This window comes from Elephas maximus, chromosome 11 (genome assembly GCF_024166365.1).
Source record: "Elephas maximus indicus isolate mEleMax1 chromosome 11, mEleMax1 primary haplotype, whole genome shotgun sequence".
NCBI lineage: Eukaryota > Metazoa > Chordata > Mammalia > Proboscidea > Elephantidae > Elephas > Elephas maximus.
In genome coordinates, this window is record NC_064829.1 from 59,170,844 (window position 1) to 59,459,201 (window position 288,358).

General features: G+C 44.4%; 2 protein-coding genes across 9 annotated transcripts; one reads left to right on the forward strand and one right to left on the reverse strand.

Annotated features, from left to right (window-relative positions):
• The first annotated feature begins 9,283 nt into the window (after positions 1-9,283).
• On the forward strand, positions 9,284-185,395 carry MAPK4 (mitogen-activated protein kinase 4). Of its 3 annotated transcripts, XM_049901077.1 has the most exons (6): positions 9,284-9,403; positions 127,038-128,472; positions 172,658-172,802; positions 176,505-176,666; positions 179,545-179,746; positions 183,808-185,395. In XM_049901077.1, the coding sequence occupies exons 2-6, from the start codon at positions 127,843-127,845 to the stop codon at positions 184,502-184,504; spliced, it is 1,836 nt and encodes a 611-aa protein (XP_049757034.1). In that variant the 5' UTR covers positions 9,284-9,403; positions 127,038-127,842; the 3' UTR covers positions 184,505-185,395. The 3 variants fall into 3 exon arrangements, with proteins under 3 accessions (XP_049757034.1, XP_049757036.1, XP_049757035.1); XM_049901079.1 differs by lacking the exons at positions 179,545-179,746; positions 183,808-185,395 and adding an exon at positions 179,248-179,309; XM_049901078.1 differs by lacking the exon at positions 9,284-9,403 and having other exon boundaries at positions 126,905-128,472.
• Positions 185,396-238,413: 53,018 nt separating this feature from the next.
• On the reverse strand, positions 238,414-256,902 carry MRO (maestro). 6 transcript variants are annotated; one of them, XM_049900635.1, is made up of 8 exons: positions 256,834-256,899; positions 256,444-256,562; positions 249,779-249,881; positions 246,871-247,017; positions 244,435-244,617; positions 241,338-241,493; positions 239,187-239,294; positions 238,414-238,641 (listed from the first exon to the last, which is right to left on the reverse strand). In XM_049900635.1, the coding sequence occupies exons 3-8, from the start codon at positions 249,875-249,877 to the stop codon at positions 238,588-238,590; spliced, it is 747 nt and encodes a 248-aa protein (XP_049756592.1). In that variant the 5' UTR covers positions 249,878-249,881; positions 256,444-256,562; positions 256,834-256,899; the 3' UTR covers positions 238,414-238,587. The 6 variants fall into 6 exon arrangements, with proteins under 6 accessions (XP_049756592.1, XP_049756590.1, XP_049756593.1 ...); XM_049900633.1 differs by lacking the exon at positions 256,834-256,899 and adding an exon at positions 256,686-256,827; XM_049900636.1 differs by lacking the exon at positions 256,834-256,899 and adding an exon at positions 256,703-256,778.
• Between the last annotated feature and the right edge of the window lie 31,456 nt (positions 256,903-288,358).

Here is a 288,358-nt window from a genome sequence, read left to right on the forward strand (position 1 = left end):
AAAAATAATAATTAAAAAAATTGAACTTTTTCCTTGCCCCCCCCAAAAATTTGTATTTAATCTACTCAGCCACAAATGATCTTTTTCCATGACAATTGCTCGGACAAGCTAGACTCCTCACATAAGAACTGCCATTACTAATAAAATTCCTGATGCCCAGAACAGAAGCTGGCTTAGATGTGCAATGGGGTCAGAAACGACAGTCTCTTCCTGCCAACACTGTAAAATGGTGGTCTCCCTGGAGCCAGAGACATTGTCTACTGAAGCAAAAATTTATTTCAAAGCTTAGAAATAAATACTTCTGAATCTCCCTTGGGGCTTTTCGTTCACGTAAAACGTCATCAACGACAATAGCAACAACAAAACCATTTGGTCAGTTATAAAAAAAAAAATTTTTTTTTTTTTTTTTAGTGTATTATTCATCCTGGCATTAGGAGACTGGGGGGTAGCGAATAGAGATCCAAGTTCACAATTCTGTTAAATTGTGGACGTGGTGAGAGGTTGCTATCCGTATTTGTCAAATCTACACCTATGTTTAGGAAAGCTGTAAATATGATAATGCTAACGGGAAGAAAGGAAGGAGGGAAGGAACAAAACAAGCTAGGTTTAAAATGTTAGACAACTCAATGTCTTTGTCCAATGGGTGTCAGTCACCAGATTACAAAATATAGAACACCATTCCAAGCATGTAGCAAGCACTCAACAGTTAATGGACTGAGGCAAATATTAAAGAAATTGTACTGGCATAAAGTTTGTTCAAGAATCTAGCACAGCAACGCATTCTTTTATTTTTTTATTTATTGTGCTTTAAGTGAAAGCTTGCAAATCAAGTCAGTCTCATACAAAAACTTTTACACACCTTGGTATGCACACCTACCTGCTCTCCCCCTAACGAGCCAGCATCCTTCTCCTCTCTACCCTGCATTCCCTGTATCCATTCTACAAGCTCCTGTCCCCCTCTGCCTTCTCATTTCACCTCCAAACAGCAGGTGCCCACATAGTCTCATGTGTCTACTTGAGCCAAGAAGCTCATTCCTTACCAATATCATTTTCTGTCTTATAGTCCAGTCCAATCCCTGTCTGAAGAGTTGGCTTTGGGAATGGTTCCAGTCTTGGGCTAACAGAGGGTTCAGGACAATGACCTCCAGGGTCCCTCTAGTCTCAGTCAGACCATTAAGTCTGGTCTTTTTACAAGAATTTGAGGTCCGCCTCCCTCCCACTGTTCTCCTGCTCCATCAGGGATTCTCTGTTGTGTTCCCTGTCAGGATTTTTTTTTTTTTTTGCTATTGTTTATTTTACAAAAAATGGAATATGAAACACTTTGCTACGTGTCACTTTCCTCACTGAACACATTTTGGAATCCCCCAAGTGCACAACAGGTATTCTTTTTTTTTTTTTTTATAATTTTTATTGTGCTTTAAGTGAAAGTTTATAAATCAAGTCAGTCTGTCACACAAAAACCCACATACACCTTGCTACACACTCCCAATTACTCTCCCCCTAATGAGACAGCCCGCTCTCTCCCTCCACTCTCCCTTTTCATGCCCTTTTTGCCAGCTTCTAACCCCCTCCACCCTCTCATCTCCCCTCCAGGCAGGAGATGCTAACATAGTCTCAAGTGTCCACCTGATCCAAGAAGCTCACTCCTCACCAGCATCCCTATCCAACCCATTGTCCAGTTCAATCCATGTCTGAAGAGTTGGCTTCAGGAATGGTTCCTGTCCTGGGCCAACAGAAGGTCTGGGGGCCATGACCACCGGGGTCCTTCCAGTCTCAGTCAGACCATTAAGTATGGTCTTATAAGAATTTGGGGTCTGCATCCCACTGCTCTCCTGTTCCCTCAGGGGTTCTCTGTTGTGTTCCCTGTCAGGGCAGTCACACAGCAGGCATTCTTAAAGAAGCCTTCTGAAATTTAAGGATGAAGCTCCTGGACCAGTCTCTGGCTGGTTAGCTCAGTTAGGTACCAACAAGAACCAGTCAATGAGTTTACTGTCCTTGTGGATATGAGCTACTCATCAAACCATGGACACTTTTTAAAAGCGTAGGCCACTGGTGATGATGACGAGAAAATCTCAACTGAGGCACCATAATTAGGGGAAAAAAACTCAAAATATATTCTAATAATAGTGAATTGTTTGTAAGAGACGAACAGCGTATTTTGACAGGGCAGGAGATGAATATGAATGACTTGGGGAAATAAAATGAAGTGACACAGAACAATTGGATCTTAGTAAGTTCACATTTCTACACAGAGTGGGTGAGGGGAGAGATTTGGACAGTGAGTCTCAAATTTTTTTGATCATGACTGTCACGGATTGAATCACGTCCCCCCAAAAATGTGTGTATCAATTTGGCTGGGCCATGATTCCCAGTACTGTGTGGTTGTTCTCCATTTTGTGATCGTAATTTTATGTTAGAGAGGGTTAGGGTGAGATCGTAACACCCTTACCCAGTCACATCCTTGATCCAATATAAAGGGAGTTTCCCTGGGTGTGGACTGTATCACCTTTTATTTCTCAAGAGATAAAAAGGAAAGGGAAGCTAGCAGAGAGCAGGGGACCTTATACCACCAAGAAAGCAGTGCCAAGAGCAGAGCACCCCCTTTGGACCCCAGGTCCCTGCATGGAGAAGCTCCTAGTCCAGGGGAAGACTGGTGAGAAGGCTGACACAGAGAGAGAGGCTTCCCCTGGAGCTGACACCTTGAATTTGGACTTTTAGCCTACTTTACTGTGAAGAAATAAATTTCTCTTTGTTAAAGCCATCTGTGGTATTTCTGTTATAGCAGCACTAGATGACCAAGACAATGACTCATAACTAAGAAAACTATTTCACGGTGTGACATTTTGTGTGTACACATACCCTTTCCAAACATATATAGCTGCAATAAAATAAGTACTTTTAGCCCTTACAATGACCTCTGATGCTTTCTATCCTGTTTTATTTGTTTCAAAAATGCTGGCATGATCTGCTAAATTGATTTCACAGCCCATAATAGGTTATGACCTATAGTATGAAAAATATAGGACTGGGCGAGGTAGGGAAACCCTGGTGGCATAGTGGTTAAGCGCTACGGCTGCTAACCAAGAGGTCGGCAGTTCAAATCCGCCAGGTGCTCCTTGGAAACTCTATGGGGCAGTTCTACCCTGTCCTACAGGGTTGCTATGAGTCAGAATGAACTCAACGGCACTGGGTTTGGTTTTTTTGGTTTTGGGCGAGGTAGAGAAACCCTGGTTAAGAGCTAACCAAAAGGTCAGCAGTTCGAATTCACCAGGTGCTCCTTGGAAACCCTATGGGGCAATTCTACTCTGCCCTATAGGGTCACTATGAATTGGAATCGACTCTACGGCAGTGGGTTTTTTGTTTGTTTGTTTGTTTGGGTGAGGTGGGGACAGGGCAGGGAGCATGTAGTTAGAATTCTTGTGAAGTCTTGTCACAGGTTGAAAGAAGAGAATGCTGGGATGGTCCAAGCCAGTCAAAAAATATCTGGGAAGTTAAGCTTCAAGGTCTGGCCCTGCCTGTGGGAATCAGGTGAGGGTCAAGATCTGCTCCAAACCACTGGAAACCTGACATCTGAGTTGATGTGCCTCCAAGGCATAGCAGAATTCCACGGAGAGGACTAGAGAGGGTCATGGTGGGAAAGGAGGGGATCGGTGGCCTGCTGCTCTGGTGGCACAGTGGTTAAGCACTTGGCTGCTAACTGAAAGATCAGTGGTTTGATGTGGCAGTCTGCTTCTGTAAAGATTACAGCCTAGGAAACCCTATGGGGCAGTTCTACTCTGTCCTATAGGAGTGCCATGAACCAGAATCAACTCAAAGGCAACAGATATCACTGAGTGAGGGTAGTGACAGGGACCACTGAAAACGCTGCCTTGCTGCAGGGTGACAATCTTTGCAGACTTTATGGAAATAGTTTACACAGTAGAAGCTTAATTCTTCCTGCTTAAAATATTGAAAGGGTTCCCATGACACTTTGGATAAAAGCCAACATCTTTGCGATGGGCTACAAGGTCTTATATGACTTGTGCTCTGCCTCTCTCTGGCTTTACCTCTGGCTGCTGTCCCTGCCACCTGCCCCGTCCTCCAGCCTGTGACTTTCAAATATGCTTTTTCTTGGCTTTCCTTACTGTTCCCTCTGCTTGAACCACTTCTCCTCTGCTCAGTATCTGTCTTAAATAAGACAGAGTCAATGGGTCCGGTATGTTAGCTACATTGTGATAGTTAACATTATGTGTCAACTTGGCTAAGTTATGATTCTCAGTGGTTTGGCAGACACTATGTAATCAGCACCGAGACTAAGACACCAAACCAAAAAAAAAAACAAACCCGTTGCTGTCGAGTCAATTCTGACTCATAGCAACCCTATAGGACAGAGTAGAACTGCCCCATAGGGTTTCCAAGGAGCACCTGGTGGATCTGAACTGCCGACCTTTTGGTTAGCAGCAGTAGCACTTAACCACTACACCACCAGGGTTTCCAGACTAAGACACACACCTATAAAATACCTTCACGGCAACAGCTAGTGTTTGACCAAATAACTGGGCACCATCACAGCGTGTATTTAATACATATCGCTCCTCTAGACTGTGAGTGCCATGAAAGCAGGGATTATGTCAGATAAAATAAGAACAACTGCTTTAAATGCATACTAGGGAACTGTACTCAATTTTCTTTGATACCTTTTAGAATATCTTTTGATATTATATCTTTTGATACTATATCTCCTTTCTCACTGATAATATAGTTTATTTTTGCTTTCTTCTTTTTCTTTTCTTTTTCCCTAATCAGCCTTCTGTGGAGTTTATCTATCTTATTGTTCTTTTCCAAGAACCAGCTTTTGGCTTTATTTGTTCTTTCTGTTATTTCTAGCCGCTGTTTTAACAATTAGGGTCCTAAGGTTTTTAGGTATACAATCATAGCATCCACAAATAAAGACACTTTTTGTCACTTCCTTTTCAATATTTGCATCTATTATTTCATTTCCGTGTCTTGGTGCTTTATTTTAGCCTCAAAACAATGCTAATACTAGTAATGACAGAAAGCACCTCTGTCTTGTTTCTGAGTTTGGTGGACATAGCTTTAGTACTTTTCCATTTTGTATGTTTGCTGTGGTGTTTAGAGTAGCTACCGTTTATTGTTCCCTGAAGGGCCAATAAAGCTGGATGAAAACCAGAAGGGTGTGGTATTCTGGGAGCCCAGTGAAAAAAAGTATTTCAAGAAGACAGGAGTGATTAACTATGTCAAATGCTGGATAGGTCAAGTAAGATAAGGCCTGAGAACTGATTAGGTCACTGATGACCTTGACAAGAGCAGTTTCTGTGGAATGGAGATCGGAATAGATTAAAGAAAAACTAGGAGGAGGAGAGGAATTGGGGACAATGAGTAGAGGCGAGTTTTGTTTTGCCAGGAGCAGAGAGATGGGGCAGCCTCTGGACAGAGAGGAGTCAAAAGAGGTTCTTGTTTCTTTTTTAAGATGAAACAAATTAAACCTTTTTTAAAAGCTGCTGCTTATGAGCCAGAAGTGAGGAAACACTGACGATCAGAGAAGTTGTTGCTGGGTGCCATGGAGTCGATTCCAACTCACAGCAACCCCATGGGACAGAGTATAACTGCCATATAGGATTTTCTTGGCTGTAGTCTTTACAGGAACAGATCATCAAGTCTTTCTTCTGTGGAGCTTCTGGGTGATTCAAACTGTCAAGCTTTCGGTAAACAGCCGAGCACTTAACGGTTGCACCACCAGGGCCCCTTGATCAGAAGAGAGGGGTGCATTTATAGAGCGACATCCTCAAATAAGTGAGTGGGGGTACGATCTTGTACACAAGCAGAAGGTGACTTGAGACAGAACAGGGATGGTTCATCTATGTAAGGGGAAAAAAAAAAAGGCAAAATGTGACAAACAGGGACAGATGCTGGTAGGTGGCTCACCGGAGTCACCTATTGCTTCTATTTCTCAATGCACTTAAAGATCTTCCTGGGTGGTTCTAGTGAACACCCAGGTTTGGAATCACTGCCTATAGCTGGAACCACAGCAACCCAAACAGCCTACTGCTTCCTTCCCTCGAGTGCACGCCTGCATCTTGGACCTCACCTCTCTGCTGGTGAGAACAGGTAGCTCTGGAGCAGCCTGGGAAGTGAAGAGGGAGTGACGGCTAATTTCTAGGCCACAGATCCCACCTCATTAGCTGGACAGGCTGGACACATCATGAGAAAAGAGAGGGGAGAAAAGGAGAGAGAGAAAAGGAAAAGAGAGGGGTTAGCTTCTTCCAAAATGGAGTAACACAAGAGAGGGAGAAGACCACCTGGCCCAGCACAGGCCTGTTTATACACCCCTACCGTAGGGCTCTATTTCTAGATGTCGAGTCCAGTCAGGTCCTCAGAAAGGCCAGTCCTTACCACTGGGAGAGAGGGCACATATAAAGTCATCAACCTGGATGCCAACTGCTTTTTGGGGTAGGAGGGATAGGGTGGCAAAGAATGTTTCATAAATCTAAGTTGCCTCCCCTCCTCTACCTAGGCCCAAGTTAAAAACAGATGTCATAGGAGAAGAATACGACCAACACAAAAAAACTTTAAATTATAACTAAATACCCTAAGCAAGTCAGGCTTGGCACATTCTTTTTTGATGCAACAATCCCCCCTACCCCTACCTGGTGTCCTCCAGGACCACCACAGATATTGGCACCCCTGGCCTAGCCACTGAGGCATGGCTTGTGGTGTCCAGTTACAGGCAGTGTGGGGATGCGGAAGCACTGGTACATTTTTTCCCCAGAAAAAAAGAAATCCTAAAACAGAATGACCTGGCGACCTTCTTAACTCCTGGGTGCTGTAGCAGTTACTTTCTGCTGACCCACCTCGGCCAGCTGCTTCTTTAGGAGTCTCGTCTATGGGGTAAAAGCAAGGAAGAACCTGTCTTCTGACAGCAGCACCTAGATGGAAGGCTCTGGATAAATACCCCAGTTTCTAGTCATTTCCCCTTGCATTGTGCGTTAATTAAAATGCATATTTCACAGTCCCTCATCCCACAATTTGGAGGATGGCCATTCACTATATATGAGCCATTTACTCATGCTCATCACAAGGAGAAAATTACATTTTTCCAGTCACCAAATGGGAGAGATAAATTATCTCACGTGGACAAGCATACTGCTCCCCAGAAGCATTTACACAGACTCAAGGCACCCATCTGAAACATCCAGAAAGAATGCTTTCTAAGCTTGCCTGATGGTGTCCTGGGTCAACATTTAGACTCACCAGACCTTCACCCAGCTACTACTGGTGGGCTTAATGTGGTGGGATATTTTCCTGTTTTTTTTTTTTTTTTTTGCATAAAATGAGCATCCTCGGGCCCTCTTATTCTTCCTAGAAAAGATGTTATAAAAATGAATAAATCAACATAGAAATTTCATATTTATGCATATTCACTGAATTGATAATACTTTTTTATAATGAAAATTAAGAAAATGTTAAAATGTTCTCTTTGAGGATGATACATTGGAATGTCTTAGCACAGAGGAACACAGAGAAATCTCTTTTAGGTTAATGAATGTTCAGATAACTGCTGTCTCTAACTTAGCTTATAATCTTACACACATTACTTACATACATGTGATTCAATAGCAGTTGTATGTACATGATAATTACTGTTAACATGTATTATACTTTATACGGCCATCGCTGCATTAACCAAGTAATGCATTTCCCAATGATACAATTATTTTTATCCATGTTACAATTAGTATAATTCATGATTCATACATGAGATTATCCTAATTATAAACCCTGGTGGGGCAGTGGTTAAGCACTGGGCTGCTAACCAAAAGGTTGGCAGTTTGACTACACCAGCTGCTCCTTGGAAACCTTATGGGGCAGTTCTAATCTGTCCGTTCAGGTCACTACAAGTAGGAATGGACTCCACGGTGATAGGTAAGCTGGGAATGATTCATACATCAATTCTTTCAACAGTTATTTATTGAGCACCTGTTGTTTGTTTGTTAGGTGCCATCAAGTCGTTTTCGACTCATAGTAACCCCATGTGATAGAGCAGAACTGCTACATAGGGTTTTCTTGGCTTCAATCTTTACCTGAGCAGATCGTCTGGTCTTTCTTGGGAGTTGCAGGGTGGGTTTAAAATGCCAACCTTTCGGCTAGCAGCCCAGCACTTTGCCATTTGTGACACTAGGGCTCCTTTGAGCACCTGTTAAGCACCTGGAATCATACTAGGCCCTCGGGGTAGAGTTGGGGGATAAAACAGTACCTAGTACAAAGCAACCCCTATGATGTGTTGAAGTGAGGTTCTCACTCAACGCTTTGGGACTTGGGAGAAGAGAGGGCTCATGGGCAGCACAGCCACTAGTGACCTCATTATACAATATTTAGGTTCTCCCATTTCTCTCTGCCTATAAAAGCACCTCGTCACCATCTGAATGGGGCGCACGCATTCAGGGCCGCACCTAATCCGTGTGGATGGCTTTGGGCTTGCTGGAAGGCACCACATAAACACCAGTTATTACTAACGCTATGGATCTGGCAGCTTCTCTCGTTGCTTTTCTCTGTCTGGCTTCTAAAGTGTTGGTTCCAGGATGTTAGTTTTACTCTAGCGGAGCAAATGGTACACAGACTCACAGAGCACGCGGCCCGCCGCTCTGAAGCTGAGGCCGCCTCGGGACCCGTGCACCTGTGGTCTGCGCCCCTTGACCCTCGGCCCGGCCCCATTCCCGGGGTATAGCTCTGCTCCCAGCCGACAAAACCCGGTTCCCGCCGGCTTCTTCTCTTCCCCACCACTGCCCTGGCCACTGCCCCAGCGCCGGGCCGACCGGGTGGGAGGCCCCCGTTTCCCGCCTTCACGCCGCCCCCTCGCACCCGGACTGAGCCTGAGGGGACCCTCCCTCACCCGGCAGGAGCGAGCAAGGACTTCTGAGGTGCCGAACGACTGGGGGAGGGGCGTCAGGGAGGGCCAGGCTAGCCCGGGACGGGGGCGCAAGCAGAGCCAGAAGACGCGGGCGCCCCGTTTCCAGGTGAGATTCCTTCCGAGGGGGCTCTTACCCACGCGCGCTCCGCCCCGGAGGCTGCGGGAGGCGGGCGGAGCAGGGCGCGGGCGGCCGCCCCAGCCCTCAGGGCCCTCGGGCCCGGCGCCCGTGTCCGCCGCCGCAGCAGGTGGGGCCCGCGGGGCTGGCGGCTCAGTCACTGCGGGGGCGGGGCCGGCTCGGGGCGGAGCCGCGGCGGCGAGCGCGGGGGGCGCGGGCGGCACCAGAGCCCGAGCTGAGCGGAGCGGCGAGCCGGGCTGTCCGGGCGGCCGCGGAGCTCGCTGCAGCCTGGGGGACCCGCCTGGCCGAGCGCGCCGGCGCCGCGGCCGCAGACAAAGGCGCCGCTCGGGCCCGGCCGCCGCGCTCTCGGCTCTGCCCGGGTAAGTGGCTCCCCGCGCGTTCTTTCTTCTCCCCTCTTGCCCGCTCCGTAGGAGTTCAGCAGGCTCGGAGAAACCGGGAGAGGAAGAAATGGCACTTCCCCGCGCTTCTGCAACGCACCTCCCCTTAAAAAAAAACCAAAAAAGCAAATTCCTAACTAGCGAGTTTCCTAGCGGCGGGGTGCTTCCCGCGGGACCGACCCGGGCAGCCCTCAGTGACCCGTCCTCCGCGGACCGCGCGCGCCGGGCTTGTGTCTTGATCCGGGCTGGATGGGAAGGTGGCGGGTGGGCTCTCCCGAAGGGGTGTTGGGGGGTGGGGGGAGGGGACCCCACCCCGGGTCAGTCCAGCATGTTTGGGGTGGCCGAGAGGCGGATCGCACTGTGAGTTCAGATTCGGATCTCGGTTGTGGGGGCTGCCCCAGCCCTTAGCATCCTCCCTCCAGACTTCTTCCTTCTGGTTCACGGATTAATACAGCAGCCCTCACGTCCACCCGTCCGAGGCGCCCACTCCATCCCTACGTGGCCCCAGGGCGGAGGCTCGCGGCGGGGTCCGGGGCGTCCGGGAGAGCGGGGTAGGAGAGAGCCCCGCCGCTGTGGCTCGGCTCGGCGATCCCCAGCCCGGATCTGCTGCGGGCAGCGGCTCGGGTTTGATATCCCAGCTCGGTCCCGGGCCGGCCACCCAGCGTCTTCCCAGGCTTCTCTCCAGCAAAGCAACCGGGAAGCCGGGCTAGCTTTGGCTTTTGTTCTTCCCGCAACTCTCCCGAGTCGGAGCAGAAGCCCCAGTGGGCGGATTCCCCGGGAGGGAGGCTGTGGCAGAAGCCCCAGGTACGACCCCGAAGTGACAAATGGTGGTTCGAGTGGGGAATGCATTCTGATCACTCATCAATGCCTGGAAGCCGGCAGTGGGTAGTTGGCGTCCGGAATGAGCTTGGTGCCCGCCGTGACCGCGCGCTGTCACGCGCCTCTCCAGCACACTCGAAAGCAGTACCTCCAGACGCGCATTTCCATTCATGGATCTGTGCCTGGGACTTGATTAATGTCATTTCTGCCCGGATTCTCTAAGGAGCCAGTGTCTGCTACTATTCGATTTAATAGCCATATACTAGGGGCCTACTATGTGCAACGCAGCGTCCTACGATCAGCTCAATTTAACGTTTATTGAGTACCTACTATGTGCAGAACTGCTGTGCTACTTTTAAATTTTACTGATGCTTACTGAGTACTTACTGTGTTCAAGGCAGCTGTGTTATGACTTTATTGTTTTAATAGGTATTTGCTGAACACCTACTAAGTGCAAGAGACATTTTTGCTGAAGAATTGCCTAGTGTACCATTGGGAGATATATAGAGGCAAGGGAGAGAGAATGTAATGTCTTAGGACCCTTGAGTGTTCAACTACTTTAGTTATGAGTCAGAATAGACTCGTTAGCAATGGTTTTTTTTTTTTTTGGTGACCCATGCTTAGCATTTTTAAACCTTTCCTGACTGCTTGTTGTGTGGTATAGGAAGAACTGGTCTTCCATGCTATAAGTTGGAGGTTTGGAAGTTAGGTCAAAGTGGAGCAGGATGGAATAACTCAGTTTCCTTACATTAAAAACAAAAACAAAAACAATTGCTTTGTGCTAAGTAGTGTGCTGGTTATTTTAAGTGCAAGTGTGGGGACAGAAAGACAGACTAAAGAACAATCAAATAAACAAATGAATGACTCAGTGGGGGAGGTGAGAGGGAAACTGCCAAGTTAAACCAGCTTGGATTTTTCAGCCTCTAGTTCCAAACTGGAGCCAGTGGTGGTGTGGTGAAAGTCTTTAAAATCCCACCATTGCCCATGGCTGGGCACCTAGGGGTGGGATCAGATGATCTGAGGGCCCTTCCTGTTAAGAGATAGAATAAATCCGCTTGATGGTTTTGGGTTTCTGAGATGCACTGGAATATCCAGATCGATGAGCAAATTGTGGGTCCTTGATCTATTGGCAAATATTGATATGCTTACAGTGTTATATAGGCTGCTGTCAGGGGACAGAGTCCTTATCCTAACAGGCCTAATAGAGTTCTTGACATAAATACATAAAAGGACAACTTCGGCAGCATTTATGAAAAACCAGGAGCAAATTCCTTTTAGAATTTAATGTCAGGAAAAAAAAATTCTTTTGTTTATGGGGATGGAAAATTTGACAAAGGATATTGGTGATGGTAGCACATGATTGATCTCACTGAATTGTATACATGAAAAATATTGAATTCGCAAACATTGTGTTCTCTATGTTTTTACAAATAAAAAAATACAATTAAAAAGAAAATTCTCTGCTCATGGAATAGTGGTGGTTTGGATTGAATTGTACCCCCTCCCCCCAAATGTGTGTTGTAAATCCTGACCTCTATGCCTGTGGTTAGAAACCCCGTTGGCCTAGTGGTTAAGAGCTACATCTGCTAACCAAAAAGGTTGGCAGTTCAAATCTACCGGGAGCTCCTTGGAATCTCTATGGGATGGTTCTACTCTGTCTTATAGGGTCGGTATAAATCAGAATCTGCTGGATGGCAATGTGTTTGTTTTCTTTTTTTTATGCCTGTGGTTATAATCCCATTTGGAAATGGGTTGTCTTTGTTATGTTAATGAGACAGGATTAGTATAGAAAGCTTCTTAAATTAAGTAATCTCTTGAGATATAAAAGAGATTAAACAAGCAGAAAGAAGCAGACATGGGGTATGATAGATGCCAAGACATGTGGAGATCTCCAGGGAACCAGGAAACAGAAGCGAAGAGACAAGGACCTTCCTCCAGAGCTGACAGAGAGATATCCTTCCCCTAGAGCCTGCACTCTGAATTCGGACTGCTAGGGTCGCTATGAGTCAGAATCAACTCGACAGCAGGTTAGCCTTCTAAACTGTGAGAAAATAAATTTGTGTTTGTTAAGCCATCCACTGGTGGTATTTCTGATAAAGCAGAGCTAGATAACTGAGACAATGATTTTCCTTTTATCAGACAGGAGAATTGTCTATATGCCTAGTGTGTTTATCTTTTTGCTTTGGTCTCCAGCAATCCCTGGTAACTGCTTTATCCTAGCATCCTGGTATAATGATCTTTTTTTCCCCCAAGGCATTGCTGATCTTCCTTTTAAATTCTCTTTAAACTATGGTATATTATTTTTGGTGTGAACTTAAAAGCCTCCTCAAGTATTTTCTGGAAGTAGGCCCAATGAAAAAGATAAAGAAGAAATGTGGCCAGCACTAACCAAAAAAAAAAACCCCAAACTTATTGCTGTTGAGTCGATTCAGATGCATAGCAACCCTATAGGACAGAGTAGAACTGCCCCACATGGTTTCTAAGGAGTACCTGGTGGATTCAAACTGCTGACTTTTTGGTTAGCAGCCGTAGCTCTCAACCACTATGCTACCAGGGTTTCCTTGGTCAGTACTAGGTGCTTATAAAAAGAGGGGAGAAAAAGTAATGGAGGAAAAAAAAAATTAAAAACAAACTAATGAAGGCCAAAGTCAGAAATTTGTGGACAAAACATAAACTAGCCTTCCCAGATGGAATAGGATCAGATAGGTAAAGAGGACAAGGACATTTCCCTCCCAAATTGAGGGAAGTGGTGTAAGTACAGGTGTCAAGGAAAACAAACCATCTTTAGAGCACTTTAGGAATTTGAAAAGTATTTATCTGGAAATGTTGCCATTCATTCAACAAAGAAGTATTTTGTGAGCATTTTGTTGTGTGTCCGGGACTGTGCCAGGTGTCAGGTGGCAACTTCACACAGCTCAGATAGGGGTTCACTGGGACCCCATAGCCTGCGGGACCCATATTTCCTGTTCCCGCTGTGGGGGTAGTGCTGCATCCCTGCCATTCTTTCAAGCATTCCTGTAGTTTTTTTCACCTGAGCTGCATTTGACTGTAACCCTCTTCCAGGCCAAGAAAGTGTCTTTTTCTGTCTGTATCTTTCTCTCCCTGCAGGCTCAGGCATAGAGTCTGTAGAGCAGATTATGTTTTCTGTTATTGCCCTTATTATCCTTTTATTCACCCTTTCCCAACCTTCTCAGGGCTTTCCTTTATTCCCCTACACCACTCTCAGCTGTTCAGAGCCTTTCCCTGCATCAAAACTGGTCTCAGGGGAAAATAAAATCTGTTATCAGTCACTTTCTCTTGCGTATGAGTGTAGGTCACTGTGTTCTCTTTCCCGGGGGTCTTTGCACATTAGGCCTCATTCTGGAGTGAAAGGCTTTGTCTACTGTCTTAGTTATCTGGTACTGCTATAACAAATACCACAAGTGGGTGACTTTAACAGTCAGAAATTTTTTTTCTCATAGTTTAGGAGGCTTGTTGTTAGGTACTGTCGGTTCTGACTCATAGCGGCCCTATGTACAACAGAACGAAACACTGCCCAGTCCTGTGCCTTCTAGTACTGCTATGATGGGTACCACAAGTACCCGGCTTTAACAATCAGAAATTTATTTTCTCACAGTTTATGAGGCTAGAAGCCGAAATCCAGGGTGCCAGCTTTAGGGGAAAGCTTTCTTGCTCTGGGCTCTGGGGGAGGGTCCTTGTCTCTTCAGGTTCTTTTTCCTGGTGCCTTGGAGATGTCCATATGGCTTGGCATCAGTCTTTCCCCATCTCTACTTCTTAGCTTGCTTGTTTAATCTCTTCTATATCTCAAAAGGAAACCCTGATCACGTAGTGGTTAAGTGCTAGGGCTACTAACCAAAGGGTCAGCAGTTTGAATCCGCCAGGCCCTCCTTGGAAACTCTATGAGGCAGTTCTGCTCTGTCCTATAGGGTTGCTATGAGTCCGAATAGACTCGACTGCACTGGGTTCTGGGTTGATATCTCAAAAGAGATAGACTCAAGACACACTGTGTACTAACCCTGCCTTATTAACATGACAAAAACAACTCTTTCCCAAATAGAATTATAACCACAGGCATGGAGGCTAGGATTTACAATACATATTTTTGGGAGGGAAACCCTGGTGGCGTAGTGGTTAAGTGCTACTGCTGCTAACCAAAAGGTCGGCAGTTGGAATCCACTAGGCGCTCCTTGGAAACTCTACGGGGCAGCTCTACTCTGTCCTATAGGGTCACTATGAATCGGAATTGACTTGATGGGAGTAAGTTTGGGTTTTGGATTTTTGGGAGACACAATCCACTCCATAACATCTACCATGAGAGGGATTTCAAGCACAGATGAGTGGGTGTTGGATGTAATTGGAGAGGCAAATTGCCTTTCCTGGTGCCCTTGAAATTATGCCACCAACTACTTATGGACCCACTCTTGGCAAGGATCCCTGCAGCCCCATGATCCAGAGAAGTCTGGACCGTTCATTCCTTTTCCTCATGGTGTGGTGGCAGAAGCCAGACTGCTGTCTGTGAGCCACCTGTCAACTTGGCCTTCATATGCTCCACTCCCAGGATTAAAGGTTTATCATTTCCCAGAGGTAATCCTTGCTTCTTTGCCTATAAACCAAACCCAAACTCAGTGCCGTCAAGTCGATTCCAACTCATAGCAACCCTATACGTGCCTGTTATTTTAAGGCAGGGCTTCTTAACCTAGGCATTATTGGCATAGTGGGCTGGATAATTCTTTGTTGTGGGGGCTGTCCTGTGCATTGTAGATGTTTAGCAGCACCCTTGGCCTCTACCCACTAGATTCTACTAGTAGGAGTACATGCTACCAAAAATTGTGACAACGAAAAATGTCTCCGGGTATCCTGTGGGAAACAAAATCACTCCTGCTTGAGAACCATTGTTCTAAGGGGTTGTTGTTGTTGTTAGGTGCCGTGGAGTCGGTTCTGACTCGTAGCGACCCTATGCACAACAGAACAAAACATTGCCTGGTCCTGCGCCATCCTTACAATCGTCGTTATGCTCGAGCTCATCGTTGCAGCCACTGTGTCAATCCACCTCGTTGAGGGTCTTCCTCTTTTCTGCTGACCCTGTACTCTGCCAAGCATGATGTCCTTCTCCAGGGACTGATCCCTCCTGACAACATGTCCAAAGTATGTAAGATGCAGTCTCACCATCCTTTGCCTCTAAGGAGCATTCTGGCCGCACTTCTTCCAAGACAGGTTTGTTCGTTCTTTTGGCAGTTCATGGCATATTCAATATTCTTCGCCAACACCACAATTCAAAGACGTCAACTCTTCTTCGGTCTTCCTTATTCATTGTCCAGCTTTCACATGCATATGATGTGATTGAAAATACCATGACTTGGGTCAGGCGCACCTTAGTCTTCAGGGTGACATCTTTGCTCTTCAACACTTTGAGGAGGTCCTTTGCAGCAGATTTGCCCAATGCAATGTGTCTTTTGATTTCTTGACTGCTGCTTCCATGGCTGTTGATTGTGGATCCAAGTAAAATGAAATCTTTGACAGCTTCAGTCTTTTCTCCATTTATCATAATGTTGCTCATTGGTCCAGTTGTGAGGATTTTTGTTTTCTTTATGTTGAGGTGTTATCCATACTGGAAGCTGTGGTCTTTGATCTTCATTAGTAAGTGCTTCAAGTCCTCTTCACTTTCAGCAAGCAGGGTTGTGTCATCTGCATAACGCAGGTAGTTAATGAGTCTTCCTGCAATCCTGATGCCCTGTTCTTCTTCATATAGTCCAGCTTCTCGGATTATTTGTTCAGCATATAGATTAAATAGGTATGGTGAAAGAATACAACCCTGACACACACCTTTCCTGACTTAAACCAATCAGTACCCCCTTGTTCTGTCTGAATAACTGCCTCTTGATCTATGTATAGGTTCCTCATGAGCACAATTAAGTGTTCTGGAATTCCCATTCTTCGCAGTGTTATCCATAGTTTGTTTTGATCCACACAGTCAAATGCCTTTGCATAATCAATAAAACACAGGTAAACATCCTTCTGGTATTCTCTTCTTTCAGCCAGGATCCATCTGACATCAGCAAATGATACCCCTGGTCCCACGTCCTCTTCTGAAACCAACCTGAATTTCTCGCAGCTCCCCGTAGATATACTGCTGCAGCCATTTTTGAATGATCTTCAGCAAAATTTTGCTTGCGTGTGATATTAATGATATTGTTCTATAATTTCCACATTCGGTTGGATCACCTTTCTTGGGAATAGGCATAAATATGGATCTCTTCCAGTCAGTCGGCCAGGAACCTGTCTTCTAGATTTCTCGGCATAAACGAGTGAGCACCCCCAGCACTTCATCTGTTTGTTGAAACATCTCAATTGATATTCCATCAATTCCTGGAGCCTTGTTTTTCACCAATGCCTTCAGAGCAGCTTGGACTCCTTCCTTCAGTACCATCGGTTCCTGATCATATGCCACCTCTTGAAATGGTTGAATATCGACTAATTCTTTTTGGTATAATGACTCTGTGTATTCCTTGCATCTTCTCTCGATGCTTCCTGCGTCGTTTAACATTTTCCCCATGGAATCCTTCACTATTGCAACTCGAGGTTTGAATTTTTTCTTCAGTTCTTTCAGCTTGAGAAACGCCGAGCATGTTCTTCCCTTTTGGTTTTCCATCTCCAGCTCTTTGCACATGTCATTATAATATTTTGTCTTCTTGAGAGGCCCTTTGAAATCTTCAGTTCTTTTACTTCATCAATTCTTCCTTTTGCTTTAGGTGCTCGACGCTCAAGAGCAAGTTTCAGAGTCTCCTCGGACATCTGTCTTGGTCTTTTCTTCCTTTCTTTTCAGTGACTTCTCACGTTCTTCATGGATGATGTCCTTGATGTCATTCCACAACTCGTCTGGTCTTCGGTCACTAGTGTTCAATGTGTCAAATCTATTCTTGAGATGGTCTCTAAATTCAGGTGGGATATACTCAAGGTCATATTTTGGCTCTCGTGGACTTGCTCTGATTTTCTTCAGTTTTAGCTTGAACTTGCATATGAGCAATTGATGGTCTGTTCCACAGTCGGCCCCTGGCCTTGTTCTGACTGGTCGTATTGAGCTTTTCCATCATCTCTTTCCACAGATGTAGTCAATTTGATTTCTGTGTGTTCCATCTGGCGAGGCCCATGCGTATAGTCGCCGTTTATGTTGGTGAAAGAAGATATTTGCAATGAAGAAGTCGTTGGTCTTGCAAAATTCTATCATTCGATCTCTGGCATTGTTTCTATGACCAAGGCCATATTTTCGAACTCCTTTTTCTTTGTTTCCAACTTCCGCATTCTAATCGCCAGTAGTTATCAATGCATCTTGAGTGCGTGTTCGATCAACTTCAGACTGCAGCAGCTGAAAAAAATCTTCTTTTTCTTCATCTTTGGCCCTAGTAGTTGGTGCGTATATTTGAATAATAGTCGTATTAACTGGTCTTCCTTGTAGGCGTATGGATATTATCCTATCACTGACAGCATTGTACTTCAGGATAGATCTTGAAACGTTCTTTTTGACAGTGAATGTAACACCCATTCGTCTTTGAGTTGTCATTCCCAGCATAGTAGACTATATGATTGTCTGATTCAAAATGGCCAGTACCAGTCCATTTCAGCTCACTAATGCCTAGGATATCGATGTTTATGAGTTCCATTTCATTTTTGATGATTTCCAATTTTCCTAGATTCATACTTCATACATCCCAGGTTCCGATTATTAATGGATGTTTGCAGCTGTTTGTTCTCATTTTGAGTTGTGCCACATCAGCACATGAAGGTCCTGAAAGCTTTACTCCATCCACGTCATTAAGGTCGACTCTACTTTGAGGAGGCAGTTCTTCCCCAGTCATCTTTTGAGTGCCTTACAGCCTGGGGGGGCTCATTTTCCAGCACTATATCAGACAATATTCCGCTGCTATTCATAAGGTTTTCACTGGCTAATGCTTTTCAGAAGTAGACTGCCGGGTCTACCTTCCTAGTCTGTCTTAGTCTGGAAGCTCAGCTGAAACCTGTCCTCCATGGGTGACCCTGCTGGTATCTGAATACTGGTGGCATAGCTTCCAGCATCACAGCAACACACAAGCCCCCACAGTACAACAAACGGACAGACACATGGGGTATTAGTTATTATATCCATGCTGTATAACTGTGCCCATTTTTCTGGGTGGTTGTTGTTATTCTGGGTGCCATCGAATTGATTCTGACTTGTAGTGACCCCATGTGACAGAGTAGTACTGCCCCATAGGGTTTCCTAGGCTGTAATCTTAATGGGAACAGATCCTCATTTTCTCCTGTGGAGCTGCTGGTTGGGTTTGAACCCCCAACCTTTTGGTTAACAGCAGAGCACTTAACTGTTGTGCCACCAGGGCTGATGGAAAGGTGTTGTTTAATATAACTTGATTCTTTTGAATAAAGGTTACTTAGTAAATGTATAATTACTTTGTTTAACTGTGTAACTTTCCATATAAATAAATTTATAATCACAATAAACATTGTCTGTGAGACCACATATTCTGATCTGGCCATCATATTATTCAGTCAGTTATTTGAGGCAAAAAAAACCCTCAACAACAAACTCAAATTCTTCCTCTACCATGTGGCTAATTTATATACCAGAAGTATAAATAGCAAAACTGCTACTGCCCAGGATCTTGGAAGTTATAGTCAGCAGCCCACAGGGTGATTCAAACCTGCTGCCTGGGGAGTGACTGGTGGGCAGCAGTGGGGGAGGGAAGCAACAAGGGCGGGTCCAGGTTCAGTGGGACTGGACGCTTATGTAACTTGGGGGATCCACTTTAAGCAAAACATAAATGACCAGGTAAACACATTGCTAGGACCCCTACCCAGCCTTGGCAGGTGAAGGGCTTTGAGGTTTAACCTTCATTAGCTTCATGGTAAAAGAAGCCCTGGTGGTGCAATGGTTCAGCACTCAACTGCTAACCCAAAGTTGGCTGTTCAAACCCACCCAGCGGCTCTGTGGGAGGAAAACTTGATGATCTGCTCCAGTAAAGATTACAGCTTAGAAAACCTTACGGGGCAGCTCTACTCTGTCACATGGGGTTGCTGTGAGTGGGAATCTACTGAACTGCACACAACAACAACAGCTTCATGGTAAAGCTGCTGCTGAGGGAGATTTTGAGGAACAACTAGACAGTTGTGGGTGCGTGAATAGGAAATTTTCTAGCAGGAACTAACAAGCTTCTCAAAGAGTTGGATTAAATAGAGAACATGGATCAAAATACAAGGTATGTGTACTTCTGTGAACATCTGCCCTCAGAAGTAAGAACTTCATATCTCCAGCAACTCTGGTGCAGTATTGGTAGGACCCTTACAGGACTTAATGAGAGGGGCATGATTGGGTCACGTATCGCAGAAGGATCTGTGAGTTCTACCGGTGGATAGAAGTGACTCATTGCCCTTTGTAAGTGAGGCCCTCCCAGTGCCCAAGTTATTACTTCAGAAAGTCAGAGAAACTGTTTTTCTGGCCATTGTAACAGTATTTGAAAAGCTTATAGTAAGATTACATTGATTCAGATGTCTAATTTGGAATACCCGAGCCTGGAATGAGTTTTTTTTTTTTTTTTTTACTTGCATTAAAATAGGCCAGATAGGATGGAAATACCTTTTAGACAAGTAACTCAAGTACTTCAAAACTTAAAATAATGAAACAGAAAAACTATAATCGAGACTTCGTTAATTCAGAATCGTTTTCCTTGTTCTAAATTAAGCTGGCTTCAATGAGGAAGAGAGAGTACTCTAATAACTGTTGCTTTAGTAAACAAATGTGCGTGGCTGTATGTGAAACTGAGCTGTCAGTATGTCGTGTCTGAATCCCAAAAGCCTCTGTACAAGATTTACTGTAGGAGGGATTAAAAAAAAAAAAAAAACTAGTCTTCCATGTGCATTTAAGCTGATTTGATTTTTATAAAACTTCAGGAGTTGAGATCTGTTTGGAAATTTTGTTTCAAATCTATACAAAATCACAGAAATTAGAACTGGAAGGGGTCTTAGGGAATCACTGGCCAGCTCTCCTTGCCCCATTATTAGATTGGGAAGCTGAGGCAGAGAGAAGTTAGGCGGCTTGTCAAGATTACACAGGGGTCAGTGCCAAGGCTGGGGCTAGGCGCCAGGAGTTTGTCCGCTCCCCTTGTCATTCGGTGTTGCTGAGATACCATTCCGTCTTCCTAGTTGCCAGATTGTGTTTGGTGGAGGGAGTGCCAGGCAGGAAAAGAGTTTGGTACTTTGTCTTATTTCTAGTCATCTTTTTTTTTTAACCCTGATAAAACTAATCATTAATTCAAACTGTGATTACATCTGTGCCAAAGGTATGTGTGCTCATAGGTAGAATGGCAAAGAACCATGGAAAAATGGAAACAGTTGGATTGGTGGAAGGATAAATTTATAAAACTTCTTCAGTACTCTCTTATATAGAAAATAGAATGAAAATGTTTTTACTTATTTAAGAAAGTAATATCTGTTCTTTATGGAAGTTAGCTAGAAGAATAAAAAATCTCCCTTGTGATCCTGGTTATATTTTGGTATGCTTATTAAACACAATTTAGGTCCTCCTATATGCATAATTTTAATTTTTATCTTGCTTTTTTACAGTTAATATTGTAACAGTTTCCATGTTATTAAAAACTCATTGTAAACATAATTTTAGATAGCTATTCAATACTTGTAAGCATGTTAATTTATCACAATCTTTTGCTATTAATGGACACTAAGATTGTTCTCAGTTTGTTACTGTTGTGTCCTTGCAATGTGCAACTTTTTCTACAGTTTTGATTAGTTTCTTAGGATACATTGAAACTACTCAGTGAAATTACTCGGCCAAAGGATGTGAATGTTAACATGTAGCTTTCCAAAAATGATGTATCAGTTTACACTACATTGATAACACGCTATCAGTGATGAGATTTTACCACATCACTGATAGCGTAGGGTATTTTGTTTTTTGTAATTACTTCTTTGATGAGGTAGCAACATACCACTGTTGCCTTCATTTGCATTTTGGTTACCTATATGGTTAATACTATATGGTTAATACCTATGTGGTTAATGATTTTTCTGTAGGATTGTTACCAATTTGTGTTTTTTTGTGAGTTATCTATTTGGTTTTCGTGATTTTCAAAAATTGATTTGTTTATAGAAAACTCATTTTTCCTCAGGAAAAAAGAATATACTTCTGTTCTCGAAAGGTATAATGGGCATTTTATGAAGAGTTTCATCTAACCCTAATGTTCCACGATTCTAACACTTTCAGTGCCATGTTTCAGGCTAAACTATATTTATTCATAGTAGTGGAGCTGCCGGCTTCATAGGTGTTCATTCTCAGTCCTCAGAACAACCACTGAGAGAGTGATGCACAGAAAGGCGACATAACCATAAGCACGTGCACTTAACCACTGTTCTCCTACCTCTGGATCTTTGCCGAAGTGACCTGTCTCAGTTATGTAGGTGGTTGAGGGAGTGGTGTTTAGGAATGTTAGTGACTTCTTCTGAACTCTGTTGCCTATTTCTGGGAGAATTTTGTGGTGTAAGGTAATTTTACTATCTTAAACTTCCTTACTGTATCTCCAGTTCTTACCTCCTCTTCTGTACTTTCCATCCTTTTTTTTTTTTAATCTGCTGGTTAAATCCATCTGCTGAGTTCTCAGTTTCCATTACTGAATTTTAGATCTAGACTTCTTAGTTCTTTTTTCAAATCTGTAATGTTACTTTAGTTTCCAATTTGCTGTTGAAATTTTTTAAGTCCAGATTTTATCTCTATGAGCATAGTAAATATAGTTGTTATACGTTCTAAGTCTGGTTACCTTTATGTCTTGAATACCTATGCATCTATTTCTTCTCTCTGTTGTTTGTTCTGATTCTCATACTGGTTCACATTTATGTTCTTATGTCTCCTGTATGCCGGGCTATCTTTGAATGTGTGCTTGATATTGTATTTGAAAAATTATTTGTATAAATGCCATGTTTTATCAACTTTAAGAAGTACATTTTTCACACTCTAATTTCAGAAATCAGAAAGTATTTTACAGTTGATGGAGTCTTGCATTTATAGTTGGTAGCATTATTTTCTGTTTCACTGGTATATAAAATGATAGCACATTATATAATTAGTGACATCTTAGATTTGATGAAATGTGATAATTTGAGGCATAGGATGATGATGATAAAGATGACAAGGTTCCTAATGAGGATCTTAATTAGCTTCTGCAGGCCTTTTGGGATAGCAGCAATACTGGATCATATTTATGCAATTTGGAGATCTGAAATTTTCTAGGACACTCAGATGACATGAAGCCAGATAAGTTTATTTTTTTGTGTCCTCTTCTAGGACCTAGCTCTTTGGAACCCCAATCCTAAATGTGCAGTGATTTATTAGGTTTTTTTTTTTTTTTTTTTTAACCCTGGGGAGTTTCTGGCTCCCTGACCCCATGAGGATGTCAAAAGTGCTGGTCCCAACTGCCTCCCAGCTGCCTCTTTTGGATCAAAAAGCCTACCTCACTGGGTAAAAGTGGCCCCTAGTACTCAGGCCTACAACTTTGGATCTCCTCCTCCCAGATCTTTAAGCCTGAAAATCTTCCCTATCTTGTCAGCTGGCGCTTTTAAGAAGATTTTTGGTTCCTATCTCATCCAGGTTTCTTTGTTGCAGTCACTGAGAAGATTGGTTCCAAGTCCACTACTGCTGGAAGGAGGTGGATGCGAGACTTCCCTAACTCTCTTAGATACTGTCAGGGAAGAGCATGAGTCACCAGCTGCTCTCTGCCTGATTCTGACTAAAGAGCTTTCTCCATCCACTCCCAACACACCATCCTGGTTGCAGATGAAAAGTGGAGGTTGGGATGAATACATTTCTACAAACTGAACACAACTAGATGTAGATAAACTTCCCTAAATAGGAAAGATTTAATTCTTCAGGCTTTTCCTGATTAGGCAGGTGACCTGGCAATGAAGGCAGTCCCAGGAGTAGAGTCTGGAACCCTGTCACTTTCCATCTGGCTTCTTCCTTCTCATCCATACAGTCCTGCAGGAAGATGGGAATTTAGGACCAAGGGAAATAATGAGGAAGGAGGACGCTTCCTAGTTGAGCAACTGTTAAGAAACTAAACAAAAAAAGAGAGTGTGTTTTAGCTGGGTAATTGTTCTTCCATTCATGGGGGTCCCCAACATTTCCATATGGAAAGCAAGGTTTCTCACCTACAACTAAGGCTTAGTTTTCTCCTCGTTTTTTAAATTTTGCTTATGAAGGCTGAATGATGTGTCTAGGCTCAAGAGTCAGGGTGTCCTTTCCAGGTGACTCTTCTTGAAGCTAATGTTTCAAGAGAAGCTTTATGATCCTTTCTGGCTTTTAGAAGCCAAGTGCTTATCCATTTGTCCTTGAGTTCAGCAGCCAAATGTATTTTTCCTCTTGGTCTGCTCCACCTCTGATAGACATTTTTTCTTTTGACTTTTGTGAAGCCAGAGAAATTTACAATGAGAAAAATGTATTTGCTGGGTTTTCAGAGGTTCGGCAAAGGGGCATTGAAGTTTTCCTCCATCACCTTACCATAGCCTCCATCAGCATGTTTCTGGGCTCTTATTCCAACACGCTTCTCCCTTCTCCTTAGAACCCTTAGGGCTATCCTCTCTCAGAAATCTCTGCCTGCCCAGGGAAGCACAGATCTACTGTTACCCTTCAAGTGTGTAGCTGCTAGGTAAAGGGAAGGAAGGTGCGGGACAGCAGGGTCTTGCTCCTCTGGAAAGGACCCACCAACTTTTGGAAACCATCCCATGCCTTGGAGCCTTTTGCATACTCCACAATAATTTACCCAGGTGATTCTTACTTGAATTTTACAATACTTCACATGTAGGAAAGACTATATATAACCTAGCTAGAAATAGAAATTCTCCAACTAGGTTATAATAACTGTCCTTCAAGGATGAAATTGTCAGTCCATTCCCAGCTTATTCTAGATTGTGACTGATCCCTTTGGAAAGGAATGATAAATGACTTAATTTTAAAGAGGCAAATTTTCTATTTTCCTAGAAAACATACCCTTCATGATTATTTTTGGAGGCAGAATCACTAGAAAGCCCCACCAGCCATAAGAATTTATGAACCATGACGTCTGAAAACTCTTGAGCCTGAAATGAAGTAAATTAATTCCTCCAGCATGATTCACTTTAGGTACAATCCCAAATTTCTTGTAATTATCAGTAACTGGGGCTTTTAGGCTGGATTTTCTAAGGAGGTAACTTACCAGGGCCATTTTCTATATTTCTATTATTAATTTTTCTATTTATTTGGATTTAAGTTTTTTTTTTCCTAGCCATTTTGAGACCATTTTGCCTGCTAATAAGAGATAATATGCTACAATTTCAGTAACATACGTGATGAGAGCCACAGGAGTTGAGACAAAGTTAGCTGAGCAAATTCCTGTTCTTGACATAGAGGCAGGGATGTTGCTTTCCATATGTTGTGGGTTTTAACTAAGTATCCAGGATTTTTTAGAGGATTCAGGACAGTTAAGTATTATAGCTCCTTCAAAAGAAAAAAAAAAAGCAGTGGAGAAGTTCAGAACTCTGAAATGATTTTATTTGTAAGAGAAGAATAGGAAGATGATTGCAGTAACGTAACCGTTTAGGAAGAGGAGGTGAGAGATACAAAGTAATGGAGTCACTACAGCGAACTGCATTGACCTTTCTGGATCAGAGGAGGGCAAATGAAAATTTTCTTGACCAATTGTTATAGAATTCCAATACAATCAGGGTAGGACGTGAAGAGGGCTTTAATGATCCACTCATCTTCTGCGCAATAAAGATGGTAAAATAACGTGCCATCGAAATGACAGAAGAACTTTAGGATATAGAGAGCAAGGGGAGAGAGAGTTTTTCACACTGTAAGTGAGAGTATATTCTGGTAAATAGTTCTGGGTATGCTGTGGCCTGAACGACTGCTCTTTTTTCTATACGTTATCATTTTCTTTAGCTGAATGAAGATTAAAGACAAAAAAGAAAAAGAAAAAGACTTAGGTACTTCTTTTTTGGGACTCTGGATGAAGGATAATAGGGAATGAAATGAAAATGCTCTTCTTTTATTAAACTACTGTTTCATTTAAAGGAGAGTCCCTGGGTAGTGCAAACAGTTAAGGTGCTCGGCTGCTAACTGAATGCCTGGTAATTTGAGTCCACCCAGAGGCACCTCGGAAGAAAGTCCTGGCAGTCCATTTCCAAAAAATCAGCCGTTGAAAGCCTTATGGACCAGAGTTCTAGTGGGACACACATCGGGTCACCATAAGTCGAAGTCAACTGGACAGCAATTGGTGGTTAGTTAAAGGCTCAAAGTCTTGTTTCTAATTTTTTTGTGGACACTTCTGTTCTTCAGAAATTATTCAGTGAATTAGTTAATCCAGAAAACTCCCTTTTCTTATGAGCGGCAATCTTTGAAAGTAAATCTGAAATGCATGTATGGAACAAGAGGCAGTAAAAAAAACCCTCTGGCTTCTCTCTTCAATTTATTCAGAAGCAGATCTACGGAACCAAAAATCTGCCTATCAGTCCTTTAACTGCCAACTTTTCTCTCTTATTTAACCAATAAATGATACAGTGTTTTGCTCTTTACTCCTCAGCTCAGGGTTTGGCTTCCAAGTATATTAAATAACCTTCTTGTCTTCCGTTCTACCTTTCCTGTTGGTAAGGAATAATAATAGCATTATTATTTAATAATCACCACTAAAAGCAATGTCAGATTTCAGTAATCTAAAACTGTACTGCCTTAAACTTAGGTTATTTGAAATAAGATCTTTCTTCTCCAGTAATGGATACCTAGAGAAGAAGGTGTTGTATAGCTGTAGATACAGAGGCCGACACAGGACCATATGCATATACAGGTGTGATTATAGTATAATCATAACCTTTTTCTGGAAGGACACAAAGACATTGTTGTCATTAGGTGCTGTTGAGTTGATTCCAACTCATAGTGACCCAGTATGGCAGAGTAGAACTGCCCCATAGGGTTTCCTAGGCTGTAATCTTTACTGGAGCAAATTGCCAGGTCTTTTCTCCCACGAAGCTGCTGGTGAGTTTGAACTGCAGGGCTTTGGGTCGGCAGCTGAGCACTTAACCATTGTACCACTAGGGCTCCTTAAAGACATTGTTAGTAGTGGTAAAGGAGCAACTTGGGATTGAGGTGAGGGAAAGAATTTTTATTTTATACCCCTCTTTTTTTTTTTATTTTATACTATTTAATTTTAAAATTAAGCACATAATTTAATAAGTAAATAAGGGGAAAAATTTTAATAAAGGTGGAGAAAAGGAAAAGAAGCCATTAGGTATGAGATCCTGTCAGCTGTATATTTAACCTCTAGACTCCTTTCTCAGTGGAAGTTCCATTTTTTATAAATCATTAGATCAAAGTCTATAGGAACACAGAATCATCATATATCAGGCATATCCTCCGTGATTTTGTGTGGCTAACATCACGCAGTGTTTTATAAAACCCTCTCATGGCCATTGTCTTCTTTGAGCCTCTCAGTGTGACTGCTGAGTATGTTGGGTCAATATTATATGATTCCCATTTTACAGATGGGAAAATTTAAGCTTAGGGAAGGTGAGTGGCTTGTCGTGATGACATATTCACTATCTGGTAAGCCCAGGACTAGAAGCCAAGTTTGATTCCTTGTTTAGTATTCCTCCATCCCTTACGGAAATAGCTTTACTAATTATTCTGGACGTTCTTTTTGAAAACACTCCAAGCTGCCTCCTCTGTGGATTTGTGCTATAACACCTATTTCATTCTGCTCTGCATCATGGTTAGATGTATAATTGTTCTCATTAATTTTACCAGCATAGGCTGTCTTTCTTCTTTTTCCAGCCTTTCTGTGTCTAGTACATTATGGTGCATATATTAGTTACTTAATCTTTGTTTCTTAGAATTGGACACTCAAGGTACTTTCTTCCAAATAATTATCCATTTCTAGGGAAACAAAAGTAATAAACTCAGCCATTTCCACAAGACTAATGTCCTTGTCCACAGGAGAATTAGAACTCCATGATGTTTGCACTGGAAGAAAACTGTCTTCAAGAGTGTTTATTCCCTTGCTTTATAAACGAGGAACCTGAAGATCAAATAACTTGCTGAAGATCATGTAGGGAATTAGAGGTTGCTCCGTATGCAGAGCCCAGTTCTGCTTCCAGCCCAGCCTCCTCCTGCGGCAGCGATTCTTACAGAGAATGGTCTTGGGCATCAAGCATGTAGATGAATGGTCAATGCTTACAAAAATACACCAACTCAAATCGACTCACAGCAGCCATATAGGACAGAGTAGAACTGCCCCATAGGGTTTCCAAGGCTGTAATCTTCATGGAAGCAGACTGCCACATCTTTCTCCAGCAGAGCTGCCGGTGGATTCAAACCACCAACCTTTCCCTCAGCAGCCGATCGCTGAACCAGTGTGCCATGAGGTTGCTTTACAAAACTGTAGGTCACGCTGAATTAAAGCTCCAGTGGTGAAGAGGTAACCTCAAAAAGAAGAGGCTGCATTGAGCTTATTTTTCCGAATTTTTAACCAGTAATTTTGCAGATGTACTTTTTTTTTTAAAAGGAAGCTTGCTATTTCCATCAGCATTTCCACAACAGGAGTTACAGTAGGAATCCTTTAGATAATAAATATCTCCACCAAGTGCATATTTGCAATAGAGTAAAACCACCCTTTCTCGTTGGGTAAATCAAGGTTCACAGCATCAAAGTTGTGAAGTGAGGAATTAATAGTGTTTTCTTACCCGCAGGCTTCTTAAACACAAGCAGTTTCTGGCCTGGTGAGTGAACCAGCAGGGAGTAGAGATCACTCCGATTACTAACTTCACCTCTGGCTGTGTGAGGGCTCAAAAGCCATTCCCAGTTTTCAGACTTGCTGAGAATAGAGAGCTGGGAGGATTTTTGTTTGAAGCCATCCAAAGGAGGAACTATAGTGCTTGAGGAGAAATTTCAGAGAGGGAGACACTATTAAGGACTGTGGAAGTCCCTGTTGTTATTGTTGGGTGCCATCAGGTTGATTCCAACTGAACTGCCCTATTGGGTTGTTCTGGGCTGTGATCTTTATGGGAGCGGATTGCCAGGTCTTGTCTTCCGCAAAACAGCTGGATGGGTTTGAACCACCAGTCTTTCATTTAGTAGCCGAGCACTTAACTCTTGTGCCACCAGGGCTCCTAGTACCAAGCCCTGTTGGATTCATACCATTCTAGATGGTCTTGGCTCCCATAGACATAGTTATAAAAGAGATCGGGTGATAGAGGGGTCTAATAATTCAATTTGGTTTAACAAATATTTAAGGTAGGGCCTGCAGGGGAGTTACAGTAAAAAAAGCAGAAGACAGACCCTGTGCTCCAAACCTGTCTGCACACTGGAGTCGTCTGGGGAACTGCAAACAACACTGATGTCTGTTACCAGCCACCACCCTGAGCTTGGGATCTAATTGGTCTAGGGTATGGCCTGGCTTTGCAATTTTTTTTAAAGATAATTCTAAAGTGCAGATAAGTTTGGAAACCAGTGGTCTATGTAGTGAGTCTCAACCTTGGCTTTATTAGAATCACCTGGAATATATATATGTGTGTGTATTTGTATATATTTATGTATGTATGTATGTATATGTCTGTATATATGTGTATACTTCTGAAAAGGCTGCCATGGAAAACCTATGGAGCACAGTTCTACTCTGACACACGTGGGATTGTTATGAATTGGACTTGACAGCACCTGATGGTGGCTAGTATGTATATGTATTGATGTATATGTGCATATGTGTTATATATACATGTTCAGGCTCGAGCCTAGGGACTAATTTACCTGGTCTAAGGTGGGGTCTCGATAATCAATATTATTTAAAACCGTAGTTCTCAAAATTGGCTACACATTGGAATCATCTGCAGAGTTTTAAAAATACTGATGCCCACTGTAAAGATTCTGGCTTATTTAGTCTGCACATCAGAATTTTTTCAGTGCTCCTGAAGTGACCTAATATGCAGCTAGTGTTGCGATCCACCAGGTTAGTAAGTGAGACCAGGCTTACCTAGTGCATAGTTGGTGCTCAGTAAAAGTGGAATAAGTATGGAATGAAAGATAAAAGAGTTTATAAGAAATGCTAGTGCTGAAAAGTTCTTGGGACATTTCAGTAAGCCTGAATATGTTATGCTACGATTTCGGGTGGGGTGGGCGGCAAAACCTAATCAATTCAGTGCACCACCATAGTTACCTGGGGAACTCTTAGCCGAAACTGACAGCCAGGATCTTTCTAATTGTTCTGTTCCGTTGTCTATACCTGTGATAGGAGTGGCAGATCTGCCCATCACGCTTATGATGTGTCTAACATTGTTCTTTGGAAAAAACAACCAGAAGCTGACTTCTGTAAAATCAAGGGGCTCCAGCCATGTGATGTAGCCTGAGGTGAACTTTTATTGGGTTCCGAAGTATCTGCTGAGAACCTAGCTGCTGCCCATGGTTTAGCAGAAGGCGTTCCCTAGAGCACAAAGCACACGTGTTGCCTGGTTCCACTTGTTCTCTAGGTGATTCTTGTTTAGTTCAAAGGGTAAGCAGAGGGGAACTATTTCCGCATCTGGCCACCAGGTGAGCACAGCTGCTTTGAACTTAGAGTGGCTTGTCTATCCTGGAAAAGTAGAAACTGCTCTGCAGAGAATTCACAGCAGCTGCTTACCCGGTAGAATCTGAGCTGCTTTAATGGTCTTTGAAGGGTCCACAGTAGTGGTTCCCAAACTCAAGTGTGCAGCAGAATCACCTGGAGGGCTTGTTAAACTATAGGTTGTAGGTCTGAGGGTGGGGCCGAAGAATGTGCATTTTTAGCACCTTCCCAGGTGGTGCTGATGCTGCTAGTCCAGGAGCACCCTTTTAGAACCACTGCTCTATGGAAAGGTCATAGTGATGACACCTGTGTCATTTAGGAAAAGGAAATTATCTGACGACTACAAATCTGGTTACCAATATCAGGAATCAAAATGACCTCTCAGCCAACGATAAGACTGAAATGACCGATTTATTATTTTAAAAAATTAAGGAAATGCCTGCTAAACCAGTTGCTGTCGATGGCGATGCCACGTGTGCCAGGGTAGAACTGTGCTCCATAGGGTTTTCAGTGGCTGATTTTTGGACAGTAGATCACCAGGCCTTTTTTTCCAAGACACCTCTGGGTAGACTTGAACCTTCAACCTTTTTGTTAGCAGCTGAGCTCGTTAACTGTTTTTACCTCCCAAGTACAAACCTGCTACATCTTAGGTATTGTGCAAGCTTTGTTATTATAATAAAGGAAAGATGCCAGTTATGTATCTAGCTAGGGTATTGCACTGGGCCTGTGTGTGTGGCACCACTGAGAGGTTTACATTACCCCGGTAGGGCCCACTGTCCTTCCTCAAGCATGGTAATGTGTTAACTAAAAGATTAATGAACTTGACTTGTATTTTTGAGCTGATGGTATGGTAAAATTATCTAAAAGAGGGGTGTCAGATGGTTAGACAGGGGCACAATTTCAGTGCTTGCCATAGGCGCCATTTTTCACAGATGCACCACTGGCCATACCGGGTTAATAGAAACTGCTCAGTGGCGCCACGTGCCCAGGGCTAGTGCAATACCTGCCATACCTACCATACTCTAGTTATGCCTCTGATTAGTAGCTAGCCCGGGTGGTAGTGATAAGACAGTAGAGAGAAACACAGTGCTGTTCCCTTTGGGTCCATAGAGGGAGCACAGGGTTTATGTGGGGTACACAGGTCAGGCAGCAGGGAGTGTGGATCACAGGAGGCTTCCAGGAGCAGGTGATGCCAGAACAGAATCTTGGAGGATGACTAGGAGTTTGCCAGGTGAAGATGGTGGGGCAGGAACAGCATGGGCAAAGGTGAGAGAGAACGGGAGCGAGCCTAGCTTGGCGAGCCCCGTGCACTTTAGGATGACCAGAGTAGAATGATGGGGAGAGGGAGCTTAGTCTGGCCAGGCGGGCAGAGGCCAGATCACAAGGCCTGGACTCTGTGTTGAGGAGCTTGGGTGGATTTGAAAGCAAGCAAAGCCATTGACGGGTTTGAAGCAGGTGAGTGAAATGACCAGATTTGCCTGCTCGCTGCATGTGGCATGGCTGAGACGTGGGAGGCTCTTAGGGAATTGCTGGGCAAAGTCATGAGGCTGAGCTGAGACTGACTAGAAGGCCATAGGGAGGGGACCAATTACCTTCACATCACCGTGTCCTTGCATTACCCTCGGCCTCTGCTCAGTATTTCAAACTTTTCAAAGCCATTTCCGGTGGGTCTGTTAACTGGCTTTTTGAGCATCTTCTATGTGCTTTTAGGGTGGTGCTGGCAATCATTCTTGTGCACCCCCTGCCCAGACACTGTTTTTTAAGGAGAACTAAGTTAAAGTTATAGAGTCACTATGAGTCGGCATTGACTCGATGGCAGTGAGTTTGGTTAAGTTAAAGCGAACATCAGGGACAGCCTTTGAAGCAGGGGGAACCACACAAATGCAACCACCTGAGGGGCCATGTGGGAAGGCGAGTGGCAGTCCCACCTGCTTGGCCTAGATGAGGTCAGAGAGAGCACATTCTCTGCATATTACACGTATGTTGGGGAGCTTTGAGTTGTTCTTTTTTGGGGACTAGCTGGGAGTCACGCCTCCTCTTCTGCTCCTACCTTGAGAATACTGATTACAACTCATGAGTCATAGTTCAGCCACCTGCTGGCAGCAGCAGCTCCCCCCATAACCTCCTCCTCCATTCAATTTTGGGGCTTACTCAGAACATCTTCTAGATTCATAGTGCCCTCAAGATGGCCCTAGAGCTGGCCATTGTAGAGGGACTGTGGATATCCAAAGATGTACAAGACTGACTCCCTGCCCACAACCAGTTGTATATTGCAACCAGTTGTGTGTGAAAAAAATGGAGAAGAGGGAGCTAATTGTGTGGCAGGGACATACACAAAAGGGGTTTGGGAAGGGAGTGAGTACTTATTTGTCCCTGGCCCATCTTTAAGAAAATCAACTGTGATGGATTTTACCCATGGTACTTCTTACTTCAATCTGGTAATGAAAATTTGATTTGTGGTTTCCTCTCATAGGGCTCTTCATCACATAGTAATTGATACATCTCCAAAAAGTAGCTCGTGAGGAAATCAATTCTGACAGTACCTCATCAACACCCAGAGAGCCTAATGGGGGGCAGGGGGGGGAGGTTTGCAGGCTCCATCTCCCGTCTCACCCCTTCGTCCCTCAGGCTGTGGTGTTTCGCCCTTGGGTGACTCGGGCTTCCTCAGAAGCCTTGAGTGGGCTGCTTTTGGGGAAGGCAGGGGCCACACTGACAGGATTGATGGCCAGAGTCTGTGGTCTGAGGTAATGGCTTCAAGATTTGTAGGTCACCTTTGTCTAAGTGGCTTTACTGCTTCAAAGCCATATGGTAGATGTGGGAGTTGATTGCAGGACAGGGAGCTGACAGCCTGCCTCAGATGCAAGGGCAGGAAAGAACAAACAGTAGTAATAGGCACAACCCACTGTTGGTGTTTTGCCTTGGTAGCTGGTTAGGGGAAGAGATGCCATCTAAGCAGATGCAACTAGAGCGCCACACTGAAGGCTGTCCTAGACATTTTGCTATGACATGCTCAACTGGGATTCTCTTGTAGGAGGTTGCTAAAAATGTTTGGCCAAATGTTCCAGGGAACTTTCATCAACCTTTGGCTGGCTAAGGCAGAGCTGTTTTTTTCCTAATTCCATCTGCTGTTTGTCTCTGAATGAAGCTCATCACAGAGTGGTACCATCTTGGAAGCCTGTTCCTTGGGTCATTTGAGGGGAGCTCTGCCTTCTCTCTTTCATGGCGCTTACTGTTGGCACTGCTCAGTGAACCAGCACGAGACTATGAACTGTCTCTTTCTCTAGTAATGTCAATTGTTATAATCTTGTATCCTCAGGTACTTGGTAAACTTTAAAAGCAGGAACTTCAACCTATTATAGGACTTCTTTTGTGCCATTTCCTGGCTTCCCGTTTGCTGTTGTAAAACTGGATGCTTGAATGAAGCCTGTGTTTCCCTCATTTCTGAGTCAACTCATTATCCTATAATGTCTGCTTTTCCAGTGTCCATCAAATACTGCTTGTGAGGCCTTTCATCTTATACTCACCCAGTACAACTGCTTGGCGTATCTATTCATCATTCACTCTGTGAGTGTAGTAGGAGTCAGAGTTTCCATGTTCGTTCTAGGTCCTCTCAACATTCCAACAATGCACTAGTGCTTTTACTGAGAAAGTAAGGAAACAAGGTGTATTATCTATTCCTGTGTAACAAATTATCCCACATATAGAGGCTTAAAACAGCAAACATTTGTTGTCTCATGGTTTCTGTGAGTCAGGAATCTAGAGGCAGCTTAGCTGGGTGGTTCTAGCTCAGGACCTCTTATGAGGTTGCAGTCAAGATACTGACTGGAGGTGTAGGCATCTAAAGGCTTGTCTTTGACTTGAAGATCTGATTCCAAGCCCACACATGTGGCTGTTGACAGGAGATCTCAATTCCTCATTGGTTGTTGGCTGGAGGCCTCAGTTTTCTCTTTGTGGGCCTCTCCACAGGGTCTGACAACATGGCACCTGGCCTCTCCCTTAGCAATAACCTGAGAGATAGCAACCAGGAAGGCTCAACACCTTTTATAACCTATGCTCCAAAGTTGTATAATCTTTTCTGTTTTTCCTTTTCTATTCGTTAGAAGCAAGTCACTCCAAGGGAAAAGGAATTAGCTCTACGTTTTGAAGGTAGCGTCAAATAATTTGTGGACATACTTTACCACATAAGGTATATTCCTGGGTCTGACTAAATGGGTGTGGGGAGACAGCTGAGACCATTCTCTGCTAAGGGTTCACGTCCTGTTGTGGGTGGCTTGTAGCTTGCTCTTGGGGAGCTCTGTGGGCCTGTGGGTTAAGGTTGGAAAAGGTTGAGATCCCAGGTACGAATTTAATTAGTCTGACATCAGTTACTGATTAGGATGTATTACATATTGTAGGAGCTTATGTACCCAGGAAAGAAACGTGATTTTTTCCCCTCACAGAGTTTACAGGTAAATTAAACCTTTAACAATAAGCACTATGTACCCGCCATTATTCTTTTGAAAGTATTACCTAGTGACTAGACTTCCACTATTTCCAGAAATACAAAGAATGGGCAGCTTACAGAAGAAGTGGATTAATTTATCTGTTGAAGGATTTAGAATCTTTACCCTCTTCTGGGCCTCAGATTTCTCATCTGGAAAGCAAAGGGGTTGGGCTCAGTCAGTGGGGTTCAACCTGGCTGCTGTTTGAAAGCACCTGGGGAACTTTAAAAAATACTCCAGAAATTCTGATCTACTCAGTCTGGGGTGAGTGCTGGCTACTGGAGCCTTCAGATGAGAACAGCTGGGCTGGCTGATTGGGAAGATCTTACCAGTTCTAACATGCTACTTTGAGTGGCCAGCTGCCTGGTTGTATAGCATAGAGAGAATGCCCAGGTGCCCTTATTGAGGAATCCAGCACTTACCCCCAACCCTGGTTGCCCAAAGTGGTCTAAGAAGGAGCTGGGCTACCTTATGAGTTAATGAGCTCCCTGCTGCTGGAATGGTTTCGCCTGTGACCATATCACAGAGCAGTTAGGGATGTGGTAGAAGGAACTCCTGTATTGGACAGGTGGGTAGACTAGGCCAGTGATTCTCAAAGTGTGGTCCACAGATGAACTGTACCAGCATCACCTGGAAGTTTTATAGAAATGCAGACTCTCTCCCCCCTTCCACTGAATCAGAATTTTTGGATCTCTGGGGTAGAGACCAACAGTCCGCAGGTGATCCCATGCATGTAAGGTTAGAGAAGCAGTGGACTAGATAGCTTCTCAAGTTCTCTCTGTCTCCAAGCTTTCCTCTCTATAGCAGTGAATTAGAGGTGTAAATGTCTGTCTTGCAAACCTCATAGGGTATATTGAGTATTGAATGAGGTCACGTTCTTCATAACAACTGTAACTTCCACCAAAGAGTTCCTGACAATGTCCTCTCATTTCTTGGGGACTAATGCTTGCTAGGAGTTCTGCTGGGGGAGATTCCTGGATAAAAAACCAATATAGTCAATCACCCTTAAGTATCCATATATTGTTTGCTACTTAACAACATGTCTTAGCTGTTGCTTCCTACTGTCTAGCTCTTTATGTCTTTTCTTCTCTGTTAAAGAAGAACCATACCACCCTATCATGGAGTTTTGGGGATGTGGTAGAAGGATGAAATCAGAAGGTTTAAATCCCGATTTCCCATCCTCTTCATATACCTGTGGCAACAACAGGATATGAAACTGGATGAACTATGGAGCCAGACCCCTTGAACATGTCTTATATCCTTTAAAAAAAACATTTATAACTTGAGCAATGCAGACCCATTAATTAAAAATGGTGAAAATACGGGAGAATGCTAAAGTTTAGATCCTCTTTAGTCAATACTTTTCAGATGTAGACAAAGACTTGAACTCTTCACAGGCTAATTTTGTATTGTATCTTTGCTATAGACCATGTCCCCGACTCTTGACAGTCATCTTGCAAATCTGTGTCCTCGTGGCATGTGTCACAAACCCAGTTGTGAATAGGCCTTAGTACTATCCTTTAAGTTCTCTCCACTCAGGGCAGAAGGAACTTGACTACGCTTGTCAGTTGGATCCATCTAGTCCTAGTATTTGTCTTTAACAGTCATTGAAGACTGAAGGAGGCCCTTTAATTCCGAGCTTATAAAGATAACAGGATTAGATGAGAATGACTGATGCAAAACCAAGAGACTGACCTGCACACAAAGTGCTACATAGCCAACACACACCATGAATATTGACCACAAACTATAAATATCAATACCATTAACTCCCGACTGTCCTCTTCAAGGATTTAATAATAGCCACAGCCTCGCACAACTAAAGGAAATGTCTTTGTCTTGTTCCCATGTTACTCTCTATTGTCTGTTGGTTTGGTTCTGTGTTAGAATGGTATTTTCTTATGTTAAAAAGTTGTATTATAATTGCAGATTATTCCCAGTTTCTGTCTGGCAAGTTTAGGTTCTCAATCTATGGGATCACCTAGGGTACTTTAAAAATAGCACAGATGCCTGGGTCCCATACCCAGAGATTCTTATTGAAATGCTCAGAAGGGTAGTCCACAGGCCAGCAGTGCTGGCATTTTAAAAAGCTCCCTGGGTGATTCTAATGTGTGGTCTGGGCTGAGAGCCCCTGATTTAGAGTACTTATCAACTGTACTTCTATGGCCCTTGATATGATTGTCCCTAATTTGCTATCAAACAGATTCATCCAAAGCTGGCTGCTGGCCCTTGAGGAGTATCTTAGTGTCTCTAGAGAAACAGAACGAGTTTTAAATATCTATCTATCTATATATATCTGATACAGATATCAGAGGTGGGTGGGGAAGGGAGAGGAATTGGCTCATGCAATTGTGAGGGGCTGGCAAGTCCAAAATTTGTAGGTCAGGTGACGAGCTGGAGACTCCTGCTGGCTCACATGATTATGGGAGGCTGTCAAGTCCAAAATCCATAGGACAGGTGACAGGCTGAAGTTTCCTTCAGGCTTGTATCCCCTGATCCATAGATCAGGCGAAGGAGGAAACGCAGAGTAAAGTTCTGCCAAAATATTTATTTATAGTCCAGAGGCAGAAAACACCCTAGGGGAAACTCCCTTTTCAACTGATTGATTGATTGATTATATTATGGAAAGAATTACATTACAATTTACATTAGATTGCATTTTGGAACAGCAACTAGACAAGTATTTAGCTAAACCACTGAGAACCATAGCCTAGTCAAGTTGACACATAAAATTATCACAAGGCAGTTCTCTCTCTTCCGAGGCATGTTCTGCTAAGGGTCAGGTAGAGCCTCTCTCTCTCTGTTTTCTACCCTCCTTTGCCTTCTCTTTTAGTTCTCTGTGTGATAGTAGGGAGAGTTACATGTTTATGTCTGGTCTTTGGTATGGAGAAAGTTGAATGCTGCCTGAAAGTCCCACACAATATCCAGAAATCTGACACTGATCTTGCCTGTGTTACTGCCTTGAAGTGTCTTGTTCTAGCATTGGTTTCAACTTAACATACAGGCTACGCTTGATTATAACAGGCCTGAGGTGTCAGTGTGACCATCTCAGCAATGACCCGTTACCTTTAGTGGAAAAACTAGTCAAGAGTGCATACTCTGTAATAACAGGGATGATTTATAAAACCAAACCAAACCCAACCCAGTGCCGTCGAGTTGATTCCGACTCATAGCGACCCTATACAAATCTAATATGAATGGAATTATTTATATTTGTATAAATGAAGCTTTTAAAAATTTAATTCATGACATTTTCTTCCATCAGAAAACAATTTCTAAAGAATTTTCTAATGGACATTGATTTGTCAGATTTGGCTAGGTCAACTTAGCTGAGAGTCCTTTAGCAATTACCAGTTGTCATATGTCAAACAAGTTACTCTTAGCAAGCAATCCCATAAGAGATGCTAATTGTAAGGGGAGACGGGGTACTAAAAAAGTAAGGTGGACATTTCCTCCTTCTGCGTGAGGAGAGTAGACCTAAAGGCATTTGAGTTCTCGGTGCCCAAGTGGCAAAAATCACTGGATCTAGAGTCAGTCAGCTTGGGTTTGAATTCTGGCTGCACATTTATTTACTAGGTGTCTACAGTTGGGCAGGTAACTTATTTGAGCCCTAGAGTCTTCATCTATAAAATGGTGTAATAAGGATAGAATTTTTGTGAGGAGGAAATAAGATAATCCGTGTAAAACAGTTGGAACAGAGCCTGGCACATGGTAAGTGCTCAGTGTAGGTTAGCCATTTTCATGATGTATTTTCATTCTTTCTGCGTATTGTGTTCCCTGCCTAGAAAAGAAAGTAAGGAGTTTCCTTCACACTCAACTAGGGCAAGGCCTCAAAATCTTCTCAATACAGTCATTTCGGGTAAGTGCTTCCATATATTCTTGGGAATATGAAAACCGTTCTTCAGTTTTGGTTTAATCTTTACTTTTGGACCTTGGAGACTCTGATTTGTATACCATTGCCATCTGTGGTGACACCCTCAAAGTGCAAGTTTTTTTTTTTTTTTTTTAAGGGACAAATGAATCTTTTTTAAAATTTGAATCTGAGAAAATAAAGTTATGAAATGACAGTTGGTAAAAAATTGCTTCCTGCCTTTTAAATTTCATTAACATATTCTGTCTCATTTGATTACTACCAAGAAGTCTGTAGAGTAGATTTGCTGTAGTTGGTTGCCATGAGTCGCCATCAACTCATGGCGACCTTATATATAGCAGAACAAAATGTTGCCCGTCCTGCACCATCTCCATGATCTTTGATGTGTTTGAGTCCATTCTTTCAGCTATTATGTCAATTCCTCTCATTGAGGGAGGGTTAGAGTAGATAGGAGTGGTATTATCTCCATCTCATAGAGGAGAGACTGAGGCAGAAGAGATGAAACGCCTTGCCTGATATGAGTCAAAAAGGTAAGGGTCAGAGCTGGAGTGTAGGCCTCCCAAGTCTACAACATCAGTGCTTTTCTGACCTCTAATTAGGTATAGCATGCATGAAGGTGCGGTAGATCCTTCCTAAGAGTGTTTCTCAAGTGAAGTAGGAACACATGGAAAACTATTTAATTTCTCAAGACTACAGCTGAGTAAGAGATTTCAGCAATTTGCTACACAGGAGGTGTTTGGAATTCTCTGTCTAGATGGCTGATGATGCCATTTATGGCAGTATTTCTGAGTGTTATTTTTGGTGTAGAATTGCCATTTTATCTACCTATTGCTAATCTTAGTGCCTTAAAACAACAATGATTTATTATTTTTCATAAGTTTGCAATTTGGGTAGGGCTTGGCTGGGCAATTCTTCTGTGCTATGTGGCCTCAAGGATTACTTATTTGGCTGCTTTCAGCTGCAGGCTGGGTTGGGCTGGGCCAGAAGATTCCAGAAGCCTTCACTCACATGTCTTGCACCTCCTTGCTCTTCCTCATAACCTCTCACTGTTTCTAGCTTGGGTTTCCTCCCAGTGTGGTGGTCTCAGGGTGTTTGGACTTCTTATGAGAAAGATGGTTTCTAAGGAAGTAAGCAGAAGTTATCAGTTTTCTTAAATCATAAGCTCAAATGTCCCAGACTGAACATCATTTCCACCACATTCTGTTGGTCAAAGCAAATCACAAGGCCAATCCAGATTCACAGGGAGGGGAAATCTACTTCGCCTCTTGATGTGAGGGAGAGCATGGTCATACAATGATGGGAGGAATTGTTGGCAGCCATATAAGGTGTCCATCTACCTCAGTCACATTCATGTACTTAAGAGAAACTCAGACATTTTTACTACCATGTACGATCCTTAGATACAAAAGAGACTGTTTGTTAAATCCACTGTCTTAGTTTCCTGGAAACCCTGGTGGCATAGTGGTTAAGTGCTACAGCTGCTAACCAAAGGGTTTGCTCTTTGAATCTACCAGGCACTCCTTGGAAATTCTATGGGGCAGTTCTGCTCTGTCCTATAGGGTCACTATGAGTCAGAATCGACTAGATGGCACTGGGTTTGGCTTTGGGTTTTAGTTTCCTAGTTCTGTTGTAACAAAAATACCATAAGTGAGTGGCTTTAAAGAACAGAAATTATTTTCTCACGGTTTAGAGGCTAGAAATCTGAATTCAGGGCACCAATTCTAGGGGAAGCCTCATTCTCTGTCTGCTCAGGGGGAAGATCCTTGTCACAACTTATGTAGTCCCAGCATTCCTCAGTTCCTTGGCAGTCTTCACGTGGCATCTATCTTCACCTGTTGGTACTTGCTTGTCTCTGTTTCTGTGCTGCTCCGTATAACTCAGAAGTGATTAGGTTTAGGACATACCTTACACTGATTATGGCATCATTAACATAACAAAGTAAACACTATTCCCAAACAGGATTACATCTACAGGTATGTTAAAAAAAAAAAAAAAAGAAAACCCTTTGGCATCAAGTCAATTCTGACTCATGGCGACCCCATGTGTAGGGGTTAGGTTTCCAGCACATATGTTGGGGGGACACAATTCAGTCTGTAACATCCACCAAGTTGTGCATGAGGTATTTAAAAAACATTAGAAACAGAAAGCTCAGCCCAAGGTAAAAATATGATGGGAGAAGGGCCCTGGGAACACTGGTCCTCTGGCTGCTAACAGTGCATGTCCCCATTTGTGCTCCTCTCTGGGACTGCTCGTAGCTTCAGGAATCCCGGCATTGGTCCTAAAGATTACTTTATACATCTAACCCCAAATAAATTCAGACAGGCTTTTATGGATAGAAAGGGAAAAAATGAAGAATTTACCAAAAAAATGAGCCCATTATATGGTGGGAAAATATGAACTCTAAATGTCCTGATAGTCTTCTGAGCCAAACTATGGTTCAAATCCAAATAACCTGGTGGCCAAAATGTACTTCTCCGTTGCCTGTGGCTAGAAAATGGTCCTCTTTTAGTTTCAGTCCATCCATCCATCCATCCATCTATCCACTGATGTGGTATATAAAATCAAAAGAGGCACCTGACCTAAAATAAAATGGCTGAACTAATACTAAGGCTTAGTATATACTTTCGCACAGATTCCAACCCTGTTGCTTCAGAGCCAACTCTATCATTAAGGTAATTTTAAATTTTCTTTGTGATCAGACTAAGCATGTGGGTACTTAGGTGTCCTGGGATCTGTAACCAGACCTTACCAAACTCTTTGTGTTAGATCTCCCCGGGAGATCTTATGCTATGGGCAAGGTTATGTTTAACAACCTGTTCCTGACAGTATCCATCATACCATTGTCATATGACTAGTCATGAGAGGCCCCCCATGACCACATACCTTGTAATTATGTCTTATAGCCAACCAACATATGCCAGTTGTATTAATATAACCAATAATGTTAAAAATCATGCTTTGCTTTGCACCACCTTTGATTGACCTCAGTCACTGTAAACCAACCAGAATATTGTGTTTTGTAGTTCCTCCCACAGTACTATAACTATGTGTAGTTTGCACCCCCTTTCTAGAATTTGTGAGCTTCAGACCCTGAGGTTTTCATGATTTCCCTATTTGAATGGTAGCTTGGCTTCAATAAATCTCTTTGATTTTACTTTAATAGAGTTGGAGAGTTTGTTCTCTATAACACCCTCCATCCATCAATCTAGCTTTTACATGGTGAAAACCAGGTGAAATTGTTCACTACAGATTAGTAAGTATGCACAATTAAGCCCGTGTGTACCTTGCTTATTGGGAAATCCGGCCCTTCTGATCCATCCATCTATCCACCCAGCCACAATCTTACTTCCTGAGCAAGCTTTTGTTAGCTCCTAATTGCATTGAGAGAATAGGGTACAAGATGGCAATTAACGGAAAACTTGCAGCTGGAGCTTCTATTGTTCTGTGTGGTTGTCCTCTCACCTGGCAAATTTGCCTTGCCAACATAGCACAGTAAGATTGCATCTGAATACAGAGCACTTTGTTCTTTTCAAAGAACTTTCAGATGCATTATTACTTTTAATTTTCATGATAAATTTGTAAAAACAAAACGATGAATATGATTGTTCCCTTGTAGTAAGGAGAAACTTGAAGTCCAGGGACATTAAGAACATGTCCAAGGAGTGGCAAAGCCAGGCCTACCCTCCTCTGTTTTCAGTGTTTTTCCCTCTATTCCACACCTCCAATTTGTAGTATGCCTGTTCTAATGCCAGGGCAGGGTGACCAGCTGAGAAAGGAGCAATCCTTGGGACTAAAACATCTGTTAGTAACATAATGGTTTTGGTCTTGAAGTTCAGATGCACAATTAATGCATTTTCAACTTAAATTTCAGTTAGCAGGATAAATCCTTTGCACCCAGTAGACGTGACCACCAGGAAACATGTTGTTTGTTTATTTTGGGGTTTTTGGTTTCCTTTTTATTGTGGATATATATATATATATATATATATATATATATATATATGCGCATGTATGCATATACAGCTGGTGGTGCAGTGGTTAAATCACTCGGCTGCTAACCAGAAGGTTGGTGATTCAAACCAACCAGCCACTCCTTGGGAGAAAGTTGTGGCAGTCTGCTTCTGTAAAGATTTACAGCCTTGGAAGCCCTATGGGGTGTTCTACTCTGTCCTATAGTAGGGTCACTGTGAGTTGGAATTAACTTGACGACAGTGGATTTGGTGTAGTATATGTGTGTATATACACACAGACACAAACGTTTTATGCCATATATATATGTAGAAACCCTGGTGGTATAATGGTTAAGAGCTACGGCTGCTAACCAAAAGGTTGGCAGTTCAAATCCATCAGGTGCTCCTTGTAAACCATGTGGGGCGGTTCTACTCTGTCCTATAGGGTCAGTATAAGTTGGAATCGACTTGATGGCAACAGATTTGGATTTAGATTATATATATTTATACGTGTGTGTGTGTGTATATATATGGCATAAAATTTGCCATTTTAACCATTTTTAAATGTACAGTTCAGTGGCATTGGTTACATTCACAGTGTTGTGCAACCATCACCACTATTCGTTTCTAAAACTTTTTCATCACCCCAGACAGAAACTCTGTACCCATTAAGTATTTCTCCCCACTTTCCCTCCACCCCCACCCATTTTCCTATTCCAGATACTTCATATAAATGGGATCATGCAATATTTTTACTCATGCATCTGGCTTATTTCACTTAGCATAATATCTTTGAGGTTCGTCCACGTGGTAGCATGTATCAGAACTTCATTCCTCTATTGTGCATAGTGCTGCAGTGAACATTGATGTACAAGTGTCTGTTTGTATTCTTGCTTTCAAGTCTTTTGGGTAAACACCTAGGAGTGGAATTGCTGGGTCAGATGGTAACTCTACCTTTAACATTCTGAGAAACTGCCAAATTGTTTTCCACAGTGGCTGCTTCATAGGAAACATGTTTTTACTCAATCTTGATAGTGACTTTCTCCTTGGAGGAATTTTGAGCTCATTTACTCTTGTAGGAGAGGGACAAGGATAGCACCAGTATCCTCTGCAGATCAGAGACCATCAGGAGGTGGACGGTTCTGGGCCCTATTCTGCCATTCGCACCCTAGGGGCCTGTCAGGCCAGCTGAGAACATTTCACACAAATTAATGAGGAAACTTTCTCAATAGCAACTACATAATCGACTTTCCTGCTGTGCTAAAATTAGAACTGGCAGGCAAACACAGATATATTGTTGGAGTGAAGTAATAATGTTATACCATATGGGAAAGTTAGAGTGGATTAGCGATTCTATTGTCCTTAGAGTTCATCAGAGTTCTGTTATAAGCTGTGCAGAGATGGGGGTACTATGTACTCTGGCTTGCTGGAGACAGTCTCAATACAGTCTGTTGTACCTGCAGAAGTATTAATATGTCTCCTTTCACTCTCAAGGGAGCCCTGGTGGTGCAAAGGTTAAGCACTGGGCTGCTAACTGAAAGGTTTGCAGTTTGAACCCACCCAGAAGCTCTCCGAGAAGACGACCTCGTGATCTGCTACTATAAAGATGATAGCCAAGAAAACCCTATGGGGCAGTTCTAATTTGTCACATGGGGTCGCTATGAGTTGGATTCAGCTTGACGGCACCCAACAACAACAACAGCTTTCACTGTCAGAATTGCCTGAGTTTGGTCTGTAAATCCAAAGCATGGAGTTTATTTAGCACATAAAAAAAAAAAAAAAAAAAAAATTTTTTTTTTTTTTTAGACACCCAGGACAGGTTAATTCTCTCCCTTGATAAGCCAATAACATCTGCAGGAAAGAAACCACAAAAACTGTGTGTATTTTGTGCTTTTGATAACCCTATTCTTCTTGACGTTAGAGGTTGACATCAGGGCTTTTTCCTTGATTAAGGTTGTCTATTTAAATGTGATAATGGTTATTGAGATTCATATTGGCATGATAATTGGCCTGACTTCTGTTGGCTTTTGGATTCTGTTGAGCATATAGGGAAGGGAGTATCTGGTTCTCCATGGATTAATCAATAAAATCATCATGTCCACTGTATTTATAACAGTATACTATTTCTTCTCATACATGATTTATTTTATCTCATAGCAACCCTATTCAGTGGGGAGAGTCTGGGGAATGAGAGATATGGACAGATTTAGTGATGGGCTTATGATCCTACAACTATTAAGAATATCACTGAAACCGGAACCTGGCCCACCTACCTTTTGGTTCTGTGTCCTTCCCTTAATCCTGACTCTTGTAGATATTTCCAACATCCATTTCGAGCGGTAGCCATATTGACTTCAGATGGTTCTTTTAGTTCTCAGTAAACTTTACGCCCCAGAACAATTGAGTCCCTGGGTGGTGCAAATGGTTAAGTGCTCAACTACTAGCCAGAAGGTTGGTGATTCGAACCCACCCAGAGGTACCTCAGAAGATGGGCCTGGGGATCTGCTTTCGAAAGGTCACAGCCTTGAAAACCCTATGGAGAGTTCTACCCTGCACACGTGGGGGCTCCATGAGTTGGAATCGACTCCGTGGCAGTTAACAACGGCAATTGATGGATAAAGATGCAGCCCTGCTGACCTAGGGGTCATTGCAGAATTTGGTTACTCTAAAACATACATTGCTGCTAATTTACTCATCTAGTGTGGCCAAGGGGCAGCCTCTTTAAACAAACCTTATATTTGTTAGTGCTTTTACCTTTTACGAAGTGTTTTATATGCAATGTCTGTTTGAAGCAGGGGAACTTAGTATAAGGCACAGGGAAATGGTAGATGTCTTACTATCACCAACTTTTCCCTAACAGAGGAGGAAAGAAGCTTAGAAAGATTAAGGGAATCGCCGAAGGTCACACACCTTATACTTGGTGCTTGGCTCAGAGCCCAAGTTCTGAGAGCTGGTCCTCTGTGGCTCCTCATTCCTGACTTAAAGGAGTCTCACCATCGTGTTATCAAATTTGGGACAGATGGTTTGATTCTCGGCCATCAGGGCTCTTAATGAGAACTTCATGCTGAAATGGTCCCTGCTAAGAGGAGGGACAAGTACGTTCTCTGCCTGCCACTGTGGTTAGAAACACAGCAGCCTCTTACGCAGCTCGGACGTTTTTAATGGCCAGAAAGACCAAAAAGGCCTGGGAAGTTAATTAAGCAGCTCATTTCAAATGGAGCCAAGAGGGTGGAATGCAATTAGAGAAGAGGAAAGGACTTAGGATGGAAAGTGTTTTTGATGCTCATAGACCCTTCACGCCTGTCATGACTAAGAAATGTGACCGGGGAAACTCCAGAGACCTGCAAGGATTAGAGAAGATAAGGAAGGCCCAGAAAAGGACTCAAGCACATGCCAAATGACTCCTCTTACAGGGAAACTGTGGCTGGTTCCTTATTTGGGGCAGGAAGTATTTGAGGGGTAAGACATTTTAGATAAAAAAAAAAAAGAAGGATGGAGCTGGAGAAGAAATGGTCACCAATGTGGAACTGGAAACAAAAAAGTTTTTTTTGTTCAACTTTTTCTGAATTAAAAAAAAAAACATTGCTGTCCGGTTGATTCCAACTCATGGCGACCCCATGTGTGTCAGAGTAGAAGTACGTTCCATAGGGTTTTCAATGGCTGTGATCTTTTTGGAAGCAGATTGCCTGGACTCTTCTGGGTGGATTCGAACTGCCAACCTTTTGATTAGTGGCTGAGCGCTTAACTGTTTGTGCCATGCAGGTACACTTTCTGAATTAGAACAGTGCTATCCCCCTTTGCCATGGACTTTGAAAATCTCAATAAGAGAATCAAAGACACTGGCTCTCAGACCAGCGGAAGCAACCAACTCACTGTTGTGAGCAACTGAATTACAGTTCGTCCACTTGGTGTCTGTCTTTTCTCCCTTTATGTTTTTTTATTTCTATCACCCGTGTGTGATTGAAGGCACAAACAGGTTTAAGTTTCCTTGCACCGATTAGAGGCTTCTGCTTCCAAGCAAGGTGGGAATTTATTGATTGCATGAGGTAAGAATGCATCGATTGATTGAGGCAAGACAGTCATGCCTATTGTTCTGTTCATAACTTTTGAAGGAGTTGACTTAGAATCATTGGACCTTAGAATTGAAAAAAGTATTCGTTGATATACTGTGTAGGCCAACTTCTTACTAATGCAGGAGTCTTTTCTGCAGCAACCTGAATGAATAGATGGCAATTCAGACATTTTTAGAACACTTTCAGAGAGTTAGAACTTACTGTTTCACAAGATTGCCCATTCTGTTTCTAATTTTCTTTTCCCCTATTAACCATTATATAGCACCTCTGCTCACCAGACACTGGTGTAAGTCCTTTACAATTACTAAGTCATTGACTCAACACTCCTTTTTTTTTTTTTTTTAATTTTTATTGTGCTTTAAGTGAAACTTTACAAACCAAGTCAGTCTCTCATACAAAAACTTATATATATGCCTTGCTATATACTCCTAATTGCTCTCCCCCTAATGAGACAGCCCGCTCCTTCCCTCCACTCTGTTTTTGTGTCCATTTGGCCAGTTTCTGATCCCCTCTGCCCTCTCATCACCTCTCTAGATAGGAGCTGCCCACATAGTCTCATGTGTCTACTTGATCCAAGAAGCTCACTCTTCATCAGTATCACTTTCTATCCCATAGTCCAGTCCAATCCCTGTCTGAAGAGTTGGCTTTGGGAGTGGTTCCTATCTTGGGCTAACAGAAGGTCTAAGGACCATGACCTCTGGAGTCCTTCTAGCCTCAATCAGACCATTAAGTCTGGTCTTTTTACGAGAATTTGAGGTCTGCATCCCACTGCTCTCCTGCTCCGTCAGGGGTTCTCTGTTAGGGCAGTCATTAATTGTAGCCAGGCACCATCTAGTTCTTCTGGTCTCAGGCTGATGTAGTCTCTGGTTTATGTGGCCCTTTCTGTCTCTTGGGCTCATAATTACCTTGTGTTTGGTATCCTTTATTCTCCTTTGCTCCAGGTGGGTTGAGACCAATTGATGCAGCTTAGATGGCTACTTGCTAGCATTTAAGACCCCAGATGCCACTCTCCAAAGCGGGATACAGAATGTTTTCTTAATAGATTTTATTATGCTAGTTGACTTAGATGTCGCTTGAAACCATGGTCCCCAAGCCCTCGCCCCTGCTACACTGGCCTTCGAAGTGTTCAATTTATTCAGGAAACTTCTTTGCTTTTGGTTTAGTCCAGTTGTGCTGACCTCTCCTGTATTGTGTGTTCTTTCCCTTCACCTAAAATACTTCTTATCTACTATCTAATTAGTGAATAGCCCTCTCCTTTCCCGCTCTTATAACCATCAAAGAATATTTTCTTCTCTTTAACACTACTTTTTACACATCAAGAAATTGAGACCAGAGATGTTAGGTGACTTAAACAAGGCCAAAGAGCTAGGAAGTGTCAGAAATGAGATTGGAACCTACAGGCTTTGATTTCTTTCACCACATATTAGTATCGTCTATGTACTTAACCATCAGCTTAGTGCTTCTCTGATAAGACATCTCTGGTACTTATTGAAGGAGTCCTGGTGATACAGTGCTTAAGCGCTAAGCTGCTAACTGAAATGTCAGCTGTTTGAACCCATCAGACACTCCATGGGAGAAAGATGTGGCAATCTGCTTGCATAAAGATTACAGCCTTGGAAACTCCATGGGGCAGTTCTACTCTGTCTTGTACGGTCATTCTGAATCAGATCAACAATAATGGGTTTGGTTTTTTGATTTGGTGGCACAACTTAAGCACTTGGCTGCTAACTGAAAAATTGGCAGTTCTAATTGACCCAGCAGCTCCATGGGAGAAAGACCTGGTGATCTGCTCCCATAAAGATTACAGCCTTGGAAACCCTATGAGATGGTTCTGTTCTGTCACGTGGGGTCGCTAAGAGTTGAAAATTGACTGGATGGCACCTAACAACGACAACACCAGTAGTTATTATTTTTTATTTTGCATAAAAATTGACCCTTGCAGCATCTACCCAAGGGTCTTACCCTTGAAGATTCTTCAAGTATTTTCAGACAAACCATCATGTCTTCCCATCAGTTTACTTCTCCAGGCTGGTGAGCCCTAGTTCCTCCAATGATTTCTCATGTGGCAGGATTTCCATCATCCTGGTGCTACTTCTGGAAACCCTGGTGGCATAGTGGTTACATGCTACAGCTGCTAACCAAAAGGTCAGCAGTTCAAATCTGCCAGGCGCTTCTTGGAAACTCTATGGGGCAGTTCTACACTGTCCTATAGGGTCGCCATGAGTTGGAATCATCTCGACGGCACTGGGTTTTTTTTTTTTGTGCTACTTCTAAGGAGACCTGGTGGTGCAGTGGTTAATCACTCAGCTGCTAACCAAAAGGTCGACAGTTTAAACCCACCAGCTAGCTGCTCCACAGGAGAAGGATGTGGCAGTCTGCTTCCGTAAAGATTACAGCCATGGAAACCCTATGGGGTAGTTATGAGTCGGAATCAACTTGATGGCTGTGGGTTTAGTGTTTGGCTTGGGTGTTTCCTCTGGCTCCGTGCCAGCATAGGATAGCCTGGTAAAAAGCACCTGAGATTTAAGCCTAGCCCCCACCTGGGATAGGATCACAACTTCCATACTTATTAGCTCGTAGAAACTTGAGCAGGTTACCCAATCTTTCTAAGTAGTGAAGGACTAATTCTAAGCAGTCATTGTAAAGATGAGCAAAGGACAGGGCTCATAGCATGAACTCCATAAAGGGCAACTCTTAGTGTTGTTATAAACAATGACAACTATATCCATCCTCCCCAAATTGATCTACAAAAAACAAAACAAAGTGCATTGCCATCGAATTGATTCCCACTCATAGCGACCCTGCAGGCTAAAGTAGAACTGCCTTATAGGATTTCCAAGGCTGTAAATCTTTACAGAACCAGACTGCCACAGCTTTCTCCCTCGGAGTGGCTGGTGAGTTCGAACTGCTAAACTTTCAGTTACCAGCTGAGTGCTTATCCACTGCAACACAGGGCTCCTAAATTGATCTATAGATGCATGAAATCCCAATCAAACTCCCAGGAAGCTAATTTGAAGACACTGACAAGCTGATTTTAAAATTTATATGAAAATGCAAAGGATCTAAAAATAGCAAAACAGTATCGAAAAAGAACAAAGTTGGAGGACTCAGACACTGCCTATTTCAAGATTATTATAAAGCTTCAGTAATAAAGACAGTACAGTACTGGCATAAAGATAGAGAAACAGATCAATGAAACAGAATAGCGAGCCAGGAAATAGAGCCACACATACACCATCAACTGATTTTTGACAAAGATACCAAGTCAATTCAACAGGAAAGGTTTTTTAACAGATGGTGCCAGAAAAAAAAAAAAAAAGGCCGTCTATCTGTAAATAAAATGAACCTTGACCCTCACTTCATTCTACACTAATTTGGGAGAAATTATAGACTTAATATAAAAGCTAAACATAAAGCTTCAAGAAATAAAACATAGGAGAATATCTTTAAGATTTTGAATTAGGCAGAGAGTAGGACACACAAAGTGCTAACTAACCAAAAAAGGAAAAAAAAAAAAAGATAAATCGAACTTTATCAAAATTAGGTATTTCTGTTCATGAAGAGATGTTATTAAGAAAAAAAACTGGGAGGAAATATTTGCAATACGTATAAATTAAAACAGACTTAAAATATTTAAAGAGCTCCTACAAATAAAAATATGATATACAAATGGCCACTAAGAGGTTTAACATCATTTGTCATAAGGGAAATGCAAATTAAAACCACAATATGGCCATTTCACAACCTCTGGAATAGCTGAAAGGAGCCCTTGTGGCACAGTGGTTAAGCACTCAGCTGTGAATCAAGAGGGTGGCGGTTCAAACCCACCAGCTATGCTGTGGGAGAGCAATGTGGCAATCTGCTTCTGTAAAGATTACAGCCTTGGAAACCTTGTGGGGCAGTTCTACTCTGTTCTATAGGGTCACTAGGATTGAGAATTGACTCGATCGCAATGAGTTTTGGTTTAGAAAAGCTGAAATCAGAAAGACTGGCAATAGCAAAATGTTGGCAAGGATGTGGAACACTGGAACACTCCTAGGATACTGGTGAAGTGTCAGATGATACAGCCATCTTGGAGAACTCTTTGGCAGTTCTTATGAAGTTAACATGTATCTACCCTGTGGCGGCCCAGTAGTCCCACTCTTAGATACTCACACAAGAGAAATGAAAACATATGTCCACAAAGAGACTTGTACAAGAGTGTTCATAGCAGTTTTACTCATACTGACCCCAAACTGAAAACACACCAAGGGCTCATCAACAGGAAATGTATAAACAAACTGGGGTATGATTATGGGAAATGGAATAGTACTCAGCCATGAAAAGGAATGCAATTCTGATACATGCAACATAATTCAGAAACAGTGAATGAAAAAAGATAAAAGACTACCTCCTAAATTGATGATTCCATCTAGATGAAATTCAAGAACAGACAACACTGATACAAGTCAGAACAGTGATTGCCTCTGGTGGGGAGGGTAGAAATTGATTCGGAGGGGAAATGAGGGAACTTTGTGAAGTAATAGAGGTGCTTTATATTTTGAGTGGGGTAATGATTACACAGGTGGACACAATTGTCAAAACTCGTCATATTGAACCCTAAAAACCTAACCAGTTGGCATCAAGTCAGTTCTGGCTCATGCACATGAACACTTAAGATCTGTGTACATTCTACCTAAATGTTAAAAAAAAAAAAAAGAAAAAAAGGCGTCTGCAATTAAACATAAGATTTATTCTAAACAGCAGTCAGTGCAGTGGGGCTGTTATTCCTGTGATTTGAACATTCTACTTCTATTAATGTGGCCTGAAATTCTGTTAAATTCTGTTAGTTTTTTTTTAAGCAGCTTTATCATACTCTTGGCATTTATTGAATTTGTGGCTAATGATAACTTCCAAGTCTTTCTTCTTTCTAGGCATGAATTGCTACAAGCAGTGCTATCTATATTTGACTTTATATCATTGGTGTCTGTTTTGGTGGTTATGTAAGAGGCCAACATACATCTCATGGGTAATTCATGCTATGAGGACTGCTTTGTACTTTGTGTGTAGGGAGAGACTGTGAAGGCTAAACTTCCCCTAATGTGTCCAGCTGCTCCTTCATAAACAGGTTCTTCCAATAGAGTCCCCGTAAGGAATTCATAAAGTGCTCTGGGAATGATGTTCCTTAGGGGAGAGACCCAGGTTTGAGCTGTTTTAACAGGATTAACCAGAGGCAGATCAAGTCCCAGGTCAATTAGAGTCAAACCAAAAAAAAAAAACCCGTTGCTTGTCAAGTCGATTCCGACTCATAGCAGCCCTATAGCACAGAGTAGAACTGCCCGATAGTTTCCAAGGAGCGCCTGCTGGGTTTGAACTGCTGACCTTTTTGGTTAAGCAGCCGTAGCTCTTCATCACTACACCACCAGGGTTTCCAATTAGAGTCAAAGCATTGGGCAAAAGAAGCAAACCAAGAACCAGGTATAGCGTAGCACAGGAGTCAAGAGCACAGACTTACCAGGGTTCAAATTCCAGCTCCACTCCTTACTGGTTATATGACCTTGGACAAGTCATTAACCTTGCTGTGCCTTAGTCATCCCCTCTATAAAATGGAGATGGTATTAGTACCCACTCCATGGAGTTGTGAGAATTAAATAGATGAATATGTGTAAAGCACTAGAAGGGTACCTGGCACTAAGTACTATTTAATGTAAGCTGCTATTATTATTTATGGCAGTGGTTTTGTTTATTATTATTATTTACAGCCTTGCTCCTTTCTGAAATACTTCCTTTGTTTATCTAAGTCATATTCATCCTTCAAGGGCCCGCGCAAGCAGATTCGCTTTCTCCATTAAATTTCGCCAAGCACCCTAGCCTTTGGGTCGCATTTCCCAACCCTCCAGGCTGACCCCCTCATTTTCCTAGTCTTATATTTTTTCTCTCATTTTATCCTCTTATGATTTTCTATCTATTTTCTTACATAGAAACTTCTGAAAGACGGGGGCTGTGAATTCCGCAGGTCTGGAAATCCTATAATATCTTGTTCACAGTAGGCCCTTGATAAATATTGAATTGATTTCAGGGAAAGTAGAAAATCCATAATTTAGACTAACTTTTATTAGTCTGTGTCAAATTGGCCTTGGTGGCTACCTTTCAGTTGCTTAAAGTTAGACAGAAAGAAGACATAAGAATAAGACCACAGATATTGGACTAGGAGGCACCTAAGTAGGCATAGCATGGTGTTAGATATGGGGGAGAGGCCTAATGTATATACTTGCTTGAGAAGTATAATTAAATGAGATATTAAGTAGTTAGAGCTTTGAAAATATATAAAAGTGATGTGATATTACAGAGAGCATTGCCTGTTAAAGCCATCACTAGGGCTCCTGGAAGAAGCTGAGCTGGTGGGGAAAAAACCCACAGAAGCACAGTGGGATTTGGAACCACAGAGCAACCGTCTTAGTCCCATGTTTGAAAATTCACTCTAACACATTGATCCCTTTGGGTTTTAAAGTCTTCCCAGGCCCTGAAGATACCTCCTCCTCTTCCTCCCCCGGCTTATACCTTGTGAGAAATGTTACCTTGACACTTGATTTTCAAAATCGAAGTCCACTGACTACTGTTAAGCACCTACCTCATGCCAAGAACTGTGAAGATTATAAAACTGAGTAAGAAATAGCTCCTGCTTGCCAAGAATTCACATCTTTGTCATATCACTTACGTCAGAAGAAGAGTCCCAAACAAATGTGCCCTCCTATTCATTCACTAACGAACACTACTGGCGTTCTTACCAGTTTATCTTGGTTTGTCTGGGTTCCCACTGTTCCACGTTTTAAGCAAGTCCCGAGTTTTCTCTCTACTGTGAGCAGTGGCCTACCCAAGAATCACTATAAACCTGGGAACGGAAGCCTTTCCATGAATTTCCAAGACACAACAAAAAAAATTTTTTTAATTAGTGTATCTTTGAAAGAATCACAAATAAACTTGATATTATTGTGTTTGTTCTTAATTTATTAGGCATTGGTGGTTTTGTGGTAGAATTCTCACCTTCTATGCCAGAGACCCAGGTTCAATTACTGGCCAGTGTACCTCATGATCAACCACCACGCTTTTGTCGGTGGAGGCTGATGTGTTGCCATAATGCTGAACAGGTTTCGATGGAGCTTTCAGACTAAAACAGACTAGGAAGAAAGGCCTGGTGATCTACTTCCAAAAATCAGCCAGTGAAAACCCTTTGGATCACAACAGTCTGATATGCAACCGGATGGCACAGGACCGGGCAGTATTTTGTTTCCTTGTGCACAGAGTTGTCATGAGTCAGGGGCCAACTTGGAGGCAGCTAATAACATCTCAATTTATGGATGGTTTTTGTTTAAAATTTTTTCTATACATCTTTATCATCAGAATTCATGCCTTAAGCTGAATTTTTTAACAGTAAACTCTACACTTTAATTGGATTTCATCAGGTTTTCTATCAATGACCTCTTTCTGGTCCAACCCAGAGTACTGCATTGCATTTAGGTGTCATGTCTCCTATTCTCCTTTGGTCTGTGACAGTTTCTCAGTCTTTTCTTGCTTTTCATGACCTTGACAGTCTTGAGGAATACTGGCTTAATTCCATAAAATGTTCACCAGTGGAGGTTATTCTGTTTTCCTCATGATTAGACTAGGCTTACGGTTTTCGGAAAGAATACCTTAGGGTGCCAATCTTAGTTTCTTAGTACTGTTGTAACAGAAATACCACAAGTGGGTGGCTTTAATGAACAGAAATTTATTTTCTCACAGTTTAGAAGGCTGGAAGTCCAAATTCAGGACATCAGCTCTAAGAGAAGGCACTCCTCTGTCTGCTGTGGGGGAAGATCCTTGTCTCAGCTTCTGTATCCTTGGTGTTCCTCAGTTCCTTGGTGATCCTCAGTTCCTTGGTGATCCTCAGTGTGCTTCTGTCTTTACTAGTTTGGGCTCACATCTCTCTATGCCTATTGTTCTTGTGTGACTTCGAGTCAATTCTGACTCATAGCAACCCTACATGACAGAGTAGAACTGCCCCATAGGGTTTTCTAGGCCATAATCGGAAAGCCTTGGTGTCATGTGGTTAAGCACTCGACTGCTAACCAAAAGGTTAGCGGTTCAAACCCACCAGCCACTCTGCAGGAGAAAGATGTGGCAGGCTGCTTCTGAAAAGATTTATAGTCTTGGAAACTCTTTGAAGCACTTCTACTCTGTCCTACAGGGTCATTACGTGTTGGAATCGACGTGACAGCAATGGGTTTGGCAGTCTTTACGGGAGCAAATCACCAGGTCTTTCTACCTTGGAGTCGCTGGGTGGGTTCAAATCGCCAACATTTCAGTTAGCAGCTGAGTGCCTAACCATTGCACCATGGAAACTCCTTTCTCTATGCCTCACCCTGCTCTGTTATTTCTCAGAAGTGATTCAGTTTAAGACACACCCAACACTGCTATGTCTTCATTAACATAACAAAGATCATTTTCCCAAATGGGATTACTTTCACAGGCACAGGGGTTAGAATTCCAACCTTATTTTGGGGGGAAAAATCCATAATAGTGCCCTTCTTGTCACATCACACCAGGGAGTCCATGACATCACTAGGAATGTTCATTTTCACCAGTTGGCTAAGGTAATGTTTGCCAGGTTTCTCCACTGTGAAGTTAATGTATTTCCCTTTCCATACTCTATTCTTTGGAAGCGAGTCACTCAGTCTAGCCCACCCTAAGCTTCACCTCCTGGAGCAAGGAGTATCATATAGTTGTTGTTAGATGTTGTTGAGTCGATTTCAACTCATGGCGACCCCATATGACAGAGTAGAACTGCCACATATGGTTTTCTTGGGTGTAATCTTTGTGGGCCTGATCCAAGCCATGGTATTGTCAATTGCCTCATATGCATATGAAAGCTGGACAATGAGTAAGGAAGACCAGAGAAGAATTGATGCCTTTGAATTATGGTGTTGGCAAAGAATATTGAATATATCATGGACTGCCAGAAGAACTAACAAATCCATCTTATAAGCAGTACAGCCATAATGCTCCTTAGAAGCACAGATGGTGAGACTTTGTCTTGTGTACTTTGGACATGTTATCAGGAGGGATCAGTCCCTGGAGAAAGACATCATGCTTGGTAAAGTAGAGGGTCAGTGAAAGAGAGGAAGACCCTCAATGAGATGGATTGACACAGTGGCTGCAATGAGTGGGCTCAAGCATAGCAACCATTGTGTGGATGGGGCAGGACCGGGCAGTGTTTCGTTCTATTGTGCATTGGGCCACTGTGAGTTGGAATCAACTCAGAGGCACCTAACAACAACAACAGCCCTTACAGGAGCAGATCTCTAGGTCTTTCTCCTGTAGAGCCACTGGGTGGTTTTGAACCACCAACCTTTTTGTTAACAGCTGAGTGCCTAGCCATTGCACCACCAGGGCTCCTAGGGATTATCTATCTACATATATTATTTAGATGAATATATTTAGAATGGAATTGATATTCAGCCTCTCTACTACAGCACAGCTCAACCTTGTGCTACAGTTCATCCTTGCTTTGTGCTTTGAGAACATCAGCTAATTAATCCTAATTAGAAATTACAGCAGAATCTCACTAATTCTCACCTCACTGATCTGTAAAGAGAACAGGTTTTCTAAAAACCCACCAGTCTTTACCTCACTTCTAAGCTGAGATTCAATAGCTAGAAGGGGCGGTATGTGCTTAGTCAATGAAGCTTGTGTCTGTGAGTGTATTTACAGAGAGCTTACCTGCAGAGTCTCAGCAGAACTATCCAGAAATATTTTGCTTTGTATTTTCTGCTATCCTGTGGAGCATTATTCTAAGTCATTTAAAGGGAGTATGTTTGTGACAATAGCTTTGGATTTTAATCTATTTATTATATTACAGACTCTAAATGGAACACCTTTTTCTAAGGCGTGCAAAGCCGATTATGATATATAATTAGGTAACATCTGCATTCTCAAAAACACCAGTCTCCTGATGATTTGGTTTCCAGTAGAGCAGAGTTTGGCTTAGAATGAAATCTGTTCTGTAGTGTCCATTGCATTTAGTACTTAACATATACTGCCTTGTGTACTGTAATTATTTTTGTATATATGTATGTGTGTATATATATGTATGTATATATATATATACACACACATATACATACATACATATATATATTTTTAACCCCCCCCAACCACACTCTTATTAATGTTTTGAGAGAATAGTCTGTGACTTTTACCTTTCTTTCCCTGTAGTGGCTCACATGTTGCATTTGTAGTAGATGTTGTTGGTTGTCTATCCAACATCCGTTTATGCCTTTCCTCCGATCCAGCAGAATACCAGTTTATTTGGGTACCCCTGCCTCCTAACTGGAAACCCTGGTGGCATAGCGGTCAAGTGCTATGGCTGTTAACCAAAAGGTCAGCAGTTTGAATCCACCAGGCACTCCTTGGAAACTCTACGGGGCAGTTCTACTCTGTCCTATAGGGTCGCTTTGAGTCGGAATCTACTCGACAGCAGTGGGTTTGGGTTTTGGTTTTGCCTCCTAACCAGCTGTCTCCGGGGAAACTGACCTACCTTTAGTTTCAGAAATGGGCTTATCTTCCCTGCTCGTAATTAGCTTAGACATGTTGCACATAATCCCAAACAGGAAATGAAAGGGGTTTGCCAGGGGCTTCTGGGAAAACTTTCTTCCATCTTCAGAAAAAGCTGCAGGAAGAGGTGAGGTGGTTGCTCTCCCTGTGGACATTGTCGTGTACAGCTGTGAGGTCCAGAGCTATAGTAGCCACCTACCCCCTCCCGTGGGAGCAGGAGGCCAGGGGAATCTCAGGGAAACAGTTGGGGCCTGTGCCACACTCTGGCTTTCAGTTTTGTGAGACAATAAATGTGCTTTACAGTTTAAGCCAGTTTAAGGGTTTTTTTTACGTGTAGCCAAAGGTATCCTGAATGATACAGAATTATTAACAAGTATTTTTATTTGATTCATTTCAGTTCCAAAGAACCTCCTTGGAAGAAATGATTAAAATGGAGTAAACAGCACCAAAGTAATTTCATCCCTGTTAGAAAATTTTAAAGAATATGTGGATTTTACTCCTGTTTATTTCTCATCTATAAACGTATTCACTGTTATTTTAAACTCTGGTATTGTTCCTGGTCAAGGATATAAAGTAAAAGGTTAGGGGTTAGTAGATTGGTCTGTTTTGTTCCAGTGTGGTAATAACGTGGCTTTTGGGGATCACGAAACGGTCTGGATTATAGCCTCCTCTGAAGCACATGCCACTCTCTCCTCCCAAAGTCTCCTTGTCTCAGTTCCTTCCAGTGTTGCATCACTCCGCTTCTCCTGTCTTTTGGGCATCCTCATGTGGGTTGATGTCCACTGAAGTTTGCCTCCCCACTGTGCTGCCCCCACCTGCTGGGGTCTTGTGAGCAGGACACATACTAGAGTCTAATCTTGAGTTTCACCTCAGTAGGAGCCCTGGTGGTGCAATGATCAAGAACTCGGCTGCTAACCAAAAGGTTGGCAGTTAGAATCCACTATCTGCTCCTTGGAAACCCTATGGTGCAGTTCTGCTCTATCCTCTAGGGTTACTATGAGTGGGAATCAACAAGATGGCAATGGGTTTAGGTTTGTTTGTTTGTTTGTTTGTTTTTATGTCTTGGAGATCCTATTTGCTGCTTCATGGTGTTAACTTATGACTATTTTATCTCTTGGAGTCCCTGGGTGGTACAAACTGTTAATGCACCCGGCTACTAACTGGGAGGTTGGCATCCATCCAGAGGCACCTTAGAAGAAAGTCCTGGCAACCTACTTCCAAAAAACCAGCCATTGAAAACTCTGTGGAGCACAGTTCTACCCTGACTAACCTGGGTTTGCCATGAGTCAGAATCAGCTTGGGGGACAACTGGTATTTTACTTATTATGGAGGCTCTGCATGCTGATATCCATAGGTATTGAAGCTCGGGAATATTGTTTCTTACCTTTTCTCATCTGTGTTGCTGTCCTAGGAATCACTCTACACTCTTACTCAACTTTCTTTGTGATATCATACCTGCTGCCCTCCATGGGAACTCATTGTGAGGAGTTTATGAAGAAAGTTTTCTTTCTCCACCTCCAGCGGACACTTAGGTTTGCTTTCCCTGCATCTTAAAAAAAAAAGACCAATTATTTTTGTGTAAAAGACCAATTATTTTTGTATCTTAAACCTTAGCCCTGTAAATAAGTTTCATTTTCCTTCCATCCAACAGCCCAATATTTCCTAGCTCGTATATTCCAGCTTAATCTACCACTATTTCTTTATATGGGCTTCTTAAATTACCTTCCTCAGAATAGAGTCCCTTGAGGTGCTCTGTGGAAAAAGGATTCCATAGACAAAGTAATGTGAGAAATGCAGCAGGCCTTCCCAGAGAGTCAGCTTGCATGTTGGTGCATTATAGGTCTGAGAAGCTCAATAGAAAACCAACCTATTTGACCACAACTCCCTTACTTCTGGTTTTTCTCTCCCGCATACGAGGTCTACTCAATAGCCTGTGGAACTCTCCTCCCCAAAACCAAAGCCCTTGCCATTGAGTCAATTCTGACTCATGGCGACCCCGTGTATTACACAATAGACTGCTCCTTAGGGTTTTCTGGCTGTAATCTTTATGGAAGCAGATTACCAGTCCTTTTCACCACCAAGCACGTTCGAACCACTACCTTTAGGTTAGTAGACAAGCACTAACTGTTTGCACCACCCAGGGACCTGGAACCCACCAAGCAGAACCTAAAATTATCTGAACCTATTTGAACTTTGCCACTGCCTAAGCCACTGCTTTGGGGGTTTCCGTTTCCTGGGATATCCTCCGTCCCTGTCTATCAGAATGACCAGCACTGCCCCTTGAACCTAGCTCAGTCCCGTGCCTGTCTGCATGATAGTTTACTTTAAAATATTTGTATATATAAAGTGCAGCATGTGTTTGGATACAAGTTAGCTCTAATCTATACCCTAGGAGTAAGTACTTAGCTTTTGAAATACCCCAATCAGGAATCAAGGAGCCCTGGTGGTACAGTAGTTAAGTGCTCAGTTGCTAACTGAAAGGTTGGAAGTTCTAACTCACCAGCCACTCTGTGAGAGAAAAGACCTGGCGATCCGCTCCCATGAAAATTTCAGGCTAGGAAATGCTGTGGGGCAGTTCTACACTGTATATGAGATCGCTATGAGTCATAATTGGCTCAACAGCACACAACAGTCAGGAATCTTCCAGAGAGAGTTCCAAGATCATTGAAATCTACACCAGAGGGCCTGGATCCACAATCAACACCCATGCAAGCAGCTGTCAAGAAATCAAAAGATGTATTACACTGGGCAAATCTGCTGCAAAAGACCTCTTAAATGTTCCGAAAAGCAAAGATGTCGCTTTGATGCCTGAGGTGAGCCTGATCCAAGCCAAAGTCTTTTCAAGCAGGCAGGAAATCAAAGCCCAAGGTAGCTCCAAAAACATGGGTTATCTGGTGGGTTTGCAGAAACCCCCCAGGAGGACTTGGCCTCCAGATGTTGTGGCATCTGTTGAGTTTAAGCCAATATGGACACCTTGAGGAACAAGGAGGCTTCAGCTGACATCCGGGTTTTGTGTGTTTGGAGAAACATGCATAACCATTATGCCCATGGTAGCATGGCGCTCTGGGATTCCTTCCCACAGATCCTGCAAACGGGTCTCTGTGTGGTGCAGTTCAGAGATGAACTCAAGAAATGGGTTTGGTGAGCTGTCTGTCAGTGTCTAACAAAGGATGAACACGGGGCCTTACAAGCATCTGCAGGGCAGTGGGCGGTGCAAACAGTTAAGCATTTGACTTGTAACTAAAAGGTTGGCAGTTCCATCCCATTCAGAGGTGCCTCAGAAGAAAGGCCTGGCAATCTGCTTCCAAAAGGCCCCAGCCTTGAAAACCCTATGCAGCCCATTTCTACACTGACACACATGGGGTTGCCATGAGTCACAATTGACTTGATGGCAGTGGGCTTTGGGGTTTGGAGGGCAGAGCAGGGTGAGGATAGCAGACAGTTCTTGCTCAAGCAATACACTGGTAGATCCCCTTCAGGTACACAGGATAATATAACGTTGACCAAAGAACAGTGGCCCAGGGCGGGTATGTAAATGAGCTGAGCTTATCATGGTCACAAAACCTTACTGAGCACCTACTGTGTGCAGAGTTGAAGGTATAGCCTGTACCTTCAAAGAGTGTTCACTCTAGCTTTTACATCTAAGGAAAAAGGTGAAGGCCCGGGTGGGGCTCACTGTTAAATCCATGCCTATGGCCTACCTGATTGGGTAACAGAGAGAAAGTTTAGATTCACAGGTAACAGAGAGAAAGCCTGTGGCCAGCTTTTGGCACAAAGATGCATTACCTTGTCCTTGGAATAGTGACTGTGCAGGCAGGGAAGCCAAGATTTGGGGAATCAGAAGGTTAAGGAGTGAGGAGGATGCTGCAAAAATAGAGGGGCCTCAGAAGTGATGCTTACAAACAAGGTTAACTTTTCCTTCCTCCAGAAGTCACTACGGAGCCACCGCAACAAGGTGGAGCGGTGCTGGGACGCGGGGAGCTGGAATAGCCTTCTGTGAACCAAGATAGACGTCACAAAGACCTTGTACCCGTGTTCAGTTCTTTACTCATACCGAGTCCCCGAGGCCCTTACTCAGAGCTTGTTTGCTCCTGCTTTACATGGAGTTCTAAGAATCTTGATTCGTTTTCCTGCTTCATAGCCAAATGCCAGCAAGTCAACTCTGACGCATGGTGACACTGTGCTCCACAGAGTTTTCAATGACTGGTCTTTTGGAAGTAGATCACCGGGCCTTTCTTCTGAGGCATCTCTGGGTAGACTTGAACATCTAACCTTTCAGCTAGCAGCCAAGCACGTTAACCATTTCCATCACCCAGGGACTCCTCGTAGATTAGAAACAGCAAACTGGAAGGAATTTGAAGCAGACAGGCAGGTATACTGAAAGCTGAGGAGCCCTGGTGGCACAGTGGTTAAACATTTGGCTGCTACCTGAAAGGTCAGTGGTTCGAACTCACCCAGCAGCTCCACAGGAGAAAGATGTGGCAGTCTGCTTCCATAAAGATTACAGCCTTAGGAGCCCCATGGGGCAGTTCTACTCTGTCCTCTATGGTTGCTGTGAGTCAGGATCAACTCACAGCAATGGGAATACTGAAAGCAGCAAGAAGTGCCTGCCAGTAGTGAAGGAAGAGCCATAAAACTATAAAAATGAGACATAAGAACTTTTTAATTCTGGTAGAACCAAGACAAAATAGTCCCATACCTCAGTAGTTCCTGAGCAGTGTCATTGTTCTGCAGCTCTGATTAATGTTTGTAACGATGGCCCGGAGTCACTGAGAGATAATCGAATGAGATTAGCATGCTTTGTTTCAGGAGGCAGGAACGTATGCAATACGCTGCGGAACGTTCAACAGAGAAGTGAATGTTACAGTTTTGAAGCTGAAAGTGATAAATCTTCCTTCTGTTCTTTGTTAAAGCAATTTATGTAACTTACCTGGTTCCCAGATCGCACAGGATAAATGAGGCATCACTTTATGTGGTTAAAGCAGTTAATATTTACAAAATACCCCCAATCCACATGAAAGTAGAAGGGAAAAAAACCCAAAACTCCCAAATCTGACTCTTGCTAAATGCTGAGGAGTTTCAGACACACGTCAAACAAACAGAGCATTGGAGGTCCTGGAGCTGAGGAAGCGAGCTGGAGCTTGAAGACAAAGCAGCCCTTTCTAACTTCTATTTTTAATGCTTACTTTTCTTCTTGCCCCAGAAGGCGCGTATCCACTGTTATAGTTTGCTAATTTAGGAGCAGATATATTTTAAAGGGACCAGGGCATGGCTTGTGGAGTACTGTCTCTGCAGAATGCAGAGATAGTCACTGGGTCATGTGCTTCAGTTTGCTTTGGCTTTTGGGGGGGCGACGGGCCTTGAGGGTAGAGTGGGCTGGAGCAGGGTGCTTTGCCCCACCAGTGACTAGGATTGGATCCAGTCTGGATTCCGACTTACGTATTCTGCGGGATATATACGATGGTAATAAGCAAGGGGTTTGAAGATCTATGGCAAAAGATATAGCCAGAGACAGAGTCATAAATTACTGAAAACCTTTCCCATCAAGAAGGGGCAGGGGAGTGGTAATTACAAGCTGACATTGCTGCCTTAGCTGCTGCCGTTTATTGACCTCTTACTGTACACCGGAAACCCTGGTGGCATAGTGGTTAACTGCTACGCTGCTAACCAAAAGGTCAGCAGTTCAGATCCACCAGGCGCTCCTCGGAAACTGTGTGGGGCAGTTCTACTCTGTCCTATAGGGCCGCTATGAGTCGGAATCGACCCAATGGCAGTGGGTTGGGTGTTTTTTGGTTTGGCAGCAGGTTTGCATTTTTTTGTTTTACTGTATACCAGGCACTGTGCACACATCAATACTTCTGCTCAACCTTATAAGGTAGCTATTTTATGTAATGAGAAATTGAGGCTCAGAGAGGTTAAGTGACTTGTTCAAGGTCACATAGCTAACTTGAAAAGGTGCTGAAATTGAAATCCAGATCTGTCGTCCTCCAAGGGTCATGCTTTTAACTACTAGGTGAACACTGGGAGAATATTTCCTTCTTCCTGGGACCAGCCTAACTTTGGTCTTTGTGTGAGGAAAGAGCCAAGAGAGGGCTTCTAGGAGTGTGCAGGTGCTGCTCTGAGAGAGAAATGCAGGCACAAGGATTTGGATTGGGCCTTGATGAAACACTGCCTGGTTCACCCACTTCTCCTGGAGGTGGGTTCTCTGCTTGAGGGCCAGAACAAACACGTCAGCAGCAGGAGCATCCCCTGTCACCGTGCAAGGGAAGCTCTTTATTCCCCTGCTCCCATGGACAGTGTGCCTTACTCCAGGGCTCTTTCAGGGTCATTTCTAAGTGAGCAGTTTGATTGCTGATCTCCTTGGATATTCATTTGGAATGTCTTTTAGGGGGCAGCTGAGCTGTCATTTCTCCCAGAGGATGAGCGGCAGGAGGTGGAGATGAGGAGGACCAGTAGCCCAAGCTTCCTTCCGGAGGGGGAGCCTTCCATAGCAGGATGCCTGCCCTGGGGAGGGGGGGCCCTGGCTCTCCATTCCTCTTTGTTCCATCTGACTCGGCTGCCACACTCCTTCCCCAGGAAGCATGGTAGCCTCTGTCCAGTTCCTCCTGGATCTGCCTTTCCCTCAGGCAAGCGGCAGCAGAGGGAAAGATCAGTGGGCACATTCGGGCCACAGATCTCAAAGGGGAAGAGAAGTGAGGACGGACTATCTCTTAGTCCAAAGGGTCTGGGAAGGCATCCTGAATCCCAGGGAAGCCTGGGCTGGAGCAGACAGTGAGGCCATATGTTTCTCATAAGGTCCAAGAAAAAAAGAGGGGAAGTAGCAGGTAGCATGGTCAAACAGGAGCACTGCAGAGGGAAAGAGCAGGTACCCTGGAGTCAGACAGACATGGGCGAGTCCCACCTCCCACTCACTGTGTGACTGGACGTTTGTCTTAGTTTCTGAGCAAAATTAGACAGATAGAAGCAACGCAACCCAGGCAAGGAGTTGTTGTTAGTTGCCATCAAGTCAGTTCTGACTCATGGCAGCCCCATGTGTACATAGTAGAACTACTCCATAGAGTTTTCAGAAACAGATTGCCAAGCCAGTCTTTTGAAGCACCTCTGGGTGGGTTTGAACCACCAACTTTTTGACTAGTAGTCAAGTGCTTAACCATTTGCGCCACCCAGGAACTCTCTGTTTTTGCTGTGTCCTGTCGAGTTGATTCCTACCCATAGAGACCCTATCTAAAAGAAAAAAAAAAACAAACATCCCATTGTAGTTGAGTCGATCCCGACTCATAACGGCCCTATAGGACAGAGTAGAACTGCCCCATAGGGTTTCCAAGGAGTGCCTGGTGGATTTGAACTGCCGACTAAAAGGTTAGCAGCCAAGATCTTAACCCCTGCACCACCAAGGCACCAGAGACCCTATTAAAAAAAAAAAAAAAAAAGCCAAACCCAATGCCCTCGAGTTGATTCCGGCTCATAACGATCTGATAGGACAGAACTGCTCCATAGAGTTTCCAAGGAGCACCTGGTGGATTCGAACTGCCGACCCTTTGGTTAGCAATTATAGCTTTTAACCACTACATCACCAGAGTTTCCAGAGACCCTATAGGACAGAGTAAAACTGCCCCATAAGGTTTCCTAGGCTGTAATCTTTACGGAAGCAGATTGCCCGTCTTTTCTCTGGTGGATTCGAACTGTCGGTCTTTCCGCTAGCAGCTGAGTGCTTAACCGCTAGACAAGGATTAGTAGGGAACTATAATAGGATGGGAGAAAGGGGCCAGATTTTTAAAGGTCTGAAGTGTCAGACAGAGGAGTTGGGATTTTATCTACTGGACACCAGGGAAACCCTGAAAGATACTGAGCAGAGATGACCTGATGAAAGTACTGCTTGAATGAGATTAGCCTTGCAGCATTAGCTGCAGTTCAAATTTATGCCTGCTCCTGGGAAAATAACTTTAAAAATGCTGCCCTGGTGGCACAATGGTTAAGTGCTTGTCTACTAACCAAAAGGTTGGTGGTTCAAACCCACCAGCTGCTCCATGGAAGAAAGATGTGGCAGCCTGCTTCTGTAAAGATCACAGCCTTGGAAACTCTATGGGGCAGTTCTACTCTGTCCTATAGGGTCGCTATGAGTTGGAATCAAGTTGATGGCAATGGGTTTGGTTTGGGTTTTTGGTATTGATAGCCTGGTCTGAGTAACTGTGCTAGTTTTTAGTGCTATCCACCAAATATTTCTAGTTCTCTGCTGTCCAGGAACATAATAGGATTGCATTTTCCTGACTGCTTTAAATCTTAGGCGTGACTGTGTGACCTGCTCTGACCAATGCAGGAGTCCCCAAACTTTTTCTTAAAGGACCAAAACCAAAACAAACAAACCGAGTCTATTCTGATTCATAGGTGTCCAAGATGCTGCTGCTGAGTTCAAACCAGAGCTTTTGGCTAACAGACAAATGCTTAACCACTGCTTGACCAGGGCCTCGCTCTTAAAGGGTCAGGTAGTAAATATTTTTGGCTCTATGGGCCATATTATCTCTGTAGCAACTACTCACTGTAGACAGTATGCAAAGGAACAAGTGTATCTGAGTTCCTATAAGACTTTATTTAGAAAAACAGGCGGCTGGACTGAGGGCAGAAGTTTGCTGATCCCTGGACCAATACATTGTGAGTGGAAGTGACACTTTTGGTCAGAATCTCTAACAGCCAGTGCCTGATGCATGGTCACTGTAGTGATCATGGAGGCATGTGTTGAAATGAAGCCTCTGTCAGCCTGGGACTCTGGGTGACCACATAAGCGGTCTCTGCCAACTCAGGTCGGACACACAGCATGACTAAGAAATAAATTTGGCAGTGGTAAGCCAGTGAGATTTTTTTTAAAAAGGTTTTACCTTTTATTTATTTGTTTTGTGGTGGTAAAATATATGTAACAGAACATTTGACATTTCAGCTATTTTTATGTGTACAGTTCATTGACATTAATTACGACCACCATGGTGTGTATCATTGCCACTCTCCGTTTCCAAACTTTTCCATCACACTTTGCAAACCATTGAGATTTTCATGTTACTTCTATCTGTTGCAAAGTCTGTCTCTGCTGAATGTCACAGTATCATCTTTAGATTCGAAGCATTACCATCATCCTCTTAGTCCTCATCACCACAGCTATCATTGATGCAACACTTGTGTGCCAAGCACCATGTGATAGACTTTACCAGCATCATTTCAGTTATTCCTTCCCGTAGCCATATGGCATGGATACTTTTAGTACACCCATTTTTACAGAAAATGGAAATGCAAGTTTAGAGAGGTAAGATAACTTGTCTGAGAGCTGACAAATGGGTAAATGGAGAAACGAGGACTTGAATGCTTGTCTTCTAATTCTGTATCCTAAGTTCCTCACCTCTATATGTCTTGCCTCAAATCCTGGTCTTTGGGTGGTGTTTTCTTTTATCCTTTTGCCTCTTTGCTGCTTTGATCACTGTTCCTAACTGTATGTGCTATTTTGACATGATTCACAGTGGCCCTGTCAGCAGAGTGAGAACAAAGAGTCTTGCTTCCAGAAAAGTGCTGCTCTGAGCAGTGTAGGACATGGATGGAAACAGCGAGAGGGCTGAATTAGGCTGGCACTTAAAACACAGAGTAAGATAACCACATTGGAGATGGACAGGTCCTTAGGAATCATTCTCAGTCATGCATCCGTGTATTTCCATCAGTCATTCCAAGATATGTTGTCATCTTTCCATTCTCAGTCATGTGCTTGTTTTCCTTCAAAAGAAAAAAAATTTTTTTTATTCTAGAGCTGTCTTGAGAAATTATGTTACTCCCCCATCTGGCCTGGTGATGCAGTGAACAAACTGCGGCTGTCATCTTTGATGGTTTTGCAGATAATCCCCCAGTCTCGTGTGGCAACAGCCTAACTGTTTAACCACACAACAGGGAGCCACATAATGAGTTCTTGTAGCTTCTCAAGGCTATACCATTGAAGAAACTCTTCCTTATGCTCTTCATTGATACTTATTTAAATTTTCATTTAATTTCTCTATTTAGTGTCATGGAAAATATTCTGTCAATGAAGTGATACATTTTCCTTAATAAAAAATAAGGTTTACATGTTGTTGTTGTTAGGTGCTGTCGAGTCAGTTTGGACTCACAGTGACCCTACGTACAACAGAACAAAACACTGCCCAGTCTTGCGCCGTCCTCACAATCGTTGCTATGTTTGAACCCATTGTTACAGCCACTGTGTCATCCCATCTTGTCAAGGGTCTTCTTCTTTTTCTCTGACCCTCTACTTTACCAAGCACGATGTCCTCCAGGGACCAGTTCCTCCATATAGCATGTCCAAAGTACGCGAGGGACAAAGTCTTACCCTTCTCACTTCCAAGGAGCACTCTGGTCATACTTCCTGCAAGACAGACCTGCTCACTTTCTGGCAGCCCATGGTATACCCAACATCCTTTGCCAACACCACAATTCAAAGGCATCGATTCTTCTTCCGTCTTCTTTATTCATTGTCCAACTTTCACATACATATGAGGTGATTGAAAGTATCATGGCTTGGGTCAGGTGCACCTTAGTCCTCAGAGTGACATCTTTGCTTTTCAACACTTTAAAGAGGTCTTTTGCAACATAAGCAATTGTATTTCCCTTTTTACCTTGGCTGCTGGGAAACACAGAATTTTTTTTTTTTCATGCTTGAAGATAATAACCATTTTGACTCAGGACTGTGGTAGATTATCTTTACCCATTTCCCCCTCTTCCTTCACCTCTGTGGGTTCCGATCTCTGCTTCTGACTATAATTGTACGATTGTGTAATTTTTTTGTTGTACATTATCTAAAGTCCTTCTTGGAAGTAGAGATAATGTAAATTATAATTTACAAGACGGGCATTCACTTGGCCGCGTTATAGCAAATCAGCGAGTAGTGCAGATTTAGAGCTGCTGATTGCCTTATTCTGGTTGGAGGTCCGTGTTGTATATCATCCAAGAGTGTGGCTAATCCTAGTTTGGGATACCTTGAAAATACAAATTTATATATTTTTCTACAAAGACAATTAAAGATATCCTTGTTGTAAAAGCATACATGCATGTACAAGTAAGCTAGAAGGAGATTTTCAGTTCATTAGACTTGATAAAATTAGTAACAGCAGCAGATACTTTTTTATTGAACATGGCACACCGGGTACTATACTGTGCATTTTATACGCTCTATAAAAAAAAAAAAATTTTTTTTTTATTGTGTTCTTTTTTTTTTTTTTTTTAACTTGGAAACCCTGGTGGCATAGTGGTTAAGAGCTATGGCTGCTAACCAAAAGGTCGGCAGTTCGAGTCCACCAGGCACTCCTTGGAAACTCTATGGGGCAGTTCTCCTCTGTCCTGTAGGGTCACTCTGAGTCGGAATCGACTCAACGGCAACAGGCTTGGCGTTTGGTTTATTGTGTTTACTCCCCCACATGCCCATTTTACACACAGGGAAACTGAAGCCAGGTCGGCAGAGTGACTTGCCAGAGACACACGGCTAGTAAGAGGCAGAAGCAAGATGTAAACCCAGATTTCTGACTAAGAACTGTACTCTTTCGAGGATACCACAATTTGTTTCTTGCTGACAATGGCTATTACGACAATGATGCCAGTTGCTCTTTGCCTACACGCCAGCTACTAGTCTAAATGCTTGATGAGTATGAAGAGGCACTTACAGAGATATCACAAATATCCCTATAAGGTAAGTTCTGCCACCACCTATATTTTACTGATGGAGAAACTGAGGCATAGAGAGATTAAGTAACTTGCTATTTGTCAGCTAGCAAATGGTAGAGGCAGGATTTGGCTCCAAACAGTTTGGCCTTAAAACCCACTCAGTCACTGTGCTGCACTCACTCCCTTTGATCCTATTGGTCTATAGATGAGGTAGCTAGAAAATCAGGACTTCGAGGCATGAAGCCTGGGCCTTGGTCCCAGTTCTGCCACTGAGTAGCCAAGAGATATGGGCAGGTCACCTCCTTTCTGTACCAACCAGGACCTGGTTAGAAGAATAGAACCACACCAGTTATTTTAATAAATAGAGAGAATTTAATATAGGGAATTGGCTAAACAGGTGCGTGAGGCCTGCAAAGGCAAAAGGAACCTGGAATTAACACAGAAACCTTAACTGTGGGAAGCAACTACCACACCCAAGGCTGAGAGAACAAAGAAAAGGAGCTTGGAGGAGGAGCCTCTCAGAGCTGAGACTCAGACCTTGGAGAAGTTGGCCCCACCAGATACTGTTGGTACCTACAAGGGGTGCCTTGAGGCTGGTTCTGGGAGAGTGGGAAAATGGGAAACAAGAACAAGCTTTCAATGCTAGGGTGAAGGGCCATTGCTGGGATTTGCCAGGACCCTACTCCTGCCTTGCAGTCTCCCTCTAGTGCCCTCTGTTGGCAGAAACAGAGACAGCTGCCAGAGGAGAAATGTGATTTGCAGATTTGCTGATTCCCAACCCAGCATCACTGAGAGAGGATAGAAGGGGTAGTTCAGAGCTGAAAGACAAGAGCTTAATAACTAGCCACCCTCTTTCCACCTCTATCTTTATTGTAAAGTGATGAGATTTGAACAGATGGTGTCTAGAGGGTGAATGGTACTCCATCTCCTCTGTCTCCTAGGCTTCTATCACAGTGAAAAGATGAGCTTATCAAGTTCATCCTCTTTTTTCCCTCTCCTGACTTGGTGGTGAGTATCAGGAGCCCTAATGTTTCCTTTTTCTTTCCCATACTTGTCTAGTGCCAAGGACAGTGCTTGGTGAGGGCCACTCATTACCCACTAGAATTACTGAATTTTAATATATATGCAAGTCATCAAGCATTCACTGACCACCGACTGTGCACCCAGCTCTGGGCCAGGGACTTTGGGGAAGCAGGACATGCATTTTGGTCTGGCTAAGGAAAAAAAAGTTTTTTTTTTCTTTTTTTATGAATGAGCTGACAATCTTGTTATGGGGGTGAGATAAACCCAATAAACAGGGAGCAGATTTTTCCTTATATGATGAAATGTCTCAAGTATTGGTAGGTTCAGGTGAAGTTTGAGTTCTGGGGAAGATCCACATCGACTGTATGTTTTCAAGAAGAAGTTGTTTCTTACCAACCTCCGATGTACTGATTTGGAGACGCAATTTCTTAAAAATAGTGTTTGCTTGGGAGAAGCTGTTTATTCTGCTATCTCTGGAGGCTTCCAATGTTGTGCTACCCCTTGGCATCATCTTTCCGTCATAAGCCCAATAGTGTGCAGCTTCCTACATTTTTGGAAAATGAGTATGATCCTCACATATCTCCACCTAATGAGCGAGCAAAGCAGACCTTTTGCTAGAAGGTGTCACTGAGCTCCTAATCCAGGTCTGGGCCAGAGTGTGACCTTGTGAATGTCACCCCAGGGAGAATTGCCATCTCTCTGAAAGCTGAAACATTGTTCCCTGGCTTGGTGGTATGCTTCAGGGAGTCATCTCATGAAGCAGCATTTGATCTCCAAGGTCTGGAGAGAAAGATAAAGTGGCCCAGAAGAAACGGTTGCATTCCTCTGGAGGCACCTACTCACGTCAGTAAGACGTGGGCACACCGGGTTAAACAGCTGAGAGGGACTCTGATCTGGATCCTTCGAGGTCCCTGCCACGTTGACACCACTTTCCCCTGAGATGAATACTGACTCCGTAGGCAGGGCTGGGCTGGGCTGGGCTCTTTACACAGGGCTCTCAGGCACACTTCTCTCATCCTCTTTTTTTAATTTACATTTTTAAAAAATCACGTATAAGTTACACAGAGTAAAGCTCACGCATCTTAAATATACAGCTTGATCTTTTTTTTTTTTAACCTACGTATACAGCGTGTGACCAGATAAACCAAAAAAACCAAACCCAGTGCCATCGAGTGGACTCTGACTCATAGCGACCCTACGGGACAGAGTAGAACTGCCCCGTAGAGTTTCCAGGGAGCGCCTGGTGCATTTGGACTGCTGACCCTTTGGTTAGCAGCCGTAGCACTTACACCACTACACCACTAGGGTTTCCAGTGACCAGATGAGGTATAGACTGTTTGTAGCACTCCAGGAGCCTTCTTCCTGCCTCCTTTCAGGAAGTTCAGTCTACCCTCTACCCTCCGTTTCTGACCTAGATTAGTTTTGTCTGGTTTTGAGTTTCATATAAATGGAATCATTAAAAAATATTCACTTATGTCGTATCTTTTACTGAATGTTACACAATTCCATTTTTTAACTAATGGGAAAACTGAAAACAAGTTTAGAGACCTGATGTTAAACAAAGTTCACTACTGCAGCCCTGCACTGTTTTCTATTACACAGTCCATTTGTTTGCTTGTCAGTTCATCTGTCCGTCCATCTGTCTGTCCATCCATCCATTTATCCGTCCACCCCTCTGTCCGTCCATCCATCCGTCCGTCCGTCCGTCTGTCCGTCCATCCGTCCACCCACCCACCTACCTATCTATCCATCCATTCATTCAAACCTGAGGTTCCTGACTCTTTCAAGAGACCTGGGCGGGGGGGAATTGAACTGCATTCAGATCCACAACCAGCTACAAGCTAGTAAAGTGACTTTGAACCAGTTACTTTATTTCTGTTGGCCTCAGTTCCCTTTTCAGCAAGACAAGAACTATGGATTGAACTATTAGCTTATAAAGTGGGTTCCAAGGAACCTTAGGAGTGTGCATGGGGGGATTTCTACTGCTAAAAAGAATGTTTTAAAATGCTTGTATAATGTGATGGAAAACCTGGTGGCTTAGTGGTTAAGTGCTATGGCTGCTAACCAACGGGTCAGCAGTTCAAATCCACCAGGCGCTCCTTGGAAACTCTATGGGGCAGTTCTACTCTGTCCTGTAGGGTCGCTGTGAGTCGGAATCGACTTGACAGCACTGGGTTTAGTTTTGGTTTTGGTATAATGTGATGCCTGGTGGAGGTAGCGTGGTACTAAGCCAGATTGCCTGGATTTAAATCTCAGCTCTGCCACTCACCCTCTTTGGCACCTCAGGGCAAAGTACTGAACTTCCCTGAGCCTCAGTTTCCTCATCTATAAAATTGTGTTAATGTTTTTACCTCTTAAATTGTCTTGAGGCTTCAATGAGATAATGTATTTAAGTGGGCTAACACCAAGTCTGGCATAAAAGACATGTTTATTATTAATGTCACCATCATCAGCCTCATCTCTAAGGTTTTGATTTTTGGCTTTCAGGTTCTGAGTTTCTCTGAATTGTTTTGCAAAATGAAGGATGCTTTTAGGGAGTAATTATCAGTGGATTTTTTTTTTTTCCTTTGCTCTTAGATTTTTACAGGTATTCTCAAAATGAGGCAACTAGAGTTACCCCATTCTGGGCAAAACAATTTGAACATAATCAGGGTGTCAAAAAACCAAACCCATGGCCATCAAGTCTGACTCTATAGGACAGAGTAGAACTGCCCCATAGGGTTTCCAAGGAGCAGCTGGTGGATTCCAACTGTCAACCTTTTGGTTAGCAGCCAAGCTCTTAACCACTGCACCACAAGGGCTCCAATTAGGGGGTAGGATTCTGTAACTTCAGAGACATTACTGAAATATCTTTTTTTTTTTTTAACAAAAAACTTCAATATTTCAAATTCAGGGAAAAAATGATTCAGTTTTTTTTTAGTGCTACTCATGTCAGGAAGATAAAGTCTAGAGTTTAAAGCAATCAAAGTTAAAAAGCAGGATAAGCAGAAAAACCCCATGGTATTACTTTGTCAAACGTGACTTTCCAGGGATTAAAGTCAACCTTGATCTTAGATTCCTGCTTATTCCATTTTGTTCAGCCCTTGACAAACTCTAGGCTGTTAGGCTTAGTAGTTCTACATGAGAGGGTGATGTTATAGTCTTCGTTGTAGAGCCAATGAAATGATTACACCCAACTGTGAGATCCTGGAGCTGAGACTTGGAGACTATTGATTACAGCTGTCTTGTGGGCCAAGTCTCGCGTGTCATACCAAGAATCAGATGGAAAAGTGTGACAGACCTTCTGATCCACCTACCCATCTTATGATTTAAAATACTTCTAGAACATTCCTGTTAAATCTTTACTCCAACTAGGAACCACAAGACCTTTAACCACTCTTCCTCCATGTAGTTTGCTATCCCTGTGAGTATTCTTGTTTCTTTGTTGTTGGTAGTTGCCATCGAGTTGATTCCAACTCTTAGTGACCTCATGTGTGCAGAGTAGAACTGCACACCATAGGGTTTTCAAGGCTTCGACCTTTCAGAAGCAGACTGCCAGGCCTTGCTTCCAAGGTGCCTCTGGGTGGGTTTGAACCACCAACCTTTTGGTTAGTAGTCGAGAGCAAAATCTTAGCCCTAAAATGATGCTCAGAATTTATCCAATGTCAGACAGAGTTCTTTCCATGTCACCCTTGACAGGTTATCACTGCTTGTTCTTGAATATGTTCCATGATGGGGAGCTCACTGGGTTGTTAGGAGTCAGCCATTCCTTAGTGGGAGAGCTCGAACTTTTTTGAAAACAATCTTATTTTGCTATGAAACTTGCTTTTCTAATATATATGCATCATATATATATGCACATACCTAAGCTAAGTGTTCTCTTTTTTTTTAAACCCTTTTGATCAACCCCAAATGAATTTGCTCTTTCTTCCATGGGCAGTCTTTCCAATATTTGAAGCACACCCACCCCCATCTTCAGGCTTAACATGCCCAGTTCTCTCATCATCCGGATATGTCACAGCTGTAAACCCCTCAGCTGCTTGGTCATCAACCTCTGTGCTTCCTCATTTTTGTCAAAAGTGTGCTTGTTAAAGTGAGTTAACCCAAACCAGTTACTGTACCCTCACCTACTCTCTTTGTTGCTTTTCCATATCTCCCTGTTTTGCTTTTAAAGCTTGTGCGATACCCCTAATAATGGTTCAGCTAATGCTGGGAACAAAAAGAAAAGGAATATAGTCAGGCTCTTAAGTTCTATTTCTCTTCGTACATTTCTGTATCAAGATGACTTTTAAAAATAGTTTTGTCATAATGATTCAGGTATAAATCTGGGTCCTCTGAGATCCACAGACCTTTTCCAGTGGCTGTTCCTATATTTCAGGTCTTTATAATAAAATCGGGGTACATGCTGCATCTCTGACTTGTCCCTACTAAGCCTCTTTGGCTTTGAGGATGCTTGAACTTTTGAATTATCTCTAAAACGTATCAAGGTACTGTTTAAATCTCTATCTTTAGAAGCGTTAGAGACCATGAGGAATTAGGCACCATCTACAAGCCTAATGGGAAACCCTGGTGGCGTAGTGGTTAAGAGCTATGGCTGCTAAACAAAAATTCAGCAGTTCGAATCTACCAGGCGCTCCTTGGAAACTCTATGGGGCAGTTCTACTCTGTTCTATAGGGTCGCTATGAGTTGGAATCGACTTGACAGAGGTGGGTATGTAATGAGAAAGTATTTGCTCTGTTAGTGAGTACGTGATCACCATAATGGAGTGAGCCCCACATGGGGACAGGTGTTTGAAGGGATAGATCAGGTTAAATAAAACCATCCCAACCCTGGAGAGAAAATGCAAAGACTGCACCCTACAGAATACTGCCCAGAAGTCAGTGTGTTGGACAACCAGTCCCTCCAAGACTTAAGAACCTAGACTGGGTAACTGCCTTTCTATAGTATGTCTTTCTATGATGCAAGTGGTTAAAGTCATTACCAGAGTTAATGCTGAGTTGATTCCACTCACGGTGACCCTACGTGTGTCAGAGCAGAACTGTGCTCCATGGGGCTTTCGATGGCTAATCTTTGCAAAGTAGATTGCCAGGCCTTTCTTCCAAGGAATCTCTAGGTGGACTTGAACCTCCAACCTTTTGGTTAGCAGCTGAGCATGTTAACTGTTTACACCACCCAAGGACTCCAGTTAAAGTCATTACATGTCACTTATACAAGAAGGTGGATATAAACTAAGAAGTGGTAAAATGTATCATTTTTATGAAGACATTTCACTGCAAAGAGAAAGAACTACTTGAAGGATTTTTTGGTAAGACCCAAATTTCTGTAAACGTGGATTAACATGATCCAGGCAGAAATTCCTGCTTAAGGTGTACAGGGTCCTGATCCAAACAAAAAACCCATTGTGGTCGAGTCTATTCCAACTCATAGCAACCCTGTAGGACAGAGTAGAACTGCTCCATGGGGTTTCCAAGGAGTGGCTGATGGATTTGAACTGGCAACCTTTTGGTTAGCAGCCGAGTTCTTAACTGCTGCCCCATCCAGGGCTCCTGGGGTCCTGATATTATATGAGTCTGCAATTTTGAGACCTGTCATTCCTTCATTAGAAAAAAATTAAATGATCAGCCATGATTGCTTTTCTGTGAGTCATTGTGATGTTTACCCAGCGCACACACTGTCTCATCAAAATTCAGAAGGAATTGAAATTTAACTGGACCTGGAATCCTTGACTCACCCAAGGAGACAAGCAAACCTGAGTTACCATTGATGACTGCCCCTTTCTTCCTGTGTTTTTTCAGTAATCCTTCCTTTCCCAGGAAGTGAGCATACCCACACTTTATGGAAAATCACAGATAATGTTGAACTTCCTTTAAGGCATTCTTTTTAACCACTTTATCCTTTCACCAAAGCCTAGAACCATAAGCCACATTGACAAACGTTTCCCTCCCTTTTCCTTCTGCGTCCTTTTTCTCTGCAGTGCTGGTGAGAAAGGCACAGCCCCGGGCCATTTTACATGATATTGGTGGGAAGGCACGCTGGACAGTGTTATAGAGAGTTGCCAGCCATGAAACAGAATATTGACTCTCCCAAAGAAATGCAGGCTGTGCAGCCTCTTTATTTGGGTTGGCAACAATAGGCATGCACTTCACTTTTGCTATGGCGTGATCACTTGCTGAATATTTATTTGTCCCAAGGATTATTTAGTTATCCTCAGGAACCAAAGCTTATGAGCCAACTTTTCTTCTTTGGCTTGGGTTCCCAGTGAGGAATGTGATTGGCTCCTTCTCCTTTCAGAAGGGGCGTTAACAATCCTTGAGTTGGAAGCATTCTAGGAGAAAAGCAAAATGGGACCCCAAGAGGACACGTGACTTTCTAAAAGCCAGTTATCAGCAGAGTTAAGACTAGAACTTGCAGCTTCTGACTTCATAAAAAAAAAAAAACTTCATACCTCTGTTTTTTGTTTTGTTTTGTTTTCCAGTATCCCAGGATCTTTCAAACTTTTGGGAGCATGTAATTACCTAGGGGAACATATTTAATAAAATGCAGATTCTTAGGTCCCATCTTCAGAAATTTTGGCATGGAATCTGCCTGTTTAACGTGCATCTCCAGGTGACATGTTGCAGGTGGTTCATGGACCATGAGCTGAGATGCCGTGCATGCAGTAGATCCCTCTGGCTTATGTGGAGGCAAGTGATGCTACACAGTTACATAGAAAGATTTTCATTCATTAGAAAAAAAAAAATTATAGCATGAAGAACATTATAGCAACATTAGAATATCATGCAGGAAAAAAAAAAATCCATGTACTACCCAGCTCCCCACCAAACCATCTATGGGCTTTCCCTACCATCTTTGGAGTGGTTATCCATGCATTGAGCCCTGGTGGCACAACATTTAAGCACTTGGCTGCTGACTGAAAGGGTGACAGTTTGAAACTACCTAGCAGCTCCGTGGAAGAACGACCTGGTGATCTGCCTCTGTAAAGATTACAGCCAAGAAAACTCTATGGGCATTCTCCTGCCACATGGGTTTAACTCTGAGTCAAAAGTCAACTAACCAGTACCTAACCACGACAACAGTAACATTTAGGTATCATCCCTGATCAGTTATTCTAATTTTACTTCTGTTGAAAACGGCCTCTGTTATTTGACTTGCTAGGAAACAGGGCTTTTGAAGGCGGTTAAGGTGGAAAAATTGTATTTTATCATATTGAGCATTTGCTGCATTACAGGGCACTATGCTAAGTGTTTTGTATACATTCACCCATTAATCACATCACTTAGGAAGAAGGCGCTATTATCCCCACTTTCCAGATGAGGAAACAGGCTTAGAAAGCACAAAATTTCCTAGTTAGAAAGCAGTAGAGCTGAGATTCAAACCCTCTGACCCCATCACACTGCCTTCCAGACACTCACGCAGACAGAAGAGATGCCTGACCTTCAGGTGCGCATCTACATGAGGAAAGGAGACCTAAACAGGAAAATAACAAGTGCACTAAAGTACTAAAACCTGTGCTATAGGCACATAGTGCTGTAGTGAGTAAGAACAGGGAGATACCTTTGTGAGCTGGAACCCTTGAATGTCAGTGAGTCAAATGGGGCTTTACTCCTGATGGCAGAGGCTGCTATGACAGGTTTGGGGCAGGGGAATGGCTCAGTGAAATGAAAAGTCAGAGAGCCCCAATCTGCCACGTAGCCGTCAATTTAGCCTGACGCCCCACCAGACCCTTTGCCAGAGCTACCAAAGAGTTGAGATTTGACTCTTCTTTCTCTCCAGAGCTGTTAATCGGCACAGACAGGACCCCAAATAGTAGGAGAAAGGGAAGATGAGCTGGAGAATCAAGCTTTTAATAACTGAGAGTGTAGGTGCTACCAGGATTGAGATTTTCCCCAGAAATGAAATCTCCGTTGTCATCGCAGAGGTAGAGTTATCATAAGAACTTTTCTCAAGATTTGCCTGGAGTCTGCAGTCTCCCTGTGATGGTTAAGATTGTGTGTCAGCTTGCCTGGGCTGTGATTCTCAGTGGTTTGCTCATATGATATGATCACTTCCATGTTGAGATTTGAAATAATGTGATCACCCCTGTGATGGGATCTGCTGAAAGGGAGTTTCCTTGGGCGTGTGGCCTGAATCAAATATAAGTGGACATTTCTGGCAAGACTCGTGGCTTTTACTTGCTCTGGATCCTGCAGCTGACTCCTGTTCATCTGACCGCCGGTTCTTGGGACTAGAGCTAGCGGCTTACCTGTGATCTTGCCTGCTGATTTTGGGATTTGTGGATCTTCGCAGCCTGTGAGGAAGAGGATCTTACTCACTCTCTGACCTGCCGATCTTGGGTTCACCAGCCCCTGTGGCGGCTGTCTGAATCAGGAAGAGCCTCCAGCCTGACCTGCAGACTTTGGACATTCCATTCTCTACGACTGTGTGAGCCATTTCTTTTATGTAAATCTCTTTCTCTATATAATTATATGCTCTACTAGTTTGGCTTCTCTAGAGAACCCAGCAGCCTAAGACACTCCCACTTCTCTAAGTATCCATGGTGCTTTCTACCATTATTTTGGCACTTAGTGTTAGCAAATGTCATCCTTTCAGGTACTGCTCGTGACTGTCAATGATGTCAGCTGACATTTACGATGTTATGTCACGCACTGTGCAGGGCATAAAAGATGCTTGTATGATCCTCCCATTAAGTATTTACAACCTCTCTGGGGAGACAGGACACATCCATAATACCATTAATAGCTCTTATCATTCACTGTGATCTTAGTGGACTTTATCATAAGGTGAGGCAGAGCTCAGGCCAACAATTAAGAGTACAGATCCGAAGTGCCCAGATACTATACAATCCAGCAGTTCTATTCCTAGGTGGGGTGGATAAACAAAATGTGTTATATTCATACAATAGAATATTATTCAGCTATACAAAGGAGTGAACTTCTGATACATGCTACAGCGTGGATGAACCTTGAAAATGGTATGCTAAGTGAAAGAAGTCAGTCACCAAAGGCCACATATTATATGATTTCTTATATAGGAAATGCCCGGAATACACAAATCTATGGACAGAAGGTAGGTGAATGGTTGCTTAGGGCTGGGAGGCATGCAGGGAGAGGGAGTGCAGAGCTGAAAAGCGTGGAGTTTCTCCTTGAGGTGATGGAAATATTCTAAAATTGGCTCTGGTGATGGTTGCACATATCAGTGAATATACTGAAAACCACTGAATTCTACAGGTTTTTTGTGTGCGTGTGTGTGGTAAAAATATATATGACAAAACACTTGGCAATTCAGCCTTTTGAATTGTACAGTTTAAATGAGTGAATGGTATGTGAACAGGGGCAGATTATCCAATAGGCAAGGTAAGCACAGTGTTTACCTTGCTTACCAGATCATCTGTAGTGAAAATTTCACATTTTTCCACCACATCAAAGATTCTGCGTCTAGGTATGGCTGGCACCTGTGTCTCTCCCAACCCCACAGCACCTTCCTACTGAATCCAAGCCTCTTTTCAAATTTACAATCCCTGACAAGGGTAGATGACACAGTAAGCAAGGTAAGCACAGGCTTACTTGTGCTTACTAACCTGTAGTGAATGGTTTCACTATTTTCACTTGCTTATTGGATAATCTGCCCTGTATGTGAATTATAGAGCCCAGCTGGCACACTGATTAAGAACTTGGCTGCTAGCCAAAAGGTCGGCAGTTCAAATCCACCAGCCGCTCCTTGGAAACCCTATGGAGCATTTCTACTCTGTCATATGAGTTGGAATTGACTCGATGGCAACAGGTTTTTTTTTTTTTCTTTTGGTTATGTGAATTATATCCCAATAAAGCTGTTTTTTTTAAGTGCTCCAGACTGTCAGAGGAGTAGTCATCATGGGACCTAGGTGTGGCCTGGGTTGTAAGGGACTTGCTTGCTGGAGAAGATAGGCTCAAAAGGAGCCTTTTCAGGAGGACTAGCGTTATCCAGGATGTGGGCTTCAGGCAAGCCTGACAAGGCTTCTGAGAGGGAAACGGTCCACTCACGTCCCCATGGGGGCTTGCCCAGGGCACTTATGTTCTAGGCAGTCACTGGTTAGTTTCCTTGGGAAGCTGACTCTGAGACAAAGATTAGCGTGAAGGGTGTTTTTTAGGCGTGCTCTCGTGACCAAAACTATGAAAGGGGGAAGGAGGAGGTGGACTGAGGGGAAGTTGGGCTGTGATACAGTTTCAATGATGGCCTCGTCTGACCTTCTGGGACTTCTGGAGCTGAAAGGGCCCTTCAGAGCTGCCCCAAGTTGGAGGGCTTCTCTACCCTCATGCCAATCTGTCACTGGAGGTGGGTGGCCCCAGGAAGAGAGTGTGGTCCTGGGCGAGGCAGCTCTCTCCAGCTGACGCAATCCTTGGTGGGGGTGGGATTGACAGCTGAAGGCTGAGCAGCTGAGCAATAATACGTCCTTCCTTCCTGAAGGGGGTCTGGGTGGTCCATCCAGGATCCCTCACACAGGCTGTCAGTGAATATTTGACGGGTTGACTGAGAACAGCTGTTTCTCTGATGGTACTGGACATCTGAGTTTTGACCCTGGCATAGGTAGAATAGGTTTGAAACTGCAGCATTCGTTTAAATAAACAATTACTTAACAGACCAAGAAAGACCATTTTGTGAATCATGGAGTAACAGCCACCATGAACGCCAAGAACGTGGGTTTCAGACTTTAAACCATGAGCATCATTGGTAATGAAAGTGAATGCCAGTGTCCCTGAGTCAATTAATGATTGTTGGAGTGGAGTTCGTGGCCTGCACAGTCACATAAGTGGTATCATTTCGGATACTGTCCCCATAAGATTTTTTTTTTCAGAGACAGAGCCTTTGGAGTAAGATAAATATTTCCTTGTGTACAGAACTGGTGGTGCAGTGGTTATAGCACTTGGCTGCTAACCAAAAGGTTGGAGGTTCGAACCCACCAACGACTTCATGGGACAACAATATGGCAGTCTGCTTCTGTGATGATTTACAGCCTTGGAAACCCCATGAGGCTGTTCTACTCTGTCCTACAGGGCTGCTATACGTCGGAATCAACTCAACAGCAACAGTTTTTTTTTCTGTTTTTGGTGTGTATACAACTGTTGGTTAATTCAGAAGACAGCTAAGGAAACAAAGTAATTTATAGTTTGCCTCCTTCCCAGGAGCTGAAATAGCACTGTGGGCATCATTTATCAGCCTTTAAGAGAGCTGTAGGAGTTAAGAAGGTGGCATTTATTTTGTTCTATCAGAGATGGTAGGAAAGCCCAATGGGGTGAGGTGAATTCCTTGAAGTTTCAGGTCAGGGAGTGTCTGAACCAGAATCAGAACCTGGGCCAGCAGTTCTCATTGCTTGAAGCACCAAGTTCCTTTGAGCTGGGGGGTGGGGGGCGGGGAGCTGGGACTGGATCTCAACAGAACTGTAAACATTTGTGTAGAAGTGTACATTTTTCAACAAACTCATTTAGACTCCCCCATATTTGCTTACCCCTTAGACTTTCCATCACTTTAAATAGTAGCATAAACACCAAATCAGTCAAGCAAAGTAATTAGAAGTGTTTCTTTAGGCCTTCCCATCCTTGCTTCTAACAGTGAACTCATCAGCAAATCCGTTACAGGTAGTCCCTGACTTCCGATGTATCTGAGTTACAACGAACTGCAGCTATGATCCTGTTTTTTTTTTTTTTAATGATTTGTGTATTTTTTTATGTATGTATTAAAATATAGCTGTAGTTTATGTGTAAAGTTTTCAACCCCCAAAGACAAAGATCGAATTTATGAAGATACTGATAATAAAAGGCAATGATAATGAAAACTAAAAAAAAAAAAAATACCAGCACCAGCTTACAATGGCGTCGTCAGAACAAAACCTTGTTGTACATCAGAGAGTACCTGTGATTCTACTTCCAGGATACATTTTAGATCTCTCTGTACTCCTTCACCTTCACCCTGAGTTAAAATTCAAACCACCAGCATCTCCCACCTGGAGCACCTCGGTGGCTTCCTTACTGTTCCCCTGTTTTCATGCTTGCTTCCCCAAATACATTCTTCACATTTCACATATCAGCCAGAAGGAACTTGTAAACCTGCTAATTGGATCACATTGCTCCTCTACTTGGCACACTTCATGGCCTCCCAGTGTACTTGGAATAAACTTAAACTCCATACTGTGCCATACAAGGCCCTATGCAGTCTACCTCTTCAGCCTCATCCTCCACTGCCTGTCTTACTTCTTCGGCCCCATTGGTGGTCTCTTTCCCCAGTAGGACCAAGCCCTTTTCTGGCCCATGGCCTTTGCACTTGTTTTCTCTGCCTGGGTTGCTCTTCCTGCAGGTGTTTACATGGATGGCTCCTTCGCATCTTTCAGGTCTTCTCAGAGAGGTCTTCTATCTAAAATAATTCCCTCCCCTGAAATATGCTATTACATCACCTGTCCCTATGTATTTCCTTCATGGCCCTTGTCACAATCTGATTTTGTTTGCTTGTGTTTTTCTGTCTTCTCTTACTGCTATATAAGTTCCAGCAGGGTAAGGACCTGTTCATCTGGTTTACTGCTTTATCTCCATTGCTAACAAGATGATGGAGACATGTTAGGCACATAATGAGCATTTGTTGAAAGAATGAATGCAGTCCCTGAAGAAGGACATCATGCTTGGTAAAGTAGAGGGTCGGCGAAAAAGAGGAAGACTGTAGAGGAGATGCATCGACACGGTGGCTGCAACAATGGGCTCAAACATAGTAATGATTGTGAGGATGGCGCGGGACTAGGCAGTGTTTCGTTTTGTTGTACATAGGGCTGCTCTGAGTCGGAACCAACTCAATGGCACCTAACAACAATAACAACAATAGCAGTGGTCAGTTGTATAAATGGAAGCAGAATACAAAAGCACCAAACAAATTATGATTTCCCAGTTACATTCCTAGAGATTTGTACATTAAATTGTAATTTGCAAAAATTTTGTCTAATGTTCTAGAAGAGTACACCATTTAAAGAAAATCAACAAATGAGTAAATTGTAGTACTTTATGTGATAATGTGCAATGGAGCTATTAAATGATGTAGCAGTCTTCCTGCTCACAGAAATTTTTAGTAATATATCACTTACAAAACAGTCTATACTGTATGATCCTATTTCTGTTTAAAAAATAATATTATGTATACACAGAAAAGGATAGAAGGACACTACCATAGTATTAGCTGGGGTTATCCTGGGTGTTAGGGCTATTCTTTCTATTTTGTTTTTCCTTATATTTATTATCTAATTTTTATATGGTAAATTTGTAATAAAAAAGCAGCAATTGTTTTTGTTGTTTTTTCTTTAAACAAAACCGATGGTGACTCCTTTTGTGAAGTAAAGGATGATCATGATATTTGTCTTCTGCCGAAATCCAAATTTTAATACTTTGGTTGACTTGTTCTTTGTAAATAAATTCTGAGTCAGGTGTTTGGTGGTAGTGGTGTCGTTGGGGATAATATTATTTTAAGACAGATCTCTTCTAAGTGTGCAGAGACCCTTCCAGAGTAGTGTGCCTGGTACACTTTGCTGGTATAGCACCTGGGACATTTTAGCTGCCTCACAGTCTTTAAAAAACTTAATGTGTTCAGAAAATGACACTTGAGAGCACCTCGTGGCACACTTAGTGAGTGTTGACTCAGCTGAAAGCTTTGTCAAAGCCTACAGTGGGGCCAGAGCCCATGTCTTCGGCCTCAGCTGGTGGCACTGAATGCAATTCTGATTCACTCTCTGGGGTACCTGGAAGATGGAAAGTACGTGGAAATGAAACTCACACCCTAGCTGACCTGCGCTGGCCCTGGCACACCAGCCTGGAGAAGCTGAAGCTCAGGCTGCCCTGCAAATCTGGCCAGCTTTGTTATTCCACTGAGCTGACAGAGCACAAGGAAGTGCTGGAGAGGGTGCAAGTCAAGAGGACCCAGGACTAGCCCTGGCAAGTGCACGCTTTGCATGGGGGATGGCTGGTGCCTCCGTGACCTCAAGAGACCGAGCCTCAGGCAGCCGGAATCCTGGAATCCTAAGGGAAAGAGAGAGCATAGTCGTGATTCAGTGGTAGATTTCTTGCCCACAATGTGCGAGACCCAGGTTCAGCTCCTGGCCAGTGCACCTTAAATACAGCCACTAACCGTCTGTCAGTGGAGGCTTGTGTGTTGCTATGCTAAACAGGTTTCAGTGGAGCTTCCAGACTCAGATGGACTAAGAAGAAGGGCCTGGCAATCTACATCCAAAAACCAGCTGGAGAAAACCCCGTGGAACACAATGGTCCGACCTGCAACCGATCATGGGGATGGTACAGGACTAGGCAGTGTTTTGTTCCATTGTTCTTGGGGGTGATCATGAGTTAGGGCCAACCCCACAGCAGCTGACAATAACAACGAGGGAAAGTGAAGTCGTGGGTACGGAAAGAACAAGGTTTTTCTTTCTAGCCTCCTTCCTCAGAAGACTCACAGGAGACAAGAACGTATATCCTGTGGACAAATGTGTATCAGGCTCCCACCACACACAAGGTCTGTGGAATGTACTGCAGAAGAGACTGAGAAGTAGAAGACAGCTCCTTCCGTCACAGAGTTTACAATTTAATTAGAGGGAAGACATGCTCTTGTGGCAAGAGAAAGTATAAGACATGAAACCCGGAGTACACACCAGGCAGTAAATGCCAATAGCAAAAGCAGGGTGGATCCAGGATTTGTGAGGTTTGAAATGTATACAGTATTTGGGCCTTTTTAAAAAGAAGAGACACAGAATTGCTTGGCTCCCTCCCAGGACTCTGGAAAGGGCTTTTGCAAGTGAGGAGCCCTGGGCTTAAGTTTCATCAGCGTCCGGGTAAATCCACCTCTGAACTTGAGGTCGGTGGAGGGAGGGAATGCACGGGCCACCTGGTCAGTGAAGGCTTCTTGGGAGAGGTGGACTTGAACTAGCCGTGGTGGATGGCCTGGGCTTTGTGGCGCCTGCTGTCTTTACATGTTAAGCCACCAGATGGACCAAGGAATCTGTGTCATCCTTCCGTGGCCCTGTACCAAATGTCCTGCCAGAGGCTGGAAGGATTCTGTGATGGTTAAAGGGGTTGGTAGCCTGCGGCCCAAGTGGTCATCAAGGCTGTTGCTTGTGGCCTACTTGCCCCACACTTCCCCGGCATGGGAACCTGTTTCTCCTTTTCCTGTGGCTTCTCCACTCCTTTTCCTTTCCTCAGCTTCTTCCCATCTTTTCCCTCCTACCTCGGGTTAAACCCCGGGCCTAACCAGGCCCCTGGGACTCACAGGAAGATGCCAGGAAGCTTCATTCCATGCCCTCCCATATAAACCACAGCCTCGGCCCATCAGTGTCTCCCATGAGCCCAGATCTCCATGATGTTCGGAAGGCAGCTCCGTCCCGCTGCCGGTATTCCTGGCCCTATGCTAAAGTGACTCTTTGCTAATGTTAATCGGTGCATGATGTCATTCATCATGTAGATGTAAGTTATCAGGGCAGCCTTTCTGTGCTCACTGCACAGTGAAACCAGCCCCCTGGTTATCCCAATCCCCCTTCGGTCTACAAGACAAATGGGTGTTTTCATTAGGCCTGTAACTAAGGGCAGGAGGGGAGAGTACTACCATTCCAGCTCAGCATTTCTGCTTCCTCTCTTGCCACCCCGTGTCATCCTGGCTAAGTAGCCTCCATTTCAGCTCTTGTTGTGTTTCCTCTGCTGGGTTCTTCCTGGACTTTCCTCTGAAAGGAAGTTCTAAAAGCAAGTAGATGCCAAAAAGCATCTGAGGAGGGTACAATGGATAGCAGCAGCCCAGTGAGGGCTCGGACACTCCCTTCTGGAACATTCCTTTATGCTCCCACCAGCAGCTTCAGAGTCGGCCTACTCTAGAGGAAGGGCAAGCTTCAGCTGCATTTCCTACTCCATGCCAAAACCCAGCTTCAAGGTACTTCTGATTTGAAAACAGCCAGAACACCCTGCCTTCAAACCAGGGTTGTCTGTTACAGTGGTCACTTGTGCTCATTTAGAACTAAGAGTGTTCATCCCTCTTCATTACTGACCTCATGTTCAGAGGTGGATTTACCAGGACGCTAATGAAGCTTAAGCCCAGGGTCCTCACTTGGCAAGAGCCCCTTCCGCAGTCCTGGGAGGGGGCTGAGCAATTCTGTATCTCTTCTTTTTAAGAAGCCTCAAATATTGTATATGCTTCAGACCTCACAAATCCTGGATCCACCCTGCTTTCGCTATTGGCATTTACTGCCTTATGTCTACTCTGGGTTTCACGTCTTACACTTTCCCTTGCCACAAGAGCATGTCTTCCCTCTAATTAAATTGTAACTCCATGACGGAAGGAGCTGTGTCTTCTACTTCTCAGTCTCTTCTGCAGTACATTCCACAGACCTTGTGTGTGGTGGGAGCCTGATACACATTTGTCCACAGGATGGAGGCTGGCAAGGAGGGCAGAGCATCATCTATCATCCCCACTTTAGAGAGCTGAGGTGAAGCCTCTGATCACATGTCCAAACATAGTCAGTGCCAGGACTGGAACCAGATAGATAGAGAGGGGCAGGGCTGCCCTTGGCCGTGGGTTGGGGTGGGAGTTACAGGCCCCACCAGAGACCTAGCTGCATAGGGTCCTTTCTCTAATTTCTCAGGGGCCAGTTGGAAAATCTCCATGGGATCAGCGAAACAACTCATGACAGCAACCTTCTGTATGATGTGTTAGCTTCTGAGGGTGAGCCCACAGGGCCCGAGAGTGTGCTATGTCAGCATTACGCAGCCTGGGGAGAGGTGATCTAGAGTGTTCTCTCAAAGCAGAGAAACAGAGATTTAGTCGCCTGGGAATAAGCTCCCTCCGGGCCACCCCCACCATGTGTCCCTGTGGTGACTTCTGATGCTCGCTCTGTGGTAAGGCTCCCGGGTGGTGGTTGACGAGGCGGGAGGACCGGTTCCCATTGTAACTCTCCCAGATGCCAAGTTGCATCTAGCTCAGCTAATTGGCAAGAAAAGGAGAAGCAAAAATAGTGAAAATCTGTGAACTAATAAAACAGCCTTGAAGCAACCGCCAAAATGTGTACAAATCATGAAGTAATTAGAAGTGTGAAGAATTCTATTGGGTTGGCTGTTTCCAAATCCAGCATCTGATCGCTCTAGGAGGCCAAGGGCTAGCAGGCCACAGGGAACAAATTCTTTCCATTGCATTCTGATCTTACCTCCTGGGGGCTTGGGCTCCCTTGAAACCCTTTTCGGGTCCTGGCAGTTTCCATGGGACCTGCTGGAATCAAAGGTAGACCTTCAGAGGTCCCATTAATCATGTGCAGCATCTTGTCCTAGTAAGATCTCATATTTTAGAATACAGCTTTAAGTTTTCACAGTGTATTTTGGACCCCTTATCTTATTTAATCTCGCTGTCACCAAATATTTTTATCTTTGTATTTTTTGGAGGTAGAAACCAAGGCCTGGAGAGTGAAGTAATTTATAAGCCCAAATTCAAAAGCTAATCAGTAGCAGGACCAGGTCTCCTGAAAACCTTCCTTCCCCATTCCCACCCCCTCCCCTGCTCCCCTGCACACTTTCTCTCCTTGAACTATGCTGTATCTCTCAGCTGTGCTATATATTTGTGTTTCACAGTTCTCATGGGCAACAGCCATTGCTGTTCTCTTTGGCCATGGTATTAGATTTAAATAAGATTTTGCAACCCATTCGTTTGATTAATAAACTAAGGCTTAGACACATTAGATTATTTGTTGATTTTACTTTCATTTTTACATCCAGGTGAGACTCGGAAGGAGAGCAGTACCGAGTCTCCTTATCCTCCCAGAAATGCTTTATGGAAAGAGATTTAGGACTTATATACCTAGTGGTGTTGTTAACCGCCATTGAGTCGGCCCCCTGACTCATGCTTGACCCATGCTCAAAGGGACCAGACCATTGTCATCACGGGGTTTTCATTGTCTGATTCTCAGAAGTACATCTCCACACTTTTCCTCCTAGCCCATCTTAGTCTGGAAGCTTCGCTGAAGCCTGCTCAGCATCATAGCAACACACAAGCCTCCTCTGACGGGTAGGTGGCTATGCTTGAGGTGCATTGGCCGGGAATTGAACCTGGTCTTGAGAATTCTGCCACTGAACCACCCCTGCCCATATGTAGTTAGAGTTTCATTGTTTGGTTTTGTTCTTTCCGAAAGGAGGTCTCTCAGGGTTGCAATGCAGCACACTCAGGGTTAGCAATTCTGAAAGCAGAAATCGGAGCAGAATTCTGATAGAGTCATGGACCGAGCTTGACGTGCGCTGTTAATTCCCAGAGCGGTAGCAGAAAGCTCCCGGGAGGATGGAGTTTACATGGTTCAAAGCCAGATTGAACAAACAACAGTGTGATTAAGTTACACGCATTAGTTGGCTCCATAACCAGAATAGAAATGTACGTGTTAATTTGGGATGGAAAGTTTTCAACAAAGCAGTTGCAACTTGCACAGACTTGTCTCGGGTCCTCAAGTTTGACAAATAACAAAAGGCCCTGTGGGAGAGGGGGTGGGGGAGTTGGAAGCAGGACCAGGTGCGTAATTTGTAGGGCCCAGTGCAGGATGAAGATGCTGGCCTGTTGTCCAAAGATTAAGAATTTCAAAGCAGTGACTCTAGTCCCTTTTGAGTGGGGAGCTGTATTACTGCTCAGTTTATGGCCCTGGAAGCTGGCCTTGGTCAGAAGCCATTCGAGCAGGGAGGATATGAGCCTGGGGCTTAGGAGCCCTGTTGGAACCAAATGCTCCTCACCTGGGAGGTCAGACATGAAAATCATTTAACTCATATTTATGGAGTCACTCAGATGCCCCAGGCTCTGTCCCAAGCCTTAGGGATTCAGTAGTGAGCAAGAAAGAGCTTGCAGAGGCCGTGGTTAAGGCCAAGGGCTCTGGTGTTAGATGGTCTGCTCAGAGTTTTAAGAGCTCCATCTACCTTGTCTGTTTCTTATCTGTCCATGGGGTTAATGATGCTCATACCCACTTTTGTTGTGAGGACTAGCCAGTCATTAGCAGGCACACAGTGTCTGGACACATTAAGGGCTTTAATGAACATTAGCAAAGGAGACAGACAGGTAAACAGTGGTGATAGAGTGGTGGGAGCGAAGGGCACATACAGGAGGGAGCGGAACCTCAGATGTTGGAGCATTGGAGGGCAGGTAATGAGGAAGGCTCTCCCTTTGGGGCTGTTATGGATTGAATTGTGTCTCTTCAAAATGTGTGTCAACTTGGCTAGGCCATGATTCCCAGTATTTTATGATTGTCTACCATTTTGTCATCTGATGTGATTTTCCTATGCGTTGTAAATTCTACCTCTATGATGTTAATGAGGCAAGATTAGAGGCAGTTACTTTAATGAGGCAGGACTCAATCTACAAGATTAGGTTGTGTCTTCAATCAGTCTCTTTTGGGATATAAGAGAGAAGCAAGCAGAGAGACAGGGGGACTTCATACCACCAAGAAACTAGAACCAGGAGAATAGCACATCCTTTGAATCCAGGGTCCCTGCACTGAGAAGCTCCTCAAATGGGGGAGATTGATGCCAAGGACTTTCCTCCAGAGCCAACAGAAAAAGAAAGTCTTCCCCTGGAACTAGCACCCCTAATTCAGACTTCTGAATTCAGACTGTGAGAAAATTAGAACAAATCCACGAGAGTCAAAGTATGACCTTGAGTATATCCCACCTAAATTTAGAGACCATCTCAAGAATAGATTTGACGTGTTAAACACTAATGACCAAAGACCAGGCAAGTTGTGGCATGACATCAAGGACATCATACCTGAAGAAAGCAAGAGGTCATTAAAAAGACAGGAAAGAAAGAAAAGACCAAAATGGATGTCAAAAGAGACCTGCAACTTGTTCTTAGAACATCAGGTAGCTAAAGCAAATGGAAGAAATGATGAAGTAAAAGAGCTAAACAGGTTTCCAAAGGTGCTTCAAGAAGAGAAAGTAAAGTATTATAATGATATGGGCAAGAACCTGGTGTTAGAAAACTAAAAGTGAGGAACACAGTCAGCATTTCTCAAGCTGAAAGAACTGGAGAAAAAATTCAGGCCTCAAGTTGCAATATTGAAGGATTCCGTGGGGAAAATATTAGATGACGTAGGAAGCATCAAAAGAAGATGGGAGGACTACACAGAATCACTATACCAGAAAGAAATTGTTGGCATTCAACCATTCCAGGAGGTAGCATATGATCAAGAACCAATGGTACTGAAGGAAGAGGTCCAAGCTGCACTGACGGTATTGACAAAAAATAAGGCTCTAGGAATTGACGGAATACCAATTGAGAGATTTCAATAAACGGGTGCAGTGCTGGAAGTGCTTACTCCTCTTTGCCAAGAAATTTGGAAGACAGCTACCTGGCCAAGTGACTGGAAGAGATCCATATGTACGTGTATTCCAAAGAAAGGTGATCCAACAGAACATGGAAATTATTGAAGAGTATCATTAATATCACACACAAGTTTTGCTGAAGATCATTCAAAAGTAGCTACCGCAGAACATCAATAGGGAACTGCCAGAAATTCAAGATGGATTCAGAAGCGGGCATGGAACCAGGGATATCATTGCTGATGTCAGATGGATCTTGGCTGAAAGCAGAGGATACCAGAAAGATGTTTACCTGTGTTTTATTGACTACGCAAAGGCATTCGACTGTGTGGATCATAACAAATTATGGATAACATCAGGAAGAATGGGAATTCCAGAACACTTAATTGTGCTTATAAGGAGCCTGTGCATAGACCAAGAGATAGTAGTTCGAACAGAACAAGGGGACAGTGTGTGGTTTAAAGTTAGGAAAGTTGTGTATCAGGGTTGTATCCTTTCACCATACTTACACAATCTGTATGCTGAGCAAATAATCCAAGAAGCTGGTCTATATGAAGATGAATGGGGCATCAAAATTAAAGGAAGACTTGTTAACAACCTGCGTTACGCAGATGACACAACCTTGCTTGCTGAAAGTGAAGATTTCAAGCACTTACTGATGAAGATCAAAGATTACAGCCTTCAGTATGGATTACACCTCAACATAAAGAAAACAAAAATCCTCAAAACTGGACCAAAAAGCAACATCATGACAAATGAAGAAAAGATTGAAGTTGTCAAGAATTTCATTTTACTTGGATCCACAGTCAACACCTATAGAAGCAGCAGTCAAGAAATCAAACGATGCACTGCATGGGCAAATCTGCTGCAAAAGACTTCTTTAAAGTGTTAAAAACCAAAGATGTCATCTTGAGCACTAGGGATGCCTGACCCATATCATGGTATTTTCAGTCACCTCATATGCACGTGAAAGCTGGACAATGAATAAGGAAGACAGAAGAATTGACACCTTTGAATTACGGTGTTGGCAAAGAATATTGAATATACCATGGACTGCCAGAAGAACAAACGGGCCTGTCTTGGAAGAAGTACAGCCAGAATGCTCCTTAGAAGCAAAGATGGTGAGACTTTGTCTCACATACTTTGGACATGTTATCAGGAGGAATCAGTTCCTGGAGAAGGACATCATGCTTCCAGCACAAAGGCCGATTGCTCTTCTCTCTACACCAGCCTGTGGATCCAGGGGTGTCTAGTGGCAGGTCTCAACCTGAAACAGCCCCTCTGCCCACAGCCTCCTCCTCTTCTGACCCCATCCTTCAAGGTCCTGAGATTCTGCTCTCTTCTGGTCAGGTAAGGTCTCTAGGTGGCGCCAATGGTTTGCACTCGACCATTAACCTAACAGTGGGCGGTTCAAACTCATCCAGCAGTTCCTTGGAAGAAAAGCCTGGCGGTCTGCTTCTGTAAAGATTATAGCCAAGAAAACCCTATGGAGCCATTCTACTGTATAACATATGGGCTTGCCATAAGTTAGAATCGACTCGAGGGTAACGGGTTTGGGTTTTTTGGTTTTCTGGTCACGTACCCCCCAGGTTCATATTGGTAAAGCTCAAACTCCTTATCCTAATATTCACAGCCCTCCACCATGGGATCAAAGCTACCTTCTAGTAGTGCCCCCTATCATTACTTCATTACACAGAGCCAGCTTCTCCCTCTCACTTCATCAACGTTCACATTCATTGCCCCCTACCCCAAGCCTCGCCTATCTTTGCAGCTTCAGTTTAATTCCACAACCATCTACTGAGTGCCTCTCTCTACTTCTGGAACAAGATATAAATAAATTTAATAGGTTGAGCTTCTCCTAAGTGCCAGGCATCCTGCAAGGAGTTGTTCAGACCCTCCTGGTACTTTGTGGCTTCCTGCTTGGTCTAAGCTTCGTGCTTTCTCTGTGCTGTGAACTCATTTTGTGTCCGCATCAGTCTGTTTTATTTGAAACTCACTTAGACACTGCCTTCTGATGCGCCGTGAATTGATTTTTAACTCTCAGGTGTGACCCCCCCCCCGCCATGGGGGACGATAAATCCTTTTAGGGCACAAAGCTATTGGCCTTCACAGTGTCCTTCCTGGGGAGGTGGGCTGAAGCCCCATGTGGAGAAATTGTTAGAGTAGAATGTACTAGACACAGTAGGAAATAACACCACAGGACCTTTATCAGCAAGAAACACTTCTGAGCATCTGCCCCTCAGAACTGTTGTAAGAAGCAGAGATATTTGTAAAAGCACAGGGAGGACTTTGAAAGTGCCTGTGAGTGTCAGATGTTGGTTGCTGTTGACATCTGCAGGTGATCTTGAGAAAGGGATCACCAGAGGGGGCCCTGGTTTTATCTCCAGCCCAGTGGGGCCCTGGTTTGGATTGGAGAGGTTTATGAGGCAAACCAAGCAATTCATGCTGCTGAGGGGAAAAAACGAGATTTCAGGTGGCTGCTTGGACTTCCTCCTTCTTGCTGGCCCAGGCCCTGTGTTTTCACTTCAGCCTTTCCATGGCCTGGCATGACGAAGGGTAGGTCTCCACTGCCCTGTTAGTGAAAGGATTCTCTAGAACCAGTAGGTTCTCATCTGTGAATTGCAGAGTACACGCACTTGGTTTCTTCTCAGCTTTAAACAGTGGGAGTCAATTTTCTTGTTGTTGTAGAATTTCTGAATAATTAGATTTGCTAGTTTTTTCTTTGTGTTTTGTCAGAATCTATCATTTCAGGGCCCAACTCAAATGTCATCTCTGTCTAGACACCATCCCTAATCTTTCCCTTTGGAATGAGTCACTTTGGCGGCCTCTCTGCCCATTGTATCTCCCTCAACCTTTTCTCTTGGGTTCTTTCAGGTTCTCTCATATTCTTTCTCTTACCAAGGACATTTGTGAATTATGTTAAATATCTTCTGGACTTTAATAATGCCCAAGGACAGAGGCTGGGACTGGTATGTATTTTCTATACACCACCATGCCTAATAAATGCCTAGAATGTCATAGATTTATTATTATTATTATCATCTATTGAACTGATTAATTTAATGAAAGCCTTAACAGAGGTTAAGGTTCTATGTCTGAGAGCCTGGGGCAATAAGGAAATAGGTGTGTCTAACACACCCTCCTCAATGGCCACAGGTGTGTCTGTGTGGCAGGGACTACTTGGCTTAGCTCTCCTCCTGTGTGGTATGAAAAGAGCCTGGTTGGTGGTGTGAGCGAGATGGGAAGGACACAAGGAAGTAAATTCTAGAGTGGAAGAAGCTCTTGGGAGATGGAGGGACTGGGGAATCCCTTTTGCTGAAATCCTTAGGAGAAAGTAGACATTGTCTGTCTGGAATGGCTGCCTGGGAACAGGAGCCCACCTGGGATGGACAGCTGGTCTCATCCAGCTATTGCTGGGCCCAGTCAGAGTGGCCTGGGCCTTGGGCTGCTGTGGTGCGAGGGCTTGAGGAGGTCCTACATCCTGTACAGTTAGCAGTTACCCTGGTCGCCTTAAATATCATAACAAGTACTTGCTCAGGGAACGCTCTAGCGTATCGCTAGTATGTTTGATAGCACCGTGGACTTCTGAAGGCATGATTACTATCAGGGGCCTCTCTTTGCCCAGTGGCTTCTCTGGCCAAGTCACTTGGGCAGAGTGCTGCTGGGTTAATGTCACTAAAACACCTTGATCGTATCACTTAGAAACCTTAAGTAACTTCACACTGGCTAAGGGATGGAACCTAAACTCCTTAAATCTTACTCAAAAATCCCTGAGAGCTCCCCCCAACAAATAATCATTTGACCCAAATACCAATTGTGAGGAGATTAAGAAATTCTGCTGTATAAGGTTACACAGAGTCAGTTTTCATCCGTGTTGTGGATTGAATTATGTCCCCCCGCCCAAATATGTGTATCAACTTGGTTAGACTATGATTCCCAGTATTGTGTGGTTGTCCTCCATTTTGTGATTGTAATTTTATGATGAGAGGATTAGGGTGGGATTGTTCAGGCCTCCTCCCTGATCCAAGGTAAAGGGAGTTTCCCTGGGGTGGGGTCTGCACCACCTTTTATCTCTCAAGCAGAGAGTTGGGAACCTCATACCACCAAAAAAGCAGCACCAGGAGCAGAGTGCATCCTTTAGACCCAGGGTCCCTATGCCTGAGAAGCTTCTTAACCAGGGGAAGATTGATGACAAGGAATCTTCCTCCAGAGCCAACAGAGAGAGAGAGCTGTCCCCTGGAGCTGACACCCTGAATTTGGACTTTAAGCCAACTAGACTATGAGACAATAAATTTCTCCTTGTTAAAACCATCTACTTGTGGTATTTCTGTTATAGCAGCAGTGGATGACTAAGACAATCAGTATATGTATCCATTCTTCTATTGATGTAAATGTAATTTTCAGTTTGGTGAGATTATGAATGATACTGTTATGCAGAAACATTTTAATGTGTGCATTTTAATGAATGTATGTACACATTTCTGTTTGATATATACCTAAGGAGTGGAATCGAGTGGCCATTCAGCATGTACTTATTGATTATATGAGACAGGCACATGTGCTGGGGATATAACAGTTAAAAAAAAATACAAAAAAGAAGAAGAAAAAAAAAATCCATCAGAGTGAGGACTCCATCTACTACTCTTCATAGTCTCCTCAGGATGGTTGATCTGGTTCATGGTGGAATGACAGATGTTGGTTGAGTTTTATCTAAGGTCCAGAAGACTAGTTGCCACTGAGTGGGTTCTGACTCATGGCGACCCCATGTGTGTCAGAGCAGAACTGTGCTCCATAGGGTTTTCAATGCCTGATATTTCAGAAGTAGACCACCAGGCATTTTTCTTCCAAGGCACCTCTGAGTGGACTTGAACCTCCAACCTTTCATTTAGCAGCCAAGTTCGTTAACTGTTAGTACTACCCAGGGACCCTATGGTCACTTCTGGGTAATTGCGAGACGAGAACTGTCTACTGGTCAGTCATTTCTTCTAAAGTAAAAAGCACAGTTTGCCATGTTCAGGATTTCATCGGGGTGTGTTGCTTTGCTTATAACGGGGGGAGGGGGCATTAGGAAGAATTCAGGGAACATTGTGCAGTACAAATGCAGTTTGAATCTTGCAGGAGAAACCATTGTTTTCTTTGGAAGGTTGAAGTTCAGGATTTGTTTTTCCCGGGTCCCTGCTGTTCCCGGACAGGCATATCTTTTTATATCTCCCAGGTGCATCATTTCTTTCCTTTCCACACATGCTTAATGAAAACCAGCACCTCCCTTCTCATCAGCCTGCTGCAAAAATGAGCGAGAGTGCTCTGAGCAGTGCTTGGCACTTCTGAAGAGGGCTCAATGCGAGCACCTGGCACGGTAGTTGAGGTGCTGTTTGCCTGGCAGATGCAACTCCCTGTCAGCATAGCTGTCAGGTTTTTTTCCTTTCCAGGGAAATTGAGAAAGGTATGCTTCCAGGCTAGGTTCAAGGGCAAGGTGGGGTCAATTCCAGGAGGAAGAAATCTGAGTTGTCCATCACAGTAACTTAAGTCTCTCGCTTCTCTGAAATTCCTTTACATTTATTTCATTCCTTTATCATTGGCAGAATCCCTGGGTGGTGCGAACAGTTAACATGCTTAATTGCTAACTGAAAGGTTGGTGGTTTGACTCCACCCAGAGGTGCTTCAAAAGAAAGGCCTGGTGATCTACTTCTGAAAAATCAGCCATTGAAAACCCTATGGAACTCAGTTCTCCTGACGCATACGGGGTTGCCATGGGTCAGAGTTGACATGAAAGCACCTAGTTTTTTTGGTGGTTGTCATTGGCATGTATCACATCCTACCTAATGTTATATTTGACTTATATCTTTTATTAGAGTATCAACTCTATTTTAGAGTACAGATCCTCTGTCATCCGTTTTTGAATTCCTCCATGGGCATAAGAGGTATTACTATATACTATGGAAGAACCTCTATGATTGAAGATAGTCAGGCTCAGCTCTTAATAAGGGAGCCACGGAACAACGAGGAACCAAGAATTATGACGGATAAAAATATATTGGTTTAATATCCAAATAATATTATTCCCCTTACACCCATGTGCTTTAGTATTTCTGTTCTACATTCTTAAGGACTAAAATCATGAGTCTTTTTGCTGCTTCTCTTTCTGTGTGATTAGACACAGACCACATTGGGTCTGCAACTGTGAAGCAGTAGTTCTCAAACCTGACTGCTTATAGGAATCACCAGGGGTGCCCTTAAAGATCCCAGTGCCCAGTCTGCTCTCCAGACAAATTAAATGACAATCTCTGGTGTCGGTATTTGTTAAGTTCCCCAGGTGTTTCCAGTGAGCACCAAGGCTGAGTGTGAGTTACTTGAGGGCAGGGACTCTGTCTTATCATTTTCTCTCCATTGACTTCTATCATGTTTGGCACAGAGTGGATACTCAGTAAATGTCAGCATCTCCTCGTGGGTGTCAAAACCTTCAAACAGTGTGATCCTAAAGCCAAACCCAAAGCCTGTCCCTCTTCCAGGGTTCCCTGTCTCAGTATCTGCCATTACCATCCATCTAGTAGAATGAGCCAGAAACTGAGGATTCATCTTGGGTCCCTCTTTCTCCTTCCTTCTCCAGGATTCTGGTCTTTCATTGTGCTTGGTGATTTACACACTAAATACTTCTCACATCTGTGCATTTATTTCCATAGCCACCAGCACCATCCTAATCCAAAGCACTGATTACCCTGAACTACCCCAAAGCCCCTGTTAATGGATTTGATTGTGTCCCCCCAAAATATGTGTTGGAATCCTAACCCCTAAAACACAAAAAACAAAAACCAAACCCATTGTCATTGAATCAACTTCAACTCATATTTCAACTCATAGCGACCCTAGACAGAGCAGAACTGCCCCAAAGGGTTTCCAAGGATCAGCTGATGGATTCAAACTGCCAACATTTTGGTTAGCAGCCATGCTCTTAACCACTGCACCACAAGGGCTCCAACTGCTAGATTCTTGGAAAACCCTTTTGGGAATAGGGTTTTCTTTGTTATGTTAATGAGGCCATTATCAGTGTAGGGTATGTCCTAAGACTAATCACTTCTGAGAGATATAAGGAGCAGTACAGACACAGAGACAACTAAGCACGAATGGGGAGATAGATGCCATGCTGTGTGAAGACATCCGACGAACACCAGACCTACAGAAGCTGAAAGGAGAAAGGATCTTCTCTTAGAGCCAACAGAGTCTTCCCTTAGAGTTGATGCCTTGAATTTGGACTTCTAACCTCCTGAACTGTGAGAAAAATAATTTCTTTAAAGCCACCCACTTTTATTTCTTTATAGCACACTAAGTAAGACAGCCTCCTAACTGGACTGTTGTTGGGTGCTGTTGAGTCATTTCTGACTTAGTGACCTCATATGACAGAGTAGAACTGCCTCATAGGGTTTTCTTGGTATAGGAGCTCTGGTGGTGCCAAAGGTTAAGCGCTTGGCTGCTAACCAAAAGGTTGGTGGTTTGAACCCACCAGTGGCTCCATGGGAGAAAGACCCAGTGATCTGCTCCTGTAAAGATTACAGCCTAGGAAACCCTATAGGGTAGTTCTGTTTTGTTGCATGCGGCCACTATTAGTTGAAAATCAGCTCAACGGCAATTAACAACAACAACCTTTACAAAAGCAGATTGCCAGGTCTTTCTCCTGCAGAACTGCTGAGTGGGTTCAAACCATCAACCTTTCAATTAGCAGGTGAGCGCTTAACTATTGTACCACCAGGGCTCCTCTAGCTGGACTAACTATGTGCAATCTCCTCCCCTTCCCCAATCCTTTCTCCGTGCTATAGTGAGAAGAACTAGGTGGTCCGATCTACTTTCTAGTCTTAATTCACTCTACTCTTTGCCTTATTCTTGGCACTCAAGCCACTCTAAGAAAAAAAAAGCCGTTCTAGTTTCCTTGAATTCTGTCCTCCTTCCTCCCTCAGGATTTTTGCACATCTGCTTCTCTTTATCTGGAACTCTCCCTCTCTCCTTCTCCCTTTTTGCCTACTTAATTGTTGTTAATCCTTTAGTAATCGACTCAAGAGACCCTAAGTCGGTGAAGCCTTCTCGGACCCCAGCCAAAGAGTCTTTTGTCACATACTCTAATAGCATTACATACCCACTTCTCTCTAAGCAGGTCCCTCAATTTGTAGCTCAACTTCTATTTATATGATTATTTGATTCATGTCTCTCTGCCCCGCCTGACTGAAGCTGAGGGGTCTCTGATTTTGCCTATTTTATCCCTGGTACAGAGCCAAGGGATTTTTTATTCCACACAGAGCCAAGGGCAGGGCACCTAAAAAGTTCTCGATAAATATTTGTCACCTGAGCGACTAACTGGATGTTTTTGCAGGTCAGCTCCAGACATCTTTGCTCCTGGAGCTCTGTGACCAGGTAGCTTCTCTTGTCCCCTCTTCTCTTCGGCAGGGGCTGCCTCTCCTGCCTGAGACCCATGTCGTGGGTCCTAATGGCATGGTTATGTAAAACATCCCACATGGCATGTCTGCTTTGCCCTCTTTTCAGCAACCTCCTGGAGATCTATTAATATCCACATCCATCAATTGCTTTTCTATACGAATCTTTTGATGTTTCTTAATCTCCCTAAAACTTCCCCAAGTCTTCACTTTTAGGGTCTTACCACCCTTTGGCCCCCTGGATTTTCAGCAATTGCTCGTTTTCATTTTTGAATCCCATGTCGTAGTGTCTTATGGAATTCAAGTGCTTCCACACATTAGTGTTTGTGGCCTCATAGTAGTCCTGTGGGGAAGCTGGGTGGAGTACGTGAAATTATCCCTACTTACAGATGAGAACACTGAGGCCTGGGATCGCAGCTTCCCGACTCTGACCATATTGCTGTTTTCACTCCACAGCACACTCTCCCCTAATCTCAAAGCCACTAGAAATAAAACCCTGCATCCAAACATTTGTCTATGAGCTTTCTAAAAACCATGCAGAGAACATTGGACTAGACCTGAATTACCTGGTTTCGTGACCTTCTAAGACATTTCCCATCTCTGAGCTTCACTTTCCTGATTTTGTAAAAGGAGGAGTTTGGGCCAGATCATTGAGGATCCTTCAGTAATAAGATAATAGTCATAATAATGATAACAATAAGAATAATACAGTAAAACCTGTGACAGCTGGAACCTGTAGAAGGCAGGAACCTGTCATAGAAGGACAACTCAAATATTTTCCAATAAAATGAGCCATAGAAAAGTAGTAAGACTGCACCCTGTCGAAGGTGGAAAACTTGCAGACCCTGTAAAACAAGGCAGTCCTGTCGTTTCTGGCCCTAACAGGTTTCTCTGTATTAGCTAACATTTATTGAGTGCTTACCATGTGTCATAAATTGAATTGTGTCCCCCCAAAATATGTGTCAACTTGGTTAGGCCATGATTCCCAGCATTGTGTGGTTGTCCTCCATTTTGTGATTGATATAATTTTGCTATATGTTGTAAACCCTAATCTTTGCCTGTAGTTAATGAGGCAAGGTTAGATTATGTTGAAGAGGATTAGGGTGGGATGTAACACTCTTACCCAGGTCATATCCTTGATCCAATATAAAGGGAGCTTCCCTGGGGTGTGGCCTGTACCACCTTTTATTTTACGAGAGATGAAAGGGAAGCGAGCAGAGAGTGGGGGACATCATACCACCAAGAAAGCAGTGCTGGGAGCACAGCGCATCCTTTGGACCCAAGGTTCCTGCACAGAGAATCTCCTAGTCCAGGGGAAGATTGATGAGAAGGACCTTCCTCCAGAGCCAACAGGGAGAGAAAGCCTTCCCCTGGAGCTGATGCCTTGAATTTGGACTTTAGGCTGTGAGAAAATAAATTTCTCTTTGTTAAAGCTACCCACTTGTGGTATTTCTCTTATAGCAGCACTAGATGACTAAGACACCATGGGTCAAGCACTAAGTATCTTACATGCATTAACTCGTTTTTAAATCCTTTAATTCCCTCTACAAGCATATAGGCCAAAAAATACCAAAACAAAAGCAGTTGCTGTTGAGTCAATTCAGACTCATGGCAACCCCGTGTGTAGAACTGCACTCCATAGGGTTTTCAAGGCTGTGACCTTTTGGAAGCAAATTGCCAGGTCTTTCTTCTGAGGCATCTCTGGCTGGGTTTGAACTGCCAACCTTTCAGTGAGTAGTCAAGTGCTTAACCATTTGCACCACCTTAGTGGCCCTGGTGGTACAGTGGCTAAGAGCTTGGACACTAACCAGAAAGGACGGCAGTTCAAATCCACCACCTGCTCCTTGGAAATCCTATGGGGCGGTTCTACTCTGAATCAACTCGACAGCAACGGGTTTTTAGGGACCCTCAAGCATACAAAGTAGGCATTTTTATTCCTGGGTAATGACGAGATACAATACTCTGTTGGCAGCAAGCGAGCGAGCATTGGGTGGAATCTGTCTGCTTGGCAGCTATTTCTGGAGTGGAAAAAAATCTCTCCCTCATTTTAGATTGCTTACGGCGTGTTTTGCAGTCCTCGAGTTAACACTAGAGGCCTTGAAAAATATTATGGTAAATCACAATCTTTCAAACTTGGCTGGCATATTTTATCCAAGCATATTCTTGCTTTTCAATGTGAATTTATCCCTCTGTCCCAAGTCAGGTAGCATCTCCTTCCCCTTGCAGCTGAATAGCTGAGGCATAAGCAATTAGAAGACAAACAGCAACAGGCATTTTAAAATGGCCAAGTGCTGTTGTACCCTGAAGGTTCGTTCTCTTTTGTTTATTGCTGGGTTACATTTTTCCTCCAGGGAGTTCACCTTTCCAAAGTCACAGAAGGTTAGAGGTGAACCACCCAAGAGGAGCCAGGGAGACGAAGCATAAGTCAGTGCTGTTGAGTTAATAAAGACTTTCTAGCATGTAAAGTGGACGTGAAAAGAAATGTGAGCGCCTTTTTGGAGGAATTAAGCTCTGGAAAAGAGAACTGAGCAGCAGCAGCAGCACCATAGTACTAGAGCAGCGGCCATTGACCGAGTGTCTATTACATGCCAGGCACTGAGCAAAACTCCTACTATAATGCACATCGTCTCCAACCTTTATATTGCTCTGAGAAGTAGGTTTAATGATCCCTGTTGAGGGAAAGAGGCTCAGTGATGTTAAACAACTTTCCCAGGGTCCCACAGCTAGTCAGCAGCAGAGCCAGCGTTCAAAGCCAGGCCTGCTCATCCAGAAAGGCTGCTCAGGGGCTCCATGGACACAGCCTAGGGACCCTGTGTAAGTCACCAGATCGATGGAAGAGAATGGGTCCATCCTCGATCAGAAGGGAGTGACCCTGGGACACAGACACAAAATGATCTTGCTGCTTCAGAAATCCGGGGAATGGAGAAAAACCAGGGCTTCAAACAGGTTGATTTCCATTCAAACTCCTGCTGAGAATTTGCATTTCCACCCCCAGATATACTGAATCAGAATGTACTTTTTAACAAGATCCCTAGGTGATTCTTAGGTAGAACTTGTTAGAAATGAACCGATTGGAAGCCTTGAGAAAAACACAATTACACCTCTTGTAGGTAGAAATGGAGTGACCTCAAAAGAATTTCCTAAGGGCTGATGCCAGGCTCGATGACTGGAAATGGGAATGAACTGGGAAAGCATCTGTCTGTCCAGCCATCATCCACGTACCCACCTGTCTACCCATCCACCCACCCACGCACCCACCCATCCATCTACCCATCCACCCCCTACCCACCTAGCCAGCCAGCCAGTCAAACTAGTTAAAGTTCTAGAAGACAGTAATTCGTCATCTGCATTTACAGTGTGTGGTTCGCACCCTGAAAGATCTTAATTGCATAGTAAGAATTGTTGTTTTTTTGAGTGGGTTCTGGAAGTTTGATGTGTTATTAAGAGAGTTGGAGGAAAATGGGAAAAAGCTGTAATCTTAATGTCAAAGCCCTTTCCTTATTTATTTATTTATTCTTGTTATAAATGTTACATATGGTCATTGCAGAAAATTTGGGGGGAAAATAGAAAACTATCAAGGAAAAACATTCCTGTAATCAAAATACTCACAGATAGCCATCAAAAATGTTAAAGGACTACCCTTCTGGTCTTTATTCTATACAATTTTAAAAAAGGAGTCACACTGTGCATCATTTTGTAACCTTTTACCACTTAGGGCTATGTCGTGTGCATTTCCCAATAGCTTTAAGTGTTCTTTGTGAACATTTTTTCCCAGCATGTGATGTACCGTAATTTAATTACTCTTTCCCTGTTGGATGTTCAAATCTACCAGCTACTCCTTGGAAATCTTATGGGGCAGTTCTGCTCTGTCCTATGGGGTCTCTATGAGTCAGAATTAACTTGAGAGCAACGGGTTCCCTGTTGGATGTTGGGATGGTTAAGAGTTCGTGCCCTTGACTAGCACTGAGGTGGGACACCCCGCTAGAAACCTCAGAACAGCAGGGCTGGTGTCTGTCTTGGGAAATCCATGGTCTTTATATACTGTTTGCTCTGTTAATTATTATCTCTGATATCAACTAGCCAGAGGTCTGAACCAGTGTCAGTATTGAGTATTCATAGCCACCTCACATTCTTTTATCCTCCTTATAGAAACAGATCAAATGTGTCACAAACCTTTTCTTCTAGAAGTGAACATTAAAAGAAAGATGATTCATCTTGTGAGGTTCAGGCACAGCCCAGTATGTTATTTATATACATTCACACACATATATGTATTCTATGCATACATGATCCTTCTATATGCACACTGGGGATAGAAATGTTCCTACAACAATGAAAGCAATTGACAATTAGAGACATACGTCAAAATGGTCTTTTAACCCACTCCTTTGGAGTCCACATCAGCAGTGTGGCCGTTTTCCTCTTTGCTTGCAATAATTCATATGGATGATCTTGCCGAAAAAGCAGGAGTTGTGGCTGCTGTCATTACTTCCATTGTCCTTAACAGGTGCACGTGTGCACACACAGGTATGCACACATGGCTGCACACACTTACACATACTGATGTTAGTGGCTGAGCAGCCCAGGAGAAGAGAGGAGAGGACAACTTACAGATTGATAGAGCAGCCTTCTATGTATCTAAGAAATAAGAAAAGGCTATTGTCCTGTACTAAACAAAAATGATTTTAATATTCACAAATGAGTATTGTTTTTTTAACTTCGCTGTCATCCAAGGCCATTATTTGTCAGTTTCAGGAGAACCATATGTTGTCAGCTGAAAAAACTGGAGCTGAGTGAGAAGTCCAGTTTGTCACAGAAAATCAGACCCCATTCCTTACCTTTTCACTAGTGAAAAGGAGCCTAGAGGAGCCACTTTTCAAGCACAAAAGCCCCCTTAAAGCATTTCCTGTGTGGCTCAAAAATGGCCTGGACGTATTGTCAGGAGAAGTTGGTTCTAACCTCACCTCCTCGTTAACTCCCTGTGTGGGGTTAGGAGAAATCTTTTACCTGTTTTGGGCCTTGGTTTCCTCATCTGTAAAAAAAAAAAAAAAAGAGGTCCATACAGATTAGTAGTTTAAACTTAATGTTTGAAAGGTGTTTTGGTGCTTCATAAGTGATTGATTTGAACTTCATTTTTTAAATGTATTTTAGCTCTTTTTAAAATTATAACAGAGCACACACTCAGGTGTGTTATTTACCAAATTTCAACATACTGAAAACCTTCAATGTGCTAATTTGTTTTCAGCTCACCCCAAAGTTTATTCTGTCATCTTTTTTTTTTTTATTGTGCTTTAAGTGAAAGTTTACAAATCAAGTCAGTCTCTCATACAAAAATTTATATACGCCTTGCTATATACTCCTAATTGCTCTCCCCCTAATGAGACAGCCCGCTCCTTTCCACCACTGTCTCTTTTCGTGTCCATTCCGCCAGCTTCTGACCCCCTCTGTCCTCTCATCTTCCCTCCAGACAGGAGATGCCAACATAGTCTCAAGTGTCAACTTGATCCAAGAAACTCATTCTTCACCAGCATCTTTTTCTATCCCACTGACCAGTCCAATTCCTATCTGAAGAGTTGGCTTTGGGAATGGTTCCTGTCTTGGGCTAAAACAATGTCTGAGGACCATGACCTCTGGGGTCCTTCTAGTCTCAGTCTGACCATTAAGTCTGGTCTTATTATGAGAATCTGGGGTCTGCATCCTACTGCTCTCCTGCTCCCTCAGGAGTTCTCTGTTGTGATCCCTGTCAGGGCAGTCATTGGCTGTAGCCAGGCACCATCTAGTTCTTCTGGTCTCAGGTTGATGTAGTCTGCGGTTTATGTGGCCCTTTCTGTCTCTTGGGCTCATAATTACCTTGTGTCTTTGTTGTTCTTCATTCTTCTTTGCTCCAGGTGGGTTGAGACCAATTGATACATCTTAGATGGCCGCTTGCTAGCATTTAAGACCCCAGACACCACTCTCCAAAGTGGAATACAGAATGTTTTCTTAATAAATTTTATTATGCCAATTGACTTAGATGTCCCCTGAAACCATGGTCCTCAGACCCCCGACCGTGCCACACTGACCTTAGAAGCATTCAGGTTATTCAGGAAACTTCTTTGCTTTTGGTTTAGTCCAGTTGTACTGACCTCTCCTGTATTGTATGTTGTCTTTCCCTTTACCTAAAGTAGTTCTTATATACTATTTAATTAGTGAATACCCTCTCCCTCTCTCGCTCCCTCCCTCCCCCTTCTTGTAACCATCAAAGAACATTTTCTTCTCTTTTTTTAAAATTTTTATTGTGCTTTAAGTGAAAGTTTACAAATCAAGTCAGTCTCTCACACAAAAACTTATATACACCTTGCTACGTACTCCCCATTGCTCTCCCCCAGTGAGACAGCCCGCTCCCTCCCTCCACTCTCTCTTTTCATGTCCATTTTGCCAGCTTCTAATCCACTCTAACCTCTCATCTACCCTCCAGATAGGAGATGCCAACATAGTCTCAAGTGTCCACCTAATCCAAGAAGCTCACTCCTCACCAGCATCCCTCTCCAACCCATTGTCCAGTCCAATCCCTGTCTGAAGGGTTGGCTTTGGGAATGGTTCCTGTCCTGGGCCGACAGAAAGTCTGGGGCCATGACCACCAGAGTCCTTCTAGTCTCAGTCAGACCATTAAGTCTTGTCTTTTTGCGAGAATTTGGGGTCTGCATCCCACTGCTCTCCTGTTCCCTCAGGGGTTCTCTGTTGTGTTCCCTGTCAGGACAGTCATCGATTATAGCCGGTACCATCTAGCTCTTCTGGTCTCAGGCTGATGTAGTCTCTGATTTACGTGGCCCTTTCTGTCTCTTGGGCTCATAATTACCTTGTGTCCTTGGTGTTCTTCATTCTCCTTTGATCCAGGAGGGTTGAGACCCATTGATGCATCTTAGATGGCCGCTTGCTAGCATTTAAGACCCCAGATGCCTCTCTCCAAGGTGGGATGCAGAATGTTTTCTTAATAGATTTTATTATGCCAGTTGACTTAGATGTCCCCTGAAACCAGGTCCCCAATCCCCCGCCCCTGCTACAGTGGCCTTCAAAGCATTCAGTTTATTCAGGAAAATTCTTTGCTTTTGGTTTAGTCCAGTTGTGCTGGCCTTGCCTGTATTGTGTATTATCTTTCCCGTCACCTAAAGTAGTTCTTATCTACTATCTAATTAGTGAATGCCCCTCTTCTACCCTCCCTCCCTCCCCCATCTCGTAACCATCAAAGAATATTTTTTTCTCTGTTTAAGCTATTTCTTGAGTTTTTATAATAGTGGCCTTATACAATATTTGTCCTTTTGCAACTGACTAATTTCACTCAGCATGATGCCTTCCAGATTCCTCAATGCTATGAAATGTTCCACAGATTCATCACTGGTCTTTATCGAAGCATAGAATTCCATTGTGTGAATATACCATAGTTTATTTACCCATTCATCCATTGTCTGCCATCTCTTTTTAACTTAAAAATAACTCAAGGTTGTCAATGTGACTGTTAGACCATTTGTCATAGCCGCTCTCTGTCATCAGGATTGTCTCCGTACTGTGCAATTAAACAAAGCTTAGAAATAAACTGGGTAAGTGCTACATAAGAATCAGGTTCTATGTTCTCATTGATTGTCTTTATAATTAAATGGTTAAAATCTATACTAAAAATAGACTAAATTTATATTAAATAGCATAATACAGTATCTGTCTTATAGTAAATGATCAATAACTATTAACAGTTCTCTGTTGTATAATTTGATTTCATGGAAGATTTTTATTTTTAAAAATGAGTTGCACTGCTGCATTACCTCTGAGAACCCTCCAGACTTGATGCTCTATATAAATTACATTTTTACATGTAAAATAAAATATATTTGGGGCCCTCCAAACATAGCATATACTGTTGTTGTTGTTGTGTGCCATCAAGTCAATTCCAGCTCATAATGACCCTGTAGGAGAGAGTAGAACTGCGCTATAGGGTTTCCTAGGTTGAAATCTTTACAGGAGCAGATCACCAGGCCTTCCATGGAGTAGCTGGTGGGCTCAAATCACAGACCCTTGAGTTAGCAGCAGAGCTGTTGATGATTGCATCACCAGGGCCCCTTCTAACATAATTTTAATAAAAAGGGGGAGGGGATTATGATTTAAATAAGCAAATGACATGATGAAAGAAATGTAAGCAGTATCTTAATTAATGACTTTGCTAATAATTTTTCCCACTGTCTGGCTGCTGTGTGGTTGTCAGCTGAGATGCATTATTGCATTTTTGGGGAGAGGAAATTTCCTTGAAGGCCATGATGGTTAGCCAACACACCAGAGCCAAAGAACTGTACCCCAGGGGATTTTAGGGGATGGGTTTTGGGCGATTGCTCAATTGATCATCCTAAATTGAATTACTGAATACTGACTCCAGATTTGGTTTAGAAAAACTTTGCTGGTGCATGCATTTTGCCTTCCTTCCTTTATCTTATTTTGTAAAGCAATCACCCCAATATATTGAGAGAAGAAAAACTCCCAAAAAATTAACCTCAACTCAAGGAGTAAGAACAATCAGGAAGTTGTTTTCAGAAGCAGCTTGGCCCTCTAATACAAACGCAGGGAAGCCCTAAGTAGAACTCGGCTCTATAGCTGCAGCTCTTCACAATGTCCCCTCAGAACTGCCACTTGGGTTTGAAGAAGGGATGGGAAGGGGAGAGTGGGGCGTGGGAACTGCCTGACTTTCTACACTCAGAGGTCAGGGAGGTGGGGAAGAACAGCCAAGCTGTTTCATATGCCAGCCTCTAAATAGGTCCGTGGTGTTAGATCCCTCTCACCCGCTGGCCATTGCTTTTGTTGAGCTCAACCTGGGACCCCTCCAGATGTCAGTGGTACAGACAGGCTTTCTCCTCTGGCCCCTGCCTCCACTGTACATTGTGGGCTGAGACTTCTTCTGACCCCTCAGCCTTTCAGAAATGTGTTAAAATCTCTTGTCCTCTGATTGTTTCCCTCCCGCTCTTTGTACTGTTATGGGTTTATACTGACTTAAGGCCCCCTTACAATCACTTCAGTGCCATCTCAGTGAGAGGGGAGATGAATGTTGCATAGTCCTCCAGCACCCCTTAGCATGACACCTGAGTCAGCTCCCCCTCTCTCTGCAGCTACTCCCAGTAGCGGCTGAGCCCAAGAGATTTGGAACCTCTGCGTTGGAGAGTCCAGCAGACCTTGCTTAGATAACTTTTCCTTTGGGGAAACGAGGGAAGAGGGCAGAATATGATAGTTTAAAATAATGTCCACATTTAGTTGCCTTGGTAACAGCCTCCCTCTGTAAATAACATCTGGGGAGGTAAGGGGAGAAGAGAGTTGCTGTCAGCTGGTCTGGCCGGGGATTAGTTGGAGTGGGAGAACAGAAGGTGATCACCAGATTGGAACCACTGAGTGGCAAGGATCAGACTAGATGGCTGGGAACAAAGTCATGCCTGTCATTGCTATCTGGAGGGCCCCAAGCCTGGCCAGTCATGCGAGCAGAAGACTAGGGAGCTGTGTAGAGGAGGGGGAGCAGACAGCAGGGCTTCAGGGAGGGGTATAGCTTAGTTACATTATCTTTTACCCCACTGCTCAGAGGGCTCCTCGATTACCTCCATGATGACATTTTTAGAGTCCCTGGAACCACTCCTCTAAAATAGCTAAGGTGATGCCAAGAATTTCATAAGCAGGACCCATGGATTTTCATTTCATAGTTAGAGATAAAGCTTAAAATGCAGACCCCTGGGAGAGGGCACCTGGGATCTTAGCCCTAAAGAAGTATAAGTGGCTGAACTCAAACCCTTACATAGGGGCTAAAGGGAAGATTCTGAGTGTTTGAAAGGAGCTAGGAAGATACTTGGAAATGACCTTGGGGACCATGCAGATAGATCCGTCTTCACCAGTTGCATAAGATTGGCTCATTCCCCCATCCTCCACCCTGCTCTTATGTCCCCATTCCCTTGTTAAACTCCCAAGAGGCAGCTCAAAGGGGACATTATTCAGAGTTGCAGTGGGGAATAAAAAATGGGATGAGGATTAGCAAGGGGAGGACAATGGGAGAGAGAGAGAAGATGGGAGTGGTGGGAGAGAAGGAGAGAGTAGAGTCTGAGGAAGGAGCTTGTGGAGGGAACAGGGTGACCATGGGAAAGTAGAAGAGAAATGATGGAAGGCAGACAGAGCTGACTGATGAAGGCAGCAAAAAGCTGGAAGGCAAGAGAGCTTTCAGCAGAGCACTTAAAGCTATGGAACTAAAGATGAAGAACAAATGCCAACATGCCATCCAAAAGGGCCCTAGAAATCGGCAAAGCACCAGGAGCTTTCAAAGTTGGCAGTGACACTTTTGCTGTGTTGAGGTTGAGGGAGAGATCAGCCTGTGGGAATCTGCGTGGGTTCTTGCTGCCTGTGTGATTATTAAACGCTATATATAGCCATTTGATACTAGCAGCGGGAGCCATAGTTATCTTCTCTGGTTTTTCCTGCAGCGAGCCCATTAAGCTGATTGCTGTCCCTGCACTTGTGGGCTGAGCAGGAGGAAACAAAGGCAGGAGAAGGGCAGTCCCTTGTCAAGGGCCACACAGTAGGTTATTGGCAATGTAATTGTGTCACTTAGCTCACGGCCCCATAGTCAAATTGCCAGAACAGCTCCTGTCCTGTGGCATTTAATTCACTCAGTCTGCATAGTCTAACAGTTCAAGACATGGGCTCTGGAAGCAAGACAGCTGGGGTTTGAAGCCCAGCTCCACCACTTTCCAGCTGTGTAAGTTTGGACAAGTTTGTTAACCAGTCTGTGCCTCAGTTTCCCCATTTGTAAGACAGAGGCAATAATAGTATGCTTCTGGAAATGTAGTTGTGAAATTAAGTAAGATAAAGTACATTGCTACCTGTTATTATTTAGTGCAGGAAGGTGAATAACAACTATATGGTTATTATCTTCTCAGCCATCTTTTCTGTGATATTTTTACTTTTCAAACTGCCTTCATGGCTATTGTTTTCAACTCTTATGACATCCCTGTGAGATAAATATTCTGGTTAACAGATGTGGAAATGGAGGCTTGAGGTCACGTGATCTGTATGTGGCAGAGGTCAGCTTTGAACTCAGCGTTCTTTTTGCTAGCTGGAGGTTCTAAATCTTGCTGCATGTTAGGATCATCTGCTCAAAGAGAGTCTGATCCAACTGGTTTGGAATGGGACCTGGGTATCAGCATGTTTGGAAAGCCTTCTTAGGTGGGTCTACTCCTTTGCCCGGTTCAAGAACCACTGTGATGGGGTAACAGTTGCATAGCCGATTAATGTAATTGATGTCAGTAAACTGTACTGTAAAAAAGTGAATTGGCAAGTACTGTGTGATAGATATATTTGCAACAACAATAAAAAAAAAAGAAAGAGAGAGCAGCTGCTGAGGCTGCTTATGTACAACCAAAAAAAAAAAAAAGAGCCACTGCACAAGATTATTGGTTGCAGAATTTTCCTTCTTCCGTTATCTCACTGTTTTTCCCCACGTGCCCCTTTTCTCAAAGGAAACCTTTCCCAGAACTCTGGGAAAGAAAGCAATTGTAGCCAAGCTGCTTATTAAAGCAGGGTCTATGCTGGAAGCAGTGAGCCTCCTCCCCTGCCCCACTTCCCTTGGCCAAAGCCAAGGCAAGCCCGAGGCCCTCCCTCCATGGGGGACTGTGCCTCTTCCTGTCATTCCCAACAAACTACATCAGGTGCTTCACACAGAATGAGAGTGCTTCAAGGGTCATTTACCCTTGGCCATTTGCTGGTGGTCAGGTAGCCTTGTTTTCCAAACCTGTGATGCTCCCACACCTCAGGGCTGGCTGGTCAGAGTGAGGGTTCCTACTGGGAGCATGGAATGGAACAGAGTGGGTGGGCCACCTCAACAATCACTGAGCTCCTGACCCAGCTACGACCACCTGAGCATGACCAAGTAGACCCTAGGACGTGGGTTTATATAAGGATGGTGAGCAGAACCAGCTCTGGGGCTCTCTCCCCAGCTCTCCAACTACTTCAGACTGGGCAGTGGTTGAGAAAAGGCTACCTGGAGCCTCTTCCTCCTCATAGGATAGATGAGAATGCCACCTTCTGCCCCCACCCTCCTGATGGCCTCACCTCCCCCCCCCCAAGCCTCAGTGTTCCATCAGGCCACCCATTGCCAGCAGGACTCATCGCACTGGCCTTCCCTCTGTGCCTCCAATATCAGACTTTTCAGGGCACTGGTGGTACTGACCCTGCCCAAAGAGCTGTCCTTCACTTCCTGGATAGCCCTTACTTACTCTTCAAGTCTCAGTTTAATTGTCACTTCTTCAGGGAGTCTGCCCTTTTCCCCCAAAGTAATTGTCTCCTTGTTGCCCCTGCTTATAGCATCCTATATTTTTCCTTCACACATTGATCACAATTGTAATCATACACAGTTGTCATCTGTGCCATCTCTGCCATCTCTCCCCCTACCCCCGCCCCACCCCAGACTGTAAGTTCCATCCGTTGTATTTGCTCCTGGATCCTGACAGCCTGGTCCATAGTGATGTTCGATGAATATTACATGAAAGTATTAAATATTAAATAATACGGTATGAAAGTGCTTTGGACAGTGGAAACTTGGTCTGCAAATGTGTTTTCATCTTATTTTTATTGCTATTCATGGAGCTACAAAACCATAAAAGAGACGTCCATGGCAGCTGAGGCTTCTGGGAGACTCAGCCAAAACAGTTTGTAAGAAGTGTCAGCTGCATTGTATCTTGCGGTGTGGCTGTTCCTGATGAAGGGAGGTAGGGAACTGAGCCTGAGGATATTGCTTGTACTTAGTATCGGTAAACAACCCGGATTTAGCATCCCGAGTTTGTCAGTCTGATGATCTGAAAGCCCAGAGGAAAAAACACTGAAACGAATGCCTGAGGGAATGGCATGCGGGTGCTCTCTAGGTTTATTTTTGTCTGCGTTAGTCTGTTTCTACTGTGTTGTTTGACACCCTGTGCTGGTGTGATACCTGAGATAACATGCTGTTACCAGGATTCTGCTTGCAAAATTCCTTCCCTGATGCCAGCCTCTTTCATGTCTATTGGACTCTTGCCCACATTCCTGCTCAGTCTGCCCCTCACGTTTCCCACACCTCTGTTTCCTTGATCCCTCCTATTCTCTTAGCTCCCACCTGACCCCACTGTGGCCCATACTTTTGGCACGGCTCCTGGGTGTCATCCTTTTGTAGCCTGGGAGCTCAACCTGTCTTTCATGCCCACCCACTTCAATTACCCCCTCATGTTGTTCTACCAAACCCAACTTGCCTGCCTCCAGACATCCTGCTCTTGTCCTAGACGGCTGGTGATTCACCACCAGTAAGTCACCCCCTCCTTTAGGAATCACTCCCCCCTGCACCTTTTCCAACCCTTTTCCACTTTCAAGTTCCCAGCTTCATTCCCATCCCCATCTCTTCATTTATTCATCAGTTTTTCATTGAGTGCCTTCAGCGTGCCAGAAACCATGTGAGGCTGGCATACAAGAGTGAACCAACCACTGCCCTTGTCCTCTGGGGACTCCCAGTCTAGTGGGAAGAGAGACCCACAGAGAAATGCAACCCTGTGAGGTAACTGCTGGAGGCACGTGTATCACACTCTTGAGCTAAGAGAACTCTGAAGACATAGGGTGGCATTTGGGTGGCAGCACTTTGGGGTCCGCAGCATGGGTAGGGTTACTGCAGGCACACAAAGAGGAGAGTATCATCCCCATGTGCAGGGAACGAGGAGAGCCGATGGGGGGAGCAGTGTATGGAGAGTGATTGACTCTAAGTTGGAAAAGTGGGTGCAGATCTGAATGTGGGAGGGAGCTGTGGGAACAGTTGGGGCTTTAACCTCTGGGCAGTGGAGAACTATGACAAAATAGAAGCATGAAGTGATCAGATGTGTTTTTGGGATAATTGGATACAGAAAGGAGGATGGATTGGAGAGGGTGCAGGAAGGAGGCAGAGAGCACTGGGGGCTGTTGGGACGTTAGTCATTCATTTATTGTAAATGAATCATTGAGGGATGCCATGGACCCTCCAGTGCCCTCAGCTGCAGGGAAGCAAAAGTGAATGGTGCTTGCCCCCTGCTGCTGCAAGGGGGACAAAGCAGAGAGGTGGCAAGATGCAGAATCTGGCCATTAAGAGACCCCAAGAGTTAAGCTAAGAGGCAATATGGATGAAGAAAGGGAACAGACTCCAATATTTGCCTCCCCTCCCTCACCACCACCTAACCCAGTTCCCTCTGGAAACCCTCCTCACGACGTTTTCCCTAGGAGGTGGGCTCATAACGAGGCCTTGGAAGGGGCTGGAAAGAGAAAGAACAAGTCCACCTGAGAACACCCCAAGCAGAGGCACAGGGAGCAAAAGGACACCAGAATTTTCCCAGGCCTGCCTCCCAATCACCTTTTCCCACAGCTCAGAAGAAATCAGAGGGAATCTTAGATCCTTGGAGTCTGGATGAGCAGAGGGTTAGAGCTGGCACTTGATCCCTTTCTGCGGTTATATCAAAGACAGAACAAAATGATCCTCAGGGTCAAAAGAGATCACTGTCAAAGCCAGTGTTTTGTTTTAAAGAACTTATTGTTGTTAGTTGCCCTTGAGTTGGCCCCTGGCTCATGGTGACCCCGTGCACAACGGGGTCAGACCATTGTGATCCACTGGGTTTTCATTGGCTGACTTTTGGAAGTAGATCGCCTAGCCTTTTTTCCTAGTCTGTCTTAGTCTGGAAGCTCTGCTGAAACCTGTTAAGCATCATAACAACATGCAAGCCCCCGCTGACAGGTAGGGGGTGGCTGCACATGAGGTGCTTAGCCAGAAATTGAACCTGGGTCTTCCCCATGGAAGTCGAGAATTCTACCACTGAACCACCACTGCCTCCCCCCACCCCATTTAAAGAAATACTTGCTTTATAAAACTAAATTGGAGGGATGGTATAGGCTTTGGGTTTAGCATACCCCATCTCAGCTCCGGTTGATCAGAGATCTTCCAGGAACGCTTGGCTAAACCTTGTATAATACCCACACTGTATTTCTCTGCAGGCCTTCTGAGGCCAGGCTTCCAGAATTGTCCCAAGACTCTATGTCTGCCCACACTTGGGATCCTAATTTGCAAATTCGGTGGTTAAAACAGATTCAGAACTAAAAACAATTTGCACTGCTACTTGAAAAAAGGAAACGATTTTGGCAATATAAAGCCTTGCTCTCAAAGCAACCTTCTTTCTGCCCAGAAGGTTAGCTCTGGAGAGTAGGGGTTCTGCCCTCTCCCACCACCCTCAGTGAGCAGTCTGCCTATTCCATGGCCCTGCCTTCTGCCTAGTCATCTGACTTTGCTCACTCCAAGTGAGAAGTGGCCAGTACTGGGAGAGGCAGCTCCCTCCAGCTTATGCTGACCTGATCCAGTCAGCCCTTCTCACTACCCAGCCTTCACCTCTTCCCTCCTGTTCCTAAGGGACACTCTGTCTGTGAGGCATATGGAGTCACCTGCCTTACCTGCTCCTTTGAGCCCCATTGCCCTGGCCCTGTGGGCACTGGAATGAGGGTAGCACCACGTTTTACACAAATAACACGTGCCTTCTACATTTGTTTGCCAACCTCACCCTCCCTCTGGAGGTATTTTTATAATCTCGATATGCTAATTTTTTTAACAGCAACTTGTAAAAAAATTGGCATAATGGTGCTGGGCAAGGGAGGGCATGGTTGGCCCTGGGGCAGGGGAGGGCACAGTTGGCAAACAAACTTAGAAGATGTGCATTATTTGCATAAAAATACGGTACCTATAAAGGACCCTTCTTCCCAAAGGGTGGCTTGGAGGCTGGGTCCATATATAAGCCTGAGGCTTGCTGAGACCTTCCTCAGGCAGCCGCCTGCATAGACCCGGTGACTTCCTCTTGTTCCCAGCACATGAGAGCCCCAGGTCATTGCAAGAAGACTAAGCCTGGTTTGTGCTGGTTTTCCAGAACTCATTAAACCCTGAGGTTCGGTTATCTGGAGCATGTAGAGAAAGGGAGAGGCAAAGGAATGCTTTCCTACGTCACCATCCAGCCTTTGCTGGCCAGGCACTCACACCCTGCCTTGGCAGCAGGGCCAGCTCTGAGCTGTGCTCCCAGCTAACCACACTGGGCAGGTAAAATCCAGTTCCTTCCTCAGGACTCTGCAAGCCTGGGAGAACTGTGCAGTTCTTGACTGCTGGCAGGATTACATTTGTCAGGCTAACAGGCTGTATTGGTTTGGTCATGCTGCTGCTGTGGCAGCAGTTCCAGCATTTTCTGCACTGGGGACTTGATCTCCTGTGCAGTGAAGGTGGTCCTGTGTGCCAAGAGCTAATGATGGTTGAGCACCTCAGAAGGAAGGCAGTAGCCACTGCTGGGAGTAGAGGCTAGATTGCCTCATGGCCTTCTCTCTCGCCCTCCTTGCTCCCACCACTTCCACTCCTCTCTCCCCTTCTTCCCTTCTCTCCCCTCGTTCTGCCTTCCTGACCACTCTTTCTCTTCCCCTAGTCCCTCCTCTTCAGCCCTATTCTCCCACCTGGCCTACACCTTGGTTCGTGTCATCAGGATTCTGAGTGCTGGCTTCCCATCCATGCACATCACACTCCCCACCTCCCTGTGGTTTGTGCTCGGTCCTGGTCACACCTGAACAGACAGAGGCATTGTTTACTCCTGGCCTTTAGGGGTGCAGCTCTCCTCAGACTAAAATGAAAATGGAGCTCTCCTCACTCAGCAAACCCTGGCTCAGTCCCTACTCAGGCCACACCATGCTAGGCACCAGCCCAAACATCCTCAAGGGGCCAGCGGCCACCTCCCTGCTCGCTCTTCCTCCTCCCTGCTGGACAAGCCTGGCTTCTGGCTCTGCTCTCAGTTAAGGAAGATGACTCCAGTTTGGAATGCTGACAGCTGCTGCCACATGGTCCATATGTGACTTTTTTCTGTGACACAGAATAATTCTCTGATTATTTGAGGAGGAAGAGCTGCTCCTTGGCAGCTAGCCAGTCCTTACCACACACAACTCTTTACCAGCTGGGTCAGGAGACCCTTTCCCACATGGTGGATGGAGGGTGGCCCAAGGTCATCCTACTACTTTAGGTTATCCTACGACCCAAGAAACTCCTGGATGGGCAAGGCAGCCTGGGCATTCTACGGAGCCTGCTCCTTGCTCTCTGAGTGGCCTTGAAGAGTCATTTCCCTTTTCTGGACCTCAGTTTCCTCATTGGTCAGTGGAGGGAGACTTGGTTTGTACTGTGTGAACTGACCTGGCACTGATCTAACTTCTGAAGGCCAGGATGGTCAGCTTTCTTAAAATGAAACCAAATCAGCGAAGAGTGCACAAAAGCCATTTGACAGGATACCAGTGTCACTGTCCAGGATTATCTAAGAACCCCTGGTCACAGCAGGGCAGGTTCGTCAGTCCAGCATCCACCTCCCTGGTCCCTCTCTACTGCTTCCGTGGCTTCCTTTCCCAACCTTCCTCTACTCCCCTCCTAGGCAGTGGAGCCGTTGCACCTCTTTGTCTTCTTCTCCCTCCAGGGAGCTCATAATCTGAAGGCTGATTACTTCTCTCCCTCTCCGTCCATGTATAGTTTGGTTGATGGCCTCCCATGGGACCCTGACCATCAAGACATAAGAGGTCTATCTGTGTATGGAATCCCTTACAGGTTCCTAAGAGACCAACAAGAGTCCCTGGTATCTCCTGAGAGAACAAGGGGGAAAATGAAAAACCAACCACACAGCAGCACACCTTTCCTCTCCAGTGGGTCACCTTCCTTTGATGTGATCTCTATGGCACATCCTGACTCTCAGCGTCTAGTCACCTTTCAGTGAAGGAGGCAGGCTCTCGGGGGAGAGCAGAAAGAGGGCGTTGGACATAGTGAGTTAGAACAGAGCTAATGAGATTGTCATCGTGGACTTGGGTAGCCAGGTGGTGAGATTGGTTATGTTCCAGGTCACCCCTTCCTCAGGCTGGTTGTGCCCTGGATCACAAAAGAGGATAGGGATAATTTAGCCTAAAATTCCCTCCACTTGTCCCCAGCCAAAAAGACTTGGAACATGTGTGCAATGGCTGTTGGGCCAATCTTCCCACGTGAAGACCACTCACTCTTGAAGGAGTGTTAAGAGATCTGCTTGAGGGATTTAAAAGGGTAATGTTTCCAACCCCCTAGAACCCAGTTAAGGAGACCTGGTAGCATAGTGGTTAAAGCTCTCAGCTCCTAACTGAGAGGTCAGTGGTTCAAACCCACCAGCCACTCCACGGGAGAAAGATGTGGTGGTCTACTTCCTTAAAGATCACAGCCTTGGGAACCCTATGGGGCAGTTCTACTCTGCCCTGTAGGGTCGCTATGAGTCAGGATCGACTCGAAGGCAGTGAGTTTAGAGCGCAGTTGGGGCAGTGGTGATTCAGTGGTAGAATTCTTGTCCTCCATGTGGGAGATGCAGGTTCAATTCTCTGCCAGTGCAGCTCATGTGCAACCTCCACCTGCCTATCAGTGGAGGCTTGCATGTCGCTGTGATGCTGAATGGGGGTCAGCAGAGCTTCCAGACCAAGATGAAATAGGAAGAAAGGCCTGGCGATCTACTTTTGAAAATCAGCCACTGAAAACCCTATGGATCACAACAGTCAAATATACAACTAATCATGGGGATGGCACAGGACTGGGCAGCATTTTGTTCTAGTGTGCGTGGGGTCACCACGAGTCAAGAGCCAACTCCACAGCAGCTAACTAGAGCCCAGTTAATGGGAGATCTGTAATATGGAAGTTGTTCATTTTAGTATTATTGGGTTGCTGTCATGATCTCCAACTTGTGCTTTTTACTTTTGAAAGTGTGTTCATATTGCTGGCCTCTGTTGTTAGCCCCGTGAGTCAGTGGGGCAGCGTGGGTCGACCCTCACAGAGAGGAGACTCCTCCTGGCTGGAGATGGCACAATGTGTGGGCTGTGTCAGGACTAGAGCACAGGCCTCCTGGCTCCGTGTGGTCCAGGGGTGGTTGCTGTCACCTGGGCTGTGAAATACCGCTTCTTCTGTCACTTGTGAACACAGAGATGCAATGACCAGGCAACCAGTGGCATCACTAGGGTGATGGCAGTGGTGTGCAGACTGCACTCTGTGACACTATGAGAGGGGGTAACACCAAAATGACCCCAGGGTCTATGGCAGTGGTGGCGGTGGCAGGCAGGCTGGCACTGCTGGGAAAAGGGCCACCAAGGCAGTGGCAGTTGGTGTCACCTGTCACCCAGTGTGGTAACTCATCACCTCCCCCCATCCGTCACCCACCAGTCAGGTTGTGAGCAGCTGGGCCATGGCACCCACCATTGGGCAGAGGGCAGGGTCTCCACCTTGGCCAGTGGGAGAGGGGAGGAGCTGTGGGGGGCGGGAGAGGAGGGTGGGGCTCAGCACTGCACTGGCTCTGCCCTATGTTGGGGGGAGGGAGCAGGGTGGGGCCAGTCCAGGCATGGGGGGTGGGAGGTGTGACACCATGAGTTACTGCACTGGGTGACACCACCAATCCTAGTGACACTACTGCAGGCGAGGGGACATTTTTTCTTATCTAAGAATGATTACTTTTTACCTGGGAGCACAACCCCTGTCAATGATTAGCCTCTGTGGGAATAGTGGGAGGTGACCATGTACATGCATTAGCTGGATAATGGGCCAGCGTGACTGGGTGAGAAGTGGCTCAGGGACAGGAAGTTCAGAACTCTGTGACATTTAAAGGGACCGAGTCCAGGATTTGAATCAGACAAGGCTTGAGAAACTCTCAGCCTGATTGGCACCTGGAGCCTGGTGGCACAGTGATTGAGAGCTATGGCGAGTTACAGCTGCTAACTAAAATGTCAGCTGTTCAAATCCACCAGCCGCTCCTTGGAAACCCAATGAGGCAATTCTCCTCTTCCTGTGGGGTTGCTGTGAGTCAGAACTGACTTGACAACAATGGATTTTTAACAGGATTGGCACTGGGGGAGGGAGGGAGAAGCAATTAATATAAATTTGAGTTTGAGGAAGGTGGTCTGGAGTGTAGGGCTTTTTCTAGTGCATTTGTTCTGCCCAAATATTTATTATTACTTACTGTTGAGTAGGTTAGGAGTTGGGTACTTGGAGTATAGTGATACACATGATGGAAGGAGCCCCTGTGCTCACAGAGCTTCCAGTCAAACACTGATGACAAGTTAAGCTGAAACAGAAAGGGAGCCATTGTCATGAGATGAGAATAAGGTGACACAGCTGGAACAGGTAAGCTAGTGTGGAGAGAAAAGGAGACCTCAGGGAAGGCTTCCTGGAGGAAGGGACATTTAAATGTAGGCCTAAAGGATAAGTAAGGATTAGCCAGGTGAAGAGGAGGGAAAATTTTCCCTACAAAAGGAACAACACGCATGAAGGCCCAGAGGCAAGGGAGAACATGACATTTTCAGTGAAATGAAAGAGATTTTGTTTGGCTGGCAGTTAAGGAAAATATGAGATGAGGCTAGAGATGCTTAGAAAGGATGTCAGTCCCCAAGATGACTTAGTGGAGCATGGTAAAGCCTTCTTCTCCAAGAAACTGGGAAAGCCAGAGAAACAAAAGCAAGCACTCAAGTACAAGAAGGATAAGGGAAGGAGGGTCTCTGTAACAGGAAGTCACCAAAGAATACAGCAGAGAACACACTGGTGTTGGGACAAGGCTGGATTAGGAACCAAACGCTATTACTTTCTAGTATGTGACCTTGAGGAGGTCATTTAAACTGTAAAATGGGAGGAAGAGGAAGAACGCAGTCACCTGTAGAACACCTGCTCTGTTTGACAGGTGCTGTGTATAGTCATCTAATGGGGGATGGTTACACCTACTTCACAGTGTTAATGCGAACTTAAACCCAATTGGCAGAGGCCCTCTGGAGGGCTATTTGAGAAGGATTCTGATTGTACTGGCTCATCAGAAAAGAGAGGTGATGGTTGGTTAGCAGTGTTCTGCCTTGGTACAAAATGGGGTAATGGCAGGTAGTACATATGATACATATTTGCCATTTCTGGTCTTAAAGCAAGATGAGTTTAACTACAAGTATTCTTTAGCCACAAATCAGGAATCTTTAAGCACCCCTCCACAGTCTGACCTGCAGGGAGGGAGGAAGTGGTCCTGTGTATGGGGCCAGAAGCTCAGCAGGAAGGGCCAGGGCATGAAAACCAGGAGCTCCTTAAAGGACCAGGGATGCCTTGCTGTCCCACGGTGGCTTGTGAAACCTGGGCTTACAGACAGGAGCCTCTGAATGCAGGGAAGACACATTAGCCAGTGGGCACCCATCCAGTAGGCGCTAAAGCAAACTCAGGAGAATTAAAGACACAAACGCTGAGAAGTGTAGACTCCAGCTGTGGTCTCTGCCCTTTGCCAACACAGCTGAAAGGCAGCAAGCCTCCAGACAGGGCCCACCTGATTGAACCACTGGTCATACTTACACTGATTTAGATGTGAAAGAGGCTGACATCTGCTATCCATGGTTTCCTTCCTTAAAAAGAGAGAATGAGGAGTTTCCCCTTCTATCTAAAAACATCCAATGTTGTAGGAGTCTTAAGATTGGAAGGATTTAAGCACTGGCACTCACACATCTCTCACAGCTCGTGAACCGGAAAGTAGGCCCCAGGCTGGGAAGGTGCCTCTGAGCTGCCTGGGCTGTTCCCGTGGTGACCAGAATCCATGCTTCAAAAACGCAGGGACCTAGCTTCTCCCCTTCCCCAGTTTCTCCCTGATGGGATGGAGCGCCAATGAGGCAGCCGGGATTTCTCTCTGTGCTATTTTAGTGCTGTTGGGAGGCCTGTAAAGGTTCTGTTCTTCCTGGCTGGTTACATAATTTTCAAAAGAAAAAGCAAAGACTGAAAGCTCCTCAAGCTTGCTCATTGGGGAGGAGGTAGCCCCCAGGGTCTGATGTTCCCTGTTCTCACTTTTTTCTTTCAACTCATAGCCTCCTCTCTAACTCCCACTCAGAGAGGTAAAGGCAATCCTGTTTCTTACGCAGCAGCGTCCCCACAGGCATGTTCTCTGGGAAACCAAGGTCTTCTTAGGAAAACAAGCTAGGGTGGGTGGAATCACTGCCTCCTAGGGGTGGATACGTTCAACCAAACCAGGGATGTTAAGGTGTTTGTAGTCGTTGCAGACTCACTCATCCAAGTGGGGGATGTTCACTTGTGGCCTGCCCTGAGGGTTGCTACCAGTCCATGGCTCTTCTGCTCGAGATATTTTTATTTTAGAATTAACCAAAGCGATTCTTTTAACTTGGATTGGTGGGCGTCCTGATGGCCGGTGTGTGAAGGGCTATCCCAGGACCTCCATTGGGAATGCTGGCAGTGGTAGGGGCAAAAGAAGCACCAAAACAACCCAAACTAAACCTCTTGCCATCAGCTTGATTCAGACTCATGGCGACCCCGTGTGTTACAGAGTAGAACTGCTCCAGAGAGTTTTCTTAGCTGTAATCTTTGTGGGAGCAGATCACCAGGCCTTTCTTCTGTCGTGCTGCTGGGTGGGTTCAAACTGCCATCCTTTAGGTTAGCAGTCAAGCACAAGTCATGTGTGCCACCCAGACCTGAGAGAAGCACAGGGTTGGGAAATGCTGCCTATGGGTGGCAACCTGGGGAGCAGCAACCTACCCATGCACCTTGGTTTCCACAAAGAAGTCAGATTTCCCAGTGTGGGCAGATGACTTCATGTGAACTAGGCCAGCTTGCTCACCTCTTGGGGAGGTTGAGAAATACTTAAGTTCAAAAGTTGGGAGGTCAGGAAACCTTTTTCTCCTAATTTCTGGGAGCTCCAGTGCTGCCTCCAAGGTGAGGCCCAGATGGGTCAGGGCCTCTGCATGTCAGCAGCTGGGTGAGTGCTCAGCCCTGCTTCAGGATGGCCAGTCCCTGTGGCCACAGGCTCTGGCACATCTGAGGTTCACAGAGAAAACGAGAAAGGCTGGTTGGAAAGCAGGGCTAACGGTCGTTTGATCTTCGGTTTGTTCTCAACTGTTAATCTCATTTCGATATTCTATTTCTCAGTTTCTCATTCTATAAAATAGACTTGCTAACCGTTGTCTCCACACTGGGGTTGAGCACAGGCTGAAAAGGTGGCTGCCTCTTGCTTTAATTTGAGAAATACCACCAGGTGTGCCAACCCCAAACTTTCTCTTCACTGGACCTGAGAAGTCCCAGGGGGCCTCAATGGTTCCTGGTGAGAATCACTCACTTGAATAAGATAATGAGTCATAGTGATGAGAAGCATGGTCTTTGGAGTCAGGCAGACCTGAGTTCAAATCCCAGATTCACCACTTGCTAGTGGTGTGACTTTGGGCAAGTCATTTCCCTCTGTAAACTTCGTAAAATAATATCAGCCTCATAGGGTTATTGTGAGACTCTACTGAAATAATCAAGTGAAGTCTTTGGCACATTGTAAATCCTCTGTATATGCCGTTACCTCATCTTCATTGTCCTCATGGTCATCTTGGTCATTTCCCCAGAAGGCCTATGTTAAAATGCAAGCAAGGTTAGGGAGCGGAGCCATATTAACGTACCATAGACTTGCAGAAGTAGAAGAGACTTTCAGCTCAGATTAGGTAGCTATCTAAAAGCAAAGAGCTCAGCCCTGAGGGAGTAGAACCTACAGATGAGCTTTGCTAAGCCTGGAGTGGGAGGAAGGCATGGAATAGTGCCCCCATCAGGGGCAACAGAAAGACTAGTCCAGGAGGGAGGGGACGGTGAAAGAAGAGCTGAGAAAGGGCCTGAGTTACACTATACTTCAGTGCCTCCTTACAAAGAAGCTGGAGGATGTTCACCGTACAATCTAGAATAGAGGTACGCAAACCACAGCCCCCAGATCAAATTTGCCCTACTGTCTGTGTAATGGATTGAATTGTCCCCAAAAAATATGTGTCAGCTTGGTTAGGCCATGTGTGGTTGTCCTCCATTTTGTGATTTTCCTAGTGTTATAAATCATAATCTCTGCCTGTGGCTCAAGAGGATTAGGGTGGGATGTAACACCCTTGCTCAGACAGGTCACATCCCTGATCCAATGTAAAGGACATTTCCCTGGGGTGTGGCCTGTACCACCATTTATCTTACAAGAGGTAAAAGGAAAAGGAAGCAAGCAGAGAATTGGGGACCTCATACCACCAAGACAGCAGTGCCAGGAACAGAGCATGTCCTTTGGACCTGGGGTTCCTGCACAGAGAAGCTCCTAGTCCAGGGGAAGATTGATAACAAGGACCTTCGTCCAAACCCGACAGAGAGAGAAAGCCTTCCCGTAGAGCTGACAGCCTCAATTTGAAGTAGTAGCCTGCTAGACTGTGAGAGAAGAAATTTCTCTTTGTTAAAGCCATCCACTTGTAGTATTTCTGTTATAGCAGCACTAGATGACTAAGACAGCCTGTTTTTGTAAATAAAGTTTTGTTGAAACGCAGCCAGGACCATTCATTTAGGTATTATTTATTGCTGTTTTTGTGCTACAAAGGCAGAGTTAAGTAGTTGTGTTGAATAGTTGCAGCAGAGACTGTATGTCCTGTAAAGCCTAACATATTTACTCTCTGACCCTTTACAGAAAAATTTCCAGTCCCTGGTCTAGAGGATGCTTTCACATAGACTACAGTGATTATGATCGTGAGCTTTGGAGTCAGACAGACCTGACTGTGATGGGAATGGCTCCTCCTAGACTTGTGGAGTGCACAGCCTATTCAACTATAAATATCAGCCCCACCTGAGAAGGATTTCCTGCAAATTTTGTGGGGTTCAGGAGAGGAAAGAAAGCAGTATCTGTGAAATGTCAACCCCTCACTAGGGACCGAAGCTCCTGCTGAAAGTCAACAGCGTGAGTTTTGGGAGGATCTGAGCAGGCAGGGGAGGTGAGTCTAAATTTAGACTTTCCAAAGAAGATTTGTAAAGCAGAGCCCCAGGAATCCCAGAAAGGGACAGTTGGCACACACCATCTTCTCTCTGGTTTGCCTCCACAAGTAAAAAGCCTGGATGAGTAAGAGAATAATTAATTGGACTCAATATGTTGCTGGGGAGTCAGTGAGAAGTCAGATGCAACAATGAAGTGCCATTGTTTGGAGTCCTGGGGGACAGATATTTCCATTCCTGTGCTTTATTATGACCCTAGCCAAGGAATCGTGGGAGCCAGCTCTGAGCTTGTAAGATTTACATGCATTCTTCTTGCTGGGTGTCATTTGAGCGCAGCTAAACTGGCGACCCTCGCACAGTGAATTCAAACTCCCTGGGTTTGAAATCACGCCTGATTCAGAACAGCTCTGAGCCACCACCTCTGATGGAAGAATGGCTGCACTTTGTTCTGAGAGACTGCCTCATGCCCAGAGCAGCCATACCTGCTCCTCTGCCCGAGTGGGCACATCTAGATGTCAGGCCCCACTGGGAGAACCCCAGGACCAGTGGGTCCGGGCCCTCAGTATATCATGCAAGAAAAAAACCGGTTGCTGTCAAGTCAGTCCCAACTCAGAGCAACTTCACACATGTCAGAGTAGAACTATGTTCCATAGAGTTTTCAGTGGCTAATTTTTTGGAAGTAGATTACCAGATTTTTCTTCCAAGGTGCCTCTGAGTGGACTCGAACCTCCAACCTTTTAGTTAGCAGCTGAGCATTTTAAGTGTTTGCACCACTCAGGGACTCCAAATGTAACTCAGGTACTTCCTTTTCACTGTTATTTTCTAAGCACTTACCTTGTGCTCTGGAGCCTTGGTGGCACAGTGGTTAAGAGATACAGCTGTTAACCAAAAGACTGGCAGTTGGAATCCACCAGTTGTTGCTTGGAAACCTTATGAGGCAGTTCTACTCTGTCCTATAGGGTCACTGTGAGTTGGAATCGAATCTATTGCAACAGGCTTGGTTTAGTTTTTACCTTGTGCTCTGGACTTAAGAAGCTTGAAGTCTAGTTGGGAGCTGGACATGTATAAAAAGTTAAATAAGAGCATAGGTTAGTATATAAGACAAAACAAACAAACAAAACCCTATTGTCGTCGAGTCAATTCCAACTCACAGCGACCCTATAGGACAGAGTAAAACTACCCCATAGGGTTTCTAAGGAGCAACTGGTAGATCCGAAATGCCGACCTTTTGGTTCGCAGCCATAGCTCTTAACCACTGCACCACCAGGATAGTGTATAGTAAATGCCTAATAAAGTATACACATGAATGCTATAGGAGATTAGGAAGGAGGGAGATGTCACTAAGAACTGGGTGGTCAGGGACATTCAGAGAGGAGGTGAGACTGTCTGGAATCCAGGTGACGGCAGGATTTTCACAAGTGTCGCCAAAGCAGGTGAACATTTCAGGAACTGGGACGGTGCCCCAAAGAAGCAAGACGGGAGTTAAAAGAGAGCATTTAGAGGCCCATGAGGAAGCTGGAGTGGCTGGAATCAAGCCTTCCAAGGTGACATGGTTCCTGCCCACTAAAACTGACAGTGAATACAAACTCCCTGGGTTTGAAAAGGCCACTGAGCCAGACAGACAGACAGACACGTACGTACAGACACACACACAAACGGGAGATAGTCCCTCCCTCATGAGAGGAAAAGGAAATAGTTTTAAAAATAAATAAATCACTTCCTAATTATTCACAGATTATCTGCATTGCAGCTTATCTCTGGCAAATCCTGCTTCCAGCTTGCTTATGAGGTCATCCCCTCCATGCTTAGGTGTTCATTCCTGTCTCCATTTACAACCCAAAGCTGCAAAGGGAAGGGGGTTTCAGCATCTCTCCTCATAAAGCAAAACGTGTCATTGCTTCTCCTGACTTCAGCTGCAGTAGTCAGAGGAGAGACGGAAGGGAGACCAGGGGCAGCTCTTTGTTCCCCTGAGCTAGGTATTCAGTGGCCTTCACTAGCACAGGACTTAGGCTGTGACTCGGTGGATGGCCCCAGTGCCGCCTCTGACTGGCTAGGCGTCAGCAGAGTGAATGTTCTCCATTTATTCATTCATCACATGCTTATTGACACCAGCTATGTGGAAAGCTCTCTGAGCCTCAGTGCCCTCATCTGCAAAGTGAGAGGCTGGACCGCAGTCAGCATTTCTTAGTGGATGTGCAGTTGGCATTTGGGATGTGTCTTAATTTCCTAGTGCTTCTGTAACAGAAAAACCACAAGTGGTGGCTTTAAAGAACAGAGATTTATTTTCTCATAGTTCTGGAGGCTAAACATCCAAAAAGACCCTGGTCTTGGCCCTGTCTATTCCTTCCTTGTCAGTAGCCACAGGTGTTCTTGGTATCTTGGTGATCCTTACATGGCTTCTGTGCATATCTCTGTGTCTAATCTGCTGTGTTTGTAACTAAGAACTGATTAGATTTAGAACCCACCCTACTAGAGTGCAGTCTAATTAAAATAACAAAGAAAACCCTATTTCCAAGCAGGATTACATCTATAGGTAGAGGGGTCAGGATTCCAATACATATTTTCGGGGTGGGGTGGGGGTCACAATTTAGTCCATAACAGGGTGGATCTGTTATTTACTCATGGGAATTCTTGGCAGGATGGTTACAAATCTGACCCTGCCCCGTGACCCTTAAATGAACCAAGGAGAGCAGTACCCAGTTAAGGACCACTGGACTTGACCTGTAAGATTGCTTCCCAATCTGAAATTCTGTAAGCCTATGATCGCTTTGTGGTTGGGCCTAATGAAAACGTGTGGAGGAGAATTGCTTTATATTTGGCAATTCATCAGAATTGTAGGCACATCTTACTCAAAAGTAAGGGAATTTTTAACAACAATAGCAAGTAACATCTGTTGAGCAATTACTGTGTTCCAGACCCTCGACAAATTTCTTTCTTTTAGAGTTTTTAGAGGGGATCTGATTATCTCCTATTTCCAATCATCTGTGTCTCTTCGCTTGCCACCTTAATTTCAGAGTATTGAGCTGACTGTCGTTTTACTTCATTTATCATTTGCGGTGTTGTACAGAGTTCAGATCTGAAAGTGCCCCTATAGGGAACCCTGCAATACAATGAGAATTGTGCTGAGTACAGTGTTCATTCTCTGTGTATCCATGGACTTAATGAACTTAGAAAACCTGCCACTCTTTAGAAGTGGTCTGAATTTACATTGCTAATTTTGCTGTTTTATTCTCCCCATTTGGGTCCTATGCCTGTAATTTGAGTCAGCAGCCATAAGGGGGAGTAAGACTTTGATTGGACTCACTGCCTTAAAGACCTGGGTCCCATCAATCAGAGTACAGCTCACCATGCCCATCCTGTTGTAGCACTGGAAGTCTGTTCAGTGGTTTGCTGGGCAGAGAGCCCCTTTTTTATGAGTGGCGATGTAGTTCCCTTGTAATATGGTTGGCATGTGTGTTTATGCCACCTACATGTAAAGGAAGGGATATAAATGTAATTAAATCTCAGTCCATGGCAAATTCTCTCTTAAAATATACAAAGATATTTGCAAAAAGAAGGAAGAAAAGGGGCCCATGTGGAAAAACAAAACGATTGATCCTTTCTTTTCTGTCTACAACTAGTTATGTTTCACTCTGACCCTCCCGAGCTAGTTCTGATGTGTGTGTTTGGTGGGCATAATGGATGAGTTTTGCAAAGGTCACAGCTGGTAATTCCCACCCACGGTTTGCACACATTCACCTTTGAGGAGCAGGCATTCACACGAAGGTGCACCACGTGCCGGTCTTATCAAATCAATCCGTCTTCTCTCTTCTTGCAGGGGAGCACTGCTCGCAGCAGGAGGGTGGCTGGGCAGTGCCAAGCCTGGAATCCCCTGAGCAAGCAGTGTTTCAGCTGGCTGGACAGATCAAATAACACTTGGGCTGGTTAACAAAAGACATGCAAGTGGGAAGGTGTTGGAAGCCAGAGTGTGGAAATTTACCCAACGTTATTTCGTTGACAGGGAAGGAAACTCGGTCTGAAAGATGCTGTGCTCCTGTGGCCTCTCTAAGTCCAGTGGAACACGGTCTAACTCCAGGTGGCACGGATGAAGGAGTGGAAGAGGATGCTGCCCACATCTGACCCCTCTGGAGGCTCCTGGCCTGGCTGCTGAGCTTCCCTTGGATTGGGACTTCAGGTGCGACTTGGTGTAGAGCTCATGAATGTGCTGGGGCTTCTGCAGCTTTCTTTACCCATGCTCACCAGACTAGCTTGGCTTTCAGTATCTAAAATGAGCTGGTAGAAAGGGGAGCTGACAGAGGTAGAAAGAAGTCCCTAGAAGCCTCCTGAATTCACGGACAGGATTCCTTTGTACTGCTCGGGACACAGAGACTGCTAGGCAGCTGGAGGCTGTGGTACAACAGAGCTTTGGACCATCTTAAGGTAAAAGAACACAGTTCAGCAAACAGCTCCTGCATTTCAGCGAGAAGGAACCTCTTTTAACAGAGAATTGAAAGGGGAGAGTTTCTGCATCTTTTACTTTGAGCTCCATTATAGGAAACTTTATGTTCGCCGAGATAATGATACTTTTCCTCCGAAGATGCTCTGTTTGAAAGAAGCATGAGGCATTCCAAGCTTCAGGGAGCATTCGGGATATGTAGGAGGTGGTGGGTAGTAGCCCTACCAATGCAGGCCAACAGTCTGAGCCGCCAACTTCTAAAGCTCAGTCAACATGAACATATGACCTTCTCATCCCCAGAAAACTGGTGTCAGTGACATCACCCAGGAGGAACAGCATCCCTCTGCTTTGCGATTTGACAGAATGAGGTATGCTGGGCAAGCTACCAGCTGGGACCTGGCCTTTCCTGATTGCCTCTTCACTGCGTGGGCAAACCCAGACCACTGAGCCAACAATGGCTGAGAAGGGCGACTGCATCGCCAGCGTCTATGGGTATGACCTTGGTGGGCGCTTTGTTGATTTCCAACCCCTGGGCTTCGGCGTCAACGGGCTAGTGCTGTCAGCCATGGACAGCAGGGCCTGCCGGAAGGTGGCAGTGAAGAAGATCGCCCTGAGCGATGCCCGCAGCATGAAGCACGCACTCCGGGAAATCAAGATAATCCGGCGCCTGGATCACGACAACATTGTGAAGGTGCACGAGGTGCTGGGGCCCCAGGGCACCGACCTGCAGGGTGAGCTGTTCAAGTTCAGCGTGGCCTACATCGTCCAGGAGTACATGGAGACAGACCTGGCGCGCCTGCTGGAGCAGGGCACGCTGACAGAGGAGCATGCAAAGCTGTTCATGTACCAGCTGCTACGCGGGCTCAAGTACATCCACTCCGCCAACGTGCTGCACAGAGACCTAAAGCCCGCCAACATCTTCATCAGCACTGAGGACCTGGTGCTCAAGATTGGGGATTTCGGCTTGGCAAGGATCGTTGACCAGCATTATTCACACAAGGTAGGTCTGGCTGGAGTGGCTCACACAGGTGGTCATCAGAATCCTCAGGAAGGCTCACAGTGTTCCAGAGGGTATTCTTCACTCCATGGGCATTGGGGTCAGTATTTGGGGCAGGCTGGAGGGTGGTAGAAAGATCACTGGCCTGAAAAATTGTTGGTGGGGGGAATCTGGTCTTAGCCTTGGCTCTGCCACATTGGATGTGATCAATAACGCTGGGCTGTATAAGGAAGGGGTTGGACTAGATGATCCCCAAGATTTCTTCCAGCTCTAAGGTCTGTGGCTTTAAAATTGAGCAGCTGAGGAATTTGCCTCTGCCATCTTCTTAGCTCTCTCTCTCTCTCTTTAACTCTCTGCTATCCTCCTAAGTATCTCATCTCCCTGCTGTCTTGCTCAGGACTCTCCTGTGAGGCTCCCCACCGTCTGGGGCAGAGCCTCGTGCTCTCTCTAGTCCCTGTCATCTCTCCCTCTCATCAGAGCTTACCCATTCTATGTCGCATTTTCTCAGTCACTGGACAGCAGGCACAATAATTAACCTGATAAACTAGCCTTCACTGTACATTTGTCAGCTAATGGCTCAGCTCTCTCAGGTCCCATGATGCCCTGGCCCCTCAATGTGACATTAAAGCTACAGGTGTCAGGATGGTACTACTGAGACCTCACATGGGTGGCTGAAGGCTCCACCAGCTGCAGCCATCAGAGCTGATGCAGGTGCAGGCACTGCCATTTACTCTAAAGGGCACATACTACTTCTCACCTGATCGACTGTGCTCTTCAGGACCTCGGAGCCCTCAAAGATTCTATTCCTTCCCTCCCAAGTTCCTGCCACTTGAGGGGAGTCACTGACCTAACACCTCTCAACAGGGCTAGGGGTGTGTGACTTCCAGCCTCGTGCCAAGACCTTTGTATTATGAATATTTTTATTAAAATAAAAATATCCACTAGGGAGTAGGCACACCGTAAACTGTTATTGACCAAGGGGCTAAGGAGGGTCATGACATTGAACATTCCCTCTAGGACCCCACTCCTCTGCTGCCCCTCGCCACTGTGTTTGCTGGTGGCTGGAAGGCCACAGGTACATACAAAAAGCACTGATTTGTCTGGGTGGGTGACTAGGGGAGGGGAAGGCAGGGCTCCCTGGCCTGGAACTCTGGCTCACCAAATCAGCCTAGCTCTCTATGGCTCCTTGTGCCACAAATTACTTAGCCGCCTTTACCATGCATTTGCCCTCTGCCCCTCCTCCTGCAGCCAGGCCATCTGTCACTACTGATGGCCGACTCTGTAAGCAGGAATGTCTGTGGTGAAAAAACAATGCCTCCGTGTCTCCCTGTTGCCCAGTGCAGCTTTTACTTTCTCCCTCTTCCAAGGAGCAATGGCTCCAAGCAATCAAACCAAAGGTTTTAAACCCAAATCAGTTCCTATTTGGTAGAAAGGCCAGAAATTCATGACACTCTTACTTCTGGGATGCACAAACCCTCTTCTGAGTTGGAATTAAAAAAGAGTACATTTGGGAATAGTGATAGAACCTCCACTGTGAGTTGGTGAAAGGGTTGGCTTGCATGAAGTATTACAGGGGAAGTGCTTAAAACAGCATGTAGTCAACAAAGATGATTTGTTGTGGCAAAGATTGTTTGTAGTAATGATACTTAGGAGGTGGCACGGTGTAAGAAAGGGACCACGTATGAGGAGTCAGAAGTCTGAGCTCCCTCTGATGGTGCTAGCTTGGGACAAGGCCAGTCACTCATCCTCTGGGAGCCTCAGTTTCCTCGTCTTTGACACGGACAGTAATACATGCCTTGTCTGACCCACTGGCTTGTGGTTAGGATCAAAATGGACCATGAATGCACAATCCCTTGGAAGGCAATAAGGACTGCATCCATTCTCTTAGAGAATGCTTGCTGAGCATATTTTGTGCCAGGCTAGTGCTGGGAGCCATGGGGGGACACCATGGCGGGGGGCACTGAGGCTCCAAGACCCTATGTGGCCATGGTTGTGACTGTCAGCCAGTTACTCAAGGTGGGAAGCCACTGCTGCAGTCAGGACTTGCAACTTCATGATGCAGAAGTACTTGGATATTCTGGCTTACTCCCTTCAATAACATTGACCGTGGGAGGTTAAAAAAATAATTGGAGCAGGTAGGAGCCAGTAGGTGTTTCTGCCATCCCTGTGGCTCTGTGTTTGGCAGGCGCTGCACACCCTCACCCTGTCCCCTCCCTCACAGACTTTCTGCTTTTAGCTTCCCTGAGTGATGACGAAAAGGCTTTATATTTGGTGCTTTTGTTTATCCAGTGTGCATTTAAGTCAGTTAATCCTCATGATGCTGTAAGGCACTTAGGGCAGGCAAATGGTCCATTTTAAAGCTGAGAGAAAGGGCTTTCTCAGGCCTGCATGGCTGACCATGGCCTTGGGGCACTAGAGGTTGGCCCTTCTTGCTATCTTGATGAAGAGTCTTCCCACGCTCCTCCTCCTCAGGAAGTTCTTGGAATCCCCAGCTTGAACCTAATCTTTCCCTCCTCTCAATCCCCATGTCACCATTTCCCCATCCCCTCACCCGTATCTTCTAACACTGACGATTCTCTGCTCAGCTTTCTGGGTATTTGTGCTGTGCCCCACGTACTCTCTGAGCTGACAGTCCCTCTGCCTTCTTGAGCACAGTCCCTTATTCATCTTGATTTCCCCGGTGCCTGAGACATGGCTCTCAGTTTATTTTGCTGACTATGTTGAATGGAGGCATCCCTGGGTGGCGCAGATGGTTAAGTGCTTGACTACGAGCCAAAAGGTTGGCGTTTCGAACTCACCCAGAGGCATCGTGGAAGACAGGCCTGGTGATTTGCTTCCAAAAGATCACAGCCTTAAAACCCCTTTGGAGCAGTTTACTCTGCACACATGGGGTTGCCTGAGTTGGAATTGGCTCAGTGGCAACTAACAACAATAGCAAATACTGAGTGGGTGTAAGCCTAGTCATTTACCGGCACCTTACAGATAGAACACTAGTTGGCATCATTGATTCCATGTGGTTAGAAGGCTTTGACTCTCAGGAAAGGAGCACATCCTTCTTTCAGCCATTGGAATGGTGGGTCAGATGTGTGCTTAGAGGACGATGTATACATGTGAGCTGCTCTAACTTGACCCTACCTAAAGTTTTGTGGACCCTGGATTCCCTTTGTCTTAACTATCTACTGCTGCTATAACAAAACTACTACAAGTGGATGGCTTTAACAAATAAGTTTATTCTCTTACAGTTTAGGAGGCTGGAAGCCCAAATTGAGGGCACCAGCTCCAGGAGAAGGCTTCCTGTCTCAGTCAGCTCTGGGGGAAGGTCCTTCTCATAAATCTTCCCCTGCCTAGGAACTTCTCAGCACAGGGACCACAGGTGCAAAGGACGTGCTCCACTCCTGGCTCTTCTTGCTTGGTGGTAATGAGGTCTCTCTCCTCTCTACTTGATTCTCTCTTTTATATCTGAAAAGAGATTGCCTCAAGATACAGCCTAATCCTGTAGATTAAGTCCTGCCTCGTTAACATCATTGTTGTTGTTAGGTGCCATGGAGCTGGTTCTGACTCAGAGCGACCCTATAGGACAGAGTAAAACTGCCCTATAGGGTTTCTAAGGAGTGGCTGGTGGGTTTGAACTGCTGACCTTCTGGTAAGCAGCCAAGCTCTTAACCACTACTCCACCAGGGCTCCATAGAAGTTAGGATTAACAACACATAGGATAATCACATCAGATTACAAAATGGACAGCCACAGAATACTGGGAATCATGGCCTAGCCAAGTTGAAACGCATTATGGAGAGACACAATTCAGTCCATAACACCCTTGAAGAAGACTGTGTTCACCGGGGTCACAGCTGGCGCCTTTGTGTGGGCTACAAAAAGGGCACTCCTTTTTTCAGACGGTGCTGCCCAGTGCCAGGGACAGTCTTAGGAATCCAGTGGGGGCTGGATTCTGCTGTGTGGCCACGCATACCTACTCAGCTATGTGCCGCAGCCTGCCTCTCGCTATCCTGGTTGGGACTTTCTCAAGGTGGACGGTGAGTCTCCTTCGCTTCCATGTCCTTTCATCTAACACAGGGCCTGGCACAGGTAGTAGCCCATTGTGCTTGTCGAGTGAAGGAGATGCCAAAGGAAATGGCCTTCTCTTCTCTAACAAGCACCGAGCAGTACTGGTGCTTCAAGTGACACTTTGGGTATGTGTCACTCTCCCACACTGCTTCTATGGGCCCAGGTCTTTGCAAAGTCCAGAGGGCAACCTGAGGCCCCTGTAGCCTGCACTGCTGATGGAGGTGGATGGTCAGTGGGTGGCAGTGGTGGGATGCTCTCATGGTTTTCTCTCAGCAGAGGAGGCATGGGAAACGCCCGTCTGTTATGTTATTAGCATTCACTTTGCTAACTACATGACCTAAAAAAAAAAAACCTCGTTGCCATCAAGTGGATTCTGATTCACGGCAACCGCATGTGTAGAACTGCCCCCATAGGGTTTTCTTGGCTGTAATCTTTATAGAAGCAGATCTCCAGGTCTTTCTTCTGTAGTACTGCTGGGTAGGTTCAAACCGCCAACCTTTAGGTTAGTAGACCACTGCAAACTGACCTCAGGCAAGTTCTTTTCCTTGGGTAGCTCATTCCTAGAAAAAGAGATCTATGAAAGGACCTCACCATCATCTTCTCCGTTCCATTCGTTTCATGGATGATAAAACTGGGCCTAAAAGGGAAGAGATCTGTCCAAGGTCACACCATGAGTGGCTAAACAAGCAGTAAAATGCGTATGTCTGGACTCCATGCCCACTTTTTTTCTGAGCCTCAATTGTTCTATCCAAATGGGGATACTCATTCCCATTCTGTTTATTCATAGTGTCAGATGTGACTGTGGATATCAGAGTGCTTTCAGATGTACCAAGGGCTAAATCAGTAACATTAAACAGATGCCATGGTAATACCAGGCAGATACCCAGATATCAGTTTCCCCTCCACTGAAATAGGGAGCCGATTTCTGACCTGATGGCCACTGGCTGAGTCAGGAGGCCCTACCTGGAGGGTGGCCTCACAGCCAGCCTCCACCCCAGGGCAGCCCAGCCTGTGGTCCTGTTCCGAATCCTCCCCACCCACCACCTCACCAGGCCCACTAATTAGTCCCTTGCTGTTTGTGTCTGAGAAGAGGCGGCTGAAGGATCAGAGCGTGTTTTCTTTAGAATTGATACTATTAGGAAGTAGAAGATGTCAAAAAAGGGAGGTGGGGGGAGTCTGTCGTTTAAGACTTCCCTGAGCCCTGTGTAAATTCTAAGAAATGCCAGGAGCCCTGGGGAGAGTGTGCAGAGGGCCTGAACGGCTTGCAGGCAGACTGATTAGCTGGGAGAATGCTTCCCTCCATGCAAGAACCACCCGAGGAAGCTCTGTCCCAGACCCCCAAGCCCTGGACAAGGGAAGGCCAACCTTCCATCCTGGCACTGAGTCCTTGTTCGGGGCTGCCAGAGGCTGCCAGCAGACAGGCCTTTCCTAGGACTATAGACAGAAGATATCCAGGGGAGAAAGGAAGAGTACAGGGTCCATTGGGATTTGGGCAACCAAAGGCTGTTGCGTTTTGAGCAATCATTTGAGCAAGTCTGTTTTTTGCTGGACTGGCCTGTGTTTGAGCCCTAAACCCTTTCTACTTCAGAGCCCTCTGTCTTTTTCTTACCTTATTCACCATCAGAACGCTTCCATACTTTGTCTCCATGCTTCATAGAATCACACACCAGAGTCACTCTGAAGAGTCCATAAAAATCAACAAGTCCAGTGGTTCTTAAAGTATAGTCCTGGACCAACAGCATCAGCCTGACGTGGGAACTTGTCAGAAATGCAAATTCTCAGGTCTCATCTTACCCGTTAAACCAGCGGCTGGGAAGTCGATTCTGACTCACGGCAACCGCATCTGTGTCAGAGCAGAACTGTGCTCTGTAGGGTTTTCAATGGCTGATTTTTCAGAAGTAGATCACCAGGCCTTTCTTCTGAGGCACCTCTAGTGGACTTGGACCTCCAACCTTTGAGTTAGCAGCCGAGCACATTAACTGTTTGTGCCCCCCGGGGAACCTGGTGCCGCCTTAAACCTACTAAATCAGGAAATCTGGTGGTGGAGCCCAGCAATCTGGGTTTTAACAAGACCTCCAGGTGACTGTAATGCTTGCTAACTTAAAGAACTACCGATCTAAAGAGATGGAATAGTTGATCTGTGGACAGAAATCCAGTGCTCCTGGGGTGTTTGCTCATGCCCTGAAGCTCTGGTTCTCAAATGTCAGCACAGTGACTGGCCAGGAACTCCCCCCTGGTATCACCTGTGTATTTGCAGCAGGTACCTTAACCCAAAGGGCTAGCTGATGGTGGATTACGAGGCATGATGCCAGGGACTGTGGAGATTGTTTCGGGCAGGATGACTTTGTATGGCCTCAGTCGCATCACACTGGAAACTCCCGTTCCCCCTTCACACAAGTTTGTCAGAAAGTGACACAAACCAGAGACCTAAACCCAAAGGAAATAATGGGTCCTGGTTAGGTTTGATTTTCAGCAATATTTAGACGATATGGAACAATGATTTTGGAAAGCGTATACTTTTCGTTCTGGTATAAACTGCTTCACTAGATGTTATTTAAAAACAAAACACTGGTTTCACAGTTCAGTAAAATTGAGCGTTTGGTTGAGGGCTCAGCAGATTGCTGTGGTTTAAGGCTTGTGGTTCAATTCAAGGCCCCAGAGAAGGACAAGAGGTATATGATGCTGAACATATAAAACCAAAAAAACCAAACCCGTTGCCATCAAGTCAATTCTGACTCATAGCGACCCTATAGAACAGAGAAGAACTGCCCCATAGAGTTTTCAGAGAGCTGCTGGTGGATTCGAACTGCTGACCTTTTGGCCAGCAGCCAAGCTCTTAACCACATAAAGCCACCTTAAAAAGGCTCTGCACAGAAGCTTGGGCGGCAGAGTGTACACTGGTTTGGTCACACTGATCAACCTCACCTCCTCCCTCTCCTGGCCACTGTGCCTTCTTTTAGCGGCTTCTTGTCTGTCTAAGCCCAGAGAGCCTCTCCCTTGCTGCGTAGGCAGATATATGGAAAGCTCTCCTACAGCACGAATTCCCTTGAAACCGAACCTAGAAAGATGAATGCTCATTTTGGTGGCTCAAGCAGAGTCTTTGTAGGTGATCAAAAGAGTGTCCATCTGGTATCCCACGTGCTTACATTTTGGTGGTCTCCATATGTACCCCAAGGTGCAGGGAGTAGGGGAAGGGCTGGCCCAGAATCCTACAACAGAACTGGGGTCCACAGTGCTGGTGCTGGGAGGGGCCATGAGAAAGTGGTTCGTGGAAGGACAGCTTGATAAGGGCCCAGCTAGCAGGGAAGGTCACTTTCTTCTTAAACCGCTAAGCACATTATTCCAAATCAGTGGAGCTGAAAAGACTTATTTAAAAGACTATGAAATATCCCTTTTTAAAGGGGAAAATATGACCTAAGGATTAGAACAGAGGGTGTACTAGAGAGTCAAGTATCCCTGAACACTCAGACTTAGAAAGCCAGTTTTCTGGCTTTTGTACCTCCCATTCCCTTTCCCACTGCAGTCCCCTCTCCAGGAGCAGGGTCTTCGCTCTGTCCCTGAGCCTCCAGGGTCCTCTTCTACCCTCTCCCAGAAGAACCCCACATCCAGGCCTCCCTTCCTGGGAAGTAACTCCACTTAACTCCAGGGGTGATCTTATAAATCTTTAGCCCCAGGTCCCTACCAATCAGAAAGGAAGCCAGCCAGAGTGCTGAGGCAGGTCCTGGGGGGGTCCCTGCTTACCAGGAGTTAATCCTTTATATTACTGATTCGTAGGTCCCTGGATGGCACAAACAGCTTATGCTCAGCTACTAACCAAAAGAGTGGTGGTTTGAACCTACCCGGCAGCACCGCGGAAGAAAGGCAATCTGCTTCTATAAAGATTATAGCCATGAAAACCCCATGGAGTACACTTCTGCTCTGTAACATATGGGGTCACCATGAGTCAGAATCTCTCAACAACACTGGGTTTGGTTTGGTTTGGCTTGGTATTGCTGAATCTTAGGGAGGTCTGGGAGTATCTGGAAATAGGGCCACAGTGATGAGGGAGGTAGTCAGGAGCCTGGGGCAGTGGCTATGTCCCAGCCATTTGGGGGGAATTTCATTATTCTAACAACTGGCCTAGCTGTACTGGTGCATACCAGCCAGGCTTTGCTGGCTTCCTCCACTTTTCAAAGCTCACCCTTTCACGTGTGCCTGTGGACCTTGTTCTCCACTTGAGGTGAACGATTGAGAGTGCTAAGGGGTCAACAGCTCCCACTTCTGAGCCCCTTACTGCCAACCAGACTACTGCTCACTCACAATTAGAGCTACCAGTCCTATGGCAAGCTCCAGAACAATTTGAAGAGAAGCAGGAAGTCAGCCTGCCTGCTGTGAATGCTGGAGAGAGACTAAAGGACTTCCTTTACTATTTCTTATAGTACAGGCTTGCTGGTAAACAATTCTCTCAGCTTTGTTTATCTAAAATATGTCTGTATTTCACTCTCATTTTTACTTTCTCTGGTTATAAAATTCTGAATTTAGAGTATTTTTCTCTTTTGGTACTTAAAAAATGTCATTGCTTTATTTTCCATGGTGCGGTGGCCAAGCATGGCTGCTAACCGAAAGGTCAGCGGCTTGAACCTACCAGCTGCTCTTTGGAAGAAAGATGTGGCAGTCCGCTTCCGTAAAGATTTACAGCCTTGGAACCCTTTGGAGCAGTTCTACTCTGTCTTATAGGGTCATTATGACTCAGAAACAGCTCAACGGCAACAGGTTTTTTTTTTTTTTTTGGTTCTTGTTTCTAAGGAGCTCTGGTGGCACAACGGTTAAGCTCTTGGCTGCTAACTGAAAGGTCGCGTGGCTCTGCAGGAGAAAAGACCTGACGATCTGCTTCCATAAAGATTACAGCCTTGGAAACCCTACGGGCCAGTTCTACTCTGTCATATAGGGTTGCTGCAGTACAGTGAATTACTTAATATGGCCCTTCTAGCCATAGTCTTTGTAACTTCCACCAAATGACTGGGTGGGACTATGCAAATGAGGTTCTTGTGGCCGACCAAGGGAATTGGATCACTTGCTATTAATGTAAATAAGGTGCATGACACCCTTGTGGGGGTGGGACCATGCAAATAAGGTGTATGGAACCCTAACAAGGGGATTGGTCAGTTTTGCCATCCCAGGAGGCTTAAAAGAGAGCCAATTCTAGAGCAGAGGGGGAACCTCACTACCACCAAGAAAGAAGAGCTAGGAGTAGAGCTTCCTTTGGACCTGGAAGTCTTGCTCTGAAAAACCTCCCAGACCCAGGAGACAGATAGTTGTAACACTGGAGACAGTGAGAAGCAGCAGCAGAAAAACAGCAACAGCAGAGGCAGCAGAATCAGGAGACCAGCATGAGACAGCACAGTGGGCTTCCTGGCCCACAGAGCATGGTGGGTGCAATGGGTGTGCCAACCCATGGAACAAGAGCTAAGCATCTTCCAGCAGGAGGCTTGCTGGTAGAGTACGGTGCCTCCAAGCACTTGGCAGTAGAGCTAGGCTCATTGACCCATGACCCTTTGCTAATTTTAAAAGATCTTTGTTAACACTTGCCCAAGCAGGGCAGAGGCCAAGCCGGTCCAAGAGGCCTGAGGGGCTGAGGGGCCAAGGGCCAGAGAGAAGACTGCCTGTGGCACAGCTGAGAAGAAGCTGTCCTGATCAAACAGCTGTTATCCTGAGCATTCTTGGGCCTGAATTGTAACCTGTTAACTTCCCTAATGAGCCCCATAACTCTGAGTGTGGTCTGTGAGTTCTGTGTGTCCATCGTAATGAATTATCAAACTCAGCAGAGAAGTAGAGAGTTCTGTAGGAGGGACAGTTGGTGTCAAAATTAGTAAAAAGGTTGGAGAAAGAAGGTATGTCTGACTTCTGTCTCATAGTAATCAGCCCTGGGCTGTTGGTTTTATTCTTCTTCCCCCTTGTGAAGTTAGAGGAGGTCAAACACCCTCACCACGCCATTTACAGTCACTATCGATTCGATGGCATACAACGGCATTATTTATGAAGATAAGTTGGTCTTCACGCATACCCCTGCTCCCTTGTACGTGATGTGTCTTTTTTCTCTGGCTGCTTTCAAGATTTTCTCTTTGATTTTCAGCAGTTTGACGGTGATGTGCCCAGGTGTGAGTTTCTTTTTATTTATTCTATTTGTGGTTTGCTGAGCTTCTTGGGTCTGTACATTGCACTCCAAGTTATAAATGTCTCAGAAACATGACACTCTCTTATTTTGTAGGCAGATAGTCCAGCATTTATACATAAGGATGATCAGAAAATTGAATCAAGTCCTTTTCCATTTTCCCTGATATGTGGTTCTTTATTCAATCTTTGCTATGGTAAACTGTTGAGAAGTGGTGTAGAAATAGAAGTCTGGGGGATGAGTACCATATTGCTGTGATCATCCTGAATTTCATGGCCACGTTCTCCATCAGTACCACACATCTTTGACCTGGTTGAGATCAGCCTATCTCCAGCTTCATTTGCTGCCACCCTACTCACCTTTTACTGCAACCAAGGGTTGTCATCATTCCCTGAAAAACACCATACCCTGTGACAACTCTCATTCCACACACTGTTCTCTCTGCTCCCACATAAACTCCTACTTATTCCTAAGGATCCTACTCAAATGTCCCACCCCTGTGAAGCTTCACCCCTTCCTCTGGGTGCCCAAAGCACTTATCCCCATACCAACGTGATTATTAATTTACATGCCTCTTCCCCAGTAGATCCAGTGGGGCCCCTGAGGACAGAGTATGTATCTTATTCATCTCTGTATTCCTGGCTCCTTGTACAATATCTGACCCATAGTACCTGCACACTGAATGCTTATTGACTATTGACTAATGAAGAAGCCACCAAGCCTCTGTTTTTCCATGAGATTGAGTGTTTTCCTCAAGAGCCTCTCAGGACAAAGCGTAATCTCTCTTCCCTGGGGCATCTTTCAAATACTTGAAGTCATCTGTCCTGTCCCTCGAAATTTGTGCAGGCTAGACTACCTTCATCTTTATACAGTGATGTTCAGGCACCGCTCTAAGTGCTTGTCGGGGGTCAACCTTTATTATCACAACAGCCTGAGGTGATAGGTGCTATTGTCCCATTTTATAGATGAAGACAGGCACAGAGAGTAACTTGTCCAAGGCCACGCAGCTAGTAAATGGCAGAGTTGGATTTCAAAGCCCAGCAGTGGCTTCAGAGGCCAGGCTTTTAGGCACTGAGCTACCCTGCATAGATGGCTCTTTCGATGACGGCCTTTCCAGAGCTCACACTCTGTTCATTGACCACCACCTACTTGTCAGCCCCCTTCTTAAAACGTGGCTTCCAGAGCAGCCACTATGTGATTTAGCCAGCACAGAGCCAGTGGGAGAGTGACAGTTCTGCTCTGGAAATGACACCCTATTAATGCTGCCGATGGGCTTTTTTGTTTGGAGGTTTTTTGTTTGTTTTTAGCAGCCATCTCATATATTGGCTCATAATGAGTGTGCAGCCAACTAACCTCTGTTAAACCCAGTTTTCTCTATTTTACATTCATGTGGTTGATTTTTTAGCCCAGGTCCCGGACTTTATCCTTATCCCTGGGTAGAATTCATCTTGTTGGCTTCAGGCAAATATTCCAGCCTGAGGAGATCTCTTTGGATCTTTGTTCTGTCACACAATCTTATCCCTTACAGCTTTATAATTTATAAGCCTGCCTTCTAGGACTTTACCCATATTGCTGATTAAAAAAAAAAAAGTGTCATGGGATTAGGCCAAAGGCCTAACCTCATGGCTACTAGACACTTCCCTGCAAAGTGGCACTGGCCTTAAGCTAGCATTCTTTGGGCTTAGTCGTCCAACTGGTTATGAATTTACAGTTGTCTGATGCTGTTTCTTCATTATCTATGGAGATGTCCTAAGAGATTTAGCTAAATGCCTTACTGAGGTTCGGATACATTTTCTATAGAATTCTCTTGTTCTGCCTCGGTATAATTTTAAATGTACCCTAGAGGTAAAAAAAAAAAAAAAAAAAAAGCCAAATTCGAACTGCCTGATCAGATGTAACACTTTAATTCCTAGATACACAGAACACAGATGTTGGCAAGCATCGCCAATTTGCTTAGAGAAAACCTGCTATGTGAAAATCTAAACTTAAAAATCGTGTTGCGTGGTTACCCATAAACCCGGTGCCGTTGAGTCAGTTCCGATTAATAGCAACCCTTCAGGACAGAGTAGAATTGCCCCATAAGGTTTCTAAGACTCATCTTTACAGAAGCAGACTGCCACATCTTTCTCCCTAGGAGCAGCTGGTGGGTTCAAACCACCAACCGTTTGGTTAGCACCCAAGTGCTTAACCTCTGCACCACCAGGGCTCCTCGTTGGATAGTTAGGGCACAGCTAAGTACACCATGGCTCATCACTCAATAGAACGTTATACAACTATTTTAAGTGGTGGTTTTGGAGAGTTGACAATAACATGGGACATTTTTATGTAGTAATGTAAGTTTCAAAAGCAAGATACAGAATTGTATAGATGATTTGATCCTAACGGTTTAAAACAAGGAGAAAAAAACTGTACATAGAAAATAGACTAGAAGCTAAAAACTCCAAGATGTTAATAATGGTTGGAAAATGCATGTGGTTTTTTTCCCCCTTGTTTTAGTTTTGCTGTAATTGCCCAAAAATCTGCATAACAAACATACATTGTTTTATAATAGTAACTTTTTCAAGCAGGTGGTAAGGGGAGTTTGCTGCAAGAGTAAACATACCAAGAACATGTTTACTGCAAAAAGAAGGGTAAACTTAAATTACTCAGTTATCAGGAGAGGGGTCAAGCATACCAGCATCTGGCCCGGGAGTATGTTCACACAGACCCTTGGGCGCATTCTGCTCTGTGGTGCCGATCGTGTCTAGTGTAGATCAGAAGCTAGTGAGAGATCATGAACCACCGATGACTCCTATCACTGGGGATCAGTAGCATCATATTTATATACAAAGCAGGGCGTCTTTCTACCCTGAAGTATTTCCTGCAGTTCAAAATAATGTACCCTGGGTGTTCTTTCAAGGAGCCCTGGTGTCACAGTGGTTAATCCCTCAGCTGCCAACGGGAAGGTTGATGATCTGAACCCACCAGCCACTCCATGGGAGAAAGATGTGGTCATCTGCTTCCGTAAAGATTACAGCTTTGGAAACCCTGTGGAGCAGTTCTGCTGTGTCCTCTAGGGTTACTCTGAGTCAGAATCAGCCCAATGGCAATGGATTATTTTGGTTTGGGGGTTCTTTCCTACCTACCCATGGTTAACTCTTAGTTCTCACATCAACCTTTGGAGAGAAGCAGACCAGATTAATTATTGCCTTCATTTGATAGATGAGGATTAGGGAGCACACTGGGGTGGTTGTTGCTGGGTGCTGTTGATTTCGATTCATAGTGACCCCATGTGACAGAGTAGAACTGCCCCATAGGGTTTTCTTGGCTGTAACCTTTATGGAAGCAGATCATCCGGTCTTTCTCCTGCGAAGCTGCTGGTGGGTTCCAGCCGCCAAACTTTTGGGTAGCAGCCAGCTCTTAACCATTGTGCCTCCAGGCCCCTTCCACTGGGGTTGAGGAGGTCCTCCAAGGCACTGCTGCCAATGATGAGAGGCAGAGCTGGACCAGACCTACCCCCAGGGACCTGGAGCAGCAGCTGATGCAATTGAGCTCGGCTCCCGGACTCCTCTGGCACTTGCTGTGATGTGAAGAAGGAAGAGAGTCATGAAACTGGGGATGCCTGCCTCTGTTCTCCCTATGAGGAAAATTTAGAACAGAACAGCCCTGTCTGTTCTCCTCAGGGAGCAGAGAGGGAGCCAGGGCAGGAAGTTCTAATGCCTGTGTCCTGGGCCATTCCTTCTCTGTGGCTCCCCACACAGACTCCAGCCTTCTCGCCGTGCTCCCACCTTCCTGCTGTCCTCCCACAGCGTTCCCACAATGCTCCCTCCTCCCGACTCTTCCCTCTGGAAGCTTACTGAGGCCCATGGGCTGCTTTTTAGGAATGCTGATTTCTACCGAGAGACCAAGCTCGCTGCCCCAGCACACAGCCCGCTGGAAAAAGGCCGCCAGCTGGGATGCTACTTTCAGTAGAACAATGGTTTATATTTGCCTTTGAACTCTTATTTTAAAAACAGCTATTCTGAGATATAATGACCATACTACATAATTCACCCACCTAAAGTATACAACTCAAAGGTTTTGTATGTTCATACTGTTGTCCATCTACCACCAGAATCAATTTTAGAACATTTTCATCACCCTAAAAAGGAGCCTTGCTCCCATTAGTTGTCATGCTCCAAAATTCCGTCGTACCTCCTAACCCTAAAATCCAGTTGTCATCAAGTTGGTTCAGACTTGTGGCAACCCCACGTGTGTCAGAGTAGCACTGTGCTCCACCGTGTTTTCAATGGCCAATATTTTCAGAAGTGGATCGCCAGACCTTTCTTTTGAGGTACCCCTGGGTCAACTCTTGAACATACATAAATACCCCAGGAGGGGGTGGCTGGCTCTGGCGCGCTCACTTGCTTTTCCTCTCTCTCCTGCTCTGTCTTCTCTACCCCCTCATGTCTTCCTATTTCCTCTGCTGGGCCTCCGTGTTCACAGCAGTCCTGATGGACGTTCTTCAGCCCACTAGGAAAACACAGGATGAAAGAAATTGCTCAACCCTGGCCTGAGATTCAGACGATCTCATTTCTTGTCTCCAATCCACCCCCAACTCACCAAGTGACCAGGAGCAAATATAACTGCTCTGTGCCTTGGTTTCCCTCTCTCCCAAGGGGAATGAAGCAGTATTAGAACTTCAAGCATTTGTGGGGTCTTTTCAAACACCAGAAGAAAGGCTATTGGGGTGGCATCAGGGGTTCCAGCCCTACCTCCCACATATTACCTATGTGACCTTGGGCAAGTTACCCAACCCTGTGAGGCTCAGTTTCCTCACTGTCAAATTAAAGAATAGGGGCCCACACCCCAAACATGGCTGCGGGGTAGATCAGCATTAAGAGACAAGATAGAGATGTGAACGGCATGTGAACATGTGATTGAGACGTGAACAGCATGTGAACATATGAGATGTGAACAGCAGGTGAACATATAAGACATGCACAGCAGATAAACATATGAGATTAGATGTGAACAGCAGGTGAACATGTGCTATGAGACTTGAACAGCATATGAACATATGAGATGTGAACAGCAGATGAACATATGATATGAACATACAGCACAAGGGTGAGGAGGTCAGACCAACCAGGGCTCTTGTCCCAGCAACTCCCCTGGAGTTGGTTGAGACAGACCCCAGATTCCAGCTGCATGGATGTGTGAGATCGAAACAGTCTCCATCCTTGAACTTCTGTCTTGGCCCTGCATCCACCCTGGGAGGCCAGCTCCATTCCCTTCACACCTTAGACTCTAGCCTGTGTTTGGGAGGAGATGCTGAGTTTAAGGACTCTCATCCTCTCGAGATTAGGCATCAGATAATGACACTCGAAGTATGCCCAGCTCTCCAGGAGTGTCCCGTTGCTTCAGGGACATATGTCAGTGCTGTGTAATGCATCCTGCTGTGGGAGCCAGCATGTCCATGCTCAGTGAGTTTCCTGATGAGATCATGGCATGCAGCAAATAGCAAAAAATATCAGTATACAGGAACACAGTTAACTTGAGCTGCGTGGTTCTCAAAGACACAGAGTGTGAGAGACGGGTAAGAACTCAGAAATCAGCTCGTCTAACTACCCAGGTTTACGCAGTGATGGTTCAGTGGTAGAATTTTTACCTTCCATGTAGAAGACCCTGGAGATTCTGGCTTGTGTTGGCATGATGCCGAACAGGTTTCAGTGGAGCTTTCCAGGCTAAGACAGACTAGGAAGAAGGGCCTGGCAATCTACTTCTGAAAATCAGCCAATGAAAACCTCGTAGATCATAATGGTCCGATACACAACAGGTCATGGGGATGGCACAGGACTGGGCATCGTTTTGTTCCATTGTGCATGTGTCAGAGGCCAACTCAATGGCAGCTAACAACAACAGCAACTACCCAGAGAGGCCCAGAAAAACAAGCAAACATTTGCCGAAGGTGATGGTAGCATCTGGATTTGGCTTTGAGGAATAAAGCAAAGGACAACAGAACAAAAATAAATCTCATCAGACATTTCATTGCTCTTTGGTTTTTGTTTTAACTTCCAAATGGGTTCCTAGTATGAATATTCTGTAGACCAAGCTGCCAAACATCTCCCAAGTTTTCTACATTTCTACCAAAGCCTTGCACCATAATAACCCAAAACTCAGAAAGATCCGGAAGTTAAGGAAGTCAGTTAGTCATCAAAAATTAAATTCTCTTCCTTGGGCATGATGTACCAAGGCAGGAAATTGAATGAGGACATTTTAGAGCTATTTCCAACAACAAGGGTTGAAACACAGTCTTTTCTACTTAACCTTTGTTTAGCCAGAACACCAAACTGCCTCCTGAACAGCACTGAAACTTTGTCCACATTATACCCTTTGCAGCATCCTGCTTCCTTTTTAAACGATAGATTTTCTACTTAGATGTGGCTTCTGATTTAAGCAAACCAAATCCACCCAGCTTAGTACTTGGTGGGTAGCTAACTAAGGGGTGTTAGTTCACATCACAAAACTGCTATTCATTTTGCTAGTGGACTTTTCTGCAAATTCCTTTGAAACTTACGTTTGTTAAACAGATCAAATTTTCCTCCTTCCAGCACAGGTGTAGTTCTTCAGGGGCATGTCTTCTATATGAAGTGAGACTCCTGAAGTCTGTCAGTTGGGGCCATCCAAGAAAGGTGGTGTAGGGTGTACTGGTTCTGTCTGCTCAGCTTTGGCTGATTCGAGGAGGGGGAGCAGAGTTTGCACAGTGGGCCTTGAGGTCTGGTCAACCCTTCTAGGAAAGGATCCTTGAGGCCCAGTATCAGAGCTGGGTCCATGTGTGAACAATGCTAAGCAGCTGTAGGCTTGGTTGTGTAGGTGTGAGGGGCAGGAGATGAGCAGGCAGAAGAGGGGACAGGTGTCCTGTCCTGTTCTTCACCTGAGCTAGAGCCCCAGAAGGCTTCTGTCTCCAGGGTGGGCTCTTCTGCCTGCCCTCTTCACCTGCCTCATCAGTTTGGATCGCTGAAGTGACCTCCCAGCTGGCAGCTTTGACCTTGCTTCTCTCCAGGGCCTTTTTAAAATAAATAGCACTAGTTGCCATTGAGTCAATTCCAGCTATGGCAACCCCATGTGTGTCTGAGTAGAATTATGCTCCACAGCTTTTCAATGGCTGATTTTTTGGAAGTAGATGGGCAGGCCTTTCTTCCAAGATGCCTCTGGGTGGACTTGAATCACCAACCTTTCGGTTAGCAGCTGAGCACATTAACTGTTTGCAGTACCCCGAAACTCCTTTATGAGTAGTAGAAAAGGAGAATGATAGCTGTACCCCATATTTTAAAGTGGTAGTTTTCAACTGAGCTTTCCCATCTCAGTTCGAATCTACCAGCTGCTCCTTGGAAACCCTATGGGGCAGTTCTACTCTGTCCTATAGGGTCTCTATGAATCGGAATCGACTCGACAGCAACAGGTTTGGTTTTTTGTTTTTTTATTATGTTCAAGAGCCTAGTCTATGTATGTACGGAATTTCCCATATACGAACACGTTGTAATTTACATGCCCACGAGGGTAAAATAACTCAAGAAAGTCACAGTTGAGCAAAACCCATCATCCTCCAGTTCGAGCATATAGAAAGAAGCATTTAGTCTGGAGAATTCCTTGGTAAAATAGGCTTTTATCACTCTCAGGTTTTACCTATAGGTTTTCAGCAGGCTGTGGCTCAGCGTACCTTTGTGAAGGGAGTGGATCTGCCGGATTGTCAAGAGAGTGAGCCTGTCTGGAGCCAGAAGTGGTTTTAGACAAAACTCCAAGTGTCCCTTTTCTGCACCCATTCTCCACATTACGGCTCCCATCCACAGTTTGCTGTCTTTTAGCACCACCAGCCCCCATACACACACTCACAGAAAGCCATTGAGTGCCTCTTCCTCCTCTCAAAGCCCTCTATCAATCTTAAAAAGGAAGCTAGTGTCAGTTATTTACACTTTAGTATGAATTTTAAGGAAGGGCCAAATAACCTGGTGATGTTTATATTTGAAGTTTTACTTTGGATTGTGAAAGAAAATGGAGTCCCAGTGAAAGGAATTCAGGCATCAGCCAGCAGGTGGAGGCAGTATTTTCTGAGCAACCTTCCCTTCTGTTGCTCCAGAAATTGTACCAACACGGTGTAGCCTAGGCATTGAGTATTCTCACCTGGAGCCTCAGTGCAAGGCCTTGCCCAGTCCTGGTGGGTCCTCTCTGCTCCTTTGGGGGAAGTCTACCTCTCTCTGCAGATGAAATGAGGAGAATGAGACAACTTCACAGGCCACGGCATCTTTTTTAGAGAGAACCTGGACATCCAGGACTGAACAGAGCCTCAGATTCACTGTTGAGAGCCCAGGAGAAATAACTCTGGGGAGTAGCAGACAGGGTACAAGCACTGGTTCTGTTCCTTAAAAATTGTGTGACCGTAGGCAAGTTGTTGCTCCTCTCCAAGCTCAGTTATTTATCTTAGTTTTTTAACCTGTGAAGAAGGAATAATCATAGTACCTACTTTATAGGGTTGCTCTGAAAACTAACTGAGATAAAGGATGCAAAGTGCTCAGCTCAGTGGCTGGTGGGGAGGAAGTCCTCAGTAAATGTGAGTTCTTCGGAGCTCCTCTTATTCCTGGTGGAGTGGAGCCAGGGGCATGTCGGAGGAAAGAAAACAAAGGGACCAAGGCACGCCAAGCTGGGGTTAGAGAACATGGAGCAAGAACACCTGTTCCTATCATCTCCACCTTTGCTCCAGGGTCCTGAGGTAGGAAGGGGTAGAGCACTGAGTAGAGATAGCTGCTTGGCTCCCAACTGGAGCAGGAGGTTTTTGTTGTTGTTGAGAATATACACAGCAGAACATACACCAATTCAACAATTTCTACATGTACAAGTCAGTGACATTGATTGCATTCTTCAAGTTGGGCAACCATTGTCATCCTCCTTTTCCGAGTTGTTCCTCCTCCATTAACATAAACTCACTGGCCCTAAGTTTCCTGTCTAAGCTTTCAAATTGCTTTTGTCAATTTGATCCCATGTAGACCTTGAAAGACCACAATGCTCAAAGTAGACATTCTTCACTAATTAAGCTAAAGTGTTGTTTGGTTTAAAGAAGACTTCAGGGGATATTTTTAGTTTAAGGTTTAAAGATTATCTCAGAGCAATAGTTTTGGGGGTTCATCTGGCCTCAGCGACTTCAGGGAGTCTGGATTCCATGAGAATTTTAAATTCCGTTGTGTATTTTCCCCCTTTTGATCAAGGTTCTTCTATAGAATCTCTGATCAAAACATTTAGTAATGGTAGCCCGGCATCATCCAGTTCTGATCTTATGGCAAAGGGGGCAGTTGTTCATTCACGCAATTAGCCACACATTCCATTTTCTCCTCTATTCCTGACTCTCCTTCCTGTGTTGTGGAACAGGAGTTTTAAACCCAGGCTCCTCTGTTTTGTAGCCTCACTCATCTGAAACACATGCAGGATGGAAGTTAAGAAGATTCTAAACTGCTAAGCGATGGTTCAGTCCATACACTCAGTGCACACACTGTACCTGAGCCTGAGTACCCTCACTTTACACACATTTCTAATAAACTTAATTATCTGGTTGCCAAATCCACAGTGCCTTAGAGGCAGCAAATGAGGGAGTAGACAGGTACACTTAGAGCAGAGAGAGGTGACAGTTCATAGTCTGACAAGGAAGGAGACAGAAAACATAAAGCAGACATGAGAATTAACAAAGAGTAACTGGCATTAGGCCCTTTAGAGGAGTTCCTCCCCTGCTTCCATCTCTGAGAGCGGCACTAGGTGATGGCCCAGAATGATAACCAATATTCAAAACCTTGACCCTGTAGATGGATGCTAAATTGCAGTCTATTTTAAGATGCCAGTTGTGTGTATAATATGAACTATAGTACCTTGGGTGCAGCAGCTCTTTCAGGTGTTCACATGCTTCTCACATTTTCACCTTATTTGATTCCCTTGATAATGCCGTGATATATGTAAAACAAAAACAAACTCATTGCCGTTGACTCCGTTTTGACTCATGGCAACTCCATGTGTTAGAGTAGAACTGTGCTCCTTAGGGCTGGAATCTTTTGGGAGTGGATTGCCAGGCCTTTCTTCTGCAGTGCCATTGGGTGGGTTTGAACTGCCAATCTTTAGGTTAGTCAAAACAAAACCGTTTGCACCACTCAGGGATATTTTAAAACCAAACTAATTGCCTTTGAGTTGATTCCAACTCATGGCAACCCCATGTGTGTCAGAGTAGAACTCTGCTTCATAGGGTTTCCACTGGATGAGTTTTCAGAAGTAGATCAGCAAGCCTTTCTTCCACAGTGCCACTGGGTGGGTTCGAACCACCAACCTTTAGGTCAGTAGACGAGTGCAAACCACTTGCACCATCCACAGGCCTGTGATATAGGTAGGGTTTGTACTACTGTCTACCATTTTACAGATGAGCAAACTAAGGCTAAGAGTGACTAAGAGACTTGCCCAGCTTATCTAAGTAGTGAGTGGTAGAACGGGGCTTCACCCCAGGACTTCTGACTGGGGCTCCAATGCTTTTTCCACCACAGCCATTTTCACACTGTTCTTGGGAGCCCCAGGGTTCTGCAGAGGGGCCACTGCCGCAGGGGTGGTGGGAGGCCTGTGAGCAGGGCTGTGGCTTCTCCACCTCTGAGTCAATGAGAAGTGCTCCGTATTTATTTGCAGGAGACTTTGTATAGGGAAAATTTATAAGTCCTTTGTTTGATGAAAACAAGAGTAAGAGATGGGGGAAGAAGTTTAAACTACTGAAAATGGTGTCCCTAACATCTTGGGAACATTTCTATCCAAAATAATTAAAATCAAAAGAAAGTCTTAGGGCTATGTGCATAAAAGGGCAAACTCTCTACTCTCTGGAAACTCAACCATCTAAAATGACATCCCCCGATGACTTCACAGTCTTACTGAACACAGATTCTCTGAGGACTATCCCAGGCAACTGTCACTGACGGTACAGGGAACGCTTTAAGCCTCCATTTTCCACCCTGCCCCCATCACTCAGGGTCCTCAGGCGGCCCAGGGCCATCAGTACCCTTCACAGTCCCTGTCCCATGGGCCAAATGTATCCCTTCCTTGCACCTCCAGAGTCCCCTGTCTGCTTGTTTTTCCTCAAAGTCCTGCAGAGAGATAGCTCACAAACTCCTAAATGACACTCAGCTCATAAAATGTGATTATTCTACGTTGTGTGGCCTCCACCCAGCAGAGCCCTATTGCAGACCCCCAAAGGTGGGCTCGTGGCTGTACGTATCTCCGCACCTGCGACCATTCATACTTACCGAATGAATGATGGGTGTCATTCTGCATTTTAACAGTGGCCTCCTGCAAACCTAGAGTATTACCCCAAGTAATTCATTCTGCAGGTGGGAATATCAGGCACCCAGGGAGAGTTACTTGGATAGAGAGGCCTTTGGTGACACTGTATACTGGCTACTAACTCCCCAGTATAGCTCTGGCCTGCCTATCCCGTCACCGACTTCTGGCTTTGCTTGCTCCTTTACTCTGCACCCACCTAACCCTCATTGAGAGAAAATGAAAGAGTATAAAAGTGGCATCCAGATACTCATCATTAACATATACACTGCTGTTGCCATCAATAGACACCTACTGAATGTGAGAAATCTGTTTCTGTGCTGGGTATTTTAAGAGGGGAATGTTACCCCCATTCCTTCGCCTGGCCACTCAGCAAATCGTTAGATGAGTCTAAATGGTAAGTGCTTGATAAATGGCAGTGTTTACTATTGCTGGTGCACCTTGCCTAGCAGGACCTTATAATCAAACTGGAAAGACAGAACATAGACTAGAAACTTAACAAGTCAGACAAGGTGATATATACCTGGCGTAGAATGAGTGAGACAGGGTTGGGCTTTCACGGGAAACTTTCCTATCCCCTTCCTCCCTGCCTGGGCCTACTTTTCCTATAAGTAAGTCATTTGGAGTGGGAAGGAGGGAAGAGGACATCCTGAAGGACATGCGGCTTGAAATGAGCCTTGTGGGTCATTAGGCTCTGAATAGGAAGCAGGGGAGGACCCATTCCAGGTGAGGGCAACTGCAAGAGCAAAGGGCTGGTAATCAAAAGCACAAGGAGATACCACCTCACACCTACCCAGGGATGGCTATTATCAGAAAAACGGAAAACCACCAGTGTTGGTGAGGATGTGGAGAAATTGGAACCCTCATCCATTGCTGATAGGATTATAAAATGGTGCAGCTGCTGTGAAAAACAGGTTGGCAGTTCCTAAAAATGTTAGACGTAGAATTACCACAGGATCCAGCAATTCCACTCCTTGCTATGTACCCAAAAGCATTAAAAGCAGGAACACAAACAGACACGTGTACACCAATGTTCATTGCAGGACTATTCACAATAGCCAAACGATGGAAACAACCTAAATGTCCATCAACAGATGAATGGATAAACAAAATGTAGTACAGACCAACAGTGGAATCTTACTCAGCAATAAAGAGAAATGAAGTCCTAACTGTTGCTATGACATGGATGAACCTTGAAAACATTATCCTGAGTGAAATAAGTCAGTCACAAAAGGACAAATATTGCATGATCCCACTTACCTGAAATATCTAGAACAGGCAAATATGTAGAGACCAAAATCTTATTTGTGGTTATTGCGGGCGGGTAGGAAACACTGGTGGTATAGTGGTTAAGAGCTACAGTGCTAACCAAAAGGTCAGCGGTTCGAATCCACCAGGCACTCCTTGGAAACTCTATGGGGGCAGTTCTACCCTGTCCTATAGGGTCGCTATGAGTTGGAATCAACTTGACAGCAATGGGTTTGGGTTTGGGGGGGGCAGGTAGGAGGAGGAGGATCAGGAAGTTATTAAGGGGCCCTGAGTTTCTATTAAGGGTGACGAAAAAATTTGGAAAAGGATGGTTGCACAACATGGTGAGCGTAATTAATGTCACTGAATAGTATGCGTGAAAAGGTTCGGATGGTAAATGTTTTGTTTTATATATCCATAATAACTTAAAAAAATCAAAGGGCTAGAAGTGGGCATGTCATACCAAAGTAGAACATGAGTCCTCCGGGGAGAAGAGGGCAGCCCATGAAGGACCAGAGAAATTAGGCTGAGGAGTTTGGACATAACATAACAGGCAAATGCAAGCCATTGAAGTTCTTGATCAAAATTTTATTTATTTATTTGAAGAAATTTTTTATTCATTTACTTATTTATTCAAAGCTGGGTACTCCTCACCTTTTTTCCATTTAATCCTGACAACCACCATATGAAGTAGATATTATCTCCATTTTGCAGATGAGAAACCTGAGGCTTAGAGAGGTTAAAAAAGATGCTCGAAGTCACCAGCAAGTAAGTGGTTGGCCCAGAATTTAAACTTAGGTCCAGAGCTCATGTTCTCAACACAAATATGCCACTTCCAAAGAATCTTTGTCTGGCAGGTGAGTCAGGCTGCACTAGGTAAGGCCAAAGCCAGGTTCTTCTGCTAAGATATGCCAGAAACGCATGCCAGGCACCCCCAGTGCTGGAGCAGCAAGAGTCAGAGCACCCACAGAGCAGGGCCACCCAAATGAGATTTGTCAAAAATTTCACTTTTGTTATTTAAAAAAAAAATCCAAGTAGTCATTGTGGGAAGACCGCAAGACCTCTGTTAGCCTTCCTTACATTGTTTTACGGTTTGTATTGGTTTTATTTGAGTTACATACAGGAGACGGGTCCCATAATAGTATCAGTTCCTAACTTTTGGGCTGTGGACCCACTGAGCTGAGACATCCTGACCTCCAGGTGGAATGAGACTCATACACCTGAGACCCGAGAGGACGAGTGAGACGATGCCGCCCTTGACAATGAATCTTGCTGCCCAAACACTAGGATTTCAAGGGGTGAAAAGTGTGGGCTTCCTTACCAGTTGCCGTGGAGTCAGTTCCAGCTCATGGTGATCCCATGTGTGTCAGAGTAGAACTGTGCTCCATAGGTTTTCCAATGGCTGATTTTTCAGAAGTAGATCGCCAGGCCTTTCTTCCAAGATGCCTCTGGATAGACTCAAATCCTCCAGCCTTTTGGTTAGTAGCTGAACATATTAACTGCACAACCCAGGGCTCTGTGGGTTTCCTTAAAGGAGTAGAAAAGTCAGTGCACCCTCAGCAGAACCTGCAGGAACAAGAGAATAAGGCTTGGCAGCACTTACCCTGAAGGACTATGTGGTTCCAGCTCTGTTCTTTCCTGAATCCAGAGAACTTCCTCATCATCTGCCTAGAGCCAGTGTCCAGCATCAGCTGGTGTGATTTGTGTGTGTTGCTCGTAATACAGCCTGAGAAATCAGGTGCAATAAACAGCCCTTTTTTGCAGCGTAACTTGTTTACATGGATTGTAAGTGAGAACCTGCTTAATTAGGGTAATTATACACATAGACACAGATGGTGGAAGGCAGCACACACCACCACTAGCTGATGGGAGTGGGGTGGAAACACAGGGGATCTGCAGGGAGCCGGCCTGGTGGGGGGCCCCTGACACACACATAGAGGAGAGACATGTGCCCCTCAGAGGTCAAGGCAAAGAAGGAAGTGGGATGTGAAAGGAGCAGTGAACCAAGGCTGGGAGACTGGTTTTGTAGTGCAGAGCAGTGGTTCTCAAAGTAGGGCCCCCAGATCAGCAGCATCAACTGGGAACTTGTTAGAAATGCAGATTCTCAGGCGCTACCCCAACCTACTGAATCAGAAACCCTTGGGATGGGCCCAGCGATCTGCATTTTAACAGCTTCCAGGTGATTCTGATATGTGCTTAAGTTTGAGAGTTGCTGATGTAGCACATAGCATAGCTGTTTGAAACAAGACCTGGGTTTCATCAACACTTGATTAGTCTCGTCACTTTATCTTTTCTAAGCCTCCTTTTGTTGTTGTTAGGTGCTGTTGAATCAATTTCAACTCGTAGCAGCCCCCATGTGACAAAGTAGAAACTGCCCCATAGGGCTTTCTAGGCTGTAATTGCAGCTGGGTGGGTTCAAACCTATCGGTTAGTAGTCGAGCGCTTAACCGTTTGGCCACCAGGGCTCCTTAAGCCTCACTTTACCCATGTATAAAATGGGAATAAAAACACCTGGTCTACAGGCATAGCGTGTAGATACCACAGGAGGGGGAGTTTATCTGCTTTGCTGACCCCTCTGTCCTAGTACCACATTATTGTATTAATAATCTAATGGGTTATGGTAAGATTTACACAGTGCTTGGCCAGCACATAGTAAGTGCGTAGTAATCTCTGCTGTTATTGGTAATGATGGTGATGGTCAAGTTCCTTTTCTGCAGAAGGAGAGACTGCATCTAATGACCTACAGTGTCTCCTTTAGAGTAGGAGACAGGTCAGATGCACTGCCTCTGAGGTTTCTAACCTTATCTCAGAATATCTAAATAGTGAGAGGAGAGGAGCTAAGCTGTCAGTGGGTCCACAGAGGGAAACAGAAGGAAGCAGGGCAACATTCAGCAGTGTTATACTAAACAATGTTATACTTAACCTCTGGGCCCACCCATTACAGAGCCATTCTCACCCAGCTGGAGAGAGCTCAATGGTCCCCTGAGTTGCTTGTGTGTTTCAATGGCCCAAGTCACTCATATCAGCTGAGTCTGAGTCCTAGACCCTCAACACGGAGGCTCCTGAGGGCCTGAGAAACTGCCCTCAGGGCTCCTGGGCCTCAGGGCTCTTGGGCTCTGCTCTGGGAGCAGTGTTCCAAAACTGTCTGTGAAAAGGGCTTGTCAGGACCTTCTTGACTCACTTCAGTTAGAGATGACCCACCACCCCCTGTCATTCTAGAAAATACTACATTAACACTAAAACAATCAGCTCTTGAAGCAACAATAGTACTCTTTACCTCTGGGAATAAAAATTGATCATGGTTTTCATTCTCCCGAAGGAACAAATAGCAAAACCCAGTCATGGACTAGATTACATTTTTGGGCCCTGCCCCCAACACTCCTGCGTGTGGTATATCTTTAATCAACATAAAAGAAAATCAAAGCTGGCAGACAGTCAGCTTCTGTGTATCAGCCTTCCACAGAGTGGCCAGCTGGCCTCTAAAAAAAAAATAGCACCAGACTATTCAGACAGTCCTCAATTATCAAGGAACATAACTACAGACACAACAGAGACTCGAAAACTAATAGGGTGAACTCTATGGCCATAAATTTTTATTTATTAACAATATATATATATGAAAGAAATTTTTATTAAATAATTATATGAAATGAATAAATTATTTAAAATATGATTTTATCAAATTTGACTCAAAAAGAAATAGAAAACCAGAACATTTGATCATTATTAAAGAAATCGAGTCACCAGTTAAAAATCTCAGAAGGAAGACATCAGACCCAATAGTTTTACAAGCAACTTTAACCAAACTTTTAAATAACAAATCTGATCTTATCAGACTTTTCTAGGGAATAGAAAAAGAGGGAATACTCCCTACACTGTAACCTTGGTACAAAAATCAGACAAGGGTAACATGGGCAAGTTACAGGTTTGTCTCACGTGTGAACATAGTTGCAAAAGTTCTGAACACAATGGCAAACCCAGTTCAGCAATATACATAATAAAAATATGTCATGTCAAATTGAGTTCATCCCAGAAAATCTATTATTTTGATTTACCAGAAAGAGATTAGATGGGGGTGGGGGGGAACCCCATGTAATCATCTTAATACATGCAGAAAACACACTCTAGAGAATTCAGCATCTGTGAATGATAAAAACGCACACCAGCTAGGAATAAAAAAAAACACTTCTTTCATCCAAAAATGATTGATACCAAAAACCTTCAGCAATGTTCTACTTAACAATGAAACGTTAAAAGCTTTTTCTTTAAAACTAAGAACATACCTAAGATTGCCCACAAGCACCATTTCTGTTCCTCGCTGCACTAGTGTTCCTGGCAAGCAAATAAGACAAGATTTATTATCCACGGGTGATTTGATTGTCTAGATAAAACTCCAATCTACAGATAAATTAATAGTTTTCATAAAAGACTAGCAGTATGCAGACCTCAAATTCTCGAAAAAAAGACCAGACTTAATGGTCTGACTGAGACTAGAAGGACCCTGGAGGTCATGGTCCCAATCTTCTGTTAGCCCAAGACAGGAACCATTCCCAAAGCCAACTCTTCAGACAGGGACTGGATTGGACTATAAGATAGAAAAGAGTACTGGTGAGGAGTGAGCCTTGTGGCTCAAGTAGACACATGAGACTATGTGGGCAGCTCCTGTCTGGAGAGGAGATGAGAAGGCAGAGGGGAAGAGAAGCTGGCTGAACAGACATGGTGTATACAGGGTGGAGAGAAGGAGTGTGCTGTCTCATTGAGGGAGAGCAACTAGGAGTATATAGCAAGGTGTATATAAATTTTTGTATGAGAGACTGACTTGATTTGTAAACTTTGACTTAGAGCACAAGAAAATTTTTTTTTTTTAATTTTTTAAAAAGACTTTAGCAGTGTTACTGGTGATAAGATCAATACAGAAAAAAAAATTCGTTTCCATACAATAACTGAAAGCAGAAAACAGTTTTAAGCTATATACCATTTATAATAGAAGCCAAAAATACAAGGTACCTGGAAGTAAATCTAAGAATAGCATCATTCTTTATCTGGTGTTTCTCGCAAAGCTCTCTGTATACATACAGCAGAGTACTACACAGCTGTGAAAATGGATAAACTATAGGTTCACACATCATCTGTGACAGGTATTACAGCTTTTGAAAACCAAATTCACTGACAGCACTATGTAATAAACAGTGAAATAAAGCTCACCCCTCTTCTACGGAGGGTGGGCAGGACCCACAAAGCAGGATTGTGGAGAGCTGTGAAGAAGGCAGATTTTTATCTTCAGAGCCCACAGCCCACTTCCTGTGCCCCTGCCCCTCAGAGACCTACTTCCCTCTAAGTATTCAGGGCTCCTGTATTCTCCAACCCCCTTCACCAGGTAAACGGTTGCTGTAGAGTTGACTCCAGCTCATGATTACCACATGTATGTCAAAGTAGAAGTGTATTCCATAGGGTTTTCAATGGCCAATTATTCAGAAGTAGATTGCCAGGCTCTCTTCCAAGGCATCTCTGGGTGGACTCGAACCTCTAGATCCTTTGGTTAGTAGCCAAGTGTGTTAACTGTTTGCCACCCCTCGGGGACTCCTTAACCTCCCTTAGCTGTCCAAAAGCCTGTCAGGTGCATTGCTGAGTGTGGAGAATAATACCCCTGCATATTCTCTCAGGGGAGGGAGGAAAATTGCTTTTCTAGCTATTCCTCTGAAAGTGAAACAAAGGGTTTTGGCCCTTGGTAAAGGAATTTACTCATAGTGATCCTGTAGGATGGGGTAGAACTTCCCCCACAGGGTTTCCAAGGCTGTAATCTTTATGGAGGCAGACTGCCCCATCTTTCTCCCACTGGTGGGTTCAAACTGCCAGCCTTTCAGTTAGCAGCCGAGGGCTTAACCACTGTGCCACCAGTCGGAATAGGGTCGCTGTGAGTCAGAATTAACTCAACTGCAACGGGTTTGGTTCTTTGGTTTAAAGGAATTTAAGGGCTCAAGGGGCTCCCTTGCTACACAGTTTAAGGTGGCAAGGGGAGGGAAGCAGAGAGACCTTTCCTGGTGGCCAAAAATCACACCCACTTGTGGGTACGAGAAGGGAAAGAAACATCTTTCAAAACGACTCTAGCTTCCTCTTTAATCTGCACACATATTTCCTCTCCTGGAGAATACCTAGAGCCTTTCACAAACTCTCCGGAGTGACCAGCACTCTAGATAATTCGCCTCAGCCTGTGAGAAGATGGGCTCTACCATGGTTTACTTCAAGGAAGGTTCCTAGAATATGTACCTACGTTCCTGTCTTAAAAATTCTGACAAGATGCCTCCCTGTGCCGTCCTCTTATTCTGCCCTTCTTACTGCTTTATTCGGAGCCAAATTTACCATGGAGCTAATGAAGCTTAAGTCCCAGGGCCCCTTACTTACACAACCTCTTCCAGGGCCCTGTGAGGAACTCTGTCGGTGTATTCACATGGTCACGTGTTTTCGTAGCATTTGCAAAGAAAGATACTTTGACTGCTGTTGGTTAGAAAGCAGCCTTTTTCCATTCTGACTTGCCCTCCATCACACTTCCCCTTATGTTGGGCAATGTTGGACAATGTTGGCATGAACAGCATTGTAAGACTCTGACTAAAGGGAGGGTCAGCTAAAGATAACATTTTGTGTAGATTTAATGGGATACTTTGATGTGGTTGGTTTGCAGTTACTTCTATATATAGTTAAGTCACTGTTAGCCTACTTGGCGTAGGAATAGCTTCTAGGAATCCTCCAATGGCCTGCTCAATCCACCCAGGGGGTATCATGGCACAAAGTAGCAGGCTAACCCCACAACTCATAATATGTGACGACAACTAGAACATCAACAGCCTGATTAATGAGTGTCATCAATTCAAAGAGCATACTAGTTTAGTCACTACATAAGAAAACTTGAAATGGCCCCAAATCTTGCATCTCATTTGCAAAAGAATACTTAACAGAGATTTTCCCAAATTTGACTATAATCCTAAAGATTTATAAAAAGAACACGTTGGTTAAACACATGGCTGCTAACCGAAAGGTCTGTGATTTGAACCCACCAGCTGCTCCAAGGGAGAAAGACATGGCATTATGCCATTACCAGTAACTAGTTTTGAAGCTGAGAGAAACTTTTGAACTATTAATTAAGAAAAAATTATATATATATTAAACATTTTTAAAGCAGAAATTTTTAAACTATCAATTAAAAAAATTATATTAACCATGAAAACTACCCATTCTATCAACCAACCAGGAAAGATGGAGTTATCTTCTCAATTATCTTTCAAAGACTGAGTCATCTTTCAATTCTCTCTGTGAAAAAAATATATTACAAAATTATTGCTGTAGAAGAGATCAAAGGTTGTGCAGTAAATTTGTGTGGATAAAAAGGATTACAGGGGTTTGCCAAGCAGCTAATTAGTAAAAGTGTTATTTTTATGAATTTTGTGATGTTTGTGGTATTTGCCAGCTTTTTATCATTTGTAATTTGCTGTAATTGCATTTCCAGTTAAAGATAAATGTTCCCTTCCATACCTAACTTTGTGTTCGTAATTTCGTATTTTTTAAGAGGCCTCCCAATCCTGGACCCATCCCTGGCCCCCTTTCTGTGTCTTTTCCCTTCACACAGTGAATGCCTTACCCTCCCTCCCTCCCTCAACCAGTGTTGACTGCCCCATGGCTTACTGATGGTCTTCACAGTTGAACCTGCGAACTTACACCTAGAGCAGGATATAAGCCCCCTGAAAACATCCGCTACTGAGGCCACCCCGCACAGTGCCAGCCCCCAAGGAAACACTTCACAAACACCTGAGGAAAGAACCTGTGTCCCTGAAGCAGGTAATCCAGCAGCCTCCCAGCAGGTGCAGCATTTCCAAGGTGGTAGCCTGGGGGTACCTGCAGTGTTTCTAGGAAGAGAAGTGTTCTTGATGAGAGGTGTGGCCTCTGATTAATACTGTGACCCACGCAGGCTGCCTGGGTCCCCAGCTGTACCGGGCCTGGTGAGAAGGCCCTTCTGAAAGTCTGAGTCAGACAGGGTTATTGAGCAAGAGTTGGATTCTGACCCTGACAGAACATTAGAGGGAGCTAGTTTTTTAGAGTTGGCCTTGGCGCAGCGGTGGCTCAGTGGTGTAATTCTCACCTTCCTGGCAAGAGACTCGGGTTTGATTCTCGGCCAGTGCACCTCATGTGCAGCCAACACCCATCTGTCAGTGGAAACTTGTATATTGCTGTGATGCTGAACAGGTTTCAGTGGAGCTTCCAGGCTAAGATAGACTAGGAAGAAAAGCCTGGTGATCTACTTCCAAAAATCAGCCAATGAAAACCCAGTGGACCACAGTGGTCCAATACACAACTGTTCATGGGGACGGCGCGGGACTGGACAGTATTTTGTTCTGTTGTGCATGGGATCGCCGTGAGTCAGGGCCCACTTGACAGCAGCCTTTCTGCCTCCCTCCTCTTCATCCCAGCACCCTTCCTCCATCCCCTACAGTCTCCTTCTTCCAGTCACCCAGCAGGCCTGTCCTCCCTCCAGTAACCTGCCCTCCCCACCTAACCTAGCCTCCCCATTCCCAACCCAAATGCCCCATCTTCTTTTTCTCAGGGCAGAGCCCTGTGAAGTGAGAGCAGCTAACATTTCAAGTGACTTCTGTAGCATGCAGCCATCATGTATTCCACATCTCTGTGCAGGCCCGAGGCACCATGTCCCATCCAGACAGTGTCGAACTCAGTAGGTGCCATAATAGTTACTCTTTGCTAATGTAATAACAGATGACAGTGGACATAATAGGTCAATATGTTCCCCTCCCAGGTGCCATATTTACATATAACAGGGACCTTCTGGAAATCTTATCCACCACTGACAGGTCCCCAAGATGCACCTAGGAGAAATAGTTGTGTGGTCAAAGAGGTTGTTGGGCAAGTGTCACATACTAAATTCTCTTCTAGGAAATTCAAAGACTATAAATAAGCATGTTGGTTGTTGACAACCTGTCACAAGGGTGGTTGGCCACACACCCTTATTAGCCCTTTGGGATGTGAACCCACTGCGGAAAACACTGCCTTAACTTAAAGCAGTGACCCTGTGGGTGAGACTTTCCGACACCAGGACAAGCAGGTAGCAAAGTTTACAGGAAGCAAGACTCTTCTGGATCCTTCTACCATGTTCTTCAGGCAGCCACCTCCTGCCTGCATAGAGGTGGGGCCCTGGTCAGGGACCTTCCTGCAAAGGGAGCCTGGAACTGACCAAGGTGCTTCTCCTTCCCCAGACTGACTCTGGGAGAAAGGTACCCCTAACACCTTCAAGTAAGCTCCTCTGGGCTTGGTCTCAGGCACGTCCCACAGCCATCTGTATAATTTAGCCACCTGGGTGCTCTAAAACCTGTTACAGCCTTCAAACCCGTCTATGTTCCACTTGGTCCTGCATCAATGGAAAAAGGCAAGACAACTGTAAAAGGGTAGTAGTAGTATCAAAGCCTGTCTAAATCTATGAGGGAGAGTGATGAGAATCACCATCAGCACAAAGCTGATTCCCATGAGGTGGAAGTCAGACATACCTCTACTTTCCAACCTTTTTACCAGTTCTGACACTAGCTGTCCCTCCCACAGTATGCTCTACTTCTCTTCTGGGTTCCGTAATCCACTGCAGTGGCCACGCAGAACTCACAGACCGTATTTACAGCTAAGTGGTTTATTAAGGAAGTAACAGGGTACAGGATCAACAGTCTATATAACTCAGCACCTGGATCAGGAAGCATGTAGGCAAAGTCTCCCTTCTTCAGTGCAGGACAGCTCTCTCAGCTCCTCTTGCCCTCCTCAGGATGGGCTCCTCTTGGCCCTGCCATCTGTCACCACCCACTCTGCCACAGGGCCTCTTCCAGGCCTGATGCCACCAGCTCTGCCACTGGGCTTCTCACTGTCTTCAGTATTACAACCCTTGACCCGTGTTACACCTATCTTAGGAGGTTCCTTGCCTCCTCTCTCTCTCTCTCTCTCATTCATTCTCTCTTCTTTCTTCTTTCTGTTCTTCCGTTTCTTTCTGTGTGAAAAACCTCTGTGGGGTTGGCTGCATATCTACACAACTCCATGTCTATTTCAAAGCATGGCCCCTCCCAGCAGGGGGCCACAAACTGACCAATCCCTTCTTGGTAGGCCATGGACACTTCATTTGCATAGTAGGCTATAGCCACCTCATTTGCATAGTTAATAGCCATTTGCATAGTATATTGACCAATCCCTGCAAGGTACATACCAATCATAGGGCAGGCTGCAACCCAGAACCATACAAAAATGATCAAACCAAGTTGTTTATAGCTTACCCAGGAAATGTAACAGACCCTCTGGGGTAGAATACTACAGCAAAGGTAACTCCTCAGGATTTAGGGGAAAAAATCTCTCAAGGTGTTTTTCCAAAGAACCAAGGTAAAAGGCCACATAAAGGAACTCATTTCACCACAACTATGTCTCTCTCTCTCTACTGTTCTTAATCTACTGATTCCATCTGTTACCCACATGTAAATGGATTGAATTGTATCCCCCAAAAATATGTGTCAGCTTGGTTATGCCATGTGTGGCTGTCGTCCATTTTGTGATTTTCCTATGTGTTATAAATCATAATCTCTGCCTGTGGTTAAAGAGGATTAGGGTGGGATATAACACTTTGCTTAGGCCACATCCCTGATCCAGTGTAAAGGGAGTTTCCCTGGGGTGGGGCCTGCACCACCTTTTATCTTACAAGAGATGAAAGGAAAGGGAATCAAGCAGAGAGTTGGGGACCTCATGCCACCGGGAGGGAAGCGGTGAGAGTAGAGCTCCTCCTTTGGACCCAGGGTTTCTGTGCAGAGAGGCTCCTGGTCCAGGGGAAGAGTGATGTGAAGGACCTCCCACAGAGCCAACGGAGGGAGAGGGCCTTCTGGAGCTGATGCCCTGGGTTCAGACTTCTAGCCTACTGGAGAAAGTGGACCTCTCTTTGTTGAAGCCATCCCCTTGTGGTATTTCTGTTGTAGTGGCACTAGATGACCAAGACACCGCAACAAAACTTGTGGCTTATACCTCAAAGCCTTCTGAGAAGGGGCAAACCTAGGGAAGTTCCGTTTATTCTGAGCAGGCTTTGCAAGCAGAACGGGGGAGAATTCTAATCCTCTGGTGAGTTAAGGAGGTGAGAGCAGCTGTGAGGGGGAGGAGAGAGCAGACATGAGGTGAAAGGTAGGAGGAGAGGACTCTGGGGACTGAAATGTCATGTGGAGCCCTGCGACATTGGCACCATAGAGCTAACGCCTCAGCCTCCTCATCTGTAGAGGAGGGATAATAATAATGCCCCTTCTGTGGCTGCCATCGTGATTGAAAGAACATGTAGAGAGAGCTTACAGAGCACATGAGAAAACCAAACCAAAACTAAACACGTTGCTATCGAGTTGTAGGACACAGTAGAATTATTCCATAGGGTTTTCAAGGCTGTGTAATCCTTACAAGGAGCCCTGGTGGCAGAGTGGTTAAGAGCTCAGCTGCTAATCAACAGGTTGGCAGTTCGAATCCACCAGCTGCTCTTCGGAAACCCGATCGGGCAGTTCTTCTCTGTCGTACAGGGTCGCTATGAGTTGGAATCGACTCAGTGGCAACGGGTTTGGTTTCTGGTTTTCTGGAATCCTCACAGAAGCAGACCACCACATCTTTCTCCTGCAGACCGTCTGGTAGTTTCAAACCACCGAAATTCCAGTTAGCAGCAGGTGAGCGCTTAACCATTGCGCCACCAGTTGTGCTCAACCCAGCCGCAACTGGTGCTGGTGGTGGTAGAAGTTAATGAAAACTCAGCAAGTCTGGTTTCACTGTATTCTTTCCTCACTCGTGTTTATTTTAGCTGCAGAAATGGAAAGTGTCGAGAAGACTTAACAGTGATTGTGGTGTGGGCTGGGCTATTAACATTGTGTGTTCAGTGTGAGAGATCCCTTGTTGCGTATTTTCATGAGAATGAGTTTAATAGAATGAGTTTGGAACCAGCAGTAAGAAAGGGTATTTGGCTGTGGTATTATTCCTTTTTAGAAAGGACTCTAACATGCCTGATGTATATATTGGCACAAATAAGAATTATACCTTCAGAGGGAGAAGACTGTGGAGAGGGAGGCCATCTATTTCTGCTTGAACCGGGCCTCTGGGAAGGTATTGTTTTCTAAATGATCTTTAGATGAGTGTCTGTGGAGAAAGAATTAACCCCTATCATAGGCCAGACTGCTGCTCAGTCTGAAAAATCCACCTGACCAGGTAACAAGGCAAATCGTAAATTCTCTGGGCAGGTCAGGGTACTGAAGATCTTCTAGGGCCATGCTGGTGTGGTCCTCTGGTCTGCAGCATCTGCGTCACCCTGTTAGATGGGCGAGTAGAGTCTGCATTTAATCAGCCATGATCCCCAGGTGGCTGACTGCACACCAAAGTTTGAAAAGCCCTGCTCTGGGGGACTCACCAGGTGGGGAGATGTTGGCACAAGATTGTCGTTTCTGTGCTTGGACCCTCTGCTGGTCCCGAGATCCCACCACCCTCCTTGGGCAGCACTGATGGCTTTAGACACCTTTCACGAGACAGGCAGTAGAGCCCCACATTCAAATCAAAGATGCTACATCCACACAGCATGAGGCTGAATCCTGGCCATGCTACTGAGAGCCTGTGTGAATGTGGATATGTTGCTTACCTCTTCCAGGCCTCAGTTTCCTCACTAAAAAATGACTATAATAAGAGCCCTACCTCACAGAGTTGTTATAAGGATGAGATGAGTTAATCCATACAAAGCAACTCGAACAGCTTTAAGTGCTCAATAAATGTTAGCTATTATTATTATGGAGTCCCTGGCTGGTGTAAATAGTTAACATAATCAGCTGCTGACCGAAAGTTTGAGTTTACCCAGAGGTGCCTTGGAAGAAAGGCCAGGCAATCTACTTCAGAAAAATCAGTCACTGAAAACCCTGTGGAACACAGTTCTATTCTGACACACTTGGGGTCACCATGAGTAGAAATCAACTCACCAGCAATTGTGTGGTTTTTGTTTTTTTAATTATTCTCTTGCATAGATTTTTGTCCCTTACCTCTCAGCTTTCAGCTGTCCCCAGAGCCTCAGCAAACAAGCCTAACCCCTCCTCCATACCACAGCTTTGCAAAGGTTTGAAGACAGCTCTCTTGTCTCCTCCCTCCCCATAGTGTTCTCCAGGCTAAAGTGCCTGGCTGTGCCCTTCCTTGTGTGACACTGCACATCTACCAGGGGAACTCCTGGGAACTCATGTCCTTGCAAGAATCCATGCAGTGGCCTCCAGTTACCCCCTTCGGCTAAAGTTTTCCTTCTCCGTAGCCTGGTTTCTTTTGGGCTTGGCCTAGTTTCTTCTAGATCAGACAGGGTGCACATTTGTATTCCTTCCCTCTTCCGAGGAAGTGTGATGCCAGGGGTCTTCCCGAGGCCTTCCTGCACCCGGTGGCCTGGTGCTCTCCAGAGAGCAGCACGAGCCTCTACAGGCTGAGCAATGGGAGTGCAGAGCCTGCCACCGCCTTGTCTCCACGAATATCCCACCCACTAGTGAGAACCCACAACCACGTCAGCGGCGCCCTCAGACAGGGCAGGGGCCCACCCAGGACTAAGGAGAAAGGCAGGGTGCCAACGCTGAAAAAGCCGGCGCTGAAACTCACTCTACCCACAGTCCCTCTTTTCCCACTCAACAACCTTTCCCTACTCGACAATCATCGTTTTGTTCCTTCTGATGTAGGTTCTTCACGGGTGAAACTTACCAAGGCCATATAACTGGAAAGTGGTGGAGGGTGTCTGGCTCCAGAGCCCAAGCTCTTTAAGGTGAACACTGCAGGACTTCCACCACCATGACATCCTACAGAGTAAATAGTAAGTGGCAAGGGAGATGCAGAGAAAACTATGCTATGGAGTGCTTGTTGTTGTTAGTTGCCCTCAAGTCACCTACTCATTAAGACCCCATTTATAACACAGTGAAACCTTGCCTGCTCCTGCGCCATCTTCAAGATTATTGGTATGCTCAAGTCCATTGTTGCGACCACTGTGTATTTTGAGTGCCTTCCAATCCAGGGGAGCCCCGGTGGCACAGCAGTGAAGAGTTTGGATGCTAACCAAAAGGTTGGTAGTTCAAATCCACCGGCCACTCCTTGGAAACCCTATGGGGGAGGTCTACTCTGTCCTATAGGGTCACTATGAGTCAGAATTGACTCGTTAGCGATGATTTTTCCCAACCTAGGGGATCATCTTCTAGCACTATATTGGACAATATTCTGTTGTGATCCATAGTGTTTTCATCAGCTAATTTTCAGTAGTAGATCACCAGGCCGTTTATCCTAGCCTGTCTTGGTCTGAAAGTGCTGCTAAAACCTGTCCACCATAGGTAACCCTGCTGGTATTTGAAATACTGATGTCATAGCTCCTAGCATTACACCAACATGAAAGCCACCAGAGTACAACAAACTGACAGACAGGTGGTGGACAGAGGTGCTCAATTTTGCCCTGAGGTGGGTTAGAGAAGGCTTTGTGGAGGTGAGATTTGAGTTGGTCTTGACAGAGGAGGACGTTTTAGACAGTTGTGTTGGAGAAACATTTGAGGTGATGATGGATAGGCAGTGTGGATACGGAGGTGGGAATACCTAGAATGTGCACAGGGGACAGTGAGACATTTGGATCTATGGGCAGGTGGGAGATGGCAGGAGGGTTGAGGAGAATGACCTTTGTTCTGAAAGTCAGTGTTCCCCAAAGTGTGGTCCAAGGAACCCCTGCATCAGAATTGGAGGCAGTACTTGTGAGAAATGCAGATTGTCATTTAGACTTGGAACTTCAGGGTGGAATTCTCGATCTTCATCTATTATCAGCTCCCCAAGCACCTCAGAAGCCCCCTCCCAGTGTGGGAACCCCAGCTAGAACAAAGATTACTGAATCAAAAATAACCAGTGTAAGATGCGTCCACAGTGCCTGGCACTGTGAGCCCTGTATAAATGTTGACCGTGATCGTTTCCTGGCCCTGATGATCGTCTTTCCATATTGAACATTTCCTGTCTCTAACCACATTACGTGCTCCTTGAAGGCAGGGATGATTGTAATCATCTTTCTAACCTCCACACAGGCACTGAGTCGTTCTGGGCTTCCTGGAAACTTTGGGTTGGGAAGGTGAGGCTGTCAGAGCCCTACCTCCTGGCTTGGGAGCAGAGGTATGATGGAGTATGATGGAGAAACAACCCTCGCACTCCACCCACCAACACACACACACACACTCTCTCTCTCTACTGGGTTTTTACTCTTGGGGGGATATTGTTCCCACTTAAATTCACCACACCCTGTGGTCAAGTAAATGGTTTATTGAAGCATGCCTCCCCCGCCAGCCTTCCCACTCCCAGACACAAGAGGTCAGACTGGGGGCAGAGGGTTTGGGGTGGCAGGCAGGTGGGGGAATAGAGGGGGCAAGTAAGGAGGCATGGCTCCAGAACAGAGCTGATGCCCACCTTCCAGAGCAAGTCTGCTGGAGGCTGTTCTGAATTCCCTGGCAGGCAGCTGGGATGGAGTGCCTTTTGCATGCTCCTTCTGCAAAGATAATGCAGCACTTTAATTATACCTTCCTCTGGATCAGTTGGGGGCCCCTAATTATCCTTTTCACAGGGCAGCTGCTGCTAGATTATTTCCAAACACCTTTGATGCTTTCACAGTCAAAGTCTCCCATTGGCTCTATATGACTAAAGGGCAGTGAAATGGCCTGGTTGGAAGCAACCACTGGAACAATAGCTGAAGAAGGTCCCCATGATGAGTTTTAGAAAGGAAACGGTGCCTAGCTGCCTCCTGGTGTCCCTCCAGAGCCAGCTTCTCTGCTGGGAGCACCAAGGTAGCAGGAGGGAAGGGACAATTGGAAGGAGCAACTCCAGTCCTGCCTCTTTTTTTTTTTTTTTAATTGTGCTTTAGGTGAAAGCTTACAGAGCAAATTAGTTTTCCGTTCAAAAATTTATACAGAAATTGTTTTGTGACACTGGTCGCAATCTCTGCAATGTGCCAGCACTCTCCCCTTTTCTACCCTGGGTTTCCCATTTCCATTCATCCAGATTTCCTGTCCCTTCCTGCCTTCTCATCTTTGCTTTTGGGCAGGTCTTGCCCATTTGGTGTCTCGTATAGTTGATTGATCTAAGAAGCGCATTCCTCACGTGTGTTACCTTTTTTTTTTTTTTTTTTTAATAGGCATATCTAATCTTTGGCTAAAAGGTGAACTTTGGGAGTGGCTTCAGTTCTGAGTTAGCAGGGTGTCCAGGGGCCATGGGCTTGGAAGTTCCTCCAGTCTCTGTCAGACCAGTAAGTCTGGTCTTTTTTTTGTGAACTTGAATTTTGTTGTAAATTTTTCTCTTGCTCTGTCTGGGAACCTCTACTGTGATCCCTGTTAGAGTGTTTGGTGGTGGTAGCTGGGCACCATCTAGTTGTTCTGGGCTCAGGCTGGTGTTCAATCCTGCCTCTTGCATACTGACCAGTTGTTACTGAGAATTGCAGGGATTGCAGGAATGCCGGCTTCATGATCTGCAGAGCAGTGATCCTCCACCCGCACGCACAGAACCCAGGCCCAGCTGGCCTGTGACACTTGCATGCAGACAGTGCCTGCTGGGGCGTAACACGTGTGCCTGGGGTATGACCCACCCCCACCTCCTTAGCCTGCAGATGAGCAAGCCCTCCTCAGGGAGCCCAAATCTGATACATACCAAGTACCTGTCCCCCTCTACATTCAAATGGGGCTGAAACTATTCTCATCCTGCAGGCTCAGGCAGAAAGGCCATTTGAAGATTTCTTTGGAGCCAATATACTTGTTGATTTATGAGCCCTTCTGATAAAATTGAGTCCCTATTCCTGGGTATTCTTTAAAGATTTTTTTCTTTTTTATCCTAGACAATTCTGACTTTTGCCCCATCCACTCAACTAAAACTTCTGTCTTGAATTTAGATCACCAGCATCACGTGTGGGCCCCAGAGCCACTCCCACTCAGACACCCAGGGCTTGTCTCGGCTGAGGGCAGGGCCCCTTGACATTCTGCCTCTGCTCCCACAGACCCAGGAGTGGGGCCTCCTGTTGGTTCCTAGCTGCCCTTCCCCAGGGCTCCTTTTTTGATCAGGGCTGGGGAGAAGACACCGCAACTTCACAAATTCTTCTCTGTCCTGTGGCTTCTGACACACATCAGTAAATCCCCTTTGTTGTTGTGTGCGGTCACCCCTATTTCAACTCATAGTGACCCTACAGAACAGAGTAGAACTACCCCCAGGGCTTCCTAGGCTGTAATCTTTACACGAGCAGATCACCAGGTCTTTTCTCCCACGGAGGCACTAGTGGGTTTGGATCGCCGACCTTTCATTTAGCAGCCGAGCGCTTAACCAGGGCTGACTAAATCTCCTTTAAATTTCTGAAATGGCTTGAGAGACAGGAATCCATAGGAAAGCAGCTTGTTGCTGTTAATTATCTTCAAGTGAATTCAGACTTGTGGCGACCCCATATGTGCAGAGTAGAACAGCACTCCATAGGGAAGCAGCCAGTGGTAGCAAAAACCCAGCAGGTCCTTGGTCATTGTTCAAATGTGATGAAAAGCCAGGACAACCTTCTTCACTGCTATCATGGCATGGTCTGGAGCAGGCTTGCCCATGCAAATGTCTTTCTTTTACTTTTAGGGCAGATATTTCAGAAGGAAGTACCCCTGTGTCCCTTCTTCTCTCTAGCCCTAGTCTCTGCAGATAAATAGGCATTAATTACAGGAGATTCCATTTCATGAAAAAACTGTCCATGGACATATCAAAGAAAACTGCCCTTATGTCACCTATCTTTTAGGTTCTCTTTGCTTTAGGCTTTTCCTGACAATCTCACCCTCTGCCTGGAAAATAAATTCAGACCTTTCTTGATTTCTAACCAACCTACCTGGAAGGAACTTCTGCAGCCAGTTTGGTTTGTCTCTGTATTTTTAAGAATTGAACTTAAACTCTTAACAAACTACACAACAACCTAGATAAGTCTCACATGCATTTTGCTAAGTGAAGGAAGCCAGACTAAAAAGACTACATACTGTGATTCCATTTATATGACATTCTAGAAAAGGCAAAACTAGAGGGGCAGACGGCTGCAACCGATGACTGCCCTGACAGGGAACACAACAGAGAACCCCTGAGGGAGCAAGAAGGAAGTGGGTTGCAGACCCCAAATTCTCATAAAAAGACCAGACTTAATGGTCTGACTGAGACTGGAAGGACCCCCGTGGTCATGGCCCCCAGACCTTCTGTTGGCCCAGGACAGGAACCATTTCCGAAGCCAACTCTTCAGACAGGGATTGGACTGGACAATGTGTTGGAGAGGGGTGCTGGTGAGGAGTGAGCTTCTTGGATCAGGTGGACACTTGAGACTATGTTGGCATCTCCTGCCTGGAGGGTAGATGAGAGGGTAGAGGGGGTTAGAAGCTGGCGAAATGGACATGAAAAGAGAGAGTGGAGGGAGGGAGCGGGCTGTCTCATTAGGGGGAGAATAATTGGGAGTATGTAGCAAGATGTATATAAGTTTTTATGTGAGAGACTGACTTGATTTGTAAACTTTCACTTAAAGCACAATAAAAATTATAAAAAAAAAAAAAACTAGAGGGGCAGAAAACAGAACAGAGGTTGCTAAGGGCAGAGTGGGTGTTGACTAAAAGCTGGGCTTTGGACCAGTTCATTCTGGTTCAAGCCCCTGCTGAGAATTTGCATTTCTAATAAGTTCCCAGGAAGTTATACAGAAGAATCACCTGGAGATCTTGTTAAAATGTAGATTCCCATTCAGTATATCTTGGAACCCATTTAAAGCCCTGCTGCAAAGGGGCATGAGGGAATTGTTTGAGATGATGGGAAATTGTTATATATCTCGATGGCGATGGTGTTAACACAATTCTATACATTCGTCAAAGCTCATAGAACTGTATATTAAAAAGGGTGAATTTTACTGGGTGTAAATTATACTACAATGAACCTGACTTTATAAGAACTATAGAAATTACATTTTCCAGTCCCTCTTGGAACATAAACTCCTCTCTACTTTTCAAACTGGGAATTGGAATTTGCCATCAAATCAAGGATGTCACAGAAGAGTGTCAATGGCTCCTGTAGAAGGTACCTAATTTTGAAGGGATTCAGACCATTTGAGATGTATCTTATTCGTTCAGCTTTTTATTTGTTTATTCAGCAGTGTTTATTGAACTCTTTCTAGGAGGCAGCCTTGGTGCTGGGCGATGCAGAAATAGATGCGGAACAAGAGTCAACTGCTGCCCATGAGGGGCTTATAGACTATTGAGGGGGCAGGGACAGGTGAGGGCTGCTATAGTGAAATAAAGCAACCGTAGCCATACCAGGGCCTTGGAGCACCTGGGAGGGCATCTGACCCCATCCCAGGGAGTCTGAAGCTTCCCAGAGGCAGCTGGCCTGAGGGTGAGGTAGCCAGGTAGGGCAGTGGATGAGGACCTCCGTTGCTGGAACCTGCACATGCAACAGCCCGAGGGGATAGAAAGAGGGACCTGCTTAAAACATTGTCAGGAGTTTATTTGGGTTGGAGCATTGAGGTCCTGGCTGTTTTCCTCTCTTCTTCTTTCTTCCACCTAGGTGCCAGTTGGAGGCCCTATTACTAAAGAACTATGTACCACGGAGGGGAGAAAACTGTGCTCATAATTCAGGGCTCTCAGAAGGTTTTAGACATTTAATCTTTGCTCAGCAAATGAAAAGATATCAGATTAATTGATCAAAAGCTCTTGGTACTTAGGCTTCCGAATGGGTTTTGTTTGTTTGCTTGTTTTGGTCTGGTGATAATTTTTACATCGGTAAAAAGGAAAATTCATGTGCAAAACTGGGAACTGCACAGCAGGAATGACCAGATCATGCCCAGAATCTTGCATTGGGTCTCCTTGGTCTTAATTGTCTCACCTTGACCCCAAACCAAAAAAAAAAAAAAGCAAACCCATTGCTATCTAGTCGATTCCAACTCATAGTGACCCTATAGGACAGTAGAACTGCCCAATAGTTTCCAAGGAGCACCTGGTAGATTCAAACTAACGACCTTTTAGTTAGCAGCTTCAGCACTTAACCACTACACCACCAAGGTTTCCCCACCTTGACCCCGCGTGGGTCTGTTTCCTTACTCAGAGAGACCGCTCCAGGCATTCCAAATGGATGTTTCTCAAGTTTCACTGTTGAGCCAGCTTTCTGAATTATGTAGAAAACAATGTCTCGATTTCCTGAATATGTTTTCCTAACTGTGCTGAAACACGTATGTCATCACAATATGCTGGAGTGAAGGATTCCATCCCAGACCACAAATCACTGAGCAGTGGCTGAAATCAACCGAAACATCTCTTCCCCCAAAAGATATGATGTTGAACTCACATAATCCTCTGGACCAACAAAAGCTGATTCAGCTTTGCTGTTTAAGGCTGCATCTATGTGCCATTTACCTACATGCACGATGAAGATGGCCTTATCCATTCTCAGCAGGGGTCTGATGTCTGGCGTCATAGTGGCATTAATTCTAATTATCGTCAGCAAAGCAACTGGTAATACCCAAAGCTTGATTTTGAATTTGTGGCTATTTCTGAGATTTGGCCACTGGACAGGTGAAACTTTTTGTCATTACTCTGCTGATAGCAGTAATGACCTTGAGCATGGTTTCCATTTATGCATCTTCTTACTAGATGAGTGCAGATTTATATCATATACATAGTTACATCAAGTTGGGGTAGGAAATCATTCGTTTTAAAATATCCATATCCTGGATCTCATTCTACAGAGAACTCCAGGACCTAATAATCCCCACCAAAGCCTGGGAGCCCCACAAATCAGGCCCAGCGCCCATAACCAAACCTCTGTTCACTAAGCCTCCTTCAAGATCTCAACAGGAAAGGAACGAGAGTGAAAGGGGTCCTGTTTCCATGTTGGGGGAAACTAGAAGTGTGAGAGGGAGGGAGGCAGGGAGAAGTCTTAGTCCCCTAGGGTTGCCATAACAAAATACCACAAAGTGGGTGACTTTAAAGAAGAGAAATTTATTGTCTCACAGTCTTGGAAACTAGAAGTCCAAATCAGGATATCAGCTCTCTAGGGAAGGATCGCTCCTCATCTGTAGCCCCAGGTGTTCCTTTGTGTTCTTTGGCGTTCTAGTCTTGGAGGTGGTGCCTCACATGGTCTCTTTCCCCTATGTGTGTGTCTCTCCCTGCTGTTTTCCCTTTTTTAAGCTACCCCTTTTATTTACTCCAGTATTTTTTTATGACCTTATTAACATAACAAAAGAAAAACTATTTCCAAACAGGGCCACATTCACAATACAAAGGTTAGGAGTTCAACATATCTTTCTGGAGGATACAACTCAATCCATAACAGAGGGTAGTTGAAAATGATGGATTGTTGAAAATGGGGTATTTTGTCTTTCAGGGTTATCTGTCAGAAGGGTTGGTGACCAAGTGGTACCGCTCACCTCGCCTGCTCCTCTCCCCTAACAACTACACCAAAGCCATTGACATGTGGGCTGCCGGCTGCATCCTAGCAGAGATGCTCACGGGGAGAATGCTCTTTGCTGGTAAGTTAGTAACCATGCCACCTTTGTTATCTTATGGTGTCTTGTGTGTGTGTGTGTGTGTGTGTGTGCTTTAAATGAAAGTTTACAAATCAAGTCAGTCTCTCATACAAAAACATATATATACCTTGTTTTTTTTTTTTTTTTTTTATGTACTCCTAGTTGCTATCCCCCTAATAAGACAGCACATTCCTGTTCTCTACCCTGTATCTCCTGTGTCCATTCAGCCAACTCCTGTCCCCTCTGCCTTCTCATCTTGCCTCCAGACAGGAGCTGCCCACATAGTCTCATGTATCTACTTGAGCCAAGAAACTCAAGTCCTCACCAGTATCATTTTCTTATAGTCTAGTCCAATCCCTGTCTGAAGAGTTGGCTTTGGGAATGGTTCCTGTCTTGGGTTAACAGAAAGTTCAGGGACCATGACCTCCAGGGTCCTTCTAGTCTCAGTCAGACCATTATGTCTGTTTTTTTTTTAATGAGAATTTGAGGTCTGCATCCCACTGCTCTCCTGCTTCATCAGGGATTCTCTGTTGTGTTCCCTGTCAGGGAAGTCATGGGTTGTAGCCGGGCACCATCTAGCTCTTCTGGTCTCAGGCTGATGTAGTCCCTGGCTTATGTGGCCTTTCTGTTTCTTGGGCTCATAATTACTTTGTGTCTTTGGTGTTCATTCTTCTTTGCTTGAGGTGGGTTGAGACCAATTGATGCATCTTAGATGGCCACTTGCTAGCATTTAAGACCCCAGATGCCACTCTTATGATGTCATTTCATAAAAAGGGAGAGCTGAATTTTTTTCCATTCATGGTAATCACAAAACATGCTAACCTCGCTCTTTGAAATGACCTCTATGGCTCTTAGGGTACCACTTTGATGTACCTTATAATTTCAGGCAAAATATTAGAGAGGGTAAAAAATGCATTTTGAGCATAGAACTTTTGAAATCAAGTAACTACTTGTATCAGAACACCTTGAGATTGAATACCAAAGACACACACCCTACATTTTTAGGCCCCTTTTCCTCCCTCCCTGCTGCTGTGTCCCCTGTTTTGCTGCCACACCATCACCCACTGCTCTCTGAATACATTATCAGTTTTTCCTTCACCTTGGCACAGAGTCCCTTCTCTGCCTGGAAAGCTCCTACTGAACCTTCAAAACCCAGCTTGTGTCCTGTCCTTGGTGATGCCTTCCCCAACTCTTCAAGGTGTGGGTCACCCATTTGTGCCCCCAGTGTACTCTGTACCCATCCTCTCTCTCCTCATTTTCTGTGTGTGTATACATGTGTCTATCTGTCTGTCTCTCTCTCTCCTTGCTAAGAAGTCTGTACTCACTCTCTTTCCTCCTTCTTTCCCATTCTCTTCTCACTCATCTGTAATCCACTTCCACCCCTCTCCATCCTGTTGAAGCTGCCCACCCAGGCCCCATGTTCTTAGTCCATTCTAGCCCTCACCCTGTAGCTCTGCTCAGTGTTGATAGGCCTCTCCTTCTCGACACTCTGTCCTGCCTGGACATGCACCCAGGGGCATAGAGAGGGTAACAAGCACCCAGGGCAACCTCTAAATTGCACCCCCCCACCCAATTTGAAGATGAATAGATATTGATAGCAGTGACGCATCGGCAGAAATACTCCCCCACCCTTGTCCAACTGCATGAGTCAGGCACCTTTCATATTTGTGGCATCTCAGGATGTCATTCTGCACCTCATCTGGTGCCCCCTTGGACTTGTACCGGGGGCAAGTGCCCCGCTCTAGCCCTCCCTCACTAGCCTCTGCTTGCATCCTCCTCCTAGCTGTCTGGCTAGTCCTCCTCAGTAGCTTCTCACCCCTACTGCTTCTGCTTCCTCTGGACCCATGGCCCTCAATCCTCCCCCAGCTCCATCCTCACCCTCAATGCCATTCTCATGCACTCAGGGAATTTCAGCCCCCTCCACCTCAGGCTAACTTTGCAGAGGCTGCAAGCCCATGTCCTCCTTGCCCACCATTGACGCTTTGCTATTTGCAAACCACCCCTTCTCTGTGACACATGCCAACCAGATGGCCTCTCTATGTCCCCGCCTCATCCTCCCTGTGCTGACACCCACCGATGTCCTCATCACTCCCCACACTAAGGACTCTGGCACCAACAACATGGCCTCCCCTTCCAACGTTGTCCACCATCACTCTGGGCTATGTGGCTGACCTGGTTAGCTCACCTAATATCCTAGCCTAAGGGTTTTCCCACCTCCCTCACCCTGGCAGAAGCAAACAAGTAAGGGGGCTCTTTCTGTGCAGACTCTCCCTGGTCGCTGAAGAAACCACTCAGAACACAAGGCCATGATCACTGGTCTGTGTGTCACAGGGGAGTAGGGTCAGGGGCTGTAAGCAAGGTCTGCTCCTCTGTCTGCAGCAGGACTGCCCACTGACCCCAGTGCTCCTTGGTGGGGGTCTGGACATTCATTTGGAGAGGGTACCCCCAGAGGGTTCCCAGAGTCCCTGAACTGACTCTTCCTGAGCCCACTGCACAGAAAGGCCAAGGTGAGACCTCCAAGGTAGATCCTGATTCTGCAGGCACCTGTCCAGTCAGCATTCACAACACCCACATATGCTTCATGCAGCACGGGGCATCATGGGGAACATAGAAGATAGAGGGAATGGGACCCCCCTCCCTAGGCCACCAGCTTCGGACAGACTAAAATCCCATGCAAGTCAGTGGTAAGGAGGGCCTGTGCACAGCTAGGGGAGTCAGGAGGTTGCATGAGAAAGCAGAGGATTGGATGAAGATTTAACCTGCTAGAGGAAAGTGGAAAGGCTACTCAGCAAAAGAGAAAATGGAATTAAGAATGGCCTAGAAGTCAGAGGAAGCCAGCAAGGAGACAGGCCTGACCAACACCAGCATTGCTAAAGCTCTGAGACAGTTGTTTATGGTTGCCTGGGGTGAAAGATAGAATGAGATGAGTTGCTGAGACACATGAAGACTTAAGCTTCTCAAGGCTGAGAACTATGCTTAACTCTTCCCAGCATCCACCATGATGCCCAGCGTGGAGAAGGTGCTCAGTAAAATAATATTTTTTGAATGAATGAGTGAGGGAATGCATGAGTGCATGCTTGATCCTTCTTGTCCGGCCACCCTCCTTTCCTAGGCCTGGCATAACCTGTCTTCCTCCCTCTGCCCCAAGGAGCATAGTGGCAGTGTCTTTGCTGTGTTGTCAACTCAGTTGACCGAGACGCATCCCAACCAAACCTGTTCTCCCTAATTGTTTTTTCTCTTGAGAGTTTTCTGGATGGAAATATCCTCATTGGAAACTAAAGGATAAGGCTCATTCCTAGCCTTAAAATTGTTTCCTGCTCTGGCCTGGTAAAGTGTGTGCAGAGAGGCATATAGGAATGGACACTTGGAAAGCCGCGTGGGCCAGGCTATGCCCATCTCTTTAGCTCTGGCTGACTCAGTCTAATGCAGACCAGCCAATCAAAGTCACAGAACATTAGAGGAATGGACAGGGCCTCAGAGATGACCAGAATCAAACCTCTTCTTTCTACACTGGATGAAGCCACCTACCCACAGTCACACAGCAAGGGAGTGGCAGAGTGAAGACCATAACCCTGGTCTTCTGGTCCCCAGTATGCCCTACTGTCTGCCCCAGGTTGCCCTCCCAGGCCACCTGGAGCCACTTCTTGGCCTTCTGTTCACCCAGCCATTGGGCGGCACCTGTGACCGTCTGTATTTGCCTTTCAGGGGCTCACGAGTTGGAGCAGATGCAGCTCATCCTGGAGACCATCCCTGTGATCAGGGAGGAGGACAAGGACGAGCTGCTCAGGGTGATGCCTTCCTTCGTCAACAGCACCTGGGAGGTGAAAAGGCCGCTGCGCAAGCTGCTCCCCGAAGTGAACAGCGAAGGTACCTGAGGCTGACCATCAGGCCTAGCACCTTGGGGGCTGGGGCAGGCAGGTCTCTTTCCACAAGAGAAAAAGCATAGTCCTTGGATATAGAAGCTGAGACTCCCCGGCATAGGGCCTTTGCCATAGCTACATGCAATCTGGAGTCTGTGGTCCTGCCTATTCTACCTCCTCTTTTTGCTTTCCTTTCCTTCTCTTTCTCTCTTGTCTTCTTCCCCTCTTCTTACTTTTTTTTCCCTTGGAAGGCATGGTATGGTGCAAAGAACATGAGCTTTCCCACTTTGAGAGATAGACCCAGGTTCAATTCCCAGTTCTACTAGTGACTAGCTGTGTTGCCTTGGGCAAGTTACTAACCTTCTCTGAGTCTCAGTTTTCTTAACTGTAAAATGGGTATAATAATACCCATCACATAGAGTGGTTGTGAGGATAAAGTAAAATAGAAGTTGTAAAAGTTCCTAGCACAGTCGAGTTGTTCCATGAATCTCACTGTCATTCCCAACACCAGCCACATTTATGAACCCACTGAGGGCAGAGAACTGCGCTATGGCTAGAAATTCAGACATAAGACAGTCTGGTCTAGCTGGGAAGACAGGGAATATCTGTCAAAGATGAATAGGAGTATTAATGGACATGGCCTAAGGGGTCAGAGAGAGCTCCTGGTATTCAGTGGCGGGGTTGGGGGGGTGGGGTTGGGGGATGCATGGTAAGAGAGACCAGCAAGTACCAAAAGGGTCAGAGAACCTGGCCTGGCACAGGCAGGGTTTGGGTGAGCTGTGACAGCTGGTGAGGGCCCCCATCAGCAGGACGACTCACAGCCTGATTGTAGGAAGTAAAGATAGAGAGTTGAAAATGGTTGAGAGGCTGCTGAGAGTACTTCCCTTCCCCAGGTCCCAGTGGACCAACTTCAACCAAAATTCTCTGACCTTGAACAGTTACCCCAATTGGTCTCTGGCCTTAGGATAACAAGGCATCAATGAAGCATCAGTGGGAGAAGGGACACTCGGGAGCCTTGTGCGATGGCTAATGGCCAACCAGCATGAAACTATTTCAAGCTTTCAGCAGCTATAGGTTGATGATGCCTACCAATGTGTAGAGCTTTAACTCTCTCATTGCCTTACCAAAACTTCTACTGTAGTGGGTGGGGCCGAGAGAGTATAATGGGGGGGGGCCTGAGCCCACAGAGGGAAAGATGTACCCAGGTTTAGAGCTGGGCCCTGTACTGCAGTAGCCGATTCTTCTGAATCCTGGGAATTTTGAGGCTGATCCTCTTTCAGGTCCTCAACCCTGAACCCCAAATCACCCTGGGAACACCAGAGATGTGGGGCCGTCAGAGTTACTGCTGCCTAACTAACCTTTTGGAAACCCTGGTGGCGTAGTGGTTAAGTGCTACGACTGCTAACCAAGAGGTTGGCAGTTCAAATCCACCAGGGGCTCCTTGGAAACTCTATGGGGCAGTTCTGCTCTGTCCTATAGGGTCGCTATGAGTCAGAATCGACTCGACGGCAACAGGTTTGGTTTTGGTTTTAACTAACCTTTCAGTGTAGCGTTACCAAGTAGCACTGTGTTCTTCTGGGAGGCCAGTGACCTTCTCAGTCCATCGATTTCCTGAATCATTAATGAATTCTTCTGCAAAGAGATCCAGGGCCAATGGAGGGTCAGGTTAATGGTGCTAACTGAGGCCTACTGGGAGGTGAGGGGTGGGGGTGGGACAGCAGTCTAGGCCTGAGCCCAGCTTGATTTCTCCCTTTCTGTGTGGGCTGTAGCATGATTAGCCAAGTCATGATTTCAGTGGGGCCTCCAGGGACTCCAGTGCTGAGAAGTAACGTGAGCCTCCAGGCTAGACCTTGCCATGAGATAACCCAGGGCAGAGCTCATAGGGCAGATGGGCACCCTACCCCTGCTTAGAGGAAACGGGCACCGGAACCTGTGTGCAGAGCTGATGTTCAACCAGCACACACCCATAACAACCTACTGACTGCTGAAACCTTGAAATACTTACATGCTTGTTGACCAGTAGCCACTGCACAAGGCTACCAAGTGCCCCTTCCCTTCCCTTCCCCAGATCCCAGCTGCCCAGAGCCGCCCATCGATCTAGCCACTAAAGGGTTACACAGCGGAGGAACTTCCAGACAGGGTTCTGCTTGGTGGTTAAGTATTTTGAACATCACGCCTGCCCTCATGTGCTCGTCAAAACTCCAGCAGCAGCAGAGAGTGGAAGGAACACCGGATATATACCGGGAGCGCTGGGCCAGCAAGGCCCCATCCCTAAGGCTTTTTAGGACAGGCACCTGTGACTCAGCCCGAGGGCTTTCTCAGGAGCGTGCTCAACTGCACCCCAGCAGCTCTCAACTTGTGTGACAAATGGGAGTGGGTGTACACATATCCCAGCTCCCTCACGCCTCAAGTGGAACCACCCCTGAGGTGTGCTCTACACCATCTCCTGGAGGGCCCCAGTGGGACTAAGCCCCAGCTGCTCTTCAGCCATCCTATATTGACTTCTGCCCCACTCCCACCAGTGCTTCCCAGGATCACCTGCCCTATAAATGACCTACACCAAATCTTTGTTCTGGTTCTCTCTCTAGCAAATCTAGCCTAAGGCAAGGCTCTAGCCTGGACCTCCTCTCAGCCACAGTGGGATCCTGAGCAAGTCACTTTCCCCCCTCTGGGCCTCTATTTATTGACCTGTGAAGTCGAAAAACAGTTTCTACTGTGCCTTTATCACTGGGTTGTGGTGAGGATCTTCAGAAAGAAAATGGCTAGAAATCTGCTTTGCAAACAGAAAATTACTAACACCAGGGAATGTCACCATGCTGAGGAGTCTCATTCTCAGCCTAGCAGGGGCAACGAGTGACCTGCGTGTCCTGCTCTGCTTCCCACAGCCATTGACTTTCTGGAGAAGATCCTGACCTTTAACCCCATGGATCGCTTAACGGCCGAGATGGGGCTGCAGCACCCCTATATGAGCCCGTACTCGTGCCCTGAGGACGAGCCCACCTCGCAACACCCCTTCCGCATCGAGGATGAGATTGACGACATCCTGCTGATGGCCACCAACCAGAGCCAGCTCTCCAACTGGGACAGGTACGGTTCCAGGGGCCCCAGCCCTGTTGTCTATAGTCCACATCCCCTGCCCCCCCATATCTATTTTGCCCCTGGTCCTCTGTGATCTTTCCTTTTGCCTTCTGAGTTGTATAGTCCATTGGGTGTTTTCTCCAACTTAACTTCCTGTTTTTCCCTCTCCTGTCCCCAGACACTCCCAGTAAATGGTCAAACCCCAAGTGTGCCCAGGTGTGTCCTGCATATATGGGACGAGGGCCTTTCTCTGTGCAATACAGCCACCACCAGCTTCCCTCACCACCTGAGTGTACCAAACACAGGGTTCAGTACAGCATTCGGCAAGCATTTAATGAGCACCTACTGTGTATAACCCACTGCTGTCGACTTGTTTCTGACTCATAGCAACCTTATAGGACAGAGTAGAACTGCTCCATAGGATTTCCATTGCTGTGATCTTTACTGAAGTGCAGACTGACACGACTTTCTCTCCTGGAGCAGCTGATGGGTTCAAACCACTGAGTTTTGGGTTAGCAGCCCGAATTGGAATTGAGTCAATTCCAACTCATAGTAACCCTGTAGGGCAGAGTAGAACTGCCCTATAGGGTTTCCAAGGCTGTAAATCTTTATGGAAGCAGACTGTCAAATCTTTCTCCTGTGGAGTGGCTGGTGGGTTCGAACTGCTGACTTTCCAATTAGGGGCCGAATGCTTAACCACCACACCGCCAGGGCTCCTTATAGAAGTCCCTAGGTGGTACAGATGGTACTAACCTAAAAGTTGTTGGTTTGAACCCACCTGGCAATATTGCAGAAGAAAAGGCCCAGTGATCTGTCTGTTAAGATTGTTGTTGTGTGCCATCAAGTCAATTCTGGCTCATTAGTAACCCTGTGGAGAGAGTAGAACTGCCCCATAGGGTTTCAAAGGCTGTAATCTTTATGGGAGTAGATCACCAAGTCTTCTCCCTGACAGAGCCACGGGTGGGCTCAAACTTTCAACTTTTCAATTATCAGCTGAGCACTTAACCATTGGTCCACCAGGCCTCCTTTTGTTGAGATTACAGCTATGAAAATCCTGTGGAGCAGTTCCGCTCTTTAAACACATGGGGTCGCCATGAGTTGGAATCAACTCCACAGCAACTAACAAAAACAAAAATTATTTGAAGATCCCCACTGAAGGAGTTCACTTCCAGCAGGCTGGGAGTTTGCCCTTGAAAAGTCAACACAACAATGCAAGGCAAGAAAAAAATGTAAAATTTACCATTACAAAACACTTTCATGTGTGTGACATCATTGGCACCTCCTGACAGTGCTATTAAGAGAGGCTTCATTATTGTGAGGGCCCATTTACAGATGAGGAAGTTAAGAGCTCAGAGAGGTTAAGAGATTGCACCATGTCACACAGATAATTCCTGGCCTGTGTGCAGCCCTCCCCATCTGCATCCATGCAAGACACTGCTAATCAATTACAGAACTCTTTCCTGCTAAACTGGGGGGAGCCTCAGCATCAGAATCCTCCTCAACACAGGAAGCCACTGCCAATGAGTCAGGGTTGGGGAGAAGACACATTTCTTAGACACTCTGCCTAGGTCCCTTCCTGTTCTGAGGTTCTTAGATCTGGCAGCTAAATTCTGGGGCATCCCCACCTGCTAATCCTGGGAGGCAGCGCTGGTAGCTGCTCAGTGTGGAAATAGAACCTGAGGGCTGTGCAGCTGGGACTCTGCGGGGGACCAAGTGGGAGTCCCACTGCCGTGGGAGGTGACAGCTAGTTACATAAGTGACAGATGAGCAGTTTCTTCTTTTTAGTCACATGACAGATGATGGCTTTCAGATAAGGAGGCACCGAGGGAAGGGCTAGGGTGGCACTTGTATTTTTGGACAGATCTGTTGGTTTGTTGTTGTTGTCAATTACTGTTCTGAGCAGTTGGCAGCAAATAGAAATTAATGATGACTCTTCTGCCGCCCCATACAAGGCCTTCCCTTGACTATGGTCCCTGCAATATCCCCCACTCCACAGCATTCTGGGGGTGCAGAGCATTGGATCTCTGAGGTCTCTGCTGTGCTTATCATGGCTGTGTCACAAGGTGGGTGCCAGGAAAAACTGTAGCAGAGTTTCTTTGGCTGCCACCCATCAACTGGTGCACCACCTCTAACCTGGTGCACCTGTACTCCCAACCTTTGCTGTCACACCTGCTCAAGGGAAACCAAAACCAAACCAAACCCATTGCCGTCGAGTTGATTCTGACTCATGAGTTGGATGATGATGAGCTCAAGGGAGGAGACAGGAATTTCAGGGGATGATAAGCCCCCTCCTACAGGCTCTTTTGCTTTGGGCAAACTAACCTGTTGAAACCCCAGTTCCCTCATCCATAAAGCAGGAGTGATAACACAAACCCCACAAGGTTGCTATGAAGACTACAAATAATTGATGCATGACACTGGTGTGGAGCAGCCAAGGGTTAGGGTCCTCACAAGTTCTTCCTAGAAATCTCTGCAGATTCAAGGACACTCAAGGGGGCATGTTCATCTCTAGGAGTGATTCTTGCTTAAATGGCTTCAGTCAGAGATGGTCAGTATGGGGGCCTTCCATGACTTCCAGCCCACATCCAGGGCACTGCCAGTGACCCATCTGCCCTTTCACACACTTAAGCCGGTCTGTCCTTAGTTGGTTTGTTTATCCTGTGTGAACACTAGACCTCCTGTTAGGGGATTAGCTGGCTGCTGGCTGACGCCTCCCCTGGGCTCCTTGCCTCCCCTCCGTTCAGCATGGAGCACCTGGTACAAGAGCAGAGGGCTCAGCCAAAGCTGACAGCCTATCTGCCCTTCATTTCCTTTTGGCTAGGAGCTCCAGTGGTATAATGGTTAGAGAGCTCAGCTGCTAACTAAAAGGTCAGTGGTTCAAACCCACCAGCCTTGCTGTGGGAAAAAGATGTAGCAGTCTGCTTCTATAAAGATTACAGTCTTGGAAACCCCATGCGGCAGTTCTGCTGTGTCCAACAGGGTCATTGTGAGTCGGAATCCACTCGAGGGCACACAACAACAAGAACTGACCCTGATCTCCATGGCTACAGAGCAGCTAACAGGGGTCTGAATCCCAAGGATCTCTCGCCTCTTCCGAGGTTGTCTGCTTTGCATCTCTGCAGGATGATGTGTGGTATCCAGCCAGATCCACTAGGGCAGGGGTACCTTAGAGTCACCTGGAAGGTTTAAAAACACGCTGATGCAGGTCCCCACCCTACACCAACAGAATCTGAATTGGGAGTGTGGGCAGGCATTTTTTCTTTTTTCTCGGTGTGATGCTGATCTGCAGCCAGGGTTAAGAAGCACTCACTGGGGCCTTGCTTACTCAAAGTGTGGTCCAAGGACCAGAAGCATGGGCATCACCTGGGAACTTGTTAAAAACACAGACTCTTAGGCCCCACCTTAGAGGTAATAAATCAGCATCTGCATTTTAACAAGAAGCCCAGGTGATCTGTGTGCCCTTCAGCGGTCTAGGAACACTGCATAGGTGGATCCATTAGAAAGTAAGTGCCTGTTTTGCCCACTCCCGTGTCGGTAGTAGGAAACCCTAGTGGTGTAGTGGTTAAGCATTACAGCTGCTAACCAAAAAGCTGGCAGTTCAAATCCAATGGCCATGGTCTGTCTCTAAGGTACTCTCCATGGAGGAGTGCGACTGCTCCAGGAAGCGCTTGGAGCTGCTCTGTGAGTCCTTGCGCGGGTCCACCTCCTTGGAAACTCTATGGGGCAGTTCTGTTCTGTCCTATAGGGTCACTGTGAGTCAGAATCACTCGAGGCCAATAGGTTTGGTTTTTGTTTTGGTGGTGATGGTAGTGCCTAGAGCAATGCCTGACACATAGTAGGTGCTCAATAAATATTTGTAGGGTACTGAATGAATACAAAAGAAACTTAACTGTCTTCAAGGGCCAAGCCGAACCTGAGCCCTTAATGCCCATTATTACCTTGTCCGCTCACCCTCCCCCCAAGGTGGAAAGTGGGCCTGTGGGAGGCAGATGGGGGTTAGGGGGCTTAGCACCCTCTGCGAAGACATCCGCGCTGGGAATCCAATCACTGCCCCGTTTGTCCCCTGGCAGGTACCCTGTGAGCCTGTCATCCGACCTGGAGTGGCGGCCAGACAGGTGCCAGGACGCGAGCGAGGTGCAGCGGGACCCACGCGCGGGCTCTGCGCCACTGGCAGAGGACGTGCAGGTGGACCCGCGCAAGGACTCACAGAGCAGCTCCGAGCGCTTCCTGGAGCAGTCCCACTCATCCATGGAGCGCGCCTTTGAGACAGACTATGGACACTCCTGCGACTACAAGGTGGGCTCACCGTCCTACCTGGACAAGCTGCTGTGGCGCGACAACAAGCCGCACCACTACTCGGAGCCCAAGCTCATCCTGGACCTATCTCACTGGAAGCAGGCGGCCGCCGCGCCCCCTACGACCGCGGTGGCGGCGGATGCATTGACCCGCGATGAAGAGCCAGCCAGCCTCTTCCTGGAGATCGCCCAGTGGGTCAAGAGCACTCAGGGCGGTCCCGAGTGCTCCAGCCCACCCCCCGATGGCCCCGAGCGCCGCCTGGCTGCCTCACCCCCAGGCCACCCGGCCCCTGGCACTGACAGTGCCAGCCCCCATTTCGACCTGGACGTGTTTATCTCCCGAGCGCTCAAGCTCTGCACCAAGCCCGAGGACCTGCCGGACAATAAACTGGGCGATCTCAATGGCGCGTGCATCTCCGAACACCCTAGCGACCTCGTGCAGACTGAGGCCTTCTCCAAAGAAAGGTGGTGAGGGTTGAGGGGGTGCCCGAGGCCCCAGGACTGTCCTCACAGACCCCAGGGGCTGCCCCCCGGGGAAGCTGGGCTGGGCCAGATGGGGCAGCGCCCTGGCATCTCTACCACTCTTCCCGCCCCTCTGCTGCCTTGGGGTTAGCAGAACACGTGAAGGATCCTAGGAGGGAGAGGAATGTCCATTTCCTAAACTGCCTTAATAACTAGCCTTTAACCTCTGGGAGCGGGTTGGAGCAGGAGCCTCTCTTGGGGGCTTCCCAGCGGAGGGGAGGGCTGCGCATTTTATAAGTGGTAGTGTGCAGGGAAAAATCTTTTCTAGCTGTCTGCAGCCCCTACCTGTGTGGCTGGGCCAGAGGAATCTTGCAGACATAGCTTTGAATCCATGTGGCCCCAGTAGGAAGGACAAGAAGCAAAGCTACTTGCTTTAATCTCAGATCTAGTCAGTGTCAGGGCAAGCCTGGAATTCCAGTCTCCTGACCCCAGGCCAATGTCTGTCTTTAGATAATGTCTTCCTCTACCAGGGTCCCTCTGGCTTTCCAGTCAGAATACCGGATCCAAGATGTTTCTTCCCTGCATGTTACCATCTAACCCATGAACATCTTTTTATTCAGATCAATGTGTCTTGTATTCAGAAATTGGAAACTGAGCCAGCAAATTTCCCTGGGTAACCAAGCGGTTTTTTTCTGGCTCCTCAAGTACTTAAATGTTCTCATCTGCCACACCCCTGTATTTGCTGGGGACCCCTCCTCCCCAATCTGGTCAGAAGTCTTGGTTTCAGACCAGACCAGTTTGGGGTCTCCCAGATCTGTGCACACACCTCCCCAGCACACCCTATGCACTTTCCTAACACACGCGCAGAAACAAAGAGACAGCCCTTGTTCTGAGTGGTTGTCATCACAGGTGAGTTTGAAGACAGCAATTCCAAGAATCCCCTCAGCCCTCCCACCACCACCACCACCAGTCACCCACACCCACCCACCCACCCACATACACACAGCTCCTCTCCAAGCCTACCTCGGGACCTACCTGTTCTCAGCATGAATTGCTCATTTGGGTGACAGCAATGATGTGCCCTCACAGAGCAAACGTGTTACCATGGGGTTTCACTGGAACCCGTCATGCTTCCTGAACACTGCCCCTCGGTTTGGGCACCCGTTTAGCCCATCCATGTAAGCATCTACTTGGCAAAGAGGAGGCCCCAAATCAATGTACTGGAGCAAAGAATCAAGGAAAGGTGGAATACCACAGTGAGGGCCCTCAGGGTCAGGCACCAGCATGGGGACCCCAGGACAAAGGAAGGGACTCCAAGCAACCATGCCCCTCATAGTTTAGGCCAGGATGCCTTTGTAGCACCCAACCCAGAGGTCCATCATACCCAGAGCATGGGGTGGTGGTACATGGACACAGCAGGTCCTCTGCAGAAGCAGAGGGGCAACCAACAGCCTCCCCCCCAGTCCCAAACCAGTTCCCTGGAGCACTCTGCCATTTCCACCAATGGTATTCAGTTCTTCTCACACACCTACCCCAAAGCCCCCAAAGATACCCACAGGAAGTCTAGCCAGTCTCTAGAGGATTCCCAAGGATTGGTCTTGGACTGTGTTCATCCTCGCCTCACAGCACCTTAAACCTAATCAGCTCACTACAATTTGTAAATTGAAACCTGCAACACGGTAGAAACTTATATTTAAAAAACAGAATTAATCACAGTGACCAATTTTTAAATGGGAAATATGTAAATATGAAGTGTTTGGGTTTTTTTTTAATGAAAAGGAAATGTATGCCGCTCTTCATGTGCCATTTTGTCCTCATGGGGCGGCTTTACTTTTTTGGTAAAGGAACAAGCTGCTGACCTGGACCAGGAGTTCATATATAATTGTTGTTACAGAGGAATTGTTATTACTACTCATGTTTTGGAAAAAAATCTATTAAATGTTTTGAAACTTGATCTGGACAGGCCAAATAAAGTTTTATTGGAACATAATCACACTCATTCATTTATGTGTTATCTAATCCTGTCTTTGACAGCAGTTGATTCATTAGAACCTGGCTGGTTTCTCCCTGAAGGCCAGTTGTTTTGTGGGCTTGAGGTTGGAGGGGAGGAGGAACCCACACAGACTGGTAATCAAAGTGACTCCAGAATCATCTGGGTCAGGCCTGGTGTCCATATTATGGATTTAAAACCATATCTTGTAGCACCTCCAAACCTGACCAGGGCTGCTCTTTCAGTCATAAAAGGTGCTTACATCCTGAGATGTACAGGAGCTAACCACCCAAAAATACCTCCCAGAGCCATATCTCACAGATGCCATCAGGGGCTCAATACTGAGAAAAAGCTTTAAATGCCTGAAAAATCTTTGCAGATATAAGGACAGAGGGCCATGACATTTATCAGGCTATTTTAGCTGGTATTCAAAAGTATGGTTGTGGCCGCTAGAGTTGGGTCATCATTGACTGGAATTGGTTCCCTCAAAGCAGTCCCTGAGAGATGGGGATTCTTGGGAAAGTGATATACTGAAGAAATGCTCTAAGAAGAGGACCACACCATCTGGGGTCTTAAACACTAGCAAGTAGCCATCTAAGATGCATCAACTGGTCTGAACCCACCTGAAGCAAAGAAGAATGAGGAACACCAAAGACAGAGGTAATTATGAGCCCAAGAGACAGAAAGGGCCACATAAACCAGAGACTACATCAGCCTGAGACCAGTAGAACTAGATGGTGCCCAGCTACAACTGATGAGTGCCCTGACAGGGAACACAACAGAGAACCCCTGAGGGAACAGGAGAGCAGTGGGATGCAGACCCCAAATTCTCGCCAAAAGACCAGACTTAATGGTCTGACTGAGACTAAAAGAACCCCAGAGGTCATGGTCCCCAGACCTTCTGTTAGCCCAAGACAGGAACCATTCCCAAAGCCAGCTCTTCAGACAGAGATTGGACTGGACTATGGGATAGAAAATGATACTGGTGAAAAGTGAGCTTCTTGGATCAAGTAGATACATGAGACTATGTGGGCAGCTCCTGTCTGGAGAAGATCTGAGAGGGCCGAGGGGGTCAGAATCTGGTAGAATGGACATGAAGACAGAGGGTAGAGGGAAGAAGTGTGCTGTCTCGTTAGAGGGAGTGCAACTAGGAGTATATAATAGCAAGGTATATATAAATTTTCGTATGAGAGACTGACTTGGTTTGTAAACTTTCACTTAAAGCACAATAAAAATTTAAAAAAAGAAGAGGAGCACAAGAAGAAGATAAGAGCAGAGGAAGAACGCTCAGCCAGCATGTGGCCTGGGCTACAGATGAGCTTAAGCCTGATCCCATGGGGATCATGATTTGTACACAGGGTTGATCCCACCTGGAGGAAAAGGAGAAGGCCTTTTGTACACCCATGTCAATCATTCATTGCCTGCTGGCTGGCGGGGCAGGGGGAGGGGGGCTAAACCTATTCAGCCAAAGGCAATTTTCCCAAAGATAGCTGTGAGCCATTTACCAGCTAGAACTCACAGCAGCTGGGGGATGGGTATACTGACCATTTGGGCAAAGAACAAGCTGCATTAAGCACTATGGGATAAAGAGGTAGAAGAAGGACCTGTCCGAGAGGATTTTTATACTTTGGAAAAACAGGGGAAAAATATAAGACCTCTGGGAAACGCTGGTGGTGTAGCAGTTAAATGCTATGGCTGCTAACCAAGAGGTTGGCAGTTCAAATCTACCAGGTGCTCTTTGGAAACTTTATGGGGCAGTTCTACCCTGTCCTATAGAGTCACTATGAGTTGGAATTGACTCGATGGCAATGGGTTTGGTTTTGTTTTTTTCTGAGGTGCAAGTGGAAGATATTCAAAGCTTCCCACCTGGTAAACACCCCAAGGCCTAGTTCTAGCCCCTTCATTACTGATTTCCTGCTGTTAACATTCCCAATTTTTACTTCTTCACCACTGCTCCCACCACAGAACCCTTAGCAGAAAGACCATGTTGGAGGACCCCAAAACCTTCCTCAGGCTTGATGACGCACTAGAGGGACTCAGTGGACTCAGAAAAGCTGTTATACTCATGGTTATAGTTTATTACAAAGGAAAGAAATATCGAAATCAGCAAAGCCCAAGAGAAACCAGGCACAAGCTCCCAGGTGTCCCCTCTCAGTGCAACCACGTGTGGACCTGCTTGATACTCCCAGTAATGATGTGTGATAACATGTGTAAAGTGTTGCCAATGAGGGAAGCTCATTCAAGTCTTGGTGTCCAGAGTTTTTATAGGGAATCAGTAAGGTAGGTACAGAGCACCCACGTGGCTGACCTTAGCTACTCAGTCTCCAGCCCTTCCCCGCTCCTCCCAGCTCAAACTGATAAAATGTGGCCAGTTTTTTTTTTCTTTAGGAATGAGCAACCAGGGCCTGCTGAGTTAACCCTTTACCATACAGTGATATTGAATATATTTGTGTTTCCTTGTCATACTACAGTGGCTTGTATGTTGCTGTGATGCTGGGAGCTATGTCGCCAGTATTTCAAATACCAGCAGGGTCATCCGTGATAGACAGATTTCAGCAGAGCTTTTTTTTTTTCCTGACTAAGACAGACTAGGAAGAAAGGCCTGGCAATCTACATCCAAAAATTAGCTAATGAAACCCTATGGATCACAACAGAATACTGTCCAATTACCGACAATCATGAAGATGGTGCAGGACCAAGCAACACAGGGTCGTGTTATACATAGGGTCACCATGAGTCGGAGCTGACTCGATGGCAACTAACAACAACACAACTCTAAAGTTGTATGAGAGTTAGTTTAACATGAACATCACAGCAAAGCTGAGGCAACACAGGTAGTCATCGACTTACGATGGGGTTCCATTCCGGAGACTCCGCTGTAAGTCGGTTCTGATGTAAGTCAAATACCTCTTTTTTTTTTTTTTTAGTTGTCATTATTATTGTCTTTTATTATTGCTCTGTTTTATTATAAATGCAATCTTTATTTCTCTTTGGGAGGTTGGAAACATTACAATGCTGTAACATTGTATAGTACAGGTAGCCCCCGACATAGGATAGGGGTCCACATAAGTGTGGTTTGTTGTAACTTGAATACGACTTTAAGTGGGGGACTACCTGTATAATAAAGATCTTATTTGGAACAATATGCCTACATGTCTTTAGGCATATGCCATGTTATTAAAATATAATAATAGAAGCACGCATGCTGAGGCAGAGCAGATTTAACATCTGAGATTTCTTTTGTTATTAAATCAAGGTCTGCTTACGAAAGCCGAGACTGTCAACAGATTTGCAAGCTAGCTCCCTGCTTATTCTATTAGCGTGGTTTTCATCTCTGGGGTGGTTGTGCTACGTGCATGATGGATTGCTTTGGAAAGCAGTCATTTCCAGCTTACCCAGAGCTCTACAGCATCACAGAGCGGGGGTCCACAGAGTTCTGTGGCCACAGGGACTCTCTGTATGTGTAGCTGCTGCCTGAGGGAGAGCCACATGAAGCGAGAGTCAAGGCCGAGAGCTGAGGATGTCAACAGCCAGGCTGAGCCACTTCCCAGCTCCACCCTCAGGAGATGTCAAAAGACATGCAGAATCATTGGGTTCTCTGGGGAACCTGGAAGATGGGAAGGAAAGAAAAAGCTCTGACTCCTCACATATGGGCTCTGTTATGGATTGAATTATGTCCCCCAAAATATGTGTTAGATTCCTAACCCCTATACCTGTAGATGTAATCCCATTTGGAAATAGGGTTTTCTTTGTTATGTTAATGAGGCCTTACCAGTGTAGGGTGTGTCCTAAACCTAATCTCTGAGTAATATAAAGAACACATAGACACAGAGACAAGTGACCACAAACTTGGGGAAGACAAACAGCCTGATGACCATGGAGGCAGAAGAATCTACAAGCCCAGGAATTCCAAGGATTGCCAACTACTAGAAGCTGAAATAGACAAGGAAGGACCTCCCCCTAGAGCCACACCCTGATTTAGACATCTAGCCTCTTAAATGTGAGAAAATAAACTTTCTGTTCTTTAAAGCCACTCACCTATGGTATTCTTGTTACAGCAACACCTGGAAACTTAGACAGCAACACTCCCCCCAACCCAGGCATGATTAGAGGGGTCAGGGCTTTACACTGCCACCTTGTTTTAATCCTTACAACAACTGGTGAGGTAGGTGTTATTATGTCCATTTTACAAATGAGGAAACTGAGACACAGAAAGTTTCAATAATTTATGGAAGGTCAGCATAACAGGGGTTCAGAGCAAGGGCAATAGAGCCAGACAGACAGGGATGGAATTGCGGCTTCACCGCTTACTATCTGTGTGACCTGGGCAAATTACTTAACCTTTCTATGCCTCAGTTTCCTCATCTGCAAAATGGGGATAATAATTATATCCATTCCATAGAGTCATTACAAGGATTAAATAAAATATGTAAATCACTTAAACCAGTACAATCTCTGGCATGTAGAAAATACTACGTAAGTGCTTGTTAAATAAAAATAAAATAAACAAACTTATAATACTAAATGGTGGACCCAGTATTTGAACCTAATAACGCTTTCAGGGTTATATGTTCTCTGAGATTTTTACCTGAAACGCTCCAAAGGGGCTGTTTTTGTTGTTGATTTTTGTTTTTAATGGGGAAATATATTTTCCACATTGTTTGATCTAGAGTAATGTAAAAATCCCAGAGAACATACAATATTGAAATTGTTATTAGGTTCAAATTTTGGGTCCACCATTTACTATTAATATAATCTTGTTTATTTCATTTTGATTATTATTTTTTTAATTGTATTTTAGATGAGGGTTTACGGAGCAAATTAGTTTCTCATTAAACAATTAATACGCATATTTTTTCGTGATATTGGTTGCCAACCCCACGACATGTCAACACTCTCCCCTTCTCGGCCTTGAGTTACCCATTACCAGCTTTCCTGTCCCCTCCTGCCTTCTCATCCTTGCCCCTGGGCTGGTGTGCCCATTTAGTCTCATTTTGTTTTATGGGCCTGTCTAATCTTTGGCTGAAGGGTGAACCTCAAGAGTGACTTCAGTACTGAGTTAAAAGAAAGTCCAGGGGCCATACTCTTGGGGTTTCTCCAGACTTTCTGTCAGACCAGTAAGTCTGGTCTTTTGTGTGTGTGTGTGTGTGTGAGTGTGTGTGTGTGTGAGAGAGAGAGAGAGAGTTTGAATTTTGTTCTACGTTTTTCTCCAGTTCTGTCCGGGACCCTCTGCTGTGATCCCTGCCAGGGCAGTCAGTAGTGATAGCCAGATACCGTCTAATTGTGCTCGATTCAGTCTGGTGGAGGCTGTAGTATTTGTGGTTATTTTCATTAACGAACATTTATGGAGCCCTGGTGGTATCGTGGTTAAAAGCTCGTCTGCTAACCAAAAGGTTGGCAGTTCAAATCCACCAGCTGCTCCTTAGAAACCCTAGAAGGTAGCTCTACTCTGTCTTATTGGGTTGCTGTGAGTCAGGATCAACTCTATGGCAACAGGTTTTTTGGTTTGGGTGATGCTGCTAACCAAAATGTTGGTGGTTTAAACCTACCCAGCAGGACCATGGAAGAAAGTCCTGGCGATATGCTTCCGTAAAGATTACAGCCAAGAAAACCCTGTGGAACTCAGTTCTACTCCGTTACACATGGAGTCACCATGACTTGGAATTGACCCGACAGCAATGGGTTGGAGTATTTGCCTGCCTACATCCTCCCGTCTCTGAGGAGGATACCCTCTCCACCCACAGGGGAGGCCTCTGCATCCTTGTTTGTACCTTGGTGACCTTCCTCACTCACCCATCGTACCCCCACTCTAGTGATTGAACGGGGAGTTAAGGGGACAACCTGACCCAAGTTGGGCCAATCATACTCTCTCCTGGGAATTTAGAGTTAAGATTCAGAGATGTTTGTCACTCTTTGCTGGTTCCTTGAACTGAGGATAAGCCAACCAAGGAACTATGGGGTGACCAAGTTCATTGTGTGTCCTTCATCACAGAGAGGGAAGAACAAAGTAGGAGAACAGAGAGAGGAATGAAAGACAAAGAGAAAAGCTACCCTTGTGTTGGTCAGATTTCTCCCTGGTTTCAGTCCCTGGTAGGGCTGACTGCACCTATTGACCTGGTTTCCATCAGGTACCTTGTGATCTTAGAATAGTGGACTCTGTTATTTGCAACCCAGCAGAGCCTTGACTCAGCTGCCTTCATTGGCCTGCCTTGTTTGTAGGAGCCCTCTTTGAGCACCCATATCCAACCTGGGCTTGGGGGAGCCTTATTCCCTCTGCATCCACTCAAACTTTGGCAGCATTAGCTCATCACAGCAGCTCCCCTGACAGCCAAGCCTTGAGGAAAGGGAGGAGGTCAGCAGCTCTATGAGGAGAAGGACTTTGGGAAGTGTTTAGATGAAGCCCATATCTGGGCCAGAGCTGGGTCACCCCAACCATGGGTGCTTCCAAGCCAGCGGATAGTGGAAGAAAATTGAAGGCCAGGTGAGAAAGAGCGATGTGGAGAGACCTTGGCAAGCCCATGTCATCTCTTCCTCACTCCTACCTAGGACAGACCCTACCTTGACTTAGCACATATGTAAGGTCTTTTCAACACCATCCTGGGCCTTATGCTCCAGCTGGGAATATCAAGAGACCAAAGACACCAGGCCACTGGTGTAATTAAACATCCATCAAAACCTGTTAGCATAAGCATTTATCCAGCCAGCATATGTCTCCTGACCATAGGAAGGAGAGGAGCCACAGCTGTTTTTACCAAATGGATCTCATTAAATTAATTACACTACTACTGGGCAGTTCATTCAAAGCCCTCAAGGAGTTTTAATAAAATCATGGTAAGTTTTTATTACCCTTGTCTCACCCTAGAGATCAGGTCAGAGCTTCTGAGAGTCTAGGTGGCTGACACAAGGTCACACAGCAAGCTGGTGGCTCCTGGCTCATAATCTAGTGCTCTTTCTTCTGCAGCATAAGGCCTTTTCTTGGGGCTTGGGGCATTCACTCTGGTTGGTTACCCAAAAACCAGTTCCAACTCCCTGATCTCTCTCCCTCCACAGAGGCTGAAAACTAGCTTTCCCAGCCTTCCTGGAAACAATTCACAATCCTGTGTCCTAGTTCTGGCCAATGAGATATAAAGGGATGTTTCCTGAGAAGCTTCTAAGAAAGCACCTGTGCTCAGATTAAAAGGGCCTCATAAGGAAAAAAAAAAGAAAATACTTTTTACCTCTGCCTCTGCTTTTGACTGTGGATGCAATGCCAGAACTACAGCAGTCGTCTTATGATCATGAGGCAACAAGCCAAAGGACAAAAGGCAAATAGACCTGGGAGGTAGAAAAGAGGAGCAGAAAGAGCCTGGGTCCATGATGACATCATTAAGCCACTGACCAGCCCTATTGTCATTGTTGTTGTTGTTTAGTGCCCATGAGTCGATTCTGATTCATGGCGACCCCGTGGGACAGAATAGAAGTGCCCCATAGGGTTTTCTTGGCTGTAATCTCTACAGAAACAGACTGTTGTGAGGTCTTCCTCCAGCAGAGCCACTGGGTGTGTTCAAACCCCCAACATTTAGGTTAGCAGCCAAGTGCTTAACAGTTGCACCACCAGGACTCCTTGTGCCAGCCCTGCAACTGCCTATATGCACATGTTTTTTTTTTTTAATAACTTTTATTAAGCTTCAAGTGAACGTTTACAAATCCAATCAGTCTGTCACATATAAGTTTACATGCATCTCACTCCCTACTCCCACTTACTCTCCCCCTCTTGAGTCAGCCCTTTCAGTCTCTCCTTTCTTGACAATTTTGCCTGCTTCCCTCTCTCTCTATCCTCCCATCCCCCCTCCAGACAAGAGTTGCCAACACAATCTCAAGTGTCCACCTGATATAATTAGCTCACTCTTCATCAGCGTCTCTCTCCCACCCGCTGACCAGTCCCTTTCATTTCTGATGAGTTGTCTTCGGGGATGGTTCCTGTCCTGTGTCAACAGAAGGTCTGGGGAGCATGGCTGCCGGGATTCCTCCAGTCTCAGTCAGACCATTAAGTTTGGTCTTTTTATGAGAATTTGGGGTCTGCATCCCACTGATCTCCTGCTGCCTCAGGGGTCCTCTGCTGTGCTCCCTGTGAGGGCAGTCATCGATTGTGGCCGGGCACCAACTAGTTCTTCTGGTCTCAGGATGATGTAGGTCTCTGGTTCATGTGGCCCTTTCTGTCTCTTGGGCTCTTAGTTGCCGTGTGGGCTTGGTGTTCTTCATTTTCCTTTGCTCCAGGTGGGTTGAGACCAATTGCTGCATCTTAGATGGCCGCTTGTTAGCATTTAAGACCCCAGACGCCACATTTCAAAGTGGGATGCAGAATGATTTCATAATAGAATTATTTTATATGCACATGTTTTGTTGAGGAAATAATAAATATCCTTATGATTAGGCACAGTCCTTAGCTGCAAGTTTTCTTTTACTTGCAGGTGAAGGCATCCCTGTGAATACAGGGATTATTTGAAAGTCCCTGATCCTTCCACTGTCTTTTTCTGCTTCATTTCTGCTGCCTTATCCAAGGAGTTGCAGCCTGGGCTCCCTGTGGCATAGTAGATTTTTGGAGCAGTCTTGATGCTTACAGTTGGCACATTTTTTTTACATGCTGTGGCCACACCAGTTAACCTCAGGGGCAGTTATCTGCCCAGCAATGTGCCTTTAATTACATAGAACATGACTTTTCCTAGAATACAGAACCAAAAGTTTCAAGCCACAGCGAGTGTTTGGCTCTGTTGTAGACTCTACCTACGGCCAGTATATACATTCTTACCCCCTCCTGCCACCTAGTGAAAACCTTGCATTATTTATTATGTCCTTAACCTATAATTCTCTAGCCATGCATCTCTCCAGCCTACTTTTTGAAATGTTTACTTGACACTTAGCCCCTCTCAAGAATAACCTCATTCCCCCTTCTGCAAGTCCTCCTCCCTGACTTTAATATCTGCCATGTCCCCCACCTCTGCACTTGCTTAGGGAAGACAGACATCCATCCAGGGAAACCCCCCTGAAAGTCCCATTCCCTCATGATTTCCAGTCTTATTTTTCCTTCAAAGGGAGGGATGAGGAGTGGCTGTGGTGAAAGAGGAGACCATGAGAGAGTGTTGCAGACCCAGCCCAGAAGCCTGGAGAATCACACACTCTCGACCCCTGTTCCCTAAGCCATTCCCTATGTAGGACAGACAGTCATGACTCTGAACTAAGAATTGTACATGATGAACAGTCATTCTGTTCTCGGCTGTTATTTTAATGAGGTCCTTCTCTATGCAATCCTCTTCTTATCAAAATTTACTTGCCCTATGTCTCATCACCAACTCGAGGGCACTGGGTTTTTTCTATGTCTCATCCAAGAAGCCCTAGTGGCGCAATGGTTAAACACTCTGCTGCTAACCGAAAGGTCTGTGGTTTGAACCCACCAGTGGCTCCACAGGAGGAAAGGCCTGGCAATCTGCCCCCATAAAGATTACAGCCAAGGAAACCCTATGGGGCAGTTGTACTCTCTCCTATGGTGTCACTATCATTTGGAATTGACTTGATGGCACACGACATCTAATCCCTTTAAAATCCTGCTTAATGGAAGTTACCAATCCGCACTGTCCAATACACTAGCCACTGGGCACATGTGACTATTGGGCCCTTGATATGTGGCTTGTGCAAATTGAGATATACTGTAAGTATAAAATATACATCAGATTTCAAAGACTTAGTAACAAAAAAGGAATGTAAAATATCTCATTAATAATTTTTTAGGTTGATTACATGTGAAATGATAATATTTTTGGCATCTTGTGTTAAATTAATTATATTAAAACTAACTCCACATGTTTCTTTTTTTTTATGTGGTTGGCTAATGTCATGGATTGAAATGTGTCCCCCAAAAATATGTGTATCATATTGGCTAGGCCGTGATTCCCAGTGTTGTGTGATTGTCCACCATTTTGTCATCTGATGTAATTTTTCTATGTGTTGTAAATCCTGCCTCTATGCTATTAATAAGAGGGAATAGGTGGCAGTTGTGTTAACGAGGAAGGACTCAATCTACAAGATTGAATTTTGTCCTTAGCTAATTTCTTTAGGGATATAAAAGAGAGAAGTGAGCAGAGTGACAGTGGGACCTGACACCACCAAGAAAGCAGCACTGGGAGCAGAGCATGTCTTTTGGACTTGGGGTCCCCGCGTGGAGAAGCTCCTAGACCAAGGCAAGATTGATGACAAGGACTTTCCTCCAGAGCCAACAGAGAGAGAAAGACTTCCCCTAGAACTGACACCATGAATTTGGACTTGTAGCTTCTTAGACTATGCGAGAATAAATTTCTCTTTGTTAAAACCATCCACTTGTGGTATTTCTGTTATAGGAGCACTAGATAACTAAGACAGCTAAATATAAAAATTTTAAATTACACATGTGCCTTACATTATACTTCTACTGTATAACGTAGATACAGAGTGTTATGGGCTGACTATGGCTTTAATCGTCTTACAATAATATTTCATTTCAGTGGGGGTTTCATCTCTCAACCTGAAGGTGTGACTCTCAGAGTAGAACTCCTGGATTCATGCAGCCTTTGTGGGACAGGTTTCTTTCCAATCGTATCATAGAAGTGTTGGGCTCTTGTCTTAAAGATTGTTTGCTAACTCACTTAAGCTACCCTAAACAACAACAAAAAAAAGTTGTGTTGGTGTAAATGGTTAATGCCTCGGCCGCTAACCAAAAGGTTGGAGGTTCAAGTCCACCCAAAAGCACCTTGGAAGAAAGGCCTAGTGATCTACTTCCAGAAAATCAGCCACTGAAGACCCTATGGAAGAAGAATCCTAATCAAAAAGGGGAAAATGGAGAACAGAATTTCAAATTTTCATGGATTCTAGACTTTCTGGGGCCATGGAGGTTGGATAAACCCCTGAAACTATTGCCCTGAGATAATGTTTAAACCTTAAACCAAAGATATGCCCTGAAGTCATCTTAAAACTTAACAATAGTTTAGTTTAACAAGCAAAAAAAGCTATGAGTCGGAATCAATGGCAATGGGTTTTGGATATTATGCTCTTTTAAGAACTGTCTATATTGGATCAAGTTGACAACAGCAACTTGAAAGAATAGTTAGGAACCTCAGGGGGCAATGAGTTTATGTTAATAAGGGAGAAACATAAGAAAAGAGGGGTGAAAATGGTTGCACAACTTAAAGAATGTAATCAATGTCACTAAATTATACATGTAGAAACTCTTGGGTTGGTGTATGTTTTGCTGTGTGTATTCTCAACAACAACAACAAAACAAAATTTAGAAAGAAAAAAAAAGAGAAGAAAGCCCTATGGAGCACATTTCTACTTTGACACACACGTGGTTGCCATGAGTCGGAATCAACTTGATGGCAACTGGTTTAACTGGGTTTAAATAGATACACTGGTATCTCTTAGAATCTGAGGGCAAGAAGCAGAATTGGGCCTCATGAGGGACTCAACTCAAGCCCTTGAGAAGCCAAGAGCTAAGGTTCTTCTCTTCACCTCCCTGGGCAAAATGTTTTATCATGTATCTCTTGGTCCAACTGCTTTCATTTCAGTTGAGGCCCTAAACCTGAACGTCCTTCTGCTTCAACTGAGTTTCACAAAATCAATCACTGGAGCCACCAGAATAGAGTGGGGAATCAAGATGACCTGCTTACCAGATTACAGGTAATTTACTTCATCTCCACTGGTGCCAGACATTGCATTGTACATTTGGGTCCCGTGGCTCTGGGCTGTGATTTATTTACTAGACTTGCCAATGAGCTCAGTCTGCCTGGTGCATGCAGAGGAAATTTCAGTCTTCATCTGAAAGTGGAAGGAGCTGCTGCCAAGGGTGTTCTCTGATTTAATGTGGGGAATAGGGGGCAGGCTTTTCCACTCTCAGGGAGCTTGTCTCTAGTCTTGCAAAATTAGGTCAGAAGGGATGGAGCACCCTTATGGTCATTATTATGAAGATGTGCATATGTAGAAGATGGTAGAAACAAAACTGCATTCCTTAAAAATCTAATGGGCCTTGGTTAGACAAAAAGCAGTCAGGCCCACCCCAATGGAGTAAACAAAGCTCCCCAGAGAAAACCCTTCACCCACCCTCCCACTCCAGTTTGTCAGGGCGGCCCCATGTGTTACAGAACAGAACTTCTCCATAGGGTTTTCTTGGCTGTAATCTTTATGGAAGCAGATTGTCAGGCCTCTCTTCCATGGTACCCTGGGTGAGTTTGAACTGTCAGCTTTTAGGTTAGTAGCCAATGGCAAACCACTTGTGCTACCCAGAGACTGTCAGTCTGTCACAGGGTGCCCAAATCTCTCCCATCACAATCATTCCATTGAGGTCATGTGCAAACCACATTACTTGGAAGGAACTACACATCTCGACTAGCATGAGATCCTTCACTAGCTTAGCTAGGGTCACAGCAGAGCCTGAGGGTCAGAGATCAGTCCAATTTTGATGAGACGGTCAGGAAAAATGCGAGCCTGCAACAGGACTTCTCTTCAAAGTAAAGAGATAAAAACCAGGTGGAAGAAGCACTGATCCCTTGGTGAAAGAGCTCGAGGTTAAACTGTACTGAGAATGCATTTCCATAGGGAGCGATGGGAAAAGGCCCTCTGGGAAAAGACTTTTTTCCTGGACAGAGAATCTGCAGTCCCTCAGAGAAAGTCAGTCCCGCCCTAAGATGAAACCTTGTATAGAATAAAGATTGGTGGAGACAGGGAAGGAGGATCAGTCGGATCAAAAACCCCAGGAGCATGGAGCCTCTGTGTGCCTGACCTTGGCCCTGCAGCTTGACCTTCGCTTCATCCAAACTGTGGAAGATGAGTGTCTCGGGTGTTGTCTCCTTGGGTTGGCCTGGTTACTAATCTGAAGCCCTTTAGTGATCTGTCCTTGGCAGATTATTTATCCTTTTAAAAGCTATGTTGCCATGTTTCCCAGGCCTTGAAGCCTGAGAACCAAACTAGCCTTATTTCGTAAGCAGATAGCATTTATTTGTCTGTTCTGTAGTCTCACGTTGCCGGTCTTCCAGCCCTAGCCAATTCTTTCTTCAATCGTTCCTGGAGTCCGTAGGGTGCACCTCTTGTGTGCACCACAGAAGCCATCTTGGCCACCTCATGACACCTACCATTTCCTCCCTTTGCAGCTCAGACTCTGAGAGTCCTTGTCTGCTGTCGAGGCCACTGGGGCCTAATGTCCAAGCGGCAGCTGCTATGGCCACAGGAGCTGCAAGGAAGTGGTGGTGGTATACCACACAGAGCCCCTTCCTGTGGCTGCCAGGGTCTCCCATAAATTCTGTAAATACAGCCATTTTATCTTTTGCTGTCTTTTCCTACTGCTTCAAGGCTCTCTCCCCTCAACACTGGTAGGGGGAGGGGACAGTCTTCTCCGGCAGGGTCTCCTCACCAGGCCTCCAAACAAGCCCAGACATGCCTCCCCGCTCCTAGGCCTCAAGCCAGAGTCCCTGCCTTGAAAGTGAGAAATAGGTCACTACTTGGTTTTTTTCTTCTTGAAAGAAAGTCTGTTGATTCAAAAGAGGGAGGGTGGAAAAGCCTGCTAGGGTTTGGACAATGAATAAGGAAGGCAAAGAAGAATTGATGCATTTTAATTATGGTGTCAGGGAAGAATACTGAATATACCGTGGACTGCCAGAAGAAAGAACAAATCGGTTTTGACAGAAGTACAGCCAAAATGCTCCTTAGAAGAGAGGATGGCAAGACTTCACCTTATGTGCTTTGGACATGTTATCAGGAGGGAATAGTTCCTGGAGAAGGACATCATGTTTGGTAAAGTAGGGGGTTTTCAAAAAAGAAGAAGACCCTCAACGAGATGGGTTAACACAGGGGCTACAACAATGGGCTCAAACATATCAACAATTGTGAGGATGGTGAAGGACCAGGTAGCATTTCGTTCTGTAACAACAACAACAGGGTTATAGGATTAAGCTCTGTAAAGTTGCTATTAAAGTTTTATGAACACCGGCCTGGCTGTGTGCGTGATTATCCCACTGCCACCAGCTGTTCTCCCATGCCCTCCCCCACTCCAAGACCAAGCAGGATGCCCAGAGCAATTCCAAGCAGAGAATTCTTACTCTTAACACCCCTGGCTGCTTGCTGTGAAGACCTCAAAGTTACTGAATGTAAATTTCATTTTCCTTTCTTTTCACATCCCTTGGTGGTGGCCACTGGCCAAAATCAATCTCCTCAGTGATTTCCCACCACTTGTTTTCTCACCTGCTCCAGCCCAGCCTGGGGGAGATATTTCATTTGCACAAATCAGGGGATGGCAGATCTGCCATCAATATGCACAGGCTGGAATCCTGAATTGACCCTTCCAGGGAGGGAGGAGGATTCCTAGGGAGGTGGGGACTGTGGGATCAGAATCAAGCTCTGGACAGGAGAGCCTGCTCTCTACCTCGGGCTCTCTCTCTGACGCCAACTGAATCTTATCTTCTGTCAAAGGGAACTCCACTTCACCAGATAATCCTAGCTAGAGCCCAGGTGTGCCAGGTTAGCCCAAGAGTGCCATCCTTTCACCATCTGATTTAGTGACAGGTTACTAATAAAATAAAGCACCAAGGAGGATTACACAGGGATGTATGAATATGGCAAGACCAAAATCGAGGCATCCTACAAGGATTTCTATTTGAGGGGATTTATTATGTGACTAGCAAACCCACTGCCTCTTCTATCTAGTGCTGCTATAACAGAAATACCACAAGTGGATGGCTTTAACAAACAGAAATTTATTCTGTCACAGTTGAGGGGGCTGCAAGTCCAAATTCAGGGCATCAGCTGCAGGGGAAGGCTTCCTCTCTCTGTCGGCTCTGGGGAGAGTCCTCGTCATCAATCTTCCCCTGGTCTAGAAAGGTCTCAGTACAGGAACCCCAGTTCAAAGGACACGTTTAGCTCTAAGTGCTTCTTTCTTGGGGGTAGGAGTTTCCTCTCCTCTCTGCTGGATTCTTTTTATATCTCAAAACAGATTGACTCAAAAAACAACCTAATACTGCTGGATTCTTTTATATCTCAAAAGAGATTGACTCAAAAAACAACCTAATACTGTAAATTGAGTCCTGCCATAACTGCCTCTAAATCGGCCTCATTAACATCATAAACCAACCCATTACCTTCAAGCGAATTCCCAGCTAGTAGATTAAAACTGCCTACCCTTTGGTTAGCAGCCAAGCTCTTAATCATCATAAAAAAAACATCATAAAGGTTAGGATTTACAACACATAGGCTAATTACATCAGATTACAAAATGGAAGACAACCACACAATACTGGGAATCCTGGCCTAGCCAAGTTGACACACATGTTGGGGGGACATAATTCAATCCATAACACCTACCCAAGGGCTCCTTTTGGGAGAAAGACCTGGAATTTGCTCCCATAAAGAATATAGTCTAGAAAACCCTATGGGGCAGTTCTGCTCTGTTACATGTGGTCCCTATGAGTAAAACATCAACTCCATGGCACCCAATAGCAACAGCTATTAACTCCAGCATCCCTGGAATAATCCTGTGTGTTCACCATGCTGCCAAGCACCAGGCTGTCCCATTTCCTGGTCCCCAACTGGCATTGCAAGTTGTCTCATTCCAGACACCACCCGTTGAACCAAAGGTGAGAGTGATGTTCACAGAGGAAAAGAGTTGGGACCCTGAGTTTACACACTGCTTCCATATCTCATCCCCACCTCCCCCACCCCACCTCCTCCGCCATGCCACCACTCATTCCACTATGCCAATGTCAGCCCTTACCTTACTGGGAAAGCATGATGTTTCTTTTTAACTGTCCATTTTCATAACCTGCAAGCACTACAGAGGTGTAATGGGAACCGAGGCTTAAGGAGCCCTGGTGACGCAATGATTAAGAGCTCGGCTGCTAACATGCTAACTGAAAGGTTGGCAGTTTGAACCCTCTGAGCAGCCCTGTGGGAGAAAGACCTGGTGATCTGCTGCTGTAAAGATTACAGCTCTGCTCTGTCACATGGGGTCACTGTGAGTCCAAATCGATTTTTTAAAGGTCTCCTTTTTTACTAGCTGTACTTCCATCACAGGGATGCTGTGAAAATGTTTCTTAGGATGGATTGTTCTACGTGAAGATTATAAAGCAGAAAACAAAACAAAACAACAAACCTAATGCCGTGGAGTCTATTCCGACTCATAGCGACCCTATAGGACAGAGTAGAGCCACCCCCATAGAGTTTCCAAGGCGCACCTGGTGGATTCAGACCTTTATGGTTAGCAGCTGTAGCTCTTAACCCCTACACCACCAGGGTTCCAGAAAGGTTTATTAAGTATCATGTATAAATTTACCTCTGTAAACCACCTAAGACAAAAGCTGAATAAGTTCACGGCGGGGGGGGGGGGCAGCTGAGACAATGCCCAGAGGAAAATTGTGCTATTTGAAGTTAAAACCATCTGCGAAAGTCCAGAGAGGTAAGCAGGGTATTCTACAAGAAAGTGGGCGGGGGGGGGCTTGGAAAGGACTGAGGGTTTGAGAGCTGGGGCGAAAGCCCAAGCTGTCACTCTTCATGTCGTGACTACATGCAACCAAGAGAAGAACGCTTTCAGCCAAGCACCCCAGGATGAAGCAGCCCCACAGAGAGTAGTCACCCAGATTGCCACTCGGAGTAACGCGGTCCCCACTATGCATACACCCGCCCTGGGCATCCTCGACCTTCTGTAACCCCTGGTGGCTCCCAGTCCCCTCCTAGCTCCCTTCTAGCTTGAAAATAAGAGGTGGGGTGAGTAGGAGAAACAATGGCCATTGTTAAAGGAACCCCAAGCCTTTACTTTTGTTATTTTTGAGACCGGCAGCCTGCCCGCCATCTTGAATAGGCAAAGGGTTGTGCCTGCCATCTTCCGTGATACAGGAACTAACTCCCTGTCTTTAAGCTATCTCTGTATTTAGGTATGCTTCCTGTTTCTGGCCAAGATAAGAAAAACAAGAGGCTGGGGTCTGCAGACCACAGAATCAGTTAAGACCAAATCTGGCCCACCTGACATGTGCAGAACCATTAACCCCCATCCTCTGAGTGACCCTGGAATTTTTCTCCCTCTGGACAGAACCCGACTTTAGCGGCCCAAGATTGGGGGAAGATTTTCAAAAGTGAGGAGTCCGAGCCTAAGATCTGGTTTGAGAGACCCGCCCTTTTTAGACTGAGCAAGCGCAGAAGGGCCAGCCTGCCCCTGGAACGCCTTTCGGGCCACAACAATCAGCAACCTGGCCCCATCTAAAGGTGTTCCAGAAACCTCAGACTCAATTTACTTCACCCATATAAACCCCTTGGCCTATTCTGGGAGCCATCTTGGCGACACAAGTTCTGGTTTTTTCCTTTGCCTCCCCAACTAAAGCTTCTTTGGCTTTCACCCGTTTAGTGTCTCTATGGCTGTGCCCAGCAGACCTGGAACAGCCGGGTTACATTTTGTTCCTAAGCAGCAACAAAGCAAGTTGTATCAAGCAATTTTAATCAGGGCTTTGATATGCAAATCTCAAGACACTGAGCAGAGGAGATGATGGTTGGAATAGTGGGAGTAGTATATTTAGATGTCTCCAGAAGCTAAGACGGCATTGGAAAATACCCACTGGAACCACTGGCAAAGGGGAAGGGTTAGTGGGGAGCAAAGGAGAGGGCCAATTTTCTGGAGGCTGATATGCTGAGAGGGAGCAGAAACGGAAACCCTGTGACTTCAGTCTAGGAGATGGAGATTGCGAGGGGCCCCGGTCAGTATCTGTAAAGTCCACAGTGGCTGGAGTCAGGAAGCAAGGCCTGGAGTCTTGTAGTGCAGGACCAGAAGGAGAGCCCTGCACTGAGACCTGACTGAGCCTAGAGCAAGTGAAAAGATGGTATTGCCCTGCTGGTGAGCTAGCCTGCTGGGAAGCGTGGTTTAGAAGTGTCAAAGGGAAAAATTAATAACAGACATTTTACTTGATTTCAAGGTTTTTCTTATCCATAAAACCAAATATTAGCTCTAAAATCTCCTTACCCAAAATTAATCCTGCCATAGGTTCTTTTCACCCAAAATTGCTAATCTTTCCTATTTGAAGCCAGGTTAACTTAATTTAAATTTCAAAAGGTATCATGGCTGCAGGTGGGTGGAGGGCCAGAGACCACCTTGTAACCAGGTATCAGTTGATCTCAGTAAAAGGGGAAGGGCAGAGTTAGATCAATCATGTTAAGATTAGCCAATGGTTGATCTGCTTTTTTCTCTCTCTTCTTACAAACTTCATAGTACCTAGCCTCCCTTAAGCCATTTGCTTTTTTTTTTTTTTTTTGGCATCAGAATGGTCTCCCTTTATGCTTATAGAATAACTGCTCAGAATAAACCTTATGTTTCAAATTCTTTGAGTTTTGATTATTTTTAACAGAAGGGTTGGGGTACACATGTGGTTTAATGAGAAGACCAGCAGGCCAGAAGAGAGTTCTGGGGTCTAGTCTGACCATGGGCCAGTCCTTCCTCTCTGAGCCTTCACCTGCCTATCTGTAACAATGGGAGTATGTATCCTGTCCCGTGTACACGGCAGAATTGAGATGATCAGATGAGATGTGGGGTCCAGAGTGTGACCTATTAGGAAGTCCTACACACGGATTTTTGCTTTCCATGTGTGGAAGACCTGGGTTCAATTCCCAGCCAGTGCACCTCCTGCACAGCCACCACTTGTCTGTCAGCAGAGCTGTGCGCGTTGCTTTGATGCTGAACAGGTATCAGTGGAGCTTCCAGACTAAGATGGACTAGGAAGAAAGGCCTGGCAATCTGCTGCCAAAATCAGCCACTGAAAACCCTATGGATCACGATCCACAACTGCGGCATTTTGTTCTATTATCTATGGGATCGCAATGAATTCGGGGCCAACCAGACAGCAGCTAACAACAATACATATGGATAGTAAAAAGGGTTACTTAAGAAGGAGGCGTTAAGATTGACACACACTTGGGTAGATGGCTCCAGCCACCCACAGTAGGTTTGCTTTGGGCAAGTCTTTGGCCACAAGAGCCGCAAGACCTGACATGGGTTAACACAGCCACACAATGGACCAGGCCCTGTACTTGCAGGTCTGGATGTAACAGAACAAAACAGACCCATCCCTGCCCTTAAACACCTCTCTGCCAGGGTAGGGGAGTCAGAAATGCCTCCGCCACAGCTGTTCCTAGCCTTCCTGCACCCCTAGTCTGACATAGGCTGAGTTCCAAGTCAATCCTTCACTTGAGGATTCTGGTGCCTTCCATCTGCCACTCCTGGGAAGCCTCAGACCCACAATTGGATCAAATGCCTGGTGATAGAATTACCAGGAAGTACAGGGAATATTGGGGCAGGGTGTGGGCAGCGGGCAGGGACACGGAGAGTGAGGAGAATACAACCAGCAGCAGCTGCAAAGCCTCGCAGAAGAGGATAATGAGATTTGTCTGAAAGGCAAAGGGACAAGCTGGAGGAGCACCGTGTCCCTGTGTGCTGGCCACCTGCTCTAGGCTTCAAGGGGCAGTGAGCAGTCCCCACATGCCCAAAACACAGTTCAGACCTGCTTCTGGGCAGAGTCAACCTTATCCCTTCCTTTACTCCCTCCCTCTATGTGTCTGTCATTGTTGCCGTAGAACTCCTTCATAGGGTTTTCTTGGCTGTAATCTTTAAGGGAAGCAGATTGACAGGCCTTTTCTTCCTCAGTACTGCTGGGTGAGTTCAAACCACCAACCTCTAGGTTAGCTGTTGAGTGCAATTTGTGCCACCCCCGAAAAAAACAAACCAAACCCATGGACCTTTAAATGCTTCTACTTAGCTGAGTTCTAAATGGGCCAGCCTTATAGATAGGGTCAATAGGATACAATTTTAAGGACTCCAAAATGGACTCAAATACAAAAAGTAGCCCTCACTCACCCACAGAGTGGGGAAGGAAGTTCCACTATTAGAGAACCCCTTGTTTTTAGGGAGGGAGCTTTGAAATTCTTGTCACCTGTCAAAAGGCCAATATAGTCCCCTTGAAAACCAGTAGATTTCAGCCTTATCCATTATTTTCATTTACGCCTTAGTGTTAATGAGTTTGTCTGAGCAGAGGGGAGAGACCCTGAGGACTCTGGTCTCATCAAAATGGCCTTGGGGAAGAAGAGAAGGTGCCCCTAACCAAAGTGAAAGGGTGAGTGAAAAACTAGAAGGCAAGGACACAGGAGGGGCTAGTGGAGAGTGAGGATGGTGGGAGGGTGGATGAAAAGTGAGCAAGAGAGCAAGAAGGGGCTTACCCTGAGATTAAGGGAGTACGGAGAGGCAGGGAGGAAACAAGAAAGAAGGAAACCAGAAGAGGAGAGTGAGGGCGCCCAGAGAGAGAAGCCTTGAATAATCGCCTCATGTTTTTCCACGTGCCTCACCCAGCACAAGCCACCCAGCTGCTTGTTTTCATGTGGATTTAGAATGTTACTCAATCTCTCTGTGTGCATGAACCCCATGAGCTATTTATCCTAATGAGTGTCTCTGACACACACCCTGCTGGTTTTCCAAGTTCATAGCCTGCCCCTCAGCAGGCCAAGAACAGGCATATATCTGTAGACACGCAGAACGCACCCACCAAGTAGGGAAGCCAGAGGTTTCAGGACCAGGGGAAGATGTGGAGGGAGCCTTTCAGACACCTGCAACCTGGCCCTGCAGGGAGAAGGCTCTGCCCACCACCTCTCAGGTCACACTTTTGTCAGGAGGCCTGTCTCTGCTCTTTGCTGCACAGTGAGGTCAGAAATGTCCACTCTACATTCAAAACCCTGACCCACAGACCCAGCACGTGGAGCCCAACTCCCATCAGAGTCAGGGAAGAAACTAAATGACCAGGAACGGATTGAGTTGAGGAGAAAGAAATGCTGAATGTCTAAACGCTGCGCTCTGTTGCAGCCATGCTTTGAATTTGATCCTCGGACCTTGTTGTCACAGCTGACACGGACAATAAGAAAGGAGGACATCTGGAAGCCAAGAGACAATTAGCAATTGAGCAAGTGTCAGTCCGAAAATGGTTCCAGTCACTCGGAATTTAGGGCATCCTCTCCTCCTCCTGTGCCTCTGTTTTATGACCTACAGAACCAGAACAATTAGAAATCACTTCCGTGATTCCCTCAATGAACAAATATGTATTCGAGGATCCACAATACACCAGGGACTGGGCTGCCAGCTGAGGAAACAGTAAATACAACAGCCCTTGAGGAGCTAAAGACTAAAGCGCCTCCTTTCCAGTAGAGAAGGACCTCAGAGCTTGCAATGCCTGCATCCACTTGTGACCTCTCTATGAGGGAGGCAGGGAAATTCCAAAGGGAAACTCTGGGGGCTGGGGAGCTTCAGCAATCTGCTCCATGCACGACCTCACAGCTGGACCATGGCTGGACTGGTCTATGGACCCCGACCCCCAGGCTGGAGGCTCACATGGGCCAGATGGTTGAGGTTTAGAAAAAATCTGTGGTGAGGGTGGGAGGCTTTGGGGCACTGTGCCTCTGCTTTGTCTCACTTCTTCCTCAGACACCCTATTTTATGCCTTCCTCAATTGTTCAGAGCCTTAGGAGGCACCGACTGGCTAGTGGACTTCCAGTGGTGAAGAGAACGCTGAGCCCTTGGACAGAGGGAACATGCTCCCTGGAACTAAGCACTTGTGGTGGTTGGGGGAGTAGCCCCATTACCCTCAGGACCTTCCCGGTAGTTCCCCATGAATGGTTCTTCCCTGACAAAGCTGGGTAGAGCCACCATGGCTGCTTCCACGTCATGAGTGCTGGGACAAAGTCAGTCATTCAATCGGGAAATGTTGAGCAGCTTCTATACGGGGACATAATGATGAAGAAAGCAAATAAGGGTCCTACCTGCAAGAAACTTATAGTCTAGACCAACGTACCCCCATTTTTTACCTCACGGTCTACCTAGAAAATTACAAGATGTGTAGCACATACCACGGTGAATGGTAAGGCTGCCTTGGCTAGGGGGCACCAACCCAGATCTTCTGGCTGACCCAGATCCCCCCACCCACCTATCCCAAGGGCTGAGGGGATCAATATCATAGTAACCAATGTGAAGAGGCACACTGACCAGAGAATTTGTTACAGAGCTACAAGTTGATTTCCGGTTAATAACTACTGGGACCGTTTAGCATAACAGAGGACCGCAGTGCTACTACTTGGAGTTTAAGGCCTCTGAAGAGTGAAGCTGTGGCTTTTTTTTTTTTTTAATTGTACTTTAGCTGAAGGTTTATGGATCAAAAAAGCTTCTCATTAAACAAAACATATTGTTTTGTGACATTGGTTACCAACCCCATGACATTGCAACACTCTCCCTTCTTGACCTTGGGATCCCTATTACCAGCTTTCCTGTACCCTCCTGCCTTCTCATCCTTGCCCCTGTGCTGGTATGCCCCTTTAATCTCATTTTGTTCCATGGGCCTGTCTAATCTTTGGCTGAAGGGTAAACCGCAGGAGTGACTTCATTACTGAGCTAAAAAGTTATCTAGGGGTCATACTCTCGGGGTTTCTCCAGTCTCTGTGAGGCCAGTAAGTCTGTTCTTTTTTTGAGAGTTAGAATTTTGTTCTACATTTTTCTCCAGCTCTGTCTGGGACCCTCTATTGTGATCCCTGTCAGAGCAGTCAGTGGTGATAGCCAGGCACCATCTAGTTGTGCTGAACTCAGTCTGGTGTAGGCTGTGGTAGATGTGGTCTATTAGTCGTTTGGACTAATCTTTCCCTTGTGTCATTCATTAGTTTTCTCATTCTCCCTTGCTCCCAATGGAGTGAGACCAGCGAAATATCTTAGATGGCTGTTCACAAGCTTTTAAGACCCCAGATGCTACTCACCAAAGTATGTTGTAGCTATTTTAAAACAAGACTGCAAATTCTTGATACTCCTCCCATGAAGAGGTAGGGTAGGTGGGTCCGAGCACCCTCCCCTTAAATCTGGGTAGGTGTGTGACAGCATCAACCAATACGGTACAGCAGAAGCAACTCTATGTGACCTCCAGGGCTGGGTTTACAAAGTAGAAAAGCTTCCATCTTGTTCACTGGAATATGTGTACTTGGAGAACTGAGCCTTCATATAAGGTCAGCTACCCTTAGACCACCATCCCAGAGAGGCCACATGTAGGTGCTCTGGTTGACAGTCCCAGCTGAGCCTGTCCTTCAGACACTCACAGATGTATGAGCAAAGAACCCTTCAGGTGATTCCAGCCCAAGCCATCCAAGACTTCCCAGATGAAATCCCAGACTCCATGGAGCAGAGAAAGCCATTTCCACGGTGCCCTGTCCAAATTCCTGACCCACAGCATCCATGACATAGTAACATGGTGGTTGTTTTACCCCACGAGGTATTGGGGTGGTCATTAGGCAGCAAGAGAAAGACCAGAACAAAGTCAGACCTGGGTTAAGGATGCTAGCAGGCTGGTCCCCGATGGTAAGGGAAGGCTTGATGATGCAGGTCAGCAGAAAGTGGCTTGAGCTGCAGTCATTCTAGTACCAGGAGAGACCAGTGGGAAACTGAGATGCTCTGGTAACACCAAAGAACCTGGAAGGGTGGGAGAAGAAGGGGCAGGGACAGCATATATGACAGCCAGCAGCTTCCTTACCCTGAACTTCTCAGCAGTGGCAGCATTCCCTGGGTGGATCAATCTCCTGGTGGTATTCTGCAGCTTGCTCCTCCAGCATTTTCATGGATTTTGTAAGCATCCAATAAACCAAACCAGTTGCCATCGAGTTTGGCATCATCTCATGGCAGCCCCCATCTATGTCAGAATAGAACTGTGCTGCACGGGGTTTTCAATGGCTGTAATCTTATGGACGTAGTCCACCAGGCCCTTCTTCCACAGTGCCTCTGGGTGAATTTGAACTGTCAACCTTCTGGTTTGTAGCCAAAAACAAATGGTTTGCACCACTCAGGGACCTTAAGCATCCAATGTCCTGTACTAAATCCTTTTTTGTTGAAAAGAGCCAGGGTGGCTTTTGTTGTTTTCCCAGTACGGCTGCTGTCTTTCGTTTGTTTTTTTGTGCTTTTAAGTGCAAGTTTACAATTCAAGTCAGTTTCTCATACAAAAACTTATACACACATTGTTATATGACCCTAGTTGCTCTCCCTACAGTGTGACAGCATACTTCTCCTCTCCACCCTGTATTTCCCATGTCCATTCAGCCAGCTCATGTCCCCCTGTCTTCTCATCTCGCCTCCAGACAGTAGCTGCCCACATAGTCTCATGTGTCTACTTGAGCTAAGAAACTCACTCCTCACCAGTATCATTTTGTGCCCTATAGTCCAGTCTAATCTTTGTCTGAAGAGTTGGCTTTGAGAATGGTTTTAGTTTTGGGCTAACAGAGAGTCCGGGGGCCATGACCTCTGAGGTCCCTCCAGTCTTAGTCAGACCATTAGGTCTGATCTTCTTCTAGAATTTGAGGCCTGCATCCCACTTTTCTCCTGCTCCATCAGGGATTCTCTGTTGTGTTCCCTGTCAGGGCAGTCATTGGTGGTAGCTGAGCACCAACTAGTTCTACTGGTCTCAGGCTGATGGAGTCTCTCGTTTATGTGGCCCTTCCTTTCTCTTGGGTCAGAGTGGCTTCTGATACCTGCACCTGAACCTGACTGATACAGAGCCCACAGACCTTGCTTAGACTCCCAGAGCAGACTCGAGTCCTGTCCATTTCTGAGATAGGGCCTCAGCCTTTTCACAGATTCTCTGAGCTACCTGTTATCCTTCCTATAAATTCCCTTTGCTTTGCCAAAACTGATTTCTTTTGTTTGCAAAGAACTCCAACTGATAAAAATTTAAGCTGCAAATTAAATGAATATAATTATCCCCCTTTTAAAGAACCTATTTTTCCAATTAACAGTGTAGGAAGAAGGATTACTTCCATAGGATTGAAAGATAAGAAAGTCTTTTTTTTTAGTTTTTAGGGGTGGCATTTTGTTCAGAAAAGAATACTCAAGGGGTCCCTGGGTGGTGGAAATAGTTAACATGCTAGGCTGCTAACTGACAGATTAGAGGTTCAAGTGTGCCCAGAGGCACCTTGGAAGAAAGGCCTGGTGATCTATTTCTGAAAGATCAGCTATAGTAAACCCATGGAGTGCAGTTCTGCTCTGACATATTTGGGTTCACTATGAGTTGGATTCAACTTGATGGCAACTGGTTGTTTTTTACCTGGGTATTTAAAATTAATATTCAAATTATTACCAAAACAAATCCAAAGGCCTGGTTTTCCCTAAGTTTTTAAGTTCAGCTTAGAAAGAAATAATATTCTTTGTATGAGTCTGGCAAATTTCTAATTTTCTGGGAGACCTTTATAACTTAAATCTCTTAAAATATTTTAACTGTATTCCTAAATCCAACACACTCAATTTCCTTTTTAAAGAAATTCAGTTGTCTAACTAACCAACAACTTTCCCGAAAACTTAAATACTTTTTATAAATCTAATACATTATGTTTAAAAATACGATGATTAAGTTCTTTTAAATGTTCCAAAGCTATTTGCAGACTAAGACTCTCTTGCAGTTTTCAACTTAAAATCTAAATCATTTGCTCAGTACTCCAGTATGCCAAATTCTCCACATATTTTTGGATAACTTTTGTGTCCCACCTCACATCCTCTCAGCCCACCTTTTGCTCTCATCACTGCTGCAGCAACCAGCTCCACACAGGTGAAGCCTGACGCCATTTTTCTCCTGAGTCTCTTGTTTTCTACCCTCGTCTTGATTCTCAGACAGCAAAGGGGGCAAAGGACCCCTAGAGAAATGCTCTGTGTTTCCACATGTACATCAGGAAGTATAAGGGATTTGACACACCATGGAGTCCCTGGATGGTACACGTAGTTACCGCACTCAGCTGCTAAGTGAAAAGTTGAAGGTTCGAGTCCATCCAGAATTGCCTTGGAAGAAAGTCCTGCAGTTAGTCCACTTCTGAAAAATCAGCCACTGAAAACCCTATGGAGCACAGATCTACTCTGACATATGTATTTTGGAATTGACTATATGGCAAGTAGTTGGATTTTTTGTTTGTTTTTGTTTTGGGGCAAAGAAGCCAGTGCATAAATGCTCTCCTCTACCAGTCCTTGGGCAGACAATTCTGAGGAATATTCCATACTCTTTACAGCTGTCCAGCCCTGAGGGGTCTTAGTTGCCCATAGCAACAGCCAACTCAATTATGCACCCTCTTTTATTGTTTTACTCTTCTGTCTCCCCCATTCCTACTCTTTCAGACCCGTTACCTAAATAAACTACCTGCCCACAAGCCCTCATCCCAGCTCCGCTTTCTAGGGGCAATCCAGAGTAAGATAAAAACCAATATGCCCAGATTGTTGCCAAATTTTACACAAAATAATAACACTATGGGTTTGACCTGCTTCATAATCTCTGTTCTCAATTCTAAATCATCCCCAGAGTTAAATGACCATTACCCACTAAGGTAACAATTAAGTAATTTTAATCAATTTGAAGATTTCCAAGAACACTTTATGGTTGCCTTTCAGCTGGCTGTATTACAAATTGACCAGAGATTCTGACAGGACATGAGACAGGGAACCATGAGTCTCTAAGACAAGGAGAGACAGAGCCATGACAGTCACCATGGCAATGCAAATCTAAGTCTTTGCCTTTCAAATGGGGCTGTGGAAACAGAGATCATAAACTACAAATTCTTTAATTCCAACTTGGTTAGAAAACGTGGTGAGAAGTACAATCTCCAAGCCTCAGTTAATGGTTGCTGAGAAAGAATTCTCATAAAGTGAGAGATTGTTGATACAGTTACTTTGAGAAAACAAAGTCTGAGGTAGCCATTAAATCGTATTAGGTACAAAAGGAAAATAATAGTGAATATTTATATACCTGCAAACAAATAACTTAAACTAATTCTATACATATCCAGTCATCAGAGTTGAAATCCTGTCTAGTTTGCTGAAAAATGAAAAGAGCTTTGCTGTAATACTGAATTTTTTTTTTTTTCTTTTTCAATTCCAGGGATTTTGACTTGTATCTTGAGACTAATATGTTTGTTTTATGCGGCTATATTTGTGAGAATGTTTGTTGTAGAAAATGGTGTTTGTTCACTTGAAGTTGTAAGCTACATTTGTCATAGGAAGTTTATTTTTCCCAACAATCTTGGAGACAAATTAGCTCACTATGACATCGTTTACCTGGCTCAGATGAACTCAATCCATAGAAAGGTTTTCTTAACATCAGGAACCTAGCTAAAGGCATATTTCTTCTTGCAATATAAGTAAAAGTAGTTTACTATATAAGTACAATGGTTCCAACAGATCAAACTTAAGTACAATTTGACAGGGTAATATTACTGAGCAGGTTGCTTGAATTCAAATTACAAATTACTTCATTCTTAAGTTTAATGACCATGACCCCTGCTCCAAACCAGGCTGCTCAGCTACTTGACCCCTGCTCCAAACCAGGCTGCTCAGCTACTTGATTGGATTTGACTCTATTTATTTGATTCTATTCTGAATTCCTTTCATTTTCTCCCTAAGCTCATAGATTTTTAAGATGACATTTGAGCTGAGGTTCCTTGGGCACAATCAAACACCTTATGGAATATAATTAATTTCTTGGTTTGGAGGTTTAGGGTCATGGTTTCATAGGACATCCCAGTTAATTGGCCTAATAAGATTTTAGTGCTCCTGTTCCACCTCTTAGTTTTTGCATAGTGCCTTGGCTCTGAAAACCTTGCCATCATGCATCCAACAACTGGTCAATATTCACCTGGAACAACAGAAGAAGAAGGAGAGTCAGGAATAGGAGAAGGAAATTGGATGTGTGGCTAATTGCCTCCATAAACAGCTGCTTTCTTTGCCATGAGACCAGAAGAACTAGATGGTACCTAGCTACCATTACTGAGCATTTTGACCACAGATTCTATAGAAGAATCTTGATCAAAAGGAGAAAAGATATGGAAAAGAATTTCAAATTCTCATGGAATCCAGTCTTTCTGGACCCATTGAGGCTGAATGAAGCCCTGTAACTATTACTCTGAGATAATCTTTAAACCTTAAGTCAAAAATATCCCCTGAAGTCTTTAAATCAAACGATAAAAATAGGTTAGCTTAATTAGTAAAGAATGTCTGCCTTGAGCATTGTGCTCTTTTAGAGAACTATCTATATGGGATCAAATTGACAACAGCAACTTGAAAGGTTAGACTGGAAGCTTAGGGACCAGTGAGTTTATATTACAGAAGGAGGAACAATCGAAAAAGGAAGACAAGAATGGTTGCACAACTCGAAGAATGTAATCAATGTCACTGAATTGTACATGTAGAAATTGTTGAATTGGTGTATGTTTACCTGTGTATATTTTCAACAACAACAACAAAAATAAAGATGGCATTTGATGGGGTTCTGCAGATCTCCCTGACTTTGACTAGCTTAATGGTCATAAACACCAAGGTTGTACTAATGACGGGAGAAATATTATGGGATGGTACCTACTTTCATTGTTGCTATAAGAAATATCCAGGTGAAAAATAAGAATTGAGAAGGCTGGTGCTTACAATGAATAATTAATACCCCTTAAAGAAAATCAGTGGATCTTTGTCAAACATTGTGTATTCCAGCTTTAATCACATTCAGAGGAAAACATATATAGAATTATATTAAATATGTCAGAATGCTTTGTTTCTATAACACTTTGCACCAAAGGATTCCTGGTCTTTGAGAAGTAAAGAAGCAAAGAAGCTGCATGTTTAGATTCTGAGCAACACAAATGATTGCTAAGTTAGTGTAAATTATCTGGGCTCTTTCACTTGGCCCTCTGACCAAAGTACACCCACTCCTCACTTATCGACATGGTTAAGTTCCAAAGACCAGGTTGTTATGCGACAATAGGCATTATGTGAGAATGGAAGATGACTATACCAGGTCACAAAATGGAGGATAACTACATCATTACATAACTGGCAAATTACATCATTACGTAACTGCCAAACCACTGAGACTCATGGCCCAGCCAAGCTGACACATAACCTTAACCCTCATAGCCAGTGTTACTTTCACCTTGCACCTCGGTGTTACTGCCAGGTGTACATGATTAATGCAAAAAATAGATAGTAGATTTTTTACTATTGTTCTAAATGTGAAATGTCAGATAACGAGATAATAGGCACGTGAGGAATGGCAGTGAGTACTGCTGGCGAAGGCCCCCAGCCTTTGTTTTTGTTTCAACAGCAAAACATCTCTTAGTTGCTGACATGAACCTAACTTGCCAAAAGATCAAGCAGGGGGGGAAAGTGGTCACTTCCAAGGCACAGAGAAACCACAAGGAGATGCTCATAGTTGGATGGGGGAGAGTAGAAACTGAGTAGATGGTCAATAAAGACAAATAATCTGGTTGATTTGTTTGGAACTAGGCAGAGTTTAGGAATCCCTAGGTGGTGCAAATGGTTAACATGTCAACTGCTAACTGAAAAGTTGAAGGTTTGAGTCTACCCAGAGGCACCTTGGAAGAAAGGGTTGACAATTTACTTCCTAAAAATCAGCCATTAAAAACTCTATAAATCACAGTTCTACTCTGACACACATGGGGTCACCATGAGTCAGAGCCAACTTCAACTGGTAGAGGCAGAGCCTAAACAAACAAACACAAATGAATGTACAGGGAGGCTGAGAGAGCTGGCATCTACCCGGAGGGTTTTTTTTCTAGCCCGACTCAGTTACTTGCCTCACCTTTTCTCATCCTGTTTTGCCAGTGCCCCTCCCTGTAAGGGCTGTCTGGGGGCCAGGAGTCTGAACTGGGAGACCCCCATGGCTTGGCAGTTGGGAGTGGGGACCACATTCTTGAGTCTGGCCCAGGCCACCTTCCAATTTGGTGGTGTTGGGGGGACAGAAGGAAATTGGATCTGTAAACTTCTCGGAGAACTTAGGCTGCATCCCCAAACCAACCAGAGGCCCTCCAGGCCTTTGGAGTCAGGTAGCACTCAACATTATCTCCCAGCAGGGGAGCACAGCTCTCAGCCACCCAAGACCCCTACTCCTAACCCTTCCCCTTTCTAGTGGAAGTTCTGGACCTAACAGAACTATCACTGTAGCTTCTTGTCACCTCCTACACTGGCTCCTTGCTGCACAACTGAAAATTGTCCCTGCTCTTTCAAATCTACTGTTGCTGCCAGCTGGACATGGGCGGAGGCTAATGCATCATGCATCATCCACTTCAGGACTCACTCAGTACTTGCTAGGCACCAGTGGCATCACTATGGTTGGTGTCACCCAGTGCTTTAACTCATAGTGTCACCCTTCCCATGGACTTCCTCCTGTAGCAGACCATACAGAATCCTTAGTAATGTACAAGCACTAATGTTACTTGTAAATTGTGATTCCCATATATTACTCCTTTCCCTTTAATTACTACTTCATTCTCAAAAAAAAAGTTATTGATATAGGTTCACAAATGCTAATTACCATAATACCGTAGGTAAAAACCAGAAAATTTGACAAAAATCAGCAACTATAAAAAACCCCAGCCACACTGAAAACAGCAACGCATGCTCGTAGCGCGTGCAGATGAAACCAAGAGATTCAAAGCATCACTGTAATTGGGTAATAATGACAGCTCTGAACAGAGCATATTAGAAGGTTCAGAAAGCAAATTAGCATAGAATTTTAGCCTTGTAGGTATACTGACACATGTAAGCTGGGCTTAAGAAAAATGGTTTTGTTGTTACAATTACAGGGATACTTTTATAAAAAATAATAAATTTCTGCTGAAACGCTGCACAAGAATTTTACAGACAGTCCTTTTGGTGTCACCTCCTCTGACGGTGTCACCCAGTGAGATCCACACCCCCCGCGCCCCCCTAGGGACATCGCTGCTAGGCACTGCGGAGGTTACAAGTTGTCACACATTATTCACAGGAGCTTCACCCTCACAGCTTCGGTTCTGCTATCTAGGTTAACTTGTGCACATTTCCGCGGCCTACAAATGTCAGAATGGGCACTAGAGGATAACACTCAGTTCACCACTGGGGTTGGGGTTCAGCTCTGCCCAACAAATGTGATTCCCTGAGGGATCACATTCTCCTCAAAGCACTTCTCAAGCTTCTGAAATATGAGAAGGGGTGAGTATTAATTCTCTTCATCTGGGGAAATGCTACAAAAGTCATATCCCTGTGAGTTACGATTTAACCATGCTCAGGCATGGCCACAATGTGGAGGAGCTCTCACCCCATTTTTCCCCTGACTGTCTGGGCCCCTGGCTCCCTTCCAGTGAATCATGCTCAGGGAATGGGAAAATAACAACAGTAGCAAGAACCACTGACCACTACTAGCCAACCACTAGGACAACTACTAGGAGCAGGTGAGCATTAGGGTGCCCAAGTGGCAATAGTGGTATGATAAGCCCCTTTATTAACACATTCATGACATCCTACAATAAAAATCGCTATTAATTTATGGAATTTCAAGTAATAATTATAGGCAATATTTACTATTTCCTATGTCTAATACAATTCCACTGCTTTGTCTTGATTTAGCAATTTTCATCATCATCATTCACTGCCATGGAGTCGATTCTGACTCATAGCAACCCTGTAGGACAGAGTAGAACTGCCCCATAGGGTTTCCAAGGAGTGCCTGGTAGATTCGAACTGCCTACCTTTTGGTTAGCAGCCATAGCTCTTAACCACTATGCCACTAGGGTTTCCTTAGCAATTCTAGGCCTTATCTATTGACTTCCTATCATAGTACATATGAATTTGAAATCTTACACCACACCCCTTTCTGTTCCCTCCATCTCAATAAAGCTATGGTTTTGAATCAAGTCCATATTTTAGTATTTATTATGTTCATTACTGAGCTAAGTAATGTCCTTTGATTACATTTCCTTTCTTATGTTTTGTTTTTCCTGGAGTTAATAATTGTCTTTTTCTATTATTATTTAATCATTTTCTTAAACATATGGCTAAGTCTTCCAACAGCCTCCAATGGCTCTGTAAAACACCTCTCAATCAAAATTTCCGTACTGTCATACCTGTCAGATACTTTATGGTTCCGGTTTTTCCCTCGGGGCATCCCTTTTGTAGCTTCTCATTCTCCTTGTTCCACTCAGAGCAGGTGAGTCAGTGTTCCTGACTCCTGGTCCTGCTGGACTGCTACTATTACCAGATATCACCCTCCTGTCTCTTGTGTTGGAACCCAATTTTATGGGAGGATATCTACTTTGTTTTACTTTTTAATTTTGGTGAACATATTCTCTAAAAGCTTCCTGATTATAAAATATATATATATGAGGACCCTAAACTCTTAGTGAATTGAACGATAGAGTTTTATTACTTGCTCCATTAATTGACTGTTGAGGGTCAGCTGGAAGCTCTGGTCCATACCTCCTCACTAAAGAACCCAAGCAAAAGGAAGAGCCAACATCACAAGCATTGTGGGTCACTGAGACAGAGGGAAAGAAAAACATAGTGAAGTTTTCACTGTAAGTATTACACATCACGTCTGCTTATATTTCATAGACCAAAAGAAAGTCAGACATCCACGGTAACTCAAAGGGGTCAGGAAGACCATTCACTGGGGAAAGAATAATCTTTTCAACAAATGGTGCTGGACAACTGAATATTCATATAAAAAAGAATAAAGTTGGACCTCTAGCTCACATCATATACAAAATTTAACTAAAAATGGGTCAATTAAAGGCTAAAACTATAAAACTTTTAGAAGAAAACATAAGAGTTAATCTTCATGACCTTGCAATTTGGCAATAGATTCTTAGATAAATCACCAAAGACATGAGCAACAAAAGAAAAAAAATGAGTAAATTGGACTTGGTCAAAATTGGCACTCCACGGAATGGGAAAGAATATTTGCAAATCATATATCTGATAAGGCCTAGTATCCAGAATTTATGAAAAATTTATATGTAGAGGTTCTTTATAGTATATAAAAATATGTATTATACACACACACACACACACACGCACACATGCACTGGGGCCCTGGTGGTGCAAATGGTTAACCACTCAGCTGCTAAGTGAAATGTTGATGGTTCAAACCCACTCAGCAGCGTGGAGACAGACCTGGCAATCTGCTTCCGTAAAGATTACAGCCTAGAAAATCCTACGGAGCAGTTCTACTTTGCCAGTCACATGGGATTGTTATGAGTCAGAATTGACTAGATAAGACCTAACAACAGTATGTATATTATTGAATAAATAACTGATAAATGAATAAGTAAACGTGGTATATCTACTCAATAGAATGCCATTCAGCTATAAAAATGATGAAGTGCTGATACATCCTATAACATGGATGGACCTTGAAAATATTATCCTAAGTGAAAAACGCCAAACAGAAAAAAGCCAAACACAGAAGGCTACATTTTGTATGATTCCATTTATATGAAATGTCCAGAATGGACAAATCCATAGAAACGGCAGATCAGTGTTTGCCAGTGACTCAGGGCAAGGAGGATGAGGAGAGGCTGTTTAATGACTACAAGGTCTCTTTTGGGGGTGATAAAAATGCTCTGGAATTGGATAGTGGTGACGGTTATACGAACCACTGAATTGTACGCTTTAATATGACTAACATGGTGAATTTTATGTTATGGGAAATTTACTTCATTAAAAAAAAAAAAAAAAACTGAACAGTCCCTGCAAAAATGTAATAGCCTTTTAGTTTATTTCTAGCTAATCCCATGTGGTTAAGAGCTCAGCTGCTAACCAAAAGGTCAGCAGTTCGAATCCACAAGCAGCTACTTGGAAACTCTGTGGAGCAGTTCTACTCTATTCTATAGGGTCGCTATGAGTCAGAATTGAGCTTGGTTTTTAATTCCATGTGCTAGTAACCCAAAACTGAAATTCTTGGCTAGTTTTAAAATTGCGGTCCAGAACTGGACCTGGAAATCTCAGTTTCTTAGCTCTTAACCTCTACCTTAGTGTTCTGTTCATCTGCCTGACCCTCATCTTAATGGCATCCCACTTTGGCCCAAGTCAAACCTGTAGTTGGGATGGCCAGGCAAGGAAATTATGATTCTTACCGCCACGTTGCATCTCACCTATGAATCTCCAGGGTGAAAGAGACTCTATCTTGTGTCAGGTGGTGTATCATTAGCAGAAATTGCTTGGGTGAAGTCTGTGTATTTGAAAGATATAATGGCCTATTTTAATTCAGATATCCTGGTCTCTTTAAGATTGGACAAGTTTTTCATTAAAAAGGAAACTATGAAACAAATCATTTGGACCTGAAAGTACTTTGTTATTTAGTGTCATAAATCCCTTCTGGAAAAAGAAGTTAGAAGGCAGAGAATATTTACAACCCAGGGAGCCAAACAAAAAAACAATTTGCTTGCTAATTAGATTGACACAGGGTCTCAAGAAACACATTTAATTATGCTCTGTTCAAAAGGCACACATTTCTTGTGTGTTTTCCTGCAGTTCAAAGGGAAAAGATAAGAACTCCTGCTAGCAAATTATTTCGTTCCAGAGCCATTGTTTACCCATCGAAACCTAAGTCTAATATTTTTGTCAATGTCAAGATTTGTAAAACTTGATGTAGGTAATTGTGGAAAATCAAAACCTGTGCATGCAGGGGTAGTGTATTCATTTTCTGTTGCTGTGTTACAAATGACAACAAATTTAGTGGCTTAAAACAACATCCATGGATTATCTCAGTTTCTGCGAGTTCAGGAGTCTGGGTGCTGCTTGTTGTTGTTGTTAGGTGCCGTCGAGTCGGTTCCGATTCATAGCGACCCTATGCACAACAGAACGAAATACTGCCCGGTCCTCTGGCATCCTCACAATCGTTGTTACGCTTAAGCCCATTGTTGCAGCCACTGTGTCAATCCATCTTGTTGAGGGTCTTCCTCTTTTCTGCTGACCCTGTACTCTGCCAAGCATGATGTCCTTCTCCAGGGACTGATCCCTCCTAACAACATGTCCAAAGTATGTAAGACGCAGTCTCGCCATCCTTGCTTCTAAGGAGCATTCTGGTTGTACTTCTAAGACAGATTTATTTGTTCTTTTGGCAGTCCATGGTATAGTCAATATTCTTCGCCAACACAAGAATTCAAAGGCGACAATTCTTCTTCGGTCCTCCTTATTCCTTGTCCAGCTTTCACATGCATATGATACGATTGAAAATACCATGACTTGGGTCAGGCGCACCTTAGTCTTCAGGGTAACATCTTTGCTCTTCAACACTTTGAAGAGGTCCTTTGCAGCAGATTTGCCCAATGCAATGCGTCTTTTGATTTCTTGACTGCTGCTTCCATGGCTGTTGGTTGTGGATCCAAGTAAAATGAAATCCTTGACAACTTCAATCTTTTCTCTGTTTATCATGATGTTGCTCATTGGTCCAGTTGTGAGAATTTTTGTTTTCTTTATGTTGAGGTGTAATCCATACTGAAGGCTGTGGTCTTTGATCTTCATTAGTAAGTGCTTCAAGTCCTCTTCACTTTCAGCAAGCCAGGTTGTGTCATCTGCATAACTCAGGTTGTTAATGAGTCTTCCTCCAATCCTGATGCCCTGTTTTTCTTCATATAGTCCAGTTTCTCAGATTATTTGTTCAGCATACAGATTAAATAGGTATGGTGAAAGGATACAACCCTAACGCACACCTTTCCTGACTTTAAACCGATCAGTATCCCCTTGTTCTGTCCGAACAACTGCCTCTTGATCTACGTAAAGGTTCCTCATGAGCACAATTAAGTGTTCTGGAATTCCCATTCTTCGCAATGTTATCCATAGTTTGTTATGATCCACACAGTCGAATGCCTTTGCATAATCAATAAAACACAGGTAAACATCCTTCTGGTATTCTCTGCTTTCAGCCAGGATCCATCTGACATCACCAATGATATCCCTGGTTCCACGTTCTCTTCTGAAACTGGCCTGAATTTCTGGCAGTTCCCTACTGCAGCCGTTTTTGAATGATCTTCAGCAGAATTTTGCTTGCGTGTGATATTAATGATATTGTTCTATAATTTCCACATGCAGTTGGATCACCTTTCTTGGCAATAGGCATAAATATGGATCTCTTCCAATCAGTTGGCCAGGAAGCTGTCTTCCATATTTCTTGGCATAGACGAGTGAGCACCTCCAGGGCTGCATCTGTTTGTTGAAACATCTCAATTGATACTCCATCAATTCCTGGAGCCTTGTTTTTCGCCAATGCCTTCAGAGCAGCTTGAACTTCTTCCTTCAGTGCCATCAGTTCCTGATCGTATGCCACCTCTTGAAATGGTTGAATATCGACTAATTCTTTTTGGTATAATGACTCTGTGTATTCCTTCCATCTTCTTTTGATGCTTCCTGCATCATTTAATATTTCCCCCATGGTGCTGCTTAGCTAGGTTTAATGCTCAGGGTCACAGGGCTGCAATCAAGGTGTCAGCTGGGCTGCTCTCTCATCTGGACGTTTGGCTGGGGAAGAATCTGCTTGCAAGTTCGTTCAGGTTGTTGGCAGAGTTTATTTCCTTGATCTGTGTGACTGAGGCTCTGGCTTTCTGCTTGCTGACAGCATGAGGCTATTCTCAGGTCCTAGACGCCCTCCCACAGTTCCTAGACACTGTCTGCAGTTCCTGGCTTTTGCCACATGCCCACTTACTTCATAAGCCTGAATATCCTTCTTTTTTAAAGCAAGCCTTGTGTCCTGTCTAGACTCAAAGGAAGTGTCATGGATTGAATAGTGTCCCCCCAAAATATGTGTCAACTTGGTTAGGCCATGATTCCCAGTATTGTGTGGTTGTTTTCCATTTTGTGTTTTTGCTATGTGTTATAAATCATAATGTCTGCCTGTGGTTAAAGAAGATTAGGGTGGAATGTAACAACCCTTGCTCAGGTCATATCCCTGATCCATTGTAAAGGGAGCTTCCCTGGGGTGTGGCCTGCACCACCTTTTATCTTACAAGAGATAAAAGGAAAGGGAATCAAGCAGAGAGAGGGGACCTCATACCACCAAGAAAGCAGTGCTGGGCGCAGAACGCATTCTTTGGACCCAAGGTTCCTGCACAGAGAAGTTCCTACACAGAGAAGCTCCTAGTCCAGGGGAAGATTGATGAGAAGGACCTATCTCCAGAGCCAACAGAGACAGAAAGCCTTCCGCTAGAGCTGACGGCCTGAATTTGGAGTTGTAGCCTATTACACTATGAGAGAATAAACTTCTCTTTGTTAAATCCATCCGCTTGTAGTATTTCTGTTATAGCAGCACTAGATGACTAAGACAGGAAGTGTACCTTAGACTGAAAGAATGTGAGGTATTAAAAAAAAAAAACAGAAAAAAGGGATTAGGAGTTAGGAAAACCAGGTTTGAATCCCTGCAAGTAGATGGACCTCTCCTAACCTCCATTTTTGTATCTATAAAATGGGTTAGTTATACTCACGCATTAATTGTGATGTTTTCAATCACAGATAAATGAAGAACCAATTAAAAGTAATAAACAATGAGAGATCCATTTTCTTATAACAAGTTTGGAGATGAAGCAGTTTCAGGGTTAGTTAATCCAGCCTTTCAGTGTCATCAAAGACAGGATTTTACTGTTTTTTTTTTTTTTTTTAATTCTGCTCACTTCAGGTGTTGGGTTTTGTTCTCAGTGGTGTGTCTTCATGGTTACAAGATGGACACAGCAGTTCTCAGCATGCCACCCTTAAGTAAACATTTAAAGACAGGTAAAGGGAATGCTCTTTTTTAAGAGCAAAGAAACCCTCTCCCAGAAGCTCATTGGCCAAATTTGCATCATATATCCACATCTGAGCTAATCAAGGGCAAAGAGGAATGGAATTACCACGATTGATTTATACATTAATATCACCTTAGGGTTTTAAAAACCATAGGTACACTTGAAGCTTAATTGGTCTGGGATAGGACTCAGGCATTAGTATTACTTAAAAATCTACCTACGTGACTCTAATATTTAGACAGTGTTGAGAACAACTGACTTCAATTAATCTAGATTCTCAGTGGCGGCTGAGGACAGGGAGTCCCAGAGATTTGGCCATCTCGAGTGAACACTTGGACCAAATCAAATCTCTGCTAGCAAGGAAAAAGGGGGTAAGGTTGGAAATGAATAGGCAAGAAAGTAACAGTGGGTTGTAAAAATGGGGTAATGCCTGGGGCCTGGATGTGGGGTTTAAAACGAAATTTACCCAAAGAATTTGGTCTTTGTCCTTCGTTCCTGAGAGATAAACTAAAACCTTGGAATTTCCGCGGTGATTGAAATGTCTTTGATGAGGTCTTTCAGGCCACATCTGAATGTTTATGCTAATGAAGTGACTCAGGCGGGGGCCAGTCAGGCCAGAAAGACTACCTTATGATATCAGCTGACCTCAGGGAAGGGGGGAGGCATGATTCAATCAATCGTGTCTACGTATCTGTGACGGCTTCGCTCCCATGTCAGTGTCTTAGTGGGGAAAGCTGGAAGGCTGAGCTCAGCTGGAAATCTCTCCCTCTCCTGCCCGTGACAGCAAACGACTTCATGTGTGCATGAATGGAGCTTAGGTTCATTTTTTGCCCTGGGGTTTTTTGGCCCCTGCTGATTTTTTCCAAATTTCCGACTTTAGTTATTTTAAAAGACAAGCCTTTTTGATTAGCAGCATCTTCAGCTGAGGCTTGGAGGGAGGTGCGTGGTGAATGAAAAGAAAGCATCAGGAACAGTAACTAAGAGTAATAAACGAAAACCCACACCCACTGCTGTTGAGTTGATTCAAGAAGAGTAATAAGGACTTGGAAGATAGAAGGCTTAAAAACAAAGGGAAAGGGCTTGGTATGATACTGTAATGGGGAGTCTGGCAGGGTGAGAAGGAATTAGGCAGCCCAAGAAAACAGGAGAGGCACTTTCCAGCAGCGTCAGGAGCTGGGAGACCCAGGTAAAGGTGAGTAGGCAGGGCTGGGGCACCGCAACCATCCAGAGGTATGTTTGTGGCCAGATAGTTGGGAAGGCAGGTTCCAGCTCTGATATAGACAGGCAGGGTGACCCTTAGGGAATTACTAGCTAAACACATAAAAAGGTTTCAACAAATATCTACTTAAGGCTTGGAGACATGAATGAAAAGACTGTCACGCTTTTTCTGTGAGGAGTGGTAACCTGCCCCCTCCCGCAGCAGAACAAAGCCTTTCTTGCTGTGAGAACTCCCAAGTATGGCCTGGAAATCCTAAACTGTTCTTTGGCCTGACCTGAAGGGTGGCTCCTGGAAGGCAAAAGGTAGGGCTGTTGCTGCCCTCCTCTGGTCACTCAGCAGCTTTGTTTTTCTACCTCTGACAGGGAAGTACTGGATGTGGCCCCTTCTCCCCAGCCTCAGGCACTGTCTGACCAGCCTGAGCAGCCAGGAATTGAAAGTGTCCACTTGGGGCTTGTCAGTAGCTGCTGAGACATTCAGGGATGCAGCGAGGGCTCATGTCCCATGGAGCAGAAGCTGGCTGGGCAGTCCCCTAGCTGTGTGTGCAAGACTAGGCATCTGATCACTTCCTATTCACCCTGCTGCTGAAGAAGGGATCCCCAATCCTAAGTAGTATGAAATGGCTGGACACATGACACCTGGCATTGGACAGATGAGAGTGACAGCAGCTCATTTGTCACATATACTCACAGCCCACGGGAGGAGGACACCATGCCATACAGGGCCACATGTGGATTGCACTAGGAATAGAGAGAACCAGCAGGGGCTGAGGGAGCCAACTTTGTAGTAACAAGAGGGTGAGGTGCCCCTAGTTCCCATGGGAAGATGTGATTAGCTTGTTTGAATAATTCCACAGGCAGGGAAGTGAAATTCATTAGGTTGTGGAGGGGTACAGCTGGTCCCATTGACGGAAACTAGCTAGGCTGGGAAGCCTTTAGTACCGAACATGGGCATATCTGAGAGAGAAGGAAAACTCAAAGTTAGGCATTTGGGGCCCTGTGAAGCTCAAAGATGTCAGGGCAGCACTTGAAATTTTAGGCCTTACAATACACCAGGGTCTTGAGACGTTGGGCTTTAGGGGATCTGAGGCATCAATGGTTGTGGGGTCTGGGGCTTACAGCATCACCCAATGAAAGGAATGAGTCCCTTTTGGTTGGGTTGCAGCCTGCCCTCCTCTCCCAGAGGACCCTGTAAACATCCCCTCCCCTGTTTTCTCACTGCCTGGAAGATGAGTTCACATTCCTTTCTATGTAAGAGATTCATTGATCAATCCCTACAGAGACCAAGATAACTGACCTGGGGAAGTTACAAGGCTATAAAGTTCATATAATGTGTCCCATTTATAGTGCCTGACTCTCTCCTTTCTGAGGTGATAAATTGGACTTCTATCCCAGCTTTCACACCTGAAGGTCTCCAACACTCTCTCCTATAATCTGCCCCAGACGTAGTGAGGGCCAGGTGGACTTGTCCTCAAGAAGGTTCCTCTTTCCAGGCCCCTGATACAAATCAGACGGGGCAACAGATGTCCCTTTTGTCTCAGGTGCCCTAAGTTAATCTAAGAAGACCTAATGGGATGCTACCCCATTCACCAGACCTTGCCACCCACCTCCTAGATCCGAGATGGCCTAGCCTTTTATGCAGATCAAGAGCTGCTTGCTGAGGTGACTTGAGAGATCTTGAATAGCTTGCTCACTCAAAGATATTTTTCTCGCTAATTTACCACTTTGCCTTTGATGTGTCTTTAAACCACCAAAAAGATGCTCAGCCTCACAATTGGTAAAACCAAAACCAAACCAAACCTGTTGCAATCAAGTTGATTCCAACTCATAACGACCTTATTGGACAGAGCAGAACTGCCCTATAGGGTTTCCAAGGCTGTAATCTTTACAGAAGCAGACCGCTACATTTTTCTCCCATGGAGCAGCTGCTGGGTTCAAAACACTGACCTTTCAGGTAGCAGCCAAGTTCTTAACCACTGCACCACCAGGTCTCCTTATAATTAGTAAAGGAATACAAAATAAAACTGAATGAGATACCATTTTTTACCTTCCAGATTGGCAGTGATCAAAAAGTCTGATAATTCTCCATGGGGGTGAACACTGGGCAAACAGTATCTTCCTATCCATTGCTGATGAAGGTATTGGCACCCAGGTCTGAGTGTCCCTTGTGACCAGCAGTTTCAGAACGAGGAAGTGAGAAGGGGTGTCAGAGGGATGTAGTGAGAAATTAGGAGTCCCTCACACATGTCCTTATCCCCATCCGGCTGAGGCTGGCTCTGCCTGACATAACCATTGGCCATAATTGCACATACAGCTTCTCTCTTCCAAGGAGCACAGACATTAGCTCATGCCAGGCCAGCCATGTAGGCAGAATCTTGCAGGCAGTGCTTCCAAATGGGGGTCTCAGGAAAAGACCAGCAGCTTTTAATACAGAAGGCCTTCTTGAAGAAATATAAAAAAAAAGGGAATGGTTAGCTTGATCTCTAAAGACTCAGAATTCTTGAGAATGTATTTATCTATCTGAGGAAGCTAAATCCCTTGGGTCCAAAAGTTATTTGTCAAATTAAGAGCTGAAAGAAATAAAGGAGGAAGGAAGGGAAAGGGAAGGCAAAAAAGTAACTCTGGCCAGAGCGGGCTATCTGTTGTGGTATAATAAACATGGTTTAATAGCCACGCCATTGAATTTTCAAGCACTCTGAAATACCAGTTAAACCATCCCAAGAAAAGACGGAGATCAAATTTAGCTCTTTGATAAGTAGTTCGTATTTGGGAGAGTCTCTCTCTGCAGAAATATACCTCAAACATATCCTGTACACACACACAGACACACATACAAAACCTCCAAATTTTGGGACTCAATGCATCCAACGGAGTTGAAAAAACTGAGCAGAGAAATATGCTTGAGTTAGGTAAGAAATAGAAGCCTGGTGGCAGGAGGGGAGCCTACTGCAATCCTAAAAGACCAGGCTTGCCTTCACAGATTCCTGGGCTGTATTTTATACAGCTCAACTGCTAACCAAAAGCTCGGCAGTTCAAATCCACAAGCTACTTACTTCTTGGAAACCCTAAGGAGCAGTTCTATTCTGTCCTATAGAGTCTCTATGAGTTGGAATTGACTCGACAGCAAAGGGTTTTTCATGCTGTTAAATTGTTCTAAAAAGGGCCAGGAATCGTGAGGTACTTGGAGTTCTTCAGGCAGCCTTCAAACCTGCTGTACACGGCTATGGACTAGAGTTCATCGTCCAGCAGAAGGGCGTTAAGACTAAGCTGAATATAAAAGAGCAGTATTTGCCCAAAAGCAAAGTTCAGAAGGCAGAAAGGGGCAGGAAAGATGGGTGAATGGAAAAGGGGAGCCCAGGAAGGAAGGGAGTAGAGTGCTGTCACATTGAGGTGAATGCAACTAATGTCACACAAAAAAAGCGTACAAATTGTTGAATGGGAAACCAATTTGCTCTGTAAAATTTCACCCAAATGACAATAAAATTTCAAAAAAAAAAAAACACTAAACTGAATAATAAATGTTCACCTGACAGGTTTTTTTTTTTTTTTTTTTTTTTGACTGGTTTGCCTCAAGTGGAAGTCATGTGTTAAACAGAATAGGGAAATGTACATGGTAAGGCCCTGGAGGTACCTGTGCTCAAGATGAGGAGAGAGGGGGCAAGTTCTGAGGCCAGAAAGGATTTCCACCACCTCACGTATACCCGGTAGGGATATCCCATTCCTAGACAAACCCTCCCTCATGGGAACCCACCTGTGATGCCCTGTCCACTAACCCTTTCTGCAAGATATCACATATCGCATAAATTGTATTTAGTCCCTGAGTAGTGCCAACAGCTAATGTGCTTAGCTCCCAACCAAAAGGTTGGGTGTTCAAGTATACCCAGAGGTGCCCCAGAAGAAAGGCCTGGTGATTGACTTCTGAAAAAATCAGCCACTAAAAACCCTATGGAGCATACTTCTACTCTGACACACACAGGGTTGTCATGAGTTGGAATCAACTCAACAGTAACTGGCCTTTTTTTAATATACTAGTATTTAGTCTAGCCAGTGGAGCCCAGGTACAGCCAGAAGGGGTGCATAGAGGAGTGAGCTACAGGAGAAGCATGACATTTGTGGATCTGTTTGTTTATAGTGATTGCTTTGTGCTCACCATGAAAGAATGTATTTACAGCTGCCGTGGAATCAACTTGACAGCAGTGGGTGGGTTTTTCACTGGTTAAGATATCACCATGAGCTGCTCTCTCATGTAAAGAGAGAAATTATTGAAAGTGGAAGAAGCCCTGAAGCTCAACCCCCTGCCACAGACTGTCTGCTGTTTGCTATACCAGAGGCTCCGGCCCCAGAAACACCTAGAAGCCTCCCTAGGAGAGAGTGCCATCCAACCGTGTCCTGTCAGACTCCTCCCCATTCTACAGCCAGAGATAAGAGGTATCTTAACTGGAGTCACACAGCCAGGTGGGGACAGACTTGTATCAATGCTGGGGAAACCAGAAGTTACAGGCCTCAATTTCTCGGGCAGACTTTATTTATTGACATGTGAGTTTAAGTCATACTTAATAAAAAAAAAAAAATTGTGAAATCCAGATTGCTGGAGCAGCCATAGTTAGTTTTCTTGGGAAAGATAAGAGCAAGGAGGTAATCAATAGGTAGGTCCATATGTAAACACAGATCCAGGTCGGGGAAAGGGCTTTTTTTAAGATTAAACAGATCAAACTGCATATTCCATTTTCTTAATAATTAAATCCCCTCTCTTTTTTTGCTGATAGTTAATGAGAAGAAGAAAGACTTACAAATAAAACAGTTAACCACCTAAACAAGTAAACTGTATTTAATACAGGAAATTGTATTTGTTTCTTTAAGTCATAAAATTTTCGTGTAGAAATTGAATTTGCTCACTTAAGCTGTAAAAGGAGCTTAAAAAACAAAAAAAAAAAACCCACTGCTAGCTCTGAATTAATTTAATTGGCCCCTCTGCACATTGTGTAGGTTTTCTTGCTAATCAGAAAATCTCTGATTCCTGGGTTTATTCTCTTTAGACTGGGTTGTTGTTGTTGTTAGGTGCTGTCAAATTGACTCTGACCCATGGCAATCTTATGCACAACAGAACAAAACACTGCCCGGTCCTGTGCCATCCTTACCTAAGGCTGGGGAGTGGTAGTAAATAATTGTGACTATTGTGATTCTAAACCAAACCAAAACCAAAACCAAACCCGTTGCCATGGGCTCAATTCTGACTCATAGTGACCCTATAGGACAGAGTAGAACTGCCTCCTAGGGTTTCCAAGGAGTGGCTGGTGGATTTGAACTGCCGACCTTTTGGTTAACAAATGAGCTTTTAACTCAAAACCCCCAAATCTGTTGCCGACAAGTCAATTCCAACTCATAGATTTAAATCCCGACATATGGTGGCCCTGGCAGCGCAACAGTTAAGTGATGGACTGCTAACCAAAAGGTTGGTGGTTTGAACCCACCCAATAGCACCACGGAAGAAAAGGCCTGGAGATCTGCTTCCATAAAGATTACAGCCAAGAAAACTGTATGGGGCAGTTCTACTCTGTCACATGGGGTTGCTATGAGTCGGAATTGACTCAATAACACCCAACATGTGAAAAACTTCATTTTTCCACAATGGAGTCATGGATAGGTTTTGAGTTAAACTGGATCCCAATAGTGAAGTAATCCAGAGCAATCCAGAGAGTGCCAGGCTTTCTACAATTTCTGAATATTATTCTTCCTATCATCCCCCAAAAAGTTTGAGTGTCACTAAATTGTATGGAATAGATAAATGTTGAACTTGTAAACTGAATCCTATTTCACAGGTAACAGGGGTGCTTGTTATCCGGAGAAGGATTCTTACAAAAAAATAATGTAGCATATTTAATTTTACTGTTTTTATGATTTTTACATATTGCATTGTTTGTGGAAACCCTGGTGACATAGTGGTTATGAGCTATGGATGATAACCAAAAGGTTGGCAGTTCAAATCCACCTGGCGCTCCGTGGAAACTGTATGGGGCAGCTCTACCCTGTTCTATAGGGTCGCTATGAGTTGGAATCGAATCGACGGCAACAAATTTGGTTTTGGGTTTTTGGATTGTTTGTTGTTTTAAAATTGGAGTCTGTGTTAACATTCTACTGCATTCTTTCCAACCTCCCCCTTGTATAAATAAGGAGCTCTGGTGGTGCAACTGTTAAGCACTCGGCTGCTAACAAAAGGTTGGCAGTTTGAACCCACCAGCGGCTCCTCGGGAGAAAAGACCTGGTGATCTGCTCCCGTAAAGACTACAGCCTAGGAATTCCTCTGGGGCAGTTCTACTTTGTCCTATGGGGTTGCTATGAGTCAGAATTGACTCCACAGCACACAACAACAACAACCTTGTATAAACAGACTCCAGAAATGAGTTGCTACCATGTAAATGAGAACACTTCACTTTGGGTAACATTTTACAGTTTATACAGACGGGTCGCTATGAGTCAGAATCGACTCTAGGGCACTGGGGTTTTTTACAGACTATCTCATCAGAATATCTACACATGAGGAAACTGAGGCTCTGAAAAGTTATGTGACTTGCTCAAGATAACCAGCTAGTAGTTGGGAAAGTCAGGATGCAAACCAGGTCTTCTGACACCATATCTAGTGTCCTTCTGGTACCCATCACGTCGTCTTGAGACTGGGTTTCTTTCCTTGTCATGGTGGCTACATCTGCGGATGCAGTCAGGATAGGCGCGTTTAGAAGCTTTGGATTTCTAATTGCATGTCTGCTATGGCAGAGGCATGTGCCCCAAGCAGTGTGGCTTAGGAAATGACATTTTAACTCTCTGATCTACATCTCTGAAAAACAAGTTGGTCTTGCAGGGAGACATTTGGGCCATTACCTGGTTAACATTTGTAAATGCTGCAGGAAATTCATTAACTTGAAAGGAACACGATTATAGCAGTCCCATTTGGAAACAGAAGGTGGGGTGTCAATTATTAACAAGAGATCACCCAGAAAATACAATACAGAATCATTAACAGAGCTGTTGGGAATATTAAGATGGAATGAACAGAGACCAATCAAGTCACCTCAACAGCATAAATAGGCACTGCTCCTGCCCTGAGCATTCACAAAACGCCAACAACAGTCCAGTGGAAAAGAACAATTTGCTATTCAGTTATGATTCTCTTTCTTATTAAAATGTGTTGCTCTGGTCCAAAGCCTATCAGGTGACAGATTCATGCTTGGTCAAATTACAATTACAAAGTATTTGTAATTCAAGAAATTCAACCAATCTTTATAGAACACCTGCAGTGGGTAAGGCTCAGAGCTATACTCTTGGCCTGGTGAGGAGTAGGGTGCAAAAGCTGTCCCCTGGATGGCATCATTCAGTGAGGAGGACCAAGATAACACACAAATCCCCATACGGAAAGCCAGAACGGATCTGTCTAAAGACCCAGACAGCTTCAAGAAGAAACAGTATCTGGAGAGGTGATTGGGAACATTTGCTGAGCGCCTGTGTGCCAAGCATTGCATCACATGCTCAGCATTATCTAATTGAATCCTGGAAGCGCAGCAACTCTACAAGTTGGGTTATTATCTCCATTTCACAGATTAGCAAACTGAGGCTTGGTAAGCTGATTTACCCAGGGACACACAGATAACTGGCAGAGTCAGATTCACAGCCGCAGGAACCTGACTCCAGGCCCCCTTTTCCCAGCAGCTGTACTCTATTTCTAAAAAAACAGGACTTTGGAGCCAGCCCTGGGGATAAGAATGATGGACAGAAACAAGGAAACAGAGGGCGGAGCGTTCCAGGCAGTAGGAATTTTGGAAAAGTCAAGAGGAATATTAGGTTAGGGATGTTATTAAGTATCTAAAACATCAGATTGGGGAGACTGTGCTTAATTTAGGCAATAATAGGGATCCTCACCATCCCTTCCTGGTGAATTGGGATGTATTAGGTCTATCTACAACCCAAGATTCTAAGAACTTGATACATAAATGCAGAAACAAAGGAATTACTATACTATGATCAGACTGAAATAATTGTGTAAAGGAATTTTAAAATTTGAGGTACTGAGAAGACCTGAAGTGGCCAGGTTGAGGTTTGAGTGCAACTCCTCTGTGGCTAGTTCCTTTTCCACCCTAGCAACAGCCACTTTTCATACAGGCATAATCGTGAAACCAAGAAAGGCCTGGCAATGATGATGTAACTCCACTGAGAGAGGAATGTCTGTTAAGGATGATGTAACTACCTTGTGACAGCCCCCCAGCCCCCACATACGGTTATGATACATATGTCCTTTTAAGCCAATTGTATTATGAGCTTTCACTACAGGAAGTCCTGCCTTACAGGTTTCTGCCACAGGAAGTCCCGCCTTAAAATGATTTACTACCAGAATGCTCCTTAGACGCAAGGATGGTGAGACTCCCTGTCAAGAACTTTGGACATGTTATCAGGACGGACCAGTCCCTGGAGAAGGACATCATGCTTGATAAAGTAGAAGGTCAGTGAAAAAGAGGAAGACCCTCAATGAGATGGACTGACACAGTGGCTGCAACAATGGGCTCAAGCATAACAAGGATTGTGAGGATGGTGCAGGACCAAGCAGTGTTTCTTTTTGTTGTACATGGGGTTGGTATGAGTTGGAACAGACTCAAGGCACCTGACAACACCACCACCAACTGAGTAATGTCATTTGATGATCTAAGCCTGTAATTATCAATCAAGGGTTGTCTTTCAATGATCTAAGTTTGTAAACACTAATCGAGTACTGTACTTCATGTCTTTTGTTTCCCCCTTATAAAATGTCACTGCTGAGCCACCAATTTGGATTATTCCACTGCATGGAGTTCAGTCTATCCCCAGGTTGAGCTATATCTCTTTACTTTCAATCAGTCTTTCAATTTTATATTTTCAGAGTACAGATATTGTTGTTGTTAGGTGCCGTTGAGTCGGTTCCGACTCATAGCGACTCTATGCACAACAGAACGAAACACTGCCCGGTCCTGCGCCATCCTTACAATCTCTATAACAAAATGCAGATTTAGTAACATAAACTGATGGTCAACCATAACCCATTTTCCTTTTAAAAAATCATCTATATTAGATCAAGTGGTCAACAATTATTTTAAAACAAAGATGAGAATGTAAGGGGGCAGGGAAACTAGACTAATGGGAACAGAACAACCAGAACAGAATGAGAATGTTCGTGCATTCTGAAGAATATAACCAATATCACTGAAGAATTTGTGTCAAAATCATGAAATGGGAACCTAAACTGCTGTGTAAACCTTCACCGAAAACAATAAAATATTATTTTAAAAAACCATATGCCATTTTATTTGTTCCTTCTCCACAGGTTAAAACAGAGATGTCACAACCTTAAGGACAAAGGCAAATGCATGAACGGTAACCACCCAGGCTTTCCATTTCTTTTTCATTATTTTTTAAAGGGCATTCCTTGCATGTGTTTTGCATAATCATACAATTATAAAAGTAATACATGCTTACTGCAGAAAACTTGGAAAATACAGAAAAGGACAAATATGTATCTGCCTTAGTTACAATACCAGCTGCTAGATATTCTATGCACCCACGTTTTTCTCTTTGTAAAACACTCAAGTGTGTTTTATATAACATGTGACACCTTCTCCTACTAATTTCTCCACTCACTAGAATTCCACAGAATTTTGTTCACGCTGATAACCAACAGTGGCCACACCTGTAGGTTCTCAACCTCCCCCTTCTTTGCCTTTTTCTTCTCCTTTCTCCTTTTCTTAAAGAAAGTCTAATCTCATGAGGAAACCTAACAGCAGGGGTCAAGCTTTCTGCGTATCTGTACTTCGCACAGAAACACTTGAACATTCTTTTTTCTTTCATTTGTTCAACTGCCCTAATGTTGGAAAACAAGAAATGTCAAAGCATTGCATTTAGGTTGGCATTCAAACTAACAGACATCTTATGGGATAAGAGAAACCTCAAAATACGTAAGCATGAAAGTAACCTGTAGATCAGTTATAAGGAGTGAAATTTATCAAAATGGGCTCCTCCCAGGAAGGAGTAACAGCTTCAGATGACTTGTTCATTTTTTCCCCCAATCAGCATCAACTACTAAGCACCTTTAAGGTCATGTGGGAGGTACAAAGATATACAAGATACAGTCCTGCTTTCAGCAGCTTACAATTTAACAGGAAAAAAAAAAATGTAGATAAAAAAAACTTTCAGATGAGATAAAACATATTACATGGCATAAAACTGCTAGGAAGTTAGGCATTTGACCTGAGTCTTGGAGTTTGGATAAGGGATGCATGTGAAATGTGCCTGCGTGTGGGCGTGAGTGTGGGTGGGTGGGTCGGGGAGGCGATTAGAAACGGAACAGGCTGACCAGAGACTTGGGAGTGCAAGAGACTGAGAAGTGATTGGGGAAGAGAGAGGAGCCAACTTGGCTGAAGCAAAGAGAGTAACAGAAGGGAGAGCTGGAAAGGAAGGGTGTGGGCCCATAGTTAAGAGCACAGAATGTCAGGGTAGAGTGTAGACTTTATTCAGACTACAATTAGGAACCATCCAGCATTCGGCAAATATTTCTTAATCATGTGCTATGTGCTAGGCCTTGGCATAGATGTTAAAAAAAAAAAACAAAAAACACCAAAGCCGTCACCATGGAGTCAATTCTGACTCGTAGTGACCCTAGAGGACAGAGTAGAACTGCCTCATAGGGTTTCCAAGGAGTGGCTGGTAGATTCAAACTGCTGACCTTTTGGTTAGGAGCTGAGCTCTTAACCACTGTGCCACCAGGGCTCCTGGGATAGACATAGTGAGATATAAAAAGAAAAACAAGGCATGGTCCCTTGCTCTCACCACTGAATTCCATGATAACATAACTTTCTGGAAGTATAGTTTAAACTCAAAGAGGAATTATGAAGGAGAAAACAAAACTAGTCAAAACAGCAAAATTAACAATAAGGAACCCATTTTGATTACTTATTGCTGTGTGACATACTACCCCAAAAGTTGGTAATGTAAAACAATCATTTGATTACTTCCTCACAATTCTTCAATTTGGGAAAGGCTTGGTGGAGACCACTGGTCTCTTTTCATGTGGTGTCAGCTGGGGTAGCTTGGATGACAGGAGCCTGGCTAGAACGAACAGTTTGTGTCACATGTGTGGGGGCTTGGTCCTCACTCTGGGTTGGGTTTCTGAGTTCTCTACATGGCTTCTCCATGAGATTAGCTTGGTCTTCCTCCCAGCATGGTGACCTCAGACATTCTCCTTGTTCCTGGTAGTCCAAATTTTTCCATGGCAGCTGGCTTCCCCCAGAGTTCAAAACATGAAGCTGCCAGGGCTCTTCAAGCATAGGCCAGAACTGGCACTGAGGTACTTCTTCCACATTCTAATGGTTGAAGCAGGTTCTAGGGCCAGCCCAGAGTCAAAAGGAGCAGAAGATGCAAGGGTGTGAATATCAGGAGGCCTGACTGATTGAGGGGCACCAAAATAACAGCCTACCATGGAATTTGAAAGTCAAATAATCCAACAGTAACTCCAAGTTTGGGGAAGGGACATTAACTGCATAGATTTTTCTGTTCTGTAGTGTGTTGGCCTCCCCACACTTTGAATGCTAATAAAATGCAGTCATTTCTCACAGCCACTCACTAATTATTTAATAGAACTGCATCAGATTCTAAACCATAGTTTAGAATATAGTTTGGAACACAGTTTCAAACAGGACAACACCTGGGAGGGAGGAGAACCATCCTACCTGCTCCAGAGTCTGTGTTACTCCTGAAAACCCCTACTGTCATGCACCCCACCTTCAAAATCAGAATAAAGAAAACTCATTAATGCCGGGTTACTGTTGCCCCTTCTGCCATCTCCTACATCCTTGGGCCCTCCTGTGATACACTGCAACCCCTCTTGTGTATTACACATTTTGACCCTATTTATGGACAGCTAGGGTTTTTTTTTTAGGGTTTAGGGCAGAAAAAGTTCCCACTATCCCTGGTCCTCAGAATGACATTTAAGATCTCCCTGTAGCTTTTATGTCCTTCTTGCGTTTTCAATCCTTGGTGATCCTTCCATTTCCTAAACTGGGCTCAGTAGTGGTCCAGGTGTGACCTGGACCGTACCAAGTTCAGTGGCAGCCATCTGAATTTCTACAGAAGAAGCTTGGGAAGCAATCTGGTTGGAAGGAGGTTAGCAGGGACTAAGAGATTTTTCTTGAAACTTTTTATAAGAATTATGTGATCCCTTATATAACTAGAATTGAATGTAAAAATATTGACATAATAACCATATATTATTAATAAAATATATACTTAGCTTATATAAATTACATTATTAAATATGTACACTTAGTCCATATGAAAGCAAAAGTTAACTAAATTTTATATAAGAAAGAAGCTGGAATTTTTTTAGCCTTTCTAACCATCCACCAAGTATTCCATAAAAAGGCAATGTAGCCTGGTGGTTGAATGTGGTTTCTAGCTGTCAGACCATAAGAGTTTGAATTATGGCCCTACCATTTACTGTGTTCTCTTGGGCAAGCACTTAACCTCCTTGTGCCTTAGTTTCCTCATCTATAAAAAATAAAATAGTACCCATCCCACGGGCTTGTGGTATTAAATAATATTTACAAAGCAGACAGTGCCCAATAAATTGTAAACGTACTGAACGAATGCTACTTATCATTATTATGCTGTAAATTACCATCAGCCTGAGGATTTCAACACATGCTTTATAGTTTTTTTTTCCTTTTTATTAATTCTTGTTTGAGTTGACCGTGGAGGTGACTGTTGAACACCATGAGGAGCTAAAGATACCCCTCCAAACCACCTTCTTGGTACTTTGGCTAACTTTAATAATGAAAATGGGTCTTGGCAAGCAAAGAAAACAATTTGCAATCAATAGCAGATTAACAAAAAAAACTTAAGGTAGTAATTATTCTCTTAATCCTCAGAAATTGGATATTTAAAATAACAGATAAGTGACAGATGAACTGAAGAAGGAAGGCGCTGAGAAACAAGGGCTGACTCTACAAATATTTTAAATGTATTAAAGAAAGTATGTACCTTCTCATCGAAATAGCATGAAGAGAAAATGAGATATACAAAAGCAATTCATAATTTTACCTGGGATATAATTATGCACTTCCACAGTATATTTGTGTCATCAATTGTTCTCCTAATATCCACTTTTCTATCATAACTACAAAAAGCAAGCAGACGAGGCCTCCAGTGAATTAAAGGAGAAGGAATACAAGATCCTCAGCAATGAGCCCACGTGGACCCAGATCCCTGCTGCTCTGTGTTCACAGAATTTTATTTGCGTAGAAGAACTGCAGGAGCTCTGGATGGTAGTGGCTCTGAAAGAAATTAGCAAAGGTACATGTGAGGGAAGGACTCCATAAAACTCCTTGACTATATAACTAGTAGATAGATGTCAGATCCAAAGCATAAGGATAAACCATCAGTTTAGTCTTCAGACAAATGAGAAATGGCAGCATCGTGACCTGCTCTCACCTAATAATCTGAACTGGAACTGCCAATACAGTTTGTGCATCACCCTCCATTTACATTGCATTATGGGTCAATTAGAATTGGAATATAATTGGCCCGAGTCAGAGTCATTTTATGGGGTAACTCCCTGGTGTGCTAATGTGTTCCACGTAAATCACCCAGGAGGACCCAAAACCAAATCAATCCCAGTGTCGTGGAGTTGATTCTGACTCACAGAGACCCTACAGGACAGAGTAAAACGGCCCCATAGAGTTTCCACGGAGCGCCTGGTGGATTTGAACTGCTGACCCATTGGTGAGCAGCCGTAGCACTTAACCACTACACCACCAGGGTTTCCCTCAGGAGCACAGGGGACTCAAGAAAGAACCCTCTCCTTCTCTTGCTCACTTACCAGCTGCCGGCAGAGTTTAGGGTTCCTTTGTTCTTCTTCGCTCTGGAAGCTGTACTCCCTCGTTAGTCTCAGGTATGGGGAACAAGCTCGAAAAGTTGTTTTGCAAGCCTGGGAAAAATAATGCTACCATCTTATTGTCAAAAATATTAGAGAGTTCTATAATCCCAAGCAAGGAACCCTGGTGGTACAGTGGTTAAGCTCTTGGCTGCTAACCAAAGGTCAGCAATCCAAACTTACCAACTATTCCTTGGGGGAAAAAGACCTGGCAGTCTGCTTCCATAAAGATTACAGCCTAGGAAACTTTATGGGGCAGTTCTATTTCATCCTATAGGGTCACTACAAGTCAATATCGACTTGCTAGCATACAACAACTCAACAACACAATCCTGAGCAAGGATGGCTATCCCAGAGCATTGCACCCAACCTGTGGGCTGGGAGCCATGGAAGATGTGAAATGAACTTCCAGGTACGTCCAAGGACATATGCTTATAAAATGGCCATGTCTATAATTTAGAGGCTGGCAGGGAGGGCATAACTTTATAGTTTACCACATCCCTTGTTATTAATTATTATTGTTGCAGATGGAGTCCCTGGGTGGTACAAAACGGTTAACATGCTTGGCTGCTAACCCAGGGGTACCTTAGAAGAAAGGCCTGGTGATCTACTTCCCAAAACATCAACCACTGAAAACCCTACGAAGCACAGTTCTACTGTGACACACGTGGTCGCCATAAGCTGGGACTGACTGGACATTAGTTGGTTGGTTTTTGTTATTATCTCATGAAAATTAGCACCGGACTCCAATAGTTCAACCTCCCTCTCTCCTTTTTCTCCCTCCCTTCCTTTCTTCACGCTAACTTAAAGAAAACAAGTGGTTTGGTGAAATCCTTTGCACCCAATGAAACAAAGAATGTATTTAAAGAGCTTAAGCCTTGGTTTTGAAGCACTCACCCCATCCCACTCCGAAGCAGGCCTGAGTTTGATCTAACACTGGTAGGATAAATTTTCTCCAAGAATAAAACAAAAACTCCATAGGGATTTGAAAAGCCAGGGGCTGGAAATCTATGCTTGGCACTGTGACAAAAGCTAATTGGGCATGAATAAATATCCTCATTACATGGGCTGCTTCCCCAAATTAAACCTGTACCTCTCTGCCCCTGAGGAGCCCTGGTGGCACAGTGGCTAAAGCTCTCAGTAGTTGGAACCCATCACCTGCTCCTCGGAAGAAAGATGTGGCAGTTTGCTTCCATAGAGATTACAGCCTGGGAAACCACATGGAGCAGTTCTCTGTCCTATAGGGTCACTTACAAAAAAAAAAAAAAAAAAAACAACCTGTTGCCGTCGAGTCGATTCTGACTCATAGTGACCCTACAGAACAAAGAAGAACTGCCCCATAGAGTTTCCAAAGAGCGCCGGGTGGATTCAAACCACTGACTTCTTTGATTCACTGCCTTAGCACTTAACCACCACCCACCACGGTTTCCACAGGGTCACTAAACCCACTGTCGTCTAGTGGATTCTGACTCATAGCGGCCCTGTAGGACTGAGTAGAGCTGCCCCATAGAGTTTCCAAGGAGTGCCTGGCGGATTCGAACTGCCGACCTCTTGGTTAGCAGCTGTAGCACTTAACCACTACGCTACTAGGGTTTCCATAGGGTCACTAAAAACAAGGAGTCATTAAACCCACTGCCATCGAATCTCTTCCAACTCATAGTGACCCTATAGGACAGAGTAGAACTGCCGCACAGGGTTTCCAAGGAGCGGCTGGTGGATTCTAACTGCTGACCTTTTGGTTAGCAGCCAAGCTCTTAACCACTGTGCCACCAGGGCTCCAGAAGTCACGACAAGTTTGGGGTTTTTTGTTTGTTTGTTTGGTTGGTTTCTCTCTGGTCCCACCCTCCACTAACCTGAGCTTATCTAGCCCTGTTGGGACTGGAACAAATGGAAGATAACACTCTTGGTCAGAGAAAGTTTACACTTCAAGGAGGTGCCTTTTGCAGGATTCGCATGAATACACCATGTCTAGAACCGTCCTGGCAGGAATCTGAAGGATTTGGATCCCCGTTCTACATGGCTGCACCACAGGCCCCTTGATGGATAGCATGGAGATTCCATGCAGTGGCTTGGTGAGTCATGGTCAAGGGGTCTTACCTTGGCAACCTGAGGATTTCTATCCCGTAAATGGATCAGGAAGGAATCTCGTGTCTGCTTAACCTGAGTGGTGAAAAATTTCTTCCATTTCCTCCCAGCAAAGGCAGCCAATTGTCCAAACAAAACAAAGGCCAAATATCTCAGGCTGTCGTTCTCCTGTGGGTCCCCCGTCAACAAAACACAGCAAAACCTAGGTCATTACCAAAGGCAATTGTACCAGAGGACATCACACCCAACTGTTCTTTGTTGTATATTACAAGGTGAGCCATCAGGCCCTCTAGATCCCTGAGCTGTGGGGGGAGCTGGCAGAGGGGAGAGGGGCTAAATTGTTTAATGAACCTCTTCCCCAGCACACAAAGAGATTCCCCGCTTTTTGTTCATTATTTAATGTTTGGTGGACATAATATTTATATGGTTCAAAACTCAGAAGAATCAAAAGGGTTTAAAGAAAAAGTAAGTCTCCTTCCTACACCTCTTCACTTGTTACCAAATTTTCCTCCCTACAAAGTAGTGAGTTTTGTGTGTATCCCTCCCAAAAACTAAGAAGAAAAAAATATATATATTATATTTATTACATATACCTTTTCCACTTTTTTACATAAATGGAAGCATTCCACACCCCTTTAAGGGCCCTGATTTTTCCATCAATCTATTTTTGAGCTCTGTCCATGTCAACACATAAAGAGAGCTTTCATTGTTTTTCTCTTCTTTCTTTTTTTTTTTTTCTGCATCATAATTCATTTGACCAGCCCCCTGGTTATCGCTCCCAGCATTTTCACCGGGTCACCTCTTTTAACTTTTGGTCTGAGTTTCTCCTATCTGTAGTGGAAGTAATAATTATGTTTCTTCCCTCAATACCCTCCCAGCTGTCTCTCTTTTCATCTGCTTGGCTGGTTTGTCCCTGAGTACTTGTCAGTAGGCTGAGGACTTTCTCCCTCTCCAAGGTGAGCTGTCTGGTCCAAATATCTCCCTTTCCAGGTGAGGAGACTGAGGCCCCGGGGCATTTAAGTGACTTGCCCAGAGTCACACTGCCAGGTAACAGAGAATCAGGTGAGTAACCCAGTTTTTTGGCTTTTGGTCCAGAGATTTTTATATCAATGTTTCCTGGTCCTATCCATTCCAGGTAAACCTGAGGGAAGGTGATAATTGTGCCACAGAATCACCACTGCCCCTTTTGTTATCTATACCAAAAAAAAAAAACCAAACCCGTTGCCATCGAGTGGATTCTGACTCATAGCGACCCTATAGGACAGAGCAGAACTACCCCATCTGGTTTCCAAGGAGTGCCTGGTGGATTCAAACTGCCGACCTTTTGGGTAGCAGCCATAGCTCTTAACCACTACGCCACCAGGGCTTCCTTGTTACTATGGCATATCTAATTCCCACAGTCATATGGGAGGCTGTTTAGTTCTTTGTTTTGCTGTGTAGTTCTTTGATTTTTGTGCTAATTACACATTAAGTGAACTGTAAAAGTACTTTTGGTCATTTGAAATATGTTAAGCAATCCTTTTAATAGATCACAGGGCCCATTTAAGTATAGCAAATAGCTATGCTTAATTTTATATTTACAAAAGTTCCTAATTTTATATTTTATTTCCTAATTTTCTTGTGTGTGTATATGTATGCTTATATATACATATATGCTGCCTATATATGTGTGTGTGTGTGTGTATACATATATATAAAGACCCTGGTAGTGTACTGGTTAAGAGCTGCAGCTGCTAACCAAAGGGTCAGCCGTTCGAATCCACCACGCACTCCTTGGAAACTCTATGGGGCAATTCTACTCTGTCTTATAGGGTCATTATGAGTTGGAATCGACTCGATGGCAATATATATATATATATATATATAGCTGTGGTAGGCTAACTTCTTAGCTTGCCATTAGGGTCTCTCAGAGTCTTCACAGTTTCAGTCTGAACAACATATCAATGCACTTTTTGCCCAGCCATTCATTTCCTCTAATGTGAATGCTTTCTCCATTTCTATTTACTGAACTCCTACCTATCTTTCAATGCTGTGTGAGAACTCTAACCTCTCCAAGAAGCCTTTCCTCCACTTTATCTAGAAATAATCCCTCCTTCACCTGAGCCCCTTTTGCCCTTTATCTGTAACCTATTTAGCCTGAGGACCCCTGGTTGCTCGGTGGTTAAGCGCTCGAATCTGCTAACCAAAAGGTTGGTGGTTCAAACCCACCAGCTGCTCCGTGGGAGAAAGATGTGGCAGTCTGCTTCCATAAAGATTTACAGCCTTGGAAATCCTATGGGGAAGTTCTATTCTGTCCTATAGGATCACTATTATTCGGAATCAAGTCGAGTGCAGTGGGTACTTAGCCTGTCTTGTCACCTGGTAGTTAAGACTGCAGACCCTATAGTCAGAGGGCCTGGTTTCATATCCACTTACTTGCCCCTGGGACAAGTTACCTAAACCTTCTGTGCCTTGGTTTCCTCATCTATAAAGTGAGGACACAATAGTGCCTACCTCACAGGGTTGTTGTGAGGATTATCGTATTTTACACAAATAATGCAGGCCTTCCATGTTTGTTTGCCACACGCACCCTCCCCCAAAAAGTATTTTCATAAGCTTCATTATGCCAATTTTCTCTTACATGTTGCTGTAAAAAAAACTAGCACACTTACAAAACTATCTCATGGGGGGAGGGCATGGTTGGCAAACAATTGTAGAAGGCACATGTTATTTGCATAAAAAATATGGTATATGAGACAATCCATCCATGTGAGTTACCTAGTACCATACCTGGTATACAGTAAGTACTCATTGAATGTTAACTATTATTATTGTTATAAGAGAGCATTGACTACACATTGGCGTCATCATTATCGTAAGTGTACACGTATTCCCTTCTCTATTAAAATGAAAACTCCTTGAGGAAAAAAAAAAGTAGTGATGAAATCCTATACATCTTCATATGTCTTTGATGACCCCCAGCACTGTAGAACCCCCTCAATGAGATTCTTTAATAAATAGATGAATAATACAGACCTTGTCCCCTGAGTGATGCACCACCCAGGGCTCACGTTTCTAACCCCACTTTGATATCAACAACCCAGAATTTTTCCAGGTTGTTCTCACTTACATCATCTAATAAAGTCCTGGTCTGAAGGGTGATGTCAATGAAGAAGGAGCCCAAATCTTTCCCCTGGATCTTGCCCAGGATGATGCTCAGTGTCTTTATACTCTCATGGATGACTTCAGAACTCACAGGGTCATATAACCCATGCACCAGCAGGTCTAGGATAATTTTCTTATATTTTCTCACCTGTTATCAAGGTTTGAAAAGCATTAGTAGCATTGAAAAGTATTACTACACAGGGGTCGAAAAACAATTCCACTTCTAATTTCCCAATAACTTAGGATATGGACTAAGAGACTGTCTTAGTCATCTAGTGCTGCTATAACAGAAATACCACAAGTGGATGGTCTTATCAAAGACAAGTTTATTCTCTCACAGTCTGGTAGATCTGAATTCAGGGTGCCGGCTCCAGGGGAAGACTTTCTCCCTCTGTTGGCTCTGAACGAAAGTTCTTGTCATCAGTCTTCCCTTGGTCTGGGAGCATCTCAGTGCAGGAACCTCAGGTCCAAAGGGTGTGCTCTGCTCTCAGCACCGATTTCTTGGTGCTATGAAGTCTCCATGTCTCTCTGCTCACTTCTCTCTTTTATACCTCAACAGAGATTGACTTAAGACACTACCTAACGTTGTAAACCTCATCAATATAACTGCCACTAATCCATCTTATTACATCATAATGATAGGATTTACAACACACAGGGAAATCACATCAGAAGATAAAATGGTAGACAATCATACAAGGGAGTCATGTCCTAGCCAAGTCGACAGATACTTTCAGGGGACACAATTCAATCCATGACAGAGACCATGCTTTCTTTGGGATCTGCCACAACAATTCTCATTAAAATACAAGTGCTTCCATTCATCTACAGGGTCTTGTCTTGCCAGAGTCCAACTCAGTGTTATGGAGGGAGAAGAGAAAGAAGAGTCTGAAGTGTGGCCTCTGGGTGGGAGGCCGGGCAGGGGCACTTCAAGCCTGAATGATCTACGGACCTGAGCAGTACTGGGTACCTTTATAGTGAGGAAGAGATGAAATGGTCACTGAAGTTGACAGATGCTTAAGGAGGAAGTGAGAAAACCGTCTTTTACCATTGTTGTTAGGTGTCGTCAAGTTGGTTCTGACTCATAGAAACCCTATGAACAACAGAAAGAAACACTGTCCAGTCCTGCGCTGTCCGCACAATCATCGTTATGCTTGAACGCATTGTTGCAGCCACTGTGTCAATCCATCTCCTTGAGGGGCTTCCTCTTTTTCACTACCCCCCACTTTACCAAGCATGATGTCCTTCTCCAGGGACTGGTCCCTCATGATAACATGTCCAAAGTACACGAGATGAAGTCTCGCCATCCTTGCTTCTAAGGAGCATTTTGGCTGTACTTCTTCCAAGACAGATTTGTTCATTCTTATGGCAGTCCATGGTATATTCAATATTCTTCACCAACACCATAATTCAAAGGCATAATTCTTTTTTGGTCTTCCTTATTCACTGTCCAGTTTTCACATGCATATGAAATGATTGAAAATATTATGGCTTGGATTAAGCGCACCTTAGTCCTCAAAGTGACATCTTTGTTTTTTAACAGTTTAAATGTATATTATTTTTATACTAAATAAGCATAAATCATTAGAAACTCACTTAAATTCACCAAGAAGGGCAATGGCCAGCTGTGTGTTAATCCTTCCTGCAGCTCTGATTCCTATGGCGGGTCAGTGATGCTGGGGTGTTATGACCCTAAGATGCTATGCTTCCATTCATCTACAGGGTCTTGTCTTGCAAGAGAAATGCTGATGAGCCATTCATGGAAGATGACCCTAAGGTGACCTCCGATGAGTCACAACCTTGTATAATCTCCTCCCTTTGAATGTGGATGGGACCTGTGACTTGCTTCTAGTCTATAGAATATGACAAAGGTGGTGAGGTGTCACGATTTTTCAGTAAACCTAAAACTGCCACTGTCTTGACAGGAGTGAGAGGCACACTCCCGCTGGCCATGAAGAAGTACCTGCCTTGTTGCAAGTGGGTCTGTGAGGGGCCACAGGCCATAAAGCAGGGAGCTGTGGTAATCTCTAGGCTCAGAGCAGCCCCTGGCTGATAGCCAGCAAGGAACCAGGACCTCAGTCCTACAACTGGAGGGAACTAAATTCTGCCAACAAACATGTGAGCCTGGAAAAGGACCTCCGGTTTCAGAAAGAAATGGAGCCCAGCCAAGACCTGAATTGCAACCTTGTGAGACCTTGAGCAGAGAACCCAACTAAGCCATGCCTGGACCCCTGACCCACAGAAACTGGGGGATAATAAATATGTGTTGCTTTAAGCTGCTAAATTTACAGTAATTTGGCATGAAGCGATAGATAGCTAGTACGTGCAATATCTAATCCCAGCCCTGGGGATGGCACACCTTGAAGGTTAGAGAAACTGTCAAAGGCACTGTCTTTCCTACCTTGTCTGGGGCTTCACAGGCCAGGGTGCCCAGCCCTTTCATTGCCATGTGACGCTTTTTAGCACTAGAGTCCCGGGCTCTTTCTGCCAAGATGAAAAACATGTTCTTCAGAGGCTCCCGCTTCTGGAACCTTAGTTTCCCAGATACCTATATGGTGGGTCAAAAATGCATTGATTTGGGGGTCTTCAGAGTCACGTTCAACCCCAAGCCAAATCCCTCCCTCTAAAGAAAATCCTGTGATTGCCTGCTCCAATTTACTCCTTCTTTCTCCACCTAAAGATGCTGATTTTGTTGGAAATATATTGGTCTGATCTACATAATGAAGAAATTGATGGTTTGGGGGAATTATGAAGAGAGATGCTTCGGAGCAGCTATGGGTGTGATAGATGTTGAAAGGAAGAGGTGGGTTATAGGTTGAATTGTGTCCCCCCAAAAAGATACACGGAAGTCCTAACCCCTGGTACCTGTGAATTTGGCCTTGTTTGGAAACAGGGTCTTTAAAGATGTTTTAGTTAAACTGACATGAGGTCATGCTGGAGTAAGGGTGGGCACTAATTCAATATGACTTGTATCATTATAGGAAACCCTGGTGGCGTAGTGGTTAAGAGCTACAGCTGCTAACCAAAAGGTCAGCAGTTTGAATCCACCAGGCACTCCTTGAAACTCTATGGGGCAGTTCTACTCTGTTCTGTGGGGTCACTATGAGTCAGAATCGACTTGATGGCAATGGGTTTGGTTTTTTTGGTTTCTTGTATCCTTGTAAGAGCAGAAGAGACACAGAAAGAAGGCCACGTGATGAAGGAGGCAGAAGTTGAAGTGATGCATCTACAAGCCAAGAAACACCAAGGATTGCCAGGAACCGCCAAAAGCTAGCAAGAAGCATAGAAGTATCTTCCCCTAGAGGCTTCAGAGAGAACACGGCCCTGCCGACACCTTAATTTCAGACTTCTAGCTCCCAAAACTGTGAGATAATACATTTCTCGGCTTTTTTTGTTTGTCCGTTTTTAAGCTACCCAGTTTATGAGACTTTGTTAAGGCAGCCCAGATCAGGGTTGTTGTTTTTCTAAGTGTTAATATGAAGTGAGAATATGAATCTCTTCCACAGTTAGAGATATGCTGTTACCCTTGACCCCACTTCCTCCTCCAGTTCCTCCCCAAATTTCTGCTCTACTTGGTAGCTAAAAGAATAAACAAAAAAACAAACTAATTGCTGTCGAGTCAGTTCCAACTCACAGTGATCCTATAGGACAGAGTGGAACTGTCCCATAGGATTTCCAAGGAGTGACTGGTGGATTAGAACTGCTGACCTTTTGGCTAAGCACCTTGAAAAAATTGTCTATACTTGTTTTCTCCACTTTCTGTCCTCTCATTCTCTCTCGAATCTTCTGCAATCAGGTGAATGTCCCCCCACCCCCACCCCATCAAGTGGCTAAACCCAAGGGTCAGTTAATAGGACTCATTTGATCGACCCCTCAACATTGGATGCAATGAGCACAGCACATCCATAAACATTTCAAGGCGGAATGCAGAAATCTGAGAAATTAGTCTGAGGAAAAGAAATGCAAAGATAATAGAAATTGAGATAACGGAAACTGTGTGTCTGATGCAGAAATCTGTACTTCAAGAACTAAACTCTAAGTAACCACAGGGCAAGGGTCGGATTACTCACTGTAGTGAGCACCTGAACACTAAGACCAGGAAGGCCCTGGTGCTCTGCAGACACAGGATATGGCAGCATGTGCTAGAATCAAAAGGAGCCCTGTTGGCACAGTGGTTAAGCACTCGGCTGTTAACAAAAAGGTTGGCAGTTCGAGCCCACCAGCCACTCCGCAGGAGAAAGATGTGTCAGTCTGCTTCCGTAAAGATTACAGCTTTGGAAACCCTGTGGGGCAGCTCTACTTTACCCCATAGGGTTGCTATGAGTCGGAATGACTCAGTGGCAGGGGGTACTAGAGTCAGAACCAAGGCCATGAGAGCTCAGAGCAGAACAAAGTTCTCAGCTTCATAAACCATGTGCTTAGTAAGTGGAGGGGCTGGAGACTGGACCCAGATCTCTCTCTCTACAGCCCTATGAGGAGATTTGGTGACTACCAAGCCTCATGATTATTTCTGAATATTAATTGCCATTTATTCTGTATCTTTATTATTAAGTTAGGGGCAAATTAAATTCCTTTCAACTAATCTTCTTGTTATACTATAAACATTTTATCCTAGTTAAAAGAACTAGGATAAAACATAGCAAAAAGATCAGTGGTTGCCAGGGACTGGGGGAGGGGGTGAGGGATGAACAGGTGGGACCCAGAGCATTTTCGGGGTGGTGAAACGATTGTGTATGATACTGTAATGGCGGATATGTGACATTATGTGTTTGTGAAGATCCATAAGACTGTATGAGCTATGGCTGCCAACCAAAAGGTTAGCAGTTCGAATCCACCAGGCGCTCCTTGGAAACTCTATGGGGAAGTTCTACTCTATCCTATAGGGTCGCTATGAGACAGAATTGACTCGATAGCAATGGTTTTTTTTACAAGACTGTACAACATAAAGAGTGAACCTTAATGGAAACTATGGACTTTAGTTATTAATAACGTATTGGTACTGGTTCATCAATTATAACGAATGTGCCACACCATTGCAAAGTGTTAACAACAAGAGAAAAGGTGTGCAGTGGGGAAAGGGGAGTATATGGCAACTCTCTGTATTTCCTGCACAATTTTTCAGTCATCCTAAAAAACTGCTTTAAAAAATAAAGCGTGTTTTTAAAAGAATGAATAGATAAAACTTAAAAATTTTTTCAGAAGAAGGAATCTCAGAGGAGTGGGCCTAACTAATCAGAGACCAGGCAAGCCCACAGCTTATAAAATGGCTGCTAGAAAGGGACATTTGTCCACAATATTTTGAATCAAACCTTGGAAAAAAAAGACATCATTGGTGTCCTTTTCTTCTTGGGCTGGGAGGTGAGGATGGGAAGGGGTTGGTCCAGGATTCTCCTCTGTATTTGGTCCATGGAACTAAAAAAAACCAAAATCATCACATGAGCCCACAAACACACTCCCAAATTATTGCCATCAGCAAATGTTATTATACAAAGCACAGTGCCAGGGCAGAAATGGAAAGAAGCAGAATTCCTGAGGCCTTTCTTTAAGGAGACTTTCACCTTGGTAAGGACCCACCCACTGCCGTCGAGTCTATTCCAACTCATAGTAACCCTATAGGACAGAGTAGAACTGCCCGATAGAGTTTCCAAGGAGAGCCTGGTGGATTCGAACTGCCAACCTCTTGGTTATCAGCCATAGTACTTAACCACTACTCCACCGGAGTTTCCTTGGTAAGGACATGGGAAAAGATAAACAGCATTTCAAGGCAGCCCAAGAAGAGTACCAACTTGGGGGAGAGGGGTTCTTGCCCTCTGGTTCCTCAGTACCATTCTACAAATTTCCAGTATCAGAATCACCAAAGAAATCAAATATAGATTCCTAAAGATTGGCAGTTTGAACCCACCCGGCAATGCCATGGAAGAAAGACCTGGTGATCTGCTTCCATAAAGACTACAGCCAAGAAAACCCTATGGAGCAAGGATGTGGGGAATTTGGAACTTTTTCCATTGTTTTGAGAATGCAAAATGGTATGGCCATTGTAGAAAACACCGTGGCAGTTCCTCAAAAAACTAAAAATACAACTACATATGACCCAGGGATTTCACCCCTAAGTATATACCCAAAAGACTTGAAAGCAGAGACTTGTTCACCAGTGTTCATTGCAGCACTATTCACAGTAGCCAAAAAGTGGAAACAACCTAAATGCCCATCAACAGATGAATGGATAAACAAAATGTGGTACATTAGCCAAAAAGTGGAAACAACCTAAATGCCCATCAACAGATGAATGGATAAACAAAATGTGGTACATTTATACACAGGAGAAATGCAGTCTTGACACGTGCAACAGTATGGATGGAGCTTGAAGACATCATGCTGAGTAAATTAAGTCAATCACAAAATGACAAACATTGCATGACCTGACTTATGTAAAAAGACAAGGCAAAGGTATAGAGGCCAAAGTTTATTAGTGGCTACTAGGGGTGGGGGGGAGGGGATTAACAGTGATGGAAAAATCGCATTGATTAAGGGTAGTGTTGTACAGCTGATTAAGGTAATTGCTGTCAATAGGTTGTACAGCTGAAAAAAGTTGAATTGGCAAAAGTTGTGTGATAGATACATTTACAACAACGATAAGAAAAAAGAGTAGCTGCTGAGGCTGCTTAGGTACAAACACTTCATGGGATTTGGTTCTTTGGTTTGGAGCTTTAGGGTCATGGTTTCATGGGACACCCCAGTTAACTAGCCTAATAACGTGTCTAGTGCTTTTGTTCTACCTCCTGGTTCATTCTGTAGAAGCTGGGGTCTTAAAAGCTTGTAAGCAGCCATTCAAGGCACAACCATTGGTCTCTATTGGCCTGGAGCAACAGAGGAAGAAGGAGAGTCAGGAACAGGAGAAGGAAGTGGAATATGTGGCTAACTGCCTCCATGAACAACTGCCTCCTTTGTCACGAGACCAGAAGAACTGGTTGGTGCCCAGCTACCATTATTCAACATTTTGATCAAAAATTCTATAGAAGAATCTTGATCAAAAGGGGGAAAATATAGAACAGAATTTCAGATTCTCATAATTTCTGACTTCCTGAAGCCATGGAGGGTGGATAAGCCGCTTAAACTATTGCCGTGAGATCATCTTTAAGTGTTAAACCACGGGAAAGACAACACACAATACAGGAGAGGTCAGCACAACTGGACTAAACCAAAAGCAAAGAAGTTTCCTGAATAAACTGAATGCTTCGAAGGCCAGAGTAGCAGGGGTGGGGGTTTGGGGACCATGGTTTCAGGGTACATTTAAGTCAATTGGCGTAATATAATCTGTTAAGAAAACATTCTGCATCCCACTTTGGTGAGTGGCATCTGGGGTCTTAAATGCTAGCAAGTGGCCATCTAAGATGCAACAATTGGTCTCAACCTACCTAGAGCAAAGGATAATGAAGAACACTAAAAACATAAGGTAATTATGAGCTCAAGAGACAGAAAGAGCCTCATAAATCAGAGACCACATCAGCCTGAGATCAGAAGAACTAGATGGTGCCCAGCTACCCGATGGCTGCCCTGACAGGGAATACAACAGAGAATCCTTGATAGAAGGAGAGCAGTGGGATGCAGACCTCAAATTCTCGTAAAAAGACCAGACTTAATGGTCTGACTGAGATTAGAAGGACCTGGGAGGTCATGGTCCCCAGACTTTCTGTTAGCCCAAGACTGGAACCAGGGATTGGGCTGGACTAAAAGATAGAAAAAGATACTGGTAAGGAGTGAGCTTCTTGACTCAAATAGACAGATAAGACTATGTGTGCAGCTCCTGTCTGTAGGGGAGATGAGAAGGCAGAGAGGGACAGAAGCTGGCTGCATGCACGCGGGGAATACAGGGTGGAGTATGCTGTCTCATTAGGGGGAGAGCAACTAGGAGTATATAGTAAGATGTATATAAATTTTTGTATGAGAGACTGACTTGATTTGTAAACTTTCACTTAAAACACAATTAAAAAAAAAAAAAGTAAACCAAAACTCTCCCCTGAAATCTTAAAACCAAACAATATTTTAGCTTAACTAGTAGAAATCATCTGCCTTAAGCATTATGCTCCTTTAAAAACTATCTATATGGGATCAAATTGACAACCCCAACTTGAAAGATTAGACAGGACCTTAGGGGGCAGTGAGTTTATGTTAATGGGGGAAGAACAACTCAGAGAAGGAGGGTAAGAATGGCTGCACAACTAGAAGGATGTAATCAATGTCGCTGCATCGTACATGTAGAAACTGTTGAATGCATGTATGTTTTGCTGTATATATTCTCAACAACAACAGAAATAAAATTATTAAAAATAAAAAAAACACAATTGAGCCATACTACTCTGTGACACATGGGGTCACCATCAATTGGAATCGACTCTATGACAACAGGTTTGGTTTGGTTTTGGGGCCCCACCTACACTCTCCTGAGTTGAATATAGAGTAGCCTGAAATTTTGTGTTTTTAAGTCTCCCCAGGAATGTAAATAGATACTACTTTTTGGAGAAGGCTTTGGTATTACCTCTCATAATTTTAAAATGCATATACACCACCACGCGACAATTCTTTCATCCTGCAAATACATTAGCACATTATATGCTTAAAGATGCACCTGAAGAATCATCACGGTAGCGCTGTAACGCACAACACGTTGGTCTTTAGTAACTGTAATATAAATAAGTTCTATGCATGTTACAACTATAGAATAACTACTATGAAGTCATTAAAAAGAGTATCAACCAGGTCTACAGTGCTAACATGATCTCCAAAATGTACTGTTGAGTGAAAAAACCGAACATTGTGTCCAGTACGGTACCATTTGTGCAAAAATAAAATTAAGGAGAGAAATACAAATGTATATATATGCTGGCATATGCATAGGACAGAGGAGAATACACAAGAAAGTTTAACAAAGATTGCCCCTGAGGTGGAAAACTGAGGGTGTGAGAAAGGAGGGAGACTTACTTGTCTCAGTTTTTAAAGATACATATTTTCTAATTTTAGCATGTGCAAGTATTACTTAAAGTATGTATTATAAATAAATGTAGCTCCCCAAGTGATTCTGATCCACGGCCTGATTTGGGACCCACAACTGAAGGCTCTGCGTGGTATAAACCTTTAACACATTCCGCTGCTAATCAAAAAGTTTAAGTCCACTCAGAGATGCCTCGGAAGAAAGGCCTGGCAATCAACTTCCAAAAATTCAGGCATTGAAAACTCCGTAGAGCACAGATCTATTCTGACACACGTGGGGTCGCGTGAGTTGGAATCAACTTGATGGCAACTGGTTTTTATCTTAGTCCAGAAGCACCCCTTATCTGAAAGGGTCCATGAAGACACCTCCTCACTGTACTCTCCAGCCCCTATTCTTCCTTCCACTCGGACCAACAGACCTCCCCTCATTACTTCATGGGGGTGGGGGCAAAATAAAAACTCAAAATTGCACCCTCGCCAATTATCAAGAGCTTCTCTTCCCATCAGTTACCTGACTTCACCAAAATTCTCTTGCTTGTTTGAAGTCATTCCCATAGGCTTTCCCATTAATCACTTCAGTATTGGAATCACCTGGAGGACTCATCAAACCAGTCTCTTAGGCCCAATACCCAGAGCTTCTGATTTTGTACATCAGGGGCAGAGGCCAATAATTTGCATCCCTAACAAGCTCCCAGGTGATACCGGGATGTTGCTGGTCCGGGGACCACACTTTGAAAACCTTGTAGGCAGAGAAAGACACCACAGCATTACTTTGTCATTTCTTTCCAGAATAAAGGGATTTAAAAATTCACATCGAGGCAAAAAACATGCTTGGCTGTTTCTCTCTGGGAGTTTTCTTCACACAACCTCTTTCCATGGGACTTGTCGCTCCTCGGGGTGAGTGCGCTGGATCCCAGCTGACAGGTGCCTGACGACTGGCACAGGAAGTTTAGAAGAAGCAAAGCTCCTCTAGCTGGGGCTGCTCACCAAGGAGGGCACAGGCCTCGCTAGAAAACAGCTAGTGCCTGTGTTCCGAGGCTTAAGAGAATCATGCCTGAAGCCTCTCTCCATTGGGAAGGAAAACAACCCCGCTACTCTGCTCTTGAAGCCTGGCTTCTCTGGCAACATTAGTATAGCAGCTTTAGGCTTTAGCCGTCCAAGGCACTTCCCCAGGCTAAAGAAGCCAAGCCTCCAACCTAGTCACTTCCTAGTAAGGTCAATCTAGAAGTAAATGTCACAGAGGGTTCTCCAGCAGGGCAAAGTAAATGAGAGCTCAGTGGCTCTGCGTGGAAGATTCAGGAAGCACGTGGCCAGAGAAAGACACACAGGGCCCCGCCTCTATCTAGCTCACCAGTTCTGAGTTTCCAGCCTGCTGGCCTGCCCTGTGGATTTTGGACTTGCCAATCCCCACGATCGAATGAACCAACTCCTTAAAATAAATCTTGATATAGATATATACACATATATCTCTCGGTATATCGATGGCACTGGGTGGGTGTTTGGATATATATATATACACACACACATATACACGCATATCTTATTCTATTTCTCTAGAGAACCCTGATGGATACATTTTGAATGCTGACATTATAATGATATAATATTAATAAACCAACCAACTGCCACCATGTCAATTCCAACTCCTGGCGACCCCATGTGCAACAAGTTAGAACTGTACTCCATATGATTTTCAGTGGCTGGTTTTTCAGAAATACATCATCAGGCCTTTCTTCTGAGGCGCCTCTGGGAGACTCAAACCACCAACCTTTTGGTTAGCAGTCAAGTGCGTTAACCATTGCACCACCCAAGAGACGCCAATGATATTAATTACCATTTATTAGACACTTTTGTTAGGTAGGCACTATGTTAAAAACTACACACACTGCTGGAGACGCTGTTTCCACTGGCCTCTACTGAACCAACTTGCCAGGTTAGCCGTGGCTCTCTAGGCCCTCTGTGAAAAATGCCGCTGACACCATCCTTTCCTAATTCTGGCCCGCCACTGATCTATACACTTATCTCGTATGCTTATGCACAATAATTTTAAGTACGTCTGATTATTCCCCATTTTACAGAAGAAAAAACTAGGTTTTAGAGTCATGCTAAACGACTCGCCCAAAGACACATGAAGATCCCTGCGTGGCGCAAAATTTGCCCTGAACTATTAACCTAAAGGCTGGTGGTCTGAACCCACCCAGCAGTGCTCCAAAGGAACGTCTGGTGATCCACATCCATAAAGTTTACAGCCAAGAAAGGCCTACAGAGCACAGTTCCACTCTGTAACGCATGAGTCAGAATTGACTGGACAGCAGTGGGTTTTATTTTGTTTAGACGTATAACTAGTAGTGGCAGACCAAGGTTCGAGAACACAAATTCTATACTTTGAATCACTAGGTTAAACCCCACAAAAACTAAACCCGTTGTCCTCTAGTCGATACCGACTCACAGCAATTTATAGGACAGAGTAGAACAGTCCCACAGGATTTCCAAGGCTGTAATCTTTATGGAAGCAGACCGTCACATCTTTCTCCCGAGGAACCGCTGGTGGGTTCCGGTGGACCGCGGACTAACCACTTCGCCGCCAGGACCCCTATAATCACTATGTTATCAGCTTTATATCCAGTTCCTAGACAACAGTTTGCGTGCTGTACCAAGTCAGGAAAGACTGCGTAAACAGTCTGAAGGACCAAAATCTTACCTTCAGTCCCCTCCCATCTGACTTTTTGCTAACTTAATGAATAAAAAAAAAAAAGACACCTATTAATGTATTAAACGTAGTTTGCGAAAAAGACAAAAGTAAAAAAGTGGGCTTCATGATCCACGCTGCCCACTTCAGTTTGACAAAGAGAACATCACCAGGTAACTACACTCTTAGACAGGATTCGACTCCCTCAGATACCAGTGCCCTAAGCGACATTCCAGGAGGGATTTGGGAATCCCAGGCCGATCGACCGTGGGCTTCTCCGCTGCACCTGCGCCTTACCTGCGGCTCCGCCGGTGGCTGTCACGTGGTGAGCGGCGGCCCGCGGGGCTCCAGGTCCCGGAGACTCCGGGTGGCAGCCAAATGTGATGACTCGGCTGAATTTCCCTAGCCCTGCACTCCTAACATAGAAGAAGGGCAATCAGAAAGTGAAGCAGGGTCCGTTCAGGATAGAGTGTTGAAAAGCGAGAATCATATGAGAAAAAATCCAGTTTGTATGGTACTGAGGTGGGGGAGGGAATGACCTTCGAACGGTACTGACAAGGTTGCTCTAGGTGGCCACAAGCATCCTTTGTGCCCTTTACTTCCGCAGGCTGTGCTGAGGTGTTTTTCCTGCCCCCGGCTCCCCGTACTCTGCTTTCCCCCATTCTCTCCTCCTTTCCACAGTCTCACCCGCACTTTCCAAGGACCGCGACCCTGAGGCTCTTTCCGTGCACCAAAAGGAAATGGCCGTGCCCAGCACCGTTCCCTCGAGCTGCCACTAGATGGCGGCACCACCCAGTGGACGCATTCCAGGAGTCCGTGCGCCCAGCTGTAGCTGCTTCCTGCCATAAACCTGTTAGAGCAGCTTTTCATCTCACGGGACACCGTGTTCTGTGCCGAGCAGCCTCATTGTGACTGATTGTTGCACCAACAACTAGGGCTTTAACGGTTCCCGCCCCTTCCTGCTCAAAAAACACTGTATGTACTAAAAGGAACAATTTAAGTTCTCAACATTTTAAGTGATTTATTGATTAAAAAATAAAAACCCTAGGTATTTAATCACTTGCAAAATTTGAAAGCCTCCCATCCCCGCTCCCCCCATCATTCGTCCTTCCCCGGGGCCCTCCACCCACATGATCTGTTTATTAACAATTATTTACTGTTCAGGGGTCCCTGGGTGGCACAAATTTTTCACACTCCACTACTAACAGAAGGGTTGAGGGTTCAAATCCACCCAGAACAGTTGTACTCTGTAATACATGAGGTTGCCATGAGCCGGAAGCAACTCCATGGCAATGGATTTAGTTCTGGGGTTTATTTACTGTCTGGCCCTGTGTTGCATAATGTGGGTAATAGGTCTTTCAGAGAAAAAAAGTTTTCAAAGATCTATGAGCTTATTGTTATGGTAATAAAAAATTTTTTTATATGGTAATAATAGATAGCATTTATTGAAGATTTCTATGTGCCAAACACTGTGGCCAATATTACATAGATAATCTTGTTCGGTTCTTACGACAAACATGTGCTAAGTACTCTTATTATGATCACCGTTTTAAGCATGAGAAAACGGAAGCATGGAGAGATGACCTTGGGAAAGGTCATGCAGTTAATTAGTGGAACAGTTAGAATTCCGCAGGCCAGGGTCAAAGCTTAGGCTCTTAGCTATGCAATGAACAACTTTAGGAAATCCAATTAGGACACCAAATGAAAAACCCAGTGCCATTGAGTCAATTCCGACTCACAGAAACCCCATAGGACAGAGTAGAACTATCCCCATAGAGGTTCCAAGGTGGTAAATCTTTATGGAAGGAGACTGTCACGTCTTTCTCACACAGAGCAGCTGGTGGGTTCAAACTGCCGACCTTTCAGTTAGCAACTGAGTGCTTAACTGCTGCACCACTGGGGCTCCTTCCAATTAGGATACAGGTGGACAAACATAAGCCTAAGAAGAACCCAAGGGAGAGGTAGATCAGAGAGAAGGGTTGAAAGACAATGGGAGTGGGTGAGGATAAAGGGAGAGAAAACTGAGAAAATAAGATGAGGCAAAAAGAAGTGGGAGAAAAAAACCCCTCTTTGGATTTGGCTAGAACGGCGCTTGGGTGACCGCTGAGAATGCAACTTCAATGGAGTGGTGGCAAAAGGAATCCAGATTCGAAAGCTAAGGGTGGTTGTGGGAAAAAGGAAATCGAGATGTTTTACTGCAAAAGGATGGCAATAAATAGACTAGAAGAGGCAGCAAGGTCAAGCAAAGGTGGCTGGGTGTTCTTGTGTACTTTTCAAAACAGAGAAAACACCTGGGCTTGCTGGAAAGCAGGTGAGAGGGAGGCCTAGGATGTGGGCGGAGAAGTAGTGAAAGGTGGAATAGGAAGAGGGGAAGGGAGGTACCAGGGGGCCCAGGGGCCAGGGTTGGCTTGAGAGAGGAGGAAGAGAGATACCCCGTCTTTGTCTGCAACTGGGAGACCATCAGAGATGCAGATAAGTCAGCACAAATATGAGAGAAAGAGCAAGTCCAATTCTCCAAAATTACCTTAATCTCTTCAGTAAAACCAGAGATAGGCTATCTGCCAGGAGCGGGCATAAGAGTTGGGAAGACATAATCCACGTACTGAACTAATCCAGTGCTTAGAATGACTAAAAAGCAGATAAATGAACCTGGGCCACAGGGGAGGCTGGGGAAGAAAAACGTGTACTGTGATTATAAGGATTCTCTGCAAAATCTCACTCATGACCCAGAACTGAAATTTACCTCCACTGCTTGGATAGAAACATGAAAGACGCACTTTTTTTTTTTTTTTTTTTTTGAGGAGTTCAGTGACATATGTGGATATAGATATATATAAATGGTGCTTTAGTTGAGAGTTTACAGCTCAAGTTAATTTCTCATTCAAAAATTCATACACAAATTGTGACAGCACTCATCCTCTTTCTACCCCAGGTTCTCTGTGTCCATTCATCCTGTTCCTATCCCTTCCTGCCTTCTCGTCTTGCTTTTGGGCAGAAGTTGCCCATTTGGTGTTGTATATTTGAACTAAGAAGCACATTCCTCACATGTGTTATTATTTGTTTTATAGGCCTGTCTAATTTTTGTATGAAAAGTGGGCTACAGGAGTGGCTTCATTTCTGAATTAGCGAAGTATACAGGGGCTGTAGTCTTAGGACTCCTTCCATTCTCTGTCAGACCAGTAAGTTTGATCTTTTTTCTTCTGTGATCTATCCTTAACCCTCCATTGTGATTCCTGTCAGAGCAGTCGGTGGTGGTAGCTGGGGACCATCTAGTTCTTCTGTGCTCAGGCTGGTGGAGGCTCTGAACAGACATGCTATTAATGGCCCTTATGTCTAAAGTATCTTTTTATTTAGGTTTTAAGACATTTGATGAAGACATAGTGTTTTCCCCATTTGCCAAATAATAATACTAAGGTTCAGAGACTTTTTCCCATTTGGTTTAAAGCCACAAAGAAAACCAGGCGCAGGACCAGAATTGGTACCAGGAGCCTTTCTGATACCTGCTGTGGCCCGACTTCAACTCTATTCACCACTTCTCACAGAAGACATGGACATAGCTGGTGGCCCCAGACAAGTCCCAGACACAGCACAAACTTGGGGAGAATCCAAATCAGGATGTAATGCCCAAGACAATCCAAGATTCTCCTTGCGTCGTCTCAGGCCACAACACAGTTCTCCCGGCAATTAGAGGGGAATTTTCTTTGATAACTTGGTTGGAACATATAGGTATACTGATAACATGGTGTCCTTAAAATAATACACCATAGTTATTTAATTATTTAACGACTCTGTTTTCATTCTCAATTAACATTTCCTTATTGCCCAAAGTCTGCTGGGGCCAATACCACTGGCAAAAATCAGCATTACTGACGAGAAGGGCAACAGGAACAACCAAATCAATCAGCAATTCACTTTCGATTTAAACTTGGGAAATAAGGACAAGTGATCATCACTGATCAAAATTGGTTTAGTTTCAGGCTTCTCAGAAGAGCCTCCTTTTGTGATTGTGCATTGTCTACATGGGTAACTAGTATAAACCTGCTGCTATCAAGTCGATTCTGACTCATAGCAACCCTATAGGACAGAGCAGAACTGCCCCATAGGGTTTCCAAGGAGCACCTTGTGGATTTGAACTGCCGACCTTTTGGTTAGCAGTCATAGCTTTTAACCACTACACCACCAGGGTTTCCAACTAGTGTAAAACGGATGGTTTTTCATTTCTTTCCTTCCATCTGCTTACAGAAAATATTCCCAAGCCTGGCCAAATCTTCTCTTGATTTTCATTTCCAAAAACAAATAAAATTTGCTGCCTCCTCTGCCACAGAGCAGGCCTACCAACTTCTCGTTCACTCACTAGCCATTCTTCAAATGTTTATTGAAATCCTCCTTTGGACAGGAGTTGCTGGGTGGTGCAAACGGTTAACGTGCTGTGGTTAACGTCCTGAGTATCCACTAGTTACATTACATGGTATTTTCTGCTGTCCAGATAGGCTATTTATAGAATAGACATCATTCTAGATATAATTGAGTTCAAATGGTGGGGTAGAACTAGACGATTTCTATAATTTCATCTAGGTTTAAAATTCTATTGCTAATGAAATGCTCTCGAATGCAACATCTACTAGTTTTGAATATGCACGTACTTATTAGATCAACACAGAATGTATCACCAGAATTATTTCGGAAATAACTTTAATAAAACTGACTATAGTAGTTGTTTATTAGTAAGAAAGAATTGAGGAACCCTGGTGGCAAAGGGGTTAAATGCTCGGTTGCTAACTGAAAGCCTTGAAGTCATTTTGGTCTTCTAGGTAGTTGTATACTTGGCCTGAAAATTGTTTATTAAATTGCTTAGTAAGCCACTTCTTCAAAAAAGATGGCGTTTACTCTTGTACTTACACAAATGAGTAACATTTTAAATAATCCCAAAGAAGGGGAATCCAAACAAATCATGTCTGCTGCAGTTTCAAACCTACACTTTCCATTTTAGGGTTTCTGAAAAAGTCAGGGTTCCCTCCTCCTTGATGGTGCCGTTTCCCCACCATGCACGGCAGGGTGGTGTGATGGAATTAGCACTGGAACCTGCCATGACCCAGCTGGACGATCCCCGACGAGCCATGTAAACTTGTGCTCCTCAAACTCTTCCATAAACCACCTGTACCCCAGAGCTGACATCCTTGGGGAGGCTCTTATCAAACCTCACGCCAAGTTTGCTTCCCACTCTACTATATATGTGGGTTTGCTTTAATATAAAGGAATGGCCTTTTTGCTCCAAATCTTTGAATGAAATAGATGCCACAGGAAGAAGCTGCAGGTACCCTCTGGCACAGGGAAGTGAGAGCCTCTTACTGTGGCCCTGGCCTCCTCACGTCCAGCAGTTTTTTTAAACCAACTCACTGTCTGGTTGTCCTGCCCTGGGTTTTCCTGACCTTACTACTTGACAGACATTATTAGTGCCAGAATGCAAAAACAAGTTCAAGCTTGGACATGTTTCCTACCTGAGACATTAAATATCACCACACCATCACCCATACCCCTACTTCCGAAAAATAAACATGAACTTCTGGAAATATCTTTTAGCCCAATTCATTAAACCTATGGCAAACAATCAACTGTGTTGAACTACAACAATCTGTTGAATCCAGAGAAAGTTCTGTGCTCCTTACCTGAGCTAGGCAAGGAGGAGTGCAGAGCGGCTGACTTCTGCTTCGCTGCTCACCCCGGTGCAAAGGGAATGTAACTGATTCCAGGAACATCTCCGTCCTTTAAACAAGCTTGGGGCTGACAGTAAACTGCGTTTTGTCCTTGGAGATGAAACATAGAACAATTAGACATTTATCACAAAGGGAAATATGTAATAAGACCTTTTTAGGTTATCTGCCCTTGATAATTGCTAGAGACATTACAGGCTGTTCAGTTTTGCAAACTTTTCAGAGTCTCCTGTTAGTTTGCTGTTGCTGCAAGGGCCCAGTGAGAAAGCCATGCCTGCTTTGGTGTTGAGAAGAATTGGATTAGTTAATAGCACCATGAGAACCTGCCTCAACCGCACAGACACGACCTCATGTAACTGTGTCTGTGCTTTTAACATCCCAAAGTGTTCTTATGCCTTTTGTGATTCTATCCTCCCATTCCTGTGGCGAAGGATCCCTGGTGGTGCAGCTGCTAACCAAAAGGTTGGCGGTTCGAGCCCACCAGCTGCTCTGCAAGAGAAAAGACCTGGCAATCTGCTCCCCAAAAGATTACAGCCTTGGAAACCCTGTGGGGCAGTTCTACTCTGTCTTATAGGGTTGCAATGAGTTGAACGCGACTGGATGGTACACAACAATAACGCTGTATGTGTGCGCGTGGGGGGACGTCATTCTCTGCCTCTGTGACAAGTAGGGAAACTGAGGGGTGGAGAGAGGAGGGGACTTGCTCAAAGTTTCAAAGCTAATTAATAAGGTAGCCACCAGAGTTGTTCTATAGATTCGTCACTTGCCTCTAAAATTAGTTCTTATTCACTATGACCTTCCTTTTCACCTTTCTCACTTTGTTTTCTTGTTGAGCTCACCTTTCTTCTTTGTATGTTAAGTTTGCTGTAGACGTTAACATATTCCTTCCGCTTAAACCAGTCTCTGGATTGCATTTGCTTTTCCTCCAATTTTATATTTAGGGTAGAATCCGGTAGAATACTACTCGAAGACATTTTATACTGCAGTGAGAGAGATGTCAGTCATAATCTGACCAATACAATAGTAAACCCATGTCCCAAAGTGCTTTACAATGTGTGCTGTCATCATGAACAATTCAGTCTATTATTGGAGCAGTTGACTCTTCTTGAGAGATTGGAGAAGACTATAATGGCAGGACATTCAACAATTCCACTTTGACCTCATAATACCAGCCTCACACCAACATCATCACAGCGTTACTACATCTTTCCCCGCTGGTTCATTTAATTCCTCTAGAGGAAGAAAAAAGGCAATTTTATCCACAGATACTTGTTTGGGAACCAACTATCCAAGTTTTAGATGCCCTCAGCCTAGAGCAGCTTCTTTTCTCTCTTGCTGAATAGACACTCAAGAAATCATTAACACAGGTCTCGGAGTAGAGTAATCGGGTGAAGAAGGAAGTGTTTAGTTCGAATGCATACTTTTCTGTATTATTTGAATTTTCCTTCCAAAAGCATTTATTACTTTCAATTTAAAAAATCAACAAGGATTAACTGAATGGAAGAATTATGGGTCTTTTTTGTTTTCTTTTCCTTATATTTTTTAGCATTAAAAAAAAGAAGAAAAAACTCTAAGAATTTTTGTGTGCGTGCTTTAGGTGAAAGTTTACAGCTCAAGTTAATTTCTCATACAAAAATTTATACACCTATTCTTATGTGACATTAGTTGTAATCCCTACAACATGACAGCACACTTCCTGCTTCAGCCCAAGGTTTCTTGTGTCCATTCAACCTGTTCCTGTCCCTTCCTGCCTTCTCTTCCTGCCTCTGGACAGGAGCCACCCATTTGGTCTCATGTATTTGATTGAACTAAGAAGCACCCTCTTCACAAGTATTATTTTACGTTTTATAGTCCAGTCTGGTCTTTGTCTGAAGAGTAGGCTTCGGGAATGGTTTTAGTTCTGGGTTAACAGAGCATCCGGGGGCCATAGTTTTGGGGGTTCCTCCAGTCTCTGTCAGACCAGTAAGTCTGGTCTTTTTACCTGAATTTGAGCTCTGCTCTGCACTTTTCTCTCGCTCTGTCCAGGGCTCTCTGTTGTGTTCCCTGTTGGGGTTGTCATTGGTGGTAGCCAGGCACCACCTAGTTCTTCTAAGAAGTATTTTTAACTGCTATGCTCATCCCCCTACAGAACACACTAAGAATTAGGCTGCAGCTTTTTATAGCCATGGGGCTAAGGAAGGGAAGGAAAAGCTTAGAGCTGGTGGTGGGAGAGAGGAGGTAGACCTTTCTCTGCACCTCTGTTCCATTAGGACATTTTCACCTCTTAGCTCTTGTTTCTGAAAACAACCAAAATTTTTTTTAAAAAAAAGGTTACAGTGGAGTCAATTTCAATTCATGGCAACCCCATGTACTACAGAGTAGGCTGAGCTCCATAAGGTTTTCTTGGCTGTAATATTTACCGAAGCAGCTCTCCAGACCTTTCTTCCATGGTGCCGGGGGGTGGGTTCAAGCTGCCAAACTTTTAGTGAGTAGCTGAGAACAAACTGTTTGCACCACCCAGAGAATTTCTGAAAACAAATGCCAAATCCATTTATCTATTAGACAATTGATATATTTAATCATAGAACAAGAGCAGCATTAAGCTCAATCTTTTATTGAGTTCTGGTTGCTTGTAAGATGTCCTGGTGACTTAGCGGTTAAGTGCTTGGCTGCTAACTGAAAGGTAGGTAGTTCAAACATACCAGCGGCTTCACAAGCAAGGCCTGGCAATGAGCTCCCATAAAGATGACAGCCTGGGAAACCCTATGGGGACAGTTCTACTCTGTCCTATAGGATCACTGTAGGATCGCTAGGAGTCAGAATTGACTTGTCGGCAACGAGTTTGGTTTTTTGGGTTGGTTGCTTGTAAACTCAGTCCTTCCAGAGTTGCCCATCAATTAAAACCCCAGGAAGCTGTTAGAAAGCTCATAATCCCGTGCTTCCTTCATGTTCCTGTACTTAGTAGGCACAGAATGAGATCAGCTGTCTCTCTCAGTTTGATTTCCATCCCTAGAGAAAAGAAAATTCTAGCTTTCTATTCGTTTCTGAAACTTAAACCACTTTTTGAATAAAAGTAAAGCTGAATTCATTATTACAAATTTTATGCTAAGAATTCACTCCCCCAATGAATATTTATTTAAGCTACACATACATTATTCCCAAAAAAAGAAAATGAAAAGAAAGTTTTTCTTTGATGAACAGAAATTATAGTTAGTATAATTAAGTAACCTAGCAACCCAGAATCTAATAATAGAGTGACATTTATATTTCGTTTTCTTAAAAAAAGATGAAGCATTTGTATTAAAGGCTGTTTTTTAATTCCCTGCAGGGATGGATGTAGGAGGAGAACAGTCTGAATGCTATAAATTTTAGAGAACATCATTTTTCTACTTCGGACTTTTGCATTCTGAATGGTGTATTTGTTCTACTGTCTCTGTACTCAAGGGCATCCGACCTTGATTCTGATTACAAGTTATTCACATTTTGATTATAAGTTACACCGTGGAGGGGGAGGTCCTCCTGCAGCCTGCCGCCTTACCCTGTGACCCACGAATGAATCTTGTGTTTAGAACCAAACGCGTCAGCCTGGTTTCTTAGATAAGATGTAAATGTGGGATGCCTTTCTTTTGGGACATCTTGACCCAAAACACATCCCATAGCAGCTGGTGGGCTATCAGCATACCCCCCGCCTTTTGCCCTGAGCACAAGTCCATATATCAAGGAACCACTTAGCTAAGCACGTGCTTTCCACAGCACCTTGTCAGCCCCCTGCTATACCTGTTCCCAGAGAGAAGGGAAGAGGGTCCTCCTCCTGTTGCACAAGAGAGGTGTGTGCTTCCTTTATTGGCTGCAGAGCAAAACCCACTGGCCATGGGGGACCTATGAAAAAAAAACAACCCAGTGCTGTCGAGTCGATTCCGACTCATAGTGACCCTATAAAAAAAAAAAAAAAAAAGACCCTATACCCACTATTAAAGCTGACCTTACTCTGACTCTTCTCTGTGTGGATAAAGTGTTATTCCATCCATTACCTGTGTGAGTCCCATCTTTCCTGGCAATCCAACACCTCCAAACTATGGAGTGGATTACATCCCCATGTGATGGGATTCATCCTCTGGACGTGGTAACAGGTGTCACTTCCTCGGTATATATATTTGCCTTCAATTCTTTTGCACATTTGAAAATAGGTTTTTAAATACTAAACTCTCATTCTAGGTCAAGGTGCTCTTTTGACACATTAAAGTAACAAATACTTTTTTATACTTCGCTGTATTTTTGATTACCCGAACCCAAACCTATTGCCATCAGGCCAATTCAACTCATAGTGACCCTACAGGACAGAGTAGAACTGTCCCACAAGGTTTCCAAAGCTGTAAATGCTCATAGAAGCAGACTACCACATCTTTTTCCTGCAGAGTGGCTGGTGGGTTCAAATCACTGACCTTTTGGTTAGCAGCCAAGTGCTTAACCACCGCACCGCCAGGACTTCAAACTTTTTATTGGAGATTGATTATTTAGAGCCCGGTATTTATTTGCTCACTACATTTACCTTGGTTGCCCTGACTGCGTCATTAGACAAATATTTATTTATTCAATAAACATTTATTGAAAGTCTCCTAGGTGCCAGGCTCTCTGCCCAGCACTAGGGCACAGAAGATATAAAGATAAATATAAAATAAAAACTATTAGTCCCTGCCCTCAAAGAGGTGATAAGTGGCAGGCCTTGGGCTCTTCCATCCAATGTCCGTTATGATATTTAGTCCATACAATCAGGTCTGGGACGAAGGTGAGGGAAAAAAGACACCTGGGGTGCAAAATTTTAAGAGATGCTTACTCTCAGGGTCATGTAAGTGCAGGGCTGGCACCTGGGAGTGAACGCCCCCCTAAATTTTGTGTTCTGAGGTTCCTAGCTTCACCCTAACCCTGGCTCTGAACCCAATAACTTTCACTGGCAAGCAAAGCAAGATCATTTGGTGTCATTTTACATATGACAGGGGAGGCTCAGAGAGGTTAAGTTACTCGCTACATAGATATTAAGCGGTAGCAGTGGGACCTAAATCTAAGGGATTGGCTTCCAGCTTCTTTGGTGATGGCGCACAATGTGTCAGTACATTCATCATGTATTTTGAGGGCAATCATTCTTTTTTTTTTTTAATTGTGCTTTTAAGTGAAAGTTTACAATTCAAGTCAGTTTCTCATATAAAAAGTCATATATACACCGTCACGTAACCCTATTTGCTCTCCCCACAATATGACAGCGCACTCCTTCTCTCCACCCTATATTGCCCATATCCGTTCAACCAGCTCCTGTCCCCCTGTGCCCTCCATTTCACCTGCAGACAGGAGCCACCCACAGTCTCCTGTGTCTATTTGAGCTAAGGAGAGGACAATCATTCTTAGCTGTTCATCTTTGCATGCTGATTTCAGCTTTTCCCCTTTCATCATGATTTAGGCCTGTTCCCCTCTCCAGTTCGCTGCCCCATTCCAGGCCCTTCTAAGATCCCTGCAGAAGCTTCCTAACTGGTCTCCCTGCCTCTGTTTCCAATCCTTCCAAATGTTACTTCTGGAGTCATTTTCCAGGAGCACCAAGACCATTGCGCCACTTCAGTGGCTTCCCATGACGAACAGAATAAATACCGCCAGGTCAGTACTCCAGGCTGGCCAGTGTTCTAACCCAGCCACCTGGCTACCTGACCACCCCACCTGGCCTCCTCTTTCCCTTGCTGCCTTTCTCATAACACACACACTTTCACATTCTCATCACCAACAGCTACTGTCACTTTGAGAAAATGTCACCATTCAGTGAGTTCTCCCCTAGGAGTCTGCAACCCTGTCTTCATTCCTTGGAGTCCCTCCTCCCCAACCCCCGCCATTTCACCATTTCTTCCAGATGTTGTTCAAACCCCACTGAAAGACCTCCCTAGATGTAACAGCCTGACCAGTTTCTCCCCCTGCACTTTGTACTGCTACGATGGTATTTATCACTAACTGATTTGTGGTAAAACTATTACATGGGAATCTATCTCCCTGACCCTGGCTTGTGAGCCTGTGCAAAGCCAGGTGTGTGTTCTATTCTTTGTGGACACCCACTCCAAACCTGTGGCACCAAGCATAGTGATATTCACAGGGTAGGCTTTTAGCAAATGATTCTCGCATTTCTTTGAATCTTCAGCATATTTTTAGTGTTTCTTTTCTTACTAACAGAAGCAAATGTTGGCTTAAGACATTCACAACACTTGAATTCTATAGAAGCCAGATAGAAATTATAATGAGTGAGCTTACTAAAAAATAAATGCATTTTCTTGTTTCCCAGCAGCTAATTAAATGCAGTTGCTTGTTGAAGCAAATAGACATTTTGTTTAATACTAATTTCTTGTGTGTATGTGTGTCAGGCGGGGGGGGGGGGGGTGGGAAACTTATTTATGACAATAAGTTTTCTCTTTATTGTATAAAAAATAATCACTGGTGAAGGTCTCCACAGCCACTTCTCCGGATAACACCACTTTTGAATGTCTGCTAATAAAAAATTACATTGGTGACCCTCTTTATATTGGGCAGCTCCCAACAAAACAATATATCTCCTCTTACTGTTGATGAGGATGTGGTATGGGATGGAATCAGATGTAGCCAATGCTATAACTAATGTTCTCTTTCAATTACTGAGGCACATCCCTTCACTGACACAGGAACTTGTAACCTCCCCGGCCCACACACCCCCCCCATACAGCAGGAGCCCTGGTGGTGCAACAGTTAAGCACTCAGCTGTTAACCAAAAGATCGATAGTTAGAACCCACCCAGTGGCCCCACGGGAGAAAGACCTGCCGATCTGCTCCCATAAAGATTGCAGCCCAGAAAATCTTATGGGGCGGTTCTACTCTATCGTATGTGGTCACTATGGGTCGGAATCGACTCTGGCACTCAACAATAACAACCACACGTATACACCCCTAATGGTCTTCTAAGTGTGCAATTAGATAGTTCTTGAAATGGTGTTCTGGAGGGGCTAAAGTCCTGGAACCCTTTGCATAACTTTACTAATGGCCTTATAGCCATGAAGGGTATTAGTCTACCACAATTTTCCTGGCGTCCACCCCACCCTAGGCATTTGTGAAGTCTACTCTGGAATCAACTTGGTGGCCAAAACTTGAATTTGGCCAATCATTGGAACTAGATAGTAACCATTTCCCTCTCCCTTTTTTTCTAATCCATATTGCTGCTTCCTTTCAGAACTTGCTATTGAGATATTTGTTTTCATAGCGTGACTTGACAACACAGCTTACAGTTATAGCAGTTTTGTTAAAATATTTTGGGCAAGCGAATTAAGTTTACTAAATGGAAAACCCTTATCCTTCTAAGAAGATCTTAACTAAAGCCCCTGTGACTTGCTTTTTCTCCTCCCTCCTGGTCATCTCTCTTCTTCCACTTAAAATGTGTAATAATTAAACTAAAAATGAGCACCACATGCTACATGTGAGACACAGTGGGGGTTTTCTAATCCGTGGGGACTTTATTGCTGCAATCAGACTAGGCATTGTCAACCGGAAGAGCTTCAAAACTCGAAAGTTCCAGAACACACACAGGAGACGTGCCTTGAAATGTAGCTAGATAGCCACCAGGGGATTGGTAAAGAGAAATTCACACTGTTCAACGAATCAGCTACTGGAAAGATGTGTCAAGACTGAAATCCTGTAAAATCGATGAGATTTTAAAATTATATGATTGGGAGGAGATTGTTTTAAAGGGAATGTGAATGAAGAGTAATCTTCAGTTTATCTGCTTTCAAGTTTTGAGTTTTGGGCTCTCAAAAAGTAGCCAGTTCTTTGAGGATCGGGTTCTGTGACTTATAAAACCAAACCATTGCCATCGAATCGATTCTGACTCATAGCAACCCTACTGGACAGAGTAGAACTGCCTCATAGAATTTCCAAGGAGCAGCTGGTGGATTGACCTACCACTCTTTTGGTTTGCAGCAGTAGCTCTTAACCACTGTGCCACGAGGGCTCCAAAAGAAAGATGATACTCAGTACCAAGTGCTCTGGGGCCACACCATACACTTGAATTGGTAATGGAGAGAAGACAAACAACTTGCCTCTGATTTCCATGTTGTCTCTGTCAGTGCATGCTCTATTACTCTCTGCCTTGGTGGATTAAGAATCCAAATTTGGGGTTATCATGAAACCACCAGATTAAGAGTGACTGCCAGGTATAGACTGCCATGAAGCAGCCCATACCAATTGTTGCTAAATTATTCTCAGAGATTGTTATGAATTGAATTGTGTCCCCCCAAAAATTATGTGTTGTAAATCCTCTCTTATACCTGTGGATGCAATCCCATTGGGATTAGGGATTTTTTTGTTAATGAGGCCAAGTCAGTATAAGGTGTGTTTTAAACCAACCACTTTTATTTATTTATTTAAATTAATTTTTATTAAGCTTCAAGTGAACATTTACCATTCCAATCAGTCTGTCACATGTAGATTTACATACATCTTACTCCCTTCTCCCACTTGCTCTCCCCCTATTGAGTCAGCCCTTTCAGTCTCTCGTTTTGTGCCAATTGTGCCGTCTTCCCTCTCTCTCTATCTTCCCATCCCCCCTCCAGTCAAGAGTTGCCTACACACTCTCCAGTGTCCACCTGATTTAATTGGCTCACTCTTCATCAGCATCTCTCTCCCCCGCACTGACCAGTCCTTTTGATGCCTAATGATTTGTCTTCGGGGATGGTTCCTGTCCTGTGCCATCAGAAGTTCTGGGGAGCATTGTCTCTGGGATTCCTCTAGTCGCAGTCATACCATTATTTTGCCCATTGACTTAGAAGTCCCCTCAAACCAAGTTCCCCAGACCCCAGCCCCTGCTCCGCTGACCTTTGAAGCTTTCATTTTATCCCGGAAACCTCTTTGCTTTTAGTCCAGTCCAATTAGGCTGACCTTCCTTGTATTGAGTGTTGTCTTTCCCTTCACCCAAAGCAGTTCTTATCTACTGATTGATCAATAAAAAGCCCTCTCCCTCCCTCCCTCCCTCCCTCCCCACCTCGTAACCACAAAAGTATGTGTTCTTCTCCGTTTTTTCTATTTCTCAAGATCTTATAATAGTGGTCTTATACAATATTTGTCCTTTTGCCTCTGACTCATTTCGCTCAGCATAATGCCTTCCAGATTCCTCCATGTTATGAAATGTTTCAGAGACTCGTCACTGTTCTTTATCGATGCGTAGTATTCCATTGTGTGAATATACCACAATTTATTTACCCATTCATCCGTTGACGGACATCTTGGTTGCTTCCAACTTTTTGCTATTGTAAACAGAGCTGCAATAAACATGGGTGTGCATATGTCTGTTTGTGTGAAGGCTGTTGTATCTCTAGGGTATATTCCGAGGAGTGGGATTTCTGGGTTGTATGGTAGTTCTATTTCTAACTGTTTAAGATAACGCCCGATGGATTTCCAAAGTGGTTGTACCATTTTACAATCCCACCAGCAGTGTATGAGAGTTCCAATCTCTCCGCAGCCTCTCCAACATTTATTATTTTGTGTTTTTTGGATTAATGCCAGTCTAGTTGGTGTGAGATGGAATCTCATCGTAGTTTTAATTTGCATTTCTCTAATGGCTAATGATCGAGAGCATTTTCTCATGTATCTGTTGGCTGCCTGAATATCTTCTTTAGTGAAATGTGTGTTCATATCCTTTGCCCACTTCTTGATTGGGTTGCTTGTCTTTTTGTGGTTGAGTTTTGACAGAATCATGTAGATTTTAGAGATCAGGCACTGGTCTGAGATGTCATAGCTGAATATTCTTTCCCAGTCTGTAGGTGGTCTTTTTACTCTTTTGGTGAAGTCTTTAGATGAGCATAGGTGTTTGATTTTTAGGAGCTCCCAGTTATCGGGTTTCTCTTCATCATTTTTGGTAATGTTTTGTATTCTGTTTACGCCCTGTATTAGGGCTCCTAGGGTTGTCCTTATTTTTTCTTCCATGATCTTTATCGTTTTAGTCTTTATGTTTAGGTCTTTGATCCACTTGGAGTTAGTTTTTGTGCTTGGTGTGAGGTATGGGTCCTGTTTCATTCTTTTGCAAATGGATATCCAGTTATGCCAGCACCATTTGTTAAAAAGACTGTCATTTCCCCAATTGACTGACACTGGTCCTTTGTCAAATATCAGCTGCTCATACATGGATGGATTTATATCTGGGTTCTCAATTCTGTTCCATTGGTCTATGTGCCTGTTGTTGTACCAGTACCAGGACTACTGTAGCTGTATAATAGGTTCTGAAATCAGGTAGAGTGAGGCCTCCCACTTTCTTCTTTTTCAGTAATGCTTTGCTTATCCGGGGGTTCTTTCCCTTCCATATGAAATTAGTGATTTGTTTCTCTATCCCCTTAAAACATGACATTGGTATTTGGATTGGAAGTGCGTTATATGTATAGATGGCTTTTGGTAGAATAGACATTTTTAATATGTTAAGTCTTCCTATCCATGAGCAGGGTATGTTTTTCCACTTAAGTATGTCCTTTTGAATTTCTTGTAGCAGAGTTTTATAGTTTTCTTTGTATAGGTCTTTTACATCCTTGGTAAGATTTATTCCTAAGTATTTTATCTTCTTGGGGGCTACTGTGAATGGTATTGATTTGGTTATTTCCTCTTCGGTGTTCTTTTTGTTGATGTAGAGGAATCCAAGTGATTTTTGTATGTTTATTTTATAACCTGAGACTCTTCCAAACTCTTCTATTAGTTTCAGTAGTTTTCTGGAGGATTCCTTAGGGTTTTCCATGTATACGATCATGTCATCTACAAATAGTGATAGCTTTACTTCCTCCTTGCCAATCTGGATACCTTTATTTCTTTGTCTAGCCTAATTGCCCTGGCTAGGACTTCAAGTACAATGTTGAATAAGAGCGGTGATAAAGGGCATCCTTGTCTGGTTCCCGTTCTCAAGGGAAATGCTTTCAGGTTCTCTCCATTTAGAGTGATATTGGCTGTTGGCTTTGCATAGATGCCCTTTATTATGTTGAGGAATTTTCCTTCAATTCCTATTTTGGTAAGAGTTTTTATCATAAATGGGTGTTGAACTTTGTCAATGCCTTTTCTGCATCTATTGATAAGATCATGTGGTTTTTATGTTTTGTTTTATTTATGTGATGGATTACATTAATGGTTTTTCTGATATTAAACCAGCCTTGCATACCTGGTATAAATCCCACTTGATCAGGGTGAATTATTTTTTTGATATGTTGTTGGATTCTATTGGCTAGAATTTTGTTGAGGATTTTTGCATCTATGTTCATGAGGGATATAGGTCTAAAATTTTCTTTTTTTGTAATGTCTTTACCTGGTTTTGGTATCAGGGAGACGGTAGCTTCATAGAATGAGTTGGGTAGTATTCCGTCTTTTTCTATGCTTTGAAATACCTTCAGTAGTAATGGTGTTAAGTCTTCTCTGAAGGTTTGGTAGAACTCTGCAGTGAAGCCGTCTGGGCCAGGACTTTTTTTGTTGGAAGTTTTTTGATTACCGTTTCAATCTCTTTTTTTGTTATGGGTCTATTTAGTTGTTCTACTTCTGAATGTGTTAGTTTAGGTAGGTAGTATTTTTCCAAGAATTTATCCATTTCTTCTAGGTTTGCAAATTTGTTAGAGTACAATTTTACGTAGTAATCTGAAATGATTCTTTTAATTTCATTTGGCTCTGTTGTGATGTGGTCCTTCTCGTTTCTTATTCGGGTTATTTGTTTCCTTTCCTGTTTTTCTTTAGTCAGTCTAGCCAATGGTTTATCAATTTTGTTAATTTTTTCAAAGAACCAGCTTTTGGCTTTGTTAATTCTTTTAATTGTTTTTCTGTTCTCTAATTCATTTAGTTCAGCTCTAATTTTTATTATTTGTTTTCTTCTGGTGCCTGATGGGTTCTTTTGTTGCTCACTTTCTATTTGTTCAAGTTGTCGGGACAGTTCTCTGATTTTGGCTCTTTCTTCTTTTTGGATGTGTGCATTTATCGATATAAATTGGCCTCTGAGCACTGCTTTTGCTGTGTCCCAGAGGTTTTGATAGGAAGTATTTTCATTCTCGTTGCTTTCTAAGAATTTCCTTATTCCCTCCTTGATGTCTTCTATAACCCAGTCTTTTTTCAGGAGGGTATTTTTCATTTTCCAAGTATTTGATTTCTTTTCCCTAATTTTTCCATTATTGATTTCTAGCTTCATTGCCTTGTGGTCTGAGAAGATGCTTTGTAATATTTCGATGTTTTGGATTCTGCAAAGATTTGTTTTATGACCTAATATGTGGTCTATTCTAGAGAATGTTCCATGTGCACTAGAAAAAAAAGTATATTTTGCAGCAGTTGGATGGAGAGTTCTGTATAAGTCAATGAGGTCAAGTTGGTTGATTGTTGTAAGTAGGTCTTCCGTGTCTCTGTTGAGCTTCTTACTGGATGTCCTGTCCTTCTCCGAAAGTGGTGTGTTGAAGTCTCCTACTATAAACGTGGAGGTGTCTATCTCACTTTTCAATTCTGTTAAAATTTGATTTATGTATCTTGCAGCCCTGTCATTGGGTGCGTAAATATTTAATATGGTTATGTCTTCCTGATCAGTTGTCCCTTTTATCATTATATAGTGTCCTTCTTTATCCTTTGTGGCGGATTTAAGTCTAAAGTCTATTTTGTCAGAAATTAATATTGCTACTCCTCTTCTTTTTTGCTTATTAGTTGCTTGATATATTTTTTTCCATCCTTTGAGTTTTAGTTTGTTTGTGTCTCTAAGTCTAAGGTGTGTCTCTTGTAGGCAGCATATAGACGGATCGTGTTTCTTTATCCAGTCCGTGACTCTCTGTCTCTTTATTGGTGCATTTAGTCCATTTACATTCAGCGTAATTATAGATAAATAAGTTTTTAGTGTTGTCATTTTGATGCCTTTTCATGTGTGTTGTTGGCCATTTCATTTTTCCACATGCTTTTTTGTGCTGAGACGTTTTTCTTAGTAGCTTGTGAGATCCTCATTTTCATAATGTTTAACTTTATGTTTGTTGAGTTGTTACTTTTTTCTTGAGTTATGAAATTGATATTCCTTTTTGTGGTTACCTTATTATTTACCCCTATTTCTCTAAGTAAAAACCTAACTTGTATCGTTCTATATCGCCTTGTATCACTCTCCATCTGGCAGTTCAATGCCTCCTATATTTAGTCCCTCTTTTTCATTATTGTGATCGTTTATCTATTGATTTCCATGATTTCCTGTTATGTGAATTATTTTGTTTATTTATTTATTTTTTAGAATTAATCTTAGTTTGTTTTTGTGCTTTCCCTATTTGAGTTGCGTTGATATCAGGACGGTCTGTTTTGTGACCTTGTATTGTGCTGGTACCTGATATTATTGGTCATCAGGCCAAACAATCTCCTTTAGCATTTCTTGCAGTCTTGGTTTAGTTTTTGCAAATTCTCTAAACTTGTGTTTATCTGTAAATATCTTAATTTCTCCTTCATATTTCAGAGAGAGTTTTGCTGGATATATGATCCTTGGTTGGCAGTTTTTCTCGTTCAGTGCTCTGTATACATCGTCCCATTCCCTTCTTGCCTGCATGGTTTCTGCTGAGTAGTCTGAACTTATTCTTATTGATTCTCCCTTGAAGGAAACCTTTCTTTTCTCCCTGGCTGCTTTTAAAATTTTCTGTTTGTCTTTGGTTTTGGCAAGTTTGATGATAATATGTCTTGGTGTTTTTCTTTTTGGATCAATCTTAAATGGGGTTCGATGAGCATCTTGGATAGATATCCTTTCGTCTTTCATGATGTTAGGGAAGTTTTGTGTCAGGAGTTCTTCAACTATTTTCTCTGTGTTTTCTGTCCCCCCTCCCTGTTCTGGGACTCCAATCACTCGCAAGTTATCCTTCTTGATAGAGTCCCACATGATTCTTAGGGTTTTTTCATTTTTTTAAATTCTTTTATCTGATTTTTTTCCAGCTATGTTGGAGTTGATTCCCTGGTCCTCCAGAAGTCCCACTCTACATTCTAATTGCTCGAGTCTGCTCCTCTGACTTTGTATTGCGTTGTCTAATTCTGTAATTTTATTGTTAATCTTTTGGATTTCTACATGCTCTCTCTCTATGGATTCTTGCAACTTATTAATTTTTCCACTATGTTCTTGAATAATCTTTTTGAGTTCTTCAACAGTTTTATCAGTGTGTTCCTTGGCTTTTTCTGCAGTTATCCTAATTTCATTTGTGATATCTTTAAGCATTCTGTAAATTAGTTTTTTATATTCTGTATCTGATAATTCCAGGATTGTATCTTCATTTGGGAAAGATTTTGATTCTTTTGTTTGGGGGGTTGGAGAAGCTGTCATGGTCTGCTTCTTTATGTGGTTTAATATGGACTGCTGTCTCCGAGCCATCACTGGGAAACTAGATTTTCCAGGTAATCAGCTAAAAAAAAATGCAGTCAGATCCCTATCTGAATTGTCCCTCTGGCTCAGGGTATTCGGATGTTAATGGAGCCGCCTGGGGAGGGTGGGGAAGGGATCAGAGATCTAGGAGTGTAGCACCACAGAATATAGAGCTGATCCCCGCGTTCACGCTCCGCCCCCGTGCACCAAAATCCTGGCGGGACGGCTCCCCGGCTGGGACGCTACTCTCCCTGCTCCGAGACCAGTCACTTCTTCCCGGGGACTTCTCCCTCCGGTGTGCCGCACCGCTCGCGCGAACTGGGTGGGCGTCACCCGCACGACCAGGTGGGCCCGCCCCCTGGGTCAATTCAGGGGAATATAACTGATCCCCGCGCTCACACCCTGCCCGCTTTAGCCAAAATCCCAGCGGGACGGCTCCCCGGCTGGGACACTGCTCTCCCCGCTCCAAGACCAGTCACTTCCTCCCGGGGACTTCTCTCTCTGGTGCGCCGCTCCGCACGCGCGAACTGGGTGGGCGTCACCCGCACGAACGTGTGGGCCCCCCCCGGGGTCGCTTTAGGGAAATATAGCTGATCCCCCCCCCCCGCTCATGCCACGCCCGCTTCCCGGCAAACTCCCGGCGGGATGGCTCCCCGGCTGGGACACTGCTCTCCCCGCTCCAAGATCAGTCACTGCCTCCCGGGTGCTTCTCCCACCGACTGCGCCGCTACGCCACCCGCGCCAACCAGCTAGACTTCCTCCCGGGATGGGTTCGGGGCGGTAGGGCTGGGCCCCTTGTCTGTGCCGTCTGCCCCCCGGGCTCTGCCCCAGATCAGACTCCGAAGGTCACCTGCCTGGTACGCTGGCTCCTAGTTCTGAAAACGGTCGCTGTCTGCCCGTATTTGTTCATTTTCCGTCTCTAAGTCTGTGTTTGTTGTTCAGAGTTCATAGATTGTTATGTATGTAATCGATTCACTTGTTTTTCTGAGTCTTTGTTGCAAGAGGGATCCGCAGTACCGTCCACCTAGTCCGCCATCTTGGCCCCGCCTCCCCAACCACTTTTTGAGACATAAAAATGCAGATCAGACACAGAAGAAAGCAATGAAGAACAGAGGAAAGCTCAAGCCCACTGAAGATCTCCAAGGAACACCAAGAAGATGAAACAAGGATTTTCCCCCAGAATGAACAGAGATAGCCTTCCACTAGAGCTGGTGCCCTGAATTCAGGCTTCTAGCCTCCTAAACTGTGAGAAAATACATTTCTATTAGTTAAAGCCATCCATTTGTGGTATTCCTGTCATAGCAGCACTAAGTTAGAGATCTCCTAGGAAGATCTGCAAAAGTTCCTGAGTCAGTAACCTCACGCATCAACTAGTGCTTCCCAACATGCACATTATGACTCATTAATGGTCATGAAGTCAATTCAATGGACCATAATAATTTTTTTTTTAAGGAGAAGAATAGGAAATATCAGAATGTATTGCTTCAAATAAGGCAAAGGTTGTTTCATAAAAGTTTGTTCCAATTGTGTGTGTGTGTGCGTGTGTACTGAGTCACAACATAAAATATATTTCTTTCTGTGTCACAGTCAAAAAGTTAAGCCATCCAACTAGACTCCAATCCCCATGAAGGCACTTATTATCCATCTAGAAAATATTTGTTGAATTGAACTGATTTGTATGTGTGTTTAAGGATTTATACAACAAATAATTACTAAGCCAAACAGTGTACACAGCACGATCATTGCAACCCCTCATTGAATTTTGTGAAAATGCAGGGCATCATCAGGCTCTCAAAGCTTAGTCAGATTGAGTTAGCATTCTTTTTTTTAGGGATGATGCCTTCCATTTACTCAAACTGCTTCCTAACCTTTAACTTGGCTTGACCGCCATCTGCTGTACAAACTAGATCTAAGGTCTCTAACCAGATGTCCAGAGGACAACCTTGTGAAAGCATGGATACGATGGACCATTAGCAAACAGAGTTTCTGGCCCTTATCAGCTTCCAGAGCACTAGTTCTATCCTCATGGCCAATCAGAGCAGGTGGGCACCGGGTTCCTTCCTCGGCAGAGACTGTCACAGTCTCGGTCTCCAGTGTTCCTTTTTCAGGCTTTAGGTGCTAAATGCTTATCTTTCTGGGCTATAATGTCTGTCTCCTGTTCCTGTCCCCACAAAACTACCACTGCCACTAGAGGTCACGTTCTCACTGTGCCTCAACAGGCTCAGCTCCCCACGTCCAGAGCCATCACAGCCGTCGGTGTCCAAGACATGCCCCTGAGGGTCTCATGCTGGACCCAGAAAACTGAAGCTTGCCAGATTCAGGCCAAGCCCCTAGTTGCCAGCACCCCTTGCTCTTCCATCTCCTTTTCCTGCTTCTGGTAGGTCTTCTTATGGATTCCAGAGTCCTCTCCTTGCCTTTGGCAAGGGGGCCACGCTGTGCAGGGGCGATGGGTTAAGAAAACAGTGATGGCTAAGAGCTGGCTTGGGGGCATGACATTGTGATGCCCCGCAGACACAGGAGCAACCAGGGAGTTGGGTTCTTCCTTTTTCAACCTTCCTACTCCAAAAGTTCTGGGACTCCAAAAGAGGGAGTCCCCAGGTGGTACAAATGGTTAACCTGCTCAGCTGTTAATCAAAAGCTTGGTAGATCAAATGAATGGATAAAAAAACTATGGTACATACACACAATGGAATACTGTGCAACGATAAAGAACAATGATGAATCTGTGAAGCAGCTCACAACAAGGATGAATCTAGAGGGCATTATGCTGAGGGAAATAAGTCAATCACCAAAGAACAAATACTGTATGAGACCACTACTATAAGAACTCATGAAAAGGTTTACACACAAAAAGAAACAATTTTTGATGGTTACAAGGGAGGGGATGGGTGGGGAGAGAAAAACACTAATTAGACAATAGATAAGTGGTAACTTTGGTGAAGGGTAAGACAGCACACGGTATTGGGGAAGCCGGCATAACCTGTCCAGACAAGTTCGAGGAAGCTCCACGGACACACCTAAACTCCCTGAGGGACTGAATTACTGGACTGAGGGCTGTGAGGACTATGGTCTCAGGGAACATCTAGCTCAATTGGCATAACATAGTTTATAAAGAAAATGTCCTACATTTTAATTTGGTGAGTAGCATCTGCAGTCTTAAAAGCTTGTGAGCAGCCATCTAAGATACTTCACTGATCTCACCCTATCTAGAGCAAGGGAGAATGAAGAAAACCAAAGACACAAGGAAAAGATTAGTGCAAATGATTAATGGACCACAAATACTACAACCTCCACCAGACTGAGTTAAGCACAACTAGATGGTGCCTAGCTACCACCACTGACTGCTCTGACAGAGATCACAATAGAGGGCCCCAGACAGAGCTGCAGAAAAAGGTAGAACGAAATTCTAACTCACACACATGCACACACACACACACAAAGACCAGACTTACTCGTCTGACAGAGACTGAAGAAAGCTCAAGAATATGGCCCCCGGACACTCCTTTAGCTCAGTAATGAAGTCACTCCTGAGGTTCACCCTTCAGCCAAAGATTAGACAGGCCCATAAAACAAAATGAAACTAAATGGGCACACCAGTCTGGGAGCAAGGACAAGGAGGCAGGAGGGGACAGGAAAGCTGGTAATAGGGAACCCAAGGTCAAAAACAAGAGAGTGTTGACATGTCATGGGCTTGGCATCCAATGTCACAAAATAATGTGTATGCTGATTGTTTAATGAGAAGCTAGTTTGTTCTGTAAGCCTTCATCTAAAGTACAATAAAAATAAATAAAATGGATTTAAAAAAAAGGTTAGTGGTTCAAGTCCACCCGGAGGCATTATGGAAGAAAGGCCTGGTGATCTAATTCCATAAGATTACAGCCACTGGAAATCCCGTGGAGCACAGTTCTACTCCAACGCATGGGGTTACCAGGCGTCGAAGTCAACTCAACAGCAACTGTCTTTTTGTTTTTGTTTTTTGGGGGAGGATGTTCGTAGGTACGATGCGCCCTTTTCAGATGGTGCAGAGCTATCCAGGGCAAAAGCATTAACTTTTTACCGGTGCACCTAAGATTTTGCTCATAACATGAATGTCAGCAAAGAGCCATGATATTAATCGTACAGAAATGCTCCAACATTATCCCCACTTGGAAGAGACAAACCAATTAATTTTATTTACATTATTTAGGAAAAAGGGCAGTGTAAAATGCCAAGATAATTTACATAATGGGTTATACAGTTTTAGCGTTAAAAAAAACAGACGCAGGAAGGAGGGATTTCCTTTCTAGTTATGTGCGTCTCTAAATTGCTGGTTGCTTTTAACTAGTTATTCAAGTGACCTCAGCCTCAGTCTTCAGCAGCCACCCTCAAACTTCTAGCCCCATAATTTTCAAACAACGTCGCTGTGCGGTTTGAAAATACCCACCCAATATACCTACTGTTTAATAAAACAAGGCTTATGTAATTTAAAGCCTGACAAAGTATATATTTTTTGTTTTAAAAAATTTTTTATTGTGGTAAAATACATATAACAAAAAAAATTGCCATTTTAAGTGTATAATTTAATGACATTAATTATATTCACCACGTTGTGCGACCTTCACTAGATACATTATTCATGGGTAGTGCGGTTTCCTGTAAAAGAGGGCATTACAGGGACAAAAGTTAAGAGTGATTGAGAACACTGTTCACAGTTCACTGGTGGAGATGCTGGTAAAAGTGGAAGCAGGAATCTTTCAACTAGGCGAATGCATTTTTTGTGGAGCATCGTTCACGAGATTTAACAGCCTCACAAGTTAGGAACAATATAGTCTTCATTGTTATGGAGGCAGCTGTGTATTGTTTGTCCTTTCTCTAACTATATCAAGACACATCATAGGGTTCCAGAGTGACACAGGAAACCCAAAATAGCCTGTGTTTTGAAGGCTGAATATAACTCAATCACCAGAGCCAAATACCTACCCTCGAGATAGGCTGATAGCCGCACTCTGGCTTCACTTTGAGGTGTGAGGACATTCCAGGCCTACAGCCTGGGAGCAGGCCCAATACTTGTTGAGTTAAAAGTCAGAGCAGGATCACAGTTGTTTATTTAAAGTCCTGTTTCAATGCATGCCCCTTCAGTCTTGAAAACAAGTCCACTCCCAAACGTCCAGCTTTTCAGGTCCAAGAATAGAATCAGAGCTATAAGCTACCCTCATTCTAGAACAAGATGGGGACAGAAGTACGTAACCTCTGCCAGGTTGTATGGCGCTCCTAATTCCCAAAACAAATTCAAACCTCGTTGATTCCTGACATAAAAAACCAAAAAAACCAAACTCATTGCCGTCAAGTCGATTCTGACTCAAAGTGATCCTATAGGACGGAGTAGAACTGCCCCATACAGTTTCTAAGGACCACCTGGTGGATTTGAGCTGCTGACCTTCTGGTTAACAACCATAGCTCTTAACCACTCCTGACATAGGTAGCCAAAAAAGGATAATCCAGGCCAATCTGAGATTGTTTTTTGCTTCTCTGTGATACAATTAAAGAGCTCTGGTGGTGCAGTGCTTAAAGCACTTGGCTGCTAACCAAAAGGTCGGTGGTTCAAACCCACCAGCAGCTCCACAGGAGAAAGATGTGGCAGTCTGCTTTTGAAAAGATTTACAGCCTTGAAAACCCTACGGGGCAGTTCTGCTCTGTCCTGTAGAGTCTGTGAGTTGGAATCAACTCAAAGACAGGGGGTTTTAAGTGATAGAGTTATCTATTAAAAATAAAATAAGAAGCTACTATTAACGAGATTAATCGGCTTTCAGATGAACTCATTAAAATGCAGATTCCTAAAAGTACAGGACAGAGTCACTTTTACCAGAGTACTAGAACCCAGTTCTCTTCCCCTCAACTTAGGGTTGAAACCTTCTTCCTAGCTTCCCTGCCTTTGTCTAACGCCACCACCAATTTCTCAATCACCCAAGATTTAAATTCCAAAACTTGGTGCTATTTTTGATTCACCCTTCTTTCGTATCTCCCTTGTCCCATTCCCATCAAATTTCTAGGCATTATTTCCTTAAAAAGTCTCATGTTCTCTCTTTCTCTCTTCTCACCCAGTGCAAGCCCTCAGCAACCACAGGCTGACTATACCATCTCTTGTTCTAGTCTCCTTTCCACCCCATCTGCCTGGTACATACCTGTTAGATATCTTTGTGAAATGCCATCTTCATTGAGTCATTCCTTGAAGCAAACATTTAGAGGTCCCTGGTGCCTCTACAGCATCAGTCTATTGTCCACTGGCAGGTGGTTGAGGCCCTTCATAATTGAAACTTCTCTACTAGACTGGCACCTCCTGGATGGCAAAGTTGGTCTTGTTGACCCCCTGGTGTAAGCCTGAGCAATGAATAACACAGAGTAGACACTGTGTAAATCCAAACAAATGAACCTTGAAGCCCACGGAGCAGGTCATAGCACCCATTTGATTATAATTACCGGAGCAGAGCAGTTAATGAGTGGTATGAATGTTTTGCTTTTGCACAGGTGAGAAAGCACGGGAAGGGCATTTTGACAGGTCAGTGCTCCGGATGATCCTGTAAGTTCTTGAGGTTCTTGGGTGCAGAACAGTGGAACACAACACAAGTACTTATAAATAGTAACAGACTGAGGGTAAGTGATGTCAAACATGTAAGTTTTCTAAACAGAATTTTAGGTTATGATAAATATCTTTAGTAATGATTACTCATTGATTTTTTTTTTTTTTTCCCATAATGTATGCTTACACACAAATCATGCTCACTGTAAGTAAGGCCACTTGAAAATACAAAAGTAAAAGGAAAGGTGACTTTGGCAAACCACTTAACATTGCCAGGCCTCAGATTTCTCATCTGTAAGACGAGCAGGCTGCAGGAACTGAGTGATCGCCATGTTTCCTTCAGTTTTGACGTTGTTTGACTCTGTATGCACAAACCACCTCCCTGCTTAGATCAGTAACTTTCTTAGTTTTCTGAGCATTTAGTTTCAAGATTTCAGAGATCAGTAAGATTCTTCCACCCCCCCCCCCGTTTTTTTCTGTGGCATGTTCATAGGCTTATCAGCTTTTTATTTTGTCAAGTAAGGAGTTTTTTTTTATTTTTAGTACCACTGTCCTGCCAACATCACTGTATGACATTTTAACAAGCCATTTTAAGACCAACAATTTATTTCTAAATAAAAGATAATCCTGTGTTTAATGATTTAAGTTTATGAAAAGTCATTGCAGTGTCCTTGTTTTTCTCATTTGTCACACACTGACATCTGTTGTCATACTGACTTGTCACTTTTTTTTCCTCTTTGTGACCCGAGATGTGTTAAATCAGCTTCTGCATCTACAAAACAGGGATATGAGTCAATCAACCATGTTATCATCTTTAAAGGTGCTAACATCTAGAGGTTCAGTGTTGGAAGGTACATTATGCAGAAATAAGGGTAACTGGGTCCGTCACCATCCATCCGTCCATCAAGAAGATGTTTGCATTCTTTCTACTACACCACCACCAATTATGTGAAGCTGAAGAGCTGATGACTTGGCATTTCTCAGATTCTGAAGGTCGAGGGTGGAGCAATAGCAGCAGGCTATGCTTTAATAAAGGAGCCCTGGTGGCACAGGGGTTAAAGCACTCAGCTGCTAACTGACAGGCAGTTTGAACCCATCAGCTGCTCTGCAGGAGAAAGATGTGGCAGTCTGCTTCCGTAAAGATTTACAGCCTCAGAAGCCCTCTGGGGCAGTTCTACTCCGTCCTGTAGGGTCGCTATGGGTCGGAATCAACTCTGACAGTAATGGAAAGCTTTAAAAGGAGTCCCTGGGTGGTGCAAACCGTTCATGTGCCCAGCTGCTAACTGAGAGGTGCAGGTTCAAGTCCATCCAGAGGCTCCTTGGAAGAAAGGCCTGGCAACCTACTTCCAAAAAAATCAGCCATTGAAATACCCCTTGTGTTTGGTGCTGTAACATCTGGCTTGTTTTAATAACAGTGAATGTTATCCCAATTCAGTGCTATTTCTTACATTCAACATCTTTCCATTTACTACATTTCTTTTTGTAGGCCCCCACTATATTCAAGCTGCTTTGACATGAGGCCAGCATATGTAGTTATTGCAGTTAGCCCAGCAAAAAATAAAACTTACTTACCCGATTAAAAAAAAAAAAAAATCAGCCTTTGGAGACATAGCACCCTAGAGCACAGCTTTTCTCTGGCACACGTCAAGTGCCCATGAGTTGGAGTCACCTCCACGGCAACTGGTCTGTGCTTTACAATGCTTATTTACTAGCAGCTTCCCTGGGTGGCACAGACAGTTAAACGCTGAATTACTCACTGAAAGGTTGGTAGCAGTTTGAACCCACCCAGAGGAGCCTTGGAAGAAAGGCTGGTGATCTGTTTTCAAAACGTCACAGCCTTGAAAACCTTGTATGTTTTCAGTATGTTTGACTCAATCTAATGGCACTGATCAATTTCTTCCCCCTTTATGTTACGGTAAAAAATGAAAAAACCTTTTTTTCCTCATGAGTGTGTGTGATGGTTAATGGTACGTGTCAGTGTGGTTAGGCAATGATTCCTAGTATTGTGTAATTGTCCTCTATTTTGTGATCTGATGTAATTATCCTCCATTTAATGTGTTGTAAATACTAAACATCTGTATGTTAATGTAGCAGGATTAGTGTGTGGTGTGTCTTGAAGGTGTGACTCAAGTCACACCCTTACTCAAGTCACCACTTTACTCAAGTATCTGATGTAAGGGGAGTTTCCTTGATGGTGTAACCTACATGTAATATATATCTCTGGCAAAGCTCACTCTTGCTCTGGATCCAGCATCTGACTTGCCATCATCTAAGCTCCAGTTCTTAGGATTTGAGTCTGTCATCTAACCTGTCCATTCTGGGATTCATCAGCTTCCTTAGCTCCCTGAGCCATTGTGGGTGCATCAGTCCTGTAACCACATGAGTCAGGAGAAGCCTCCAGCCTGAAATCTGACCCATGAATTTGAGATTTGCCAGCCTCTACAACCGAGTGAGCCATTTCCTTGAGATGAATCTCTCTGTATGTATTTATATATATATGCTTCACTGGTTTTGCTTCTATAGAGAACCCAGCCTAAGACAGCCAGAATCAACTCTACATCAACAGGTTTGGTTTGGTCTTTTTGTTTTTGTTTTTTAAGACTGTAAAATTCTTAGTGTCAGGAACTCTGTCTTGAACATCATGTGTAGCCAGACACATTTAGCACAACATCTTACAGGAAAAAGGACTCTCAGTAAATTGAGGGAGGAATGAAGGAAGGGAAGAAGAAAAAAGGAGACTTTCCCACATGAAAAAACCCTTTAAGGAAATATTCAAGAGGAAGTGAGGAAGCAGAAGAGAAAGTGGATTGAAAGCCAACTGATAAAGTAAAGGAATTGTGCCTAAACAAACCAGGAGCAGATAGAGGAGGGAGAGGATGAGGCTGGGCACTTCTTATTTTTAAGGGTGATTCTTTGCTTCATACCTTGTGTTTTCCTTCTTTTCAAGTTCCTTTCCAAGTCTGCTTGCTAAAACTAGTTCACTTGTCCCCTTTCCCACAATACTTGTGGAAGCCTGAAATGAGAAGTGGCTGCTGAGTTGGCTCATGGTGACCCCATGTGTGTCAGGGTAGAACCGTACTCCATAGGGTTTACAACGGTCGATTTTTTGGAAGTAGATGGCCAGACTTTTCTTTTGAGGTGCCTCTGGGTGAACTCAAACCTTCGACCTTTTGATTAGCCGCTGAGCGCATTAACCATTTGTACGACCCAGGGACTTTGAAATAACCACAGACAAGCTTAGAAAAAAAAAGCTTAGAAGCCAGGTTAATTCCTTCCTAGATGTAAGTGTTTTTCTGTCAGAGCAATCGGCTGGCTCACTTAGAAGCCTCTCCTGACTGCAAAGGAGCAAAAACTTACCTTGGGTCACAGAAACTCAGCAGGGATCTGGAGGCAGAACCCTCTGTCTCAAAATGGATTAAAGGGCACAGTACCCAAATACTGTTTATCAGACCATCCTTCCCAAATTTAGATCTTATTTTTATTTGATGCAAACTCAGCTTCAAACCAATGGGCGCCATCAGCCCAAGTCTGGCCCCCATGACTGATCTGTCTTTATAGAGCCAGGATCTCAAATTCAACTTGCCCAGAATAGAGCCCTTCACTTCTTTCAGGCCAAGGCTGCTTCTCTCTTAGTTTCTCAATCCTTGGTATACAGATCCATTTGCCAGGTCAGGAAGCCTTACAGCCCTTTCTACTCCCCAGCCCCAAAGGACCTTTCCTGGACCTGCTTAGCTGCCAGGGTTTCCTCCTACCCTTGCTGCAACCTCCCTGGATGAAGCTGAAGTTTGCCCTCTTCATCTAAGGATTGCCACCAAAACCATAGTTAAGTCAAAGGAAGGAGTTATCCTTTTCTTATGAAGGGTTTTATAGCTACTCTGATGACAGAGGAAACAGGAGTTGGCTATAAATAAGTAACACAGAGTTCAAAAGGCCATAGTCTGAGGGGCTTCCAGGCTCTGTTTCCAAAAGTGATGCTAATCAAAGCCTGGCTATCCCTTTCTTTGTGTCCTGACCAACAGCCTGGGCGTGTGCAGGACCTGCAGAACAATTGAGCTGACTTTTATCAAGCAGTCAGTTTACATTTCGAAGACTGTCCTGATTCTGAGGCTCTCCCTGACCAAAGCATTATCATTTCACATTTTCTCACATCGTTTTCTTAAAACAAACTAGTCTTAAAACATTAGAAGAACTCCTTTTTCTCTGTCTTAAACCTGCAAAGCTCTATACTTTGTTCCTTCCTTTCCATTTCTATTACCACTGCCCTGCTGGAGGCTCTCTTAATGGTTTAACCAAGGTTCCTGGGTGATGCGAGTGATTTGCAATTCACTACTAACCTAAAGGTTGGCACCTACTCAGTAGCACCATGGAAGAAAGGCCTGGCAATCTGCTTCCGTAAAGATTACAGCCAAGAAAACCCTATGGAGCAGTTCTACTCTGTAACACATGGGGCCGCCGTGAGTCAGAATCCATTAGACAGCAACAAGTTTGGGTTGTTTTTTTTTTTTAATAATTTTTATTGAGCTTTAAGTGAACGTTTACAAATCAAGTCAGTCAGTCACATATAAGCTTATATACACCTTACTCCATACTCCCACTTACTCTCCCCCTAATGAGTCAGCCCTTCCAGTCTCTCCTTTCATGACAATTTTGCCAGCTCCCAACTCTCTCTATCCTCCCATCCCCCCTCCAGACAGGAGATGCCAACACAGTCTCAAGTGTCCACCTGATACAAGTAGCTCACTCTTCAACAGCATCTCTTTCCTACCCATTGTCCAGTCCCTTCCATGTCTGATGAGTTGTCTTTGGGGATGGTTCCTGTCCTGGGCCAACAGAAGGTTTGGGGACCATGACCACCGGGATTCCTCTAGTCCCACTCAGACCATTAAGTATGGTCTTTTTATGAGAATTTGGGGTCTGCATCCCACTGATCTCCTGCTCCCTCAGGGGTTCTCTGTTGTGCTCCCTGTCAGGGCAGTCATCGGTTGTGGCTGGACACCATCTAGTTCTTCTGGTCTCAGGATGATGTAAGTCTCTGGTTCATGTGGTCCTTTCTGTCTCTTGGGCTCATAGTTGTTGTGTGACCTTGGTGTTCTTCATTGTCCTTTGATCCAGGTGGGTTGAGATCAATTGATGCATCTTAGATGGCCGCTTGTTAGCATTTAAGACCCCAGACACCACATTTCAAAGTGGGATGCAGAATATTTTCATAATAGAATTATTTTGCCAATTGACTTAGAAGTCAAGTTTGGGTTTTGTTTTGTTTTTTTAAATAGTTTAACTAGTTCAGGCTATTGCTCTGCTTTCCTAAGAAAAGTCATCTGATTTTTTATGTCACTCCAGAATGGTATCTCTAAAGTAAATTTTGGTCATGTCTCCATTCTCACCCCAAAAAAACTTTTCAGTAACTCTCCATTGCTTGTAGAACAAACATCAAATTGCTTAGCATGGCATTCGAGGCTTCCACATTTGAGCCCCAATCAGCCAGTCTAGTCTTAACATCCTTATACCCTAAGTTTCTGCTCATGGAACTAGCTCCGAGATTTTACATGCACTCCTCTGTCTGGAATGTATTCCAACTTCTCTAAGCCCTAGCTATCCTTCAAGGCT

Excerpts from the sequence above, each read along its gene's own strand:
- MAPK4 (XM_049901077.1), top strand. The coding sequence starts at position 127,843 with ATGCTGGGCAAGCTACCAGCTGGGACCTGGCCTTTCCTGATTGCCTCT. Across the intron at positions 172,803-176,504 it reads GGGGAGAATGCTCTTTGCTG|GGGCTCACGAGTTGGAGCAG; the intron begins GTAAGTTAGTAA and ends TTTGCCTTTCAG. Across the intron at positions 176,667-179,544 it reads CCCCGAAGTGAACAGCGAAG|CCATTGACTTTCTGGAGAAG; the intron begins GTACCTGAGGCT and ends TGCTTCCCACAG.
- MRO (XM_049900633.1), bottom strand. The coding sequence starts at position 256,808 with ATGGGGGAAAGCAGAGTACGGGGAGCCGGGGGCAGGAAAAACACCTCA. Across the intron at positions 256,563-256,685 it reads CTTGTCAGTACCGTTCGAAG|GAGTGCAGGGCTAGGGAAAT; the intron begins GTCATTCCCTCC and ends CTTCTATGTTAG. Across the intron at positions 238,642-239,186 it reads CTAAACTCTGCCGGCAGCTG|AGCCACTACCATCCAGAGCT; the intron begins GTAAGTGAGCAA and ends AATTTCTTTCAG.